The sequence below is a fragment of the Ursus arctos genome, unplaced genomic scaffold (assembly GCF_023065955.2).
Source record: "Ursus arctos isolate Adak ecotype North America unplaced genomic scaffold, UrsArc2.0 scaffold_7, whole genome shotgun sequence".
Taxonomy (NCBI): Eukaryota; Metazoa; Chordata; class Mammalia; order Carnivora; family Ursidae; genus Ursus; species Ursus arctos.
This window is the reverse complement of record NW_026623089.1, coordinates 36131033-36417411: the sequence shown is the minus strand read 5'-3', so window position 1 is coordinate 36417411 and position 286379 is coordinate 36131033. Positions and strand designations below refer to the sequence as shown.

The following is a 286379-nucleotide window of genomic DNA, read 5'->3' as shown; positions in this document are numbered from 1 at the left end:
GGGCCCTGGGATCATGACATGAGCTGAAGGCAGATGCTTAACTGACTGAGCTACCCAGGTACCCCAAAAGTAGAGTTTCTATGCCAAATCTGTCCAACATGGCTCTGTTCAAATCACTTGGAGGGATCCTTTTTAAAAGTTTTTTTTTAAGATTTATTTATTTGAGAGAGAGAGAGCATGTGCACACATGCATGCATGCTGGGAGGAGAGGCAGAGGGAGAGGGAGAATCCCAAGTAGACTCCTTGCTGAGCTCAGAGCTCGACTCGAGGCTCAATCTCATGACCCTGAGGTCATGACCTGAGCCAAAATCAACAGTTAGACCCTTAACTGACTGAGCCACCCAGGTCCCCTAAAGATTTTATTTTTAAGTAATATCTACACCCAATATGGGGCTTGACTCTACAACCCCGAGATCAAGAGTCACATGCTCTGCTGACTGAGCCAGCCAGGCTCCCCTAGAGGGATTTTTAAACATACAGATGCTTAAGGCCTCATCTGGAATACCAGTGCAGGGGGTCTGGGACTGGGCTGGGAAATGGACAGTTTTAAGAGTCTCGAAGTTTTACATTTAATTGACAGTGATGCTAAGTCAGCATTGCATTTTCTCTCCAAAATCAGGTAAAAACAATTACGATTTTCAGATAAACTAGGTAGAGCTGAAATGCTGAACCACCAAGTGAGAGAGGAGCCATAAAGGGGCAGAGGAAGGAGGGCTCAGAATAGGCTGCAGGAGGAGTGCACATCCTGCACCGCAAAATGTAAGCACCTTTCTTGCAAGATCAGGATGGGGTGCAGAGGCCTTCTCTGCATGGAGAGAAAGGAGTGGGTACAAATAAAGAATCGCACACCTAAGCTGTATAGACAGAAAAGAGTCATTTTGATGGAGGAAAGGGGGGCTTTCCCCAAGTCTGTTCACTGTTGGTGAGAATTGACAAACCCATGAAAGATGTGAAAGGTGTAGAGCAGTGGGTCATCTTTGAGGGCTGGAGTATCCACATGGTGGCCACTTGGGAAAACAGCTTGCTGCCGTCTAGCAGGGCTGACTTTAGGTGCGTCCTAAGTCCCAGCCATTCATTTCCAAAGGAGCATAACCCAGCGGGACTCTGGGGTCGGGGCTCTGGGGGGACTAGATAGCTTTGTTGTTCTAGATAGTCTAAATAGATAACATCATAAAGCCTGGGGGATGACACAAAGGTCCTTCTACAGACGATTAGAGAAATTGTGTACAGTCCTTAAAGTGGAATGCTGCCCGGCAGGGACAATGACTGACAAATGTCACCACTTCCTCCAACTTGGAGCAAGCTCTCAAATAAAATGTTGATTAGGAAAAGCAAATCACAGAAGAAGATAAACAGCATAAAACCACTTCTTTGAAAATCCAAGTATATGTGAAACAATTTAATATGTAGGGATTAAAACAAGACATTGACCATCTATGAAGAATAATAGGCGATTAGCAAGCACACATTTAGGGTCATGGTTGCCCTGCAGTGGGGGTACTAAAGGGCCTCAAAATGGTGATAACACCCAATTCTGCAACCTGACTGCCAGGTACATTGGTCTTTGTTCTGTTTTTTTCTTTATCTTAGATATATATTTTCTATTTCATATATTCTCTTAAGTGTCAGATATTTCATTTTTTAAGATGGAAAAAGATAATCACATATTAAAACCTTGACTAGCCCTGGGCCCTACTTCACATGAACCTTCTGCAAAGAGCTGGCTCAGAAAACACCTCCAAGGAGATGAGTTATCAAAAAGGAATCAGAAAAGGATCTATACAAAGACATTATGAGAAAAAGGGAAGGAGGAGGAAAACAAGAATGCTCAGATAAACATTCTACACGGTCAGCAAAAATGGAGACCAACACTTTGTACTGACGGAGACTGGATAGGGAGTTGGTTTCAAATACCTTGACAAAACAGAGTGTAGAACTGCAACCTGGCCCTGCCCCCTGGCTAGAGGTCAGGGAGGAACCAGAATGTTCCCCAGAACTAACGCTCTGACATGGGAGATTTTCTGAGGGATCTCCCCAGGCTCTCATCTGTCAATGTAGTTGAACCATTTAAGCCATTTCAAGTGGTGTCTACTTTTAACTCACTCAGCCCCTGTTTGGAGATCTTCCTGTGTGCTAGGTGCTATGCCTGCTCTGGAGGCTTCGGTGTCTGGAGGTGGAGGTGGCCATTACATGGTGCCATGGGAGGGGACATGCAGATCCCTCCAGCAGAGGGTCTCACCAGTCCAGGGGTCTGGGAAACTCGCCAGAGGAAATAGCATTCCAGGTGGAGCCTGAAGGATGACTGAGAGTCAGTCATGGTAGATGAAGGGTGGAGGGTGGGAATAATGTTCCAGATGGGAACAAATATGCAAAGGCCTAAAGGAGGCAGAGGGTATAGAATTCTAAAGGAGAGGCTTGAGCTGCAGGCCAAGCCCAAACAGGGATGCCTTGCAGGCCAAGTTAGAGATGATGCTATCTTACAGCTATTGGACAACACTGGCTGTTTGAAGCAAGGGAGTTATATGATCAGACTGGTTTACTTTAGAAAATTCACTCTTTCCCATTACATCAATTTTTGCCTCATTGAGACCTTTACCTCCTCTCCTACCTTTAATTTCCATCACCCTCCTCACTTCCTTCCCTACATAGCTTAGATTCCAAGGGTCATGATCATAAACAGTCCCTAAGATCAACTTTCCTTTCTCTTGCTCTACTCTCTCATTGCTGGACTCACCTGGCTGCACCCCACAATTCAGCCTGTAACACTTGGGTAAGAACAACGTTTTGGCTGGATTGTATTCTTTCTGGAGGCTCTAAGGGAAAATCTGTTTCCTTATCTTTTCCAGCTTCTTGGCTCTACCCACATTCCTTGACTTGTAGCTCTGCATCACTCCAGCCCCTGCTTCTGTCCTCAGATCTCCTCTGATTCTCCCGTCCCCGTCTTTCCCTTGTGATTACATGGGGGCCACCTAGATAATTCAGGATAATCTCCCCATCTTGAGATCCTTAATTATACCCACGAAGTCCCTTTTTTTTACGTAAGGTCCATTCCCAGTTTCCAGTGATTAGGATGTGGACGAACCATTAATCTGCCCACGTACTATCTTCTAGGAAAATATATCATATCTTCACTCCTCTTCACTCCTATCACATTTCTTTGGAAAAACAGACTCCATTAGACCAGAGCTGCTTGTCATCCTACCATCAAAATCACCCCCACCCTGCATCTGGACTCACACTCAGCTGGGCCTCCTGTCATCCGGAATGCTGTGTCCCTGCTCCTGTCTACAGTCAGGACATTCACCCTTGCTCTGGCTCTTCTCAGCAGACGGTTCTTCATGGTGTCTCATGTTTCTGCACATTTAGCTAGGCACTGACCTTTGTTCTGGATGATCTTCACTTAGCAAACAGCCTTGGAAGATAGAGATGCTATCTACCCCTGAAGCAAAGGGCAGGCATGTATTTTTTACCAGCATTCGTGAAACTTGGCAGGCTAGCTTGTTAGCTTGCAAATGGGGTAAAATCTCAGTCCCTTCAGTTCTCAGCAGAATCCATCTCCTCTAGCTTCTCAAGGTCTTCACACCTTACTTGCTTTGCTCTACCATCCATTGTTCCCTTGCTAATGGCTCATTCTTATCAGCGTATAGTCATGCTCCAGCAGATCTCTTCCCAAGAACAAAAAGAAACTGAAAACCACTTTCATTTGACACCTGCTTGCCTTCCCACTACAAATCCATTTCTATGTTCTCTTATCAGCAAAAATTCATAAAATTATTGCTCTAGCAGTGCTGCCCAACAGAACTTTCTGGGATGGTGGAAATGCTCTGTCTCTGCATTGTCTAATTTGGCAGCCACTAGCCTCATGTGGCTGTTGAGCAATTGAATGTGGCTAGTGTAACTGAGGAGTGGATTTTTAATTTAATTTAATTTCAATTAAATTTAAATAGCCACATGTGGTTAGTGGCCACCATGTTGGAGAGACAGATCTATAGTGACTCTTCATTTCACATGCTCTGTCCTTTTCCTATCTGATTTCTCAGCTGTAGTTGACCTGGTTGACCGATCCATTATTCTGAGGCATTTTGTCTCTGGCTTCCATGACTCAGTTCTTTTAATCTTGCTGTTCCACTCTCCAACTCAGTCTCCTTGGTTGGCCGCCTCTGCTTTACTTGTTAAGTGTCTGAATGCCACAAAGATCCATCCTGTGCCCTGCACTCCTCTGTCTACACTTCTCTCCAAGTGACCTCATCCAGTTACCTAGTGTTAGGTATTATCTACAGGCTGGTGAGTCCCAAGTGTGTGTCTCTAGCCCAGTCCTCTTCCCTGGGCAGTGAACACTCATATCCAATTGCCTACTTTACATATCCGTGTGGGTGTTCAACAAGCATCTCAAACTTAATACATCCAAAAGAGAACATTTGATTTCCCTACAACTTGTTCTTTCAGCTTTTCTATCCCAAGAAATGTACCTTCTCCTACCAATTGCTTACGACAAAAACGTGGGAGTCTTTGCCCAGCCTTACTGTCAATGCTGTGAGCTCTACCTCCAAAATATATTCATGTCCATGTCTTTAGTGTATACTGCTAATTCCTAACTTTAAGCCCCCTTCCTTCCTCCTGATTTATGGCAATAGCCTCACCACTGCTTTCTCTTGCCCCATTCTACATACAATGACTGCAGAACAGCCAGAAGGAGCTTCAGAAGTACAAAAAGCTTTGGGGCACCTGGGTGGCTCACTTGCTTAAGCATCTGACTCTTGATTTTGGCTCAGGGAATGATCTCAGGGTTGTGAGATCAAGCCCCTTGTTGGACTCCACGCACAGAGCAAAGTCTGCTTGTCCCTCTCCCTCTGCTCCACCCCCTGCCCACACATTGTCTCTCTCAAATAAATAAATAAATAAATAAATAAATAAATAACATTTTTTAAAAAGTACAAATAGTTTTGCAGGTGTTTTAAAAAAATTCTCTAGTGGCATTCTCTTGCATGTAATATATGAGATCAGTGAGCCTGTCAGCCCACCTGGAAACCTCCCACCTCTGGGTCTCATGTTATATGAGATTCTATACTATCCTTATTGTTTAAACCACTTTGATTTAGATTTACTCTTACTTGAAGCCAAAAACATCCTAACTGACCCAGTGCTCATTAGAGAATGGCAATTTAGTAATTAAAAGTTAGAAATGAATGAAATAACACAAACTAGAGAACTGATTATGAAACCATTATTGTGCAATGGAACAACATACAGGAGAGAAAATATGATGTCATAGGCATCTGTTTATTGACATTAAATTATGCTTCTTGTGTAATGTCAAGTTTAAAAAGCATATTTCAATGGCATTTATATATGAATACACATACACAGAGACACATACATATACACACCCATTATAGTGAATGATTTGTTTCAAGTGGACATAAACACACCCTATAAATGCATATGCACATTTTACAGTGGCTGTTACTGGGTAGTAGGATTATGAGTTTTTGTTCTTTATGATTTTTGATATTTTTTCAAAAAAAATTTTTTTTAAGATTTTATTTATTTATTTGACAGAGAGAGCCAGCGAGAGAGGGAACACAAGCAGGGGGAGTGGGAGTGGGAGAAGCAGGCTCCCAGTGGAGGAACCTGATGTAGGGCTCGATCCCAGCACCCTGGGATCATGCCCTGAGCCGAAGGCAGACGCTTAACGACTGAGCCACCCAGGTGCCCCAATATTTTTTCAAATTTTAACAAAATAATTTTGTAATAAAAGAGCAATGAAAGGTATTTGAGAGGAAAAATAGCATTTTTAGGGTGCAACTGGTTAAGCAGATTGCCTTATTTAATTCTCCCAGCTTTATGGAGATATAGTTGACATCCTCGTGGGTGTTTAGCTTCTTCCTTTACTTACTCACTTTGTCAAGGTGCTGTCGGGTCAACTTGAGGTGTCCTGTAGTAGAATTGCCTTTAGAAATGTTCTCAGAGCATGTGAGAAGAAAGGTGTCTGCAGGGGACCACCAGGCTGCAGGAAGCATGGAGGGGGTGGGTCCTGATTGCCCTTCCCAGGCAGCGAATAGACGGTGACTTCCCTAGTCCCTCCCTCCCACTCATGGCAGGAGGCCTGTGTGGCAGCTGCCCATACTCAGCCACCCTGCAGGGGCCCCTCATGGGCTCCCCAGACAGGTCCCATCTGCCACAGTGGTGCCAGATGTAGCCACAAGAGGGCGAGCAGAATTCAGCTGATGTTTTGAGTTGCTCTTTTGACAACGGAACCAACATAACCTGGCTTCTGTTTCATAATGCCAGTCTGTTTAGCTGAGTTCCTCTACTACTGTGGTATGGGCAAATCCCCATTTACTAGAGTTAGATGTTAAAAAAAAAAATTCCCTCTGTTCTTCAGAGACATAATAAGGGGTATTTCATCCTGATAGGACTTTCCAGTGTGTGTGTGGGGGGGGAGGCCCAGACCCTGAGCCTGCCTGATGCTCCGGCTGTGCGTGTGGGACTCCCAGGACACGGACACTGGGCCACTGCCGAGGGAAACCTGTGTGCACCTCAACAAACAGAGGGATCTGTGTTCATGCATTGGAGGATGCAACATCATTAAGGTGGCAATTCTCTCCAAAGTGTCTATAGATTCCATGTAATCTTTTTCAAAATCCCAGCAGGAATTTTCTGCAGAAATTGGCAAGCTTATCTCTGAGGGTAAAGACAGCCAAAAGAATTCTGAAAAGAACAGAATTGGAGGACTTACATTTCCTGACTTCAAAATACTGTAAAGCCTCAGTAAAAAAACAAACAAAAAATAGTGTGATACTGGCATGTGGACAGACCTATATATCAATGAACAGACTTGAGAGGCCAGAAATAAACCCTTACGTTTATGGTTAATTGGTTTTCAACAAAAATGTCAAGGCAATTCAATGGAGGGAAAGGATAGTCATCTTAACAAGTGGTGCTGGGACAAAGTAGGTTAGTGGTTGCCTGGGGATGGGGTAGGAGTGGGGAAGGACTGCATATGGGGTGATAGAAATGTTCTAAACATGGATTGTGGTGATGGTTGCTTAACTCTATAAATTAACTAAAAATCCTTGAATTCACACTTAAAATGGGTGAATTTTATAGGCGAGGGAGAGGAAGACGCCTCAGCTCAGAAGCAGGTGAAGTGAGATCTACCAGCACTGAGCAGAATGTGGAGGTGAGAGGGTCTGCACTTGCTTCACCACCCCCTTGCTGAGCCTTTCAAAGTCTCAGCCTCTTCATTTTTATAAACTGGAATAACGACATTTGTAGTTGGTGCCCGTGTGACGCCCCAGGCATAGGAAAGGCAGGTCCCTCCCCTGTGGGGTCTCACTCAGTCCTCAGGGCCAGGGAGGGAGCCCTGTCCAGCTCTGGAGTGCCCAGAGGCCGGAGAATCTGGGGGCAGTGCTGTCCTGTAGGAGTGCAGTGTGGCCCCCAAGGACACTTAACTTTTCTAATGGCTGCATTTAAAAAGTAAGCAGGTACTTCTCAGGTACAATTCATTTTAATGCTGTATTTATTTTTATTTAATTTTTTTAAAAGATTTTGTTTTTAAGTAATCTCTACACCCATGTGGAGCTCGAATTTACAACCCCAAGATCAAGAGTTGCATGATCTACCAACTGAGGCTGTCAGGCACCCCAATACTATATTTTATTAACCTCCTATACCCTAAATATTATCTGATATGTAATCAACATGGTAATTTTTAGCAAGATAGCTTATATCTTCTTTTTCTCATGAAGTCTTCTAAACGTGATGTGTATTTTACACTCAGCACACTGCGGTTTGAACCAGCCACATTGCAAACGTCCATCAGCTGCCTGTGGCTCCTGATCGCTGTAGCGGAGGGTGCAGGCCTGAGGCACTGGATGGACACAGGGCAAGATTCCACATTACATTGTAAAAAGCTCATGTGTGGCCATCTTTGGAAAATACTGTTGGGGGGGGTGCCTGGGTGGCTCAGTTGGTTAAGCCTCCGACCCTTGACCTCAGCTCAGGTCTTGATCTCAGGGCATGAGTTCAAGCACCACACTTGGCCTCCACGCTGGACATGAAGCCTACTTTAAACAAACAAACAAACAAACAAACAAACAAACCAACTAACCAACCAACCAACCAACAAAAAACCAAATGCATTAGTGGTGCCTGGCTGGCTCAGTCTCTTAAAGCATCTGACTCTTAATTTTGGCTCAGGTCTTGATCTCAGGGTCGTGAGCCTATGTTAAAACACACACACACACACACACACACACACACACACACACACACAAAACTGCTGCAAAAGTTCCTAAATTTGCAGCCTTTTGGGTCCCGAAGTTCTAAGTTCCCACTCTGGTTCCACCACCTCGAAGCTGTGTGGCCTTGGGCAAGTCTTCTAATCTCCTCAGGCTCAGTTTTGTGGTTTTAAAAATGTGGATGATAATGACATACCTTTTGTGAAACAAATATTTATTTATTTACCTTTTAAAAAGTATTTTTATTTATTTATTTTTGAGAGAGAGAGACCAAGTGGGGGGGGGGGCAGAGAGAGAAGCAGGTTCCCTGCTTGGGACTCAATCCCAGGACCCTGGGATCATGACCCGAGCTGAAAGCAGACACTTAACCTACTGAGGCACCCAGGGGCCCGTGAAACAAATATTTATTGAGCTCTACTATATGCTAGGCCTTGTTCTAGATGATTGGATGCAGTGGTAAAAAAAAAGCCCCTCCCTCATGGTGCTCACATTCCAGGCAGCTGCGTCCACCTCCTGAGCTGTTGAGAGAATTTCAACAAAACAACGCATGCACACAGGCACTCAGCTCAGCTTGGTCAGAGGGACTACTGGGGAATACAGGTAGTCATTGCCTTCATCATCAGCAGCATCATTGCTATCCTCTCTTTAGTGCTCTCCCTCCTATGACAGGCAAAATATGTTCCCACAGACTACAACATACAGGAAGCCCTAAGACAGGGAACTTGTGCTTCAAATTAAGAGTCTGAATCTTTTGGGACAACGAAGAGAAGAACTAGCTGGAAAAAAAAAGAGCGTTTCAAGCACATCATCACCAGCACTATAATCACTTAAAAACAGTTAAGTCAACCATGAAATTAACAAGGAGCAGAAATCTGTGTTCCTTCCATTCAGATCTCCATGGCTGGGCTTCACATTTACTGAGATAAATGTCTCCCATGATCATCCTGTGCCGCCAAGGAGAGTGTCCCTTCTTGGAGATAATATTCTCATTATTGCTAGACAAACAGCATGCAGGCTTCAGCAGCAGTCTCAGCCCCCAAAATATCTGACCATGGGACAGTCTCCTTCCTCTGGAGAAGACTGGGCTGGAGGCAAGGAGAGAGATCTTCTCCATTTGGCTCTGCCCTACATCCAGCCCACCCCACCCCACTCACCCCGACCAGTGCACCTGTGCTCTGCCTCCAGCCTCTGACCTCCCATCCCATCCCATCCCATCCCATCCCATCCCATCCCATCCCATCCCATCCCATCCCATCGTACCTCTACCAGAGTGGAGCCAGAGGGACCTGGGGAGTTCCACAGGAAATTCCAGCTGTAACCAAGTGGGCAGAGGGAATGTGATCCTCTGGGAGATGGCATACAGAGGCAGATGGCGTTCTAGAATCCAGTCAGACTGGTCAGGAAGGGGCACGGTTGTCTTTAGGAACGTGGGCAGGATGGCCCACAGGTAGGAATGGGGTGGCTGACAGGAAGGGAATAGGTTAACCACAGGATAGGAATGGGGTGGCCCACACGTGGATCAGCCTTGCTCCGTTGGGGGCAAACCCCTTAGCTCTGCAGAAGTCCATCTACATTTCCCTCTGAGCCTTTCTTTAGGATCAAAGGAGGACTTGCCTGTCCTGCCTAACAAGGAACCTGTTTCACCATCCCTAGTTCCTCCCTTCATGATCCTGGGCTCTCAGAAAGAGGGCTCAATGATCCAAGGCAAAAAAAGGCTTTTGCTCACAGGTATTCTCTGGATCCAGAGGACTGTGGGGCCACTTCCCCTGATAGGGTTCAGTTCAATGAACTTTAGGAACATTGTTTTTCACCACCCATTAAGTCCAGAATTCTCAGGCAGGACGAGGCCTGGAGTCCTTGGTCCAGGCACTACCACTAGGCTCCTTGGGCCCACTGGCAGAGTAATGAGACCTCATATTCTCACACGGTTTTCTTTCTGGAAATCAACCAGTTGCAGAGCTCCAGAGTTGGGAGGGCTATTAGAGACCCTAGAGTCCAATATGCACACTTTTACACCTCAACATTTCAGAAATCAGGACCTGCCTCTCCACTGACAGTATTAATTTTCTGTTGCCTAGGTGGCAGTCCTGAAGTTAATATTGCTTCCTGAACATGTCACTTCTCCTCGGTTGACTGGAGGACCTCAGCCCCTCAGTGTTTCCACTAACAAAACCATTGAAGGACCATTGGAGGAAGAAATGAGTCCTGGATGGTGCTTGAAACATTCTGCTGACACCTTCTGGTAAGTTTGAGAAAGTACTAGCATCAAACCTTGCAGAATGGGGATCAGTGGCATGGAAGAGTATCCAGAATGAGAGAGTGGGGTGTTGTGTTCAGAAATGCCACATTATCCATTCTGATGGCACAGAAGATGGTGTTGTGTGGAAAAACGTGGGCATTGATGCCTTGGACTCAGAAAGTGAACCTCAACACCTCTCTCTCTCTCTCTCACACACACACACACACATACACACACACACACACACTCTTTTTCTGCCCTGGGGATAAAGTACCTCCCATGACTGGGCAGAGACTTGAGTTCTCTCCTCTTCTTACTTCCGCTGGGGGCCGTCGTGACTGGGAAAGCAGCCCAGGATTTCATGTTAAGTATCACTAAGACCCAGCAGGTGCTTTCATATGTATGCCTGTTCATTGCCTCAAACCAAATCAAATCCTTCATATTTGCATTTGATTATCTTCTAATTACACCAATAATACACAAACATGTTCTGTTATTTAAAACAATGAAACCTACAGATGCCACAGAATTCCTCCTGCATGGCCACTTGCTCCCTGCCACCAAGCCCAAGGCCTTTCCCAAAGAGGACATTGTAACTGGTGTGTGTAGCCCTGCTGACAGGTGTGTGTGTGTGTGTGTGTGTGTGTGTGTGTGCTTAATTTGCTTTTGCATAATTTGGATTCCATCTGTAAGTTAACGTAAATGGTTAACATAAATGGTATCTTATGTATTCATGCTTTTGCAATATGCTTTCTCCACTTAATAACATAGTCTTGGGAGAACTTCTCATATTAATGCATATAGGACAACCTCACTTCTAAACTGCTGAGTAGTGGTAATTTATTTACACATTTCCATGTTGAGAGACATTTCGGTTATTTGATTTTACATATTTGTGTTGCTATTATAAACGATGCTCAGTAAACACTCTTGTATAGCCTGTTTATGCGTATGCGCAGGAAGCGGAGTTTTTTGGTCTCAGGGCTTGTACACTGCCATTTTAGAAGATATGGCCAAATTGCCTCCAAAATTGCTGTACCTATTTGCACCCCCATCAGTCTTAAGTAGCATCAGTACTGACAGTTTTTTCCAAGTTGATGAGTGAAAAATGTATCTTGATTCTTGAGGTTGCACATTTTTTGTCATGTCTCTTGGCTATTTCTAGTTCCTCTTCTTTGACCTACTTGTTCAGTCCTCACACCCCTTCATCGCTGAATTTTCCTTACTGATGTCACAGGGACTGTCTTGCCTATTTAATACTCTTGCCTGTGATGGATGTGGTGTGTGTTGTCTTCGTGCTATAACTTGTCTTTTACATTTGCATCTACTGTCTTTGATTGTAGAGAAAGTTTTTGTTTTAGATTCGATGTAGCCAAAATTTATTAATCATTTATATTACAGATTTTATAGTCTGTGTCTTAAGAATGACTTTCCTACTTATATATATATTCTATAATATTTTCTTCACTTATGAATGTATTTTAAAATATTTCCTTCAGGGGCACCTGGGTGGCTCTGTCAGTGGGGCATCTGACTTGATTTCGGCTCTGGTCATGGGCTTGGGATCATGGGCTTGAGTTTTGCCTCCGGCTTGTGTTGTGTGTAGACCTGCTTGGGATTCCCTCTCTGCACCTCCACCCCCACCCCCACCCTGTTTAAAAAAATAAATATATTTCCTTCAAATGGTTTTTATAATTTTGCTGGGATAAATCATCTGGGTTTGTTTGAGTATTGGGAGGAGGCTACCTACCACTATTATGTTATGAATGGATATTTAGTCGTTCCAGTAACATTTTTTGAATCTGTATTTTTATGCTCTTAGTTTATATGCTAAATTCCTAAACGCAAGAGCCAGTTTCAGGACACTATCCTCTTTCAAAGTGAATATCTATTCTATATATTTATTCTTACATATTGTTTCGATTACAATAGTTTATTATATATTTTTATATATCATGAAGAAGTTTTACCTCATTGTTTTCCTTTTTCATAACTGTCTTTACTATTCTTGAACATTTTCTCCTTCAAATATAAGAATCTGCTCATCAATTTCATTGGAAAAATCTCGTGTGCTTGTAATTAATGCCAAATTTAAATTCTACACTAACCTGGGGGAAAACTGACATTTGTATCATATTTAATCTTCCATCAAGAACACAGTGTATCTATTTATTCATGCAAATTTTAATTAAAATTCATTTATAGACACTACATTTTTATCATTTTCTCCATATAGGTTCTGCACATTTCTGTTTCATTTACTCCTAGCTGTACTGCAACAATGTTGCTATTATGAATGACATTTTTCCTTATATGTTATAATTCATCACTGCTGATAGATTGGAGGACTTGGCATAGACAAGCTGGTCTCTCGACCTAATGGAATTTGTCCTATTTATTCTTAAAGTTTGTTAGTTCAATTTTCTAGGTAAAAAATCACATTGTCTGAAAAAAGTGACACTGCATTTTAGGGTAAACCTTGTACTCTCTTGTCCATTTCCTCCCTTGCAGTTATTAGTTTATTGGGTTTTTTTCTACTTATTTTGGTAATTCATGTTTTCCCTTAGAGTTCTCCATGATATCTATGCTTTCAAACCTTTTATTGTACATACTGGCCTACTATGATTTATGTAATTTCTTGTATCTTCTTTCATCTTCCCAGTCTGGTCTGTTTCTGTTTTTTCTCATTTTCTCCTGGTCAGTCTGAGCAGGCTGCAGTGCCCAGGTTTCAAACGTGCATGGGACAGAGCCACCCAGCATCTGTCCAAACTCAGCATTGCTACATTCTGGGGGCCTGCTTTGGGTTTTATCCATTACTCATGTGTGTTTTTTCCCATTATATGTTTCATTTCTACTTCATTTCTTTCTTCCTTCTCAATCACTTTATTTAACTTTTCTTGGGTTTATTTTAATGTTAGCATTCCTGCTTTTGAACTAAGATAATGGTTCATTTATTTCTAATCTTTTTTTCTCTAGTAAATGCATTTAAGGCTTTACATTTTCTTTGGATACTGCTTTGAAAATATTTTGCAAGTTTAAAAAGTAGAGTATTTTGTCATCCATTTCTCAGTAGTTGGTAATTTCTGTAGTGATGTTCTTTAAAATCCAAGAGTTATTTGAAAGTGTTTTGTAATTTGGGGGATTACTCATTTGATGCCAGTGAATATGGGCTGCCCAAATTATACTTTTGAATTTAAGAAATACTTAGACATTTATATCTCAGGAAATTTTTGGGTTTTTTAAAGATTAATTCTATTGTTGGTAGAAATATTTTAATGAAATAATTCAAATGATCTGTGTATCTACCTATCATCCCCCCATTTTTTCATTTTCTCTGTTGATTTCTCAGCGAAGTGCATAAAAAATTCCCACTATGAGGGAGCTATTTTAATATTTCCTAATGTTTCCATCAGTTTTTAAAAATCGTTTTTCTCCCAGTTTTATTGAGATATAATTAACACACAACACTTATATAAGTTTAAGGTGTACAACATGACTTGACATACATATATATATTGCAAAATGATTACCACAATAAGTTTAGTTAGCATCCGTCACCTTCTATAGTTACAGAAAATTTTTTCCCCTCGTTATGAGAACTTTTAGGATTTATTCTTAGCAACTTTCATATATACCATACAGCACTGTTAACTATTGTCATCATGTTATACGTTATATCTCCCCGGTGCTTATTTATCTTATAAGTGGAAATATATGCCTTTTGACCACCTTCACCTAGTTCTCTACTCATACCCCACCGCTACCTCTAGCAACCATAAATCTGATCTCTTTTACAATAAGTTTGGTTTTTTAAGATTCTACATAATAAGAGAGCTCATACAGTGTTTGTCTTTCTCGTCTCAAATGGCAGGATTTCCTTCTTTTTGATGACTCCATTTTATCTATCTATACTTTTTAAGATTTTATTTTTAAGTAATCCCAAACCCAACGTGAGGCTTGAATTTACGACCCTGAGATCAAGGGTCACAAGCTCCACTGACTGGGCCAACCAGGTGCCCCATATAAATATATATATATCTCCATATCTCCTATTTTCTTTATTCATTCATCCATCGATGGACACCTAGTTTGTTTCCATGTCTTGGCGATTGTAAATAATGCTGCAATGAACATGGTGGGTGTGGATATAGCTTCAATATAGTGACTTCGTTTCCTTCAGATATATACCCAGAAGTGAAATTGCTAGATTATGTGATAGTTCTATTTTTTTTTTTTTTAAGATTTTATTTATTTATGTGACAGAGAGACAGCCAGCGAGAGAGGGAACACGGCAGGGGAGTGGGAGAGGAAGAAGCAGGCTCCCAGCGGAGGAGCCCGATGTGGGACTCGATCCCGGAACGCCGGGATCACGCCCTGAGCCGAAGGCAGACGCTTAACGACGGCGCTACCCAGGCGCCCCTGTGATAGTTCTATTTTTAATTTTGAGGAAATTCCATACTGTTTTTCATAGTGGTTGTACCACTTTATATTATCATGAACAGGGCATAAGAGTTCCCTTTTCACCACATACTTGACAACATTTATCTCCTCTTTTTTTGTAGATAATCATTCTAACAGATGTGAGGTTTTGATTTGCATTCTTGTGGTTTTGATTTTCATTTTCCTGATGGTGAGTGATGTTGAGCAACTTTTCATGTACCTGTAGGCCATTTGAACATCTTCTTTGGAAAAATGTCTATTCGGGTCATTTGTCCATTTTAAAATTGGAATTTTTTTTTTTTTGGCCATTGATTTTTACAAGTTTTTTTTTTTTAAGATTTTATTTATTTATTTGACAGAGAGAGAGACAGCCAGCAAGAGAGGGAACACAAGCAGGGGAAGTGGGAGAGGAAGAAGCAGGCTTCCAGTGGAGGGGGAGCCTGATGCGGGGCTTGATCCCAGGGACCTGGGATCACACCCTGAGCCGAAGGCAGACGCCCAATGACTGAGCCACCCAGGCACCCCTACAAGTTTTTTTTTTTATATATTTTGGATAAATTCCTTAGCAGATACATGATTCGTGAATACTTTTTCTTTTCAGTTGGTTGCCTTTTCATTTTGTTGATAGTTTCCTTTGCTGTGCAGAAGCTTTTTGGTTTGATGTAGCCCCACTTGTTTATTTTTTATTTTGTTACATGTGCTTTAGGTGTCATAACCCAAAAATCATTGCCAAGATCCATGTCAAGATTTTTCTCTATATTTTCTTCTAGGAGTTTTGTAGTTTTAGGTCTTACAACTAAGTCTTTAATCTGCTTTGAATTAATTTTTGTGAGTAGTGTAAGATAGGGATCTAGTTTCATTTTTTTTTTTTTTTTAGATTTTGTTTATTTATTTGTCAGAGAGAGAGAGCACAAGCAGGGGGAGTGGCAGGCAGAGGGAGAGGAAGAAGCAGGCTCCCTGCCGAGCAAGAAGCCCAATGTGGGGCTTGATCCCAGGACCCTGGAATCACGACCCGAGCCGAAGGCAGATGCCTAACTGACTGAGCCACCCAGGCATCCCTCTAGTTTCATTCTTTTACATGTGAGAAAAAAACTTGGTTGAGATATAATCACATGCCATAGAATTCACACATGTAAAGTGTACAATTCAATGGGTTGGGTATAGTAAATTGCTAATTTTAAAAAATGGTGGTAAAGACATATAACATAAAATTTGCCATTTTATTTAGTTTTTATTTTTAGAGAGAGAGGGAGAACATGTACATGTGCGGGAGGTGGGGGGGTCAGAGGGAGAGAGAGAGGGGTAGGGAGAGAAAGAATCTTTTTTTTTTCTTTTGAGAGAGAGAGAGAATCTCAAGTAGGCTCCACGCAGGGCCTGGAGCCTGACATGGGGCTCGATCTCACAATCCTGTGATGATGACCTGAACTGAAATAAAAAGTTGACACTTCACCAACTGAGCCACCCAGGTGCCCCTAAAATTTGCCATTTTAAAGTGTACCACTCAAGGGTGCCTGGGTGGCTCAGTTGGTTTAGTGTCTGCCTTCGGCTCAGGTCATGATCCCGGGGTCCTGGGTTTGAGCCCCATATTGGGCTCCCTTCTCAGCAGGGAGACTGCTTCTCCCTCTCCCTGCCCCTCCACCTGTGCTCTCTCTCATTATCTCTCTCTTAAATAAATAAATAAATATCTTTAAAAAAATAAAGTATACCATTCAGCAGCATTGATTACATTCACAATGTTATATACTCAACACTATTCCCAAAACTTTTTCATCATCCCAAAGAGAAGGTCTGTATCCATTAGACAAAAACTCTCCATCTCTCCCCAGCCCCTGGTAATTTTTAATCTATTTTTAGTCTTTGGATCTGCCTATTCTGGGTGCCTTATATAGGGAAATCATACAATATTTTTATTTTTTGTCTGGCTTATTTCACTTAGTATATCGTCTTCAAAATTCAACCATGCTGTAGTATGTATCAGGGCTTCACTCCTTTGTATGGCTGAATAGTATTCCATTGCATGTATATCACACACATTTTATTTATCCATTCATTTGTTGATGGCACTTAAGTTGTCTTCCCGTTTTGGCTACCCCGAATAATGATGCTGTGAACACTGGCATATAGTATGTATTTCAGTTCTTGTTTCTGTTCCATGGTTTCTATTTCTAGGTATCAATACCTAGGAGTTGAAATGCCGAGTCATACAATAAATCTATGTTTAGCTTTTTGAGGAACTGCCAAACCGTTTCCCATAGCAGTGGCACCATTTTAACATCCCCATCAGCAATCTATGAGGTTCCAAAGCCATGCTTTTGGTGTCTAATCCAAGAAATTATTGCCACATCCAATATCATGAAAATTTCATCTATGTTTTCTTCTAAGAGTGCTATAATTTTAGCTCTTATTTTTAGGTCTTTGATCCATTTTGAATTAATGTTTATATATGATGTTAGGTAAGTGTACAACTTCATTCTTTTGCGTGTGGGTATCCAGTTTTTCTAGCACCATTTGTTGAAAAGACTGTCCTTTCCCATTGAATGGTCTTGGCATCCTTGTCAAAAATCATTTGATCATATATTCAAGGATTTATTTCTGGGCTCTTCCTTCTATTCCCTTGGACAATATGTCTATCTTTATGCCAATACCACACTGTTTTGATTACTGCCGATTTGTAGTAAATTTTGAAATCAGAAACAGACCTCAAGCTTTGTTCTTCTTTTCTCAAAATGTTTTGTCTATTTGGGGTCCTTTGATAGTCCATATACATTTTAGGATGGATTTTAAAAATTTCTGTAAAAAACACCATTGGGATTTTGATAAGGATTGCACTGATTCTGTAGATCATTTTGAATAGTATTGTCATCTTAATAATAATAAGTCTTCCAGTCAATGAACATGGGATGTCTTCTCATTTATTTATGTCTTCTTTAATTTCTTTCAGCAACATTTTGTAGTTTTCAGTGTATGAATCTTTAAGTTTCTTAGTTAAAATTATTTCTAATTATTTTACTCTTTTCAATGCTATCGTAAATGGAATTTAAAAAATTCCTTTGGATTGCTCATTACAAGTATATAGAAATACAAATGATTTTTGTGTACTAATGTTATATCCTTTAACTTGGCGGAATCATTTATTTGCTCTAACAATTTTTTGTGTGACTCCCTTTGGGTTATCTACATGTAAAGTCTGGTGCTCACTTTGTCATCACATATACTACACATAAAGTCTGCAAATAGAAAAGTTTTACTTTTTCCTTTCCAATTTGGATGCTTATTATGCCCTTTTCATGATTAATTGCTCTAGCTAGAACTCTCAATACTTTGATGAGTAGAAGCTGTAAGAATGGACATCCTTGCTTCTTCCTGATCTTACAGGAAAAGCTTTTAGTCTTTCACCATGGAGTATGATGTTAGCTGTGGGTTTTTCATAGATGATCTTTATGATGTTGAGGAAGTTTCCTCCCATTCTTAATTTTCTGGGTGCTTTTATTAAGAAAGGGAGTGGAATTTTGTCAAATGTGCACTTGTGTGCACGTTATTTTCTTTTAATTGCATCCATGTCAATAGAATATTATTGGATCTTTTTTCACGGTACCCAATCTGATGTTTATAGTTTTAATAGGAGAATGTACCCCAGACTCATGTGTTGTGATTAAGGATGTGTTTGGTTTGATTCCTGCCAGTGTATTTTGTGCTTTCAGTTCCCATGCTATTTTGTTAGTTTTACACTTCCTTTTCCTTTCTTCTTGTTATATTAAGTTTACTCCATGTATTTTATTCTCTGAGGAGTATTTTAAGCCATAAGAGAATAGCATAACTCTTATTAAAGTTTAATCTCATGATATAATCCTTAAATTTTTAACATATTGCTAAACTTTTTTCTGTTGATGCCTAGCATTGATCTCTATTTCTATTCTCTTCCTAAACAAAACAAAATTCTCAACATATATATATTTTTTACCTCTGTTCCTTTCGTCATTTCTCATGAAATTATGAAGTAGTAGTCTTTTTCAGATTATTATTATATATTTAGTGTCATCTGCACTTTTTTCAAATTAACGTTATTGGTTTCTTTTCATCATAGCTTCTTGTATTGAAGACTGAAGACTTAAAAATATTATTCTTTAAATGAATATTTCTCTGTAAACAAAAATCTATATTTAAAATTATTTTCACTCAGGATATTGAGGGTGCTATTCCATATAAGTTGCATATTTGTGGAAACGAGAAGCTTTACACATATTTCTTTTCTGTTCCTTCAGATAAAATCTTTTATTTTAAATCTCTGGAAGTTTTAGGTATCTCTATTTTTGAAAGTCTGGAGTTTCACTGAGATATTACTAGGGGTGTGTGTGTGTGCAATTCAATGATTTTTAGTAAAATTGTTTATTTATTTATTTATTTATTTATTTATTTATTTATTTATTTTTAAAGAGCGAGCTGGAGGGGCAGAGGAAGAGAGATAATCTTAAGCAGGTTCCATGTCTAGCATAGAGACCAGTGCAGGGCTGGATCCCATGACTCTGAGATCATGACCTGAGCTGAAATCTAGAGTCGGGCACTTAACCCACCCAGGAGCCCCTGATTTTTAGTAAATTAAAAAAAATTTTTTTATTTATTTGAGTGGGGGTGAGAGAGGGGCAGAGAGAGAGGGAGAGGAGAGAGAGAGACTCTCAAGCAGACTCCCTGCTGAGTGCGGAGCTGGATTCTGGGCTCCATCCCAGGACCATGCAATCATGACCTGAGCCAAAGTCAGGAGTCAGTCACTTAACCAACCCGGGCTCCCCTGATTTTTAGTAAATTTAAAGAGTTGTACAAACATTGCCAGAATTGAGTTCTGAACATTTTCATCACCCCAAAAATACCCTTTATGCCCATCTTTAGTAAGTACTTATTTCTGTTTGAAGTCCTAGGAAATAACTAATTTACTTTCTGTCTGTAAATTTGTCTGTTTTGGACATTTCATAAAAAAGAAGTCATATGATGTGTGGTCTTTTGCTTCTGGTTTCTTTCATTTGCATAATATTTTTAAAGTTGGTGGGGCGCCTGGGTGGTGCAGTCGTTAAATGTCTGCCTTCGGCTCAGGGCGTGATCCCGGCATTCTGGGATGGAGCCCCGCATCAGGCTCCTCCACTGGGAGCCTGCTTCTTCCTCTCCCACTCCCCCTGCTTGTGTTCCCTCTCTCGCTGGCTGTCTCTCTCTCTATCAAATAAATAAATAAAAATCTTAAAAAAAATAAAAAATAAAGTTCATCTGTGTTGTACTTCATATGTTTTATTGCCAAATAGTGTTCCTTTGTATGGATACATCACACGTTGCTTATCAGTGGATGGACATTGGGGTTATTTACACTTTGTGATTATCATGAATAATGCAGCTATAAACATTTGTGTACACATCTTTGTGAGGAGACAGGCTTTCATTTGTCTTGGGTAGATACCTTGGTGTGGAATTTCTTGGGTTATATAGTAAATTTATGTTTACCTTTTGAAGAAACTGCCAAAATGTTTTTCCAAAGCATCATTTAAACTTCATCAGCTATGTGAGTGTTCTAGTTTCCCCAAATTCTCACCAACAGTTTGTATGGTCAGTCTTTTTGGTTGCAGCCACCGTAGTGGTTGGGAAATGATATCTCACTGTGTTTTTAATTTGCATATCCCTAAATAACTAAAGATGTTGGACATATTTTCATTTGCATATCAGGCCTTTGTATATATTCTTTGACGAAATATCTCTTCAAGTCTTTTGTCCATTTTAAAATTAGGTTTTTGGCTTTTAAAAATATTATTTACTGGGGCACCTGGGTGACTCAGTTGGTTAAGCATAATTCCTCAGGTCATGATTGGCTCAGGTCATGATCCAGTTTCCTCGGATCGAATCCTGCATTGGGCTCATTGCTCCGAGGGGAGCCTTCTTCTCCCTCTCCCTCTGCCTGCCACTCTCCCTGCTTGTGCTCACTCACTCTCTCTCTGTCAAATGAATAAATAAAATCTTTTTTAAAAATAAAAATATTGGGGCGCCTGGGTGACACAGCGGTTAAGCGTCTGCCTTCGGCTCAGGGCGTGATCCCGGCGTTATGGGATCGAGCCCCACATCAGGCTCCTCCACTATGAGCCTGCTTCTTCCTCTCCCACTCCCCCTGCTTGTGTTCCCTCTCTCGCTGGCTGTCTCTATCTCTGTCGAATAAATAAATAAAATCTGAAAAAAAATATTATTTACTTAGTTGTAAGATATCTTTATTTATTCCAAATACATTTTTTAAAAATCAGGTATAAGATTTAAAAATATTTTCTTCTAGACTGTGGCTTGCCTTTTAATTTTCTTAATCATGTCTTTTGAAGTATAGAAGTTTTAAATTTTGATGAAGTCTAACTTATCTATTTTATCTTTGGTTGCTTGTGCTTTAAGTCTCACATCTAAGAAACCATTTTTTAATCCAAAATCAGAATGATTTACACTTGTTTTCTTCTAAAAAGCTGTATAGTCTTAGCTCTCACATTTAAGTTTTAGATATATTGTCAATTTTTATATATGGTTTGAGGTAGGGGTCCAAATCCATTCTCTTGCATGTGAATATTTAGTTCCAGCACCATTTGTTGAAAAGACTATTCTTTTCTCTATTGAATTGTCTTGTCAACCTTTCCACAATCAATTGCTCATAAATATGAGGGTTTATTTTTGGACTTTCAATTCTATTCCATTGACCTATGTATCTATCTTTGTACTAACACCACACAATCTTAATTACTGTAGATTTGTAGTAAGTTTTGAAATTAGGAAATATGAGTCCTCCAACTTTATTCTACCCCCCTCAAGATTGTTTTAGTTATTTTGGGCTCCTTGAATTTGCATATGAATTTTAGGATCAGCTTGTCAATTTCTTCAAAGAATTCATCGGGGATTTTGATAGAGATTGCTTTAATCTGTAGATCAATTTGGGGAGTATTGCAATCTTAACAATATTCAGTCTTCCAATCAGAAACACAGAATGTATTTCCATTTATTTAAGTTTTCTTTAATTTCTTCCAATTATGTTTATAGTTTTCAGTGTACAAGTCTTACACTTCTTCAGTTAAATTTATTTATAAATATTTTATTATTTTTGATACTACTGTAAGTGGAATTTGTTATGGGTTGAATTGTGTCTCCCCAAAATCCGTATATTGAAGTCCTAACCTTCACTGTCCTAGAATGTGACCCGATTTGGAGTTAGTCTCTATGGAGTTAATCAATTTACAATGAGACTATTAGAGTGGGCCCTAGTTCAATATGACTGATGTCTTTCTAAGAAGTGGAAATTAGTATGCAGATATGCGCAGCGCGAACACCATGTGAAGATCAAAGTTATGCTGCTGCAAGCCAAGGGACTACCAAAAGCCAGGGGAGGCCTGGAGCAGATTCTTCCCTCACAGACCTCGGAAGAAATCAGTCCTGCCACCGCCTGTAATTTTGGACCTCTAGCTTCCAGAACTGTAAGACAAATTTCTGTTTAAGCCGTCCAGTTTGTGGAATGTTGTTATGGCAGCTCTAGCAAACTAATACAGACTTATTTTCAGATTGTTCTTATGCGGTCTATAAAAATACAACTGATTTTTGTATATTGATCTTACACCCTGCAACCTTGCTTAACTTGTTCATTAGCTCTAATAATTTGTGTGTGTGTGTCTGTGTGTGTTCTTTAGGATTTTCTACATTCTAGATTACGTTATCTGCAAACAGGGATAGTTTTACTTCTTCCTTTCCAATCTGGATACCTTCGAGATTTGTAATTGAATATTTTTCTGTCTTTTTATTCACTCACATCTCTCTGTGGATACTAATTATACTTATTCTAAAGTCTATTCTGTTTTCTCAATTAACTCTAGGTCCTTAAATGTTGGTTTCCGTTGGATGCATTGACTTCCTATTTTGTGTTTATTTTCCTTGGTTGTGTGTTAAATCATAGGGACACATGATTGTGTTCATTCTTGTCTTTGCCATTTCCTGTCTACCCACACAGGAACATTTCTGCAGCCCTGCCCAAGGAACATGTGTAAGCCTAGCAGTCAGTTGTGAGCCCAGTGTTGGAGGTTCCTAGAAAGGGGCTACTTATCGTCTTGGGACTCGCCCCAGGCTCTGTCAGGCCTCTGAGGCCCAAGTGCCTACACCTACTGTCTCTGTCCTGGAGCAAGTGGAGAAGGACAGATGGCCTAACCCTCCAATTACTGCCCCCAGAATCCTCAACCCTCACCCCTCAGTAGCCCAGGCCCCTCTGCTCTTGTGACTCTTTCCTCTCAGATCCTCCAACACAGCCCACCTTTAGTCTTCTCCTGATATCGTTTCCTAAAAAAAAATTTGTTATTGTATAAATTTATGGCCACAAGTGAATGGAAAACTAACTTCATTGGTTTCATCCTCTCATCTGTACCACAGACATACTATTTCTCTCTTAAAAGGTCAACATGGAAATGAACACAGAACACATTTTGGACAGCACCTGTGCACTGAGATGATTCAGTGTCCAAGACTGCCCTCATGACCTCACTGCAAGCAAGTTAGGAAAGTGCCTGTACCATGCTGGCCTGTCTGTGGCTCTGAGACCCTGACCAGTGGGTGGCCAGACTCTATGGGAACTTAGAGGAACAGAAAAGGCCAAGCACCTTCCCAACCTGGCTCCAACCCCTGAAGAATTCCAGAAATTCCAAGCTTTACTGCTTTTGCTGGCACTGCCCACTGTGATGGATGCCCAAGCCCATGGTAGTGGCCACGTGATTGATGCTCATGCTCATGGGTATGTCTGCTCACACATGCAGTGCTCACACATATGTCTCCTGGCCCTGCTTCGCATATGTGCGCCCACATAGACATGCATATGCACTACACGTGCCCAAGCATGGAGGTGCACACGTAGGTGCACCCACACACTGTTTTATTCTTCAGTTTTTCTCCTTCTCTCTTTTTTTTTTGCAGATTTTATTTATTTGCTAGAGAGAGCGAGAGAGCGAGCAAGCACAAGCATGGAGAACAGCAGGCAGAGGGAGAAGCAGGCTCCCTGCTGAGCAAGGAGCCCGATGTGGGGCTCAATCCCAGGACCCTGGGATCATGACCCAAGCCAAAGGCAGACGCTTAACTGACTGAGCCACCCAGGCGTCCCTCTCTTTCTCTTTCCATAGTTATCTCTGCTGTTTCTTTATCTTTTCCTGTTCCTTTCCCACTCTTTCTCAAGGAATCTTCTCTTCCTTCATCTGTCTGTCTCCCTCTCTGTTCTCTTAGCCTCGTTTTTGGTTTTCTGTGTTATTTTACCAGCCATTGGCTATGTTGCAGGATGAACAGCAGAAGTTGATTCAACACACTCACTCCACCATGCCAGCCCCTTGTGGAGGTAAGGATGCTGCTGCTCCACTGCCCCTGACTAAGGAGGGCTGGGTCATGGTAGGGGGTATACAGTAGTGTGAAAATCAGGACCAGAGACCCACTGCAGCGAGCTCACACAGCACAGTCACTGCTGTTCTGGGGTGAGGTCCAGGGTGCCTGCCCAGAACACCTACTCTCCCTTCCCTCATTCCCTGGGCAAGGGTTTATGGCCATCCCCTCTAGGGGAAGCTGTGGTCCCAATCCTGGGGTCATCAGAGGAAAGGCCTCTGGTCTAACCTGGAAGAATGATTGGGGGTCTAGCTATGAACAACTCAAAACCAGGTGGGAGGCCTCGCAATGAATGGGATGGGCCTGTAGCTGGGTGATCTGGATTCTGCCTAATCCTTGCCATGGGCTTAGAGTAAGTTTCCCAACTTCTCAGGGCTTACTCTCTTCCTTTGTAAAATGGCTGCCTATTTCTCCCATAGTATGTGAGTGTAACAAGACCTGAGTGGCCATCTTACCCAGCTAAGTGAACATGAATCCTTCCTCTCATTTCTCACTTCTGTGCCTGTTTTTTCTATGCATTCATTCACTCATTCATTTATTTAATGAGCATGTGCTGAGGGCACGGCACCATGCATCAAGGGTGCAGCAACATTATCTAGACCTGACCCTTTGAAAACACTCTTGTTTCCTCTTTCACATACTCCTTCTCCCCTCTTTTCTAGGAAGCCTTTAGCTTATGGACCCTCCCAACCCAGAGCTCGTCTGCTTTCTTGAAGCTGACATTTAAAAGCAGATAAATCAGAAGGATGGAGAAAACTTTCTAGTCAGTTATAATCCGTTTAGATTAAAAACAAATACTGTTAACAGTAGCAACCACATAGGAACTTTTTATCTACATTAGGGTTTTTGATCCAAATGAGAAAAGCCATTTAATTTGTGAGGAGAGGCAGAGTTGAATTTTGACAAACACATCAACCTCCAGAAAGACAAGAGTGTTCAATTGGTGGGAACATAACTCCCTCTGTGTGTGGCTCTCCCCTTTCTAAGGGAGAAAGGAGTGGGGAAGGGGAGATAGGAAGGGGGCATCCACACACCATAGGTGGCCTGACCTATGCTGGGTTAGGAGCCTGGGAGATGAGAGAAGCAGGCAATGTGGCCCACGGGGCTCTATGTCCTTCCTTTTCTTTTTTTTTTTTTTTTAAGATTTTATTTATTTATGTGACAGAGAGACAGCCAGCGAGAGAGGGAACACAGCCGGGGGAGTGGGAGAGGAAGAACACAGCCGGGGGAGTGGGAGAGGAAGAAGCAGGCTCATAGCGGAGGAGCCCGATGTGGGACTCGATCCCGGTACGCCGGGATCACGCCCTGAGCCGAAGGCAGACGCTTTAACGACTGTGCTACCCAGGCGCCCCTATGTCCTTCCTTTTCAAGGCCAACCATACCTTTCTTCCAAGGAAGCCCAATGTGCTGCATGGGAGACAGGACACTATACTTCTGAGAAATGCTATCAGCCTCTAGGCATTATTACTCTCAAATGAATGTTTCCATTATTCAAAACCAGTCTCCAGTCTTGGAGAGCTTGCTCTGCTGGTCTAGTTAAGCATGTTTTGGGAGGTGTGTGTGTATTGTCAACCTCTCTTCACTGCCATGTGCTGAGCACTTTCCTGGTGCCTTCATGTGTTACCTGCTACTTTATCTGAAAAGGGGGCCTCAGTTTACTCCACTTTACTGATATGGAAACTGCTGCTTGCAGGGTACAAGAGACTTGCCCAAGTTCAAATAGCCAGCAAGTGGCAGATCTGGGATAAGAATTAGCTATGGCCACGTCCAAGCCCTCTGGGGCCAAAGCCCTCTCCGCCTCTAGTGCAGGCATCCCTAGTGTCCTCTTTTTTTTTTTTTTTTTAAGATTTTATTTATTTATTTGACAGAGAGAGAAACAGCCAGCGAGAGAGGGAACACAAGCAGGGGGACTGGGAGAGGAAGAAGCAGGCTCCCAGCAGAGGAGCCTGATGTGGGGCTTGATCCCAGGACCCTGGGATCATGCTCTGAGCCGAAGGCAGGCGCTTAACGACTGAGCCACCCAGGCGCCCCCCTAGTGTCCTCCTTTGCCTCTCAGTTTGGGACAACAGACTTTCCCTTCAAACTCCCATGCTCTGTGGACTCCTAGCAATTCCTTATGGAGAGGCACCTTGGGCTTCCAAAGAAGAGAATTATGTGACCAGGAAGGCTCACAAACTGACTTTTAGCAGCATAAGAGTGAAGGAAAGGGAGTGATCGGAGGAGAGTGGTTGTTGGGAAGATCTCATCCACTCTACCCCCAGGATAGCAGATCCACTGTGATGCCATCATGTAGGGGCTGCTCCACCTTCACGGCCCCCGGCTGGAGACCTGATACTAGTGATTCAGTGTCCAGAAGGAATAGGCTTAATTCACAGGTTCTCAGTATGTAGCCAGGAAGGAGGTCATGTTTATTGAGCATGTATGCTGGGCCAAACACCTTTTAGTGGAATTCCTCCCTTAGGCAGTCCTGTGAGAGAGACATGATTGTCTCATTGAACAGGTGAATAACAGAGTCTGGGAGGTTGACAGTGCGTGATTATTTGTGCATTAATGTTGGCCTTCCTGCCAGATTCTTGGCTTCAGGAATAGAGACGTTATAAGCCCAGCACTAAGTAATGCCATTCGTTTTCTGACCTCCAAGTCTAAATAGCTTTGACTACCCAGAGAAGGAAGGCTATGGAACCCAGCTATGGTGTATCCCTTACTCCAGAACCATTGCCCCAGGAATTCTCTGCCCTTGGAGCCATGTAGCACAGAACAGGGACATTGGTGCAAGACAGATCTGGGTTATAGTCCTGGATTCATCACTCACTGGCTGTGACTTAGCATCTCTGAGCCGTAGTTTCTTGTCTGTAAAACAGGAGCAGCAGCAGCAGCAGTACCCATCCCACAGGATTGCTATGACAATCAGAAGAGAGGAGAGATTAGTGTATGTGGGATATAGGAAGTGGTCAGTAGAAGGCAATCCCTCAGGGGCAGAGAAGGAACAGTGTTGCACCACTCAGAAGTTCTGGGAACAGGGAGTTTCAATTTGAATGGACCTAATGCCCAACCCAGCAGCTATGTTGGAACCTGTAGGGTCATCCCAGTGAGACCCTCTCCCTCTTGCAGTGGCTCCTGCTACTCTCAGGATTCCTCCGTATAAAGCTGGACCCATAAAAGCACTTTCTTTCCCAATTCAAGGGCTAGTGGAAAGCAAAGCATCGCAGAGTCAGCAGTGTAAGCACTCAAACCAGAAAGAGAAAGCATGTTTGGCCAGGAAGCAGATCCATGCAATCCGTCTGTGTTGGTCAGGCAGAACTTGATATTTTGGGGAACACATCACATATTTCTCTCCAGGGAGGTTGCCCAGCATCCAGTGCTTTCATGGCATCCATTTATACCTAATATTTGGCCTCCCAGCCCCTAAGTGACTTGGTGCCTCATACTTTAGAAGTTGCAGCTAGATTACTCAAGAAGGGGCATGTCAGCTATCTTTGGCTTTTGCAGGGCACTTGGACACATCCCTACCCCGACTCCTCCCAGTATCCGTAAGGAGGTCCTTCTATCCTGACAGCCAGATAGCTAGGAATGCCCTTTGATGCTGGCCTGGGCTCTGTCCTTAGTACTCACCAACATTGCACCTCCTGGTGGCCAGCTGCCAAGGACCCCTCAGGCAGAGAGTGGGCTTTCCAGTCTTTGTATGAAGCTGGATTTGGCTGCAGAGTTGTGAGTTCCTGAGCCTTCATTGTACCTGAAGACTCAAATTCTTAGAATTTCCCAAGTGGTAGGAGTATCTTTGTTATTCATAGTGGGCCCTCAGACCACACCTGAGCTTAAGCTAACAAGGTGACTCAGGATAGGGGCTAGTCATACCAGAAAGACCAATCATGTGATTAGAGGGTTGGAACCTTGAGTCACATGACATCAGTCCAACTTCTGGGAAGGGGAGGAGGTTGGAGATTGAACCACATGGGCAATGAATAATTCAATCATGTCTATGTAATAAAACACTTGACACAGAAATAAAACTCTGAACACAGAAGCTCAGGTGAACTTCCCTGATTAACAGTACTCTGTGCAGATAGGGTGACACATTCTGACTCTGTTGGGAGAGGACATGGAAACTTCGTGTTTGGGACTCTCCCAGATCTTGCTGTATGTATGAGACTCTTTTTTTTTTTGGCTGGTTCTGATTTGAAACCGTTTTGTTATGCTAGGACTGTAATTATGAGTACAGTGCTTAGCTGAATTCTATGAGTTCTAGTGAATTATCAAACTTGAGAGGGTAATGGGAACCTCTAAGTTTGTAGCCAGTTGGTCAGAAGCTTAGGTGGCCTCGGGACCCCTAAGCTTGCAGCTTGTGTCTGAAGTTATTGTAGTCTTGTGGGGACTATGTCCTTAACCTGTGAAGTTTTGTCTAACTTGGGGTAGTTAGTAACACAGCCGCATTGCACAGATCCTTCTGTATTAGTCCTGCTTCAAGACTGCTACACTGGTTCCTCCTTCTGTTGGAACACCTCACCCCAGATAGCCACATGGCACCATCTTTTTTTTTTTTTTTAAGATTTTTATTTATTTATTTGAGAGAGAGACAGAGATAGCTAGAGAGAGCACATGAGTGCGGAGGAGAGGGAAAAGCAGGCTCCCCGCTGTTCAGGGAGCCTGACGTGGGGCCCGATCCCAGGACCCTGGGATCATGACCTGAGCCGAAGGCAGATGCTTAACGACTGAGCCATCCAGGTGCCCCACACATGGCAACATCTTCAATCGTTTCAATTCCTGGCTTAGATGTCAACTCAGTGGGAAATACCAGAGAATTGCAACCTCTAACCCTGGTACCTTTCATCTTTTCCCCTGCCTTTTGTTCTTATCACTTCTCATCTTTTAACATACAACATAAGTTCTTTTTAAAAATGTTTAGGGGCACCTGGGTGGCATAGCGGTTAAGCGTCTGCCTTCGGCTCAGGGCGTGATCCCGGCGTTGTGGGATCGAGCCCCACATCAGGCTCCTCTGCTGGGAGCCTGCTTCTTCCTCTCCCACTCCCCCTGCTTGTGTTCCCTCTCTTGCTGGCTGTCTCGATCTCTGTTGGATAAATAAATAAAATCTTTAAAAAAAAATGTTTATTGTAGTCATCTGCCCCTAGAATACCCATGTGGTAAGGGAATTTTACCTGTTTTTGTTTTTTTTTATTTTTTAAATTTTTATTTATTTATTTATTTATTTATTTATTTATTTATTTTTTAAAGATTTTATTTATTTATTCGACAGAGAGAGACAGCCAGCGAGAGAGGGAACACAAGCAGGGGGAGTGGGAGAGGAAGAAGCAGGCTCCCAGCGGAGGAGCCTGATGTGGGACTCGATCCCAGAACGCCGGGATCACGCCCTGAGCCGAAGGCAGCCGCCTAACGGCTGTGCTACCCAGGCGCCCCTTTTACCTGTTTTGATCACTGTTCTGACCTAATAGCTAAAATACTGCCTGGCACATAGTAGGTGCTCAAGAAATATTTGTTTAGTGAATGAATGAATGAATGAATGAATGAATAATAGCAAAAATACGTTAGCTCCCCAAACATCAATTAATAGTAGACCAAGTAAATATAACAATACCAAACAATAGTCAACATGAATAAACTACACTTATCAGTGTGGTGAATCTCACAAACATAATATTGATGATACAAGTAAGTGACTGTAAAAATAGAGTATGATTCTATTCACAAAAGTTCAAGAATAGCCTTACATATCTAAGGATAAAAGTTTAAACAGAGGCAGGGAAATAAATATCGGGATAATGATTACCTCTGGGAGTGAGGAGGTAGGGAAAGAGTATGAGGGCAAGCAATTGGGAAAGGACACAAAGGGGGCTTCCCATGTACTGGTAGTGCCCTATTTCTCAACCTAAGTCCTGGTTCCATTGGTATTCTCAATGTGATTATTCCTGAAACTGTACATACACATTTTGTCCATTCTTATGTATATATCATATATTTTCACAATTTAAGAAAAGGAAAGAGGGGCACCTGAGTGGTTCAGTTGGTTAAGCATCTGACTCTCGATTTCAGCTCAGGTCATGATCTCAGGGTCCTCGGATTGAGCCCCTCATTGGGCTCTGTGCTCAGTGGAGAGTCTGCTTGAAGATTCTCTCTCTCCCTCTTCCTCTGCCCCTCTCCTCACGCATGCTCTCTCTCTCTCTCCAATAAATAAATAAATCTTTTAAAAGAAAGGAAAAGGAAATAAAGAACTATAGGAGGATGACTGAGTAGTGTTGAGTTCTCAGTTCCATTGATGAATTTATTGTGAATTTAGAGTGATAGCAGGGCTGTGTGATTGCCTCTGGCAGCACTTAGATACCTGAGGGGACATCTGGAGAAGGCAGAGTTGGATTTATCCGTCACTGGAGTTTTGCCAGGTGGGAGATATGAAGGTAAAAGAAGGAAGAAAATCCAGGGTATTGCCAAGGGAACAACTGAAAAGCTGTTCTATGGAAACAAGGCAAAAAAATAAGGCAAGTGGTCAAGAGGGAGAAAGCTGAAATCCTGGGAAGAACTGGTTTGGATGGAGAATCAGAGATCTAGAGTCCAGTGAACTGGACTTCCTGGACTCCATGGAAGTAAAAAGCTGTAAGCCAGTGCAATCATTGTGATGAGAAGTCTTGAAGGGGGACACATTTGAGGCAAGACAATGTCTGGGTGCAACACGAACAGTGGGTGCCTGAATTGTCATGGATGTGTGTGTTTTAGTTCCCATATCCTGCAGAAATCCCTCTACCTCAAAGCCAGCCCAAATAAAACAACACTCAAAGTACTACCAGTGTCCAGCTATGCAGATGCACCTTGGGATGTGCTCCAAAGCATGGACAGCAAGACTGCTTGGGGCAAAAAGACTGCTGGCTTTTCTCTTTTTCTCTGACCCAAGTACTTTTGGCTTTATCTGCAGCACATGTTGAGTTGCAAACACTTCTTATCTTCATGAGCATGACTACCCTGGTCTAAGCAAGCATCATTCATCATTTGACTATTGGAACAGCCTTTAACTGTCCCCTCCAATTCCCCTGTGCACCCTACAGACTTCTTCATTTTGTGGCAGCAGTGGCAAGGCTATATTCATTGGCAGTAATAAGTCATCCTGATTCCCTCCATAACAATAGAACAAAAAGGAGGGGAAAACTGAAAACTATGGACATCTGAACAAAAAAGAGATGACAAGGTAGCCACAGGAAGCCTCTAATTATATTGGAGATTAAAATTACTTTTTAATTACAGACAGTAAAATTCACTCCTTTTGATGTACAGTTACTTTAGGTCTTGGCAAATGCATAGTCATGTGACCACCACCACAGATCAAGACACAGACACACTTTCATGGTCCCTAAAAATTTCCCTGTGCTGTAGTTGATCCTCCCCTATTCCTCCATCCCACCAACCCCTAGGGACCACCGATCTGTTCTCTATCTGTACAATTTTGTCTTTTCCAGAAGTCATATAAATGGAATTATACAGTTTGAATCCTTTTGAGTCTGGCTTCTTTCACTTAGCGTAATGCTCTTGAGAATCATTCATGTTGTTCTTGAGCAGTATTCCATTGTATGGGTGTGCTACAATTTGTTTATCCATTCACTTGTCGAAGGACTTTTGGGTTGTTTCCAGTTTGTCTCAAGAACTAACAGAATACAGATTACATTCAGTAGCAATATAGATTTGGACCTGATTAACCAACCTGACCTAACTGATTTATGCAGAATATTCATTCTTTTCAAGGGCATATGGGACATTTACCAAAATAGAACATATTCTGGGCCATAAATGTATGAGTAGATTTCAGGGAATTGAAAGCATTCAGAGTTCATCCTCTGCCTGTTGTAAACTAAATTGGAACTCAATAATAGGAAGATAACTAGAAAACCTCCTAGTATTTGGAAACTAACCAATGCCCTTCTAAATAATTCATGGGCCAAAAGAGAATCACAATGGAAACTAAGGGGCACCTGGGTGGCTCAGTTGGTTAAGCATCTGCCTTCAGCTCAGGTCATGATCTCAGGGTCCTGGGATTGAGCCCTGCATCGGGTTCCTCGCTCAGTGAGGAGTCTGCTTGTGCCCCTCCCTCTGCTTGTGGTCTCTCACCCTCTCTCTCAAATAAATTAAAAGATATGGAAATGAAAAAATATCTTGAGCTAAATGATAATAAAAAACTTAAAACTTGTGAGAGACGGTGCTTAGAATGTATAGCTTTAAATGCATATAGTAGAAAAGAAGGCTGAAAACCAATGAGCCTAGCTTCCAACTTAAGAAACTGAAAAACAAAACAAAACAAAACAGTAAATATCTCCCTCAAAGCAGAAATACAGACTCAATAAAACAAAAAGTAGACATCAATGAAATAGAAAGCACCATAGAGAAAACTCAACAAAGGCAAAAGTTTTCTTTAAAAATATGGTAAAATTTACAAAACTCTAGCAAGACTGATCAAGAAAAGAAAAACAAAGATTCCCAACATCAGAATGAAACGTGGGACAGCACTACATATTCTGCGGACGTCTGTGGGCTAATATGAGGATGTTATGAACAACTTGTCAGTAAATCTGAAAATTTAGCCAAATTAAAAATATTTCAAAAACACAATTCATCAAAAGTGACATCAGAAGAATTAGATAATCTGCAAGGCCCTAGATCTATTAAAGAAAATGAATCTGATTTAAAACCTTCCCATAGTGAACTCAAGATACAGATGGTTATTAATATTCTCATTGAAAACCAATTGAGCACAAATTTATGATGTATACCATCATTTATGTATATTATACTTTACAAGTTATAAATGTTCACTTAATAACAAATGCTCACTTGAACAAATATAGTGGTGGGTCGGGGTGCTGGTGAAACAAAATTGGCCACATATTAGTAATTGTTGATGTTGGGCCACTGGGCTTACTACCGTCTTAGCTCCCACTTTTGTAAGCATTTGAAATTTTCCAAAATGTTTTTGTCAAGAAAAGTCAGACCATAACATTTCTTTGCAAAACCCGCCACCAGCTTGGCATTGAGTCAAAGCTACAATGGGCCAATGGCCAACCAGGTTCTCCCTGATCTGGTCACCCGGGCACTTCCTGGAATCTCATTCTCACTCACAACTCTTCACTCATTTGCACACCACTCTGTCTCCTCATTGTCGCTTGTACACACCCAAAGCATATTCTCACATCAGGGCCTTTGCACTCAGGGCTATTCCCTATGCCTCAAATGTTCATTCTTTGGATTCAGCATGGCTTGCTTCAGTCAGGTCCTGGCTCAGATGTCACCCCTTTAGCAAAACCTTCCCTGACCTGCCACAATAAAATAATTCCACAAACTGGACTCCCTATGCCCTCTCTCTGCCATGCTCTTCTCCAGAGCATCCGCATCATCTGACGTATGAAATATTTTCTTGGGGCACCTGGGTGGTTCAGTCGTTAAGCGTTTGCCTTTGGCCCAGTGCGTGATCCCAGGGTCCTGGGATGGAGCCCCACATCAGGCTCCCTGCTGTGCTTCCTCTCCCACTCTCCCTGCTTGTGTTCCCTCTCTCGCTGGCTGTGTCTCTCTCTGTCAAATAAATATATAAGATCTTAAAAAAAAAAAAAATATTTTCTTGTGCTTTTTATTTACTGCCTGCTTCCCACAAGAATGCAAACTTCAGCCACACAGGGGGATTCACACCTGTATCCCAGTGCCCAGAATGGCACCCAGCATACAATAGACACTCAGTAAATATGTACTGAATGAATGAATAAGAAAGGTCCTCAGCCTCTCCAAGGCAGGGGTGGGGGATGTCTGTGGAGTACTTCCCCTTTTGAGCTTCCTGGCCCTAGGCCTGTTCCACATTCACTTGGGTCTGTGCCTATAAGGGTTACTCCTGACCCCTGACGTTGTGACCAGAGAACAAGGATGCCTGTTCAGAGAACAGAAAACTTCACTGGGAGCTAGAAGACCTGGATCCCGCATCCTCCTCATAGTGGTTTTGGAGAAATGGGTACTATGGAATCTCTCAGGGTGGTTTTTGAGCCTTGCTTTGCCTGCCCGATCCTACAGGGTCATTTCAATTGCCTACCATCAGTTTACTCATCTGTGCAATGGGAACAAAACCAACACCAACCTTATAGGATGGTTGTGATGGTTGAAGGGAATAATCAAAGGGACCAGGAGTTGCCTGCGGAAGCGGTTTCAGGAGCCAACATTTGGGCAGCTCTAGGGAGTCCCCAAAGGTTCTTTCACATGAGGTGCCTTCATCACCTTTGGGATGGTTTGTTGAATTAGCCCTTTTAAAATGAAGGCTGGCTCGCTTTCTCCCTGCACTCTCTCTATGCCTCCTACCTGCATCCCGTCCCGCGCCCTGCGCCCTGGCCACGCGCTTTACCTCTCCTTCCACCTTCTTCCCGCACTTTCCCTCTCCACACGCCCGCCCCGCGCACTCCCTCTCCCTGCGCCCGCCCCGCACCCTCGCCCCGCGCTCGCCCGCTCCCCGCGCTCTCGCGCCCGCCCGCTCCGTGCCCGTTCCGTGCCCGCTCCGTGCCCGCTTCGTGCTCGCTCCGCGCTCGCTCGCTCGCGTTCCCCGGCGCCGGCTGCGGAGGGAGCCGCTCTGCCCGCAGCTGGCGCAGCGCGGGGGCGGCCGCGGGTGGGCGGGTGCCGCGGGCCCCGGCGCCGAGCATGAGCCGCCGCCGGCGCGGGCCGCGCGCTGCTCGGGGCCCGACTGCGGCGCGAGGGCTGCGCGGGAGCTACGCCGGCCCGGACCGAGGTAGGCAGCGGGCGCAGATCCTGAGTCCCTCGGTCCCTCCCTCTCTCCCACGGGTCGTCCCCTCCGGTCGCGGGCGCGGGCGGGGCGTACGCGGGCCCCGGCTCCCGCCCGGCGTAACCGTCGCGGGGCCGGAGCACCGGCTCCCGGCACGGGTCGTGGGACGCGCGTGTAGGAGGGCGTGCGGGAGCCCAGCGCGGAGTTGCCGAGAACTCCGCCCCGGGCTGGACAGCGCCGGGACCCCAGGTCCCCAGCGCCTGCGGGGCACAGGGCGATCTCTCCCTGGGCGTGGCGTGAGTGCACTCGCCCGGCGGGCGTGGGCACGGGCTGGCAGGTCCGCTGCCCCGGGCCTGGTATAGGGGAGGGGGCTGGGAAATCTGAGGAGCTCGGGGCTGCGCAGTTGGAAGTTTCCATTTGCTTGTCTGCATTCTGGGCCCCGCGGTGGCATCTCACGCCCTTGCTGTGTGGCGAGGAAGTGGGGCGTGAGCTCAGCATTTGGAGGGAGACGACCGGGGCGAGATGCCCCTCTCTGCACCGTGGGCAAGGGTCATTTCAAGGACCGTGCTCTCTTTGCCCCAGGCCTTACAAGGTGCAGCTGGCGTGTGGGTGAGGGGGGAGGGGGCTCCTGCTGTCTGGGGAGGACACGCAGCAGGCCCTTGCCCCCTGCGTCTCTAGCTGCTTCTGAGCGCTAGAGCTGGTGGATATTTACAGGGAGGCTGCCTGCCTCTTGGGAGCCACCTGGGGGCTGAGATGTGGTGGTGGCCGGGCACCCTGGTTCCCTGCTTGGAGCTGTGAGCCCCATCTGGTTAACCCTCCCCCCTGCTGTCATTCCTCTCCCACCCTCTGGAGCAAGGGCAGGGCTCAGAGGGCCACCTGTCCTAGGAGCCCAGGACACAGAGAGTCAGGTTGGCATTCAGGGGAACCTCAAAGAGGCAGTGGTCTGCTCTGCCCTAAGAGGTCTTCCACCTGCCTCTGGACACAGTCATGCCCAGTGCAGCCTCGCTTGGGTCCAGGCCTTTCCCTCCTCAGTAGGAGGCCTGGAGTGCAAAGCAGCAGCTCCCGTTAGGAGCAGGGAGCTAGGGAGTCGGGAGGCCACAGGTCTCGGCTTCTGAACTGCGGGCAGGCTGCGGGCCTCTCAGGGACTCAGCTTCCCCATCTGTAAATGGTTTCAGTGACTTTTAGGGGTATTTCCCCCCTGACACCCAGGGACACTTTGCATTGGAACCTCAGGACCCCAGCCCAGAATAGGAGGAGGGCGTCCAGAGTGGGAGGAAGTAGAAGACATTGGCTCTGGACACGTGGATGGGTTCTGTGCCCTTCTAGCTTTTATTTGTTGTTAGGGACATGGGTCATAGTGACTAGCAGCCCTCTGGGTGGTCATGAGTGGGTAGGGGGTGGCAGTAGAACCCACAGGCCCTGTCCCTGAGAAGGGAATGAGCAGTAGAGACCCACATGCTAACACCCTCCCAGGGCAGCTGTGTACTCTTGCACATGGCTCCTGGGTTTGGGAGCACAAGCAGGTGGCCCCAGGTATACCATGGGGGCCTGAAAGCCAGCCAGCAAGTTTGTTTTTCTCTGGGAGGTATCCTTGAACTGCCAGCCTGATGGCTCCCTTCCACCTGGCAAATTGTGGAAATGGAACAGTTCACACAGAGCAGAGGGTTTTTTGGTGTAACTTAGCAACTGCAGGCAGAGGAGGAGGGTGGGGGAGAAAACCAGCGCTGCCGGGATTTGTGCTGGGCTGTCCTGAGTGAGACCGGGGGCTGGTGGGCCTGGCCGAGTAGGGAGGGCATCCCAGCGCGAGTGGCCGCCTTAGGCTGACCAGATGAGGAACAGACCCATTAGTCCATCCCCTGGATCCTTCAGAGGAGAGTAGTGGGGGGCGGGGATGCTCAGGTATGGTCTGAGAACCTCAGAGAACAACTGTCTCCCTGGCTGCAGAATGATGAGATGAATGGGCGGTATTGGAATAGCTCTGGCTGATTTTTGGTTTTTAACCACAGAACCCTGTTCTCAAGCCACATGTTTCACAAAAGCCAAATTTGTCAAATAGGCCAAGGGAGGTGCAGGGCTTGGGGACTACCATAGTCCTCAGAAGTGGGGGTGCTGGCATAGGCTGGTGTAGGATGCGCACCTCTGCATCACCCTACCCCAGAAGAGGGGCTTAGGGCCTCCCCAACAGGGCCTGCTGGAGGCAGGTCCCAGGGCCATGGTGGGAGACAGGGCTGGGGAGGCAGATCAGGGCCCATCCAGGTGACCACAGCTCTGTTGCTGCGGGTCCAGAGCACCCCGCCCCCGGCTGCCCCCTGCTGGGACTCCTCCTCCCTCCCTCTTTCCCTCCTGAGGCCATCTGCTTCTGTCCGGGTCTGCTCTGGCTGTTTTTCTCTCAGAGCTTCCAAATGTTGAGCAGAAATCTGCCTCCTGTAACTCCCACCCACTCCAGGCTGCCTCTCAGTTCCTTTGCCCTCGCTTGCCCACCTCCCCCCTGTGGATGAGTGTTTACTTAGCAACTTGTCTTTGAGGCAGAATCTGAGGAGGGAGCAGGGTAGGAGGGAGGGAGGCCTGTCATCACGGGGTGCTGAAGTGGCATCAGGTGGGGAAGCTGCCAGGCCCTCGGCCATGAGCGGAGGGCTTCTGACAGCCGCTGGTCACACATCAGGCAGGGTCCCCGGACCTGCAGGGGCCTGGGAAGGATGCTCTGCCCTTTCTGAGTATGTGCCCTCCTCAGCTCTATGTGGGCCCAGAGCCTGGGGCTGTGGGTCTGCGTGTTCATGTGACAGAGCGAACAAGGGATGCCTGGCTGGCACAGAGGCGCTATGATCCATTCAGAATGTCCCTAGACTGGGGACACCGGGCGGTCCCAATCCGACAACCTTGGAGCAGGGTTTGGGAAGGTCAGCTGATGTCGGCCTGACGGCAGCACAGCAGGAACCATGGAAGGGAAAGCCTGAAAGCCCTATTATCTCCTGGCCTGTTCAGAGCACAGGAGGCACAGGGCTCATCCTGGGCAATGGAGGACCTCGGGGATTCACCTCCTGGGTCGGGGTTCAGAGAGGCTTGTGGGAGGTGTCTGGCCAACAGGATGAAAGTGTTAGGATAGGTACGGATGCCTGCCAAGGGGTGGCAGTAGAACTGCTGCCTGCCACTGACCCTGCCGGAGGGGGAACTGTCTCATGGCCTCAGGTGTCTGAATGCTCTTGTCTGCAGAAGCATTTCCAAAGAACGTAGGTGCCATTGAGTATGGTGCAGGCAACCCCCAGTGATCCTGTCACGGAAGCTTCTACCCACCTCACTTACTTGCTAGGGAAGCTTCTCAGGATTCATGCGGTGGTGCCGGAATGTGGACATAGCCCAGGAGAAAAGAGCCTCTCACCCCACCTCCCTACCATGAGCACCTATGCTGGGTGTGGGGGACAGGCTGCGGGCCTGTGCTACCCCGGGTGGTGGGTGGCGGTGGGAGCTCAAAGCCTGCCATGTCCTTTCTGAGCGGCTGTGGGGTTCTCCGTCACGCAGGGTGAGTTCAGGGAGCTGTGGACAAGCACCAGCTCAAGGAGAGGCTTGGTACTGGGCCTCACTGAGTCTCCCTGACTCTTTAGACAACACCCCATTTTGCCCACGGCCCACACACTGTGAGCCACCTGAGGCAGGGAGCCAGCCCTGGGGGCAAGATGTCAGGCACTCAGGGGGCACTTCATTCCATTTGTCCAGTTTTTGTATCACTTCCTCACAGGGGAGGTGTTGCTGCCCTCTTTGACTGGTGATGTCATCAAAGGTGATATTACTTTCTTTAAAAAATTTTTAAAAAAGATTTTATTTATTCATTTAGAGAGAGAGAGCACATGAGCAGGGGAGAGGTAGAGGCAGAGGCAGAGGGAGAGGGAGAGAGAGAATCTCCAGCAGCCTCCACACTGAATGGAGAGCCCTACTCGGAGCTCCATCCCATGACCCTGAGATCACGACCTGAGCCGAAATCAAGAGTCTGCCGCTCAGCCGACTGAGCCACCCAGGCGCCCCTACTTTCATAAAGCTTCTTCCAGCATAATACAACCACAAACTGCTCTCTGCTGTCTCCCCCTCCAGCTATTTTCCCCCTTCTCTCCTCCCCTGCAAGTAGGCTGACTGAAGCCGTGTTCCTTGCTTGCTCACTCCGCATCCTCACTTCCCACTCGCTCCCAGCCCACTCCAATCTGGCTCGCCCTCTGCACTCCTGGGAGAGGGTCTTCAGGTGCCTGTGGACATCTCCGGCCCTCCTGGTGTTCCTGGCTCCTGCTCCCAGGCATTTGTCCGCTGGGCTCCGCAGGTCCACCCCTGTGCCTCCACGTCCTCTGGGCACCATGCACACCTCTCTGCAGGCTCCCCCTCCTCTCCTGGGGGCACTCACTGTTCCTGTTCTTCAGGACCTGGACCTGCACCCTCTCTTCCCCAGCCATGGCTCCTGCTCCCTTCTCCGTGCCTACCCCACTCTAACTCCTATCAGTGCGGCCTGTCCCCTGGGCTCTGTCAGCAGTCCAGCCCAGGCCTGATGGATGCCTCCCAGAGGACCCCGGGCAGCCTGTCCACTGTCACTGTGCCCCTGAACCTCACTGCTCTAGGACCCCCATCTGAGCAGTCGGGGTGGCCAGGGCCTCCCTCTTGCCTCTGCCAGGTCTACCCTCACGTGGGTTGAGTGGTCAGCCCGTCCCCCCAGACCTCTCTCGCACCCGTTTCCCCTGCCCACTGCTACCTCCCCAGGTCGGGCTGCCCCCTTTGCACCGGACACCTGCAGCAGCCTCCTTCCCCATACCACAGCCAGGTGACCTTTTAACCTTCTCTTTGTCAAAATGTTCGGAACCTTCTGTTCCCATGCAGGACTCCATATCCCCACCTAGTTGGCTCCTGGCCTTCTGGGGGGGGGGGGCCCTTCCGGCATGGGTGTGCTGTGCAGAGCACGCTGGGCCTCTGCAGCACATTGCCCCCGTGTAATTGTCTGTGATCTCTTGGAGTCAAGGGTACACTTGGCCTGTTGCCCCCTCAGCTCCAAGACGGTGCTGGTGGACTCCAGCCTTCCTGGAACATGCGCGAAAGCGTGAGCCCCTGTGTGTGACAGGGCAGAGACACACAGATCTGTGTGGGAGCATGGGCTGGGGGGGTGCCTGGTCTGGACCATGTTGCCACCCCCCTCAGGGAAAGGAGAGGGGAGCAGACCCAAAACTCTGGCACCAGCAAGGGGCAGTCTCTGGGGAGCTGGGCTAGTTCAGGAAGGAGTAGTGGGGGTAGGGCTGGGAGGCCAGGCCCCTGCCTGTTGTCACCACCACTTCCGTTTCTCCAAGTGTCACCCTCAGACTCTACCTTGAAGAGAGAGTTCTCCCTGGATCTGGTTGCCATGGCAACACTGTTAACAAAGAGTAGCTTTGGTGGAGGAGGCTGGCTCACCCAGAAGCTGAGGGGGCTGGGAGAGGGTGTGCCAGTTCTGATGGGTTTATTAACTGAGCCGGTTTCCCCACCCCCAAGGCTGCCTCAACAGCAGGGACACTTCCCCAGACCCTCTCTCCCTGTGGGGCTCTCTGGGCCTCTCGTACTCAGACCCTTCCCATGTGAACGTCATGAAGTCTCTGGATTCCATCTGGGTGTGGCCTGAATCCCAGCTCCCGCTGGGTCACTGGGGCAGACCCAGGGAGGCTTCTGACTTGGGACGTGGGGGATGTGCCCAGCCCCAGCCCAGGCACTTCCTGGGGTGAGGAACCCTATTTTGTTGCCATAGAAACCCAGGCTCGGAGACCCAAACTTCTCCTACCTAGGATATCCTGAAGATTGGGTCTGTGTCCAAACCTCTTCCAGCTATGAACTGTGAACATTTGGGTTCCCTTCCTCCTCTAAGGCTATGGTCTTGATCACATGCAACGAGGGGTGGGAGCCTAGAGCTTCGCAGCCCTGGCTGTGCTGACTGGAGAGGGTTGGTCCCGCTTGCTGGGACCCAGGTCTCTGCGTTCAGAGCTGAGGGAAGAGGGATGCAGGGGAGAGGCTGGCCCGTGAACCAGCTGAGGGGGGAGGGGCGGTGGTTAGTGTTGGATGGGATTGGAAGCGCACATAGAAGGAGCTCATGGAGTTCCTAGAGGGAGCCTCTGCAGCTTTCATGAGTTAATCACTCAGAGCAAGCAGGAGGTCGTCAATTATTCATTTCATTATTGTTGGTATTAGTATTGGGTGGCCCCTGCTGGGTGGATGAGGCCAGGAGCAGAACATCAGGGCTGCCCTCGGGAGAGCCTACCTCATTTCCACCCTGCCCATGGAAGGCCAGGGCCCTTCCTGCTGGACACCACCCCATGAAGGGGCCTCCCATACCCTGCAACCCCTCCCTCCTCTGGCCTGGGAGCCCAGCTGACCTCCATCAAGGTGAGCGTGTCTGTGAGTGATAGCTGGAGTGGGTGACCTGGGAGCATCTGGTCCCTGGGTCCCCCACTGCTGGGTCAGCAAGTGAGGTTTCTCAAAGATTAGGAGGGGGGACTGACAGTGAGTAGGGTTGGCCAGAGTCCAAGAAGTTGCTCTGGGAAAGGCCAGGGCCGCCAGATCACTTCCAAGAACGTGTGTGAGGGGCGGGGGCTGGGGGGGGGCGTATGGGGCGGGGCCTGGAGGGGAGCCACCCACAAGGCCCACGTCACCACCTGGACCATGCCCCCAGCGATGCTGTGGCTGTGGTGCTCACGGGTACTTGCCCAACCACGAGGTCAACTATCTGCAAACTGGCTGTAAAAACACCTCAAGGAATATAAAAAAACTGATTCAGACCATGTTTTCTACCTACAATGCGATAATGATAGAAATTAATAGCAAAGCATAACTAAAAATTTAATATTTGGAAAATTTAAAACACATGTATAAACATGCAGTGGATCAAAAAAGAAATAAATATAGAAATTAGATGATAATGGAATTAAATGATAAAAATATAAAGAAGGATACTTGTGGGACACAGCCATAGTGGCCTTGCAAATGTGTTGCTTGCCAATACCACCTGACCCTGTCTGGAGAGCCCTCGGTCCTTGAGAAATCCACACACAGGTGTCTCCTGCTTGGCCCCGCAGATGCGAAAAGAGGCTGGGAAACAGAGCCTAAGAGAGGGGTGGAGGCAGGGAGCTGGTGGCCACGTCTCCTGCGGACTGCAGGGTGCCTAAGGCAGGTGCGAAATCTTCCAGCTTCTCCTTGTGGTCAGGCCAGCCTGGGGCCAGGGGAGCTGCCCTGCCTGTGAGCCTGCAGAGACCAGGGCTTTTAAAGCATGCTGTCTGGCCGAGGTGGCCCCCAAGGTGCAGCTCCAGGTCACAGCTGGTCACAACCCTGGAGGGGGGGATGCCAGGCATGTCTACAGTTGGGCTGAGATTTTGAAGAGGTGTTGTTTTGTGAGGTGACTGCGGCGCTGTGAGGGGGTGTAAAGGAAGTCCTAGAGCCAGGAACGGCCCCGGGTTCCAAGTGGAGAGAGGAAAGAACAGCAGACAGTGTGGTGGGGGCCAGAGCCCTCGGACCACCTGTCTGTGCTCAGACCGTGGTACACGGAGCATGCGTGTGGGCTCTGTGTGCGTGTGCATGCGGTGCACACGTGTACGTGTGTATGTGTGTGTGTATGTGTACACGCGTTCACATGCAAGCACCGGGAAGGGATCCTTGACCAGCTCTCTGTCCCAGGGGCTCTGCTGTGTGTTTCACTAATAAGCAACTTAATTTAATGTCCTAAATATTTTTTTTATGCTGGCATCATTATACCCATTTTGTTGATGAGCTTCCTATCTGGAGAGACGGGCAGAGGCAGAATTTGAACCCAGGTCTTTCCTCTGTGCCAAGGAGCACTATCGAGAGTGGGTAATGTGCTGCCTTGGTTCCTCCCTTGACTTTTCTGTGCCCTTCCTGCTACCCCCCCTGGTGTCTGGGGCCTGAGCTGGCCCTTGCCCTCTTTCCTACCTTTGTGACCACCTGCTGCCCCCATGCTTCTCTGACCTCACACACCTTAGGTCTCAGCTTGGAGAGGGCTTCCTGCACGTGGCGTTGTCACCATCTGGGGCCATTAGGATGCTCTTCATCTGGGCTGTAGAGTGCCAGGGCCCTGTAACAGCAGTGACCAGCTTCTGAGTGTGTCCTGTGTGCCAGGCGCTCTCCTAAGAGCTTTGCCTGCACCCACTCATGTCACGCATGCCTTCAAAGGGCCTGGCTTAGCTCAGCTTCCCCGGATGTAGAGCCTGCGACAGGGATTTGGATGTAAGGCGTGTAGAGGGTATGCAATTGAGAGACACGTCTAAGGGGGTGAATAAGCAGGTAGGAAAGGGGAGGAGGCCAGGCACAGGTGCCATTTCAGGCAGTCTCTCCTCAGCCTAACCCTGTGGGGGAACTCCAGAGTGTAGACCGCACCGGCTCTGTCTCACGGTGAGGCAGGGAGTTGGACCCTGGCCCCCTGTACTGGCCAGCTGTTGGCTGTTGGTCCCTCCGGTTGTCTGGAGAAGGTCACAGATGTGAAGTGTGCTGCATGCCGGCAACCCTTGGGGGACAGGTGCCCCAGGCTGATAGGAGGGCCCAGTGATCTGGGTGGACCCCACAGCACCACCTGGGGGGCACTGTTACCACTCCCAGGCAAGAAGCTACCTGCTTTTCCCACAGTCCCTGCTAGTCCTTGGGGGGCTCGAGATGCAACCTTGGGTCCAGCGTGCTTTTGCCCATGGCATCCTGTGGCCTGGCTCACAGCACTGGCCACCTTGCCATGAGGTCTCATATTATACCATGAAGTATATCCTCATGTGTCTGAGTCTTCTGCCCTGTGCTGCTTACTGCTGGGCCCCAGGACCGAGTGCCGTGCTGGTGCATGAAGGGGGCTCTGTCAGTTTGTCCAGGGAAGGACTGACAACATGGTCGTCAGCCCCGGGCCTGATGGTAGGAGGCTGGGCAGGCCAGGCACGGGAGAACCTGAGACTGAGGGCTGTCCAGACCCCATCGGCCTGGGCTACTGAGGATAGTGTGGGGTGAGGACCCCTGGCCTGGGGATGGGGGCCTGCATTCCAGCCTCAGCCACTGTCTTCCTGCCTGCTCCCAGCTGTCCTGCCTGGGGCTAGTCGGCTCCCTGGGGTCCCCACTCAGGCACATCCTGCTGCAGGAGGGCCCATGAACCCTCCCAGGCTTCTTGCAGCCCAATTCAGGGGTGGGGGCTCTGGGGACTGACTGGAGAGAGGTGTGGAGAGGCTGAGCGAGCGGGCAGACAGGGAGGGCCAGTGTGGGCGTGGCTGGCACAGGACGGGCTACGTGCCTGACCCATGAGATGCCTGGTGCGGCTACCTTGTTAGCTTGGCAGCCCACCCCACACTGGCTGGGGCCCTCTGTGGCTCCCTGCCATCTAAACCACTTGGCCTGCCCTAACCACATATGGCGTCACACACAGCGTAGCAAGTGGCTTCGTGGGCAGCCCCCTGAGGAGCAGAGGGCAACAGGCACTGGGATGGCCACAAGGATGAGGCAGGGCAGGGGAAGGGAAAACTCTGACTGAGCCCTGACCTCACCCCTCTGCTGCCCTCCCAGGACGATGTCTTCACCCTGCCCTTGCCCTTCGCCTCAGGCCTCCTGACGGGGCAGGCGCATTTGGCAGTGCCAGACTCACGCATGAGTCTCCCACCGCAGAGTTAGACATTCCCATACCACCTCCTCGGGTGATGCTGAGTTGAATTAAACTGACTTTCACCTCAGTTAACCTATCTTTCTGTGATGGGTTGACTGGGGCAGGGTTTCCAGAACCCTGGGGCCCTGGGTAGCTCAGGGGCAGGCAGGCCTCCACGAGAATGCTTCCATGCATGTATGCCCACCTGTCCGCTGCACACCCAGCAGCTCTGAGCTTACCTGTAACACGTGCAACTTCTCCTGGGGGTGTAAATGATCTCCCACAGGGAACCCCTGAGCCTCTACTGCTCTGATGTTGGAGGCCCTCGTGTCCTGGCCCTAGCCTGCCACCCTCACCAGGCTATGGCCATGTGCTTTGGCCAGAAGTGCTGACTGTCCAGTTTGCCAGGCCCTGGACAATGGGAGGAGGCTAGGCTGTCAGTCCCAAGAGAGCACACCATTCCCCGGGCCCACAGGGATGGCCAGAGCAAGCCCCCCCCCGAGTTCCCCAAGGGAACCCAGTGAAGAGGAATCCCAGCTGCAAACAGGCATTTTATTGCAGGGATAAAAATAATAAACACAGCCTAATGTGACAGACAGCAGGGCCGGCGTTGGAGAATGATAATGTGTGTGTCTCAGGCTTTAGAATGGGGAGGGTGTCCTGGCCTTGGGAACCCGTCGCTGCCTAGTGCTCTGTGCACTCACAGCCAAGGCAAGGGAGGTGGTGGGGGGGTGCTTGGCAGAAGAACGTCGCTTCATAGGACACTGGTGCTGGATGGGTCTGCAGGCCAAATAGGACAGAGGTGGAGACTGAGGCTGGGAGGAGTGGTGGGGTCCAGGTGCCAGGAGGCAAGGGGGATATGGAGGGGCAATTAGACATAAGTGGGCCCACGGAGAGTGTGGAAATTGTCACGTGTGTAGCAGCAAGAATCCCAAGGGGCTAAGAACCCTGCCCAAGGCGGGATAGCCCAGGCCTGCCCCTCCTCACCACCTCACTGTGACCTCTGGGGCCGTGTGAAACCCATGCTCTGAGGTGCTGCCTGCCCTTCACACTACACCTGAGAGGGACTTGGGGAAAGCCAATGAAAAACCAGAAGAATGTGGGGAGATGTCCGATCATCGTCCCATCCACTGAGTGCGTGTGGAGAACTAGCGTGCCAGGCCCTGTCCAGGTTCTGAGCGTGCAGACAAAATCCAGAAATAGGTAGAAAATGAACAGAACAGGTAATTAGAAGGTGCTTGGGGGAAGAGGGAGGGCGTGTAGGGGCTTCCGTTTAGAATAGAGTCGTTAGGGCAGCCCCTGGAAGGTAGAGCTTGAACCCTTGGACATCTGGAGGCAGGGGGCTCCTTGCAGAGGGAACAGCTGGTCCCAGGCCCCAAGGTGGACATGTGTCGCCATGTCCAAGAAGCCAAGAAAGCCAGGGAGCACAGTCCGTGGCAGGCAGTGACTAGGGGCCACTGATGACATGTCACTCTGGACTTGTGGCTTTACTGGGGTCTCATGCCTCCTTTGCAGCTTAGCCATGGGCACAAGTGAAGGGTTCCAACAGAGGGGCAACTGACCTGTCACACCAGCTGTGTCCTCAGCCCTGTGCTTCCCCCAGGAGAGAGCCTAGTGGGGGAACCTGTTTGGAATATGTAGTTACATCGAATTTGAGGTGCCCTGGGAAGCTGAGAGAGACATGGCCTGTGTTGTGGCCATGTGGGTGGGGACTCTGGAAGGGTCACCCTGGGTCCCCGACCTGCAGTACCTCATCTTCTTTCTCCCCCCTCTGCCTTTCCTCTTGCCCCACTCTTCCTTCCCTGGGATTCCTGCCCGGCCTCCTCATAGGGCTGCCCTTCCTCCTCCTCAGTGTATACAGTTTGGAGTGTTGTATTTATTTCACTAGGTATTCAACAAGTAAAAATGGTCCATGTGGAGCATGTCTCCTCCCATCCCTGCCAGGTCCTAAAGGCAGAGACCTAATTGTTATCTGTTTCAGGTCTCCTCCAGACATTTCTGGTCCACACACGCACAGCGTATTAGTCCTTGTGAGGCACGTGGCAGCGGCTCGTCAGACCATGTGCCTCGTTTTCCTTCTCTTGTGTCACAGTGCCTCTGAGAGCCCCATCTCCGTGCGCGTGGAGTGGAGCTGCTGTTTTTATTTTGTTTATTTTTTAAAGATTTTATTTATTTATTTGAGAGAGAGAGAGAGAGAGAATGAGCCGGGCAGGGAGGTGGGCAGGTGCAGAGGGAGTCCCCACACGGGGCTTGATCTCAGGACTCCGGAGATCATGACCTGAGCAGAAGGCAGGTGCTTAACTGACTGAGCCACCCAGGCACCCCCAATTATTTATTTATTTATTCATTTAAAAATATTTATTTATTATTTGAGAGAGGGAGAGAGAGAGCACGCTTGTACCGACACACAAGCAGGGGGAAGGGCAGAAGGAGAAGGGGAGAGAATCTGAAGCATACTCCACACTGGGCATGGATCCCTAGTCGTGGCTCCATCTCACAACCCTGAGATCATGACCTGAGCCAAAATCAAGAGTCGGACGCTTAACCAGCTAAGCCACCAGGTGCCCCGCATTGCTGTTTCTAACATCTGCATGGTCTTCCACCAGCGGACGGTTCATCCAGGCCCTGAAAAGTAGCCATTCAGATGGTGTCCACTCTCCTTTTATAAGCAGTACTGCAGCAAACATCCTTGCCCGGATATCATTTTGCTCCAAGTGTGAGCATATTTGTAGGATAAATCCCTCAGAATAGAACAGCAGGGTGAAATGGAGGTGCATTTGTGATTTTGATAGATTTTGCTAAGCTGTCCTCCTCAGCCATAGTAATTTATACTTCTGCTGGTGATGGATGTAAACACCTGTTTCTCCATCCCCTTATCTTTGCCGATCTAATAGGTGAAAAATGGTATCTCGTTGTGAAGTTAGTTAGCATTTCTCTATGAATGAGAGTTGAGCATATTTTCGTATCATTTCATAAGATTTATCTGTATTCTCTCTGGTGAACTGGTGTCTGAATTATTAACAGTATTTCTGCTGGGCTGATGGTATTTTTGTTATTGATTCATAGAAGCTTTTTATGTATTAAGGAAACTAACTCTTGGAGCATGAGTTGCAAATCTTTTTCTCAATTTATTGTATTTTTGTTTTGTTATGATTTTTGCCATGCAGTATCTAAAAAATTTATGTAGTCAGTATCGTACATATTATGTTGGAACCTTGTGAAATTACTGTTTCTATAGGTCAAAAATGGTTGCCCATCAGTAATTTCATGACATTCAAAGTAACAGAAAAACTTCCGTACCATGAAACTATGAAGAAATGCCCTCATGTGTTCCTCTCATAGGCTTATGGTTTTGTGTTTCAGACGTGAGTATTTGATTTATCTGGTGGCACTCCAATTTTATTTTTTTCCAGATGGTCACCCATTTGCCCAACACCACTTATTAAACAATTACCTCTTCTTCACTGACTTGAAATATGACCTTTATTCATATACTAAGCTGCTGTGTGTGTTTGGGGTTATTTCAAGCCTTTCTTGTTTGCTTCACAGCTCTGACAGTATATTCATGTGCTGATACCATGTTTTAGGTTGGACTGTTATCATGAAATTTACAAACACACTGAAAGGTAAAGAGAATAGAATGATGAACCTCTGTAACCTCATTGCACAGATTCAGCAGTTAAGATTTTACCAGCTTGCTTCATTTACGCATTTTTCCTTCTCCTTCCCTCCCTCCCTCCTCGCCCTTCTTCCCTCTTTTTTTTTTTTCTTTTCTTTTTCTTCTTTTTCTCTTATTCTTTTTCCTTTGGGCTGAAGTATTTAAATCAAATCCCAGACCTCCATAATTTGTCCCTCTATACTCCAGCGTGGATTCCTCAAACGAGGCCATCTGCAAACAGAAGCACGCGGTCATTATCACACTTAACAGAATTAATAGCAATTCCTTGCTGTCATCCAACGCCCAGCACATCTTCAGTTTTCCTTAATTGTCTTAAAAATGCTCTTCTACAGTTGACTCGTAAAATTAGTAACTGAGCTGAATCCACGTGTGGCATGTGGCTTTTATTTGTCACAAGCCTCTGTAATCTGAAGCAGCCCTTCCTTCCGCGGTCACCTTTCTTTAAGCCACTGACTTGTTGCAGAACCGTGGTGAGTGTGTGTCTCTAGGATGTCCTATTTTTGATACTTGTCTGTTTGCTTCCTCGCAGTGTCATTTCATGAGTTCCCCCGCTCCTAGTAGTCTCTCCAAACTGGAGTTTAGCTCAAACAACTTCATTTTACGGGGTTCCTGTTACTTGGCGAGAATGCTTCGTGGTGCTGCCCCATGTGCTGCAGGAGTCTGCCGCGGCAGGCCTGGTGGCAGTGGGTGTGAGCGTGGGGGCCGTGGGCCCTCACCCCCCTGCATCCGTTCCACCCTTCTGACGGTCTCAACTCTTGACAACACTAAGTATCCCATCAAGGACTGCAACGCAGCACCTTCCTCATTGTTCCTTCCCCGTGTATTTGGAACGTTCTATAAGGAACGTTCTCTCATCACCCAGGGCTATCTGGTTACCCCAAAACGATTTTAGTAAAAAAGGCAGGGTAAGTGCCAAGTTCTCTCCTTTGCCAACACGCTGCTCCTTCTGATTTTGCGATCTGTGCTTGTCTCCATAACTCAGGAGGCTAAGCCCACCACACCCTTTTTCATCTTTTGCTTTTGCCATCTTCTTCAGGCACAACCCCGTATTTCTGCTAGTGTTGCTCTGTCTGCTAGGACTCAGTTTGCCTTATGAACCATGCTGGTGGCTCCTGAGGCTGGCACTGTGGCTGGCCGGTTCTTGCTTGTGATGTCACAACCCATGGGGGTGGTCAGCCCGACCTGGTCTTCTCATCCATCTTGATGTGTTGAGGGGCAACCTTCCGGCAGGGGAGGGTTTCCCCCCAGATTGCTAGATCTTAGTGTAGCACAGATGCCTGCACATTTGGGAGGCCGGTGAAGAGGATGTGTGGATGAAGAGTGCATCCTAGCTGTCTCGTCCTCTCCCTGTCCTCAGATGTGAGCCATCTCTGCATCGGCAAAGAGGCCGAGAAGGGGAGCTGAAGGCCCTGACAGGCCCAGATCCATTGCAGCCAAAGAGGTGCTTTTGTGGGGTTGAGAACATTTGGGAACGTCAGACAAGGGGCACCCCATGACATGGCAGGTCCCAGCCCAGGGAGATGCTGTACCCAGAGCACTAGGGAGGCAGGGCACAGCCAGGGCACAGAGAAGAGCTGAGTGATGAAGAAGGGCCTCAGGAGCTGGTCCATAGCAGCCCCTGGAGACACAGACCTGGGCCCGTGGGGGAGCAGGGCCGCCAGGGAGGGCCAGCCCTGCAAGTTCCTGGACTCCAGCCCCTAGCTCAGTGCCCTGAGGCATGTGTGCTGACTTTTGGGGATCTGAGCTCTGCCCCTGAGCTGCTGTGCCTGCCTTTGGGGTCTGATAAGGGCCCCAGCAGTGGGTTGATGCTGGGGTGGATCAGGGGCAAGAGGTAGAGGGTGTCTGACTTCCCTGGCCAGAAGAACCCACTAGGAATGGAATCTACGCCTAAATCCATGCCCTCTCTTGCCGAAGGCCCTTCCCAGCCTGGCATTGCTGACTGGCCTTGCCAGGCTGAGAATGGGGGCTCCAGCAGCGAGGGTGTAATTGTATGTGGATTAAGGGTTCAGAGTGTTTAGGTGGCCTCCTCTCCTCTCCCCTCCCTGCAGAGCTGGTGCTCCCATGTGGGGCTCCCTGCCTCAAGCGCCCAGCTGATGTGGGTCGAATGAAGGAACCCGCAGAAGCTGCCTTCCCAGCGATGCTGTGCAGGGGCCACAGAGGCGGCCACGCTGACAGCTGCCCAGCATGCTGCATTGACACTGTGGTGGGCGCTGGAAGTACGCCCCCCATAACAGGGCCTCTGCTCAGTTGAGGGCTGGAGAGTCTTCCCCCATAGAAGTGTTGAGGAATTCCGCAGGCTGTGAACAAGGGCCCAGAGGCAGGGGCAGAAACATTGAGAGGAAACAGGTTTCTGGAAGCTCCTAGAACCCCTCCTCACCTCCTGGTTTGTGGGGCAGTGCTGGACAAAGGTACAGCAAGCCTAGGGTGGCCTTCCTCTGTAGCTACCTGCTTCCTAGCCCTGCCTTGCCTGGCCTGGGTTCCGGCTGAGCCTGAGGCTGCCTCTGGCTGGGCCTGGTGGGGCACTAGGCTCAGAGTGCAGTGCCTTCTTGCTTCTGCTTTCCAGGCCCTCTCCCAGCTATAATTTTAGATCATTGGTTCTCAAAGTGGGATCCTAGGACCAGCAGCATCAACATCCCCTTGGACTGTTTTTTAGAAATGCAGGTTCTCAAGCCCTATGCCAGATCTCCTGAATCAGACACTCTAGGGGAGGGGCCTGCAATGTGTGTTTTGATAAGCCCTCCAGGGGATTCTGATGCCCACTAAAGCCTGAGAACCCCTTCCTGAGAACGAACAGCTCAGCCCAAGGGGTTCAGGCCAGAATAAGACCCTCCCTCTTGGTTCTGGAAACTTCCCAGGCCACAGCCTGTGGCTCTGAGCCCACTGAGCCCTACTGAGTGCCAAGCCTGCTCCCAGATGCTGACCCACTAGGGTCAGCCCAGAATGCTCTGTCCATTTGGGCCCCAGATGCCCACCATTCTGGGTATGTATCTGACTACCAAAGGCACTACAGTGCAGGGACCTTTGAGTTCAACACAAAACGGGAATTTGTTGTTCATCATATTTGCTTTGGTCTCTAGAGAGCTGCCCATGGCATTCAGTTGACTCAGCCTCGGTCACAGCAGAAAGCTCCCCCAGCCCAGGCCGACTGCACTTTTGGGATGGCTCAGGGGCTGTGGTCCGTGTCTTTATCAAAAGCCCTCTAGGGGAGGTTAGTGGCTGGCCCAGGGCCAGGACGTGGGGGAGCTCACTTCCCGGGGCAGCCCTGCCTGTCACCCCCACACACATTCAGCTCAGACAATCACTCGGGAGTCACTGGACCCAGTTACTCAGAGCACAGATGAATCAGACTTCCCGTAATTGGCATTCAGGAACTTGGGAGCTTGGAACGGTTTCCAGGACACTCGGGGTGCTGACGTCTCTTGTTGGCATCTCTCTCCCAGCCCGGGGCAAACAACATCCAGGTCAAAGAGCCGCTGCCATGAGAGAGAGATTGTACCTGTCGGAGCCCTCTTTAAATGGATCATTTGACAAAGGATCTCTGACTTGGGTAAGGGAGGGGGTGGGACAGGAGGGAAGGGCATCATATTTTGGGGGCCCTTTCATATGAGATCTTTCACTCTCACAGAGCCCTAAGATAGCAGTTTTCTCCAGTTCTACAAGAGCACAAAATAGGCTCAGAGAGTCTGAGAAACCCAACAAAAGTCACGCAGCAGGAAGGCTCAGAACTGGGACTCAGACCCCGTCTGACTGTTCCCACGGTCCCAGGCCCTCTCATCCTGCAAAACCCAAGGGGTGGCATCTAGGAGCAAGTGCGTGACCTGGGGCTTTCCTCCCCCTCCTTGCTCCCGCGGAAGTACAGGGGAAAATGTTTAGTCATTAAGTAAGTCAAATTTATGTCCTTACCATGGGATTTGCTGGAACTGTAATGTGTTTATATGGTTTCTGAAGCTTCTGGAGGGGAACAGAGTGGACACATCTATACAGCCCCTCGGGGGGCGGGGGAGAGAGAGGTGCTCCAGGACGGTAAATGGGGGCCCCTGGGCAGGGCAGCCACAGAAGGAGCTATGGGCCATGGCTCCAGGAGAGGTGTCGGAGAGGCTGGGACCCCATCCGCAGCATGGTCCTTCTGATCTGCTCGCTGGCCAGGCAGTCCAGACCCAGGGTGCTGGACATGTTCAGGGGAGGGGCAGGTTCCATGGTGTGGCCCTGGTGCCCACAGCCTGGCTGCCCTCCTTCCACTGGGCAGAGGGTCAAGGCTACGTGGACCTAGTGGATGGGGGGCTGTTTGTGAGGAGTGGACAGCACCCCATGAAGTCCAGGGAGATTACTGGGGAGACCATGCATCCAGAGACTGTCTCCCCACCGGGCCCAGGCTGCAGCACTTGCCTTTCCCTCACTTGGCCTAGAGCATAGTGCAAGGGGCTAGTGAGTGGAAGAAATGTCCCCAGGTTGGGCTGTCACCAAGAGAACTCAGAGGGTGGAGCTTACCTGCCCAGCCCCTGCCCTCCCACCGAGCCTCCAAGCTATCGCCCTCCCCAGGGTCCTGGGTAGATGTGGGGAGAGACTGAGCCTAGGGAGAGTGGGGGACAGGAGCCTCTGACCCTTCATAGTCTGGGGGAAGTCCCAGGTGGGGGAGGGCACAGCTGATGCTATGAAGCCCCAATTCCATTCACTCACCCCTGTAGCTGGACTCACTGTCCCTGGAGCCCCCAGCCTGCTGCCCACTCAGCCTTTTCCCTTCACCCCTCCCTCCTGTCACCCACAGTGCCCCTACCAGTGGTTTCCACTCTACCACGAATGTTTTCCCCCCTTCTCTACCTCCGCCCACCCTCAGCCTCACCCCTGTGGGCCTTTGTTTACCCACTGACCAATGCCAGGAAAATACATCCCCTCCCGATCTCCAGCTAGGTCATCACCCTTGCTCTGTATCTAAGCCCCCAGCTTCTCCGTGCCCTCTGGTCCACTCCCCAGGACAAATTCCTGGGAGCCCGTGCCCTCGGCCACTGCGGGTCCTGGGCCTGGAGCTGATGTCTTGGCATGACTCTGTCTCTGGGCTAAGGCCCGCCTGGCCCTCCCTGAGCCCCTGCCCAGGCCCTGCCCTGACTCTGGCTGGGGGACAGCTGGTTTCTACACTGCCTCCCTCACACCCTGCAGCTGTGCCCTATCCTGGCTCCCACCTCCCGCTGGTCACCACGCCCTGGACTGCACCCCTCCTGACTTCCACCTTCCTCCCCTGCAGCTCAGCTGCCTGTCCCAACCCTGCCCCTCCTGGGTGGGGGTGGGGGAACAGAACACCAAGCCAAAGCCCAGACCAGGTGACCTCTGGGGCCTTTGTGAGTCAGAGGAGGAAGGAGAGGGAGTGTCCACAGGGCCCCTGCAGCCCCTCCTCCCTCCCTCAGCCCTGCCTATAGCCCAGAGACCCCAGAGACATGCCTGCAGGCCTGCGCTCCCATTCTGGAGGTGCAGATGTGGGCGGTGGGTGCAGGGGGCTCAGGGACACTCCGTGGGTGCGGGCACCTGGGGGTGCAGACGGAGGGCATCATGCTGGTCATGCTCTGTTAGGCGCACTGTGGGCATCTCATCTGCATCAACTCCTCTAGCCCCCTCGACCCTGAGAAACAGGGCGGGTCCTGCCCCCATTATATAGGTGAGGAACCTGAGAGGTTAAGGGAGGTGCGGGCTGGCTCCAGGCTGTGCTACTGCCTGCAGAGAAGGGGGTGCTGCAGGGGAAGGCAGGCCTGGGCGTGGGGCCTCGAGTTGGAACTCACTTCAGGAGTCATGGGACCCCTTGGTGGGCCTTGGACCCTCAGTGCCCCGTTCAGAGATGCCTGTGGGGACGTTATTGCAGGTGGCAGAGGCCTGTCCTCATTCTTCCCGGGGCCTGTGAGGCTAGGGACTAGGGGAGGGAAGCGGCCTTCCTGTCAGATGCAGAGAGGGCCCAGGAAAGCTCCCTGAGGGGAGCCCGCAGGTTCTCTGAAGCCTGTGGCCAGGACTGCTGGGTTCCGTGTGGTTTCTGTCTGTTGCCTGGCTCGGCACATGGCAGCTCCGTGTGCGGCTCCTGCGGCTCAGAGGCCTGTGTCCACCACCTGCAGATCTGGCTCCTGAGTTGGCCCGCAGCCCCCAGGAGAGCGGGCCTGGGAAGCAGCACCTCAGGCGGTTTCTCTGGCTGCCTCTGCTGGGTGGGGTGAGGTGGCCCGACGTTCCTTTCCTTTTCCTGGTCCCACAATGCAGTGGGACCCACACTCCAGGCTGCCAGGCTTGGCCCAGAGCCAAGGCCCCTAGCCTGGCTGGGCCCAGGCCCAGCGGTGTGGCCCCTCCAGCCTCAGTTTTCCCATCGGTAAGGCAGACAGCCAGGTCGAGGCTGTCCATCTCTCTCAAGGGTGCACAGGGGCTCAGCACACCCTGCTCGCCAGACCCCAGGACTGTTTCCCTGAGAGCCCCATGCCGGCGGATGGGCCACCTTGCCTCACCATCCTTTCCCCTTGGCCTGCTCAGCTCTGTTGCCTCTTGCTGACAAGGGGTCTCATGGGCCTTTCATGGTTTGGGGGCCTCCTCAGGGTGTGGGTGGTGGGAGGTGTTAGTGAGGCCAGGTGGAGGACCTGCTCACGGATGCCCCGAAGTCAGAGATGCTTCCTGCCTGGGGGCTGCTGGGCTGTAGGTCTGGCCCCTGTTACACCTCTCCCCCCAGGCCCATGTGCCCTGACCCTAACTCCCCAGCATTGAGCACTTCCTCAGGCCTGGGAGCTCTTCCCTCTCCCTCATGTCCAAAGCAGGGAGGGGGGCCAGGAATCCAGGAGACCACCTTCCCACAAGATCCCCCGAGTGGAGAGCAGGCCGTGAAGGTACAGCTCTGCGTTGGAGCCAGCTTTGCCCCCTCCCCCTTGCACATGTTGCTGCTCCCTCTGGGTCTCAGATGCCTTCTCTGCAGAACGAGGTGACCTACAAGCCGTGTTCCAGGGCAAGGTGACGCTGCACATTGCTGGGGACCTGGGTGTTCTCTGGCCTGTCCTCTGTCCCAGCTTTCCCAGCTGGCATGGGGCCCCCAGGGCTCCCAGCTCCAGGCCCACATGGACTCCACCCGACTCAGTCTCCCGGTCCAGGTCCAGGAGTGGGTGAGCCCCACTGCGCCGGCTGCATGTGGGGGAGCGATGCACCACCGCCCGCCCAGCATGGGCAGTCAGCGGCCCAGCAGAAGGCTCCCTGCGGTCAGGCCCACTGTGGGCCTCCTGGGAGCCTCTTTCTGCAGTGCTTTCCCAGGCAGGGGACCAGCACACAGCCTCTACCGTAAATCTGATGTGAGGAAAGGGGGGGAGGGAGGGAAGGCCAGAAGGACCTCCCTAATTCACATGCATGAGGTAGCTTTTAGCGTTGCTTGGCAACCAGAGGAGAAAGGAGGGTGTCAGGAGCCCAGACCATACTGAGGCCCCAGCCCCACTCTGGGCTAACCTTCAGTGGACAGAGCTGGGAATCAGGCCCCAAGTGGCTCCAGGTCGTCCCTCCAGGGCTGTCTTCCCAGAGGAGCCAAGGGTGATGGGGCTCCCAGGAATGGCCACATGCCTACCACCTGATGGTCCCGAGCCAGAAACCAGGTGTCCCCCTCCCCCAGCACTGGGCTCCAGGATGCCCCTGATGTGGGAGTCTAGGCTTTGTTTCTACTTTGACCCTGATCAGTGTCTTGTGTCCTTGGACAGACTCTTTCACATCTCTGACCTCACTTTGCACTCCTGTAAAATGGGCCAGTAGCACTCACAGGAGTTACTGTGAGGAGTAAATGACAGAGATGGGGTGTTTAAATCCTAGGGCCTTTCTGTCCTAAAGGGCATGCCGAGCACCTGTAAGTGGGGCTGCAGGACACAGGAGGCTCCATGAGAGGCCATCCCTGCCCCAGGAGTTTGCAGTCTAAGAGAAGATGAGGATGACAGGACCCCCAGGCCTTTGGACAAATTGGACAAAAGTGCAGCTGTGAGACTGGATCGGGACTGGGGTCAGCTCTGCACACCTCAGCCTGCGTGACTCTCCAGGACATCCCTACAGGGGTCCAGACCCAGAGTGGCAACTGAGGCAAGGGGGTGGCAACACTGAGTGGGTGGCCAGCAGAGAAGTGAGGACAAGTCAGCCGAGGCAGGGTGTGGGGGATGGAGGGGGCAGCAGGTGTTGGCTCCTGGGAGGGGCCTGTGGCAGGACAGTGACTTTGGGACGGCCTGGGCTGAGCTGGGCGCGGCTCCACTCTGCTGGGCAGTGACCACGCAGTGGTGGAGGGGACTTCCCAGGAAGGTGCTGGAAACCCCAGAGCCTCCCGGTTTCCTCTCCAAATGCCTGGGAATTTGGTGGCCTCTGCCCAAGAGGAAAATCCCCAACTTTCCCTGCTGTGCTCGGTGGCCAGGGCTGCTGTGAGACAGAAGCCTGTGGGGAGTGTGGGCTCCCCTGTGGCCAGACCCCAACAGGGACATGTCGAGTGTCACTCAGGTCATTGCTCGCATGCCACAAGAGGCTGCCTCCTTTGGTCCCTCCTGTTAGCCATGACTTTGGGGACTCCAGGGAGAACCCCTGCCTGAAGGTTGCCCCGCCATGACCTTGAGCTCCAGCAGTGGTTTCAGACTTGCTTTGGTAACAGACACTGTGCTCAGTAAACACGGGCTTCTGGAGGGGCACCACCAGAGCGATGGCTAGCAGGGTGCCTGCTGGACCCCCAGGCCCGCCACTCCGCTGCTCCTGCACCGCGGGGATCCTCTGTGGTGGTGGTGCGGTGTGCACGTGAAGGTGTCAGTTCCAGGCCCTCCAAGCCTGGACTGGACTGGACGCATGACAGAGGGGGGATCTGGGAGCTGGGACCGCGGTGCCGCTGTGAGCCAGGAGCTGGAGAGGACGGGGGAGGAGGGGCCAGGCAGGAAGAGCCACAGACCGCAGTGGGCACCGACCTTGGCAGGTCCGGAGAGGCAGCTGCGGGAGCCGGGGGCTGGCAGGAGGTCTTCGGCCCCTGCCAGCTATCTTGGTGCCATTGTCCCAGTGAGGTGCTTGGGAGGCCCTGAGGGCACCCTCCTCTGTCCCCAGTGTGCTCTCCGCGTCCCCTCCAGCTGCTGGACATCCCACATCAGTGTTTTGTCAGCCACTTTCTTTCTCAGCCCCCTCGCGCTGGCATCACGGGAGGCGTTTCTGGAGGGATGCCATCCCCAGATGCCGGTGTGTGCCGATACGTGCCCCGGTCCGGCGTGCATGTCTCCCTCAGGCCTCACAGCAGCCTCGCAGCGTGGGGGAGAATGTGCCAGACCCGGGCCCCACTCCTGAGTGCAGCAGGGGCAGGCAGAGCCGTCGGCTGGGTGCGGTGGCCTCCAGAGCCCACGTCAGATGGCCTGGTGCCGTGGGGCACCCCTTTCCGGGGGCCACCTCAGCCACATTCTGGTGCTCTGAAGCAGAGACTCTGCCATGGCCCTGGGACCTGTGCAGAGTGGCTGCCCTAACAAAGGGCCACACACTTGTGGCTTTAAGAACTCACACTTGCCATCCTCCAGTTCCGTGGGGCAGAGGCCAGTTGCAGTGTCAATGGGTTAAGGTTGAGGTGCCCCCGCTGTTCTTCCTCCCTGGAGGCTCTGCTTACCCGGGTGTTTGTTCCGGGTGCTGAGGAACTGAGCTCCCTGTTTCCTGCTGGCTGGTGGCTGGGGGTCCCTCAGCCCCGAGGCCTTGCCCATGGCTCCCTGCGTCTCAGAGCCAGAAGTGGGGTGTTGGATCCGGTCTCTGACCCTGTCCCACTGTTACGCCTCTTTCTCTGACCACAGCTGGGAAGGCTCCCCCGTTTTATAGACTTGTGGGATTGGATTAGGCCCACCTGGATGATCTCCCCCACTTGAGAGCCTTACTTTAATCACATCAGCAAACTCCCTTTGGCTGTGTAGTCCTTTTGCCAAAAGTCCCTTTGGTCACATTCACAGTTACAGGGATCAGGATATGGGCATCTTTGGGGAACATACCCACTGTTGGGGCCTTACATGGACATCAGAGAAGCCTCTCTAAGAGGGGCCTTAGGTCATCACAGCCCAGGGCAGACCTGGTTGGGGCTCCCCTTCAGCCAGCCACCCGGGTTTGGGAGTATCAGGTCCCAGCGCCCTTCCCATGCCACATATGGGAGTGTGCGGGAACGACAGTCCCCCATAGTGGGCCTTTCCCTGTCTAGTGGGGACCCTAGAGAAGATGAGGTGGTCTCTCCCATGATCCGGCTCCTGGTGAGCTCTTGAGGTCCTGGGGGAGGGGTGCATGCTCTGTGAGGAGAGTTTGGGGCAGGCATTTGCCGCACTGGGGAAGCTCTGGCAGGGTTTTGAGGATGAGAGGTCAGTGTGCAGGGTGAGCGCCCTCTCGGAGCAGGGAGCGTGTGATGGGGGGGGGTGGAAAGCGTCCCCAGGGCCTCTGTTAGGGTGCTGGCAGCCAGAGAGCCCCAACCCACCACCCCTGCCACGGGCAGGAAGGGCAGAGTCCCTGCCTCCACTGGGCCAGCCAGCCCTTCCTGTGGGCGATTCTCCAGCCGGCGGGGAGGTGGGGTGGGATGGGATGGGGGGGGGGTGAGAGGGGGTGTTGGCAGGCCCGTGAGCACGTGGCCACAGAGGTGCTCGCCGGCCATCTACTCGATTCGGGCAGTTCTGGTGGCCCAGCCCAGCCCAGAACTGGCCTCCTGTAGTGCTACTAGAGGCCTCCTCTAGTAGCTATCAGGGCGGGAAAGGGGAGAACAGATCTAGAAAGAGCACGGTGCTTACCATGTGCTGCGAGGGGTCTGAGTCTGGTGAACCCCTGTCTCCCTCTCTCCTGTCGTTTGTTTGTCTGTGTGCACTTGCTGCCTCTCCGCTCCCCATCCTACCCCCCGGGGGAGGTTTTCTCTGGCCAGCATCCCTGCCTGGTGGCCTTCTAGCCACAGCCTACCTATGCTCCATCTTGCCCCTGCTAGAAAGGGCTGCTGGATGTGGAGCCCGGACCTGTGTCCAGGCCCACCCCACCCTACTGCCAAGGCTTCTGGGGTTGGATTTCTCTGCTTTTACCAGGCGTGGCTTGGGGAGGGTCAGCTCTGCTCTATCTGGGGTCTCCAGCTCCACCTGCTGACACCTTTTGATCCAGAGGTGCTCCCTGTTGGGGAGAATGTGTGTGAGGGTTGGGCAGCACCATGCACATGTGTGGGAGGGATGCCCTGGTTGGCCTACCTGGGGCTCCAGGCCTTGTCTGTTCTTGGGGGTCTGACCCAGGCAGGTCTCCATCCTGGGGTTCTCCCAGCATCGGTGGGGGGACAGGTGCCCCCTGTGTCTTCATTTAGAGCTCTGGCACTGCACCCCATGGCCGGGGTCAGATGGGAGCTTGGTGCCATTCCTGTGTGTCTTCAGGGGTGCTGCCGCCTCAAGAGGCAGGGGTCCCTTCCTGCCTGTTCCTACATTACCAGTGATCAGACATATTGTGGGGACTTTAGGGCAGAGCCCTTTCACTTGTCTTCCTGCGAACCCAGTGATTACAGAGCAAACCGGTGCTCAGGAGGGTCGGGGGCCGGTCCAGCCTCTCCAGCCACTGCAGCTAGCACACTTCCCAGTATGCTCAGGGGCTGCACAGGGAACAGGCCCTGTCTGGAGGGGAGACGGCAGGGCTGTGCGCTCTGGGCTGACATCTCAGTTTTCACGGCGGCTCATGCCCATCACACGCACCGAAGCCACCTGCTCCGCTGCAAACGAGGAACAGCAAATCAATCCATGTGGCTTTTCTTTTCTTTTCTTTTCAATACACGTGTGGGTGTGTTCCCACTCCAGCGTTTGTGCCTCCTGGGGAGCTCCTAGTAAAGCTCCAAATCGCAGAAAGGCGAGGGGGTGGCCTGGGCGGTGCCGATGCGGCTGCACCCCATGCTGGGGAGCCAACCTGCTGCCTGGCAGCACGAGCCCGTGAGGTGGCTGCTCCCGGCTGACCTGCGCCAAATGCTGGGCCTGGGGCAGGAAGGGAAACTGAGTCTCAGGAATGAGTTTACAGAACAAGTGAAGCCAGGTTCCAACCCCCACGGTAGCCTCTTTCCACGGCCCTTCCTGTTGGATGTCTGGGTTTCTGGCACCTCCCCAGCCCTCCCCTTGTGGGTCAGGGGGTGAATACTGCCTTCTGTGCCTTGTGGCCCTAGAGGGGCCCTCATTATGCTCTTTGCAATACAGTTTGCACTGTTCTGCGTGATGGCCGGGTCCTGGCGACTCTTATTTTGTGAACTGGGGCAGAGGGACCCAGCTAGTCTCTCCAGATGCTCAGCAGGCTGTGGGAGCGTCTGCCTGGCCCAGGACGATCCTGCCAGCAAGGACCCAGGAGTCGCAGTCCCTTGAGGACTCTCCTGCTCTAGCCTCTGGCCCTCTTTCCCCTGCCCTGTGGGAAGCTGTGCTTGGCCAGGTGGCAGGTGGGAAGACAGCTGAGTCATGATGCCCCTCGGGTGCCTTTAACATTTTGGGGGCTGGGTGAGGGGCAGACAGTGAAGGGACCGGCCTGGGGTATCTGGCCCATCTTCCCCTGCTGCATGTACACCCCACACCCGGTGGTTCTCAAGCCCGGCTGCGCATTAGAATCCCCCTCAAGCTGGCAGGAAGCATAAATTCCCAGTCCACATCCCCAGAGACTGGTTTAGCCAGTCTGGGGGCGGAGCCCAGGGATCCATTTTTAGCAGTCTTGTTGGGTGGGATGGGGGACACTTTCTGAGAGTGAATTATGCTAGACAACAGGCAGAAGCGGGACAGTCCTTGGTCCACTGGGACAATTGTCTCCTGGTGGTTGGTGACAGAGTGCACTGAACTGGGAGCCAATCTCTGCATCACCCAGGTGGAATCGGCAAAGCAGCTTGGCGCTGTGGTGGGCCCTCCAAGCCCAGGTCGCCCCATCGGTGGATGTGCGGTGCCGGGAGAGGCTGCCGGGCACGAGCTGTGCCCTTCCTGCCCGGTGTACATCACAGGCTGCATTTTCTAGAAGAGGAGACTGAGGTTCAGAGAGGTGAAAGGCTTGTGGCAGCTGCCTCAGTGGGGCATGCAGAGCTGGGGACCTCACCAGGCTGCCAGGCTCTGCTGCGCCCGCTGGGCCACCTCCCTTGGGGCCACCTCCCTCGGGGGCTGTACCTGAAGAGGGCAGTGAATAATCTTGCTTTAAAAATAAACTTGACCCGCACAAATTGAAACATCTGCAGGAGCATTGCCCTGATTAAGGAACTCTCAGACCCGGGAGCCGAATGCCTCAGTGGCAGCTCCCGACCCAGGCAAGGCCCCTCACTCTGGGGACGAGGTCTCCTGCCCCCTCCACACCTGGCCAGGGACCTCTGTCCAAGGTTCTAGGCCTCGGTGCTCACTGGGGGCGTTGAGCCCAGATTTCCGGGGATGGAGAGTGAGTTAACGTACTTGTAAAGAGGGTTTATTCGCAGCGGGAATCTGTAACAGTCCGAAAGAAGGCTGAGCCCACACTGGGGGCCAGCTAGCAGAGAATGCAGAATCCCACCCACCTCTGGAATCCATTCTCAGGCCCTGTGTCCTTCCTTCCCGCTGAGTAGAGGTGCTTGTTGTCTCCTGCTCCAAGGGCCCCTCCCCTCCACTGGCCAGAGGCAGGACTCAAGCCAGGGGCTTCCTGCAGGCCCAGCCTGTTGCTCCAAGGGCCCCTTCCAAATTGGAGGTGACATGGTGTGTGGTAGGTGGTTTCAGACTCCCTTTAGCAGTGAAAGAAACCCAGGATAATGCAGAATAGATCCTAGGAACTGAGCTCTATTTGAAAGGAGGCGGGGAAGGTGGCTGAGGGTCTGGTAGGGGAGACAGTCATAGGAGGGTCCCAGGAAGAGCGTGGCTGCGGAGGCTTCTGATCTGTGAGCCCTGGCAGGGAGGAGGTGTGTGTGTGTGTGGGGGGGTGCGGGGACAGCAGGCAGGAAGAGCATTCTGAGCAGAGGGAACAGCCTGTGCGAGTTCTGTGGGGAAGGGAGCAGAGCCACCCAGAAGCGGTGGGCATGGGGTCAAGGGGAGTCTGCACCTTGCCAGCCAAGTCACCAGGTTTTGTCTTCCTTGAAGCAGTGGGAAGCCATTGGAATGTTTTAAGAAGTTGGGGCAGGCAAAAGCCACACACATGATCCTATCTGTAGAGTGGTTAGCAGCTGGGGAGGGGCTAGAATAGGGGGTAGCAGTGAAACACTGGGACCACTGTGAGGATGTTCCCGAGGGGAGAGAGATGGCCACCTGGACTAGGCTGCCAGTGGGGATGGACGGACAGACGTTGGACATGGGAAATACAGGGCAGGCAAAACTGCTGGTACCAGGGAATGGATTGGATATGGGGCAGGGGAGAGGGAGTGGTCTTCGTAGCTCTTCTACAATTGCTTCTTTTAAGATTTCTTGCCTGAAGTATGTGTTTCCTCTGGGGTCAGTTCTTCCCTCGGCCCTTCGGCATTTTGCTTTCATCTCATCCTTCTCTTGTGCCTGTTTGTGCCTGTTGAACTTGGGAATGTCAGTTTTAAGGCAGGGGTCTGCGGGCTGGCTGAGCACTCCCTCTGCTGTCCTGGGGTCGGACTGTCCCGCAGAGTCTTGCCTCCTCTGTGGAATCCCCAGGCAGACACTGCAGGCTGGGGCCCGATGAGTCAGCACTTGGCTCTCAGGCCAGTTTGGGTGCCAGGGGCCGGCTGCCTGCAGCACCACCCCTCCCCTCAGTGCTGTGAGGGCTTCACTCGGGGCACCTGGCTCCACACTCACGCCTGCTTAGAAGGCAGCTCTCCTGGGGCGCCCGGCTGGCTCGGTCAGTGGAGCGTGCAACTCTTGATTTGGGGTCATAAGTTCGAGCCCCACATTGGATATAGAAATTACTTAAAAAAATTAAATTGAAGAAAAAGAAGCAGCTCTCTATGTGAGGGTCTGCTCCTGCCTTCCAGCCTGGTAATGACCTGTCCGTGTCCTGTGGTGGGAGAGCGGGGGGAGCCCTCCCTGAGGCAGACCTCTGCATGGTCTTTTGTCTGTATGCCCACTTGTCCCCTGAAAGGTGGGGTTTCCTGCTAAGGCTTTTCTGTGACTGCTTCGTCCGCCCACCCCCACCTGCCTTCCGTTTTCCGGAAGGGTGAGTCACTGTTGTCCACCAATGACCCACCCTCTTCCACAACTTTCCCTTTCTGTTCTTTCATCTCATGGAGGTTGGGAAGGGTGAAAAGCAAGTGCATGTGCTCCGTTCACCACCTTGAACTAGGAGTCAGAAGAATTTCTTCCTGTAAAAGTGCTCTTACAAATCCATAGTGTTGTTACCATTTCTCAGGCCTAAAGTTGGGATGGCATCTTTGATTTCTCTTTCTCTCAGAACCCACATCTGATCAACAAGCAAATCCCAGCCTTGATCATGTCCACAGTCTGCCACTTCCCGTCCCCCGCACCGCCACTTCCCGTCCCCCGCACCGCCACCTCCCCAGGGCAGGCTGCCCTCCTACTTACGGAGACTTTGCAAGCCCTTCTACCTGACCTCTTACCTTGACATTGCCTTGTCTCTGTGAATTAACCAGACTGGTTGAAATAGGTTGTGTCATTCTCCACTCAGAGCCTCCAGTGGGAAGTAAAGAGAGTGTATGGGTGGATGAAAGAGGCAGGGAACACCACAGGCATAGACTTCAGGGGTCTAAAGAGAAGCTGCTGGGGTGAACAATGTCCTCACAAATTCATATCCATCTGGAGTCTGTGATGTGACGTTATTTGGAAATAGGGTCTTTGCAGATGTAATCAAGTTAAAACAAGGCCATACTGGATTAGAGTGGGCCTTAAGCCAATGACTGGGTGTCCTTGTAAGGAGATGGGGATATAGAGACATGGAGGGAAGAAGGCCATGTGATGACGAAGGCAGAGATGGAAGAGATGCATTTATTAGCCAGAGAATGCCGAGCATTGCCACCAGAAGCTAGGAAGATGCGGAAGACTTCTTCCTTGGAACCTCAGAGGGAACTTCAGGCTGCTGACACCTTGATTTCAGATTTCTAGCTTCCCAAACTGTGAGAGGATAAATTTCTGTTGTTTTAAGCCACCCAGTTTGTGGTAATTTGTCTGGCAACTCTAGGAAACTAATCCAAGCTTTCTTTCCTGGCCCACAAAGGTCAAGGTTCAAGGCCCAGTAGGATCTGTTCTTACCTCTTACCACCCTCACTCCACCCTAGGAACACTGGCCTTGAACAGGCTATTGCTTGAACAGGCCATGGATGACCCTGCCACAGGGCCTTTGCACTTGATGTCCCCTTAGATCCAGATGAATTACTTCATTCAGGTCTTACTGAGAAGTCATCGGAAGGGCCTTCCCTGACTGCCTGATGGAAACAACAAAACCTCAAGCTCCCACCCCCACCCCCCCAATCTACTCCGGGTCCTCCTTGCTTGCTCTAGTTCTTTCCACAGCACTTACTGCCAGCTGGTCTGTATTCACGTGTTTACTATTTGTGTCTTCCCTTTACCGTGTGAGCCTCATGATGAGGGCCAGGACTTTGTCTACTGTATTTACAACTGTATCACCAGTGCCAAAACAGTATAAGGTATACGCTCGCTATATGATCACTGAATGAATAAGACAAAAATCCACAAGCCAGTTGAATAAAGGGGAAAACCCCCAAACAGGAATTCAAGACAAAAATGCCTCAGTCTCACTCATAATTAAAGAAATGCAAATTAAGTCTGCAATGAGATAATTCTCACCTATTATTAGATTGTAGTGAATGTGAGGGGAATTGGGTGCTGTCCCAGTGTCCCAGTGGAGTGAACTTGGGCCATCTCTTTCTTCCTTTTTTAAAAAGTTGAAATATATAATTCATATAAAATTCACCCCTTTAAAGTGAACAATTCAGTGGTTTTCAGTGTATTCACAGGGTGTAGAACCAGCCCCATTGTCTAGTTCCACTACCTTTTCTTTACCCCAAAAAGAAGCTCCCATCCCCATTAGCAGCTGCTTCCCGTCCCCTACCTGGCAGCCCTTGGCAGCCACTATCTGTTGTGTGACCTGGAATTTGCCTATTCTGGACATTTCACATAAATGGAATCCTACAACACGTGGCCTTTCGTGTCTGGTGTCTTTCATTTAACGTGATGCTCTCAAGGTTCGTCTATGCTGTAGCATGTACTTTATTCCTTTTTATTATAATATTCCATTGTGTGGATACACATTTTTTTAAAAAGATTCATTTATATATCTTAGAGAAAGAGTGAGCAGGAGGACAGGGCAGAGGGAGAGGGAGACAAGCAGACTCCCTGCTGAGTGGGGAGGTGGTCAAGACCCTGAGATCATGACCTGAGCGGAAATCAAGAGTCAGACGCTTACCCGACTGAGCCATCCAGGCTCCCCCACCACATTTTTTAAATCCATTCACCAGTTGATGGACAGTGGGTTATTTCCACGTTGTAGCTGATATTAATAACGCTGCTAAGAACATTTACATATAAGTTTTTATGTGGGCATAAGCTTTCAAATATCTTGGAGGTATACCTGGGACTGTAACTGCTGAAAACTATGCTGGAAATCTTAAGGAACTGCCAGACTGTTTTCCAAAGCGACTACACAATTTTATGCTGTCACCGGCACAGTGCTAGAGTCCCAGCTCCTCAGCAGCTTCCTTAATACTTATTATCCATCTTTTTTTATTATAGTCGTCCTAGTGAGTGTGAAATGGTGTCTCATTGTGGTTTTGATTTGCATTTCCCTAATAACTAATGAGGTTGAGCAACTTTTTATGTGATTATTTTTCATTTGTATATTTTCTTTAGAGAAGTGTTTGTTGAGATAGTTTGCCCATTTTTAATTGGGTTATTTTTCTATAATTACTGAGTTGTAAGAGCTCCTTATGTAATCTGGATACTAGACACTTCATAGGAAGTATGGTACATAAATATTTTCTCCCGTTCTGCAGGTTATCACTTTCATAGCTTTACAGTACCCTTTAAGCACAAAAATGTTTGTGATGAAGTCTGGTTTATGTCTTTGTTATTTGGTTGCTTATGCTTTCAGTGTCATATTTAAGAAACGGTTGCCTAATTCAAGGTCACGAAGTTTTCCCATCTGTATTTTCCTCTAAGAGTTCAATGGTTTTAGCTCTTACATTTAGGTCTTGGATCCATTTGGAGGATCCATGAGGGAGGGTCGGGGTTCAACTTCATTCTTCCGCAGAAGGCTATTCAGTTATCTCAGCACCCCAATGAATTGCCTTGCCACCCTTGTTGAAAATCAATCGAACATAGATACACGGGTTTATTTCTGGATTCTCAACCTGTTCCCTTGGTCTAGATGTCTGTCCTTATGCCAGTATCACACAGACTTGATTACTACAGCTTTCTACTAAGTTTTTAAATGAGAAGTGTGAGTCTTCCAACCTTTCTCTTCTTTTTAAAGATTGCTTTAGCTGTTCTAGGTCCCTTACGTTTCCATGTGAATTTTAAGAACAAGTTGTCAATTTCTACAATACCCCCCAAAAAACAACTCCCCCCCCCAGTGCAGCTAGGATTGTGATAGGGATCACATTGACTCTGAAGCATTTGGGGAGCATTGTCATCTTAACAGTATTGTCTTCCAATTCATGAACATGGGATGTCATTCCCTTTATTTAAGACTAAATTAATTTTTTCCAAATATGTTTTATAGTTTTCAGTGTACAAGCCTTACACTTCTTAAATTTGTTAAATTTGTTCCTGAGTATTTTATTCTTTTGATGCTATCATGAATGGAATTATTACCAGTATATAGAATTATAACTGATTTTTGTATATTGATCTTGCATCCTGCAATCTTGTAGAACTTATTAGTTCTAATAATATGTGTGTATGTGTGTGTAGTCCTTAGGATTTTCTACCTACAAGATCATGTCACTTGCAAGTAGAGATCATTTTACTTTTTCTTCCAATGTGTATGTCTTTTATATATATGTCCTTACCTAATTGCCCTCATTAGAACTTCTGGTACAGGGGCGCCTGGGTGGCTCAGTCGTTAAGCGTCTGACTTTGGCTCAGGGCATGATCCCGGCGTTCTGGGATCAAGCCCCACATCAGGCTCCTCCACTATGAGCCTGCTTCTTCCTCTCCCGCTCCCCCTGCTTGTGTTCCCTCTCTCGCTGGCTGTCTCTATCTCTGTCAAATAAATAAATAAAATCTTTAAAAAAAAAAAAAGAACTTCTGGTACAATGTTGAATAGAAATTGAGGTCTTCTTTTAAAATACAGACATCTGCAGCTGTAAATTTCCATCTAAGCATTGTTTTAGCTGTATTTTGTAAGTTTTGATATGTTGTATCTTCATTTACACTTAGGGCATTGAAATTTTTCCTTGTAAGTTTTTCTTTTCCTGTGGTTATTAGGAACATGTTGTATAATTTCTACATATTTGTGAATTTCCTAGGTGTTGTTGTGGTTGTTGTTGTTGTTGTTTTTATTGACTTCTGCTATTCCATTATAGTTACAGAACATACTTTGTATGGTTTTCTTTTTTTACTTTTTATTTTTATGGTTTACTTTTTTTTTTTAAAGATTTGTATTTATTTGAGAGCGAGAATGAGAGAGAGCACAGAGGGAGAGGGAGAAGAAGACTCACCCCTGAGCAGGGAGCCTGATACGGGGCTGGATCCCAAGACCCTGAGATCATGACCTGAGCTGAAGGCAGACACTTAACTGCCTGAGCCACACAACCTTCCTGATTTTATTTCTTTTACATTTATTAGAATTGTTTTATGGCCTAACATAGGTCTGCTTGGGAGAACGTTCCATGTGTATATGAGGAGAATATGTATTCTTCTGTCTCTTTGGTTTACAGTATTGTTCAAGTCTATTTCCTTACTGATCTACTATTTAGTTGTTTTATTCATTATTGAAAGTGGGGTATTGAAGTTGAATATTTTTTGGATTGTTGAATTTTTGTTTTTCTTGAATTTTTTTTGAATTGTCTATTTCCCCCCTCAGTTCTATCAGTTTTTGCCTCTTAAATTTTGGGGCTCTGTTTTTAGGTGCATATATTTATAATTGTTATACCTCTTTTGAATTGACCGTTTTATTATAAAATCTTTTTTGTCACTAGTAACATAAAAATTGTATAATTTTAAGGAGTACAACATAATGAACTGATATATGTGTATATGTTAAAGTGATCACACAATAAGTTAGTCAACATCTATCACTTAACATAATTACAAATTTTTCCCCTTGTGATAACTTTAAAGATTTATTCTCTTAGCAACTTTCACATATACATTGTTAACTATAGTCGTCATGTTGTACAGTACATCCTCGGAACTTATTTATCTTAGTAGGAACGTGAACCTTTGGACCACTTTCACCTAATTCCCCTACCCCCCACCTCCTGCCTTTGGCAACCCCAAATCTGATCTCTGTTTCTATGAGTTTGGTTGTTTTAAATTTCACATAAATGCGAGATTATACACCATTTTTCTTTCTTTGTATGACTTATTTCACTTAGCATAACGTCCTCAAATTCCACCCACGTTGTTGCAAATGTCAGGATTTCTTTCTTTGTTATGGCTGAATATTACTCTTTCTTTTTTTTTTTAAGATTTTATTTATTTATTAGACAGAGAGAGGGAGAAGGAAGGGAGTGGGAGTACGAACAGGGGGAGGGTTAGAGAGAGAAGCAGACTCCCCGCTGAGCAGAGAGCCTGATGTGGGGCTTGATTCCAGGACCCTGGGATCATGACCTGAGCCAAAGGCAGACGCTTAACTGACTGAGCCACCCAGGCGCCCCTATGGCTGAATAGTATTCTATTCACATTTTCTTTATTCGTTCAGTGATGGACATTTAAGTTGTTTCCATTTCTTGGCTGTTGTAAATAATGTTGCACTATATTCAAGGGTGTAGATGTCTCTTTGGCATAGTGTTGTTGTCTCCTTTGAATATCTACCCAGACGTGGAATTGCTGGATCCTATGGTAGCTCTATTTTTAATTGCTTGAGGAACATCCATACTGGTTTTCGTAGTGGCTGCACCAATTTACATTTCTACCAGCAGTGCACCAGGGTTCTCTTTTCTCCACCTCCTCACCAACATTTGTTTCCACTTGTCTTTTTGATGATAGCCATTCTAAGAGGTGTGAGGTGATCTCTCATTGTGAATTTGATTTGCATTTTCCTAATGATTAGTGATATTGAGCACCTTTTCACATACCTTTTGGCCATTTGAGTATCTTCTTTGGGAGAATGTCTATTCAATTCCTTTGCCCATTTCAAATGGGATTATTTGTGTTCTATCTAGCTAGCTAGCTAGCTGTTGAGTAGTATGAGTTTCTTATATATTTTGGATATTAACCCCTTATCAGATGTGTGCTTTGCAAATATTTTTACTCATTCTGTAAGTTGCCTTACTTAATTTCTTTGAATACACTTTAAAAGGCTGATTTAAACTTTTTTTTATGTGTTTTTTTTTTAAAGATTTTATTTATTTATTTGACAGAGAGACAGCCAGTGAAAGAGGGAACAGAAGCAGGGGGAATGGGAGAGGAAGAAGCAGGCTTCCAGCGGAAGAGCCTGACATGGGGCTCGATCCCAGAACACTGGGATCACGCCCTGAGCCGAAGGCAGGTGCTTAATGACTGCGCCACCCAGGTGCCCCTGATTTAAACTTTTTAATAAGTCAAATGTGTGGGGCGCCTGGCTGGCTTAGTTGGAAGAGCATGCGACCCTTGATCTTGGGGTCATGAGTTTGAGTCCCACATTGAAAGTAGAGATTACTTAAAAAAAAAAAAAAAAGTAAATGTCTGGACTTCCTCGGGGACAGTTGTTAGTGGTTGCTTTTTTGCTCATGGACCATATTTTCTGCACGTCTTGTAATTTTGTGTTGAAAACTGGATATTCTAAATAATTGATGTGGCCACTGTGGAAGTCCGATTCTCACTCTTCAGGGTTTGTTGTTACTGCTGTTTGTTGAAGTCGTTGTGCTTTCTTTGTATAGTGACTTTTCTGAATTCATTCTGCAGAGAGGCCACTATGGTTTCTTTTTGGTTATCTTCGTTGCATTTAATAATTAGAGATTTCCTTAAATGCCTGGAACCAGTAAGTCTCCTGGTATCTGCCCAGGGGCTCTGTGTGCATATTGGGGCACACCTTCAACTCTCAGCCAGGCAGCGGGCAGCTCTGCCTTAGCCGTCACTTCCTGCTTCCAAGTCAGTGGGCAGGAGCTGAGGGCCTTCCCAGGGCTTACCTAAGCATGTGCATACGCCTGGGCATGCATGCGGCCTTCTGGATTCCCAGGGATACACTGCAAATTCTTAAAGCCCCTATGGACCTCTCATTACTGAACTTTGTCTTTTAAGCTTTTTGGTTAGTATACTCTTTGCTCCAACTGTTATCCACTGCCTCAGGCAGCTGTGAAGGTAAATGCCAGTAATTGTTTCTGACAATCAACCCAGGGGAATAGGCTTTTCCTACTAGATGGGCTCTGAGTTAGGTCAAATGCAGACATCCTTGCAAATGGGAACTTCCAGAAAACCATCAGTTTCCCTGAAACCACCATTATTGAACCACAGGTCAAATAATGAGTTTTCTGAGAATGGGGCCTTGAAAGAGTTTCAGCCCTGTTCCACGCTCTGCAGTAGCTTCCAGGCTACTGATTTTCATGACAAGTATGGGGTCTTGTTTTTCAAGGCACGGGGGAGCTGATGAGTGGAGGAGGGAGCTACAGCAAGTTAAATGCCACAAAGCTTACAATTCTTAGTGAGACTCATTTGTTTTTTGTTTTTGTTTTTTGAGAATAAATGCTTCCTGATTTGCTCCAAGTCCCTAATTAATTTCCAAAGTTCTAAAAAGTCGATTCTGATCATTTTTCCTAGTTTTACTGGGGAGAAGATTTTATGGGGAGAGGATTTTCAGAGGTGCTTACTCTACCATTTCATTGACACCTGACCATCCTTTTGTGAGAGCACTTCTGTGATGTCTCTTTAAATTTATAATGCATGTAATCTCTGATCTGACACACCCAATTTTAGGAGTTTATCCTTCAGATATGATAACATTTGAATAAAGACCCCTGGCCAAGGATGCTAAGTGTAGGAATGTTTGTGGTGACCACACCTCACCCGAGTGCCTTTTGCTAGGGGATCTATCATGCATGCGACAGCCCAGCCACCTAGCAGAAGGTCCTGCAGCTATTATAGAACCTGAGGAGTTGCCCAGAAGAAAGAGCAAGTTGAAAATAGTGTGTGAAGTGGGAGCCCTTTAGTTGAGAAAAAGAACCCTGTATGCCCATGTAAATAATTTCACGAACACAGAATGATTCAGGAAGGTTCCACACAAGAATGTCAATAGTGGATGACTCTGGGGAGGGGCTGGAGCCTGGGGTGAGAGGGGACTTACTTTTTCTCGTATAATCTTTTGAACTGTTGGTGTTGGCTGGGAGAATAAAGAACATTTCTCTGCAGGCCATGCCCGCTATTCTCCCTCCTACAGGGGTCCTCAGGACAGGGTGGGTCCCCAGAGGGGAAAGAGCATGTGCTCTGGTCTCAGCTCTATGAGTTCACAGGGTATCCTCAGGATAGCCCTGTCCAGTCCTGGCCCTGGGCTGCCACTCAGGTAGTGAGGGCCAGGAATGGGGGTACTGGCCAGGGGACCACAGCTGTCTGGGGCAAGAGGAGAGGGCACAACAGCATCCTTCGAGAGCCAGTGATCCTGAGAAAGAGAAAGAGCCCTACCAGGAACGTTTGTGTCTGCTCAGGACTAGACATGTATGCAGCACACACGTTTGTGCACACAGAGGTCCCCTCATGTCCAGTCGGCAACGAGCCCCTTTCCACCAGCCTGGAGCATTGCTCTCCCTGGCTCAAGAGAAACTCTGGCTGTGCACTGACGCTCATCGGCAGGCAGCTTCAGCCCTCCGCAGGGAGGAGGGCACAATTCCCAGAGACCCACTGCCTGCTCACACAACTGTCAGTCCCACCAGCCTCACCTTTGATTCTTCTTCGGGTCCTCCAGTGCTCCTCCCCTGCTCAGACGCCTGAGGGGCTGGCAGGGCCTCCCTGTCCATCAGAGGCAGCCTCTCTCTGCTGAAAGGGAGAGGGCTAGGGGAGGGTGCACAGGACCTTCACAGTGGCCCTCTCCAGGGTTGGGGGACCTTTGAAGGACTATTTGTGACCATATCTGAAGGTGTGAGGGCAGGACAATGAACAAGATCAGAGAGAGACCCAAACTCTTCCTCAAACCTATAATAAAATATAAATAAACTGTCAAGAAATGCAAGTAACTGGGGCACCTGGGTGGCGCAGTCGTTAAGCGTCTGCCTTTGGTTCAGGGCGTGATCCCGGCGTTCTGGGATCAAGCCCCACATCAGGCTTCTCCACTGGGAACCTGCTTCTTCCTCTCCCACTCCCCCTGCTTGTGTTCCCTCTTTCGCTAGCTGTCTCTCTCTGTCAAATAAATAAATAAAATCTTAAAAAAAAAAAAAAGAAATGTAACGTAACTATCCAAAATATTTGAAGTCAGTGAAGTAAACAGAGAAGCTCAAGCATAGGAGACCATGTGTTCTTCTGTGTTCAGACCTTTTGTGAAGGTGGAGCTCAAGCGTACCTGTATCAGCTCGCGGCACCCCTGTGCCCGTTTGGCCCCCTCTCCCCCGCCAGCTCAGGGATGCATTGGTTCCCCATGGGTCTCACAGCAAGCCTGTGTCCTTAGGTCAGCATTGGGTGGGGGAGGGGGTGGCAAGGTTCACTGCCTGAATACAGATCCCTGGGCCACACAGCTGCCTGTCCCAAGGGCCTGTTGCTGGGCTGGCCCCTCTTCCCTTCATCTATACTGGGAGGAACTTTTTATGGATTCTGGCCTCTGTTTATTCTTCTGAAAAAGCATTTTTGAAATATTGAGATAACTAAAGTCCACACAAGCCATGCTTGCATTTCCAAAATCATACTGCCAGCATTTGGACCCTGACCAAGAAGAAAATGCCAAAAGCCAAGAGGCTTGACACTCTGGGTGCAGGAAGGGTCCAGGGGACACACAGATTCTGGCTTGGGGTCCAGAGGAAAGAGGCAGGGACCCTAGGTAATCTTGGGACATTGTTCTGGGAGTGGGGGATGACAAAGACATGGGAACACAGTGGTTCCCTTTGTTCCAAGAGGAAGAGGGGATATGTATTCCCAAGCTCCCTCCCGCCACCTGCGACTGTGGATTTTGAGATGTGGGGAAGAAGCGAGGGTTCCCAACCCTGATTCACACCCCACCCCAATGCCTTCTACCTCCTTTCGCCTCTTTTAAGAAACAAAGCCTTGATCGGAAACATCAGCGCTCTACTGCAGGTGATCCTCATGAGCCCTGGAGGGGGCAGGCTCTAGGTCTGGCCTCAGCCCTGGAGCAGAGGCAGAGTGGGGAGCGGCCAGCCCCCTGACAAGCAGCCCTTAGGCTGCACACAGATGGCTAGCCTGGGTCTAAAACACATCCCCCTGAAAAATAGCTACTGCCAGGTCAGCCCCAAATGGGTTAAAGTTGGAACCCCCGCTGTACTGGGGCTGCTCAGGGCCCCCGTGGGGGTGTCAGAACCCTTTAAGGCTTTCTGTAACAGAAGAGGTGAGAGCCTCCTAGGTAATGCATCCCCACCCCCACCCTCCACCCCAGCCCCAAACTCAGCCATTCTGCTGAGCTTCTGGGGAATTTCCAGGACAGCCCTAAGTGTCCAACTATCTCTTGCTACAGGCTCCCACATTGGTTTTGCTGTGCCTTGAATGCACTGAGCTCTTTCCAGCTTTGGGGTTTTTGCACCTGCTGTGCCCTCTGCCTGGCATGCCCCCTGGTACCTTTAAAGGATGCCTCCAGCCCAGCAGCGGGAACTCTGCTCCAGACGCATCTCCCAGGGAGGCCTCCTGTGACCCACAGGCTCGATGTTATTGCCTTTCTCATCAGCAGCTCTATTTTGTCCATTTATTTATTTGTTTGCCATGCCCTGCTCCCATGGCCCCGAGAGTAAACCCTGAGGGCAGTGACTAGGTCTCGGAGAACCTCGCACATAGTAAGCGTTCATTAACTTTCAGAAAATGAGGAAGTGAATAGTCTAGTTAGGAATGCAAATTCCCAGCCAGTGGTTGAAGAACCTGCCAATGAGGAGCTAGGGGAGGGGATGCAGATCCAGCGAGGTGCCTCCCCCTCCTAACCCTCACCTGAGGCAGGCATCACGAACCTAGCCCAGTGCATTCGATTCCATGGAGCCCAGACATGAGCTCTGATCCTCCCAGCGAGGCCGTCCAGGGAGCCGCTAGCTGAGAGATGGTGGGAGGAAGACTAGGCGATAAGGTGCATGTTATGAGAGGGCCGGCAGTCCATGGGTGAGGACCTTGAGGATGTGCCAAATCAGGAAGGCTCTCTGGAGGAAGCGACAGGCTGAGCACTAGGGGCAGAGGGGGAAGGAGGACAGGGTGGAGCGTGTAATACCACACGTCTTAGAGGTAAGAATCCAGTAGGCATTTCCCGAAGACAGTCAAAAGCCCCCTGTGTGGAGAGGAGGGCACTTGTTAGGCTGGCTCGGGGGCCCACTTGCCTGCTTCCAAACAGCTCCCACAGCATGTCACTGCCTGCCACCACGTGGAGCCTTCTTGGCCAGCTGGAGGGACAAGCTGGTGAGATGCATGGAGAGGAGTGACGAGCACCGCTGAGCACATACACCCAGGGCTAAGGCAGTGTGTCAAACTCTTCCAGGTTCTTTATGACAGAGGAGAGACTGCCCCTCCGAGGACCCACGTGTCTGGACCCCTGTGTCAGCAACCATGCAGCTGTGCTGCCTGATGCAGCCTTTCCTGACACCCAGCCAGCACGGTCCTGGCTTCTCCGACCTCCCAGGCTCCCTACCCCCATCTGCCCTGGGCACCCTCCACGCTTTGGTTACACGGCGGCTGGTGGGAGCAAGTCTCCTTCTCCAGGAGCCTTTCAGTGAGCTCCAGCCTCAAGTCTTGGTTTTAGAAAAAGAACATACATTGTGTTAAGCTGATGACAGAGCCATTCACGTTCTTTGGAGAAAATTTGGGAAATTGACAAGGATAAATGAAGAGAAAGGAGGGCATGAGAAGAGGCCAGTGTGGGGCCCAGGCCCTGATTAACCTTTCCGTGTGCATGTGCCGGTCGGTTTTCTGAGCACACGCACACATGCGTGCACACAAATGCACACACAGGTGCATGCACGCACGAATGCACACACAACATATGTGCACACTCATGTACAGAGCATACATGTGCAATTACATGCACACACGTGCTCACACAAAAAGTCACACGTGCACTCGTGCACACAAACACACACACGGATGTGTTGTGCTTTACCCATGCCTGCTGCCAAGAAGTGGCTCCTTGCGTGAGGTGCCTTGTGAAACCCAGGCCTGTCACCCACCTCTGGCCATCTCCTTCCCTGGCCTTCCCCCACACGTGCGCTAACACTCTGTATTGAACATTAATTTTGCAGATTTCATAGGGGAAAATTGATTACTCGGGGCTTTTTGTTGCCATGAAGCAATTTGCTCCTTGTTGTTGGGCTTTCCTGCTTCTTCCTTTGCATGAGCCTGAGTCCCTCCCCCTCTTTCAGGCTGGGAGGTGGAGGCAGTGCAGGAGGCACAAGGACCTTGACGCCTTGTCCTTGTCTCCGTGGGTGGCAGCCTGTTCTCAAGGCCCTGCAGGTGATGCGGTGGGGGTTGAGAGTTTTGTGGCGGAAGGGGCTCCCTCTATCTTCCCCTTGACACCTCCTGCCTTCACCACCCCCACATACACTTCATCGGGCTCGTTACGAGTGCCTGGTTTCTGTCATGACCTATTGCATCTGGGGAAGTGACCCGCCCCAGCCCCTGCCTGCCAGGGTGGCCCCCTCCTCCCGGACCTCTCCCACCCCCAGGCCCCTGAGTCTTGCCGGCTCCACTGCCCTGCCCTCCTGCCCTCCTCTCCCTGAGTGGCTTCTGACCGTCCCCTCAGTCCCATGGCCCTGCTCTCCAGGCCGGGTCCTGATGCCATCCTGTCTCTAGGAACGAGTCCCCACACACCCATGGAGGCGGGACCTCCGGGGACTGGGGCTGGCAAGTGCCTTTTCTGCAGGCTCCGGGAGGATTTGTTTGGGTTGAAGAGCCTCTGTCTGGAGTAAACCCCTAGCCCAACGTGCCTGCCTTTCTCCCACCCCTGTGCCTGTGACGGCTGCACCGTGCCACCAAGTCCGGGGTGGGGGTGGCTGGCGCGGACCCCCGGCCTGCAGAGCCAGCGGAGGGGGCCAGCACCCCACTCCAGGAGGAGCTCCAGGAGAGGGCTTGTCCTCGTGGCCTCCAGGTGGCAGAAGCAAATGGATAGATTCTTGGAAGCCTTGTGTGAAAAGACATCAGAATTCTCTGTGGCCCCTTAAGGCATTTCCCAAAAGTGCTTTTGTGCAGGGGGAGAGTGATTCTCCGATGACGGAGGACACATGCACATTTGCAGTGTCCTGCCTGGCAGGGGCCTCTGCGGGACAGCCCTGAGCCCGGAGGCAGGACTTGGGTGGGGCAGGCACACGGGCAGGGCCAGGGCTGCAGACCCACAGTGGGCCCTGGGGCGGGCAGGCAGACAGACCGGGTGGCCGGCCAGCACGGGGGGACTGCAGAAGGGTCTTCCTCAGCTGCTGCAGGGTCTCCTGGAATGTTTGGGAGGAAGCAGCTCTGTGGTGAAGTACCTTTGAGACATGCTGTATCCAGCACTCCCTTCAGAACACGACTGCCACAGAAGGGTGACGGGCCAAGGGGAAAGTGGGCTGAGAGCCAGCTCACCTTCTGCTTATGACTAGGTCCTCCTGGAGCAAGGGGGGCTTTTTTTCCCTAATTCTCAGGAAGGCAGGGCAAGGACTAGAATTTCCAGCCCTCCTTGGGTTGGAAGCCACTGAGAAGCCCTGGGTAGAGGGCCCCGTGTTCACCCATCATTGGTCCTGGAACGCTGCCCTCCTGTAGCCCATCAGGGGGCGCTGGCCAGAGGCCACAAGATTCTCGGAAGCCAGCCTGGCCCCATGTTCACACCATCCTGCTTTGCAGCCTTGAGCAGGTTCATGCTCTGCCCTGGGCCCCATCTCTTCATGTAAGAGTCCTATGGACGTTGTGTCCAAACTGTGTTGGTTTCTGGGGTGATGCAAACCCCGATAGCAGCTCCACTGAGGGCCCCCTGCTCGGTGCTTGTCATCACGGTGACCGACAGGGCTGTGTCAGTGTGGGATGAGTGTGAGATGAGGTCAGATGAAGTGGGTGGGAGTGACATCCTGTGACAGAAGCAGAGGACTGTGGTCTGGGCTGTCCTGCACTCTGCCTCCCATGTTGGAACCAGGCACATCTCTGGGCCTCTGCGCCCTCCCTGTCGGGAGGGGTAAGGGGAAATGCTAGACCAAGCGGCCCTCCCTCTGCCCTTGCGCCTCCTCCCCAGGTGGGTCCTGGCTTGCTGCTCGCCTCCCTCCCAGACAAGGCCAATTGCGTCGCCTACCTGTCCTACTGGGGTACTTGCTGAGCTCTCACTGCCCTCCTGTGGGCCCCCTTACAGCCCTCTCTGCTGAAAGGCTGCATGAGAAGCAGGGCCCACCCAAACCGTATTTGGCTCTCAGCACCATCTTGTGAGAAAGAACATCATGAGTGTCGTTTTCATTTAGGGTTGGGAGAGACTGAGGCTTGCAGAAGCTGTGAAGTGGTCAAGGACTGTCTGCTGATGACATCACAGTCCATGAGCAGCTCACCGCGAGTCCCCTGTACTTCCCACTTTCCCGCCACCCAGACACCAACCATTCTCCTGGACGCAGTGGCCAGTTGTCCCCCAAGGCCAGAGGACTGCCCAGCCCAAGGTCACGCACTTTGGAGGGCCCAGTCTCAGGGTCTCTGTCCTCCCAGCCCCGGGATCCTGCAGGATCCAGAAGTCTCACCACAGACCTGACCTCCCTGTGACCGCTCCAGGGTCAGCTTCCTGGCAGCATGGCTTCCAAACCCAGAGGCTGTATTCCCACGGCAAAGGGAATGTTCTCTGAAGACAACCACTGCTGATCATGAAACCAGGCCCCTCAATGTCAGGGCAGCCTTTCCGTGGGGCCAGCATCTGTGTCAGAGGAATGGAAACTTTTGGGGTGCAGCCAGCAGGTGGGGCCTTGCTGCCCCAGTCTGGTGGGAATCTGACAGCAGCGAGCAGCCAGCTTCCTCAGCAGCGTCCACCGCTGGCACTGGTCAGGGAGGCATGTCTGGGCTTCCTTCTGGGGTGCTTCTCTTCTCACCGTTCCTCAGTAGAGCGTTCTCTCTCTTTCTCTGTTCTCAGAAGGTAAATGCTGGCTGCTGGTGTCGCACAAAGACTGGAAAACAACCTCACTCCATAAGCTGGCCCGGCCACGGGGTGTCACCCAAAGGGAAGCCTCGCTTGTGAGGAAGTCATCTATTTCTTCATGAGCTGGGGTCTTGACTGTGGCCTCTCAGAGGTTTGTGGGCAGTGGAAAGGGCCAGAGTGCGGCCTCAAGCAGCCCCGGTGGTACTCACTTGCCCACCCCCACACTGGTTCCTGGGCCAGCTTACACACTGGCGGACACCAGGGCAGTGTCCTGTGGCAGGTCACTGCACGTCTGCCTGGGGCCCTAACCTGTGCAGCGGGCGATGGTCCATACCCTGCCCACCTCCACCAGCCAGGACGGGGGGGAGACTCCATGTGAAGGGCAACAGGACCCAGGGGAGCACTGGTGGGGGGTCAGGGCATTGCTAGGATCTGACCCCCACCCCTTCCTTGGGAGGGCAGGTGCTCACAGCCAGGCCTGTGTCTTTTCTTCCCTCCTTCCACACATGGCCTGGGTCCCACTGAGAGACCTCACTGGGACGGAGGAAGGACCCTCCTCTGACCTGTGTTTCCTCCCCTCCCCAGAAGCAGAGGCCAGGCTGGGCGCAGGAACTGCTCTCCCACACACCCCCAACTCTCTCTCCAAAGGGCATGTTTTCTCTAACCATCCAGCACCTGCTGGCACCCTTCGCAGGAGCAGGGTCCCCCTCCGGAGAACCAGGATCTCTGTGTCCTCCCAGCCTTCACCCTAGGTGCCCCCAGGCTCTTCCCCAGCGCCCAGGACCCTCTGGGTCTCTGGCCAGGACCTCTGGGAAATTGTGCCCTCTGGATGCAGCCCCAGGATGCCTGCAGAGTGGACAGAGAGGGTGAGCCAGAGCCAGGCCAGGTGGAAGGAGGTGCACCAGGGTCTCTAGCCTTTGGGGGCCTTTCAGTGGCAAGGGCTCTCCAGGGCCTTCCAGGGAACATCCTGTTTTCCCAAAGTGGGTGTTGAGGTATAGGTAAGGTAGCCTCTGGGGACCCCAGCACCATCCCCGAGGGTGATGCCCATTCCTAGCATTGGGTCCCCACGTAGCCCACCTCACCCTCCTGTGCTCCTGCCACCCATGGATCCCGGTGCACAGGGAGGGGCAGGGACAGTCCTGTGGAGGGCAGGAAGGGCTAGGCAGAGGGCAGGGGCGCCCTGAGGTGGGTAGCGGGACAGTCTGTGCAGTTAGGGTTAGCTACATGCTGGGTTACGCCCTGTGGTCAGTTACTCACCCTCGGGCAGGTGGGCAGCTCTCCCCAAATCTGTTATCACGTCAGGATGAAGGGGAGGGCCACAGTCCAAGGACAAGTGCAGGCTGTAGGGAGAGGCCTGGGGGGTTCCTGCCCGGGGGTGGTGGGTGGGGGCGGGTCATTTATTCGGTGGAGCCCTTACCTCTGTGGTAGGAGGAGGGAGGCATCAGGTTAGCTGTCCTCCCCAACTCTACCAGCCCCCACCTTTTCCTTCAGTGATGCCTAAAACCGTTAGTGATTTGTTTGCTTAGGATGTTATTTCCCAAAAGGGAGTGTCAATGGGACGGTTTTAGGGAGATGCAGAGGCCTGTGTGGCTTCCCCAGTGGACGTCAAATAGTGCCCGATTGGTCCAGGTCCCTTGGGGACAGCATCAGCAGCTGGGGAGAACTGGCACTCCCTGCCGTTCCCCGGGCTCGGGCACAGCGGCTATGGAGCTCATGGGCGTGCTTGGGTATGAGCTCCACAGGGGGACAGTGGCCGCTCTGAGAGAGCTGACCGGCCCACAGGCCACACTGTGTCACACGGGTTCCTAGTGATTGCTCTTCGCGAGGGCTTCTGAGTAGACTGTTACTGAGTGTAGACAGCCCAGGCCATCTCCCAGGGGAGTCTAAAGCCTCTGGACAGTGAGAGCCCTTGGAACTAGAAGTTTCTAGAAGTGCTTGGTTTGTTTTGCTTTGTGTTTTGCCAACCACCCTGATATTTGTGTGTAGTGAACCCCACTTTATACCCGGAAACGATAATGAGAGAGTTTCATGCCTTGCCCATGACGCTGAGGGGTTGGAGATGGAACTCTGCCTGCACAGCCGCTCTGGGCGACAAAGGGCCAGGGGGCGGGGAGTCAGTGCAGGAAGCAGAGCCCCACTGTCATCTACTCCTTCGCCCTCAGTGCCCCCTCCCGCGTGGTCCCACAGGTGCCATAGAAACTCTCACCCATGCCTCCGGGCAGCCGGGCCTCGCTCGACCCTGGAGCTCAGGCCCCTGAGGTCTTAGCCTCTGCCAGGTCTTTGTTGTCCTTGTCAACAGCCCCTGTGGGGCCACTTGGGTTCCTGATTTCTCTGTTCTGCGAGGTCAGTCAACCCAATTTAGACCACCTTCCATCTTCCAGCCAACACCTTGTAGCCTGTAACTTTTAAAAGAATGGGGCAGGTGTTTTCACCAGAGGGGCCTTTGGTCTTGGGCAGACGAGGAGAGGGGAGGCCAAGGCCCCAGTGTCCCTGAAATGCTCCTCCTCCGAGTCAGCTTCTCTCAGGTGTGGCCCACAGCAGACTCCGAAGGTCCCTGCACTCAGGTGGCTTCCGCCTGACCTGCATCATTATTTTTTTTCTTTCTCAACTTTTTAAACATAGACTGTCTTGAAGTGTGCTGTTTGTACGGAAGAGTGCATGAGTCCTAAGTGTGAGGCCCTGGTGACTTTTCATGGGATGAATACAGGGGTGAGGGGCACCAGGTCCAGTAGCCCCCTCGAAGCTGGATGCGCATGGGGTCCTGATTAGATGTCCTTTTACTCCTGGCGTTCTTAGCGGCATGTGGTTTGGGGACACTGGTCCTTGTGGGTGGTTGACTTTGTCCGGTGGTCTCACGGTCAGGAGCCATCGGGAATAGGGCTGCTGTAAACGCTCCTGGGTGTGCCTTTGGTGTGGGTCTGTAAGCATGTCTGGGAGGGGCTCCACCCGGGAGGAATTCCTGGGCCGGTACACGCCTCGCTTTCCCAGGCACCGCGTGGACGGGGACCGGCTTCGCGTGCGGCTCTACCAGTTCTCGCTGCCTCTGTGCGTGCCTCGGAGTTTCCACTGGGTCACAGCCTCACCGGCACTTGGCGTTTTCTGCCTCTTCATTTTAGCCATTCTGGTGGGTGTACAGCAGTGTCACACTGTGGTTTTAATTTCCCTTCCCCGATGATGAATCAAGTGAGTGTTATTTCCTTTTTCTTACATTTATCACCATTTTGGAGATCCTTTTTTGTGAAATGCCTCTTCAACGCTTTTGCCCATTTTATAAAATTGGGTCTTTTGACACTTCTGATTTGTTTGAGTTCTTTATATATTCTGGATGTGAGGCCCGTGCTGGATACCTCCATCTGCATGTGTATCTGCACGTATATGCACACACGCACATTTATTCAACAGCCGAGTGCCCCCACGCACAACGTCACAGTCACGGGGGCACAGCAGTGAGCAGAAGAGACAAAGGCCCTGCACTCACAGCCCTCAAATTCTCCTGAGAGGAGACTAAGGAGGAAGCGGAAGGAATGTGCGGACTGCAGAACCACCGAGAGGAGGAAAGTTCAGTGGAGGGGGGGCGGAGCGCTGCAGTGGAGGTTAAACACTGTAGATCGGTCATCTCATTGAGCAGGTGACACGTTGGTAAGGACCTCCGGGGGAGCAGAGCAGGCGGAGGGCGGGTGTGCAGGCCTGCAGGGGGCTGGCACAGAGTGAGTGAGGGCTGAGTGGAAGGTGGCAGGCCTCAGATGGGGGCAGGTCACCAGGTCACTGGGACTCTGGCTGTCATTTCATTGGGGGTTCTAGGCAGAGGAGGATGGGGTGTGATTCAGGATTGAACAAGGCTCTTGGCCTTGGGCCGCTGTGTTGAGCAGGCATGGGTGGAAGCAGGACACCGATTAGGAGCTTGTTGCGGTCGGTCTACCTTCCTGTCCCAGGGTCCCATCTGTCCCAGGTTTCTGCACTGGTGAGGACGTCCAGGGTCACCGTCATCCCAGACTCGGGCTTCTCTGCTCTTTGCCATCCTCGGAGCATCCTCTCATGGTCACGGGATGGACACACTGTTCTTGGCCTCATGTGCAGCTCACATCATCTGGGGCATCTCTTTCTGTGTGCCTTGTCTTTCCAGAAGCCCCCACACCACACCTGGCTCATTCTCCACTTTCTAAAGCCAAATCTGGCAAGGTAACAAGATTTTTCTGTCAGTCCCCACAAGCCCTCCCTACAAACTCTTACTCCCTGCACCCAGCCCCACCTGCAGCTTCCAGCAAGGGAATAGCCCAGCAGGGATCAGCCCCGGCATGCCCATCTCCCTGCCTCTTTGGGCACCAGGATGGGTATAGATGTAGTCCAGAGACACACATGAATGCTGCGGTCACAACTATTAGCAAAGGAGAGAATGCCATCTGTGTCTGCAAGGACATTCCCATTGTGGAGACAACAGGCAGAGGGGCCCTCCTTCCTCCTGGGGAAGCATCTACCTTATTGAGGTCCTTGGGCATGCTGGTGAAACCTGTGGGTGAGCGCCTAGGCGAAATGGCTCTGTGACTGTACAGGAAGGTACTGTGGGGCTGCGTATCGGCTCAGCCACCTCTTCTGGGCTGTACCGTCTGGGGCAGCAGAGGAGAAGTTTTGCACCGGGTGTAGGTGGCAGCAGGGATGTTCACTGCCCACATGGACTTCCTGAGACCATACCGGGGCCACCAGATGTCACGCAGGGTGGTGGGTCAGAGCTGAGGACCACAAGGTGCCTGTTAGGCTTCCCCTGGTGCTCTGGAGCCATCTGATGGGATAGGGTGGGCAGGCCCAGCACCCAAAAGCCAGGCTAGCCCCGGTGCCACAAGTCACCTGCAGAGGCCACCATGAAATTTGTATCCTTCAGCTGGCCTGAAATGAGATGCAGAAGCAGCGGGGGAAAGGACGGTTGGAAAGTGTGGAGGGCTGATGTGCAGTGGTCTGCGGCCGTGGCCGTTTCTGCCTGGTGCTCCTCCCTGCCCCCATTGCCCACCCGCAGGAGCCGCACAAGGCTACAGTTAACAGTGCAGGTCCCGGAGCAGTGAGAGCTGGGCTCCAGTCCTAGCAGAGACAGTGAGGGGGTGGTGGGCAGAGCTCCAAGAGAAAGACACCTGTTTCCAAACTCCTGCATCCTCTAGGGGGAGGCGGGCGAGTGGACCCTGCACAGCCCCTTATTACACAAGACGGAAATAACCATCCACGGGCCTCAGCCTGGTGGCCAACCTTGGGACAGGATGGTTAAGAGAGCAGGCAAACAAGAAGGGGTAGCTGGGAGGAGAGATGGCTGTCTCACCAGACTGCTGGGCAGAGGGTGGGCATCCTGGGACTGGTGTGGACACAGACAGAGTCACCTCTGCCCATCCGTGCCTCAGGGCTTGCTCACGAGCTCTTTTGGTCTTGTCTCAGCCTCTCTCTGGGCACCCCCCGCCCATGACATGCAAGCTGAGAATGTCCCTGCTCCTCTCTAGTGGTGACTCTCCCAGAGTCCCACCCCAGCTGGGCTCCCAACTCAGCCTCTGGGCTCTCCAGTTCCAGATCTCCCAGGGAGGGTGCTCTTGGCTCAGTCCATCTTTTCCATCCAAATTCTCAGCGCCTGGGGTGGGGTCCACCGCAGGCACACGATGGAGGGGGTGACCTGTCACCTGACAGGATTCCTTCGGAGTGCTGGGGCTTCTGGGGGGTGGAATGACGCCTCACTGTGCCATGCCTGCCAGGCCCGCCCCACTCCATGTCTCAGATTAGTCCTCCCACAAAAGCAGCTGCTGTATCCCCTGTGTTCACTCAAGGAAATGGAAGAACAGAGTTCCGGGTGACGCTTGAGACCAGAGTGAGCGCCCCGTCAAGGGAAGCATTCAAGCCAAACGCTGGCCAAGCACCTGCTCTGTAGTGGGTATCTATGATGAGGTGAGGTTGCAAAGGTGAAAGAGATGCTCAAAGGGAGGAGATGGGGTCACCGCGGGGCTCTCCGAGAGCGGGATCTCACCAACACATCTGCTCGCATCCCGCACTGAGTCCCGACCGACAAAGCACCCCCTCGCCCGGTGGCACATAGGCGCCCCCCAGCATCGACGGCTGGTGCGGCCGCCCGACTGACGCCACGGCCCCCGGCCCTGTACTCCCAGCGCCCCGAAACCCAGCGCCAGGCCCGTGCGCCCTGCCCTCGCCGCGCCCCTGGCGGTGCCCCAACTCGTACCTTCCCCAACTCATCCCTTCCCCACCGCTCTCCGAGCGGCGCCCCGCCCCTCGGGCCCCCTCCCCTGCCCCGCCCCGCCCCGCCGCGGCACGCCCCACTCGGGCCCCCCAACCCTCCCGACCCCGCCCCAAGCTCCGCCCCGTTTCTGGTTTGACCCAGCCGTCCCTCGGCCCTACCCAGACTCCCGCCTTCCCCCTGCCTAGCCCCACCCCTGGCCCCGCCCCGCCCCACGCAAGGCTGTGAGTGAGCCGGAGGGCAGCGGGCATGGGGAAGCCCGCGGGCGGGGTCAGGGGGCGGGAGCTTCCTCGGCGCTCGGGGAGTCCAGCGACCGCACGCGGGGCGCTCGCAGCGCCGGGGTATAGCGCGGGGAGCAGGCACCCAGGATGTTTCTGGAGCCCCAGGTAGGGCTGCGGCACGTGGCAGGTGCGGGGCGGCTGGTCGCGAGGCGGCGACGAGGGTGCCCACGCGGGGCAACCCCTCGGTTGCGCCTATGACCGCGGGCAGGGGGTTCTTGCGCCACCGAGAGCTTGGGAAGAGGTGCTGACCTCCGGCAGTTAATGAGACCACCCGGAACATCTCTGGCCCCGCTTAGCTCGGAAGGAGCCTGCCCTGGGGAACCACTCCCTCTGCGTGTCCCCACTGGGGCACCTGCTGCCAGGTGGGCGGCGCCAGGGCTTAGAATGGGTGGATGGCTCAGTCTGCCACTGCCCTTCCTGGCCTGGCTCGCTGATGCCAGTGATCATCTATGGCTGGGAGGCACCTGCAAACCTGGTAGGGGCCCCTGTGGGGTGAACAGGGCCAGGGAGGCAGGAGACAGCAGCCCCAGCAGCAGGGCCAGGAGGAGGGTGGCTGCCATGGGACTGGCAGTCAGGCTTGTTAGAGCCAGGACGACCCTGAATCCTTTCTGGAAATCGAACCACACAGAACCACCTGTTTGCCGGGAGGAGGTGGGGGAGAAGAGGAGGTCTGCGTGAATCGGCCGTGGGAGGTGTGTATGTGTGTGTGCCATGTGTGGGCGAGAGTGAGAGTATGTGAAAATGCAGGCGTGTTTATATATGGGATGTGTGTGTATGAGTGAGAGAGGGAGAGAGGGAGGGAGAGGTGTGTATGGGGGCAGGGTTGTGACTGTGTGGGCCCACAAATGCCTGTGTATTTAAGGACAGTGAACTCCAGGGTGGGGCTTCAAGGAGTGTGGGCTCCAAGGTGAGGGGCAGCTTCCTTTCTGCAGGAAAGGAGACTGAGAACACGTCCTGGACTTAACCCGAGCATGAGGCAGGGTGTTGCATTCCCGTGACTGTTCATTAGAACCTACCCTTTGAGACGGAATGGCAGCGTGATTCAAGGCTAGGGTGCTGCCCCTGCTCCCAGCCCCCTTAGCGTGGCGCTGATGGCACAGACCAGGGAGCTCAGCCCTAGTGTGGATGGGGGCCCAGAGGGGCACAGAGGAGGGCCTCAGCTGAGCTGGCCCACCCCGGCTGTGCCGAAGACGTGGGACTCATTTGTTTCTTCGTTCATCACTTATTCAGCACACATTTATCGAATACCTGTTGTGTGCAGATGTTGTGGCTTCAGGGGGACCGAACAGCACAGTTCCTGTCCTCACGGAGCTCACCTTCTAGCGAGTGAGACTGGGGGGGAAAGCACCAAAGATACAACGTGAGGGGCACCTGGCTGGCTCAGCTGGACGAGCGTGCGTGACTCCTCAGGGTCATGGGTTTGAGCCCCATGTTCAGTGTAGAGATTTCTTTAAAAAAATTAGAAAAAAATTACATATAATGCGGAATGTTGCATGGTGGTAAGTGATAAAGAGAACAGGTAAAGCAAGAAAGAGGAATAGGACATATGGAGGGTACATCGGTCAGAATAGTTTAGGTTGTTTGCAGAAACAGAGCAACTCCCCAAATCCAGTGGCTTTTAACAGCACAGTGCAATTTGGACCCTGCTCCAAGCTGTCTCCACTCAGGGCCCCAGGCTGACAGACTCCATGGCAGAGTGGAAGAGAGGCTCCTGCACTAGGATGTTCATGTCCCCCTGTCACTTGTACTTGCTACTCTTGAGCTGGGTGAGTCACATGGTCCCACTCAGTTATCACTAGGACCAGTAACGACAGTCCTGCCCAGCCTGGCAAGTGGGGCCCAGTGTACTGACCACCATTACGGGGGTGCTCTTTGTGCGTAGGGTGGGACAGTTAGGGGAGACCTCAGCGTGTGTGACGCATGCATGAGGAGCTGACAGAGGGGCGGAAGGGGGGTAAGTGTCAGTGGGGGGGGGGCACACCAGGAAAACGCCAGGCAGGGCTTTGAACAAGAAGCCACCTATGTGTCCAGAGGCCAGACTGGAGGCTGGATGTCAGGAGCAGAGGAGGCAAGGGAGAGAAGAGGTGGGGCCAGCACCATGGCCCAGGGGCTCAGACTGGGGAGGTGGTGGTGGAGGAGAGAAGAGCCGATGCGGACACGCTCCGAAGTAAAGCAAGAGGCCTTGCTGAGGGCTGAGACGTGGCGCTGGGGACAGAGAGAGGCAGGCCGATGCCAGGAAGGAGGACATGGCCCTCAGCAAAAGGTGGGACAGGATGCAGGTGGAACAGTTGGGGGTGGGCACGAGGCAGAAACGGCTTGGCATCCCCTGGGGAGATGTCACCTGGCCGGGGGTGGGCAGGCTGGAGCTTGGGGAGAGGTGTGGCGTGGAGTGCTAATTTGGAGCCCCAGCTTGCTCTATCCTGTGGGCCCCTTGCTGTCTCCTGGCCATACTGCCTACACCTTGCCTGCTGGCTCAGGACAGCCGGGCCCTGGGCCCAGCCTGCCCCAGGCCCCACACCACCATCGTGCTGGGCCTGCCTGCTGGGGCGGGGGCCCTTTGTGTGAGCTTCACCAGGGGCAGCAAGGTGGGCTGAGGGAGCTGCAGAGTCTTGTGTCGACTTGGCTGCTATGCGCATCGGGGACTGGCCAAGGTGCAGAGTGCCTACTAGGCACGGGACCACAGTGGTGCAGTCTTTACGGGCGAGGCAGTATGGAGGGCTGCTTGGGGGAGAGGGTAACATGTTGGCTTTGGAATGGGTAGGGTTTGACTCAGGAATGACGTGGCCTCCATTGGAGCTGGGGTACCTGTGGAAGCTGCCTGTACCCTCCATACCTCTGGGCTTCTGGGACCTCACCCACCAGGGGAGCTGCTGGCGGAGTGACATGAGGAAGGCTGGGTTCTGTCAGGACTGTTGTCTCCTTGCTTTTCCTTCTCCTAATCTACTGGAAAACCCCTGGTCATCCTTGGAAACCCATCTCAAAAAAATCACCTCTTCTAGGAAGTCCTCCTTGACTTCTTTCTACAGAGTTAGTCCCCCACCCTTGTGCTTCTTCAGGATTCAGCACAGACCCTGGTCCTGAGTTGCTCTGTGCACTGAGGTGTTATGTCTGTCTGTTCCCCTTCCAAGTGTGCAGAACAGCTCCGTAGGGCCTCATGGGTGCTTGTTGACTAAGTGAGGGAAGGAAGGAAGGAAAAACATGAGGACTGAAGTGGCCCATGGAGACTGCTTAGTTCTTCCTCCTTGTTTTACACATGGGGAAACCGAGGCCCACAGTAGCCTGGGTTACTTGAGTTCAACTAGGAGGTCAAGGGCAGAACTGACTCCCAGACCAGGCCTCCACTATGCCAGGTTCTGGGCTGACTGGGTCCCCGTGGGTTCCAGGACAAGGGGGATCCCAGAGGCGGCCAGGCTGAGGGGCCCTGGGGTGAGCGGTCAGGTGGGAGCATGTGCACGAAGGCTCCAGGATTTCGGGGTCTCAGGAGAAGGAGGGCAGCCAGGGACCTTTACTGGGGTTCCTCGCTTTCTCCCCTCAGGAGTCCTGCGGCTTGCAAGGGCTCTGGCCCCGTGGCCTCCTGTCACAGCTGGGGTTTCTCTGGCAAACCCAGCACCCTGCACCTCAGCCTCCAGTGGAATAATCCCACCCTCGCTGTCCTGCTCACACCCGCCTGCCTGACTGGGGCCAAGCCCACGGCATTTCCCAAATGTCAGCGTGGCTGCCGCAAAAGCCGCCCCCTGCCTGAGGTGGGGCTGGTGAGTGTGAGTCAGAGGACCCCGGGGACCAGCTTCTGGGTCTCCCTTAACCTTCCAGAGGTCACCGTGCCGGTAAGACAAGTGGAAACCAAGGCTCCAAGGTCAAAGGCTGCGGCAGCACCCGGAGCAGGAGGAGCTGACGTTCATTCTGGGGCTAACTGTTCCCAGAGCCTGGCCTTCCTGTGAGCACCAGGGCCGTGAGCAACATCCTTAGAAGAGGGCTGGCAGGTTCCCAGAGGAGGCTGGACACCGGCAGTGCCCGGCCCGGAGGGCGCAATGGTGCAGGGGCACGGGTGTGTGGCAGGAAAGCACGCTGTGCACCAGGTGGCTGACCCGGGGTGGCTGACCTGGGTGGACATTGTGTCCCTGGCCAAAGGCTGGGACACCTGCAGAGCTGGGAGGTCCCAGGGCACCGGCTCACACACACCTCTCCCTATTGCTGCCGCTGGAGCGAGCATCACAGCCTGTGCTCCGAGGGAGGGGGGTAGCTTTGGGGACAGGGACACCTGTACGCAGGGGAGGTAAATAGCTAAGCTACTCATTTTTAAAAAATGTATGTTAAATAATTGATAAGTGAAGTCTCTCTTACTAGTTTGAACAGATTTTCAGTTTGGCTTCCTAGAACACCTAAGAAATTAACCAGATTACCTGCACATAAGGAACATTCTAGCTCTACATTTCTAATGTGTCTTTTATTTTCTTATCTTATTGTGTTTTCTGAAAGGGGCAGAGCAACATTACATCATGGCAGCTGTCCTTGGCTGGATCTTCAGTTTAGTGAGAAGGCCTCTAATGTTTTACTGAGTCTGAAATTGGCTCTAAATTCCAGTAGACAGCCTTCATCACGAACAGGATGCAGTTCTCTTTCATTAGTTGCCAAGAGTGTACAGCACGGATGGATATTAAATTTCATTGAAAGCTTTTCTATATCTAGCAAGATCATCAAATTCCTTTCTTCCTTGGACCTATTAATGTGTTGACTTATTAGCTTTCCTGAGCTAAATCATCCTCATGTTTCTGGAATAAATCCCACTGGGTCAGACTCAATTGTGCTTTAAAATGCTTCTGGGTTCATTCTACTGATAAGTTGCTTAGGGTATTTTTCATCTGTATTCATAAGTAAGAATTTATCTGTGCTTTTTATTAGGGGACAGATTTGTCACATTTATAAATCATAGTTATGTCAGCTTTGTAAAATGGATAGGAAGGGTTTTCAATATGAATTGCGTAGTTGAAATAGTTTAAATAACATATAAAATTATCTTATTCTCCAAGGCTTGAAATAATTCATTTTAGAAGCTGTCTCAGCCAGGAGTTGGTTTAATTTTTCCCTACATTTTGGTTGGCTGTCAACTCACTTTAATTTGCACTATGGTTATTGGTCTTTCGGGGTTTTAAGCATTTTTCGTCTATTTTGGTTATTTATATTTTCTAAATAATATCCCAGTTCAAAATGCTCTCGGATCTTTTAGCACAGATTTATATAGTCGATTCTTTTAAAGTTTCTGCTCCATATCTGAAGCTAGAGTTCCTTTTTCATTCCTAGTAGCTGTATTTTTGCATTTCCTCCCTCCCACCCTCTTCCCCTCCCTCCTTTCTTTCCCTCCCCTCCATACTCCTGATTTCCTCCCTCCTTCCCTTTCTTCCACCCTTTTGTTGATTAGAACTGCCAGAGGTTTATCTATTTTGTGTTTTCAAAAGAAAATCAGCCCTTGAATTCAATCAGCAAGTTCTACTCTCTATTTCATTAAATACACTAATTTATCTTTCAGTAATTCCTTCTTGTAGTTTGCTTTGCTGCATGTCTGTTTTGTTTGGAAGCTCTTTTTAGCTTTTTGAGTCAAGTGCTGAGTTCATTTCCATTTTTTCTTGTTTACTTAAAATGTATTGAAGTCTATGAATGTTTCTCTGAGAACAGCTTTGGCCATATCAAATTTCACGAGGAGTTTTCTTATAAGGGTTATTTCTCTGATGTGTCTGTAACTGGAGTTTTGACTGCCTCTTTAACACAGACATGATTTAGGGAAGTTTTTTAATCAAGTGGGTAGGCTTTTTTGGTCATCGTTTATTAATATCCAGCTATTGTGTTAAGTGTGTCCACAATGTTCGGTCACCCGTACATTTCTGTTTGGGGACTCTTTTGGGGTTTCATTGGTGATAGGATGTGTGAACAATGCAGGTGAATACTCTGGATGGAAGAATATGGCTTTCTGTTTTGACAACACGGTTTCCATGTACTGTCTCCTCGTGCTCCCACACCCCTGGTTGAAGGGAACGCACTCTGCTGTTTTCATTCCTTTCTACCCCTCGTCTCTTCCACTTGTCAGAAATTATAGAAAGTTCTAGTTGTCGTTCTGCTCTGCCCTGTCAAACCGCGTGGCCTCAGGCTCTCCTTAGCCTCCTGGTCGGCACCTCATCTGGAAAGTGGACAGTAATGCCTTGGAGGGTGCTGTGGGCAGGTGCGGGATGGCCCAGCAGGCGGAAAGCGCTCTGTGAATGTCACTCATCGGCAGTGAGGTTGCTGGGCTGTTTCGGGGAGGTCCTGAATCCCTCCCAGTGTGGGATTTCTTGGGGGCACATGCATGGCTGGCCCTGGGACCCTGGCCTGACCACCCACCACCCCCACCCTGGCTGCAGTGCTGCGCTCACCAGACCCCTCTCTGCGCGCTCCAAGCAGGTGGCTCCATCTGGACCGGGTCGAGTCTGTCTCACGGGGTCATGGCTGGCTCCCACCTGCCTTCGTCTTACACTTGCTCTCCCTTCTGAGTCTGTGCTGATGGTTCTAGGTTTTATGTCCGATCACGGCGGTCACACTCACCAGGCTTCAAATCTCAGCCCCCCTTCGTCGGAGCTCTAAGATCTGGGCTGATGACAGAAGCCCTTTCAGCCTTTGTTCCTTCCTCTGGAAAATGGGATGACAGCACGTGTAGTGCCTTGTGTGGGGAAGTGCGTGGCCCCGGGGAGGGATGGAGGCAGCCGTGCCCTTGGTATTCCTGGGGGCTGGTCAGGTTCTGGGCCAGGGGACGTAGGGGGCACGTACAAGGGAGTGTACAGGGGAAGTGGCACAGGGAGTGGGAAACTTTTTGTTAGAGGGTCAAGACATGTGTCTTGATCCTTCCAAGAGGCTGTGGCCACCAGACAAGGCCATGGCTTTTTGGGCCCAGCAGGGAGCCAGGAGCCCCCTGCCCTCCACCCCAAGGCTGGCACACAGAACCCTCCGGCTCTCGCAGCACAGTGGATTCCCAGGGGCACCACTCGGGGCGTCTGCCAGGAGGATGACAATTCAAGTAAAGGAAATTGATTTTTATTTGTTTTTAAACACAAGGGAAAATCGTTGCTCAGCCTAATTAGATGTCATTTAAAAATAAAGGAACTGTGTGTCATTTTTCCATACCCCAGCAACCCCAGGCAGCCAGATACTAACTCCTGGAAAAGTCTGGGCCATGGCCGGTCCCCCACCCCACCCATCCATGCTGAGGGGCCCAGCCTCCCTGTCTCTCAAGGCCCCTCAACTCTGACGCAGTCCCTCACTGTTGCCCTCCTGGAACCTGGGCTCTTCCTACCTGATGGGCGGGGCCCTAGTGACAGGCAGACTCTGAGTAGCAGCCTTGTAGGGGGCCGTTCCACGTGGAAAGGGAACCCCAGAGGAGCGAGTTCAGTCGAGGTGGGCATCTGTGCCCTGCTCCCCCTTCGGGGCACCTTGAGAGGACTCCAGAAATGATAGGACTGGCTCCCACCTTGATCTCCGTGTGCGCAGTGTCCTGTCCCAGCCTGCGCCCCGCTCAGCTCAAGAGTCCAAGCCGCCCCCGTGCAGGAGTGCTGGGCTGACCCCTGTGGAATCCAGTGGAATGGGCCCAAAGGGGCAGGAGGCCAGAGGAGAAGGGGCGGGGGAAGGGGAGGCCCCAGGCACCCGCCCCCGGCCCTGAGGGCCCCAGTGGCCCTGGTGGGAGGCCAGCGTGCCAGCCAGCCGCCCTGCGGGAAAGGGCAGGGATTCTCTGAAATCCTACCTGCTCTGTCCCTGGGCCGCTCAAGGCTCAATAATGGGATGGTTATTGGTGGACAATGACGTTTTGTCCCCTGAGCAGCCACCAGAAGAAGCTGACTGGACAGAAAGGGAGAAAAGAAGGAGGGGGGAAAAAAGAGGAAAAAAGCCGGGCTCGGCAGAATTCGTATTTAGGAGTGTGAAGAGGAGATGGCAAGATTCCTTTACTCAATTCAAATAGTATTTGATTCTAGGAAGGAATTCAGAAGGAAAAAAAATGAATCCTGCGTCTGTAACAAAGCTTTAATTATCAGCATCACCCCCCAGGCCGGGCCTTTGTCGAGGCAGCGCCCTGCGAGGGGCTGCCTGGCTCTGGTTCCCATGGCAGCCGCCTCTGGCTGCAGTCGGGCCCTCCGCCCCCAGGACGGCCGGGCGAAGGTAAATATGGCCCTTCCTCATGGCTTCTGTGATGCGATTTCTTGAAGCTTGGTTTATGTAAAAAAATGTCACTCCTTGCCCTCCAGGAGCTCCCGCTGAGGCCGGCTGGGCGGACACCAAGGTGGGAGCTGCAGGGTGCTCCCGTGGCCCGACCCACCGGGTGGGACCAGCCACGTCCTCCCCAGGACTTCCCTGGGGGCAAGTCCATGGGGGTGCAGGAGGAGGAGGGCCAAGGACCTGTGCGCAGAGGTGTGTCACCCCCACCACTCCCCACCCCGGGCAGGGGCCGAGCAGCTACCGCGAGGCCAGAGCCAGCTCTGAGCCCCGCTTGCCGGGCACGGCGGTGCAGCCAGGTCGATGGATCTGTCTGCCTGGGAGCAGGAGGGAGCTTCTGTCCACTGTCCTCCTGTGGGCAGGAGGGGCCTGCTGCTGTCCTGGGCATGGAGAGGTGAGAGGGACCCCAGAGGTGGGGTCAGGGAGAGGCCAGCCCCAGCCCTCACAATCTGGGTCGCAGAAGGCAGCAGGTAACTTTGGTGACAAGTGCACCCAGGTCAGCATGTACCGAGCATGTCCCGAGCATGGTGGCCTCGCTGTGTGCTTACTGCCACCTGTGAACCGGGCGCTGGAGCTGCTGGTGTTTTGCAGAGGAGGGTGTGGCTCCAGCTGGGGGGTGGTCAGACCTCCCTGCCAGCCTGCTGGATGCCCAGCCCATGCTTGCAGCCAGACCCCAAATATTTGCGGCATGTGGCCCCAGCAGACAGGACTGGGCTCTCTGGTGCTTATGGGAGACACGTTTCAGCTCAAAGTTAGGAAGATCTGAGAGCTGGGGTTTGGGGAGGAGGGAGGTTCGGGAGGTTCCTGCCTTAGAAGTGTCTGAATTCAGGCTGGGGGCTGCTTGTGCCCTTCTGCTGTTGGGGGCGGGCCTCCATTCCCGGGGGGCTGAAGGAAGCTGTTCCCCACTGGCCCAGGATCCAGCCACCTGAGCCAGAGGCAGTCCTGGGGCCACTCTGGGGGCCGGGGCAATGTAGGGCGCAGGGTCTTGGCTCCTGGAAGCTCTCGTACCACCAGAATCTATGGAAATGACTGTGAGCTCAGCACGCCAGCACGCAGACTCTCTGAAGCAGGTGTTACCTGTGCCCTTTTGCAGATGAAGCCCTGAGGGCGTGGCCACTGGCAGGTCACTGGGCGGTCTGCCCGAAGAGCTGCCAGCGCCACCTGGCCCCACGTGGGGCTGGAGGCAGCCTGCGAGGGTTCGATGCCCAACGCGGGGGTGCAGACCTGCCTCTAAGGAACTGGAGTGGGAAGAGGAGGCGACGGAGGGAGGGACATGAGCTTGTCGTGAATAACAGGTGTATTAGAGAGGTGGGGAGAGGCCGGAGGACTGGAAAGGGGAGGGGGCTGCACTTGGGGTGGGTCCTCCTCCTCCCCCTGTCTCCCTTCAGACTACCGCACCCCTGCCTCTCCCCACTCCCTGTCTGTGGGCACTGTGCCCCTGGGGCCAGGCTTCCACCCCCCCACCTCCTCCATCCCCCCACCAGCTCAAGGGTCTGGCATGCAGCTGCCCCCAGCTAGTCTTGGCTCTCTGGATTGGGTTTTCTGCCAGTTAGTGGGTGGGGGTGGGGCTCTGGATCTCTCCCTCTCCCCGGGCACCCTGCAATGGGGATAGGACTGCGGAGGCCATGTGAAGTGACCTGTCTGTCCACTGCTGGACCTCTGGCTTTTGCTGCCATTGTCTGGTCTGTGAAATGAGTAGGGAAACAGCAGGATCACAGGATAGGGGAGATTAAGTGGGATGATGGGGGAAGGAAGGGAGCACTGCCTCTTCCTCCTGACCGGTCTAGCTTGGGGACTGAGGCCTTAGTCTGGCCATGGGCTTCGTGAGGTGGGCCCCTTGGCTCACCCACTGAACACGCAGCTTTCTACTCCTCCCGCATCCCCAGTGGGCAGGTTCTTGGTTATAATTTAGAGTCACAACGTTCCAGAGAATCGAGGCCACCTTCACCATCCTGATGGCCTTCTCTTGGCAGGGGCAGCCCCCTCCCACTGCTGGCCCCCCTCAGGTGGTGTGACTTGACAGGGTCCAAAGAGTAGGTGAAAATCTTCGCTGCTGCAAAGGATCCACTAAGGGTTTACCAAAACGGTCTGCATATGCGCGAGGAATCCTGTAAAAGTGTTGGGGGGGGCACACATATAACAAGCATTTCATTTACGAACTTGTTTTGTCTTGTTGCCTCCTGCTTAGAGTTCCCTGCTGTGTGAAGTGAGGGTCCCCTCAGCCAATTCCTCTCCCCAGTCTGCACGCCAAGGGGGTCAGCTTTGGATCCCAGGAGAGCCTCCTGGAAGAGGTGTTTCATCCTGGACAAACACCAGAAGAGTATCCCCGGAGCCCCATGTAGGCAGCAGAGGAAGGCAGGGAGGGTGCCCTGCCCGCGGTAGCCCGGCATAGAGCCGCATTTAGCATGGCTGAAAGATAATCAGGAAATACTTGTTTGGAAGTGAGCAAGCAAGACGTGCTCCAGGGGAGATTTCTAGGGAGCCAATGGGGATGGAAGACTCATAGGTCTTGGGGCCTGGCACCAGCCCTTCCCTCTGCTCACCGTGCTCTTCCTTTTCTAGAAGTCTCCTTTAGGAAGGCCAGTCTCTCCACCTGGTTAGGTTACCATCTGCTCTGTCCCCACACTTCTGATGCTCTTCTCCTCTTCCTCTTCCAGAGCACCGATCCCCTTCAAACCCCTAGTGGCACACCCATAGATATGAATCATCGTGCGTGGCAGCCACAGTCTGCTCCAGTGGGCGTCCCGGGGGCACAGAGAGCCTTGGTTCCTTCATTGGTGGATTCCCAGTGTCTGGGCAGGTCTTTGGTAACATTTGTGGATAGATGGATGGATGGGCAAGGAGTAGGGTTCTGTGGGACACCCCACTTCTACTGCACCCCAGTGCAAATGATTTTAGGGAAGCAGACAGCCCTAGAAGGGTGAGGGGAGCCATTGTGCTCCTGCCCAACCTTGGCTGCCCCAGCGTCCCCAGCAGGTCTGGGCTCTGTGTGTTGCTGGTCCTGGTCCAAGTAGCCAGCATGATTTTCTCCCCGGTTGCAGCCTCTGAGTGTGAATGAGGCTCGTGCCTGCTCCCACCAAGGCTGGATTTTTCTGGAACCAGGATGCAACCCAAGACAGCTTTCTGAATGCGCTCATTCTGGAATCTCTGCTAAAGGCTGCCCTCCTGGTTAAGCGGTCCGCCAGGCTGGGGTGACAGGGCTGGTACCCAGCTCCCTCCAGGAGCACTTTCTCTCTCTCTCTCCCTCCCTCCTCCCCTCCTCTGTCTCTCGGTCTCTCTTTCTCCTCCAGCCAAAAGAGGGGAGACTGGCAAGATGTGTAATTTTCAGTTGCTAATTGTGATGCCCTGCAGCTAGCTGAGCTAAAAATAGTCTTCGTTTTTGTTGAGTAGGTTAAAAAATAGCAGCCCACGTGCTGCCTCCAAAAGCAGCCCTGGCGAAGCCTGGCAGAGGCATGGCCGGCAGGCCCTCTCCCACCTCCTGGAGCGTCCCTGGGGACGCATGCGGGATGGGCCCTGAAGGCCACGTTTGTCCCCGTTTTCCAGGAAGCTAGGATTCTTAACTTCGCATCCGTAGATGAACTTCTGGGAGCCCATCAATCCGTGGAATTATGTGCAGAATGCCGTGGGAGTGTGCGTTTATCCGCATGTCCAGGGCGGGGGCCTCAGCCTTCGTCCGATGCTCAGAAGGTCATGCCCCAGCCAGGGACGTTGATGAGCAGAAACGACAGTCCTGAGAAGGAGCAGGGAAGTGGGGCAGACGTATTTGCCGCCGCCTACCCGAGCAAGGGCCGCGAACTGCATGTCCTCGTCTGAAACATGGGTGTCTCTGTGCCGCCCCCCAGGTTAGGGGCATGGCATCAAGTGCGACGTGTGATGCCCAGCCTCTGGCTGGGCTCCAACTCCTGATGACAAACATTTGAAGGTTAGTCAAAAGAAAGCTTATCCCTGCTTCTGTGTTTCTCAGAAATTTCCAGAATTGCAGACTCCACGATCTGGAAGGGGTCCGAAAATTCTGACTGCCCTGGGAACCTACCCCTGTTCTCCCCTTCAGCGTCGAACGGAGGCCTGACACTGCCCGGCTGTGGCAGGGACTGTCCGCTCCGTGGGCTCTTGTCCCCCCTGTTGACTGGCGCAGAGTTGGCCTTGCCTGAGGTTGGCCAGTTATCTTTTGTGTTCCTCCGTTAGTCCCTCTGGGGCTGAAGGAAGTGCTTGCTTCCTGCAGATGCCCTGGGTCGGGGTGGAGCCCTGCCTCTCGTTTCCCAGGACATGTCTTGGGGGGCAGAGCTGGTGGGAGCCCAGCAGTGGTGCAGGCCACGGCCCCTCCCGTGATGAGGCTCCTGCCCCACCTGGCTGCTCTGAGTAAGGCCCTGGGGGGTGAAGCAGTGAACTGGAGGCTCCCTCCAGGGCTGGGAGGCCGGAGACAAGGGCCGGTTCGTGGGAGAGGAGGCCGTGGGCACGAAGAAGTCTCCATGAAGGTGGACGGGGCTGTCCGGACAGCTGTGAACACAGACGGCTCGGCACACAGCGCAGTAATTGGATGGTTTCTCTAGAGTCAGTGTACTTTATAATCCGTCCCCGAGTATGTTCAAGTAAACTGTGACATCAGCTCGTCCGCTGTGGGAGTGTTTTCCAAGACTGTGGGGCGGTGTCAGGCTCCCCTGGGCCTTGCTGGGCAGCTCAGTACGGGGAGCAGGAAAAGCCGTCGGGAAGGAGGGTGACCCTTACCCAGGCCTGGGCAGACAAGGTCGTATGGGACACGCAGTGATGGGCCCGTTTGGGTGCTCACAGCAGGCTCTGGCTCTCGTACTGAGGCCCTGGCCTGGAAGGATCTGGGTCTCCATCAGAGCTGCAGCTCCCAGGCTCTGGGGGAGATGGCAGTGGGGTGCAGGGTCATAGTGAAGGCCTCTGGAGTCTGTGAGTAGAAGGACGGTGCCCCAGGTTCCAGAAGGTACACACAGGCACGGGGCATGGCTGTCCCTCCCAGGACTCGTCTGGCTTTTGCACGTATGGCCAGACGCAGATGCCCTCCTCTGTGTTTTGCTACCCCAGATGGGGGGGGGGGGCACGGACCCCACGGGGCTCCAGTGTGCTAGGGCCACATCGGGAAACACGGTGGCAGAGTGGCACTCACATCTCGAGCTGAGGTCTCTCAAAGAGGCTGCAAAAGGGAATTTGATTCATAATCTTCCACAGAAAAAAGTCCTGAAAACCCTCTTTCCCCTCTCCACCAGGTCTCTCGGGGCCCTGGGGCTGCCTGTGTTCTCGCCACTCAGTCTCTCCCAGTCTCCAAGACCGTCTGCCCCCACCCACTGTGCTGCCCTCTCCTCCTGGGCCCTCCGGCCAGGCAGTGTGTCCACGCTCGGGATGCTTGTGTCCGCGTGTGTGTTCCTTAGAAACTGCGCGTGTGAGAAAGCGTGTGCAAGAGGCGGGGCAGCCGCAGATACTCAGAAGCGAAGTACGTTGGCTGAGTGCCCTAAAAGGGGCCTTCGATCTGAGTCGCATGGATGCAGACTTCCAGAGCGGGCCCCCGGGCGTCCAGGACCATCTGCAGGCAGGCCGTCGGCTGGGCTGAGCAGAACGCAGAGAACAGGGTTTACCTTCTGTACTGGCGTGTGAGCCCTTGCTCTGGGCCGGAAGCCCTTCTTCCCCCTGCACCCCCCACTCCTGCTGGGACGTTCAGGGGCCAGTGCCCTGCCCCATAAGCTTGGCCATCAGCATGTGCCTGTTGCAGGCATGGCGAGGGGGACAGAAACAAGACAAATGGATGCTCTTCTCCGAGCCCAGCTTCCCCAGAGATTGGAGCCTGAGCCAAAGCTTATATGCCAGCACTTACTGGGGGTGTGGTCCCAGGGAATCAGGGGGGAGGGAAGAGGAGCGAATGGAAACTAGGGATGTCTTCCCATAGGAGTCCGTCTCATTGGATGTCTTTGGAGAGGCTCTCCAAAAACTGTTATATTTCCAACAGTCCATCTGGGGTGAGGAAGGGGAATTTACCTCTGCCTCCCATGTCCCATTGATCCAAATTCACCCCTGGGGTGTAACCTGGTCCTCTGACTTCTGGGTTGTGCATGGGGCATCAACAGAGGCACAGAATGTGGCCTCAGTGAGAACTCACAGCTGAGGGCAGGAGGCATGTAGCCTGCTGAGGATGTGAGGCTCTAGGCCAGAGGCTGGAGGTCAGAAGCATGGCAGCCAGTGCTGACCACTCAAGTGTCACTGAGGCCAGGCACAGAGGTGGTGGCCCACAGTGGCATCTAGAACCACTCCCAGGGGGGCTGGCTTCCATGTTCTCATCTAGCCTTCACCACCCTGCCAGGGGAGTGGGGCAAGAAATTATATACCCAATTACCAGCAGAGGAAACCGAGGCTTCCCCATTATCCTTGAGACAGCGTGTGTCTGCTGACTCCATTCTGGACTCTCCCACTGAAGTCCCAGACCTGAACCCCCATGAAAGGATGGTCATGTGGGTGGATGGTCATGGTTTGGGGTGCAGACAAGGAGCATTCAAGGAATGGAGTTGCAGGAGGCTGGGGTTTTCCCAAGGTCATGTGCTTTATTGGACCATGGAGTGGGAGCAGGAGTGAGCCCTGAAGCAGGGGTAGCTGCAGGACCCCACGGTAGCCACTTCCTGTTCTGGGGAGCAGCAGCAGGTATGCCAGATGGAGCGGAGTGGTGGGGGAACCCCGGGAAGGGGCAGAAAGATGAAGAGGTCAACGGTGCAGCTTGTTGCTTGGCCCACCTGGCCTGCCTCAGCTTCGGCCAGCCTCCTGGACACTGCTGGTGGCAGGTTGCAAAGGGTCCCTCAGACTCGGCCTCTGCCAGGCCAGTCCTCCCGGCCTGCCCCCATCCCATGCCAGCCACCACGGTGCCACTGGCAGGACAGGAGCAGTGGGAGTGGCCTCTCACCTGGCACCCCAGCACCCTTTGGGACTTGGGGCCCAGGGGCAGGCAGGACTCCTCCGTAGATGCCCCCAGAGAGTCGAGTAAAACCTCACTAAAATCAGGCGCGAGCCAGGCAAGTGCTGGCTCATGGCTGCTGCCTCCACCCTCGGAGCCAGGTCCCTCCCGCCTGCACCAGGTACCTGGGCCCCGGGCCGGCCGGACGCCCACCTGGCCCCGTGGGGAAGGTGGGGGGCTCGTGAGGCCCAGCTTGCAGGAGATGGTGAATCACTTTCACCTGGCTCGCAGGGAGCCGAGTGCGTCTGTGATTAGAAGGTGCTTGCCTTCCTGCCTGAACGGAGGAGGAGCACAAGGAGGCAGAGGGGATGGGGCGTGAGTCCGTCTCCCACTTCCCGCCACGGGCTGCTGCTTTGTCTGGGGGGGGGGGGGGGCCCAGCTAACATGGAGCGGGGGTGCGGGTTCCAGCCTCAGGCGCCAGGGAAGTCGGTACGGAAGGCTGGCCCAGCCCGGCTCCGTCCTCCCCCGTCCTGGGCCTGGCCTCAGGAGGCTTCCAGAGCTCTCCTCCCGGTGTCCACAGCCTCCGGTCATGTCTGGGTGTAGCCAAGGGCAGCAGAGGTGAGTGAGAGGCTCTCTGTACCCCCTGCTCCCGTTTTCACCTGGAAAACCCTGAAAACCGCCATGGCAGACAGCACTCCAGGCCAGTTATGTCAGGGTTGTGGGGCGGCGGGGTGGGCAGAGTGTTTTCTTAAGCCCCCCGGTGCTTGTGGTGTCCGGCCGCAGCCCTGACCCAGGCGAGGCAGGCTCTCCTCACTTGCAGGCATCTCCAAGGCCGAGTATGTCCCACAGAAACGCGGTCTTGACTCAGCTCACGGGGCTGGAGCTCGTCCTGCATTTTCGCGAGGCGCCAGGTGGAGGTGCTGCTGGGTGGGCCCCGCATGGGGCAGCGCGGCTTTCGGAGAGGATCTAAAAGTCCCGAGAACCAGGGGGGGGGCTCCGGACGAGTTCCCTGCTGATGCTGCTGCCTGGTGCTGCTGCCGTAGCTCTAGCACCGCCCTGGCTTGAGAGCGTCCGTGCGGGGTCGGGCTCTCAAGGCCTCTGCAGGCCAGCGTGTCTAGAATAATCCAGCGCTTTTGGGTCCTGGGCAACCCACACGGCCTGTGCGGGGTGCTGAGCGGGCATGTCTGTGGGCGTCGGCTCCTCCGGGATGGGGAGGTGAGAGCGTGTCTCTCGTGCAGCACTTTACACAAGTGCCCACTTCATCCTCCCAGCAAATGTCAGACAGCCCGCCCTGTGCCCATTGCACAGATGAGGAAATAAAGGCTCCTCGAGGTTGAGGATCCTGACAGAGCCTCAAGTGGCCGGGCCAAGCTCAGGCTCAGGTGTCCCTGCCTGCCTTTGCGGCCGTCCTGGCCCTGCTGCGATCTAGCTGCGTGACCTGGGCCAGTTACTTAGTCTCTCTGTGCCTTGTCCTCATCTGTAGCGCTTGGAGAATAAGGGGATTTGTGGGGATTCTTGTGAGGATTACTGAGATGACTCGCATTGGTGTCACTGATGGCTCGTGTGATGTACTCCGTCTGAGCTTTGTTTTGTATTATGAGTTTGCTTGCTGCGTCTCCCCCCCACCCCCCGGCGAAGGGGGCCAGTTGGGGACAATGACACACATCACGTGGCCAATGATGGCAGTTCCTGCTCTTGCTGGGATGGGAGGGGAGGACGCCAAGTACAAGAACAGAGGGGCCCACGGGGCCAGGTGGGGCGGCCAACAGAAATGCCAGCAGGCAGAGGGCTCCGCAGGGGTTGTCCCCATCCCCACTTAATGGCTGCAGAAATTGAGGCTGGTTAGACTTGGCCAGGGGCAAGGAGCTGGCTGTTGCAGAGTGGGATTCAAACCCGAGGGTGCTCTTAATCTTTGCCACTTGGTGCTGCACCTGGAGACCCCTCAGTGCTCGTGGCTGGGGGTGGGGCTCTGTTAGGAACTGAGAGGCCCCCAGGACCTGTGAGCTCAGTGCACAGAGGAGGGGAAAGAGGAGGACAGGTGGACAGGCAGCATTTCTGGGTGGGTCCCCGGGCAGGGTAGATGCAGGGGTGGTCCCATACAGCCCCCGTGGGCCCTCCCTGTTCTCTGAGTGGGTTCCAGACCCTTGCCTCGAAGCCTGCCTTCTCAGGGGACCCTCAGTGGTGGCTGTGCCTCCATCCACAGGCCCAACCCAGGGCTTCAGTCTCTCTAACGTGCCTTTATAAAAAGTGCGGATTTCAAAACTCAGCCTCTTTGCACTAAAAAACAAAGTCATTTAAAAAATGATAAAATGGATGTGTCATTTAGAAAAGTTACCATATAGCTACAAATGTGTAGAATGGAAAGTGAGTCTCCTTCTCCAGCTCCCTTGGAGTAAACTCTGTAATTGGTGTGGTGGTGAACGGCCACGAGTTTCTCTGCATTTATGTAAATTTATATTGATGTCATTGAAAAAATGGGCAATATGGGATCTTGCATGGTCGGGGAGTCCAGTTATGAGGTCCTCAGCCCAGCTGCTCCAGGAAAGGCTACCACCCCAAGCAGAAGGGATGGGCCTCTCCTGGCAGCTCCTTCCTGTGGCCTTCTGGGCTGTGATGGGCGGGGCGTGGTGGGGTGCCCTCAGACCCCGCTGGGGGTGAGGAGCCTTGGGGGAGGAACAGGGTGATGACTCCTGGGCTGGCTATGGGCAGGTGGCTGCCCAAGACACATGGACTTGAGCAGCCTCAGAAGCCCCCACAGACAGCTTGCAAAGGCACAGATCAGGGACTGTGCCCGGGTTTCTGAGTCAGGTCATTCTTGTGCTTGGAGTCCCACTGTCTCCTGTCTCACTCAGAGGAAGAGCACATGGCCCCCTATCCCCCAGGTGTGTATAGTCTTGTTTGTTATTCCTCAGACTGTTCTCCCTGCTTCTTCCCTCTAACACACACTGGCCTCGGGACCTTGGCACCTGCTGTCCCTTATGCCTAAAATGTTCCTTTCTTATTCCAGGATGCTGCATGACTAACACCATCAGTCTATTCCAGTGGTACCTTACCTGAGGCTGCCTTGACCACTCCTACATTGCTTCATGTTCTCCTCCTCCATAGTTTCTCTTCTTCCACTGGGATGTAACCCCAGGAGGCAGGGTTTTGTGTGTCTAGGCTCCAGGAATGAGACCTGGTATGCACAGTGCAGGTGTTGAAGAAACATTAATCAGATACCCAGTGGCTGCAGGGGCTGCCAAGGAGCCTGCCTGCCCACCTGCGCTGACCTCTAATGCCCATCCTTGGGTGGGGTGTCCCTCCTGGCCCTGCTGGGGCTCGCACTGTGCATCTACACACACTCAGGATGCAGGCTGGCCTGGGAGGAGGAGGGCCTGGCGGCTGGGCCTGTGATGCCTTTTTCTTCTTCCCAGGAAACTATGCCCCAGACGTCCGTCGTCTTCTCCAGCATACTCGGGCCCAGCTGTAGTGGACAGGTGCAGCCCGGCATGGGGGAGCGAGGAAGCGGGGCTGGCGGCTCAGGGGACCTCGTCTTCCAAGAGGGACGCCTCATCTCTGGGTCCCTGGAGGCCTTGATGGAGCACCTGGTCCCCACAGTGGACTATTACCCGGATGTGAGTGCCTAGGGCCTGGAGACGGGTGGGACTGCTGGAGGCCACCTAGGTTCCAAGGGAGGTTGCTTCTGGGATGGGGAGGGAGGCCCAGACAGAGCTGGGGAGGGGCAGGTCATCAGGGAGCCTCAGCCCTACTTCCTGCTCTGCCCCCTGTGCCCAGCCTAGGGGAGAGGAAGGTGCAGTGACTTCCCTGCTGACCCCAGGCAGCTGCGAGAGGGCCTTGATGGCACGAGGAACCCCGGGCAGCTGCGAGAGGGCCTTGATGGCACGAGGAACAGGGACCTGCGCTCTGGACAGGGTCCTCAGGAAGAGGAGTCTAAAGGGCAAGGCTGGTGCCTTGGGGTCCTGCTGAGGGTCTGCCCAGCGTGTGTCCTGTCCCTGAGCTGGGAAGTTTGTTTTGTGCATGAACTGCCATAGTCTAGAAAAAAGGGAGACAGCCCCGCCATGCCTGGCCAGCATGCAGACCCCCAGGCACATGCCTGCGTGGGCAGGACTGGCCTTCGGCAGCAATTCGAATGCACCCTCTTCATTTCAAGATGCCGTTGGTACATTCTTAGAACAGAGAAAAAGAGTTCCCTTGTCACGTGTGGCTTCCCTTTTGCCTTCGATAGGGGACATCTCTTCGCAGCAGTGGTGTTGGGCCTGCCTGCTCCCTTTGGAAAGTCAAGCTGCAAAGGCCCCCTCCCTCCTGAGAGCAGAGCTGTGCTCGCTGGCCTCGGCGAGCCAGACACTGTTGCCTGGGAGGGTTGGAGAGGAACTGCCCCCCTCCCCTCTCCAGCTTGTATCTAATGGAGCCAACTCAGTTTCTGGGTGCCCCCCCGGCCCCTGATCAGGCCTCCTCCCTCCCTCCTGGGGCTCCGTCTACTCCATCCTACTTGAAAACCCTCCCAGAGCTGGGCCGGGACTGTATTGGTGGTGCGGACCTGGCAGCTGAGGGCCAGGTGGCAGAGGCGGAGAGAGAGGCCTGAGGCAGCCTAGGGCAGGGCATCAGCCTCCCAGGGGCTGGCCCCTCCAACCCCAGCACCGCTCTGGGGCCTTGTGGGGGGAGCTACTCCTCTTTTCTGTCTGTCCCAGAGGAGCCTCCCCCAAACACTACACCCTGGGATCACAACCTGCTTCCCAGGAGAGCGTAAAGGGGTGGTAGAGCAGAAGGGTCGGGCTGGCAGAGGCCAGCTGGGCATCAGCTCATCTGCCAAGTTCCTGGGTTCCCCCAGCCTTCCTCCACTGCCCCTGCCCCATGTATGCGGGCAGCTGGGGGATGCGTGCACACCACTACATCTCTGTGCTCCTTGGAAATGCAGGGCTCCTCCCTGTGTGCTCTTCTTGCCTTGGCTGAGAACTCCAAGGTGTGATGCCTGGGTGACTATCATCACACGTCTGAGCCACCTGCTTAGAAGGGGCCACCGACCAGCTGGGATCTCTGAGCACCCATGCTGCACAGCCTGGGGACAGGACATGGGAAGTGTGTGTGTGTGCACGCGCACGCCTGTGTGTGTTGGGGGGGGGGTTGAGGAACCCCTGCTGTTCCCAGGAGGGTTTCCTCCAGTGGCCTCAGAAGGCTGCATGCGGGCTGTGAGGCCGTGAGGCCCTGAGGCCTGTTCCACAAGGCCTGTGTTCTCAGCAAACATGGCCCAGCTTGCTCTGGACTGGAGTGAAGAAGACCTGCCCCTTTGGGCCCAGAGTGTAGACAAAGGGTCCTAGGTCCCCCAGCCTGCAGCAGCCATGTAGGGGAAGAATCCCCAGGAGAACCCCAAGCAGTGTCCCCCACTTTCAAGTCCAACCTGTAGGCCAGCGTGGAGAGCTCACAGGTGCTGACCCATGTCAGACGAAATGCTTCAGAGAACCCTTGGCTCTGGGCCCTGCTCCCTTTCAGCTTAGATCATGAGGACCCCTCAGAACCTGTACCACACGGCCCAATGACAAGGGCACAAGGATGTGGGACAGAGGGGCCCTGGTGTGCCAGGTGGAGATAAGGCCCATAGCTGGTTAGTGACCACGTGCAGAAGTCCCCTATGGCTGGGTGCTGGCTCCAAGAATGCCCCACCCTGCCCCCGACTGGCCTCCACTGGCAAGGCCAGTGGCGATTGGGAGAAGCACACTTGGAGCCTGGCCTTGGGAGCACTGTGGACTGGGTGATAGGCTCCACTGGTTGGGAGAATCCCACCAACATCCAAGGTCGGGTGTTCTCTCCCATCATGGGGTAGGGCAGAGCGTAGAGTAAGACTGCTGGGAGCTGAGCTTGTCAGGGGAAGCGTCTGGGAGCTGCCGGGAAGGGGGATTCGACCTGTGCCTTGCAAGGAGGGGGCGGGACTTGGGTAGCAGTGAGAGAAAAGGAAGGGCGTTCCAGGTGCAGCAAAGCATGCAGGAGGAGGCACAGTTCCTAGATGGTGCTGGGAGGCCTGGGGGGTGGCTAGACAGGCTCTGACCACACCTGGAGGGGCCGCACCAGGCCTGATCTATTCTTGATCCTCTCACCTTGTCTCTTTTCGTCAGAGGACATACATCTTTACATTTCTCTTGAGCTCCCGGGTCTTCATCCCCCCTCATGACCTGCTGGCCCGTGTTGGGCAGATCTGCTTGGAGCAGAGGCAGCAGCTGGAGACGGGGTCTGAGAAGGTAAAGGTGCTGATGGAGGCTCCCTGTCTCTGCGCCCCCGGCTCCCCCTTTGCTCACACTTGGGGGAGAAGCCTGCTCTGAGTAAGCCGGCGGGACGGGTCCGGCTGACCCAAGCCCAGGGCCCTCCCTGACTGGGCAAGGTTGGCTTGTCTCTGGCCCCCTTGGCACCCCTGGGGCATGGGGTGCACACAGAGCCAAGCACTCTTCATGGGACGCTGAAAGTAACTGTTTTTGGTGGGCACTCACACCTCTTTCCAGGAAAGGGCCACAGCAGACAGCACTGTTAGCCATCCTGGTCAGCTCCAGGACCCCCAGCTGGCAGAAAAGCCACCACTCTGCGGGTAGGGGTCAGGTGGCAGCACTGTCAGGCTGACTGCTGCTCAGAGTGGTCTTAAGTGACTTCAGTAGGGCTCTTTGCCCCTGTTGTCTCTTCTGATTGAGCCAGGCTTTGGGTGGCCAGGGTGACTGGGGGCATGTGCTTAGGATGAGGCTTTTAGAAGCCCAGTCTGGTGCAGAAGATGGGGTGGTGGGTACACGGTCCGAAAACTGGCAGGGCCGAGTCTGGGCTGTGGCAGAGCATGTCCTGCCCCTGTTTGCTGATGACTTTGTCCTCTACCTTCCCTCCACCAGGCCAGGCCTCCTGTCTTTGCAGCACAGGCCTCTGAACTGAGTCTCCTTGTCAGAGGAGGCCGTCCCAGGGTGCAAGGAGACAGGCTTTGACTGCAGAGGATTAGGAAAGGCTCCTGAAGAGACAGGTGGAAATAAGGCAAAGTGGGATGGGTGGGGAGAAGAAATTATAGGCGGAAGTTCAGCGTGGGGACAGTAGAAGCCTGAGTGGAGCCTGGGGTGAGCCCACAGGCCTGTGTTCATGGTGGGTGACATGTACCACAGGGCCTCTAAGTTCAAGGCTCTAGCTCCTGCTGAATGTGGGGTGCTGTGGTCATCCGGTGGAAGTGTCAAGGCCTTCTGGATGCTGCATGCACTGGACTCTGGCCAAAAGGAGTGGCTGCAGGGAGTGAGGTGGCCAGCTGGGAGAGGCTGTGTCAGGCATGAGAAGCCATCGCTAGGGAACCAGCTGGGTCCATGGCCAGGATCAGGCAGGCTAGAGGCAGCTCAGCAGGGGTGGGGCAGATGCTGGGGATGTGGGGATGAGTGGCTAGAGGCCCAGCAGGAACAGTCCAGGTCGGGCAAATACAGGTAGGCAGGGAGCGGGTCAGTGCTGAGGAGGAGCCATGGTGGGCACAGGAGGGGTGTGGGCACATGGAGTCATTTCAGTGGGACAGCGTGGGGCTGGGCACTGAGGACCAGCTGGAACACTGTGGCCAAGCATTCGGCACAGCCTCCTTGGCCTTACGTGCGTGTGGATCCAGGGCAACAGCAGGGGTGCCTGCCCATCTTTAATGACATGAAGTTGGGAGAGGGATGCCTCTGAGTGTTTGCACCCCTTCCCAGCATCTGCCAACCCGCTTTTAACTGAGAGGGGGCAGGCAAGAGTCTCTCATTTTTAATAATTTTGCTTGGTTTTCATTGTTGTTGTTTTAAATGGGTAACTTCTAATTAACAACAAGGGAAACTAGTTTTCTATGTCACAGTAGTAAGAGGATGAATTTTTTGAAGATGAATTTAAGTGAAAGAGCTGAACTAAGGGCAGTATGAAACAAAGCAAGTACAACAAAACCGCAGGTGGACAGGGTGGGGGATGCCCGTACCTAGCACCCTCACCCCAATGCGGGGAGGAGGGGAGGGCAGGTCTTGCAGGCGGTAATGGGTGTGGGGGTGTTGAAGACCTGGGGGAGATGGGGAGGCTTGTGCCACTTGTCATCTCGTCACCTGCTCTGGAGGGTGACTTTACTCTCTGCCGTGCTGCCCCAGGCCAAGCTGAAGTCCTTCTCAGCCAAGATTGTACAGCTGTTAAAGGAGTGGACGGAGGCCTTCCCCTACGACTTCCAGGATGAGAAGGCCATGGCCGAACTGAAGGCCATCACCCACCGGGTCACACAGTGTGATGAGGTGAGGTCTTCCTTGGACCCCGGCAGAGCTCCCTGGGTAAATGTTCAGGGGAGGGGGTCTACTCTCACAGGAGGGTAGGTCTTCAGGGATAGTGCTGTCAGCCTTCCAAGAAGACTGCGGGGTGGCTCCATTTGTGCCCAAGAAGACTGCTCAGCTGTCCAGCAATGCGCCAGGCTTACCCTCGGCACCCTCTGCATGTGGGAGACCCTGTGGCCTGAGTGGTGGGCTGGAATGAGCCCAGGCCCCACCCTTTCCTGGGTTTGGGGTGAGTGGAGTGGGATAGTAAGAGGTTGCAAGAGCCTGTCTGCGTTTCTGGCCCCCAGCTCACTGCTGGTCTTTTGTGGAGACAGGAAACCTGGAAGGTGCTCTGTGCACTCAGCCCCTTCTGTCTGGCTGGACGGCTCAGAAGGCCCAGGGAAAGCTCTGGGCAAGGCCAGGGCTGTTCCCACCCAGACAGTGAAGGTTCCTGGTCCTGGAGGAAGCCCTTCCAGATGCTCTCTTTCCAATTGTGCCCTCCCCCTCCACCCCCCTGCTGTGGGAAGGCCAAAAGTAGTAGCTCAGCTGGACACCCGCGGGGAAAGCCATGGTTTTTAGACCCAGAGGCCTACCCCCCAGGATAGCCAGCTGAGCCCCCCTCAGCAGTACTCAGAGGAGCTCACACTGTATTCATTGTCTTCAAAGGCCCAAATGCTCATGGCAGGTTTGAGTAGGGATGTGGGTTCAAAGTTAGGCATATCCTTAGAGACGAGATGGGTTCCTCGGGAGAGGTGGTGGTCTTGCCAACCCACACCAGCACCTTCACTGTCCCCTATCCCCATAGGAGAACGGCACAGTGAAGAAGGCCATTGCCCAAATGACACAGAGCCTGCTGCTGTCTCTGGCTGCCCGAAGCCAGCTTCAGGAGCTGCGGGAGAAGCTCCGCTCACCAGCCATGGATAAAGGGTCTGTCCTCAAGGCTAAGCCGCCAGCCACTCAGAAGGACATCCTGGGTGTGTGCTGCGACCCCCTGGTGCTGGCCCAGCAGCTGACTCATATTGAGCTGGTCAGTGCTGCAGTGTGCCTTGTCTGGGGTGGGGGTGTATTCATCAATGCTAACTCAAGGCTGCTGGACGCCCCCTGCATTTTTCAACACAGTGCTGCAGGGCCTCCCCAGCTGGTCTTCTTGGCGTGTCAGGTGAAGCTCACTTGCCAGCTCCAACCACTGCTTCTGGGTCCCTAGGATCACAGCAGCCCTGTGTACATGGGAGGGGCTGGGGTGATGGGGACTGACCCAGGAGGTGAAGGGCTTGGAGGGGGAGAGCCAGTTTTCCCCACCCTATCACCTCATCTTGCCTACGTCGTGGGCTGGGAAGGTACCCTGCAGCTAGCAGCCACTGCCCCAAGGCTTCTGCCTCACTCCCATGAAGCCCTGTTTCCTCCCCTCACAGGGGAGGGTCTTTCAGACCCCTGGGGGGTACATTTGGTGGGAGGCAGGCAGGGCCTGCCCACTGGCTGGGTACTCTGATCAAGGAGGGGCTGTGGTACACACCTGTAAGGTCTTGACTGCTACTCTGAACGTGGCCTACACCTTGAGTGGGGGGCCTGCCCAAGAATGGTAGGCTTGTCACCCTCCTGTGCTCTTTGCCCATCCTAGGAGAGGGTCAGCAGCATTCACCCTGAGGACCTGATGCAGATCGTCAGCCACATGGACTCTCGGGACAAGCACAGGGTGAGGGGCTACTGTGTGCTCTGGGGTGGCCTTAGGGTGGGCCTGGTACTATATACACCCCATGCAGGGTGGGGGCCTCACAACCAAATGGATATGGGTCTGGCCTGGTGCCTGCTCCAAGGGGTCAGCAAACAGCAATACAGGGTCATACATACTGGAAGGGGGCCAGTGTTCCCAGGAGCCTGGAGAGGGGGTGTCCTGGGAGACCTGGATCTGTCTAGCTGCTCACACCCCACCATTGCTTTCAGTCTCTTTTGGCCATGACTCCTACTAATTTCTGGGGGTAGGACTGGGGCAGCACCTGCTGGCAGGGTCCTCAGGCTCCCTGTGACCTGTTGTGTTCCACCAGTGCCGAGGGGACCTGACCAAGACCTACAGCCTGGAGGCCTATGACAACTGGTTCAACTGCCTTAGCATGCTAGTGGCCACCGAGGTGTGCCGGGTAAGTGCTGCATGGCCCATGTGGGGGGGCAGGGGGGCGGCACTGTCACTTCTCCGAACCAACAGGGCTGCCTGAGGCTGACTTCTGTACCCCTCAGATGACGAAATTTTGAAAGTGGAGACAGAAGCCTCCATTGCCAGGGCCACTAAAATCCCTGTTACCCACCTCCCGCCCCCAGCCCCCTGGCCAATCTCACAGTGATTATGAGACACCCATCCATGGGGGTACCAGCACGGTCTGTGAGTTTATCTGGGGCTCCCTAGTACTCTCAGACTGCTCTCCTGCCTCTGCAGCCCACAAACATCTCCCCAGCCCTGGGTCGGACAGCTCTGAGGACCCAGAGTAGCTCCTATCCAGGCTGCCCTTAAGGGACGGGTGGTGGAGGGGATGCTCGTGTGGTGGGCTCACCCTGAGGCTATCTGGCTGCTCTCAAGGTGGTGAAGAAGAAGCACCGGACCCGCATGCTAGAGTTCTTTATTGATGTGGCCCGGGAGTGCTTCAACATCGGGAATTTCAACTCCATGATGGCCATCATCTGTGAGTGTCCAGGCCCCAGGGGCTTCCTGTCCAGCTTCTGCATGGCCTGCCTACCCCTGCCCTGACCTTACCTGCTGTTCCCTGCAGCTGGCATGAACCTCAGTCCTGTGGCGAGGCTGAAGAAAACATGGTCCAAAGTCAAGACGGCCAAGTTTGACGTCTTGGAGGTAAGCACTCAGCCTCATCCTACATTGGCCCAAGGAGGGGTAGATCTGCCCCTTTGCTCAGAACCCACTACCCACAGTGCCATCTGGGGTAGGGCACGTTGAGCTGGCCTGGCTGCTCTAGGAGGTGAGTAGCTGAAGCCCTCCTTGGCCCTTGGGACTTTAGTCAGAACTGGCATTGCCTAAAGCAAGTTCTGGGGAGTGCTTAGGAAACAGTTATGACAAAAGTTGGCCCATGAACCTTGTGCTGGGTGATGCTAAGCCGACTGGCCTTTTCCTGGCTTGAATTCCTGTGTTCCTGGATCACCTGGGTGGCCCAGGAGTGGACAGGCAGATTCACTTGCAGCCTTCCCTGATGTATTTGATCACAGAATCCATTTTCTGCCAATGTCTTGTGGAGCTTGTCAGGTTTGGTAGGTGTTGGTCCAAGTAGAGGGGAAAAGGAAGGTTTTGTGAAAGGAAAAAGGTGAGACCCAGGCTCAGCAGGGAGGGGAAGAGGTGTGTGTGTGAGCTGTGAGACTTCTCTATAACTCCTGATGATGTTTCGACCCAAACCCTGTACTGAGCCAGGTGCTCACTTCTAGAAAGGAGGCCTTTTCTGATGACAGTTCAGGGCTGCCCCGTGGGGAAGGGCCTTCCCCATCACTGTTTCCCACTCTGCAAAAGGGCATTCTGAGCAAGTCACAGGTGCAGGGAGAACACTGCCCACCAGGTCCTCCTGTCTGCCCACAGCATCACATGGACCCATCCAGCAACTTCTGCAACTACCGTACTGCCCTGCAGGGGGCCACGCAGAGGTCCCAGATGGCCAACAGCAGCCGAGAGAAGATTGTTATCCCTGTATTCAACCTTTTCGTTAAGGACATTTATTTCTTGCACAAAATCCATACCAACCACCTGCCCAATGGGCATGTTAACTTCAAGGTGAGCTCAGCCCCCTTGTGGTCTGAGGGGAGGGGGGCCAGACTGTCCCAACACAAGGCAGAACAGACCCCTCAGCCTTATCCTAGGGCAGGCAGAGGTCCTGTCGCAGAATGGCCTGTAGGACTAAAAGCTTCAGGGTGGGTTATGTGTGCTGTTTGTGAAGTATAATGGTGGCCCCAATCCTTCTGGGTGGATGATCTGGTTATAGGGCTTGGAGCCACAGGGAATTTGCATTTACCCAGGACCCTGGTCCCAACACTGACCCCAACAGGGAGACAGAGAAGGGGCTACTCCTGGGGGTTTGGGAGTGAGGAAAGCATTAGCTAAGAAGGGACTTGAGCAGAGAGAAGGAGGCAGATTTCCAGATAGAAGCTAAGGGCAGCTGGCCAAGGGTGAAAAGTAGGACAACGGTGATTGGGGAGGTATGGGGGAAGTGGGGTTGTCCAGTGTTTACCTCACATAGGTAAGGGGTAGGAAGGAGTTAGGGACCCTTACACAGGCCCTGAAGAGTGAGAGTATGGCATGTTCTGGTTGGTGGTGCTCTGCTGGGTGTGGCTGACATACCTGCCTCAACCTGGAGTCCCAGATGGGGCCTTCTTGGGTCTTGTATAGGGGAGGCACAGATCCTGCTGCAGCCAGATGGCCTAGGCAGAGGGCAGACAGAGTAGTCTTAGGGACACTTATTGGCTCTGATATTGCGTCAAATGCTGCTATGGCCACAAAGTCAGCTGAGTAGGGTCACTGTCCCATCTTGCTGGGATGCAGAATGAAACCAGAACCTATATCCCTTGCCCTAACCAAGGATTTCAAGCTTAAGGTGACAAATGAACATCCAGTTCATCTTCTGTGTCTTCAGAAATTTTGGGAGATCTCCAGACAGATCCATGAGTTCATGACATGGACTCAGGTAGAGTGTCCCTTCGAGAAGGACAAGAAGATTCAGAATTACCTGCTCACGGCACCCATCTACAGCGAGGAAGGTGAGGCCCAGTTCTCCACGGCAGCACACTCACCTCCCCATACCATACATGTCACCCTGACTTCCCCACATCTAGGGCCTCTGCCCTGGAAGGCAGGCCTGATCACTATCCCCATGCTACACAGGGGAAGCTCAGCCCACAGGGCTGAGTACATGAGGGTGGGCTGTCAGTAGATAACAGGAGGAGGACAAGGAGAGATGGGGCTCTGGAAGCCACCAGAGAGAGCCAGAACAGGGGTGGGTTCATGCTGCAGAACCATGAAATTTCTCAGTCCCTAAGCAGGAAGCTGGGAGCTCTAGACCTCATGGGGCCTGGAACCCCAGGCAACAGAGACCTGTGGAAAAGCCCAGACCAGAGGTCACTGTCTTTGCCCGGGCCCAGCTGCTCCCTTAGAAAGGAAGGGATAGCTGGTGTGGTAGGCAGACTGACTGCACATGGACATGGGTTCTGAGGGGCTTTTCATCTCTCAGCTCTCTTCATCGCCTCCTTTGAAAGTGAAGGTCCTGAAAACCACATGGAAAAAGATAGCTGGAAGACTCTCAGGTAAGAAAATTCCAGGGACAGGCCTAGAGCCCCTGAGACCAGTCCCATGCCTGGATCTACAGGAAGGGAGAGGACTGGGGAGCATGACGGATCTGCCCTTCTGAGAGGCAGCCAGGGTAACTCCACACAGGCTGCCAGTAGGTGGGAGGCTGAGGACTTGGGTCTGAGTGTCCTTGACGCTTCCCCGGATGGCCGGTTCTTAGAATCCAGGCCCTCCCCAGTACTGTGGCCTGCCAACCACCTGACCATTTCCTTGTGCCCTGCCTACCTCTAGGACCACTCTCCTTAACAGAGCCTGAAGGCACGGATGCAGCCTGCAGACGCTGGATGAAGCACACACATGCACTGAGTTTTAATCTTGATTGATAAGGGTTGAGATGAGGAGGCCTCACTGGTTGGGGTCCATTTTGTATATAACTTTTATGAAAAAAAAAAGTAATTATTTCATGCATCAACCTTTGGCACTTACAAAGTTTTTTTTTCTGTCGTTTATTTTAAATAACAGGGCAGGGCCCTGCTTTGGGGAGGGGTGGGGAAAGAGTATCATGGGAGATGGCATCCATGATAACATCTTATTCTAATGAAATGTAGATTTTTATTTTCTACTTTTATTAACATCTTATGAAAAAATATTAAAAAAAAAAAAACCCAACCAAAACCAATGTGAGCCCTGCCTGCTTGGACGCCCTTCCAGCCAGTGTCTCTGATGTCGGGGTTAGTGCCTTAGAGAGGACTGGAGGGCCGGTCTCCCGCTCCGTTCTTTTAGCCCTCAGGCAGCCAGTGCCGCCGGGGAAACGCCAGGAAAGCTCTGCCCTGGGCCACAAGGCACCTGCCCTCAAAGCCTAGGCCAGAGAGGTTCCAGCAAGAAGGGCTTGGCTGGCCAAGGGGCCTCATTTGCATACTTCTAGAAGCAAACCTTGAGTACAGGCTTTCCAAAGTTTACATTTTTCATTTTCCTTTATCAGGGATTTAGGGGGTTGGGGAGGGGCAGGGGGATACCTGGCAGCATATTTTCTGTTGGAATATGTCTGACAAATTGTTCAACTACATTTTAGGAAAAGAGAATCTAAAATAGGGGGGAGGGTGTGGTGGGATTGTCTGTTTTCCAGGCTGTAACAGGTACACTGAGCTGTAATGAAGAGAATACAAAGTATACCTGAGGATGGGGACATTTAAAGCAGTTCTTCAAGCTCCAGTACAAAGTGAAAAGAAGCAACTCACAAACTGGTATTCTAGTGGGCTGGTTCCCTCCATTCCTCTAGGTCGGGGGCTCCCCTAAGGGAATCTGAAACAGAAAATTAGCCAGACCAGACTGCTGGAGCACACTCCCATAAAACTGCCCGGCATTTGGAGGTATTTTTCACACCCAAATTGAGGAGTACACTCCATTTTGTGTCTTTCTGGCTGTGGGACGGCAAGTCCTGGTCCCTCAAAAGCCAGAGGTGGGCTATCTGCTCTGACTCTCTCCCCCTCACAGTGGGACTTTCATTCTGCATAAGCCGAGCTGGAGCTACGCACCCTTGTTGCTCTCCGCATGCCTGGCTTCCTCCCACGGGCGCCTGCAGCTGAGATGCCTGAGTGAGGACGGGGCAGTTAGCTGCTAATTCCCAAAGCTCCTAGGAGAGCCTGGAGATGTGGAGGTGAGGCCTCAGGAAGGGGGGTGCTCCGCGATCCACTGCTGATGGCGCCCTCAGCCCTGCGTGCAGCAAGAATATTTACACTGTATTGTCACAGTGTTTTCGCACTTTTCAGACATTCTAGATAGTACATACTGTATCTTGATAGTACATATTGCTTTGTTTATGTATTTGAGACAAAGAAAGGCTAAAAACTTGAGACTCTATATTTGGAATACAATGTTAGAACACTTTCCGTCTTGTGTTAAGGAGCTTTCATGTCAATGTGCACTCCACTGGGTCATCAGTTCTAGTACCCACCTGATACAGTGTCTATGTTTGCTACTTTATTTTCCCAATTTGATACACACCCTATGATGTTTTGGTATTTTGAGATGAACTCTGAGTACAAAGTTGTACCATAATGCAGGATGGCAGTTGTTGGTGTGACTGGACCTACTTGCATCAATAAAAGAACATGTTGCTCCCCTTGCCTGCCTGCTCTCTGCGCGTAGCTGGCGAGGCCCGATGGCTTGGCTGCTGGCAGGAGGTGTGGGGATGTCTAGGTCCTCCACAGCCTTTCAAATGAGCAAGGAACTCTCATCTACACAACACGTTCTGACAAAGGGCTTTTCAAATAAATAATGCACGACACGACAAAGCGTACAAGAGACACGCTCTAGTCTGCTTTCCTCAAACTTAGATCCAGAACTATCACAAGCTCATTGTATCACATGGCCCTGTAAGTTGGGCAAATCTAACCTCAATAAGATTGTAAAGGCTCCTTTACTGCAAGACCGATCAGAACCGTCAGTGTCCTGGGCACTGTGGGTCTCTCCTGGGGCAGGGGAAGTTGGGGGACACCTCCTGACATCTCTCTGCAGAACAGGTTGCAGAATGCAGTTCTAGACGGTGCTCTTTCTGTTGTGATAAGTCACATTCAAGAGCACTAAAGAGAGGGATTTGTTGAAAGGCACACATGAGTTTGTGGAATTGAAGGAAAAGAACTGAGACACTAGAATGGAAGGCAAACTCTTACCTGTTCCTTTCCAGCCTGTCCCACTGCCACTCTGTCAACAACGCCCAGGCTGCATGAGATCTCCTCTACAGCTCAACGAACCTCACCCGGCTCCCTTAGAGCTAACTCAGCACATTTTTAAATACGTTCGGTGTCTGTTCTGCCCATTGGACCAGCACTGCCCGACAGAAAACCGTTGTGCTGGAGTGCTCTGTATCTGCACTGCTGCTGGTTACATATAGGTACTGAGCACTGAAATGTGAAATGTGAAAATGCAACTGAGCAATGGAATTTCTAATTTTATTTAGGTGTAAATAGCTAGTGGCCACAGTATTGGACAGAAGGCCAGGCCGGTGGAGCTTTGTCACCTGCTGCCCTTCCAGTGGCTTGTGGAGTGGACGGCACATAATAGCTGCTTAGGTGTTTGTGGAGCAAATGAGACACCTATGAGGATGCCTAAGTGAATTTTGGGTAAATGACAACATTTTTTAGGTCTTTATAATTCAGTGGAATTCTTAATTTTCTGGTAAAGTTATTTTTGAAAGTTTCTACCTACCTCAGCTGAAGAAGGGGCAGCCCATCATCTGGTGTGTACCTTGGCCATGGAGCTTGAGCTGGGAGTGGGTGGTGAGCTCAGCTGGCTAGCTCTGGTGCTCTCCTTCACCCACGGAGTAGTCCCTCCAAGGCAGTGCTTCTCAAGTTGTGCCCCTTTGACAGCAGTGTCAGCAGTGCCGAAAACTTGCTCGAACTTTCTTACAGCCCCACTGCAGGCTCACTAAAGGGGAAACGTGGGGGTGGGGAGTCTAGCACATTTGGGATGCTCTCCTGCTGAGCCTCACAGCCCGCCACTCCAGGTACAGCCCTTTTCCCGGGGGCACTGTGCTTCATAGGCGCACTGAACCTCCTTACAGTTTCCCTGGTGAGCGGTGCTCCGTGCTCCTGTGGGCCCTACCCGTTCTCTCACATCACACCATTGGCATCTGTCTCACCCATCACTCTTGGCTTTCCATGTAGGAGCCACTTGTATAGCTGTGTGGCCAGCGACTAGCATGGTGTGCAGCTCCTAATGCTATCATATGATGACTGAATGCTACCTTTCACTTCGCACAGACATTTCAGGAACAAAAATCTGTCACAATATCAGCTGTGACAGGAAATAAGCTAAAGCTCTCTCCTAAGGTGATAGAGACTTCCGTGACAAAACAAAGGTTATTTGTGAAATACATACCCACTACACCTGTACATAAAGTATATGTCATTTCCCCAGGGAGGCAAGACAGGATAAGCGTAAGAGCAAGGAATCAGAAGTTAAATTATTTGGATTTGAGTCCTAGTTTCCTATTCCTAGCTGGGTATCCTGGGAAAAGTTGTTTACCCTTTAAAGCCTCCATTTTCTTATGATTAAAATGAAATTACAATACTCTCTGTCACACGGGGTTGTTATAAAGATACATGGCAGAACGTGCAGTACCTGGTTCATCAGAAGCAGTCAGTGGTAGCTGAGTACTAGGAGGGGCACCTCTGATGAAACTGAACCCCACTTCTCTGGCAGAAAGCAGAATCTCCTGGGAAAAGTGAAACAAAGAATTATAACTGATATTCTCAAAGGAACAACTGAAGTCCTGGTAAATACAAATATATTCTAACATTACTAAAGAGTCACTTACGTGTTTAATCAGTATATAAACATATATGGGAAAAAGTTCCCACAAATTTGGGATTCAAAACTACTTTCTAGATGAAAAAACTTACTACCCACATATAGGCTAGTAACCTTAGATCATACCAAAACAATTTCTATTTTTATTCCCAGAAAGGAAGTCATGATACTGTGAGGAAGGTAAAGGGCTGCCATCCCCCCTCCCCAAATATCTATTGCAACATACCTTAAACTCTTAGGTATGGATCTTCAGCAACAATGTTGAGGAAACAGTCTTGTCAAGAATAAAAGAAAACTGGGCACCTAGTTGGCTCAGTTGGTGGAGCATGTGACTCTTGGTCTTGGGATTGTGGTTTTGAGCCCCACAGTGGGTATAGAGATTAAAAATAAAATCTTAAAAAGAATATATATATAAGAAAGTTATGGACCTATTTCTGGCAGCACTAGACTAAGTATGTGCTTGCCTGCTGAAATCAACTGCTAAAGTTACGCAAATATCAAAATTTAAATATCCAAGCAAAAACCCAGAGAGGTAAAGGAAACTATGAAGGCAGCTTTTGCCCGGAGGAGGGCAAGGATTATGAATTTCCATTTTCAAGTCCACATGGGGATGGAGAAGAAAGTGCAGGGCCTGTTCAAGAAGAGGGGTCAAATAGGAGACCCCAGCCCATAAAGCTGACATCCCCCAAAACCACTCCTATCACCAAAACAGTGAACTTGAAATAAAATGCTTCTCCCCCAGTCCCACGAAAGGGGTTAAAAGAAACTGCCTGTTTTGAACCTTGGTACTGAATGGAGGTTGGGAAAACTCACCACTGATAAAATGTAACCACAGGTCAGTGGACCACAAGTCAGTGGATTTTGTTAAGTTTTGCAGCAAACATCACACTGGTCAAAAAAATGTTAAGCTGAAAATCTAGTTTAACATGGCTCTGAACTATGGACGGGTACTATCACTAAGTTAGCCAGTAGAAGCAAACATTCTGAGATTCTAGTTTAAAAAGTCTCTCCTTAGCTGTGTTTGTTTAATCCGCCTGTTGGATTTTTAAAATTCATTTTCATTTCTTGAAGAACCAAATAGAGGTTCTTCCCCAAATCCGTTTGGTCATAATTCTGAAGAAATTACCAGAATTTAACACAGAGAGAAAAGACTGGAAAATATGAAATGGGTTAAGAAACATAAAGGGCATGGTGGACACAATAGGTCTAACATGTTATTAGAGCTTTTGAAAGAAAGAGAGAATGATAGAGACAATCAAAATATAGTAGCTGAAAATCTTTCAGAATTGATAAAAGACAAGAATAACCCAAGGAGCCCAAAGAATCTCAAGCAGGATAAAAAAAAAAAAAAAAAAAAACCAAAACCCCAGCACACAAACATATCATAGTGACACAGAACAGAAATAAAGAGGAGAGCCTGAAGGCAACGAGGAAAAAAGGCTGATTAAATCTTTCAAAGGAGTACCAACTATTAAGCTGATAGCTTACTTCACAAAGGAAATAACTGAAGCCAGAAGACAGCAGAATAACCTCAAAGTGCTAAAAAAAAAAAAAAAAAAAAATTTCCCAACCTAGAATTCTATACCCTTCAAAAAATATTTTTAAAATGAGATTAAGATACTTACAAACCAAATGGAGTTTGCTATCAGCAGACCTTCACTAAAAGAAATTCTAAAGGTTGAATCATACACTATATACAAAAATTATTTCCAGATGCATCATAGATCTAAGTTAGAAAGGCTCAACAAAGATGAGAAAAGTAAGTTATAGGCAATCTTAATAAAGCATGTAAAAGAAAATATGAAAATTTCTTCTTTACTTTGGACAAAGTTTTCTTTGTCAAAGTTACTTTAGACAAAGGTTTCTTAAATTGCCACACCAAATCACTAGCCATAAAAGAAAATGATAAAATGGACATTATTAAAACTAAGAGCTTTTGTTTATTAACAGATACCATTAAGAGAATGAATAGTCTCCTGCCTAGGAGAAGATATTTGCAATACATAAATCTGACAAAAGACTCATATCCAGAATACTGAAGTAACTCCTACCAGCCAATTTAAAAAAAAGGCAATTAAGGGGTGCCTGGGTGGCTCAGTCAGTTAAGTGTCTGCCTTCAGCTCAGGTCATGATCCCAGGGTTCTGGGATGGAGCCCTCCATCGGGCTCTCTGCTCAGCAGGGAGCCTGCTTCTCCCTCTCCCTCTGCTTGTGCTCTCTCTGTCAAATAAATAAATACAGTCTTAAAAAAAGGGCAATTAAAAAAAGGTAAAAAATTTTACTAGGCATTTCACAAAAGATACTCAAATGGCCAATAAGCATATGAAAAGATAATTAATATCATTTCCCTAGTGATAAACTAAGCTAATAAAACCAAAATGAGAGAACTGTACACACTCAACAGAGATTCAAGAGTCTAAATTGAAAACACTGAAAATACTGTGTTGGGACAATGTGACACAACTGGATCCCTCACATGTGGCTGGTAGGAATCAGTTATTTGAAGGACTGAAAAAATTGTCCAGCCTCTGACAAGGTTAATCGAGAAAAAACAAAAGGCACAAATAAACAATACCAGGAATGAACGAAAGGCTGTCACTATAGATCCTATACATATTACAGAGATAATAAGGGGATATTGTAACAACTTTGCATATTTCATCTAAATTTTCAAATTTATCATTATAAATTCCTAGAAGATTGCACCTTACCTAATAATTACTCAGTCAAAACTGACCTTTTAAAGAAAAGATTTATTTCTTTCAGAAAGAGAGAGCGAAAGCAAGCAAGCATAAGCAGGAGGGGCGGAGGGAGAGGGAGGGAGAATCTCAAGCAGACTCCATGCTGAGCACACAGGCTAATGCTGGGCTCAATCTTAAGACCCTGAGATCATGACCTGAGTGAAACCAAGAGTCAGACGCTTACCAACTGTACTACCCAGGCACCCAAAAACTTACTTTAAAAGAAATAGAAAATCTGAATAGTTCTATAATCATTAAATATTTGAACCAGTGATCAGAAATCTTCCCATATTGAAAACTTCATGGTCAGGTGGCTTTCAGGTAGTTCTGCCAAATATTCAAGGAAGAAGTAATTCCACTTCTTTAGAAACTTCTTCAGAAATAGAGTAAGAAAGAACACCTGTAACTTACTTTACAGGCTAGCATAATCTTAATAAAAAAGCCCAACAAACATGAGAAGGGGCATTCTTACTCATGAACACTGATGAAAAACACCTGAAATATATACACATATACACACCCACCCCCCCCACAGAAATATATACACAGATATGCAAATGAAGTGTGTGTGCGTGCACGCGTGCATCTAGCAGTGTATGATAAGGATAATACATCAGGAAAGATTGGAATTTACCCTACGAATGCAAGGGTACTTCAGAAAACTGATTAACTCAATTTAACATATCAAAAATGGAAAAAAAATATCATCTCAATAGATACAGTAAAAGTATTTGATAAATGCTCTTAAAGCATGATAAAAACTCACCTAGAAATATCAAATAATTGTTAACTTGATAAAGGGTATTTGTAAAAACACCTCCAGCAAATACCACACCTCCATGATGAAACATGGAGAGTATTCCCCTTGAAATCAGAAACATGGGCAGGAAGTCCACTATTATCAATTCCAGTTAACACTGCACAATAAATCCCAATAAGCACAGTAAGACAAGAAAAATAAAGATATAAAAATGGGAAAGAAACAAAATTTTCACTACTCATAGATATATGATTGCATAACAGAAAAAATACAAAAGAAACTAGAAATACATTACTAGAATTAAAAGCATTTTGGCAAGGCTGCTGAACACGAAAGCAACTGGACTTCTAAATACCAGCAACAGACAATACAAAAAAAAATGAAAGATAGTTATAATGGTATATAAAATGCAAAGTATCTAGGAAAAATGTATAAAATAATACATGTAAGGCCACTCTGTGAAAAAGAGTAAAATTTAATCGAAAGACAATAAAGACCTCAATAAACATGTCATGTTCAAGGACTGGAAGACTGTATCATAAAGATGTAAATTTTCCCCAAAGTGATCTTATAGATTTGATGAGATTCCAATCAAATTCATGAAAACTTTGTGAAATTTAACTAGCTTATTCAAAAATTTATGTCAAAGTACCAGGGCTACAAAGAACCATGACAATCTTTAAGAATAAGGCAAGTGGACTAGCTCTCAGAGATACTGACTTGTATAAAGTTATAGTAATTTAGACCATGATATAATGGTATGGTGATGGACAGACAGAAAGCCTAATTGAACAGATGACAACCCAGAACCAGGCCTGTGCATTTGGAAATTTGATGGATGAGAGTGGTTCTGCAGGTAAAATATGGACTATACTGTAAGGCGACGCTGGTAAAAAGTATAATGCAATCCTCACCTCACATCATACATAAAAATCTCTTCCAGTTAGGTTAAAGACCTAACTAGGAAAAGCCCAAGCTATATATGAAGTATTCAGAAGACAATACAGAACCATAGCTTTAAGTTATCTTTTCTTAATATGAGGTCATAAATCAATAATAAAAAGTTGAATACATAAAGGAAAAAAATTAGTCACAATAGAGTTAATTTTTATAATGAAAAAGTACAACCAAGAATGGGAAATGACAAGCCACGTCCTAGGAAATGATACTTAACCAACAAGAATTGGTATCCAGAATATGTGAAGAATTCCTAAGAACTGATAATAATGGGCAAGAGGACTGAAAAGCAAACTAACTATAATTCATACCTAAGGCCTATTACATTAGCAAGAATTAATAAACCTAACAAAATTAAGTGTTGCCAAGGATGCAAAATGAACTCTCTCACAGTAAAAGAGATGGTCCACTTTAGAAAGGAAACTGAATGTACAAACAACCGATGACTCAGCATCATTACTCCTAGAGAAATTTTTGTACACTTTTAAGAGACATGTAAAGCAGTATTCATGAATATCCTGCTTCTGATAGCAAAAGCAGACAACAAAAAACTACGAACCCAAATATCTATAAAAAATAGAATTACTGAATATTAGTTATATTCATACATTGGAATACTAGTTAGTAATAAAAATTAATTTTGAGACTAACATGAATGAACCGCAAAAATACAAAACTGAATGAAAGTTAGAGAATATATATATATATATATATATATATATATATATATATATATGCATATAAATTCAGAAATGGGCAAAACTAAAGAGTCTTTTGGGTAGAGGTACATACACAGTTGAGAAAACTAAAAACAACAAATGAAAACTTATTACAGAAATCCGAATGGTTACTGTTATGGAGTGAGGGTGTGTGATCGAGAAGGGGCATGCCAAGGCCTTTCAATGATAGCGTTATCTTATCTTAATCTGGGTAGCTGGTGCACTTAATCGGTGTAGCTGTTTGCTTTATTATTCTTTAAAGTACACAATTATATGTTATATACTTTTTTGTATTTATGGTATTTTGCAACAGAAAGAAATCCATTTATCACATTTTCATTTAACTTTTGGTAATAAAATACTTTATTGGTACCGTTTAATGTCAAAAACACAGTATGTACTGTTTCCATTGCTTAGCTTCCATCTTTAAATTAAAAGCTCATTAAGGGGAAGTCATTTGATTCTGCCAAAAAAACAAGCTGCAACTTACCTTTGCAAATAATTAGGTTCTCTCACTTTAAATACCTAAACTCACTGGTCTTCATAATAAATAACTGTATATAAAAGGAGATATTGGCCTGAATAATTCTGCAGAGAACATTTTACACATGTTAAAAAAGCCTAAATGCTACCCAACTTAAAACTTGTAAGAATAATTCATTAAGAGTTACTGTAAAATGCATTCATGTAGCACCAAGAAATTTGGGATTTATATTTCAGATGATATGATTTACTGAGTAAAAAGAGTAATGATTTTTCTTCTGTGAATTTTCAGGGGTTTATATACAAATAGCATAGAATATAGGTCCCTTTTAAAGGCCAAAGGTTCAACCATATTTCCAATTTCTGGATCTAGCAACGGACCCTATGGTAAAAGATCCATGTGTGATAAATAACATAGTACAGTCCTATCTGAATATAACTTCTTATTCATCTTGTCTCATTAATATAATTTATACCTCAATTAAAATATTATTCTATCTGCAAACAATATATTTCTCTAAAATACTTTGTAATTCAGATTTCTATTCAGACCACCTTTTCCTCCACCTCTTTTCTCAAATTGGTGTAATTTTATGGTATACCTCATTAAATTGTTTTTTCTCCTTTCAGTGAAACTCTGTCAACTCGAAGTATCACAATGTTATAAACAGAGATGTGGCATATATTAACATATTAGAAAAAAAAGGATAATAAATACATATGGATCCATGCTAAATAAGACAATGCAAAGCAAAAAACACGCAACGCCATGCTATGTTCATCTATTCCGAATCACTACAGGAAGGCCCTGACATGACAGCACCCTGGCTCATGTAAACTGATGTCCCCAGATATCACTACTGCCCTGTACTCCAACATAATTAAATGTTCTATTAAAGACATTTCTATGTTTGTTTGTTTAAAACAACCTACAGCAACTTTGACTACTAATCCTGATAACGATAACAACACATTATAGTTTTAATCAAGTCATAGATTCTAAGCTAAGTATTTTCTACTATCATCCATTTATTTAAAAACATTCAGGGAGCTAAGCAACATTCAGTTTAAGGGGTTTTTATTTCTGATTTTTTGATTGTGAATTTCAGATGTGTCATTTAGTCATCCTCTGCTTCAGTGAAAAAGAATTCTTCAAGCAACTGACTAAAGATCTCAATTTAAAAGCAGGTTGACTCAGTAGTCAGCAGGTGAAGAACCCTTGTCTACACACTGCATCCATAACACTCTTTCATCTCGGCAGGAACTGGATGCTCCTGACCTACCATGAGCACAACACATGCCATCCCTCAACCCAGATGCAACCAGGGCGCATTAGAACATGGGTGTAGGGTAGAAACTCAAAACTACTCTGAGGGCAAACACCAGATTTCGATTTGTCAGAGATTCCATAGTATGGTATTTCCACAAAACAGGCTTTGCACTGAAACACTTGATTTTTCTTCTCATATCAAGTTAAACTGCTAAAGTAAAGTAATGTCAGAAAGAACACAAAAGATAAGCATGTCTTCTCTGAAAGAGGCACTGCATCTGGAATTGGAATTAAGGCTAAATAAATAGTGCTGGTTTGTGGTTCAGACTAATGTGCCAATGATTACGTTAACCAACAGCTTCGCTATTTGTCCTGTATGCTTGTTTGTGAAGATGCGTCTCTATCTCCTCCCTGAAGACCAGCATTCCCAGGTGCGAATGAGAGGCCTCATTCATGGCTTTGGACTGGATGCACATACGGTACTGCTCAGGAGTCAATTCATCAGCACAGCGTTTCTCATGCCAAAGGTGGAAAAGACCAGGAACCGGAGTCCGAATCACAATCAGGTCACCATGTAAATATTTTCGATAAAGATGAACATCTTCTCCACCCCAACCTTTTACTTCCATGTCAAATCCACCTGCAGGATGAAAATTGACAGTATAGGTAAATGCCTGACAGCCAGAGCACAGTCAACCCTGATAAGAATTAAGATGCTCTGCTCAAATGAGATGGCACCGGACAGCCTAAAGACACCTGATATAGAGGAGTGACATCCTGGTCTGGAAGTCCAGTTAGGAGCTGACATCTAGGAGCTCAAGCCTGTTGTTGGGAGTATCAAAATGAGATTAAATATTTGAGAATGCTTTGTAAATGTCTAAGTTATACAGAAAAATCTAGAGAAAGTCAAAGGAAAAGGAAATATAAATCACCCATAATTTCACTACTATTAATATTGTAATTAATATAGTTATCCTTGGAGGTACAAGTTTTTCTGGGTCCCAGACAACTTTCCAGAGGACAAAACAGAAGAAATGGCTAGGCTGAACAACTATATTTGAGAATGTGCACACACGTGATTTAAAGCCACAGGAATGGATGAAATTACTGAAGGAGTTTAGAAAGAAAATTGGGCCCAGATCTAAATGCAAAGCAATACCAGTATCTACAGGTTAAACATGCAGAGAAAGATAAATCAGCAAGAGATTGAAAAATGGCCCCAGAGAATGGAGAAAATTCCAGAGAATGAGCTAATCAGAGTAGTCAAGTGAAAAAAGTGTCTTCAGGAAGAAATGGTCAAGCATGTGCTGCTCAATAAAGAACTTGAAAAAAACAAACAAACCACAAAAAAACAAGTAGACCTGGCAACATAAATGTCACTTGTAACCTTACCTACTAGAACAATTCTGATGGAGTGATGGGGCAAACAGCTAACTGGACTGGGTGAACACATGAAATGGGAGATAGAGTTGAGACTATTTTCAAATTGACTTAGGCTGAACAACAAACTTTCTAAAGAAGCATAGAGAACACAAACCATTGGGAATTTGTTGAAAAATTACCAAGATTTTAAAAAACTGAGAACAAATTAATTCTTCAATTAAGAACTAGGTTTCCAAATTATGTCTTCTGTCAAATAATTATATGCCACTTAGTTTCATACTCACAGGATGACAATAATCCTGAGATCTCTGAAAAGTATTACCTTAAATAGTCACAAGCTTTACTAAACACTATGTCTAAAACATACTGGTTTTTCTTCTTTGTAGATATAAGCTCTTCAAATATTAGAGATGGTGTAGATACTTAAAATAAATGGGGGACTTCCAGTTTCTGGTCCAGCATATACAGAGCTTTGAAGTCATAACATCCTAACAACAAGTAAAACTGAAGAAACTGAAAAATAAATCTTCTCAGATCCCTCAGAGAAATAAGGTCACAGAGCAAACTGCCACCTCCAAATTGAAGAGACAGGCAGGTAAAACAGAATTACAACTATTAGAACAGAAACCCACCAGTAGAAATCTCCAGGGAAACCATACTGGGGTAGGGAAAAAAAATCTGAACTATAGATGATGAATGGCTACAGGCTCAGGGGACCAAGTCTGAGAGTTGAAAACTCTGGTGGGGGGGTAGTCATAGGAGGGTCCCTACATTTGTGTGAGTTTTACCTTTAGGAGCTCTAGCAGGTTCTCACTGTGAATAGTGGAGCAAAATCCTCTAGTGCTTTCAGCAGGGGCAGTGGGAACGTAATCATTCTGAAACACGACAGAGCACTTCATTCCTCTTAACAAGGCTTGCCTTCAGGAGAAACTATTTTACTAGAGTCAAACTTACCTGGGAGAAGGACATACCCAACTCCAACCCGCTCTAGCCATTCTTTCCCACCTAAGGTTGGGGGCAATGTCTGAGAAACACTTGTGAAGTTAAGGGTCTTGATACATAATCTCATTAAAGGACTGACACCTAATCACAGGACTATAGAATGCTTCCTCTTTCCCCACACCTCATCACCTATTCTTAAAGGCCTGTGAGCTGCGGTTTCCTTTGCCCAATACATCATACTCAGCTATAAAGAAAAAAATGAGGCATGCTAAAAGACAAAAAACAGATTGAAGACACAGAGCAAGCATCAGAACCAGAGTTAGATATGGCAGGGGTATTGAAATTATCAGCTTGGGAATTTAAAACAACTATAATTGATCTGCTAAGGGCTCTAACAGAAAAAGTAGACAATAAGCAAGAACAGATGGGTAATGTAAGCAGGGAGTGACAGATTCTAAGAAAGAATAAAAACGAAATGCTAAAGATAAACAACGTAACGAAGAAAAAATGCCTTTGTATTGGCTGAGGAAAGAATCTCTGAGCTTGAGGACATGTCAATAGAAACTTCCAAAACTGAAAAGGCAGAAACAAAGAGGACTTGGGCGGGGGTGGGGTGGGGTGGGGAGAAGTCAGATCAGAACAGAATTTCTAAGAACCGTATACAAAAGGTATAACATATGTGTAATGGGAATATCAGAAGGAGAGGAAAGAGAGAAAGGAACAGAAGCTCCAAAGTGAAAAGAGGCCAAATTCCAAACAAGTGCTGCTGAGAGGCCAGGGGCTCCCTTTCTCATCTAGCCCATAGTCATAAGGTAGAGGATACACCCCAGAAGGGACTGGGACCCCTGACCCTCCACCCCATGTCCTACTCATAACACAGGGGTGTCACTCTGAGAGAAGTGTGCCACCGTTTCCACCCCCAGCTCCAGAGGTGGCTCAGTGACTTTTCCCAGGGGAGGAGGCAGTGCATAAGAACAAACTGCTTCAAAGCTCTTCCCGAAGGAACTGACTTTATTTGAAATAGTGTACAGAAGTTCAAGCCTAAGGGGGCTCTTGAAAATAATGGAGATTTTGGTGGTAAGCAATTAAGAGACGGCTGATAGCTCCATTAGAGCAGTAAGCTAAAATGTAGGCCGGAGAGAAACAGGGAAAGAGATAAGAAGAACCCTCCTGAGGTCTGAATAAAACTCAAAGATGTGCCTCAAGAACTACCTTGCAAAAGGGTTCAATATAATTGGGTCAGACTATGAAGCAATTTATGCCCCAGAGCATTGTCAAAAACAAGAGAGCAATGAGTGGAGCCTAACAGGTGGGAGTGTTACCAACAGAGGCACAGAGACAGTAAAAGACAACCCCACCAGAGGCGCCTGGGTGGCTCAGTCAGTTTAGCACCTGACTTCAGCTCAGGTTGTGATCCTGGGGTCCTGGGATCAATCCCGGAGTTGGACCCCACACTCAGCAGGGAGTCTGCTTCTCCCTTTCTCTCTGTCCCTCCTTCTGCTCTCTTTCTCTCAAATAAATTTTTTTTTTTAATTTTAAAGAGAGCCCTACTAAATCCATGTTATCCCAGAGTGACTGTGCACATGCCCTAAGAAATGACATGAGAGGCTTCATATTGCTGGGGAATGGGGAGATAAAATTTACTAAAAGAGTAAAGCCAAGTCAAAACAAACAAGCAAAAAACAGAACAAAAAAACAAGTCCTGGAGTCAGGGGGGAATCAATATCCAGACTTGCCACAATACATCACCTGAAATGTCTAGTTTTCAAGAAAGAAATTATGAGGCATGTAAAGAAATAGAAAAGTGCGACCAGAAAAAGTAGGCAACAGAAACTGTTTGTGAGAGGGCCCAGATGTCGGTTTTTACAAAAATTTCAAAATCATTATAAATATGTTCAAAGAATTAAATCACGCTTAAAGACGTAACAGAGGCAAGATGACAATGTCTCATCAAATAGAGAATATTAATGAAGAGACAGAAACTATATATAAAAAGAACCAAATGGAAATTCTGGAGTTAAAAAGGATAACACAAATGAAAACTTCATTAGAGTAGTTCAATAGTAGATCTGAACTAACAAAGAATCAGCAAACTTGAAGACAGATCAATTGAGATTATGCAATCCAAAGAACAGAGAGAAAAAAATAATGAAAAATGGAAGAGTCTCAGAGAAATGTGGGACACCATTAGCTATACCAACACATACCAAATAGGAGTATGAGGAGAAAATAATGAGAAAGGAGCAGTGAGAAATAACACAGGTTAGAAAGCAGTGATGTATCCTTGCTGTTTTATTAAGCCAGAAATCAGGGGAAAGGACATTAGTTTCACTTAATAGTCCTTTTATTCCTATTTGCTGTTTCCATGATTCAAATGTTACAGTGATAAAAAGACAAAGTGCAGGAATTTCCAAAATAAATAGCTGATTATAAAAAATGAATATAAGATGGACCTAAAAAGTACACATAACATATTCTACTATAAAATATAAAAAATATATACAAATATATACATATGTATATATAGATATGTGTGTATGTATATGTGTGTGTATACACACATACACACAAGCTATTATAAATATATAAAATATATTCTTATATGCTGTGGAAATGTAGCCACCGACTGATCAGGAGACACAGAATCAGGTTTCAGCCTGCTTTCTTAAACTGTACTCTGACAATGTATTTTTTGCTGGGTAAGGCTGAAGCTAGAGTGGGGCAGGAGGCTTAGACCGGATTCTTCAGGGTCATTTTGGCTTCGAGGAGTGGATGAATAAGCCAGTGACTCCAAGTCCCCCACTCTAACTTCAACCACAGCTAGAAAGATCAGCTGTCTTTTCATTTGTTTTAAATACTAGGATTTTCATAACAGTTCAATAGACAATTAAAGGGGGTTTCATCTCTAAATAAATAAATGCAAAAGCCCTTGGACAAGATAACCTAACATTACTTCCAGATGTAATAATCCATGAGCACAAAACCAAAGTTATGTAGAGATCTTTCGTAACAGTATTCAAAACAACTGCAAATACTGGTAACAAGCCAAACAGATGTTTTTAAAAACTCGTGTTTTGATTTTAAAGAAACAAGTAAATATTCTATTTTACTTTTATTTTTTTATGATCTCATTTTTGCTACGTAGGCACATTAATTATAAACTTACTTTGCCTTTCACATCTCCAGATGCCTATTTTTAGCTAATCTCATTCATAATTTAATAGGAAAACATTTGATTCTGAGACCTTTGAGAAAAATGCCATAAGGTACTACAGTTGTATGTACAGCCCTCTCCTTAAATGTAAGGTATACTTACCAATGGTCAGGAAATCTGATCGATACTGACAAGTCATTCCAAACCCAAAATCTCGCCAAAAGCCAGAATCCTTTTTGTGAACCTTCAGTTAAAAAAAATAAATTCAATTTAATCCCTTAAGAACTAGAAGAAGTTTCAACCAACAATGAAAAAAATTAAAATACTTTCCAAATAATAATTTTCCTGGTCATTTATGTGACTGACAACGGATCACATGCATTCACATGATTAAATCCTTACAAAACCAACAAAAATACAGTACTGTCAGCAAAGGGTTCTTGTCACATTCAATTTAACTGAATTTAAGCCCTGTACAAGGTACAAGCAGAAGTTACTAATAATCAAACAGTACGGTGCCTGAGCTCAAGGAGCTTATATTCATTCTGGGAGAATAAGAGTTGCACAAACACATACTATAAAACACTATAATTACTTCTACATAGACCTTATTTGGTGCCTACCCAGCATTCATTCCCTTGCCCCTTACCTGACTGTGTACAGTTCTGCTCTGCTAATTACCTGCCCCATGTAGCTCATGAGCTTCAGGGAAGCTCCTTCCACCTGCAGCTTTAGACTGGATCATGACTACTCTATACCAGTGGCACAGTGTCACTCGCTTATTGCAGGAATTGATTCACTAACGGGACTTAGACAAAATTCAGGCCAGCAGGGTAAAAGGGGAGGGTTATTGGGAACTCTGGAAAACAAAGTTGCTTCATTCCTCTGAGAGAGCTACTAGAAAAGACACTAGCTTTTTTTGGATGGTGTAGGGCAGGAGTCAGCAAACTACAGCCTCCAGGCTAAATCTGGCCTGCCGCCTGTTTTTGAAAATAATTTTATTAGAATACAGCCACACTCATTTGTTTATAAACTGTCTATGTGTACTTCATGGTACAGTGGCATAGCTGAGTAGTTGCAATAGGGATTTAACTATGTGGCCCGCAAAGCCAAAATATTTTCGGTGTGGCTCTTTACAGAATAAGTTTGCCAACTCCTGATGTAGGGTGTAGATGTGAAGCTTGGAACTGCTACAGTCCTTTTCCACCATAAGGGAAACAGGCTTTAAAATGAAACTGTCACCACTGAAGTCCAAACAGAAAGAAAAAGAAAATGAGGGCTTCGATGATATACAGCCCCAGAAACAAGTAAAAGTTGAGGACTGATAAACCTTATTTTATTCATGTACTGAGCAAGTGGTTTAATCCAACAGACATAGTACTGAGAGCTGGGACAAAGAAGTGAATAGAGATGACAAAGTCTCTGCCATCACAGAGCCTCTGTTTTGATGGAAAAATCGCAAATAAATAAATACATATCTCTGGTGATAATATATGCCAGGAAGAAAAATGTAGTAGGACAAGGGGAGAGCATGAGAGAAAGCCTATTTTGGATATAATGGCCACACGGGGTTTCTCTGAGGAGATAATGTTTGAGCAGGGACCCTAATGAAATACTGAAGCGAGCTGTGAAATATCTAAAGGGGATATCTAAAGGGCAAAGAGGGTAGCATGTGTGATGGCTATGAGGCAGGAAGGGAATGAGCAGGGCAAGAGCAGAGAAAACAAGGGCAAGAGCAGAGGAATGAAGTCCTGTGGAAAAGAAAGGGCTATTAACATTTTAAAAAGATAATTGGTATTACAGTATTTTTGTATGCATATGGAAATGATCTAGAAGAAGCATAACGTTAGGATACGAGAGCATGAAGGATGGCTGAAGGGGAGTGCTTGTTTAGGCACAAGGGATGACAGACTGGCCTTACGAAGGGACCTGTGCAGTTCCTCCACTGGGAATGGAGAGAGGCTGATGGGTCTCATGAGAGAATAAGGAAGTGCAATGTCTGAAACTTATGTGGAGAGTGACCAGTGGTGAGGGGTGCTGCGAGGCATGAGAAGGACGACAGTGTGGCTGGCGTGCAGGATGCACAGCGGGTAGACTATGGTCAAGCACAGATGTCAGGGCAGCTGTGGAACCCTGAGGCCTGTGATCATGTTTTTAAAGCAGTGGCCCTATAGTGGGGCTGTGTGTTTCTTACCCTCCCCATTCCACTGCTCAGAGACCTGGGTAACAGTTGCCTTAACCAGGCTGGGGTTCTAAGAGAAAACACTAGATGGGGTGAGGGAAGAAGGTGAGTATAGCAATGAGGCTGTGGATAATGACTGACTATAGAGCTGGAGTTGGGTAAGGAGAGACATGAGGAGGATGACAGAAAAGAGAGAGTTACCTCATCCAAAGTACAAGGTTCTAAGACAGCCTCCCCTAAGAAATGGAAGTTGGAACTGGGATCTGAGAGATAAGCAGGAGTTAGTCAAGTGAAAGATGTGCTGGGGGAAGTTCTAGACAAAAGAACAGGTTGTACAAAGACCTAGAGATTGGAAAGAGCACTGTGGGTGAAGGATGGTGGGACCACATTAGAGACAGAAGTACAGGTGCCCACAAATGCAGGCCAGAGCTTAGCAAACTTCTGTAAAAGAATAGGTAGTAAATATTTTAGGCTCTGCAGAACATACAGTCTGTCACAACTATTTAATTTAGCCACTATAGTGTGAAAGCTGTCATAGACAATAAGTAATCAAATGAGCATGCTGTGTTCCAACAAATTATTTATGGCTACTAAAATTTGTATTTCATATAATTTTATTTTGAAAATGTTTTTCAACCATCCTTCATTCATGGGCCATAGAATGCTAGGCAGTAGGCTGTTTTGGCCAGAAGGTCATAGACTGATGACCCCTGGTCTAAGGGACCCAGGGGGCCACATCAGAGAGAACGGGATACTTGGTCACATATTTTGGGCTTATTCTAATAGCAATGGAAATTCTCTGAAGAGTCAGGGCAGAAGGAGTAACGTGATTATATGACATTTTTGAAAGATCACTCTGGCTAGAGTAGAGAGAAGAGATAGAGGAGGGGACAAGAGATATAAGCTGAGAGGCTGGTTAAGAGGCAACAGTTATAATCTGCGAATGGGAAGCTGCTGGTTTAGACTATCATGATATGTTCACAAAGAAAGAATTGCATGGGGGTTAAAAAAAAAGATTGAGGACAAAGAGTTAGTAGAAGTCAGAAGTGACTGAATGGGCAGGGGTTGGGGGTGAGAGGGAAGGATCAACCAAGGGTGACAGCAGGCTGCTGGTCCTAAATAATGGGTATGTTGTAGTGCCATCCCCCAAGAGTGGGAGCACTGAGGAAAGGGCCGGCCCAGAGCTGAACGATACAAAGCTGGGTTCTAAGCATAACGAATGTGAGTGATCTGTAAGGCAGCCACATGGAAATTACTGCAGGCAGCAGGAATGAAGGGAATATGCAGGTCTGTAGAGGAGGCAAATCTTGAGAGGAGTGGGAAGAGTCTGAAAAAGCTGCTGTATGTAGGGGCGCCCGGGTAGCGCAGTCACTGGGCGTCTGCCTTCGGCTTCAGGGCGTGATCCCGGTGTTATGGGATCGAGCCCCACATCAGGCTCCTCCGCTGGAAGCCTGCTTCTTTCTCTCCCACTCCCCCTGCTTGTGTTCCCTCTCTCGCTGGCTGTCTGTCAAATAAATAAATAAAATCTTAAAAAAAAAAAGCTGCTGTATGTAATGGGAGAATTGGCTGGAAAATAGAAGAACAAGGCAGCACTGAGGACTCAGCTTAAGTTGGAGGTAGTAAGTGAGGTATGCATTTTCCTTTTTTTTTTTTTTTTTTTTGTGGGAGAAGGCTTCTTTCCCTTCTAGAATGTAAAGCTCCTGGAGGGCAGGACTTTTTGTTGATTTTGATCACTGCTATATCCGGAACACCTAGAACAATGCAAAGCACACGGTAGGCTTTCAATAGACATTTGTCAAATGAAATAAATAAATTTATAGAGCCATAATTTCTGTGGCAAAACCAGGTTCCAATATTCTTATCTCCTGAGTCAAAACATAATCCTGGTGCAAAGTATTAAAACAAAACACTCCCCTCCCAGTGCAAATAAAACAAAACACTCACTCTGACATTTCTATCCCAAGACAATTCTGACTTTACAAATATTAAGACTTCCTTTATAACTTAGTTTCTTTTTTAAAAAAAATCTCCAAATATTATCACACTTGGGGAAAGGAGTCATTGGTTTTGTTTGATTTTTAAACCAACACATTTCCACTGTTTGTAATCCCTGATTGTTAATATTTTATTCCATTTTTATCTGTCCCTCTTCTAAGCACGTGGGGGATGCAGCTATCCACACATACCCTACATCTCCAGCCCCCAGCCCCTCACAGGCTGCCAGGTTCACAAATCCATGTGGCAACTTGACACCTTCCCGTGGAGGTCTAATAAACAACATAAACATCTACCATGCTCAGGTTGAATCCCTGATCTCTCCTTCTACCATTCCTTTCATTGCTCACATCTAATCCACCAGCAAGTTCTGTCAGCCAAATCATACCCCAAACTTTCTCCACAATTACCATCCTTACCAAAGCCACGGTCACCTTCCTGGTGCACTGCAAAAGCCTAACTGGCTATCTGCAGCTGGAGCCACATGCCATCCATTCTCCACAGAATCAAAACCCTCCCAAGGCTTTCTATCACACTTAGCCTAAACTTAAACTCCTTATAGCTCTACATGACTGGCCCAGCTTTGTGCCCTGTTGCCCACTGTGTTCTAGCCACCTTAGGAAACCCATTTAGCTGTTCCTTCTGCTTGGAACTGCCTTTCCCCAGCCACTAGGAAGCAGGGTCTTTCCTGTTATTTGGATGGCCTCTCCAACAGCCTCATCCCAGAAAGGCCTTTCTGACTAAACACACCACAGAAACACCTAATCACTTTTCACAACTCAGCCTATTTTAATGATCTGCATGGTATTTATTAATTGACGTTATCTTCTGTTTCTTCCTATCAGAATAAAGATTCTTGTTGAGTAATAACCATGTCGATACGGTTCTAAGTGCTGGGGATTCCAGCAGTGAATAGTGGCTGGCATAGAATGAACCCTATTGGATGAATTAAGGTAACATAGGCAGTTTGTGCAGTGGATAAGAGTGGAGACACACAGCCCTGGCTCCTGGCCCCACCCTTGCCAGCTGTGCATTTGGACAGGCACTAAACTACCATATGGCTGTGTCCTCATCTGTAAAATAGGGGTAATAATATCACATACCTCAGAGGTGTAAGGAGGATTAAATAAGTTAACATGTATGAAAAACAGAATAGTACCTTATACAAAGAAAAGGGTAGATAAAAAAATTAGCTATTATTAGCATTAAAATAGCATCGAAAATACACGTATATAATTTCCCATTTTTTAAACCTTATATTTACCTCCACATTTACACTGCTGTATATATCTACATTTCATGAACATTTTCCTCTTGCTACATATTCACCATCATATGTACTATAATTCATTATTTTATTATTAGAGTTTTGCTTGCTTCCAATGTTGTCAATATTATTGTATCTATTGCTGCTCTACGGGTCTGTTTCCTCAGGAGAGACTCCTGGGAGTGGAGATTACTGGATCAGAGGGGTGAACCTGTTTGAAAACTCCTGACCCAGGAAGCCTGCCTGCATTACTACACCACCAGCCTGGATAGGAGAACTCCCACCCCACCAGTCTCGCTTGCATGGCTGTTTTAAGAACTGATTTTACAGCAGCAAAGAAAGTATTGCACTGCTGTTTTAATTTATTCTTAGTAAGGTTGGTTATTTAAATATGTTTACTGTGAATTATTACCAACTATCTTTTAGCCTTTTTTTCCCTATCGGTGTATTTCCTGTCTACTTTCAATATCAAGGAGATAATATTACACATTAAGGAGAGCAAGCTTTTGTCTTGTTTTAAGTGGGGAGATTGAAGTTTAGAAAGGGTAACTTGCAAAGGTTACAAAGTAGTGAAACTACAACTTGAAGTGGAAGTATTTAAAATTATTTTTGTGTATGTGTAACATCTACAATGAACCCACATTCAAATCATTCTTCTCCCACATTCTTCCAAACCAGACAAGAATATTAGCATGCTTTTATATTCCTCTTCACCCTCCCATGTTGACTCCATTCAGCACTTTGTTTACCAAGTAATTTTTTTTATAAATAAACCTTTTATTTTGGAGTAATTTTACAGAAAAGTTGCAAAGTAGTAGAGAGATCCCATACTTCTCACCTAGTTTTAACTTCCCCTAAATGTTATTATCTTACATTGTTGTAGTACCTTTATAAAAACTAAGAAACCAACACTAGTACATTACTATTAACTAAATTTTATTTATTTATTATTTATTTTTAAATATTTTATTTATTTATTTGAGAGAGAGAGTGACCATGTGGGAGAGGCAGAGGGAGAAGCAGACTCTTTGCTGAGCAAGGATCCTGATGTGGGACTTGATCCCAGGACTCTGGGATCATGACCTAGCCGAAGGCAGACGCTTAACTGACTGAGCCACCCACGCGCCCCACTCTTAACTAAATTTTAGACTTCATTTGGATTCTACCAGTTTTTCCTTTAATGCCTTTTTTTTTGTTCCAGGATCCAGTCCAAGACACCACACTGCATTTACCTGTTGTGTCTCCTTGGTCTCCTGAGAAACCGTCATAATTTCTCAGTCTTCCTTGTTTTTGATGATCTGACACTTTTAAGTTTATTATTACTTTTTAAGTAATACCTACACCCACCATGAGGCTCAAACTCACGACCCTGAGATCAAGAGTTGCATGCTTTTCCAACTAAGCCAGCTAGGCACCCTTGATCTTGACACTTTTGAGTATTGGTGGGGTATTTTGTGGAATACCCCTCAATACCCCTCAATCTGGGTTTGTTGGAAGTGTTTCTCATGATTAGGGTTTTGGAAGGAAGGCCACAGAAGTGAAATGCCCTTCTTGCTATATTAAATCAGGGGTGCATAAAAACGCTGGTAATGTTAACCTTCATTATTTGGCTTAAGGTGGTGTCTGCCAGGTCTCTGCACTGAGAAGTTAGTTCTCTTTCCATACTCAATTCTTTAGAAGTGAGTCACCTAGTTCCACCTACTGGAAAAGAAAGTATCTAGATAAGTTATTCGGAATTCTGTAGCAAAGATTTAGCTCTTCTCCCTTATCTACTGTTATTCTAATCAGTTTGTCTATCCATTGATTTATTATTATTATTTATTCACTCACTAATTTATTTATAACAGTATGGACTCATGGATATTTATTTTATGCTTGGGGTTGCAATCCAGTACTATGTTATTTATTTTGTTGCTCAAATTGTTCCAACTTTGCCATTGGGAGTTCTTTCAGGCTCCTGTGTCCCTTTGACACACCCTCATCCTTTTGTTTTTTTGAGTACTGCCTTACTTTCTGGAGCTTCAGGCTCCTTGATTTCCTGTCCCTGCACTAAGATCTGGGAGCTGCGTATGCTTGTTACTCTTGGGGTATTACTGCTTCTAGGTCCTCTCAGGGGACAGAGCTAGGTAATACACATTTGTGTGCACCGTTTGAATTTTAAATCCCCAATTGCTATTCATTTCTTTTTTACTATGTGTTTCATCAACAACTCTTTAAACAAAAGTTTCCTGGGGTTTTGGTGGTGGTGACAACTGTTTTATTCTCAGGTCTTCTTTCAAATGGGCTCATTTCACATTCTGCTGAAGAGATCTATAAGAAGTAAACTCTGAGTCCTTGAATATTCAACAATATCTATTTTGTCCTCAAATAAGTCAAATATAAATTACAGAATTAAAGTTATTTCTCTCACAACATTCAAGATATTGTTTTATTGTCTTCTAACCAATATCATCAAAAAAAAAAAAAAAAAAAAGACAAATGCCAATCTGATTCTTACTCCTTTGTAGATAAGTTCTCAAATGCCAGACTTGTCTTTCCTTAGCTCTTTGAAGTTTTCTTCTATTTCCTCCACTGTCTGTTCTTTCTTTTCTCTCCCTTCTGGAACTCCTATTAACAATTTTGGGGGCTTCTTGAGTGATTCCTCATGTCTCAATTTTTCCCTCACATTATCTCTTGGTCTTTGTGTGTCCAGGTGGCTTGTCTTCTAGTTTACAAGTTTGTTTCAACTGTGACTGTTCCACTATTCAGCCCATTTAGTGAGTTTTAGATTTTCACAATTTCCATGTTGACCTTTTTTAGCAACAAATCTGGTCTTATGAATTTAATGTTTTCTCTCCCTAAAGACATATTTATCTTAAGGTTGTTTTCATTCTGTATTCATATTCTGATGTGTTATCTTTTCTGTTTATTGAAATTTGGTGCCTCTCTTTCATAGTGTTGGTTGGGCTACTCTCAGTTAATTGCTACTGATTTTTGTTTCAAAAATCATTCTTCGGGGCGCCTGGGAGGCTCAGTCAGTTAAGCATCCAACTCTTGACCTCAGCTCAGGTCTTGATCTCAGGGTCTTGAGTTCAAGCCCTGTGTTTGGCTCCATGCTGGGTGTGGAGCATACTTAAAAAAAATCATTGTTCAAAAACCCTTGGCTGTTAGCTATGATTACAGGGGCCTACCTCCAGTAATAGTGGAAGAGGGGCCGAATGTGGTCTTGGGCACAATGTGCCAACAGCAGCTCCTTTTCAGAGCCTGGGGCTCCCTATCCATCCTACAACTCAATATTCCCAAAACCCTACACTGCCTCTCTTGCTCCAGGGAGCACATACACTGCCACAGTCTGCAGTCCAATCCCTGTGATGCCTGTTGCTTAGCATACACCCAGAGAATATGTACTCCACCACTCTGTCTTCTATGAGCTCAGAGGATACAGAGCAGCCCCATCTTGTGGTTTTTTTTTTTTTTTTTAAGATTTTATTTATTTATTTGACAGAGAGAGAGAGACAGCCAGAGAGAGGAAACACAAGCAGGGGGAGTGGGAGAGGAAGAAGCAGGCTCCCAGCGGAGGAGCCTAATGTGGGGCTCGATCCCATAATGCCAGGATCACGCCCTGAGCCGAAGGCAGACGCCCAATGACTGAGCCACCCAGGCGCCCCCATCTTGTGTTCTCCTGAACATGTTCTATATTCTTCTTTCCTCTATCAATCCTATGCCAACTATTGCCATCTTTTATAAATTTCTCAAAATTTTCTACCAATGGCACTTCTCTCATTTTCCAATGCTAATATACTTCTTTCTTTTAAGTAATCCACTTTTACAAAGGATTTAGAGTGTCAGATAAGGCAAATATGGGTGCCTAGTTTGTCATTTTGATCCCATTTGTTTCTATATTCCTAATACTGGCCTACAGATTAGGTAGAGGGGTGTGTGTATACAGACACTTTGCCAGGTGTTGGTCTGAAGATAATGTTGGCTTCATAAAATTTATTAAGTAGATCATATGGTACTAATTTAACTTGTTCTTCGAAAGTTTGGAAAAACTCACCAGTAAAACATTATACCTATGCACCTGCAGGGTAATTTTTTTGATAACTGTTCTAATTTTTTAAGTGGCTCTTAGTCTTTTCAGAGCTTCCATCTCTTTTATTTATAAGATGCTAACACAAACTTTGCTTGTGTTAATAGTTTATAAATTCTCAAATCTTTAATTTAGAATTTTAAAAATTTACATCATAAAATTGATTTCTCCCAGTTGTTGTATTTTCCTTTTTACCTCAAATATGCCCACTTTGGTTAAAAAAAATTTTTTTGCACATAAAGAATAGGCTCCTATATATTAGTCAAACTATTATTTTTGGTTCATTAATTTCTGCCTTATCTTTCTTTCCTCAGAGTTATTCATTTTTTTTAACATCTTAAATTGACTTCTTAGTTCATTTGTTTCCATTTTTATTGAATATTAACAATAAAAGATTAGACTAAGTGCAGTATAGTATTCTGGACTGGAACCCAGAACAGGAAAAGGACATTAGCAGAAAAGCTGGTGAAATCCTACTCTACAGTGAAGTTAGCAGTAACTTACCAATGTTATTTTCTAATTTTGACAAATTGTTACATAAGATATTAATCTGAGGGAAAACTGGGTGAAGTACAGGAATGCTCTATAGCATCTTTCCAACTTTTCTGTAAATCTAAATTATTCCAACATAATATTTTTATTTAAAATAAATGACCTTATATAACTAGTAATAACTGTAGTTCTGTTATGTGGCATTTCCACTCCATGACTTTTTAAGTAATTTCCCACAGAATATCATTCCTTCTTAGTTTATTTTGTAGTTTTAATTTCTAGTTAATAAGATTTTTAAAATTAAAATTTATTTTTAGTATTATTGAAAATGCACTGGCAGAAGTGACTGTAAAATCTTCATATTCTACAACATTAAGTTTTCTCTGTGGCCTAACGTTTTCTTTCCCCCTCTAGAATGATACTTAATTCTAAAACAGTAAGTGCGAAAGCATCTTATGGGGGGAGGGGTAAAGGATACTATGAAAATGTGTTTATAATAACCATAGTTTTTTGGGGCTCCTGGGTGGCTCAGTCGGTTAAATGTCTGCCTTTGGCTCAGGCCATGACCCTAGGTCTTGGGATTGAGCCTCGAATCGGGCTCCCTGCTCAGTGGGGAGCCTACTTCTCCGTCTCCCTCTGCTGCTCCCCCTGCTTGTACTCTCTCTGTCAAATAAATAAATAAATAAATAAATAAATAAATAAAATCTTAGAAAAAATAACTACAGTTTTTTATGGAAACTTTCTTTTCTACTTGTGAAACAAACATAAAGGAACCTAGCAAGGATCTTTGTGGCCTTTCATAACTGACAGTGAGTCTTACCAGCTGCTGCTCCACAGGTGGTGGCACATCCTGATTGGCATAAACAATGGCAGGGTTGTAAAGACTGAACACCACAGGGTAAAACACCTTCTTACCTATAAATTAAAATATATGGTTACATTGTACAACGAAGTCATAAAACAAAAGACTGATCACTACTGCGTTATCAATATTTAATATTGATATCTCTTTGGTCATATGTGATGACTTTATCAATATTGTATTTTGTCAATTTTCAGGCTAGTAAACAACATGCTGATTTGATGAACATAACGATGATTTTATAACATATCAGTAGGCCAAGCTACAAAATTATAACCTAAAATAGACTAAAAAAACAGACTAAAGGCTGTTTTACACATTTATTCCCTTTGATTTTGGAGAGATACACAAAGGTGTTTGCCCAGTTATTCAATAGGTGAGCAATTTATTACTCATCATTTCATCTAATTAGCAGAGTTAGATGTAGGTTAACCTCTGACAATCACCAAGAACTTAGAAATGTCTGTTAAATCCACCCTCCAAAATGAATCATAGAAACAGTAAATCCAAAGAATACTATACAATGAACAGATTTATATAGAATAATTAAAATATAAAATTGTAGATAGATTTGGTAAGATTTGGAAGAGTTGGGAAGAGTTAAAAATACCTGACCTAACAGCCTCTGCAGAAAATCTTGTCATTAGCATTCAAACTGATAGCAGTGAAGGGTGTAGACTCAGGAATCCACCTCCCCTCCACAGAGAACCCCCTGCTAAGACTGGCCTCAGTCAGACGTGATAATATGAAGTGCTCAGTAACTGTCAAGTACCTGTGGCAACGTGGCAGCCTTTTTACAAGAACTCTACTAGGTGCTCATCTCACCTTCGTTAAAACTCACTTAGGGATGGAAGCTCAATTCTCAGAGGCAAATCTATTTCTAGACATTAAAATATTTCTTTTACACTGAGCAAATGTTTGTTTCCTTCAACTTCCACATTGTGAACTTCATGCTGTCTGGTGTAACAAAGGTAAACCTAACCCTCATGTATTCACTAGGCGCTCAAAGAGTTCCTGACAATTATCCCTAATGAAAATAATTAATAGGGTAATAATTTGCATGATTTGAATAGTTCTACACAAAAACTTTTACTGGGAGATTTTTTTTTGGCACAGAAAAGTTCTTTTTCACATTTAAAATATGATTTATAAAAATGTCATTTGCTCATACATTTTCAAAAAATAACTACAACATAAAGCAAAGTAGAGTAAATGATCGCCAAATACATATAGTATGGACACCAAGCACCATCTGTTTCTAGGCTTCTTTGTGTGTGTGCCCCTGTGTTGGCACCACTGGCCTGAGGTAGAGTGCTTCTCTCACACATCTCCAGATTGTCTGCTTGGCTCTTTTTCTGATAAGTGCTGCTTCCTCCTTGTCAATTTTAAGACATATTCTTTGCTTTTGTTTATTTGGATTCAAATTTTGGCAATGGAATTTGGCCACAACAGAACAGGGGTATGAACTTCAGAGGGGCAAATTTTCACTTTTCTACTTAACATTCCAGTAAAGTATGCCTAATATAACTTTAAGAAAACATAATTAACTTGATTCAAAATATGGGACATGCTGACACTGTCTAAATTTTTACACTCAGTTCATCTACCAACATTTTACGCACCTGGCTCAGCATTTAACCGGCAGCTGTTAAGGAATTCGGCTGAGAAATATATATCAACATCACAGAAAAACATCAAGACCTCTCCCTTGTCCCAAGCTCGGGCACCCACATTTAGTCCTCGTCCACGATTAAATTCTTCATTCAATGAGACCAAAGTGTAATTGTGAAAATTAGACTCACTAGGAGGAAAAGCATATACAACAAAGGATAAGTCCCACTTAAAGTTTAACAACTTTCTTCTTTCAACAAGACTTACAAAATATGTTTTACACTTCAAGTATTTTTTTATTTTGGTTCTACGGTCATACAGGGAAAGGAAATGATCAGCTTCACCTGTATGATCATCAGGGACAGATATCCACTAAATGCCCATATCCAAGGCAGCATGCTGGTGATGTGAGCTTAAAAAGTGTTGAGAGGTCACTGCCCTTCAGGATCTTAAAAACTTATTGGGGAGATAAGAAATATACACATGGAAAAATGGCATAACGTTTGGTAATAAACAATGCATTCCATATGAATGGAACATTCAAAGAGTGCTCTTCTGTTTTCAGATCTTTGCTCACATGTCCCCTTATCAGAGGGATCCCCCTCATACCATTTGTGAAGTTGCCCTGACCTCCCTCTCTTTAATCTTTATCCCCCTGCCCAGCTTTGCTTTCCTCAGCACCACCAGACATGTTTGTTCGAGTGTCTCCCTCTCACTGGAACATAAACTCCATGAGAGCAGAGATTTTTGTTTTGTTCATTACTGTGGATACAGTGTACCTCCTCAAAGAGTAGGAGTTCAACAAATATTTGCTGAATGAATGAATGAACAGCAGTTCTGAGAAAAAAAGATTGCTTTTGTCTGAGAGTAGTTAGAGACTAGAGATGTTAGAAGCAGAATTTAAGTTATGCCTTGACTAAATTCCTGAGTTCAGCAGTGAGTTTAAAGGTTATTCCAATTAATTATTCTCAAAGGCAAAGAGGTAAGAGAGTAGAAAGCATTTTAGAGAACAGGGATTAAACAAACTGGATTAGAACAAAGGGATCCTAAAATAGGAACAATGAGAGAAGACCAGAAAAGGGTCAGACTGAGGAGTGCCTTCTGTGAGAAGTTAAAGAAGTTGGTCAGTGTCTTTGAGGCAAGGAGGAATTTTTCTGCCAGGGCAGTGGTTCTCACAGTGAAGTCCCCATACCCACAGCATCAGCCTCCCATGGGAAAGCATTAGAAATGCAAATTCTTGGGCCCTACCCCAGGCCCCTGAATCAGATACTAGGGGTGATGCGGAGCATCTGTCTCTCTCGGGACAAGTCACTCCAGGTGAGTCTGATGTTAAAGTTGGACAACAGCTATGCTAGGGTATGGCCAGATCAAAAAGGGACATTTTAGGAAGATTACTCTTTATAACAGTATAGAATGGGGAATGGAGAGATGGAAGCAAAGTCTCAAATAGTTTATACAGTGGACTCCACATGCTCTGAATGCCCACACTACCCTTCTCATGGGATATAAATCTCTCCCTTCTTTTGGGAAAATTGCTGATTACCACCTCACACTCCCAGCACCCAGTGGAGGAACTAATCATAGAACACCCCAACCACAGTAATTTCCTAGGGACGGGGACCAGACTCAAGCTGGGCCAATCACAATACCCCCACCCCACCTGGCCATAGTGACCGGCTCAAGAGTGGGCAAAACTCCTTCCCTGGGCTTTTCTCAACTGGATCTGGGAGAAAGCTCTTTCCTCTCTGATGGCAAAGCTGAGAAGATGTGAGCCCAAAGCCGCCAACAGCCATATACCTCACATGTGGAAGAAGCCAATCTGCAATAGGAGAATGAAGTCAACATGCAGAGAAAAACAGACAAGAAGACAATAAGAGAATTTTCATGGTATTCAAGTCTCTGGTTCCAGTCCCTAAGATATCAAAGCTGTTTTGGTTTTCTTCCCCAAATCTGGCTGTAATAATCCCTTTAGTTTGGGAGCTATCCAAGATTCTTCCGTAACACTCCCAGTTTCCTTAAGCAAGTTCAAGATGGGTTTCCATCATGTGCCACTGAGGAGTCTTGATTAATGCAGGGACAGTTTCAGTAATACCAATATAAGTGCCTGGCACTTAGTGGGTGACCGGAAAATGGTTAAGAGGGAAAAGAAGGAAAGAAATAAAGGGAGGGGGAACCTGGGTTAGGATGGTGGCAGCAGCAAGGAAAGGACAGGGAAGAGGTCCTGAACAGTAAGCAAGAACTGACCAGAGGTAAAGAATGAAAGATGCTAGCCTTCAGACATTAAGCCCAGGTAATCATGAAAATGGTCTTAGTCTGAACTGAAAGAGGGCCACCAGGAGAAGCAGCTAGTGTGTAGGGGGAAGAAAAGACAATATTTGTTTTTTTATATGTGTGCTGTGAGAGTCCCTTAGGGATAGGGACTGTAACACCCTCTTCTGTGCCCATCTATTCCAACCACCCCAGTCAGACTCCCGAGCAGTGTACCTGGAACATAGTCGGTGGGACTCAAGGAATGTTAGTTGAACGATTCGAGAAGAATGGCCGGCCAAATCTGGACTCTTAGGGAATGGCCACAACTAGCAGAAAGGTAAAGAAGCAAGTAAAGGATACAGAGTTGGCTTGGTGGAAAAGACAATCAACCTAATATCTTACATTGTAACATATTTACATTTACAAAATATATACATTTTACAAACATCAGAGGAACGTGTCCAGAAGGAAGTACTGGTTAGGCATCAAATGTAAAAAAGCGATCAAAGAGGATGACAGAGAAAAGGTTGAATTTGGCAGTTAGGTCATAACTTTGGGCCCATGACTTAGAGATGAAAAGGCTGAAAAGCTATAGAATTAATAATGGAGTATTAAGGAATTACTAATTCATTCATTCAAACCTGAGTACCTACTATGTGCCAGGTACTATATGAGTTGCCTGATTAGAGAACTTTTGTTCTTTGAGGTTTAGCTATGAAAGGACAGAAACCTACCAGTAGCTACTGGGTACTACAGAGTCAGGTGGTGGTGGCTTAAGGACAGGAGAGACCTAAGCATCATTTGCAGGGCAAGAAGAAGGAACTTGGGAAAATGGAAGGAAAGAGAGGTGACAGTGAGAGAAAAGCTCCGGAGATGATATCAAAGTGAAGGGATTAGATTTAGAAAAAGGGAAAGAGTCCAAAAGAAGGGAATGAAGAAGTAATAAATGGAGGCAAATAAACAGAAGGTGGGTGGGCCACAGAGTGGGAGGACCCAGATCATGCCAGGCTGTCTGCCAAAAGGACAGGGAAGACGAATCATTTAGAGTTGCATGAGTGAACTGAGGGATGAAATGAGGAACTTATTAGCACCACCACTCATGCACTCAGCCGACTTTTAAATAGCAACTATTAAAAATTAGCTCATTTAAATATCTGAAATTCTCATTTTTCTAATGTTATATAATCAAGGATTTCAATTTGGACATGGCTCACCAACCTTGTGACAGATTCTAGGATAGACTTGACTTTAGATAGTCCTTCTTTACCAAAATACACCACTGTGAGATGAATTCTCTTGTCCTGATGAATACAAACATCCCTAACAGAATTGAAAAATAAAGTTCATTCAAAAAAAATATAAGGAACTACTCATTCAGAAAGCAATCACATGAAGCTTTAACAAAACGAATGAGGCATTACTCATTTAGAATGACACTGCATGAAACTTTAAGTAAATATAAAAATGGCAATATTGCTGAATTATTAAAGGTATCAGAGCAAACACATAACGACATAAGCACATGAATATAGCCCTTGGAGGTCCATGGAAGTTGCCATATTTCAAAATATTTTTGGAACTTTTGCTTTGGTATTGCCTTCAGAAGCAAATTACAAGCTACTAAAGGAAAGAAGTCTAATCAGTTCAAAACCAAATTAGTAAATATTCAAGTTGTTGGTCAAGAGTTATTTTGCCTTCAGACTGGCTAATTCCAGAAATTATACCTACCATCAAGGAATAAATATTTGCCATGGCTGAGATTACTTACTATAAAGAATAATGTAGCATCTGAAAGCAATTCCAAGAAAAGCAGTAAAAAATGCTTTAGGAAATCAGATCTCAAGTGAGCTATTTCAAACAGGCAAAACTCATTTGGAAGCATGATTTCTAGATATTCTGCTACAGAACAGCATTAACTTTTAAATCCAATGATTTCAATATAAGAATAAAGACTGGGATTATAAAGCATTAAAACTAGCATATTAAAATATTAAAAAGATGGCAACTGTTAAATTAAAACAAAAAGGCAAAACTTTCCTCAAATAGCTACCCTAATACATACTTGTTAATTTTTTAACACTTCAGCATTTTAAAATATCCAAATTTATTGACAAAAAAAAGGAAAAAATTCTTTTAAAAATTGTTAAAGTCTCTGCTTCTCAAGACAGAATAACTCATTTTTAGTTAAATGTTTATGTTTCTAAAATTTATTTCAATTTTAAAATTCCATTGTTCTCAAGGGAATTTTCTGGAGAAATAGCAGTGTCCTATATGTGTATTGGGAAAGCAATTATAGTGTACAGGTTTGTCAAAAGTCATGAAACCTGTATCCTTAAAATATGTGGGTTTTATTTTATGTAAATTATGCCTCAATAAAGTTGCTTTTAAAAATTCAACTCGTCCTAAAATGAACTCACACACAATTATAAAGGTCATCAACTGTAGTGTCTAATAGTTGTCACTCTCAATTTACTTCAAAGTTCAAACTGTCAATAACAATATATTATGCACGCTTTAAAAAAAAAGACACTATCAAAAACTAAGATTCCCCAAAGCCTATAAAATTACTCTGTAATTCTATGTAATCACATTCAGTGAAGATAAATTAAATAAATCTGCATAAAATGTGATTTTTTAGGAGTGTTTAGCCAAATCATTAAGCCCTGAGAGTTACCTGAAGTTCTGCATAAACTGTGCGAATGCTTCAGTTCTTTCAGCAAGTGGCACAATGATATTAATAATTGATCTAGTAATGTCAATCATCTCGCTCTTCACTTTCATGAGAGGTCCAAAAGGGCGGAAGAGGGTCACATGTCTATATTCCATAAGGTCTGCTTTCTTAAAAAAGAGTTCATACTGTGTGCCCTTATCTCTCTCGGTGCGATAATAACCTAAAGGAAAGAGTTAGGGACAAAGATGTCTCCATGTCAAAGTTTATAAATTCGATGTGAATATTGATTTTACTCAAAGACCAAAAGTACAAAACCAGACATGTAGTGTTTTTAATCATTTTGTGAAAATAATTATCCCCACTGTACAGCTGTAAACAATTATTTCTTTAAAAGGAGAGGTTAAAAAAATGTTCACTGCTCTATTATTAGTCAATCCATAAATATGCTCCAAATCACAATTATTCCTTTTTACATATGACTTTTTTCATAGTAGAGCCTACTGACACAGTAATCATATGATGAAAATAAATTACTTCAACCAATACTGAATTCTAGACCTGAGAGTCAAAACTTCTATTGCTTGGTTCAGTTCAACTAAAATAAATGGAGGGCCTTTGTGTCACTCACTGGTGGTATAAAGAGGGCTATATAGTCCTGGTTTTGAGGAACAGTCAGTCTAGTGAGGGAGGCAGAAAAATAAGGAAATAAAAACAATATACTGATATATATTTCACTCTACAAACACACACACACACACACACACACACACACACACACACACACATATTCTCTCTCCCTCTCTGAGAGTGAAGTCAGACAAAGAAAAATTAGTACAGATTTAAACATGGTGATCTGAGATACCTGCAGGAGAAAAGTTTGGAAGTCTACTGGGCAATCTGATTTTTAAGTGTGACATTCAGGAGAGAGGGAAGCCCTACAGATGTGTGAGTCAGTCAATATCCGGGAATAAAACAATGAACAAGATAGACCAATCCACTCTCTCCTGATGCTTACAGCCTAAAAGGAACTCCAAATTAGGAAATGGGAAACATCATACACTATGACAAGTGCTGTGGGAGGGGACACAGGGTAGCGGTTACAAGAGAACACAGGAAGCACTGTTATCTTAAGACTTGCAGGTTGGAGATGACTTCTAAGTGAAGTGACACCTAAGCTAAAGTCTGGAAAAGGAATAGGAGTTACTGAATAATGAGTAATTATTTTTTATTTTTGCTGGGGTGGAGGGTAGCAGAGTGGAAGAAAAGTAGGGGACAAAATATGTTCCATGCAGAGAAAAATCCTGTCAGTGAAAGAATCCAAAAAGAGTTATAAGATAAGCAGAAGCTGTAGAATATATAACTGACATGGCTTCCTTTTTTTTTTAAGGCAGATGTGAAGACATTTTATATTTAGTGAGTTATTTTCTCAGCAGCTTTCAATTCTGCCATAAGCTACAAATATGGTGAAAAGACAAAAAGCTGAGCTTGCAGAAAAATTAGAAGAATTTTTGAGAGAAACAACCCATCCAAAATTGCAGTAAGTGACAACAGAGAAAAGAAGTGGCTACAACGAAGACAGCTACAGTACCATGGAAAAGCACAATGCCCTCCCTGATGGCCTCCAAAGGTCTCAAGGTACTACTATATTGTAGTATAGCAAGTACCATTCATGATGATTCAAGGCCAAAGAAACTACATGTGGTATACTGTTCATAATTCAAGCAAAGAGAACTTTCAAGAGAGATTTATATCCAAAATGGTTTTAAGTTTATAATTAAATATCTAGCAGGAAGTATTAAGATGGAGATGGGTGGGGATCTGTATTTCTATTTCTATCAATCAGGAAATATCTTAAGTTTACAGAAGTGTTCCTCAACTTTTGAGTCATACTCCATCTTGATATGTATACATCCCATGCCCTTTCTGCAGTCTGTATTAGGAAAATAGGTTATTTCTTTACTTTTCCAAATACCAAATATGCTTTTCAAAACTATATATGCCCCCTTGATGTTCTGACATGTGCTTCTCCTCCCTCTAAAATATAGAATAACCATCAATCTACTAAATTAGGGTTTTTTCTTTCCTTTATCAAATGGTTTTCAAATCATGAACCTTAGTCCATACATTTTGAAAAATACAAAAAAGGAACATCAAGACCAGCTAAGAGAGGAATGCAAAAGCATACATGTACAAATACATACATAGCCCTAAGAGCCCTTCAACTTGAGCCCTATACAGTATTTTTCTATATAAACTTAGATTTATTCTATTTCCCTGGTCCTCTATGTTATTACGGTCGCATTATAACTTTTTTTAAAAAGCCACTTCAAATTCTTGGTGGAATGCAGTGGGTAAAAACTCAAATATTTCAACACTGTAAATAATGACTGACTTATATTACCAGCATAGAATAATAGCATTGTCAATTAATGTAACTATGGACCAACATATTTTTCACATTACCTTCGATGAAGTCATTTTCATTAAATATCATTTTCTCTCCAAGGGGACCTTCCTCATCTTCCTGCTCATCATCTTCATCAGGATTATTAATGACCTCCAAGCCAGCTTCAATAACTTCTACCAATTCATCTCGCTTGTCTTTTCTAACTGGCTTTTCTTCAGGATGGCGAGTGAGACCCATTTCCAACTGGAATACTTTCATTAAGGTAAAACTTTCAAAGGGAATGACTCCATACTCACTAGGTAATTTAGCTCCTATGCTAACTTCAGCTTTGTCAATTTGGGAGTGAAGAAATTCTAAAAGATCACTAGGTGTTTGTTCTTTGTTGCCTTGATAGCCTATGCCATTAGCCCCTACATTTTTTCTCTCTTGCAATGATCTCATCTTCTCACTCATTTCTTGCAATTCTTGTTTTAGTTGGGCAATTTGACGTTTTAGACTGGTAGCCCTGGTTTGATAATGTTCTTCTTGCTCCTGTAGGAGGGCTTGATAATACTCTTTACCATAATTTTCCCCAATAACACCAGGAAGAGGTGCATTTCCATCAGTCTGGGGGGCACACTCCAGAAGGTACAAAAATAATACCAAACTGCAGAGTAAAGCAAGACCCAACAGTAGCCAGTGGGTCCGGGTCTGAAGAATCAATCCTCTTCTAGGCATTCTTATTAATGTGGACTTGCCTAACAAGATAAGTTCTTTGGTTGTTCATACCTTTAGCAAAAGGTTATCAAAAATTAAAAACAAAATCAGAATTTCCATTAAAGATGGACCAAGATGAACTCTGCTACAGATTAAAAAATTTCTTCTTTCAGCAGTGAAGACTACTTGCAGAAATGAGAAATAGTACATACTTCCTGTATTGTTATCATGATATCCAGAATAAAGAAATCTGATCTACAGAATCAGATAAAATTCCATTAAATGGGTGGTGATTTTTCTGAAAGAAACAGATAGAATCAATCAGAATCTTGTTTCCTTAGCATATCAAATTGTTGGCAGTTTTGGTAAACTTACCGATGTGACTACTATACGTAGAACACCATGAGAGGTGCTAATACAATGTAGAATACTCTATATTGTAAATGCTGGGAGAAAGTATTAAGAAAAATATCTTACAAAACACTAAAATGACACATGCAATACTTTTAACCAGAATGTCTACACAACCATAACCTCCTGAGTGAATCAAAGAAACATTAAAATTATGTTTAACATACTTTGTGTTACATAGATACTACTATTTCTAATTATTTGATAATTATAATACTATAACTCTTTATTAACATATTTACATTAATATGTCATTTCCCACCTAGAGCATATCACCATTTGGGAACTGAGTTTCCATAAATTGTTTTTGTTATATTGATAATGGCTTACTAGGGAGAGATATTTTCTTCCAGTTTATTCAATTCAAGCATTCTACTTCATTAATTTCTATGGCTGAACCCAACCAATATAAGAGCCTTAAAATTAAGTGTGTGTGTGAGGGGAGGGACAATTCCAAAAGGTCACAGATATCTGGAAAACACATTAAGAAACATTTTTACATCCAAAGTCCTCCCATAGATTATTTGAGCATTAGATCACATAATTCTTTCCACTGTATTACACAGCAACAGATTTCCTACAAGTCTGGAAAGGTTTAGAGTCTATTTAAAGAAAAAAACGTGACCATTTTATTGTTTATCTATCAGGAAAAAAATTCAAAAACCATTTAAAAATGTAAAATCACACACTACTGTTCATACCATAACCAGCTGTGTGAGCTCTTCCGTATTTCTTTTTAAACTAAGGATGCTTAATTCTATAAATAGAGAACATTAAATTTAGAAGACAGGAGGCAAAGGAGGCCTCTGCTGCAGAGAGAATTTTCATTCTAACAAAGTATTTGTCAGGAAGGATATGTGATACTCCAGCAGTCTTTCACTGGGGAACATCAGTCCTAGTCACCTTCTTCATGATTAGGAAAGCCTGAATGCCTTTTTCTTTTTCTCTTTTTTCTTGTGGCACATATCTGAATAAAAATGTAGGATAGACTCAAGCTCCTTATAGCTAGTAGATCAAAAATAATGGACTTAACTACCCTTAGCCATTTATTACTTTGATTAACCAAATGATAACCAAGTATCATGAAAATTTTAATTCACTATAAGGAAGTTTTAATGTGATGGCATCTGTTTTACTGATTGTAAAGGTTGTTTAAAGTAATGTAGAAAAAACAGGAAAAAATTTTATAAAGAGCAGTATCTAATTAAAAAATAAGGATGCAAAGTTAATATTAATCCTAGGACTTTACCATGTCTCAAACCCATAATTCTTAGCATAAGAAATGACTTGAATGTCATTACTTGAGAGATAAAACTTAGAGGTATCTCTTTTAACTATTTATAAGTTATTAACTAGCCTGCTTATTAGGGAAAAGAAAGACTAAAACTGAAAATGTAGAGTCATAATCTTATATTAGTTATTAATAAAGTTATACATATTTAACTAGGTTCCAGGTAGTTCTGGTGTAAGCATCTTTGCCACAAGCATTTTCACTGCATAGCTAATAGGCCATAAGGCAATTCTGCTGTAAAAGATTAAAAAATAACTGGCTGACAGTTTGGTTTGACAGTTTCTTGGTTTCATCAACTGGATGACAGTTTGGTTTCACTTCTCCATTGACGTGGTACTCCCATTTTTATATTATATAAAGCTTAGCCCTCATAATGATCTATACAGTGGCAGAGTTTTGGACCCACATTTCCAATAGAACTTTGGAATGTCTATCAATGGACACCTGACAATATGCCAAGAACAAACAACAGTGGAAAAGGCTTTCACAATACAACAGAAAGCTCAGTTACAAATATGTATCCTAGATTTGAAATGAAGGAAAAATGAAGGACAAAATTTTCGTGAAAAAAGAAATTGCAATGCTGACCAAGGGCATGGATCAATAAGCAAAAAAATAAAATAAAAGTGTAACACTATGAACAAAAGACTGAAGACAAGTGCTTAGGTACAATCCACAAAATAAAATCAGTTATGTAATATTGCCATGGATCTAAACACATTTTAATATAAATATTTTGTATTTTACAAGTCTTTATATTTTGTTCTTCATTTTTCATGTTTCATTATGTCCTTTTTAATAAATGTCCTTTTTTTTTTCTCACGATTTTGCTTTCTGGCCAATTACCTATGCAGCAAAAATGCTTATGGCAAAGATGCTAATGGCAAAAACACTGGATATGATTTAACTATACTATACTCAAACTATTTTGAAATGAAACTTGACAACAGAACTAACAGTATGTAATCTAAGTACCTCTACCTTTTATTAATATGTTACTTCATAGTTTTATTCTTTATATAGACAAAACATTTTAAACTGTGAGATATGACCCATTTAATGGGTCACTACTAAATAAAGGTTTACTTTTCAATGAAATACAACAGGAAATATCAGTGTATACCACATAATAGTAAGTTTTGTATTGCAATTATATATATGTATATGTATGAGATCTCTACATAAAATGTATTGGTAAGAGGGCTGCAGTCCAAAAATCCTGAAGAATACTGGTTTATAAAGTATTTTTATACATTTCCTATGTCATCCTTTTAAAATGGTGTGGATATTATCTTCATTTTGGATAGGAACAATAAGCTCAAAAATGAAAGGTTTAAGTAAGGTTTTATAACTATTAAGTGGTATTATTAAAACCAAGTTCTTCATTTTCCATTCCCTTAAGCAAAATACAGGTTTTAAGATACCTTACATGCTTATCTTACAGTTGAATCTTTTACAATTGAGTATTACCCACTGAAACGAAAGAAAAGTTGCTGTAATTACTTTAGAGTATAAATGTTATTTGCATGACTCTGTGGTTGTTAAAAATAAAAGATATCAATTAAAGTCTTATTTGCCTAGTTCCTGAAGGGAACTCTTCAGCCAAATCCTAGAGGACTAGATTGTTACATAACAGCTCTAAATACATTAAGTATGTTGGAGAAAACATCCATTTTTCAGCTCTTATACCTTGATTGCCATCATTCTATGTAATGTGTTTATATCATAAACAAAGTTCATTCATAACCCAGAGTTAATCCCAAGCAACTTTCTATGCACAAAGAGCAAATAGTTAAGTGCTGTGAGGAGAGAATGAGATAATTGTGGAGATGGGAAAATGAGCTGTTAAAGATATGCAATACAAAATCAACAATCTCAGAGTTGAAAGAAACCTTAGAAGCCATCAATTTTCTTACTCTGTAAGCCAGACTAAAGAGACTTCCTCTTATAGCCTAGATAGAACAACAGGGACCAGATTTACTCCTGTACCTGAAACAATAAAAAAAACCAACCAATAAAATCCAGAATCCACCCTCCCAATATAAAACAATGGTTTTCAAGATACTGATCATTAGGTAATAAAGGACAGTGATCCTTGGGAGAAACAAAAAAAACAAACGATTTTCCAGCTTACTGCCTTAGTTTCCAGGCCATACCACAGGGAGTCTCCTCCTAAGCAAAGCCTAGCTGACTTGCTGAGTTGATGAGATGGAGCTGACAGTCTGAGGAGACCAAGGCTGCTAGGTTGAAAGGATACAGTACCAGAAGAGAGAGTGCAGAGAGAGAGAACTCCAGAGATCTGAAGAGCACACCCTTTAGGTATTGAGCAGGGCACAGACCAGTGCAGGCATATAAAGAAACTAACTGAAGCTAAAAAAAAAAAAAAAAAATTAAAGGACACAGAACTTAGCATTCATACACGGCCAGGAATAATGTGCATGTTCCTACCAGACAGACTGGAAAACCTCAAATTCATGGGACATTGGGTAGAGTACTCATAAAGGTCTTGCCTCAGTAATGGGAAAAAATTAACTCTAGACTAAACATGGCTCTGGTCTTGCCTAACAAATCTTAAAAGCAAGACCTGAAAGGATCAAATTGTTTTCAAGTAACTGCACAACAAGCCTCAAAATATTTATAGGAATATAAAAATACCTAGCACCCAGCAAAATAAAATTCACAATGTCTAACATCCAAACAAAAATGATGGGGCATACAAAGAAAAATAAAAATACAACCCATAATGAGAATAATCAATGACTGAAACTGATCTAGAACTGACACAGATGCTAGAATTCAATAAAAAAGATTAAAATGGTTACAAGTGTATTTAAAAAGATATTCATGTCCAAAAAACCAAGCAGAGACACAGATGACATAAAAAACTTTAAAGAACTGAAAGAAAAAATATGTCAACCTAGAATTCTATATGCAGAAAAAGTATCTCTCAAGAACAAAGGCAAAATAATTCTTGGGCCACTGGGTGGCTCGGTCAGTTAACTGTCAGACTCTTGATTTTGGCTCAGGTCATGATCTCGGGGTCATGGGATGGAGCCCCGTGTTGGGTTCTGGGCTCGGCGGGGAGTCTGCTTGGGATTTTCTCTCTCTCCCTCTCCCTCTGACTGCCTTCCCCCACCACCCACACATGCACGCATGAGTTCTCTCTCAAATAAATAAATCTTCAAAAGAAAATAATTCATAGACATTAAGAAGCTAAAAGAATTCACCACCATCAGACCTGCACTACAAATTCTTTAGGTGGAAGTAAAATGATACCAGATGGAAATAGGAATCTACACAAAGCAATGAAGAAACCAGAAATGTTAACAATATGGATAATGATAAGTTTTCAAATTATTTAAATCCCTTTAAAATATAGACAAAAACAACTGAAAGTGACTCAAGAAGAAATAGTAAATATGAACAGACCTATGCTGAGACTAAATTAATAATCGAAACTACCCACAAAGAAAAATCCAGGCCCAGATGTCTTCACTAGTGGATTCTACCAAGCATTTATATGAATTAATACCAATTCTTCACAAACTCTTTCAAAAAATAGAACACACTTCCCAACTCATTCTATGAGGCCAGTATTACTTTGATACCAAAACCAGAAAAAGACACTGAAACTACAGACCAATATTCCTAAATGATATAGACACAAAAATCCTCAACAAAATATTAGTACACTGAATCCACCAACACATAAAAAGTATACAACATGACCAAGTAAGATTTATCTGAGAAATGCAAGATTGGTTTACCATCTAAAAAATCAATTAATTTGGGAATGCCTGGGTAGTTCAGTTGGTTAAGCATCTGACTTCAGCTCAGGTTGAAATCCAAAGTCCTGGGACAGAGCCCCAGCTTGGGCTCCCTGCTCAGTCCCTCTCCCTGTCCCCTCTCCCTCTGCCCCCCCCCCAATAAATAAATAAATCAGACAGTGTGGTACTAGCATAGGAATAGACATATATATCAATAGAATTTAGGGCCCAGAAATAAGCCTTCACGTTAAGTCAACTGATTTCCACAGGTGGAAAGGTAATCCAATGGCGAATGAATAGTCTTTTCAGTGAATGGTGCTAGGACAACCAGATATTCACATACAAAAGAATGAAACTGGACTCCTACTTCACCCTATATTAAAAAATTAACTCAAAGTGGGTCAAAGATCTAAATGTAAAAGTTAGAAATATAAAGCTCTTAGAAAACATAAGCGTAAATCTCTGTGGTTTTCAATTAGGCAATGATTTGTTAGATATGACACTAAAGGACCAAAGACAAAACAAATAAACTGGACTTCATTAAAATTAAAACCTTCTGTCCTGCAAAGGATATCCTCAATAAAGTGAAAAGACAACTACAGAATGGGGGAAAATATTTGTAAATCATATATCTGATAGGGATCTGTGTCTAGAATATATAAAGAACTCTTACAACTCAATATTAAAAGGATAAATAACCCAATGGGCAAAAGATCTGATTAGATATTTCTCTAAAAAGATTAAAAATGGCCTACAAGCACATGCAAAGATGGCTCAACATCGTTAGCCAACAGGGAAACACAAATCAAAACTACAGTGAGATATTACTTCACATTCACTAGGATATAATTCAAAATGAATCAGAGATCTAAATAAAAAACCTAAAACTATAAAAGTAGAAGTAAACAAAGGAGAAAATCTTTGTGACCTTAAGTTAGGCAAAGTCTTCTTTGATCTAACAGTAATAGCATTACTGATGAACTGGATTTAATCAAAATTTGTTAACTTGTGGTCCTTGAAATACACTGTTAAGAGAATGAATAGACAAGTTACAGACCTGGAGAAAATAGGTGCAAAGCATATATCTGATAAAGGACTTATATTCAGAATATATACTTAAAACTTTCAAAATGCACTAATAACAAACATAACTCACTTAAAACTTGGCACAATGTTTGAGCAAACACTTCAAATACGCACATGAAAAAAATGTTCAACACTGTTAAACCACAATGAGATACCATTACATAGAATGGCTAATTTTAGAATGGTTAAAATTAAAAAGCGGTGTGTTGGGATGACAATGTGGAAGAACTAGAACTTTCATATACTGCTTGTGGGTATGTAAAATGGTTTTAGTTTCCTAACAAGTTAAACATAAGTTATGATTAAATCATTCATACCTGGATATTTATCTGAGAAAAATGAAAGCATATGTCCGTACAAAGACTTGTACGCTAAATGCTCATAGCAGCTTTAGGTGTAACAGCCAAAAACTAGAAACAACTCAAATGTTTATCAACAAGTGAATGCATAAATAAACTGTGGTATAGCCATACTGATACATGCATCAAGGGTGAATCTCAGTAATTATTCTCAGTGACAGAAGTTCAACAACAGAAGAGTATGTATTGTATGATTACGTTTATATAAAATTCTACAAAATGTAAGGTAATTTGTAGTGACAGAAAGCAGATGAGTCAGTGGTTGCCTGGGACCAGGTGGGGGTTGGGGAAGTGGTAACAGGAAGCAATTCTAAAAGAGCACAAGTAAACTTTCGGGAGTGATAGATATGGTCTATCATTTTGACTGTGGTGATGATTTCACAGGTATATACATATGTTCAAATTATCAAATCATACAAATATGTATAGCTTATTGTATGTCACGTATACCTCAATGAAGCTATTTAAAAAATAAAACCATATCAGATTTAGCTTTAGTAGTAGCACCAAAGAAGCATTTTTAAGAAAACTCCATTTTGTTCATTAAGATAAGCATGAAGATTTGTTGACTCCAAGTTTGGATTTAAAAAACAAAAATAAGAAGGGCACCTGGCTGGCTAAGTCAGTGGAGCATAAAACTCTTGGTCTTGGGGTTGTGAGTTTGAGCCCTATATTGGGTGTAGAGATTACTTAAAAAAAAAAAAATTAAGCAACACCCACTCTAAAAAAAGTAGAACTCATATTACTCTGAAGGTCTCATTGTATCTTCTCTGTTTGCCTTGTGATTTTGAGACAACAGAAGAGTGCCCAACACAGTTCATTCTAAAAACAAAAAACCTCAATTCATTCTATGACATTATTCCCTACATAACACTATGAGCTTCGAGCAGTTTCTACTCAATCTTTTGATTCTATAATTTTATAGTACTACTCATACATATTTCATACATCATTTCCATGATACTTACATGGCAGTGTGACAAAATAACTTCTGCAGTAAGAGTAACCTACTGCCTTTTGCAAAATACAAACAATCCATTTGAATCCATTTACTTTAAAAGTTCTATTCTGTATAATCTACCTAAATCTCTGTACAATTTCTTACTAAAGTTTTCAAACACTAAATTTATAATTTTTAGTTCATTTTTTACACAAAAAAAGTCACAAAATTATCTGGAAAACATAAGCACCATCAGAAAAACAAAGCTAAAACATTATGAATTATCAATATTTATAAGGGAAGGAATTAGAACCTTTTATTTCTAGTTACAATGATACATGGATTTTTTTAAACATGTCATTGAATAAATGGCTTGTAAGTATTTAGAAATAAAAGTACTGATCACCAGAAGGTAGTACATTTCAAAAAATATTGGGAGTACGTAGTGTGTGTTAGGCACTGCAATTGCCTGAATGTTTCTCTCCCCAATCCCCATTCATATGTTGAAATCCTAACCCCCAGCGTGGTAATATTAGGGGACAAGGCTTTTAGGAGGTTAACTAGGTCATGAGGATGCAGCCCTCCTCAATGAGATTAGTGTTCTTAAGAGATCCCAGAGAGCAACACAGCCCTCTTTCTGCCATGTGAAGATACAATAAGTTGACAGTCTATAACCCCGAAGAGGGCCCTCACCAGAACTCAAATATACCGGTGCCCTGAGCTCAGACTAAGAGAAATAAATTTCTATCATTCATAAGCCAGTATATGGTACTTTGTTATAGCTGTCCAAATTAACTATGATAGACACTGTGTTGGGTGCTAACAACAGGTAATACCAGATAGATCATTTTGAGAAGTGTTTCTGGGTTTAACTACATTCAAGGCACCCAGATTTCAGCAAAACAAATGACAGTAATATTCACGCTATCATTACAGGTAAAACAGAAAAACATGTCAAAAGCAGCCTGTGGCACAGGAAAAACAACGAAAAAAATCGTGTAACAGCTGTGTAATCTTGGGCATAATACTTAACCTATCAGGCCTTCACCTATAAAATGAGGTAATTTGTGTGGATGGCCAAGATTCCTTCCAAGATGTTTCAATTCCTTTGATTAAAGATAAACTAAAAATAGACACATACACACACACCCCTTATTTTTTGGAGGACAAATTTAATGCACATGCTTTTTAATCCAGCAATTCACAATTCAATTTTTAAGATTTTAAGACTCTATACTATGGAAATACTAATACTAGTATATAGTCACATGCATAAGACGTTTATTACTGCTATATGTAATGGCAATAGAAGTAGAAAGATTAAGTAAACTGTAGACATTTATACAATATTTAAAAAGAATGAGGTAGACCCAGATGTGTTGACATGGATAATACCTATAAAATGGTATTAACAGATTATGAACATTTCTCTTAGTTTGTCTTGTCCATATAATAGGATTGGGAGCCAGACAGGCTAAATTCATATATCTGCTCTACTGCTAATTCTTCGTTATAGATAAGTTTTTTAATCTCTATAAACTTCAGTTTTCTCTTCTGTTAAGCAGGAATAATTATGAACCAACCTTTCAGTGTTATTGTAAAATTAGTCAAGTAAAATATGAGAAGCATTAAGTGCTCAATAAGTGTTAGGTGTTATTTCCCTTACGTAAAGTTTTGTTTTGTTGTTGTTGTCAATGGAGTCAAATGGTCTCTTCCTGCATGACTTCTCCATTTTAGCTTCCCTACTGGAAATAATCCTAAAATAAAACTTATTTTCTCAAATAGGCAATTCTTTAATTTATTTAATAATCCATGCTCTTGTCACTAATATGAAATCCCACTTCAATCATAAGCAAAATTCCTGTACATATGGAGGTCTATTTCTGGCTCTAAACTAGGGGTTAACAAACATTTCAGGTAAAGGGCCATGTAGTAAATATCACAACCAGTCAACCCTGCCTTGGAGCACAAAAGCAGCCACAGAAAATGTATAAATGAATGAGCATAGCTGTATTCCAATGGATACTGAAATCTGAACTACCTATAACTAATGTCACCAAGTATTATTCTTCTTTTGTTTTGAAGCACTTAAAAATATAAAAACCACTCTTAGGTCACAGGTCATACTAAAATAGGTGACCGGCCACACCTGGCAACTTGTGCTCTGAATCTTTACATTTTCGTACAGTCTTAAATTTTTTTTACATTTCTAAAATTCTATGAAATAAATTAAACATGATATAAGGGTATACAGTGAAACCTCTCTCTTCTCTCCCATAGGCCCAGTTCTCTTCATCAGTTTTTGTGTATCCTGCCAAACCTACTGCCACTATTAAACATCCCAGCATAACATGTGGAAACATGTTATTTCACCTATAGGATAAATCTCTGAAAATGGAACTGCTAAGTCAAAATTCCTTAAGTATTCATTCCAGCATGTAACTGGTCAGTATCTATAGCTTTTTGCTTGCTCAGGATAAGCCTTCCAACATGTCTTTACCTATTTCCCACCTTGCCAACCAACTTTTAAAATCATGTTAAGTATTTGTTCCAGATTATAGACCTTAAACTATAACTACTCTAGTCTGTGGATCCTTCCTTAGCATTGCATTACATGTCTTAGCTATGGTTATTAATGCCTTGGAGTTAAGAAATAAGTTATACTATTTTCTTTGGTTACTGTTTCTTGAATTCCACATCTATTTTTCTTGGATTAATTTTTCACTTGATACAGTACATCCTCCAGTATTCCTTGTGGGTGTGGGTGCAAATGACTTTATTTTGCCCCTACCTTTTTTTAAAATTTATTTATTTTAGAGAGAATGAGAGAGTGAACGAGCGCAGGGAGGGGGACAGGGAGAGAGAAACTCCAGCAGACTCCTCACTGAGCTTAGAGCCCAACACGGGGCTTGATCTCACAACCCCAAGATCATAAACTGAGCTGAAACCAAGAGTCAGATGCTTAACTGACTGTGCCACCTAGGGGTCCCTATTATGCCCTCACTTTGAATGACAGGTTGGTTACAGACAAGTTTCTTAGTTCAAAATATGTCTCATAAGCACTTTTTAAAATATTGTTCCACCGTAACAGTCCATGTTCCAGATTAGAAGTCTAAGTGCACATCTGATTTTCACTCCTTTATAGGTAACCATATGTTTCTCTTTGGAAGCTTATGGGATTGTACATTAATTTATCCATAAAGTTCACAAATTTCATTGGAATGTATCTACATGTGTCTATCAATACTCTTTTAAGACTGTTGGTATGAATCGACTGTCTAGTCAGATACTTCTACTCAGAGAAATTTCCTTGTTTCCTTCCTTTCTTCTTTTGACATTCTACCATAAGGTAAGAATGGGAAATCTGGCATTTACGGTGAGTTGCGAGGGGAGGAGAATGGGGAATAGAAGCTGTTAGCCTAGCCAGAAACCCTTAATCCGTGCCACATCTTTCTATAAGCTTGCTGAAAATCAAGTATACTTACTGATCATCCCCACTACACAGATGAATGGAGACCAGAGAGGGAAGGGCTGATATACATTTGCCAGTACTTTGTTTCCTGATACATCTTTCTGTTTGGCTCTGGATGCCCAAGATTCGGCCTGGATACTCCTACCCTCATGATCTCTCTGATTGTTTCTCCTCTTCTAATTTCTACTCCTTCCTGGAACTGCTATTAGATGTTCACTGACTCTTCTGGATCTATTTTCTATGTCACAGCTATTTTTTCCTACTTTCTACTTTTCAATATTCAAGATGTATGTTCAACAGGTATGATGCCCTCCCAAATCTGAGCATCCTAATATTAATTTTTCTTCTATTCCTTACATCAACTCCATTGCTACAGGTCTAGTTCTATGTATCTATCTCTCACATGCTACTTATTTCTGTTGTCTGACCCCATTAAAAATATATCAGCATCTCAGTATACATGGAAATCACTGTACTCCTGCAGTAAATTCACATTTGTAACTAACCCTATAATTCAAGTTTACATTTACACCTAGTACTTGTGTAGTATGACAACAACAAGATAAGGTCTTTGACTTGCAATCCCATGATTCTTCAAACCATTTTTTAGTCCTATTCTTTTGGTGTTTCGTTTCCCCTAACAACCACCAACTTGAGTAACACAGTTTTTACCTAAGTGTTATGCAATAAGCTTCAGGGACAGACTGTCACCAGCTCTAACAGACTTATCTAACAGTTAAACAAGTAATGACAGTCTGGTAGAAGATTGTCATAGGTGTGCAACCCAAGAAATAAATAGTAATACAGTAATGAATCACTTAAGTCTTGAACTCAAAACAGTTATGCTTTTTACCAATCTTTAATGTTATAGAAGTTAAAATAATAAATTCTACTGAAAAAGAAAGACTCCATGTTGGTTAAAACAATTTTCTGCCTACCTTATCGTTACTTCATAGCTGACAGAAATGCACACAGGTGTTCACCATGAACATTTATAAGAATGTGCATAGCATTCTTCAAAATATGTAATAACAGAAATTGAAAACACAAATATCCATCAACAGAAGAATAGTCATACCAATGGAATATTAAACAGCAATAAAAAAGAGAATGAACTACTGATACATGAAACATCACGGGTGACTCTCACAAGCAATGTGCTAAGCATTCTGCATGAATCCATTAACATCAAGTCCAAAACAGACAAAACTAAGAGATGATGACAGAAATCAACACTGACTGGGTGGCAGGAGTAAAACTTGGAAGAAGTAGAGGGAAACTCCTGGGATGATGGAAATGTTCCATAAGTATAATTTGGTCTAGCTTGTGGTTACACAAGTTAGTAAATATATAAAAATCCACTCAGCTGTACAACTAAGATTTATGTACCTGACGACTTCATATGTATTTTATACCTCAATAAAAAAGAAAAAAATGTAATTTCCAAACTGTCAATGTTCAATAAATACTGGAATAGTTAACCATATTTAGCTCTAAATATTGGAAACCGAACATCCTTTTTACATTCTTTTAGTCATAAGGCAATTTTAAACAAATGGTTTCAGAATAATAATACAAAATAAAGGTTAACATTCTGAGTCATAAAATACTTGGTTCTCCACCTCCAAGTATGGAAGTACTGTTTTAATACAACATTTAAAGATAACATTAATTCCACCAAAAATGAAGACCCAGTTCCTGAGAACCTTCAAAGAGGTTAAATATCCGGACACTGCATATAAATCTCAAGAACAGGATGAAGGATAAAAGCTTAAGATTTATAATTAAATTTTCATTCTGCCAATAATGTCATCACAAATAAAAGCATCACTATTGCGTTTCCAAATTATTCCTCCGCAAGCTGCTCACGAACAGCGCAATTTTCCAGATGAAGACTGAAAATGCAAGAGGCTCCCTGTCCGTAGTCTCCTCGGCCCCGCTAATTCCTACACAAATGTGCATCTTTAAAGGCGCCAGGCGTCTGGCAGATACAACGGGGGGCTGCTGTCAACGCCGTGAAGAGGTAACAGCTGACTACAAAGTTTACGCACTGAGAGAAGCAGAGAGGGTGGTGAGTTAGAGCCCCCCCCCCAAAAAAAGTGATAAAAATAAAACACACCCAAACCAACGGTCCTCAGACAGCATCATTCTCAAAAGAGAACTCAAACCGTTCCGAAAAATTGTGACTTTTCCTAACACCGCAGCGGCCTCCCGAGGTCTTGTCCAGGCGGCGACCCCATCGGGACAGGGCCCCCCGGCGGGCCAGTCTGTGAAATGACCCGACCGGGACAGGGACCCACAGCTCTCCGCCCGCGCCCCGGCGCCCGCACTGCCCGGGCCCGAGCCCGAGCCGCGAGAGCCGCGGGCAGGCGAGGCCGGGTGGGGCCGAGTACTCACCGCGCTCACGAGTCCGCGCAATGCCACCGCCGCGGCTCCGCCGCCTCCTCCCCGGCCGCTGGCATATCCCGGCGGCGCCCGCGCACAGGGGTTACCACAGCCTCGAAGACCACCACACGCCGACGCGCCGACAACCGCCACTTCCGGCGCGCGTGAGGAAATGAGGCTGCCGCGGCGGCGCGCGCCCGCCCCGCCCCGCCCACACCCAACCCCGACAGCCCCGCCCTAGCTCCGCCCACTTTCCCCGCCCGCTCCCGGTGCCAGGCTTAGGTAGCTCAGTAACTGGCATACAGTATTGATTAATCGATTATCTGTTGAAAATGCGTGTGTGTGTGTGTGTGTCCAAAAATGATTTGTGGAGACCTGGAGAGTGTCCCAGGGAGAAAACCGTTCCCGCAGGAACAAGGGTCTGCAGGGACAGGAGTACCAGCTCCAGCCGACCGCTGACTTTGCGAGAGGGAGGGACTCAGCCGAGGATGGCAGCTCAGTTCCGCCCGGGACCCCTGTCCTGGGAGCCCGAAGGAGCGAAGAGTGCCTTCGTGGGCACTGGGCGAAGGACTGAGAGGTCGCCAGAGGTGTCTCAGCATCCTCGAGTGTGCTGGGCTGAGCGTGAAGCCTCCAGCGAGGAAGTCCCTTTAGCCATTCCATTACTTTGGACCTGGGTGTCCTTATATGTGAAACGAGGGATTTGAAGTAGACATTGTGGAAGATGGCTTGAGATTTGACATTGCATGATTTTAGTGAGTGGAGAAAAAGAAAGCCCAATCTAACATCCCCTCCACTCAACTGCTTATTTCAGGGCATCCCCCGAGGCACTTTGTCCCGCCCTGGGGAGTGATGGCATGGCGGGGGGGATGTCGGGCAGCCCCAGCCCCTGCTTGTGTCTGGGCAGGACACGAAGGTGGTAAGAGTGGCTTTGGGGTCTGCCTCCCATCAGGCTCTGCTTTCCTTAGCAGCTATCTTGGCAGGTTACCACATTTAGCCTCCCTTAGCCTCTTTCCTCAGCTGTGTTGTAGGGACAGTAACAATAGCATATGCTTCCTAAAGTTGTTGTGAGGGTTGAAAGCAATTTTGTGTTTGAAGAATTTGGCACTCTGCCTGGCAGGTGGCAGGCAGTTGGAGCTCACTGCATTAGTCAGAGCAGAAGACTGGGGTGACTATGGGGTGCATCCTGTAGAAGTGGCATTCTTACAAGGGAGGACTTGGTCCTAATCACAGCTGTCTTCATTGGATGGTGGTTATTGGGATGTCTTTAACACAGATGTTCTCAGATATGTCTTGTGGGAAACCCCACCGGTAAGAGAGTGGATAGCCTACTTCTAAGCCAGGCTTGATGGATGTCCAGCCTCTTCCTAATATCAAGGTGTCATTCCTCTCTCATGTCATTTCTGAGCAACTGTAAATGTTTATAGTTTTAACACTCCTTCCCTCAACCTGGCGCAAGGGTAAATAATCCATCTAGTCATAGATTCCACGGGTCTGTGACCTTGTGAAGATATAGACCATGTCTTTTTCATCTACCACTACTTTACATTTAGGAAGTGTTCAATAAAAGTGAATTGAATTGGTTAAAATAAGAACACACAAGGATCTCTCCCTTATCCAGAATCTCCTTTATCCAGAATCTCATGCCCCTCGAGTAAATGGCATGAATGATTTAGTTTACTGCCTGACATAATTAAGCTTTCTGTCTGGATGCCTGGTTAGGCTCTAGTATGGCGATCAGCCTTGTGTGAGTCTACTTGGTGTAAATTAGTTATTTAGTGTTTAAGCCTGCCATCGGTGTTTTGTCCTGTAAGCCTGCGGACCCAAATTGGGAGTGTAAATGTAAATGTAAATTCTCATGGGAGAATTAGAGAGTGGGTACAAAGCACAGAATTGGTGGCTTTAAGAGGATAAGACAGAAGTTCTTTAAATACTTAAGGCATTACTGCAAGTAAATATAAATGGCAGGCCACTGAACCGTCAGGGGATTATGTTCCCAGGCTGGCAGCTTTGAAGCCCTCAATCCAAGTCTAAGTCCACTACGTATTGTTAGTTAAGACGTTGTAATCAGCCTGTACCTGACATTCCTGCTGATGGCCCTTAGGAAGTCTACAGAAAAAGAGCTATCTGGACCTTGTCCTCAAGTCTTATACCAATAATGGCAAATGCTTAGGCTGTTCTCTCTTTCTGTTGTCCCTAGACACTTTAAGTTGGATGAGACTATCTGCTCCCCTAGGGCAGGGACAGGGCCTCTCCTTTTCTCTTAGGTACCCATAAGCCAGGCACAGGGCCTGACCTATTGTAGGTGCTCACTGCATACTTGCAGATCCGTGAATGAATGAATACTGGTAAATTCTACAGCTCTAACTTTCCTCTAGTGGGGGCCAAAGTAACAGCAAGATAAATCTATTTCCACTCACAAGATGCAAAACAGCCTCACCTCCCACTGTGCTGCGGTAGAACCACTCCCCTCCACGTTAAACATTCTATTCCCTGTCTACCTCAACTAGCCTTGTAAGCGTTGGGTTTTCTTTTTTATTTATAGCATTTTTTAAATTTTTCTTTTATCCTACACTTTCCTTACTGATCATGCTGTCTAGCCATGTCTGGCACAAGCCAAGCGTGCACTCAGCAGCTGGTGCTTCTCCCAGTGCTCCCTCTAATCCTCTTGACATCCCTGTGGAGTAGGTTATGGTCCTCAGTTTACAGTGGAGAAAACAGAAACTCAGAGAGGAAACTGCAGAGGCTCTCCCAAGACGGAACTGACATGGAGTTGAAGCAGCGGGGTTTAGGGTTAGTGGTCACCTCTTGTAAACTGCTATTTGAATCCCTCATTAGCATTGTTGTTTTTAAAATAATTGAGGTTCTGCCATCAATGGATTTCAATTGTTAGCTTTTTATTATTTTTTGAATCACTAACTCAAATACTAAATGTATGTAATTTAAATTTGGAGATACAATAATGCATAATTCAAGTTCTGTGGCAGATAATGGGTGATATACATAAAATAAGTAGTTCCATTGAGAAAAATACTAAAGTACTATTGTGGTATATTAATATCAGAGGAATATAGTTTTTTCCCCAACAATCTCTACTCTGAGGCTTCTTTTTTTTTTTTTTTAAACTAGAAACCTTTCCCACTCCCCTAGCCTGCTTTTGAGCTCCTGCCAAATGAAGGGATGGGGGCTGACTTCCTTTCTATAGCAAGCTCTGAATAGCCTTTGCCTATTCTCATTTGGGTCATCTTTGTTTCCATAGTTTTCCCAGTGGGGCCACCAAGATATGGTCTTCACGTGGCTTATTACCTCAGACCACAGCCTTCAGTCAGGTGTGGTGTTCACAGAGGCCCCGTGTGCCTTGCTGTTCTTGGCTTACAAGTCTATAAGCATATAGTAAATTGGCATTGGGTCTGACGTCTGCTTGCTTTGCACTGAGTTCCTTGGCTATTTATTCTCAGTTTCAGAATCTGGTTTTGTTATTGATTCCTGTTTGTTTGGCATCTCTGATGGAGTCAGTCCATTCCTTTCATCCCCTTTTACTGTCTTTGATGTTACTGTTTTGTGTGCTTTCTTAAAGTGTTGTTTAACATACGGAGAATCATAGGGCAGAACACTGGCATAGGCCCTAGACCCCTGTCGCTCAAGCTGGTTCACAGACCTGAGTTTGGGGTTCTTTCTCGACCAGCATCCATCTTCACATGGTATTCTCCCCTGTGTCTTCCTTGTGTCCAAATTTCCCTCTTCTTATAAGAAGAGTGCTACTCTTTCTGCATTAAACCACTTTTGCTCAGTCTTTTCCTGGGAGTAAACATATGGCAGATGGTAAGCATTTCAAATAACCCACAGATTTTCTCTGTTTCCTAGACCATAACTGTAAGCATTGGGCCCTTGATTGCCAAACATTCCTTCCTGCTCTGTGACATCGTCCCTGCAAGTGTAATAGGGAGAAACTTATTCTGCAATATTAAATGCACACCAGAGTACTTAGGACTGTGTGAGATTCCATAGGATCCCTTCATACAGAAGCAAGTTGATTCTGTTCTGGATATACCTTTTGTCTTCTGCATCACATTTGATACATATCCCAGATAATTTTCTTGGCACCGTACCTGACACTTTATGGGCTAAAAATTCTACTGTAGTGGAAAAAAATGATTGGAGCGAACCTCATAATGTTTAGAGAGAACCTACCAAACCATTAACCAAATTTCCCCAATATCCCTTGAAGTCAGAAGCATAGGAAGGGATCAAACCTATAGTTGAAAGCCCTATATACAAAGGTCTTCTCATACCCTGCCCTTATAATATGCCCATTCTGACAGTAAAGAATGGCCTCAGGGCCATTAACAAAATTGTTATTCCTCACTTTCTAATCCAGATACCATCCTGTGAGCCACTTGCTACAGCCACTGGCTGTAGTGAATCTCTGCTCAGCTTTTTACAGTCTAGAACAGGACAGGTAATAACTTTTTGTACCTATTAATAGCAAATCTCTGTAACATAAAACCTGTATTTGTAACCATTTTTAAGTATACAGTTCAGTGGTATGAAGTACATTCACACTGCTATATAGCTATCTCCACCATCCAGCTCCAGAACTTTCCCATCATCCCACACTGAAACTCTTTCCCTATCAACACTAACTTCCCACTTTTCCTTCTCCCAGCCCCTGGCAACCGCTATTCTACTTTCTGTCTCTATGAATTTGACTTCTCTGTGTACATCATGTGAATGGAATCACAGAATATTTGTCTTTTGAATATGTGTTTGAATGATGACAGCACCTTTCTTGCCTTCATCCGGGCAGGACAACTGTCCTTCAGGACAGTCATGCCCCAAAGGTTCACTGAAGTGCCCTGCTCTTTTCCCCAGGTTGTTAATTGGGATTTAAATGATCTACTTGCCCTTGTGATTGTTATGACACCCGACGTAGATGATCTCCTACTCTGCTCAGAGAAAAAGGATTCCATTTACTTAGCCTTAGAAGAAGAGGGTCATAGGGGCGCCTGGGTGGCACAGCGGTTAAGCGTCTGCCTTCGGCTCAGGGCATGATCCCGGCGTTATGGGATCGAGCCCCACATCAGGCTCCTCCACTATGAGCCTGCTTCTTCCTCTCCCACTCCCCCTGCTTGTGTTCCCTCTCTCGCTGGCTGTCTCTCTCTCTGTTGAATAAATAAATAAAATCTTTAAAAAAAAAAAAAGAAGAAGAGGGTCATAAAATTTTAAAAGATAAGTTACCATTTGCCAGAATGCAGTCTATTATTTAGGGCATGATCCATCTAGAAGGGGGAAAACATTTTCTTCCGATAGACTAAAAACTACTCAAATCTGTGATAGATCCCTCACAAAATGACATTTGAGGGTATATAAAGGCTCACCTAGATTTTGCAGACAATGGGTGCTAAATGTTTCTGTGATTTTGATACCTTTTTATGAACTAAGTTCTTAGTAAGAGATTCTCTCCTCAGAGAGCCCTAATAGGAATAGGCTTTCTGGAACCTGCAGGTGGCTCCTCCATGGCTTCCCTCCCTAGACATCTGAAACAAGAGAAAGCCTTTTTGCCTATTTGTGCAAGAGCAATCTGGACAAGGCCTTGGAGTTTCGCGGGAATTATCCAAAACCCATCACTTACTGTCACTTTCCCTTGACATGCCGCAAAGACTTATCCCCCTAGAGTTAGGGCAAGTGCTCTGCTGCAAAATGTGTTCATTCTTCTGCTGAGCTAGTTCCAGGCTCCTGGCTTGACCTCATGATTTTTCCTGAAGTACAGACAATACTATTGACTGGAAACACATAACTTCTCAGCCAGCTGATTAACCTCTTAGGAAATTCTATTACTCTCTCCCTCCCAGGTACTACTTACCGCTGCAGCATCCTGAAACCCGGCAGTCTCCTTCCTCTGACAGAAGTAGGGGAACTTAGTGATGATTTTACCTCAGATAATTTGGGAACTCTCTGTACCTTACTCACATGTATTATAGTCTCATATCGAGAACCCTGACCTAATCCAGTTTGCTGACGGATCATTTTCAAAGCTAGAAGTTATCAAGCAGCATATACTATCATTAATTGAAGGTCTCCTTTAGAATATAGTCCTCTCCTGAGGTAAAATCAGCCCAAATGGCAGAATGTATTGCAATTACTAGAGCTTGTTAACTAGCCAAAGACTAGACAGTAAACATATACATAGGTAGGAAGTAGGCCTTTGGAGTACTACGTGACTGGACAGCAAGTTAAGCAACTTTTAGATGCGCTCTACTTACTACAAAGGTGGCTACTGGGAAGTTCGAGAACCACGCAGAAGGAGACAATGCTGAAGCTAAAGCAAGCACTCTGCAGATCATCACGCCAAACAGTGAATTTTCTCCCTGAATCTACTTGTAGAGCACAAATTGATTACTACCTTCAATCAACCCTGGGGAAGCTGTAGAGACAGCGGCATCGTTCTAAACCTCACGTGGGTGAGTCATGGCGTGTGCCATTCCTCATACCGTACTTGGATCAGTGACGCAGGGAAGGTGAGGCAGGCTATACAGTGAGTGCCTTCACAGCAAAAGCTACGTGCTCTGTAAGGTTGACCCTCATGACCTATGTGGGATTTATTCCTGGCCTGGGTTAGGGTTCTGGGTTCACAGCATCTGATAGGGGTTATTAATTGTTCTTGTTCTTATTTTTGTCATCGTGGTCATGGTCCTGGTTCACTGCATTCTATCCAGGGTCTGAAATGCTTGTGCACAGCTACTTCCTCATCGGATGATTCCCATGTTGACACAACAGAAAGGTCGAGAAGACCTCATGATACAGTTGGCCATGGAGATGACAGGACAATCGATCTCAAAGTGGCGAAGATCTGGATTTCTAGACTTCTCTAAATTCGCCAGCTTCTCACAAGCAAGAAAATGATCCGACAGGAGGACTGAGAGACTGAACATGCAAACAGACAATGATCAGGCCGCATGGAAACTGAGAAACTCTGACCCACATCTCTGCAGGAACCAGCCCAGAACAGTCAGGGCTTGGCCAATGACTGCCAGTTTCCCCACTTTTGCGATTTCCAAATCAGGACCTACCAGAGAAAGCCAAATATGTTCCCCAAGCGAATCTCATAAGATGCCCGGCTTCTAGGTAGCCTACCTCCCGCTTCCACATGCCAACAACCTCCAGTCACCACATGCCTGAAGCCTCCCTCCCTCACCTCCTTTTTTTACTGTAAAGCTTTTCCTTCCTCTGCCTGCCTTTGAGATTCTGTCAAAAGAAATTGATGGTGGTTGACTCCCTTACTATAGCAAGTTCAGAATAAATAACCTCTGCTCGTTCTCATTTGGATGGTCTTTACTTATTTCTACAAAACTCAAGATTATAGGTAATCGGACTTCTCTTGAAAAATACGATTTTCTACCACAATACTTCTTTGACTTCTTTCAATGACTATCTTATGAGAGACCAGAACCCTTGCATCCTCTGTGTCACTCCTTTTCTTAAAATTCACTTCTGATAATCTCTTCTTTTCACACACTTAGGAAGTCCCCCAAACCCTTGGCATGCATCTGGCCTGCCAGGCCCTGTGGCCACAGAACCTCCAGGAAAAATTTCAAGCTCTTTAAAACTCTCAAGAGTCACCAAACATGCAGCACGTCATAGGCCCTTGGTGAGAGAAGCGTCTGAAGACAGGGGCTGTGACGCAGGCTCCCTGAAGTCCTCTGGGTAAAGTCCCTTGCCTCAGGTAGCAAGAGGCAGCCTCGCATTCTTTCTTCTCAGGTGCTAGACCCTTTCTGACCCACAGGAATGACTTTCCTCAACAGGGGAAATGACGTGCAGAAAAGGACTGGCACCAAGGTGAGAAACAAGAGCAGCCAAAAAGAGAAACAAGAGCAGTAAGGCTTACTCTGGCACTGTTTACAAAACTGACCAAGATAAATAGAAACAGGGACACTTAAAATGACCATCACATTTTTATTCATGAACTTGACCCTTTTCATGGTAAATATTGTCTGTGTATGAAATATCAAAATGATTTCCTTCTCAAAAAATTAATTTTGTTTTTGTTTTTTGTTTTTGTTTTTTTTAGTTTTGTAATGTACTTACCTTGCCTGCTCACGCTAACTTTGAACTTGATTGCTCAGTGTCCTCTGAAAGGATGCAGGGTGGACTGCAGAACTCCTGAAGTCACAGTGGTTGGGGTGGTCTCGGGTTGTGACTCCTTCCATGCTGCCTGGCCCAGTTCCTTGTGACACCGATGTTCCTGTAGTCACCACGTTCCTGTAGCTGGCCTCCCTGTTATGGCTCTGGGCCCGGGCTCCCGTTGAGAGATGTTGGTTGGCCAGGTCCTGTGATTTAGCACATCCCAGAAACATCTGCAAAAATATCTCATCACTTGACACAGCCATCAAAACCTGAGTTGCAAAGATTAACGGTGATTTCTTCTGATAGTGTGTTGCCTCCTAATCCTAACCCTGGGCATGAAGCGTATTCTCCCTGCTGTAACACTGCCACCCATTCGGCCTTGGCGGCAGACATGGAGAGGTGCCCCAAATTGAAAAATGTTCTACATAGAGGTTCTAATTTTTCGTGAGTCAGCTAAGTATCCTTCCTGTGAATCCCTACAGTTCTAAGGAGGCCAGCAGGCTGCTGCCTATGGAGAAGAGACAAGAACAGAGCAGGCGGCCTCAGGAAGAGGGGTGTCTTCTGTTCCTATGAGGGCAAGAGCAACGGATAAGCTCTGTGCATATCTTCATGCTGAAGGGATGAGGAAGGCCCCTCCCCCCACCCCACTGCTGCACATGGCCTTCAGACCAATGCTATGTCTTTCAGGGGCCACAGAGATAAGGATTTCTCAGGCACCTTCTAGAACCATCCTAAATGCCACCTGCTAAATATCCTACATGTGAATTTGCTCAAAGGAGGAGAGGAAACCATTCACTGGGGGAAAAATACTTTATTTATATTCGGGAAGCTTTATGCTTTTCCTTTGAATTTTCTTTTATATATAAAGTATTTGTCCAAGCCCCATTCTCAGACATTATCTTCAACTAAATTTCCACCCTTAAAATAAGCTGGCTTCATGGTGGGAAAGCATCCTTTGTGGAAGTTGGTGTAGAAACGTACTTTTTAAGACAAATAAACCAAACACACACACAAACACTCCTGATAGAAGTTCAATGCTCTTGAAAACGGGCTCTTAGTATTTTAGTATTAGCTTTTCTCAGCATGGATTTCTAAGCATTCAGAGGAAAAGGAAAGGCTGTAACAAATAGCTCACTCTAGAAATTACATTTACTTCCATTTTCTGTGATCCAGATTGAAGGAGGACACCAAGAGCAGATATGGGTGCCGAGGGCCAGGAGCTGGAGCTCCGAGGGCCAGAAGCAGCTCACGTGTGTGTGTGCATGTGTGTACATGTGCACATGGGAAATGACACGGGCCCTCGGCACCTACTGCACAACACAACCACAAATCAGACTTATGCTGGTAACAACTTAGGTTTATTAACTGGTCCACCTGCTCCCTGCCAGGCATTTGAGGAGGAGTTCAGAGAATGCCTGCCTAACCCAACAGGACATACACAGAAGCACTTAGTCTTTTAAGCTTCATGGTGGTTCAAGGCAAGATGTTTCCTCTGACTGTAACGAACGTTCAATTATGACTATGCATTCTACATCCTCTGTCATACACCTGTCCAACTCTGGCTTCAAGAAATAAACCACATTTGCTAGAGAACCACAAATACCTGAACTCCACACGGCTGCTGCTCTATTTCAGGGAAGGAAACATAAAAGAAGAAATTCCGTGAATGATGGAATTAGAGGAGTTTTAACAGTTACCATATATGTACCCATTCACATACATATTGTGCAAGACAAGTCAAAGGTATCACCAAGCGCTTCCTGGTGCTTTGAGCATTGTTACTTCCCCAGTGGTGACCACAACAGATTTCCTTGTGATATTTCAATCCTTACACTGAAACTTCAAAATCAGAAACCTGATGTTTCCAATGAGGAAGTTAAAAAGAGAAAAGAAGTTTACACATTTTATGATACATGATTTTATTTACATAACTGAAATTATTTCCTTAGTCACCTTGATTACAAAAGCAAATTAACATGGTATGGTTTAATCTTTCATAAATAGATTTTACAAATTTTAATAGCTGACAGGTTGCTACTTAATACTCAGTAATACTTAATACTTAGTAACTTCGGTGTATATGCATAAGAAAATTGTCTGATAGGACTAGTAAGTCTGAGTGCTTTTAAAACTCAGGAATAGACAGTTTGATAACTGGTCAAGGGTTAATTCCCCATCACCCGGTCAGTTAGACCTGGAGTTCTCACCCTGCCAAGCACAAACCTACGGTGGCAACTCACACTGATCGAGTAGGTGTTTTTAACAATTTGAGAGAGTTCATTCTTTTTTTTCTGCATTTAATATGAGTATCACTAAGCACATCTGAAAACCAAAAGTTGACCACAACTAGATATTTGTAAAAGAACCTACCACAGTGTGTCTGAAAAATGGCCGCAACTAAAGCCACGTTACATCTCCAGTACGTGTTTTTCCAGCTCTCTCTCTGGGTTTGTGTGCACACGCACACACACACACCCCACGAGGCTCTGATACATACTCATCCAAGCTACAAAAATGCCCTAATTTTACTGCTTTTGTGAAATGCCTATAAGATACAGTATTTGGATGAGACACTGTCAGTCCTTTTAAGTCTGAAGATCAGAAGGTGTGTTGGTAACCGACCCTCTCCGGCGAAGTTACAGACAGAAGAGCTGCCGAGGACTTCCCGAAAGCCGCCCCCACAAGATGGGAGGAGTGCTGAGTGTCCGTGACCACAAACAAGCAGTGAAGAATGACAAGAAGTTTATGAGTCATGGTCAGAATCTAATAAACAAAAATGTCCTGCTCTAGCAGCACTACGTTGTTACAAACACAGGAAAGAGTGGATACACGTAACCTTTTCACACAAGCTCTATGAGAGCCAAAACATTGTCTTTTCCACATCAGAATTGTAATCGGAGGCGTAGCAGTCCTTGGTCATTGTCAGCGTTACTTCTAACATAACTAGCCGAACTGTCCCTTGTGACCCGAGCACCAACCCCACCCACTCCTCATGTGTGAGATGAGCCACTGCTCTCTGGCTCCGGACGCGTGGTGCGCTGAAGGCTGGCTGCACTGGGGTTCACAGCAGCCACGTCTCTGCTGTCGGCAATCCTTGGACCGGAGGCCACTCCACTCAAATGCCCCTTTTCTTCACACTGTTCTTGTCAGGGGGCAGTGATCACTCAGTGATGGGGACCAAAGTGTCTTGTGAGCCCTCCGCCCTTACACCACCCCTCTACATGGCAAATATGGCATCCGATCTCTTTATTGTGCTAAATTGAAGAATCATTTAAATCATGATAAAAGTCAAATGTCTTCCTAAGAAAAGGTGCCATGATTCTAAAAAACCGTTCTCAGGATCTCAAATGCTGAGCGGAGGCCTGCCCTGAGGTCCCCTCATCCCCTCTAGCCCTGGCAGGGCTTTGACCCCACTCTAAGGCCTTGCTGGGCTCTTGTTCTGAGCAAGGACATGTCGTTTGGGTCAGGTTTTTTTTTTTTTTTCTCCTGTTGCCCTTCTGGTGTGTGTGCTTCATGTTTAAATCTTGTTGCCCTGTTTGGCGGCAACCAGAAAAATCAAACAGCTCAGGTAGTGAGTGAGGGACCCACGCGTGTGAGCACAGAGTGTGTGGTGGTCACCGGTGAACACGGACCAACACAGGGTGCTGCCGAGGGCCGAAGAGGAAGGACTAACTAAAGGCTGGACTCGCAACTCTGGTCCAGTGGCTACGTCTGCCAGGAGGGAAAATCACCAGCCAGCGTCAAGTGTACAAAGGAGGGGCCGGCGGACTTTCCGTTCTCGGCATGTTTCTTCCCCTTGGGAGTCCGTTACCTTTCACAAGGAAATGTTAACTATCAAACGCGTCCGTTAATTGTGCCGCTGAGGGTGAAACCATCCAGTTAGCATATACCCTATCATTTGCATATCGTGGACACACAGTGTTAGTGCCATCAGCTCTCGTGAGTGGTACAGGACTCTCTTCAGGCCAGTTCGGGTCTGACATGCCTAAAAATGAAAACAGATCATTTGTTCTGCACTGAAGAACCAAAACTTCATGTGCAGACAGTAAGGCCTTGGCAAAACTCCCTTTGAGGTTCAAACCAAACTTTCTGGTTTCTGTGCCAATTATATGAATGCTTTCGTGCTCCAGGTTTCCAAAACACTGTTATATTTTTTGGGGGAAGATCATGTGCTCTCTTGGTAACTGGAACTTAACAGAAACTACCAATTTTATCTTTTATGAGTTTCGAACTCCGAAATCTGATATAAATATTTGTTGACCTGTTTAAGTCTTTTTTCTAAGACAGCATAAAGCATTGCTGAATTAAAGGGCTTACTGCAGCGGGAAGCTTCTATAAAAAGCTCTCTAAGGTAAGAAGCCTACTCATCTTCCATCCAAGCCTACCACGGAGGAGAGAATCTTCCAAATCAAGGGTGCACGCGGGTGAGCCCCACAGCGTCGACGGGACAAATGGCGTGTCGTGCTAGACCCAAAGCCAGCAAGGAATCAGTGACTCAGGAGGCATGCAAAAGGAACAGTCTCAGCTGAAAAATGCTTGAAACTCCAAGAGTTAAAAACAATCAATGATCAAGTTAGGAAACAGAAAAATTTTCAAGTATTTAATCAAAGACAAAAGAAGGAGTTTTGGCAAGAACCGTATTTACTGTCCATTGCAAGACCACAGCACCACAGACTATGTTCTTTCAAAAGCATTTGCTCCAGCTTTCAGCACTGACTTCATAAGTGACAACTGTCATGACAGCATGTAATGCAAAGGATGTGAAAACAGCAGTCAGCATGTGTCCTCCCTGAGGGTGGGCATGTGGGCGGGGCTCAGGCCAGGCTGGCCAATGCTCCCTCATACCGAAAGGCCTCGGAGAGCCCCCTGCCCGCCCAGATGGGGTCTGGGAGTGACCACAGGCTGTGCACTCCGTGCAGGCAGGGTGGTGCTTGCTCCTCCTGTCTAAATTAAATACCTCCCCAGATTAGGTAAATTTATCCCAGTAGTTAAATTAGAAGTACTATGACTTGATACATACCCACACCAGAAATGACTTATTTATCATTTTCTCAATATCCCCTGAGAGTTCTGCCCAGCTCTCTTTCTTCTCCATAATCGTAAGTTGCCGGGCAGGGTGGTAATTATACTTATTTTCACATCCTTTTAAAAAAACATAGTTTCAAAAATGCCTGAATGTAAACGGATGCAAAGTCAGACATTTACAAACAAAAAGGTTCAGAGAGAACTTTGGTTTCATTCAGACCAGAAACACTCTTAAAAAGCATTACAGAGAGTAAGGATAGTGCAGAGAGGAACGATGTTGCTAGAATCTAGTAAATGCATGTGAAATTCTACCATAGAGTTTGTTTTCAATCCACGTGGAGGGAAGGGCTCGAGGGAGGGGAGCATTATTACAGTCCACCAGGGGCGTCTCCTCCTCTGAGAGGCCATCGTCGTAAAGCAGGGAGTCAGATGGGGTGGACGCGGCCAAGTCCAAGTAGTCCTGGAAGAGAGAGATGGCCGGTCACCCCCGGGGTGGGTCATAACTGGACTTGTGCCCTGCCCCTCCCCGCCCGAAGGCAGAAGTCCTGGCTGAGTCCCACCCCGTGCTGGCTTACTAGCCTCTCTGGGAGACCTGAGCCCCTCCCCGGACAGCCCCTCTCCCAGCCTCTGCTTCACTGGCCCTGCTCCATAGCCCTCATTGCTCCCCCTAGAAATTCACCTTCTTGGGGCAGAAATGTGCTCCCTCATTGCCCAGTGCTAGCTCTGCAGCATGAGGGGAGTACCGCATCCAGCACTGGGGAACCGGCCTGTTTACCAAACCCGAGGCTCTGGGAGAGCTCACTGCAGCCCCATTACTCATGTGGGAGTGCCAACAAGCATCTCCGATTGCTAGACACTCTTCAGCTTTCCTCTGAGGACCCCTACTGTCTAGAACAGCACGTCAGGACTCAGAAATCTGAAGTCATCGATGTGGGTTTTGCATAGGATGCTGCTATGGGCTTTAGCTCCTAAGCCTGATGCTTTCCCAGCGCCTGCCACTGCTGCAGCCCTGGTTAAATGTGTAAAGAACAGTTCTAGCATTTTCCTGGCTGACTTTCAGCTCTGTTCTAGGAAGGCTGGCTCTCTTGGCATCACCTATTACTTTTATTTAAGGTAACCTTGTGATCACAGGATTTGGAGGCTTGGCCCAAGTGGTACACTGATGTTAGGTTTTACTATAAGCAGCCTACACTAACTATGCACCTTTGTTTTTGTGGATGAAGAAATGCCAACTTTTAGTAAATGTGTCAATGGAAAGATGAAACCCTGAAAGCAAGATCTGTGCGTGTCTTGTTTACTTGTATCCCCAGCACCTGCGACAGAATACGGTACGTAGTAGGAGCTCAGTAAATATTAGTTGAACCTTGTTGGCTTTCTCATTTACCTACGAGTTGTAGGCTGGAGGTGCATGGGCTGAATCTAGCCTCCCAGATATGCTTTATTTCGACCAGACTGAGCTTTTGGAAATTTAAATGAGTTATTAACACTAAAGGCTGGAAAACTTAACATAAATATCCTCTGAAATTCAGAAGACCTGACAGTCTGGCACTCATATTCCTGTAGATTGTGTGGCTACAGTGAGGGGTTCTTCAGAGGCGCTGGCGCGCTCCTGGTCGCCACAGTCCCCACCACTCCCGAGCCACCTGTCAACCCTCATCCGGGCCCCTCGCAGCATCTGAATTTAGGATACCCACTTCAACTCTACTTTCTCATGTTCCATTACTAAAAATTATTTTGACCTTGGAAGATTTGCCTCCCACACCTGTCCGTGGAGAGTTCTAAGTATTAAGGGAAGAATCTCGGTTTCTTTATGATTTGAGAAGGGTCTGGCTCAAGGAGAAGGGTTCAGTCACTAGCTGCCCTCTGGGGACAGCACGACCATCTCGCTTTGCCCAGCCTTGCTCTGCCCCTGCACTGGGAACTCCATAGAACTGGGGTGAGGCGGGAATCCCTCCACTGCCACATTCAGCCTGCAGATGCCTGACACCAGGAATTGGCTCCAGGTACTCACTCTGTTCTTAACCATCATCTTCTCCAGGTCTTTGCTGATGTCAGCAAACACCGGCCTCTTGTCTGGTTCCTGCTTCCAACATTGCAGCATTAGACCATACCTGGTGGGAAGCACAGATGGGCAGTTAGGACCCAGCAAGGGCTGCCCAATCATAGCCGCTGCACCCAGCACAGTGCCCTGGGCCCAGAGGGCTTTGCTCTTAAACCCCAAAGCCATCTCTGCATCACTGACATCCTTCTCTGAGCCGGGCCAGGATCTGGGGGTGCCTGGTGCTGTGGTACACCATCTTGTGAGTCTCCTTTCCCTTGAGAGAGATTTGTCTTCACTTTCCTTTCATAGATACAGATAAACAGCTGACAGGATGTCATACCCACTATGGTGGCTGAGGGAGCAACACCAGTCTTTCAAACTCTTAGGAAGTGTGAACTGGTTGCAGAAACAAACAAACAAAACTTCTGCCAGTCACACCTCTGTCTGGTGCCTTTCTCACTTCCTCATTTCCCTGGGTCGCTGGCATAGTTGCAGGGCCCCCGGGGCTGCCAGGTGGCTGAGCGCCAGGCCAGCTGGCTGCCAGCCCAGGCCACCCAGGGAGATGGCACCTACTCACCCCTGCACTCCCGCATTTAGCTCTGAGCCAGGCACGTGGCAGGCACAAAACCGATTTTGTGGAATGAATGGACCAGCATGTTTCTGCCAGTGACGGCCCCTTTCTCATGTGTTTTCAGCCCGTCTTCTGAGAATCATCTGCTGGAACCGCCATATGTGAAGACTCTGGTGCTCTTGGGCAGGGGTGCCGGGTCTTCTTGCCTGCCCCCTGCCGACCTCTGTGCCTCCACGTGAGCTCTCCCCAACATGTACCCCTAAGGTCATTCTGAATTACCTGCCCCTCCCCAAGGGTCTTGTGGGGACAGGCCTTGGGCCTAATCTGCTCCCTGGGCCTGATACATCCTTTGATCCTTCCCACTACTTCTCGTTGGCCCTATTTCCCCTCATCCATGTAAGTGTCCCCCACCCCCAACCCAGGAAGTGCACTCAGCCCCCAGCAGAGTCAGGGTCCCCAGCATCTGCTGTTATGCCCAATGGTGGTTCTCTGACCTCTGCCTTGGCATGCTCTGCCCTGTTACGACCTACTACCCGGTTCACCCTGGTGCCCAGGGCTGCTTGGGAGCAGCGAGGGAGTGAGTATATTGTCTGCGTCTGAGGGAGGCTAGGCCAAAGCAAAGCCTGCTCACATCTCCTCGCTGCAGTTGTCAGGCCTCTCCATCCGGTAGCCTGTCTTCAGAAGGTTGAAGAGCCGCTCTGGAGGAATCCCCGGGTAGGGGTTGCCCCCCAGAGTCACAATCTCCCACAGCAGGACACCGAAGGACCACCTAAGGGGAGCGAGACAACCAGTGAGCGGCTGTACTGGGCCAGTGGTGTCCTCACCTCAGCAGACCAGCAGCAGTTGACCCCGTCAGCCCCCAGTGTAAAGAGGCAGCCAAGGCCTGACTGCATGGTTGGGTGTGGAATGGAGGTGGGGATAGGCCGTCTGCCTGCCCTGCTCTCACCCCTGCGGTGCGGAAGCCCCACCAAGCCACTGCCCAAGCTCAGACCCCACATCCACAAGAAGTGCTTGGCTGGCCCCGTGGAGATGTGCAAAAGCATCAAAGACAGCGCACGGCAGCCAAGCAAGTGCAGCAACACGCGACGGGGGGACCGTGGGCACAGGGCACAGGGCTGCCTGCCCAATTCCTTCACCTTTCCTGCGGGCTTAGAACTTTGCATAAAATCTTAGAAGAAAAAAGGCACTACCACAGAAAAGTATTTAACTGTGAGGAAAAACTTACTGTGAAGGGGGAACAAAATCGTATCACAAAACAGCATTATTGCATGAGCCCACTTACAGCAAGAATGCATATACCTACACCCCACGGAAAACACTAGAAGGCCTGTGTATGCCAGAACCTGCAGGAGTTACTTAGGGGCAGTGGGATCCAAGTGGCTTCCAGGGTCTTCATTACCCTCTTCTCGGCATTTCCAACTGTCTACAGTCAACTTCACGTAATCTGAACACGCTGTTTAAAATTGTTCAGGAACTGCCTTTCCTCAGCCCACGTTATTCAAGATATGCATGTCTGTTGATGGCAGAACACTGAGAAACCAGTCTGTTATGTTTTTGAAAACTATCAAGTCTTGTGATTAGACCTGAAAGGCTAAGTTTTGGTTCCCATCTTTGAGCAGTTGGGACACACCAGCCTAGCAACGCACTCAAGGCCACCCTACCTGTGGTGGGGACCATTCCACTTCCAGGGGAACTTGCCTGAGCCCAGCCCACACTCAGGTCCACAGAGGGGAACTGTTTGGCTGGGCCTGTGTGGCACTAAGATGCCCAGAGAGGAGAGGGAGGGGCTGGGAATGGGAGCAGCGAGCGGAACTTGCAGTTACCTGCTCACTGCTCTCATGCCTTCCACTGCGACTCTCAGAACCACCGTGTGGGCCCCTGCCGTTTGCTGAACGAATACACGAAGCCCCTTCAGCTTGGGGGGGGGGGAGGTCATTGCAGATGGCTGGTATGAGCCAACAGGCACTTGTTCCCCAGCCAAGCTGCCCCGAGGGGCATCATGGTGCACTATGCACGTAACTTTGACCCCAGGAAGGCCACACCCACACTTACACATCACTCTGGGTGGTGTAGATATGATCGAAAAGAGACTCAATTGCCATCCATTTGACTGGAATCCGACCCTAAAAAGGGAATGAAGGAAAGGCATTAACATCGCTCTGACACCCTGGGAACCGGCGGGGCGGGGTGGGGGGGGAGGAGGGCGGGAGGCGGAGGAACGCGAGGCCATGTCCCAAGCATTTCCAGCTCTGGAGGGATGCTGAGTAATGACATCCAGAGTGCTCCCCGATACAGAATTGGCAGCACGGCCTCAGAGGGGCTGCAGCTCTAATCCGGGTTTCCTAGGCATGGCTGAGACGCTGGAGGGAGTCAGCCGGCCTGCCCACAGCTAGACAGGGCGTCGTTGTCATGCACCACATCCCTGCTGAGACTGAGAAGAAACCAAGGAATCACGACCATGTCCAAGTCAGGTTTCCCTACAGCCAGGTCCAGAGGGCTCTGGGGTGCCCTGGGTGGTGATGCCCAATGTGTGGGCCAAGAATGCCACCCAGCAAGATCTCCCCATTTCTGAGGGTAAATGAGTTTGGGAAACCAACTTCCAGTGTTTCCATCTTGGGGACTTCTGATGCAAACCAACACACTAAAGGCTGTCCCAAGAAGCCCTGAGGGAAGAACTCTGTTTTCATGTGTTGGAGCTGCTTTTTTCCCTATCATTTTATCCCAGACCCCTGTTAGCATCCTCTGAAAAAGTGCTCCCACTGTGGAGGGGCCGGGGTCAGACCTAACAAAGGCTTTCCAATACAACTTGAGAAACGGCTCTTCAGTAGGTAAGTCTTAGGACACAAATCAACCAAAAATGTGTGCATTGGATTTTAATGCAACATGTCCTGTAATTTCTTTTTCTTTAAAGCATTCTTTAGGATTTACATCCTTAATGAAGTGTGATTTTCTGGGGCACGTGTTCATGACAATACTGCCTGCCGCCTGTGCTCTCTAGGGTGCCTTGTGCTTGGACGCCTGTACCTCTCTGCCCCCCCATTCTTGGGGGACTGGTGCATCAGTAGAAAGACTCTGTCCACACCCCTGCATGGGGCAGGAAGGAGCCCCTCTCCACTTCCCCTTTGGCAGTTCTGAGATATGCTGTCACAACGGAAACCCTAGAAGAAACAAAACCTCATCCTCACAGCCTATGGCGACATGGGGCTTCTCCTGACCCCTGACAGCAGATCTGAGGTCTACACAAGTCGCCTTTTGTATGTTGTTTTGAGCAGTGTCTGTCCTGAAGGCCAGGCAGCCGTGATTCTTGGACGGCCCTGTGAGTGGCCCTGTCTGGTCTGTCACAAGGAGGCTGCACGACAGCGACTGACAGGGCAGGGGAACTAGGAGTGTTAGGACGAGTGCCACAGGGAACTGGACAACACAGCGAAGCAAATTCCCCAGAAGCGCCCCAGACCACCTATTTCAGAGGTTTGGAGAAAGCGGCTGAGAACCCTACGCCGTGTCTCTGGACTCCGTCTCCAGGGCCTCCCTGGGAGCCTTCCAAACTCACCCAGCCAGGAGTTCCCAGGCCCCCGGCCCAGAGGAACCCCCACCTGTAAAGCAGCTCATTCCTTTCTGCCCCAGAATGACTGCCACACTCAGGTGTATTGACTTCAGTCTCCTTTGAGTGAAGAGCTAAAGTTTCACAGAGAGGAAACGGGGGACCTTCCATCCTGCAGAAGCGAGAGGAACAACTGCGGAGACAACTGTCACTTCCGCAGCACTAGGTGACCTTCAAAATTGGTGGTGATTAAAAGCAAGAGAAGCTACAGGGCCCCGGCTCCCCAGTGGGCTCTCTGAAAGGTCGGGCCTGGCTCTCAGCAAGGGAAGGAACAGACCCAGGATGAGTGCTGAGCTGGGTCTCTGGGGACCCAGGAATCAGGGAAGGATTTGAAGATGAGGGCTAGAAGTTCATACTCTAAGACTCTGTTCTCTGCTCCCCGGATGTTCTAAGGGCTTTGCCCCCATTCACTGTGGGAACCTTGCCCCCTGCCCTCCACTCTGCCCGGGAGCCCTGGGCCATCCACCGGGGACCTGGTACCTTGCTCCTCTTCACATAGGAATCCTCTTCATAAACATCTCGGGATAGGCCAAAATCTGAAATCTTCATCTTCCGCCCCTCGGCTACCAGGACATTTCTGGCAGCCAAGTCCCGATGGACAAGCTGTGAGGAAGACAACAGCAGGGACCCCTGAAACCTAGGTCCCCATGGCAGGCAGTGGGGGCCCGGGCCGGCGCGGCACACACCTTCATCTCCGCCAGGTACCGCATCCCCCGAGAGATCTGCCAGGCGAAGGAGATGAGGTCACCCATGGTCAGGGCCCGCTCCTCGGGGTTGTCCAGGTAGCTGGAGCTGCGGCTGCCTCCACTGCCCACGTAGCCCGGCCCGGCCTTGCGGCTCTCTCGGAGGAATCCCCGCAGGGAGCCGTACTTGGCGTACTCCACAATGAGGAAGAGTGGCCCTGGCGGGTGAGTGGGGGCTGTGAGCTGGCTGCCTGCAGGGCTCTGGGCCGTCAGAAATCAGGCCAGCTCTGGGAGCATGGGAGGAGGCTGCAGGGTCCCCAGGCAAGCTCTGCACCCCACCAGAAGTGGGCTGTATCCTTCTGGCTGGTGGCCTGGGTGCCATGCAGCACGAGTTACATGTTTCAGTCCCAGCTCACTCTTGCATGGCTTGCTCTCCTTGCGCTGCCCGTGAAGCAGGCTCCCTGGGCAGTGGAGCACAACCTTCTGGGGTGCCCAAGGCAGGCAGCCACTGTGCTCAGTGCTCCCCTGGGAGGCTTGCCCCTGCTGCTAGGATGTCATGTCTTTCCATACCCTTAGCCCTGCTGCAGCACAGGCTGGGGACAGCGGATGCAGGCAGAGGATCCAAAGCCTCACGTGGCACCTGCTCCCTGCTCCCTGTTCTCGGCAGCTCTGAGGCTGCCGTCCCATCCCAGGCCCAGCCTTGAGTCCTGCTGGTGCCAACCAGCGTCCTGCTGCCTGCACCCTGCCCTCTCGTACCGGCAACATGCACATCCGTGCACACGTGTACACACATGGCCAGAGGCCCTTGTGTGGCACAGACCAGGCCAACCTCCTGTGTCCTTATGTGGGAAATGGTGACAATGCCTTTACCACGCAGGGCTGAGGTTGGTCACTTGGAGGCCATGGCACGCCTAGTACCCAGTAGGTGCCCAGGACACACCATCTGTTTCTAGAGCTCCCTGCCCTAGAGCTCCATCTGGAATGGGGTACTGACAAACCAACTGTCACCAGAGATCTCTGAGCACCCACGGCAGGCCCAGAGAGCACACTCGGAGCAGAGGCCTCATGCCCACGCTCTTGCGGCAGCCCTTCCTGGTCCTCTCACCCACACGGGAGGATGCAGGCCCCAGGTGGGGGCCAGAGCCACAGAGGACAAGGAAGGGAAGGAGTAAGAATGCGGCAGCCCAGAGCCCCCAGCCTGCACCGGGCAGCTGCCTGTCCCTTGGCTGGCCTTACCATCCTGGCTGCAGGCCCCGTACAGCTTGATGACATGTGGGTGGTTGACCTGCTTCAGGAGGTTGAACTCTGACAGCAGGTCCCGCAGCTCGCTTGGGGAGGCGTTCTCTGAAATGCACATAAACACGGTGAGTTGCAAACCAGTCCCTTCTAGAAGCCACTTCTGTGAACACTTTGGGTCACTGGACCCACATCATAGGTCTGCACAGACCCTGGTTATCTCCTTCCCAGATAGCCTACCCAGGTTTAGACAAGGCCCCCAAGGACCCTGCTGCTCGGGCTTCTCTTAGCTCGTAGGATGGTTAACAGCAGCCTCATCTGCCTCCAGGGAGTAATAACCCTGAGCAGCAAACTTCCCCATCAGCAGGGTCTCTCCAGGCAAACCCTCCCGGGACCAGGCTGTGTGTGTAAGTGGCAGTATTTCCTTGCAGCTGCCATCTTTCAAGGAGAGTGGTGCAGAGACTGTACTCATAAATCCTTCTGGGAGGGAAAGAGGACTGTCCCATGTCCTAAAACACTTGCTGACCAAGCACTCAACAGGAGGGTGAGGCCCTGGAGAAAGCTGGAGATGATGGGACTTCACAGAGGTGGCCTCCTGCCATGCTGGGCACATGCATCCTGAGGGTGGGCAGAGCTGTGCTTGTGCTCCCACCAGGCGCTGAAGCCTGGGGGGAGGGATGTGGAGTCAGAAGCTGTGGCTACACAGGCCTCCCGGGACAGTTGCCCCACAGCCCACTGCCGAGCTGTACCACATCGCCCCCACTGGCCACACACTTGTCTGGAAGAGAGAGGACAGCTTGGAGAGAGGGTGTTGGGACCCACACATGGTGGCCCCGGGGGCTGGTCTCTATGTGCCCCCTTAGTGCCTGGGGCCTCATGAAGGCATGGGGAGACCCCAGTCTGTGGACCTAGATAAGCATTCAGAAGTACCCTGCACAGTGTAGCCCCGAGTGTTGTGCTAGAATTCTCATGTGCGCACGCCAGCTTGTACCCACTGCATGGCCGCTGGGCCCTTGGTCCATGTGAACCAAAGTCTGGTCATGGCAGAGGGCCGTCCACCCAGTATCTGCTCAGAAACACCAGTGAGTGTCTCTGTGTGTGGATGAGTATGTGCCCACTTTGAGCCAGACTTATGGCATGAGTGGGTCACAGAGGAGGGGCAGATCCACTGGGGGCCACCGGGGATTGGGCCAGGAAGGGTTCCAGGGGCCAGTTCTTCCAGGTGGCTTCTTCACCAGGAAGGACCCCAGGGGCACTTGGCTGAGAGGAACGAATGGGGCAGACTGGGGTGGGAGAGCTGTCAGTTCAAGACCAAAAGGCTTTTAATTTTTTAAAAACTCAGATCTCTACCCAACACTGGGGCAGAAGCAGCACGAAGCTAGAACCTTCCAAGTGAGGAAAGTCCTCTTGTTCTGTTTCTCTAGGGGCCACCTTGGCCCATGTCATCCATGGTGGGGGTCTTCAGAATGCAGCCACTCAAGAATAGCCATGGGGGGCTCTTTAGAAGGTCCCGGGCTGGCTGTCAGCACCCTGGTTTTCAGGGTGGTTCCGTCCAGCCCTCGGGGCTCCTACAGAGCCACCTGTGCACACTGCCCAGACAGGTACCTTTCAGCATCTTCACGGCCACGGTTGTGTACCCTGCTTTGCCTTTAAGCCGGAAGGCGGTTGCCTTAACCACTTTTCCAAATTCACCTTCTCCCAGAGTTTTTCCAAGAACCAAGTTCTTCCGAGGGAATTCCCACTTTGGATCCTCCTATGTGGGGTTGAAGGAAGGGGAGGAAGAGGAGAAGCGAGAAAGTTGGTGAGGGTAAGAGGAAAATAAGAAGACAAGGCCCATAAATGAGCCCCCAGTGGACAAGCTCCAGTGTGCAAACACTGCCACCTGACCTAGTGGGCAATGGTCATCCCCCTGCACCGAGGGCAGGACCCCACAGTTGGGTAGGATCCCACACATTATGGGAAGACAGCTGTTGCCACCGAATGGCCTGGACTCTGGATGCCTGGACCCTTGCTTGTCCCCCGTCTACGGAACATGCCCTTGGCCATCCCAGGCCCATGTCCTCGTCTCTCAAACAAGGAGTTCGGGACTTACTTAGCACCCCAGGGGTGCTCACATGGGAGTGTGGCCTCTTCCCTGGGAGTCCAAGCCTCCATCAGCTGCCTCCACTTTGGATACCAAGCCCACAAGCTGTGGACGTCCTACAGACCAGGCCCCGATCTGTCTTCTCCAGAGATCCCCAGGATCCCTAAGCGGACTCCACTGGCACCAGTGGCCCAAGCTACCCCCCAGCTCAGGACGCCCAGCTATGAATGGAAGTGTCCAGGGTAACTTCCTTGTGTGCTGCCCCAGAAAAGGTACCACAACAGTAGTTGGGAACCTCCATCCTGACGTGTGGAAGAAGCTACTCCTGTCATGAGACTGGCCATCTCCCTGAACATGCAGCCACCTGCCACCATGTCCCCCTCTACCCACCCTGCCTTCCCACTGAAATCCCACTCAAGACGACTCTGGGACAGCTTCCCAGACCCCAGATCTGAACTCTGACTGGGGATGCCGAAGCCTGTCCTGAGGATGCTGGAACCTCCCCTCCTGTGCCAGCACTGGGCGTCCATTGCCCCAACTCTCCCTGCAGCTGGATGTGGGTGTGGCCTGGGGGTGCTGCTATGCTGCGCCCTGCCAGACTCGCCTGACCCACACAGATGACACCACTGCGCCCACTGTCCTGCTGAGCACAGCCATGCTTTCCAACACCCAGTGTAGGTGTGTGTGCTCTCCTCGTGGGCAGAGGTGGCCTCCTCTCAGCACAGTGTCTCGGGCTCCTGCTGGCCAGCTCCTGGGCATCCTGGTGTTGGCCCAGGTTCCCCAAGAACCCACAGGCAGGGGCAGGGTTGACAACATCATCATCGTTACCCTGGTGTTCTTACAGGCACTGAATAAGCATTCACTGCACATGGAAACTGCGCTAAACCTGTGTGGATAGCACTGATTTGATCTTCTTAGAAGACATTAAAAATTCTCCGCACTTTATATAAGAGAAAACTAAGGTCAAGCAGTTGAGCAACATGTCCTCAGAGCTGGTCAGTGTAGCCCTTGGACCTCGGGCTGGGCTCTGGCGTCTCTGTGCCGTGTGCCCAAGCTGAGGTGGGCTGAGGGCGGCATGTGTCCACCTGCACGAGCACCTGCCATCACTGCCCTTCCTGTGACCTCTCCATCAACTGCCTGCATTTATAAAGGAATCAAATGGCTTATCCAAGAGGTCTGCTGCAGAGGCTGAGACGCTTCCCAGGACAGGGGTCACAGACCCCATCCGCTGAGCGACTGGCACTAGGAAAGCTAGGGTAGAGGCCATGGTGTCCACCACATGTGGGAATGGCTCCCATGGCCCCGACCCACACTAAGGGATGAGCACCCTTGGGTGGCTCCTCCTATAATCCGTGGCCACCTCCAGCCCCAGTAGGGTACTGCCAAAGTCCCGGTGAGTCTGGAGCTTTCTGCCTGGAGGCCCCTGTCAAGGGGCAATGCTCCCTGCCAGGCCTTGGGGGTACAGCTTCTGTTCACATGCACCTCTCCTCAGTCCCTCTTAGAACCTGGCTTCCAGCTCCTTAGCAGTTGCCAGCAGGGACCCAGGAGAAGCATGGCAGGTTGAGGGGAGGCCCAGCTGGGATGGAGGCTGTAAGGAGCACACGGTAACTGCAGGCCCAGGCCCTCCCACGGAGAGGAGGGATTGGGAGCCTGCTGCCTCTGGCTGGCACTCTCTATCAGCCAGCTGGTTGCAGAGTCCTGGGGCCATCCTCCGCCACAGCTGGCCCAGAGGCCCCATGGTATCCCTTTTTCCGCTCCACAAATGAACTCCCCTCCCCACGGCTGCCACCCTGGCCCAGCCCCTGCCTGCTGCCATCTTTTGACTGGATGAGGAGAGCGCCTCATCATAGGGCCCCCACTTTTGCACCCATCCCATAGACTGGGGCCCCAACAGAGCAGCCTGCAGAAATGAAGGCCAAATATGGGCCTCCTCCGCTGAACCCCCAAACCCCAGGGCCCCACCTTCTGAGAATAAAATTCACAGTCTTCCTCAGGGCCTCCCCCCAGTCCTTGGGGCATCTGCAGGACAGTTCTTTATCAGATATGGCGTGGCCCACCCTCCCAAATCTCAGTCCACCTAAATTAGCACCTAGCACTCTCCACTCTGCTAAACTGCCCCATGACCTCTGCAACCCTCCCTCCCGCCTGCCCTTCCTGGAAGGCAGCTCCGTGAAGACTTGGGGATTGCTCATGGGATGTTCCTGGTGGGCGAGGATGCATTAGCTGCTTGTGGGCTACTGGACACTCGGCACCAGGGAGCCCCACTCCCTACACTTCCCCGCTTCCCCAGGCCGGACGTCAGTGCCCCCTGCAGGGCCTCCAGGAGGGCTGCCTCCCAGGCCGAGGCCCTCCCTGGAGCCTCACCGGGATCTTGAAGGCATCCACAGAGACCTGGTTCTCCATGGAGTCCAGGGAGGGCCGGCGGGCACCCGACGAGGAGTAACTGACTGGGAAGGCCTGGGCCGGCCGGCGGAAGGTCATCTCGGCGGAGGCGATGGGCGGCTTGTGGGCGTTCTTGTGGTAGCGGTGGATGCAGAAGGTGGAGAGCAGCATGGAGATGATGAAGGAGAAGAGCACGGCCGCCGCGATCACTGTGCGGCAGAGCTCGTCACACAGTGGGTCTGCAGGCAGGGGTGGCCGTGAGGGACAGTGTGCCGGGAGGGGGCCCCGGTGCCCACCGCTGGAGGGCTGCCCTGGCAGACTAAGCAGCCGGCAAGCGCTGCAGGAGTCTGGATGTGAGAGTAACGCACACACTCACACGGCAGCGACCGTGTGGCAGGGGCTGTACCGTACGTTTTCCCTATGGAGACTTGTCACCCTCCTACAGAAGGGCCAAGAGGCCCAGGGAGTTTAAGCAGCCTGACCAAGGTCACACAGCAGAGGCAGCGTGTGCACTGCACCAGCCATGGAACACTGCACCGAAGTCAGCTGGCCCCAGAGCGCTGGTGGGGAGGTGGAGTCCCTCCTCTGTGTGCCCATCATCTTTCGTATTTTCTTTGTAAAACTGAGAGAGGGAAGGAAAGTGGCTTTGCACCTAGCGCCATGCAGCAACAACTCAAATATGAGAAAAACGTCCCTGGGCTCAGGCAGGAAAGCTCCCTGGGTGCTCAGGCCTCTGCCGCCCACGGCACCTGCTGGTCCAGAAGGAACACTTGCGGGCTCTGGCTGGGAGGGTGGGGTTCTGGTCAGATGGTGCCATGGGCCCAGAGAAGGCCCTGCACAAGGACCATCTGAGTAGATGCTGAGTTACTTGGTGGAAGAACTTTCCAGCCCAATCTTTCTCATAGAACTTTGGGCTGGAACTCACCCTGACCTAGACCTGTCTGCACAGATTGGGAAACTGAGGTCCAGAGGGAAGGAAGAGGGTCTCCTGGGTTTTACCGGCCTTCCTACAATTTCCTCCCTGGCTCGCTGGGGCTCAGGGAGGTGTGGGGAGTCCTGCCCTGCATGTGATCCCAGCAGTGCCCCCCACCCACTCACCCAGGCTGTCTTCAGGCTCACAGAAGCACTTCTTCTCTTCAGGGAAACAGTTGCAGATACCGAAGCCAGCTTTTATTCCCCAGCGGTCCCCTGGCTCGTGCCCACCAATGATGCTGCCGCCCCCTGGTGACAGATGCAGCCCACTAAGCCTCCTGGTGTGACCAGACAAACCAGGACCACCCAGGTAAAAGCACGAGAAGTCCCTCCCCACACAATGTCAGGGAGGGCAGTGAGCTCTGAAATCTGGGTCACCTGGGTAGGAATCAACACAGTCTGCCCCCAATCCCGTTCCCTGGCCCCCACAGGTAGGAGGAGGAACCCACAGGATGTCCAGGGCCCTTGCTGAGGTCCACACGTGGTTACTTCACAGGGCGGAGAAGGGGCAGCAGGGAGCCAGGAGAATCAGGGGTTGGGAGCTGTACTGTGTGAGTTGGCCAGGGAGACACTGGAGAGTGTGGGTCAGGATACCAGTCTCCAGAGTTCTGATGGGGCAGAGCCCTTTGTTCAAATGAAATGTTAGAAGAAGTCTCAGCACAGAAAACTCAGGAATGAGGCTGGTCTGGCTGAAGTGCAGGGGGTAGTCCAAGCCTCTCCTGCTGCTACCCTTACCCACACCAGGCCCTTGAACTTGCAGGCCCAGTGGTTGCTTACTGAGGCAGTCCTGGGGGCAGATGTTGACATTTCTGCTCTCCACAGCATCACAGTGGCCATCGGGGCAGGTCTTGATGCTGGGGGAGCAGGTGGAGAAGTTCCTCGTGATCCCTATAACACACAGCGGGCTGGTCACCACCACATGGGAGTACCTGCCCTGGTCAGACTGCCAGAGCCAGAAGGGCGGCACCCCAGGGCCTTCCCGGCCAACCCTGCCCCCTCCCGAGGAGCAAACTGAGGCCCAAGCAGAGAATCTATGAGTGGGATCCTTATGGTGGAGGGCACAGCTCGGACTTGGCTGCTGTCTACGCCCCAGCCCTACTGTCTGGGGCCACACGCCCTGGCCTGGAACCTCCCAGGTAGAGTCTCTCTGTCCCCTGCACATTCCAACTTTGGCCCAGACCTTCCCAAACCCAAAGGGACTTGTGGTCCCACAATGATGAAGAGCCTCAATGTCCTTGTGCTGCCCCTACTCTGCACCCATGCTCACCCTCTCCTGACATCAGGAACTACAAATGGGGACAAGGCTCCGGACAACAGATGCGGAGAGAGGAGGGCCATCACAGTGGCCGGCAGGGCCCACACGGACCCCGTTTCCACTCAGCCACCATTACCCCTCTTGACCACCTGGACAGAGGCCCTTAACTCTGCGTGGGGCCTACCTTTGCCATCTCCCTGTCTCCACTCGCACCTGCCCGTCAGAGAGCCCAGGCCGCCGCACTCCTCACACTCAGGCCGCCTCTTGCTGACTGCACAGGACAGAGGGCAGCCTGGCTCCTCAGCCACATCTGCGGGGGGCAGAAAGCTGGTCACAGGGGGTGGCCTGGACTCAGTGTCCAGCCAGCCTCTGGGGGCAGAGGGAAGTACTGGCTGGGCTCCTTTCATGGGTGAGCCCAGAGGGGTGGGGGTGCCTTAGCACCAGGTCACAGAGCAGTGATGGGGCCCACGGAGGAGAGGGCTGTCACCACAGTCACGGCAAGGGGAGGCAGCTACCGGGCTGGGGTAAGTATGGAGGGAGGATGTGAGGAGGCTAGTGGCTAGACTCAGCCAAAAACACACACGCCTAGTTAAACCTGAATTTCAGATAAAAGGTGACTACTTGCCTTGTGTAACTGTGTCCCTAACACTTTATGGACATACCTGGAAGTTTGTCTTCTAAGAGACTCTGCAAAGGGACATACTAACACCAAAAAATGCTTGTTGCTTACCTGAAGTTTAAATTTAACCAGGGTCTCGTATTTTCTCTGGCAGCCCTAAAGCAAGTACATGTACAGAATGCATCGGCAATGGGGATGGGGAGTGGTGGCTGTTTACTATGCGGTGACTCTGGCCTACGTTGCTTTATACTTTCTCCTTGTCACCCTCCCAGCCTGGCTGTGCAGGGGACACTGTGATTCTCATCCGATAGGGAAGGAGACTCAGGCTCAGGGACGCTGCCATTAGGTGAAGGGGAGCAGGCCCGGGCCCCTCCCATGTGGGGGAAGCCCAGGGCTCTACCACACCCTGCCTGTCCCGACCCTCCATGGGGGCCCTGGCACTCACACGTCCCCTCCACGGTGACGACCAGCGGGGCCTGGGTCTGCCTGCGGGTTGGCCGGTCGGCAGCCACCACCGTGTACTGGAGTTGAGAACAATCGAGCCGCTGCAGGGCTTCCGTGTCATTCACGAACAGGGTCCCCGTGGTGTCCTCGGCTGAGGTGACCACCCCCAGGACACTGCAGTTGGTGCTGGAGAGCTGCAGCTTGTACTGCACGTGGATGCCGCTGAACTCCTGGCAGTTGTCCACACAGACTTTCCCAATCTAGGCATGGGGCACAGGCAATGCCTCAGCCAGCTGCTGCACCGGCTTGTGATGGTGGCTGGAGGGGCTTCTGGGCGGCCCGAGTCCTGGATCAGTCCCCTACTGGGTCCAGGGATGACAGCCCCACTCCCTTCAAGTCCCCATCCACCTGCCTGCCCCTGCCCTGCCCATCACACCACCGCCACCCCTGCTCCTGGGAGCCAGAGGCGAAAGAACACAGGGCACTAAGGTTTGGTTTAGTGACTGCCTCGAGAGGTGCCTGCGTTCCCAGCTCATTCTTCACTCACTCACTTGTTTAGGCACGAAGGCTGATTTGGTCCCTCCTTCTCACCTCCCTCACTTCTTCTGGCCAGGCCAGTTTTGTTTTGGGGACCACCAATTGCCATCCTCATTGCATGTGGCTGGGGCGCTCCACCCCCTGCCCAGGCCACCTGCCTTGGCAGTCAGAACACCGCGCCGGGGCCACATGATTCACGCAGCGTTGCTGCCTGTCCTACCTGAGCCCCAGGGGGCCTTCCTGGGACTCTGGCTAGAAGCCCTGGAAAAGACAGGATCTTCTCCTGGGGATGCTAGGCTGGCAGTGCCACTGCTGGGCTCCAGAGCTGGGCAGCTGGAACTCTCCTTTTTATCCTTTGGCTACTTGAGTTAGAATGAGAATTTCAGTGGCTTAAAACCAAAAGCTCCAACTAGTCAAGTTGGGGGGCAGAGGGCAGGGGTGGGGCAGGTGAGGCCCTGCCTGCACCCACTGGGCAGGTCCTTGCTCAGCTTGTTCAGGCCCAGGGCAGAGCCAGGCTCCTCCATACCCAGGCCTGACACCACAACCAACCCCCCTCCCGGGTGCCCCAGGGCCTCCCGTATAAAGTGTGCTCACTTCCACTCTCCCATAGGGGCCTTGAAACTGCCCAAGGTCACTATCCTCAATTTACAATCATAAAGACTGGGGAGTGGGGGTGAAAGATCACAGCGAGTTTGAGGCTGGATTGGGACTCAAGTCCCTGTATTATTTTGAGTGTGTTGGGGTACAGATGACACGTCCTGCAGGGCCTGCTCCCATTCAGTACGCCCTCAGACACCGTTCAGGCCCCTCTGCCTTGTCGCCTCCCACCATCCTTGACCTCGGCCTCCATGAAAGGCCTTTTGCGGCAGGTCAGGGAGCTTGGATATGTCCAAAGGAGGGGTCCTTTGTGTGTGGGACCTGGGTGGCTGTCAGGAGTGGAGGGGGCATAGGAACCAACCATAGAAACTGGGACAAGTGGAGATGCCCCTAAGCATGACCTTCTGAAGAGGATGGATCTGAAGCTGCTCTGTTAGGAAAGAGCAGTGTGTGAGGCCATTTGCATGCTGCAATTGCAAGTAAAATTACAAAAGTCTTTAAGAGAAACTTTCTAGAAAAAACTACCAAAATGCTAAGTACTGGTTGATATGGCGAGAAGAAATCAGTCCTCTCTGTCCCTCATCTTATACTACTTTAACTAATTGTTATTTTCCAATGACAAATGCACGCAAGATAAGCTCTAGTAAACGCACTTGCAGAGGCTAAGGGGAAGCGTTCCCCACCTTTCCCCGCAGAGGGCGCCACTGTTAACTGCTGACTGCACTTACACACTTCTAAATTTCATCAATGAAAATTTGCTTTTGAACATAAGCAGCCACATGAGGCCAGTATTTTTACAAACCCATTTTTACAAACCCACCAGGAACATCTTTCTAAGTCACCATATGTAGCTTTAGCTGGCATTGCTCTTACATTAGGATGAAACACGCTTTAAAGATACCAAGAAGGGAGAGGGCAAAAAAGAGGCCCATGGTGCCCACCAACCCTGCCCATGACTCTGCCAACTTCGCCATGGCCCCAGCTTCCCTGGCCCTGTGCCTGAGGCTCTCCTGGGCCACTCTGTGTACATGTTAGGCCAGAAGGAATGTCTCTCATCCTCAGCCCTGCTTGCAACCTGTTAAACAGAGTACCCCACCCTGGGGGTCCTCTGGCCCTCTGTGCCCCTCCCCAGGCAGGCATCGGGCTGTGCGCTCACCTGGGCAAAGCGGCGGGCCCGCTTGCTCACAGTGAAGGAGTAGGCGCTGGGTAAGTGCAGGCTGACAGGCAGCACGGTCACGTTGAAGTGGAGGAGGAGGACACCCTCCCCGGGGCCCTGGAAGTCCGAGTCATTGACCAGCACGGCCAGCTGCAGGGAGCGGCTCTCCGAGATGGGGAGGCTCCGGTTGAGAACCAGCCCTGCGGGTGGGGGCACAGTGATGACGGCCTCATTGCTGAGGCCTGGGACTGCTGCCCCATGCCGCTGCACGCCTCCTCCCAGCCACGCACCAGGCGCATACACACACGTGTGCAAACACAGATTTTCACACTTGTGCTGTGTGGATCACAAACTTGGCAGGTGGTGCTAAGTTAGAACCACTGTTTAAATGTCCATTGTGCTCAGCTGGACGCCGAGAGAAGCCTTCTCAGGTGGGAGGTCACTTGTATGTATGGTGGTATGTGTGTATGTGTGTGGTGGGGTGCGTGTGTGTGTGTGTGTGTGTGGTGGGGTGAGTGTGTGTGTGGTGGGATGTGTGTATGTGTGTGGTGGAGTGTGTGTGTGTATACGTGTGTGGTGGTATGGGTATATGTGTACGGTGGGGTGTGTGTGTGTGTGTGTGTGTGGTGGGGTATGTGTGCGGTGGGGTGTGTGTATGTGTGTGGTGGGGTGTGTGTGTGTGTACGTGTGTGGTGATATGGGTATATGTGTATGGTGGGGGGTGTGTGTGTGTGTGTGTGGTGGGGTGAGTGTGTGTGTGGTGGGATGTGTGTATGTGTGTGGTGGAGTGTGTGTGTGTGTACGTGTGTGGTGGTATGGGTATATGTGTACGGTGGGGGTGTGTGTGTGTGTGGGGGGTATGTGTGCAGTGGGGGGTGTGTGTGTGTACGTGTGTGGTGGTATGGGTATATGTATACGGTGTGTGTGTGTGTGTGTGTGGTGGGGTGTGTGTGTGTGTACGTGTGTGGTGGTATGGGTATATGTGTATGGTGGGGTGTGTGTGGGTGTGCAAGTGCGTGTGGTGGGTGTGTGTGTGGTGGGGTATGTGTGTGTGAGTTGTGTATAGGGTATACATGTGTGTATTGGTATGCATATAAAAAGTGTGTGTGTGTGTGTGTGTGTGTGTGTGTGTAGCATGTATGTGTGGGGTGCGCACATACACGAGATAAAGATCTACCACCACCGAGGCCTGGGAAGACCATACTGGCCTCCATTCCCCCAGAGACCTCTTCCCAGCAGCCGCAGCCTTCAGTGGAGCCCCGGACTTCATAGGCCCCCAGCGCACGGAGCCTGCACACTTCCACGCCTGCTGCATGCCGCGGCTATGGTTCTAGTTGTGCAGAGACAGAAGGATAGGGGTGGGGAGGTTTTGGTACACATGGTGTATAGAGTGAGTGGGCCTGGGCAGGGATGACATTTTCCCTTATACAGGGCAGAAGACCTTCAAAGGCTCAGTGGGGGTGGGGAGGATCAGCCCAGGACAGGATCGGTCTGGGTAGAAAGGGGTAACAGTACCAGCGATTCTGGGATCCCTCAGAAGCAGATCGCAAATCAAGGATTCAAGTGCAAGTTGGGTATTTGGCAGGTGACCCCAGAAAACATGGGCGGGAAGGTGGGGGAGACAAGGCAGCTGATGAAGATGCCCCACCCTGCAGGTGAGCACAGTAGGTCCCTGGAGCTTAGTCCTGCAGGACATTCCGGGAGCCAGACAGGACAATCGTTGCGGGATCCTCTGGCTCCAACACACAGAGCTGCTGTTATATACTAACCCCTGTTAGTAGACAGCTGTGGGAACAAGGGAGAAATAATCCCCAGGTACTCAGCACCTTGGGGGTTGCAAAGCAGAGGCCAGAGGAAGGCCTCAGGCAATGATGTATATGCTTGTAGTGGGCAGTGAGCCCTGGCATGGTCCGTACGGAGAAGTGTGGTAGGGCCCTACCAAGGTCTGCCAGGAGGCAATGCAGGGAGAGAAGAAAGCCTGTAAAAACCCACCAAGGTGGCCAAGGTGAGCCCAGTAGAGACAAGGAAGGGCTGGGTGGAGTGGAAGGATTTGCAGCCTGGGGCTCGGAGCGCCAGGACACGTGTCTGTGTGTGTAGGGTGCTGCAAGAAGAGTGGGCTGCCGGTTCCCCAGGGGGCCCAGCCAGGCCATGCCTGGCCCCTCTTACTGTAGTCGTGCACAGTTGCCCGCACAAAGCTGCCATTGGCCTGGACCAAGGTCTCGTTGGGTGAGTGCTCGACACGGAATGTCTGGAGGGCCCAGGCCTCCCCAGGGAGTAGTGTGCTTGTGTATCTCCTCAGGAGCTCCCCAGATGCTGGCACCACATCTGCGTCGAAGACACGTATTGTGGCCACCACAGTGCCCTGCGGAAAACAGGGGGTGCCAGTCAGAGCTGGTGAGAGGGACCCCTTGGAGACTCTGCAGCCTGACTTCAGGAGGGCACATGCCCCACAGGTGGACCAAGTGTGTGCAGTCAGAGGCAGCTCTAAGGACAGCCTGACCTGCATTAGAGTTCCCATGGGGTCCCTTGCCCATCTGGCCCAGTCATCCTCCCTGGGCCACTGTGCCTCACCTGTGCAACAGGTATGACAGGCATCTACAGACTTCCTGTAAGAATGGATTAAAGCAGATTCCCAGGTGCTCTGCTGACAGGCTTCACCAGGTCCCAGAGAACAGCAAGCTGGGCCCCAAAGGGTGGAGTTAGCTCACTGTCACATAGCAATAGATGGCAGAGCCAGATCCAAGCCCAGGTGTACACCAGAATGTTCTCTTCTGAACACCTCCTATATACGAGCCTGGAGGGGATCACAAAGTTCTGAGCAGTCACAGGGCATCTTTGCTTTCGCTGCTAACCAGACTCCTTGTTGTCACCCAAAGCAGCCCTTTCAAGCTTATGTGATCTTTACTAATGAGATGTGCTTTCCTCTCCTCAGCCCATCCACCAAACCAGCACCTGGGGTGCCCAGAGACCCGGGTAAAACCACACATCTCCCATTGCGCCCTTGGCCGGCCGGCTGCAGGACAGCTCCAGGCCCAGCAGGTGGCAGTCACGCTCCACCTGCGCGGACCAGAGCAGGGCGGGACGAGGTGGGCGGGACCATGCTGGGAGATACCAGCCAGACCCACTGGCTGGTCTTTCTGTACGGCTGGGCTACCCTCCATGAGTCTCTCTGACCCTCCAGTGAGCGCTGACGGCCGTGGAAGGGAGAGCCCTTCTGGCAGCCGTCCTCTCCTCCCTCCCCGGGACAGCACCACCGTACCCATGCGCCGCGGCACAGGTGCGCCCCTGTACCCGATGCGCGCCCTTGGCCTTGCCAGCCTGGTCAGACACAGACACTCGTCAGGGGCCAGCTGGGCAGACCTCCCCTCTCCTCCTCAGCTACCCTCAAGAAAGGCAGAAAGCCCCGACAGCTGGACGGACAACTGACAAATAGCTGGAGGGATGTTCAGCCACATGGCTGGATGGCTAGACGGACAGGTGAATAGACCAAGGAATAAATGGTGGACGGAGTGGCAGACACCCAACAGATGGACGACAGACAAGAGACAAGCGCAGGGACGGCAGACAGGCACCTCCTTCCTCTTGAACTCCACCACAGCGCTGGCGGTGTCGAAGCCCCCGAGGAAGGTGGGCGCCGAGTCGTCCTCATCGTACACGGTCACAGGGAAGGGCACCATCACCACCTCCTCCTTGCGCGCGCCGACGCGCACCGTGCACGCGGCCACCAGCTCATACTTCTCCCGCAGCTCGCGGTCCAAGGCCCAGCGTGTGCTCACCTCCAGGCTGTCCGGGGCGCAACGGAAGGGCAGATTCTCACCTACACACCAAGCAGACCAGGAACCCCAACATGACTCCCGGGCCAGGGAGCAGGGTGAGCTGTCTTTTTCAGGGGCCCGCCAGGAGTGGCTGCAGCGGAGGGTGGCCTCTGTGCGTCAGAGTTGCGGAGCATGCTGGCCCTGCCTAAGCTCCTCCTCCTCGGCTCCAGATTGGAGAGGGAGGGCGCACAGCTCCAAGCCCTGGTTTGCAGTGATGACTATGCACTAATGAGCTTTCCTGGGCCTGCCAGTTTCACTCGTGCTGATGGGGAAGCTCGGGGGACCAGAAGGCCTGGATCAGGTTCTCACCCTGATGACTGCTCACATCCCTTCCCCAACCTTGCCTCCCCTGGTGGGGATGGGGTTGGGGGTGAAACACCAGCTCAACCAGGCTGCAGGCCCAGAGATCCAGCTCCCAATGTTGGCTGGCTTTTGAAAAAAAATAGGCAATTTAAAAATTGTGGAAATAATATGTGCTTATTTTAGAGAATGTGAAAAATAAAGCCATTATTCCACCATTTGAAAACAAACATGGTGGACATTTAGTGTGTGATTTGAGGTTAACACGCAAATATTTCCAGCTGCCTTCTTTGCACCCCTGCTTTACACCTCCTGGCTGTGTGATCCCAGACTGGTTGCTCCACCTCTCTGTGCCTCTGCTTCCTCACCAGAAGACAGGCTGGATGAAGGTTAACATGCCTGCTCCTCTTCCCACAACCTGGTGAGGGGAGGACCAGTCACAATAGCACACTCTTCAACCCACGCCTGTCCTGAAAGTCATCCTCCAGGAATAATTCAGAGAAGGGGGAAATGCTGAGGGCTTGAAGGTCAACAATGACCACCCCCACAGCAAACCACAGAGGGTTACGTCAGCTCCACCGGGCGGGGAAGCAAATGTCCCTCAGTCCCTCACGTCAGAGCCATGTATTACACGTGGATTACATGTGGGAAATGCTTATCATATACTGTTTCTCTCTGTTGTTTATGGTAACAAAAACATGCTTAATGAAATTTACGTAATCTTCATGAGGAAGGGCAGCCTGCTAAGCCTGATGTTTGGCTGACAATCTTGCACAAAGACATCTATCCCTACTGCAGGGCAAAGGTAGGGATGCTGGGGGAGTGGATGGCTCCTTTTCTTACTTTATTGACATTTTCTTTAACGTCATTACCATGTGTGTGCGATAAACCTGGTGAGAATCCAGGTTCCACTGGCAGTCTACCTTCTGTGTCCCAGTTCCTTGCTTTTGAGTCATCAGTCTGCTCGGGTGCCTTCTCTTACCTCCACTGGAATTCACCCCCTGGTCTCCCCTTGGCCGGCCTCCCCTGGGCCATCTTGTGGCCAGGTCGGCTGCCCTTGCAGCTGCTCGGGCAGAATCCTGGAACCACGCTGGCTGCCCTCCTTCCCTCAACACCTACAGCCAACTCATCAAGAAATCCTGCTAGATCTTCCTTCAAAACATGCCCGGAAGCTGCCTGCTCCTTGCTGCCCTGTGGCTTCCACCCTTCCTCCAGTTTCCATCCTGCTGCTCAGGGATTTCTCAGGTAGCCTTCTGTTTCCCTGCTTCTACCCTATGCTGCCCTGTACCGAATCATTCCTAGCACAGCAGCCAGGATAATCAAGTTAAGGCTTGTCAAGTCAAGGCTTGTCAATGCCATCCCCTACAAGCCTTCCATGACTCCCCAGTCCCTCAAGTGGAAACCCTCAGGAACTTCTCTGTCTTCATGGGCTTCCGCTCTCCCCATCCCAGCTACCCAGGGGTCCTGCCGCAGCCATCTCAAAGGGGCTAGCCCAGCTTGCCTGGTGCCCTCCCACCTTTGCTCCAGTGCTCCCCTCCTCAGCCATGAGATAGAAGACTGCAGTCTCCATCACTCCACATCCTTGGAGCTTTACCTCCCAACTAGCACGTTCCAGAGGCCACCCCAGGGGAATAGAGGCTCCCGGCAGGCAGGATTTTGCCATGGTTAGTTCACGGTCACATCCTTAGCCCCTAGAACAGTACTTGGTTCATGACAAGCACACAAGAAATATTTCTAGAATATTAAACGAATGAATGAATGGTGTGGTGGTGAAGAATAAACCAGATGGCTTATGTCAAGGGCTGGTGGGCTGTGCCTGGCACACAGCAGACACTGAGGGGGGCCCTATGAAGCCAGCACTCACCTTCTAGGAGCCTGTAGGACACACTGATGTTGGGGCAGAGAAACTGCACAGGCAGCAGCCGGAATTGGTGGAAGGTGCCAGGAGGCCTGTTCTCTCTGATGCGGAAGGAGACACCTGTCTCAGGAAAGCAGAGCTCCCGGGGTTTGAGAGAACTGCAAGCTGGGAAGGAGGTGTTGATAAAGGAGAAGTACACACGGGCACAGCCTGGCCACTGGCACTCGCCCTCACGCAGGGACGCAGACGACAGGAAGACCTGGAGGTAGATGGTGAGCACAGGGAAGCCGCCATCTGCAGAGAGAGAAGTCAGGCCTAGTGGGGCACCAGTCACACCTGCCAGTGGTAGGGAATGGAATGGGGAAGGAGCAGGAGCTCCATGGCTGGTGTAAAGCTCAGTCCTCTCCATTGTCCACAGGGCTCCACTGGGCTCTGGACCCTGGCTGGCCACCTTCTGCTTGCCCCGAACTGCCCTAGACCCCCAGTCTGTCTCTGCCTCAGGGTCCCATGGTTCTGTTCCCTCTGCCTGGGAACAGGCACCTGCCAGTGCCTCAGAGGCTCGCCTCTCTTGTCATTCAGGTCTCAGCTCAAATACCACTCCCTCAGGTGCTCTGAGCACTGGGATCTATTGCCCCCTCCCCATTTCTCCCCACCAGCATCTAGCACATCACTGCCCCCCATCAGAGGGGTGCCCTGAGTCCCAGGTCTAACAGCAGGTGGAGAGCTGCCCAGGCTGGCCCCATGCAGGGGCCCCCACTCTCCCCAGGGGCTGTCCTCGCAGAGCACCTCCACAGAGACACACCCGTGGACCGACTTCCCCAGCATCTGAAGGGGGAATTTCCAGCAAACTCCATCATGGAGGCTCTTTCTCCAACAAGGTCTGGATCTCTGCAAGAGTGATGGAGACTCTTCCTAGGCCCTCTCTCTCACCCTGGGGTACTGACTCCTCCCCCACATTTGCTCTTCTCATATTCATCAGAGTTCTCTTTGCTTCTTCCTAGCCTGTCCTTTGGTGCTTCGATCCCCGGATGTAGTTAATCATTTTCTAAACGAACCTGCCCTGTTCAGGTTACTGTGTGGTGTCTCTCCTGACTGGACTTAACAGGTGCAATCATGAGCAGAACAGGCCTCCTAGGAAATGGGTGGGGACCCTCAGCAAATTCCACCCTGGCCTCTACCCCTGGACACAGGGGATTGGGACGGAGACGGCAGCAACTAAGTACAAGCAGAACCAAGACCCATCTGGCTGCCACCTCCAGAACTGGGGGTGCCCTGGTGGCGGGCTCTGTCATGTGACCTTGGCTTTACTTGGCAGACAGGGCACAGTCATTCTGCCCCTGCTGGGCAGTGCCGCCCACTCTGCATTCACAGGCATGCCACGGGCCTCTTGCCCGCATGAGGTAGCTCAGGGCTGGTGTGAGGATGCAGTGAGGCCATGTCTTTGGAGGAGATGCTTGGAGGTGCGCGAGCTATTGGGTATGCGATCTTTTGGGTATGCAATCACCATTTTGTGCCACAAGGCAGAAAGCTGCTCCTCTCCCCAGTATCAGGGTCACATGTGGCCTTCTCTCTGCTCTGATCCCTGCTCTGAGGAGGCTGGCCAGGTCTTCCTTCCACACCACTTTCCTCCCTGGCACCAGGCCTGATGGGAAGAGAAGCTTTCCGTGGAACTGTTACTTCTCCAGAAAGTTCCAGATCATTTGCTAAATCAAAACTTTTCGATGTTTCCAGCCCCCCTTAGCCCCTCTCTTGTAACCCCAAATCTTGTTCACCCAAATGGAAAAAGCATGTAAGTGCAGCATGGAGAGAGCCCCCGATCCTTTCCAAGGGCTCTCCAAAAGCCCAACAGACTCAGAAGGCCCAAGGGTCCTCAGCAGCCCCCAAATTCATCCTGGTGCCCTGGCCAGGCTGGATACAGAGGCGGGCCAGCCTCGCCTCACTCTTCACTCTCACACAGCAGGGATCGCAAGGAACTGCCCTCTTGAGCACAGTGCGGGTGTGATGCGGGCTGTGTGTGTGGGGGGGAGACAGGGTGGGGCACGGTGGCTCCCTTACTGCGGATGCTGAGCTTCTCCCAGGCGCTGTGATCCAGGCTCCGGTTAAGGTAGAGAAGGCCTGTGTCCTCCTCGATGCGGATCCAGTCGTTCTCATGCAGCCTTGCGCGGTAGGCGATGCCGTAGAGATGCTGGCCCAGGCGGAAGCTGGGCACCTCCTCGGGGACGTCCCGCAGAGCATGGACGTAGAGCAGGGGCATGCCAGCCGGCTGGTCCACGTACAGTTTCTCCCAGTAAGCATCCCTGGAGAAGTAGAGTCCCAGTGGAGCTGCAGAAAGCAGGGAAGCGTGTGAGGGAGGAATGATGATGTCCTGAGCAGGGCTCCCAGGAAGACCAGCACTCTCCAGCAGCTTTATTTCACACTTTGGCGAAAGTGTGATAAAAGCTTTGATTTCACACTTCTTTGTGGACCCCAAAATTTACTAACTTAAAATTCCAATCTAGCATAAGTAATAGTTTATAAGCAAAATTACATGCAAGTTCCTTGTTCTGAAATTATAAGAGTTCTCACCCTCCATAAGTCACAGGATTAAAGACTTTCATACAGAAATAAGGAAATAATAAAATTCTGATCTTAGTAGGACTTTCTCACCTGTGGTCCTAATAACATCAACACACACCTATCTGTGTAGCTAAACACAAGCTGCAAATGGACTGCCTTAAAGCAGAAAAAGAAAAGAGAGGAGGAGGCAGCACAGAACAACTGCAAAATCGCTCTCCACTACCCAAGTGTGATAAGCACGGGAACCACACAGAGCCATTTCACTCAGGTTTCTCAGAAAATCACCTGGAACCAAAGTTCTCAAGTGTACACGATGATGCCAGACAAGCAGGGAAGACAAGAGTCACCAAAAATAAACCAGGGCACTTTATTTATTTATTTATTCATAAGATTTATGTATGTATGTATTTATTTATTTATTTGAGAGAGAGCGTGTGAGTGCATGCATGTTGTGGGAGGGACAGGGGAGAGAATCTTCAGGCAGATTCACTGCTGAGTGAGGAGCCTGTACCCAGGCTTGATCTCAGAACCCACGAGATCATGACCTGAGCTAAAACCAAGAGTCGGCTGCTTACGCAACTGTGCCACCCCGGCGCCCCTGAACCAGGGTGCTTTGTAAGAGAAACAAATCTTTAAAGTTAAACAGAATCCTACCATTTGACCCAGAAATCGTACTGAATCTATCCAAGAGAGGAATACACATGGCCATCAGATGACTTGTTCACAAATGGCATGGTTATTCATTCACACAGCCAAGAGCTGGAAACAGCCAGATGCCCTTCAGCGGGTGAGTGGATAAGCAAAGGGTGGTTTTCACACCACGGAACCCTATGAAGCAATAAAAGGGATGAACGACTGATACAACAACCTGGAAGGATCTCACAGACATCATGCCAAGTGGAAGAAGCCAGGCAAAAAGGAATACACATGGCATGATTCCAGACTAATTTTAGGTGACAGAAAGCAGACTGGCTACCTGTTAGGGGTGGAGGAGGCAAAAGACTAGGAAGGGCAGGAAGGAACATTCTAGGGGATGTAAAGTTTCCATATCCTGATAGCAGTGTGGGTCACGTGTGCACATACATTTGCTGCCAATGTACAGCTAAGAGTCGTGCATTTCAGCTTCTGTAAATTTTCCCTAAATACCCAATCACCAAGGGACTGTGGATAGAGCTGTGGCTGCCACAAGGAAGAGGATGTGGACTGTGGCCTCGCTGGGTAAGCCCACTACTCGGCTGACTTTGTGTAAGTTCAACATTTTTCATAATAAAAAGTTTTAAAAGATAGTAAGAATTTTCAAGAAGGTGGATAAATAGGCAAATGATGCTTGAAAACCACTAACACCCTGCAAATACTCTATAATGCACAGAAAGGACCCAACACACAACACAAACATTAAAACTACTCGGGTATTCGCTCATATGAAGCCAATTTCTCTTTTCAATCAGCTTGTTTCCACTTAGACCCCACTCTTCTCACAGCTGTCAGGGTGAGCAGCCAGGCCAGTCTGCACCAGCAGAGGGTAGCCCTGGCACCGCCTGGGTCCTCCAGGCCATGTTTGGGTATGGGAAACAATCAAGTGCCAACTGGAGTCGGGTGAAGACCACAGAGAAGCCCTTTTCAGATCCCGAAGTGGTAAAACAGTAAGCAAACAGGAAGGCTTCCTGCACTGTGGAATGTTTTCCAGGATGACTTCAAAAGGCAGCTAGACTGCGAGTGCCAACTTGGGGGGAAGCGTGTACTTGGCCTGGTCTGCTCCCTGCCAGACAGGTCTGGGCGGGGAAGGAGCAAGGAGGGGAGGGAGGGAGAGGGAAAGAAGGAAGAGGGGAAGAGAGCGAGTGAGAGAAGGGACGGAGAGAGGGAGAGAAGGGAGAGAGATGCTCTGGTAGAGCCAAAGGCTTGGCCCTGCACACCCCACACTCAACACAGAGTTGGAGGGAAGCGGGGCTGGGGGTGGGGGAATGACAACACTTATAATGTGGCCTTTCAGACCTTTGGAAAGCCCCTTCCGAGGAGAGGTGTCCCTGGAGTGGGACCTAGAATTACTCAATCCCTGTGGGTGCAGTTCAGGGAGGGGCAGGCCAGGACCTCCAAGGAGCCTGCCTTGTGCTCTGGGCTGAAGTTTCTTGGGGGAAGGATCCACTGCAAAGTGTCACACTGGCTGCCATTCGAGGGGGAGGCAGCTAATGGAGAGCCATGAAGTCACACTGGGGAATTCTGGGAAGGGGGTGCTGAGACCATGTCTCCCCCACCCTGGGGTCTCACTGGTAGACACATGGGCAGGAGCTGCCTGAATGCCACCCTTCTCTTCCCACACGCTCCCCCTGGCCCAGGAGGACACAGGTTCTCAGATGCACTCAGGGCTGACCTCCTTGGGATTTAGCAGCTGATGCTACCAGGGACAGGAGGGCAGCTCAGAGGGCTGTGTTGGCCGCAGAGGGCCACAAAGCTGGCCTCTTGCTGCTCCTGTTGAAGGGCAGCTGATGGCACCAGGGCTGAGCTGAGTGATGGCCCATGGCTGACAGGTCCTCTGAGGGTCCCTGCACTGCTGCGATCCATTCCAGATGCTTGCATGTCCCAGGCGGGGCACTCACACCCCCCGCTGTGGAGCCCCAAAGAGGACCCCACCAAGTCATCAAGTCATGACTCAGACAAAGACAGGAATGCTCCCTGTGGGTGAGGAGACACCCACAGGGAGGGGACAGTGGTAGGGGAGTCCCGGATGAGGCTTGGCAGCCACCTCCCACCAGGAGTGTGCCAGAGCCTGCTCCGTGCAGCCTGGCAGGGTAACTCCTGGCTTGCTCTCCTCGGCGGGGCCATCCAGTCTCCCCCACAGAAATCTGATATTATAGGGGTTCCCAACCCATGCTAGCACCCCAGCATGGCCAAGTCCTGGAAGGCAGGTTCAGAAGGGGGATCAGAGCCAGGCTCAGCACTGCTGCTCCACCAAGGGCCTGAATCCCGAGCAGCAGCCAAGCTTCCTTGTCCTCCAGCATTCCGTGACGGTTCCACAAGTCAGAGCATCCAGCAAGAGCCCTAGGGGAGGGACTGGGGGGGGCTGCTAGGGAAGGTGATGCTCACTGCCCCATGGACAGGAGGAATGACTCTTCCCCCCCACCATATCCTGCCCCACAACCTTCTGAGGGGGCTGGCCCCCTGCAGCCTGTTGCCGCCTTTCAAAGGTGGTGTGTGGGGTGAGCACAGCCCAGCTGTGTGGTTCTGGGAGGCAGCACAGCACAAGGCCAAGCCCCCACGCATATGCACCGACCTTCCATCCTCTGCACAGCCCCAGACAGAGGCACTGTCAGGACCACCGCTTTGCAAACACAGACACTGAGGCAGAAAGAAAGTCATTTGTTTGCTCAAGGGTGCACATACAGACAGCAAGAGAACTGGAATTTGTAAAGCAGTCTTTCCACAGAGGCACATCCTTCACCAGCCCACTCATCTCCCGGGGCCCCTAGAGCTGCCATGCTCTTGACCCCTAGTCGACCAGGCCTGGGTCCCCACCGAGGTAGCCCCTGTCTGCTGGGACAGGGCTTTGTTCCCCCACGAAGCCCTGAGCAGTGACTGAGGCTCCCTGAAAGTCAAGAACATCAGCTCAAGGGGGAAGGCAGTCCCAATGACTCACCATTTCTCTGGACAGCTTGGCATTTCCGGACACAAAAAGGAGGAGAGACTAACTCCCAGGGGCCTCACAGGGTGGTGGCCAGGGGGAGCCTGGGCTTGTGACACCAACACCAGCTAAGGAGGGGGCTCTGCCGAGTACTGCCAACGTCCTCAGCACCCCTCCAGAAGGGCACGCGCCAACCACTAATGATCTGAGATGCTGCCGCGGGGTCTCAACTCTCAGAGCTGCAGGGAACGCTGCTGGGTGCACAAGACTGGACACGGAGCAGGGCAGCCCGTGTCTTCCAGAGCCCATGTCACCAGGCCACCAGCTTTCCTTGGCGTGCCTGACCCCTCCATGGAGAGGTGAGGTCTGCGCTCCTACCCCCAGAGGACCCGCGAGGGGACGCTGCATGTCAAGAGAGCTTATATCCTGAGACACCACTGCTTCTGCTGGTGCTCTGTCTCAGGACACATTTCTGGCCCCGGTCAGCAGAGCAGAACTGAGTAGAACTTGGCTGTTCTTGGAGCCACTGTGGGGAGGGCCATTTGGGGTGGCTCTGGTGACACCTCGAGGCTGCAGTAAAACAGACAGGTCTGGTCAGGGGGAACTACTCCACCTACAGCACCCCACTTGCTGGGTAGGTAGCAGCAGCTCCAGAATTGGGCTCCCCTCTGAGGAGCCTCCTTGACTGCACACACTTTCAGTGGTACAGGGGCTGGGAGGTAGGACGGCCTGAGCTCCCAGAGCTCCCCATCCCCAAGCTGGTGCAGTTCCCACTGCACAGACCACATGTTCAGGAGAGAATGGGTCCTGCCTGCTCTCATCACACAGAGCCCAGCCCTACGGGATCCGTGTGGGGCCCAGTTGATTGCTGCCAAAAGGGATTTGTGGGTTGGGCAATGATTGTGAGCAGAAACAGACTTAAATGCACTTAAATACCTCCCAGGTGGTCCCTGTAGCCAGGCATGGCTCCCTTAATGCTCCTCAATGTCACAGACACTTCTAGATGGAAAAACACATGGTCCAAGGCAGGGAACTGAGGAGGTGGGTGCAGGGCCGGCTTCAGGTGGGTCTAGCCTGGGCAGCCCCAAAGGGCCCCACACTTGGTTTAATGCTCTGATGTCACTGTTTTGACATACTTCACAATTCTAGAACTAGAGGTCCATATCTTCATTCTACACTGGGCCCCACAAATAATGCAGCCAATCCTGGTAGGTGGACGAGGAGAGTCTGGGATGGGCCACTGGTGTCCACTTCCACGGGGCAGTGAGGCCTCTGCAGTCTGCTGGCCTCCACTGTGTCTCAGTTTCTCCAGCTGCGAATCAGAGGACGGCACGCCGGGGAGAGCAGCAGCCAGAGCAGGTTGCAGACAGGCCTCGCCTTTGCACAGGTACATATTATACAAAGCTCGTACTTCAGATTCACAGCTGCTGTGTGTAGATCCCTTTACTACCCCATTTCACAGTTCAGAACACTGAGGCTGGGAGGTGCGAAGCCTTACGAAGGTCAAGTGGCTAGTGGTTCTGAGTCTCGTGGTTTGGTACAGTGGCTAACATAGTGGCAGTGGGAGTCAGGATAAGGGCAGATGCTGAGCCCACCAGGAGGATCGCTGCTGGCACCTTTGTGCCAGGAAGGACTGCGTGGCCTGTGGGCTCAGACCCACATCTGCTGAGAGCTGCCACTGGCACTTTGGGCAGGTAACAGAGCAGGACTTGCAAAGCCTTCCCAATCCATACTGCTCACGTCTGAATGCCACCAGGCACCAGAATCCTCTCCCACACCTAGTCTGCAGTTTCTGCCTAGATAGGGTTGGCCTGTGTCACCCCCTGGGGGCAGCCCACGGTTCTGGTTGCTCAGGCTGTCCCTGTTGCATGGCATGGTCTGAGGGGCGAGGAGCTGGTCTTTCTTCACGGGACAGTGGCACCCCTGCCCAAGGCTCAAGTCACTGCTCACTTTCAGAGAGATCCCATCTGCTCCCACCCTGCTTGACCCCAACAGGGAAAAGGTGTGGAACTAACGTTTGACAGGGGTGAAGTGCTGTCCTGCTCTGAGCAGGGCCTCCTCTGATATCTCGCTTACAAGAAAATCCACACAGCGTTGGCCAGGCGGGTGCTGCTGGCTACATTCAGTGCACTCGGTCACCCAGCCATGGTTTTGCCTTTACCTCGTACCATTTTGAAGCCTGCGAAGGTAGTCCCCAATGCTCCACATTTGGTTGGCATATTTAATTTATTTGGATTTGGGTGCAGATGGAACCAGGCCCACACCCCCTCCTCCCTCTCTTCCATTCAACCCTTCACAAGGGCACATGTGCTCACACACACTCACATGTGTGCTCTCACGCACACTCTGTCCCGCGTGCACACATCCTCATGCCAGCACTGGACTCTGAGCTCCCTCCTTTGCAGGGAGCAGGATACTGAGCCTCATTGGGGGAGGACGCTGCAGATGGTCAAGGGCTATACTCCTGCTTCTGGCTGCTTTCCCTTGCTTTTTTGGGCTCCTGCCGCCTCGGGGCTGCTGGCTGCTGGTGTGGGGACATTCCGCGTGCTCCACCCCATCCACCTGCCCAAAGTGCACAGTCCCCTGGTGGCTGCACAGCCCACACCTGAGCCTGGTGATCACCCTCCCGCAGACCCATCCACAGCCTTGGCTCCCCTGTGCCCTGGAGGGTTGTCTCCAGCTGGCCCTGAGGCTGTGACCCAGCCCCAGCCCAAGCAACCCAGCCAGCTTCTCCATGAGCAGTGGGCTGCTACCCTGCTCGGCCAGCAGGCTCTGATCCCAGCCTCGGGGGAGGGGGTGTCCTTGCCTGGGTGCCCTCAGCCTGAGGTGGCCCACGGAACTCCCCTGTGCCCACCGTTGTTCTCTCAACACAGCTTAGTAAGTTATGTTACCCTCTCCTGTTTCAAGTGCTTTGTGAGTGCTGTATCCTTGGTGAGCCCGCGTTGGTGCACGCATCTCTCATACACACACTGTCTCACACGCTCAGGGTTGCATCCGCACACACACGTCCTCTGGCTCGCTCAGTGGACAGCAGCATACTGCAGCCCGGTCCTGACTGTGGGCTCACCTGCGCCAGCTCTCCGCGGTCCTGGCCAGCCTCGGCCATTGGGGCCACACACAGCTCGCCTGAGGTGCCTCTGCCTTCCCCGCCCCCCTCTGTGGGGGCTGTGCTGCCCTCTGACCACGCCAGTCCAGATCTGGGCAGGCACTTCCTGGCCGGGTGCCCCTGGCCTGTGACCCCACCTCAGGGCCTGTCTTCCCCACTGCTATGAGCACCGGTGAGTCACACTCACCGTGGCACACAGTCGCCCTGCCAGGGAAAGGCAGAGAGCCCCCAACAACTAAAAATGTCCTGCACTGCAACATGGAAGCTGGAATTCAGGGCTTCTAAGAAAGAAGAAAAAAAAAGTGCAACGGTATGATCTAAGACCGGGATGGGATTAGTGGCAGTGCCTGCACGTGTGGGCGGGGCAGGCCCTTCCTGCAGAATCCACTCGCCGGACAGCCCTGGCTCCTGCCCTTGATGAGCGCCAGATCGCGCAGATGACAGTTTTATTATAACCCAGCAGAATCTCCTTAACAGACGATTTCCTAATGCCATCATCTTTGCTGGGAATGCGAAACAGACCCCACGGACTTCTCCCCAGGGGCGGCCCCTCCCCCTGCAGGCCAGCTGTCCCTGTGGGGGGGGTCCCTCCAGCCCCAACACCAGCGCCGGGCACTATCCCCCCGCCCTGCTCAGGATATGGCCTGTCCACACCACGCCCCCTTCTCTCTAGCACATTCACGGTTTCTCTTTATTCTCATGGCGTATTTGATACACGAAAATGCATCAGGCAGAGTGTTTTACCCTGAAAGTAAATCCCACAACAAACACCGATGAAGCCACAGCCAACCTTACCGGACACTTAGCACTGCTGCTGCCCCTCCTGGGTCCCCACCCTCCACTTCACCCCACTCACTTCAAACATGAACCTGGGGCTTGGGTCTCTCTTGCTTTTTCTTAAATTGGTTTTTAAAAAAGCCTCCTACCTCATTCCTGGAAGGTACTTTTGTTGTGTAGAGAATTCTGTGGGAAAGTTATTTTCTCTCGGTCCTTCAAAGGACTTTTTTTTCTTTTTTCTTATGTTACTGCTTCAGAGAACTCTATACTCGTTCTACTTGTCACTCCTTGATATTCTCTCTTCTCTCTTGCTGCTTCTAGGACCTCCTGTCTGGTGTCCTCTCCAGTTGCACTACAGTAAGCCAGCTTGCCAGCCTCCTGTGCTGGCTCCCTCCCTCTTGCCAACCCTCTGGATGGTGGAAGCTCCTTGTTCTCATTCCCTGTTCCCTCCAAGCAAACGGCAGCCAGTCCCACGGCATTCATGATGCGTGTTCAAGAGCCTCTGTGATGATGACTGCCACGTTCGCCAGCCCTGACCTCACCCTCAGTGGCAGGTGCGAATCTCCACGGTCTTGCTGCAGCCCCTCCCATGTCTCAGTCCACGTAGAGGAGGGCCCAGGCCAACCACCCCCGCCTGCTCCTCCCATCTGCCCGCACCAGTCAGGGTACCATCCACCTCCCCCCCCAGGCCACACACCTCAGACTCACCCCTTCCGTCTTCCACCCCTTCCACCAGCCCACAGACTGACCTCTGCCATCCCCAGTCCAAGCCGCCATGCTCCCACACCTCCCTCACCTAGATGACACCACACTGCTCAAGTGGCCTTTCTGAGCCCACTCTTAACCCCACGGGCCACCTGTGCAGAACAACCAGGGTCAGTCGGATCATGTCACCCTCTGCCTGAAACCCTGTATTAACTGCCCATTGCTTGCAGAATAAAACACAGCTCCTCACCAGGGGTGAGGCCCCAACTGTCCTCGCCCCAGCTCACCTCCTCCCCACTGTCTCGGGTACCCACCTTCCAGGCATATCAGCAACTCACTACTATGAACTGAAAGACAGACTAATGAGCGGCCCAACGAAGGCAACAATAAAGGAGCAAACCAATAAACACATGGTTTCACAAAGGGGGGGCACCCTGGGGACTTTTGGGAAATGGTCCAAATTTGGGATGAGAGGGGGTGGAGCTAAGATACTCTGGCTTCGTCTGATGGGCACTGGTGGAAAGTCAGCAGCAGGATGAGCCAGAAGAGCCACACAGATGACCCCCCCTATGCCCAGAGGACTCGTGAGGGACCTGCGGGGCCCTCTAGTGCACTAGCCATCTTGGTGAGGCCAGTCGTGGGTGCTGAGCAAATAGCCCCCAGGCTGAGAACAAAGCCTCAGATCCCTGCTCAGGAAATGACTTACTGGTGACTGAGGAGCACTGCCAACTGGAGATGGTGGCCAGAATGTGTGTGCTCACTTACACACATGCACACGTGTGTGCACAGGGGGTCACCCTGCAATCACTATGCTTTGTCTCAGTGGGAGGCTCTGCCTTTACAAGGGATTATAATATATCTGCTTTTAGGAAAAGAGTACAGATTCAGATTTGCAAATCAAATTTATAAATAACAGATTGGGGGGCATAAAAGGGAATCCCAATTTTTAAAATTAATTGTGGTAAAAATACATAAAATTTACCATCTTAATTATTTTAATTAATGTCCCAATGAGGACATCAGTCACTGTGATCACAGCAGTGCAGCCTCATTTCTAGTCCTCCACTCCTTCTTCCCCAAATGCTGCCAGCCACCTGCAGTGGGAAGCCTGTGCCACTGTGGCCACAAGGCTGAGTGGCCTTTCTGGTGTGGGCTGGGCACATGGCAAGGGCAAGCTGGATAGGCCCGCACACAGGGAGGAGCAAATGGGCATCCTGGCACACACTAGGTGCCTCAGCTTCCCATAATGAACTCTGGGGCTCTCCATGTCTCCGAAGGTTGTGTCTAGCACAGAGCCCAGGGCTCCTGCCTACTGTCTGGCCAGGAACTTCACACAGAGCTCAGCTCTCAGGGCCCACCACCAGCCCTCCAGCCTCAGTCCTCACTGTCCTGTTCACGATGGGGAAGGGCAGGGGACCCAATGTAGAGTGAAGTGTCTCCCCAGATACCTGTCCTCTTGGGCCTTGGATGGGAAACGTGGCCAGCAGCTTGGGAGAGCAGCTGGATGGAGAAAGAGAGACCTGACGGCCAGCCCCTGCCTCAGAGATACCACTGCACACACAGGCACACCCCTCTACCTACGTGAAAAGCTCTTCATTGCACACCTCCCCTGAGCTTTTGCTGTAGGCCAGGGACATCACTCCCCCCATTCAATGATGGAAACAGAAGCCAAGGTTCACCTCTCACACTCATGGTAGAAGTGCAGTCAGCGCCCAGGTCTCCTGACACTGCCCACATCATCCGGGTAGCCCTCTGCCAAGAGTGGGGACGGGGTCTGGGCAGGGTTGAAGTTTGGGGGATTGAGGTCAATGACGGAGGTCTACAGCCCAGGCAGCACGGGAGTCAGTAGCCCAGACTCATCCTTTGCACACAGGCCCCAGCCTTCTGCTCTGAGGGGCCCGGGCCCCAGGCTGCACCCCGTATGCACCCCAACCACCGCCCACACGTCCACACCCAACCAGGCCAGCTGCAGTGGCCTCACTGAGATGATGGATGCTCCTGCCCAAATGTGATTTCCCAGCTGCTGCTGAGTTAATCACCAGCCTCACGGGCAGTTCCTTCCGGCTTCTATGCAAAGGAAACTGCCAATTAGGTTACAATTAATTTCTTACCCAGGGCAAGGCCTGGCTGGAAAAAGACTGGCCACCCAAGTGGCTTGCCGATGACTGCGTGCGGGTCACCAGGCCCTCGTGGCTCCAGGATTCTCATGCCCCAAGGCCCCAGCTGACTTCGGGTGTGCTGGCCCTGGCCTGGGGTGACCAGCCAGAACATAACCGGCTTTGACCCTGGTGCCTCCGCCTGGGGAACTGTCCCTCACACACCCAGCAGGGCACTGTGACTCAGACTTAAACAAATCCGTCACCCCACCTACCTTGAGCTCCCTGAACAGAGATGGTCCTGCCCATTTTTGTGCCCTCCCTCCAACCCTAACCCTAACCCTAACTCTTTTTCGTGCAACATTAACAGCCCAGACATCTATGGTGCATTTCCTGTGAGAGGCTCTGTTCTAAAGTACTTCACCTGCACTGTTCCACTTAACACAACTGCCAGAAATAGGGGTGATTATGATGCCTGTCTTGCAGAGGGGGAAACTGAGGCAGAGAGAGGCTAAGCACCTTGCCCAAGGACACTCAATGAGCCAGGACTTAAGCTGAGGGTCCATCTGGGGTGGTGTGCGTGGCCACCAAGCTCTTCTGCTCAGTGCCGGCCATGCACACACGTGCAGAGAAGCCAGGGCCCTGGGACCTAGGATTCTGGGTCACCCACCCACCTGTTTGCAGACCAGGCCTGAAAATGCCATCAGAGATAACCATCCATACCTCCCTTAGCCTCTTCTAAAAGGCAGGTGCCTCTAGAAGTCTCCTGGTATAAATCTGTTAACATTTCAATGAAATGGGGTGAAGCCTAGGTAAGTGTGACCGGGTGGGAGTTGGCTCAGGCAGTATCTATCTGACAGGGACAGACACAGTAATGGTTGCTCGCAGGTGCCTACTGATGTTAGGGGCCTGACATGTCTATCTCTGCTGATCCAGAAGTGAGCCTCGAGGGATCCTTCCCTCCATCCCATTGGGTCCTACTATCACCAAATACTCAAAAAGGTGGAACTAGCAAAGTCCAACTTCTGCACAAGGATGGTGACCCATGACTTGTATCTCCTGGGGGGAAGGGTCAGGGCAGCCCCTGGGAAGGTAGCACCTACAAGGGGTGACTGGGACAAAGGCATCTCCACGAGCCAGCAGCAGCCTGTCAATCAGAGCAGGGCCTAATGGGCTTGCTCTAGCTCGATGGGGGGCCGGGAGGCTGTCCTGTGGTCTGGATGTGCTTTCTTGTCAAGTCTGAGAAGAACAGAAGGGGCCCTTTCAAAGGAAGGCCCTTTGCTCAGGGGCTCCAGGAACAGGCCTGCCCTCCTGCCCCTAGCACACACTCCTTCCTATGTGGGGCAGGTCTGGGATATCAGAGGGCCCCTGCCGGTTGACCCCTTCACTTCCTCCCTGCAGCTTCGGACCTGCTGCCCCCTCCTCTCCCTATTCCCCACTATAAGCAAGGGCAGGCGCAGTCAGAGTGAACAGCAGACAGGACCCCCCAGCAGGGCCACCACGATCCCTGGAGCAGAAGATGGGTTCTCTCTGGGGAAGTGGGAGGCCTCAAAGAAGGCCTAAGGGTCTGCTCTGCTGGGAGGGTGGAAGGAAGAGAGCTGGGGAAGCCTCTGAGGGAGGCAGGTTCCACCACAGCATGGACCTGCGGCCAGACAAGTTGGCAAGTCCTGAGGGCCCACTGCACACCGAGGGCTTTCCCCATCTATACAGTTTCCCCATCGACCCGGTTTCCGCATCTACAAAATGACGAGGTTGCATCCGATGCTAAGGCTCCTTTCAATTCTGATTCTCCGACGAGTCTGTGGGATATCTGTGCAGAAGCAGTCGCAGAATGAACTTCCTGACCAGGGACAAGCGGCAGGATGGTGGGCATGATGGAAACTGGGGTGGGCTTTGACCTAGGTGGTCTCTGCGGTGGGGGGGGAGGGTGTGGGTCATGGGATGGAACAGGATTACAATCACAGGTGTCTTCCTAGACCACCAATGATAAGGCAAAAAGACATGAGCCTAGATCCAAAGGAGAGCTTTTAGTGCAACACGATGAAACAGACAAGGGCAGAGCTGGGTCCAAGCCTGCACTCTTTCACTGCCTCTCTGTGTGGCTAACTTGGCATGCAGACTCTCCTGGTCTGTTCCCAGACATGAACCAGGACAGGAACTCCTCCTTGGAAGCATGGCTAGGACAGGCCAGGTACAGAGCACCTGCTGACGGAAGCCAGCTCTCTGTTCTCCTCCCTCCATTCTCCCTCCCCTACTCTGGAATCAGATCTGCCTGGGGCCCATGAAGCCTTCCCGCTCCTCCTCAGTCAAGCCTGCCCACCCCCACGCTGCTGCCCAGCACTCCTGCAGCTTCTGTGTAGAAGGGTGAGCAATGCCTCAGTACACTCTGCTGTCCTAGGAAAATGGCTTCAAGGGACTGGCAGCATGACATCACATAGCTACAATTACGATAATCAACTTACACCGGATCTGCCTGGTTATTTTTAGAGTCAGGACTGAGGTTTAGCAAGACAGGGCAGCCCTGGGTTCCCCTGCTGCTGAGTCCTGCCTTGTCAGGTGGGCTGTGTGGGTTGCTGATTCCTGGCACCCCTCCTTTCCCTGGTTCTTCCCAAGGTGATCCCTGGGCATGGGCACCTCACATACAAGTTGTGAAGCCATTGCTTCTGGGGCATTCAAGCTTAACATGGCTTCAGGGTCCAGGTCTTCAGAGAAGGTCCTCAGGGTCCCAGTGGGGTTATGGTAACTCAGCCTCCCCCACTGAACATCAGATGAACCCACGTCCTCCTCAGAAGGGATCTGGGGCTCAGACACAGAAATGTCATTGACACAATGAAATGCTAACGACACAAAACGGCTTCTCAGCAATATTTGGTGGAGGTTTGATAAAGCAAGGTAAACACAACAACAAAAAGACACCCCACCCAATTAAAACATGGGCCAAGGACCTGAATAGATATTTCCTCGAAGAAGATGCAAATGGCCAATGAGCACGTGAATGATGTTCAACGTCACTAATCATTAGGAAATTGTACCCAGTACTCTGGCTATAATTAAAACAAAACAAAACAAAAATCCAGAAAATAACTAGTGTTGTCAAGGATGTGGCAAAATCAGAACTCTCACATACTGCTGGTGGGAACGTAAAATGGTTCAGCTGCTGTGGAAAACAATTTGGTAACTCCTCAAAAAGTAAAATAGAATTACCAGATGACCCAGCAATTCCACTCCTAGGTACATCCCTAAGAGAACTGAAACCAGGGACTCAGACATTTGTCCATGAATGTTCACAGCAGCTTTATTCACAATAGCTAAAAAGTGGGAAACAATCTAAATGTCCATCAGCAGGTGAATGGGTAAATAAATGTGATATTTACATCCAACGGAACATTACCCTTACGAGGAAATCAAATACAGATACATGCCACGATGTGCACACGCTTTGAAAACATGATGCTAAGAGAAAGATGCCAGATACAAAGGTCCATTTACATGAAATATCCGAAGTGGACAAACCCAGAGGGACAGGACGCAGAGCGGTGGTTACCATGGGCTGGGGGTGGGGGCTCTAGGGGGCAATGCCTAGTGGCTGCAGTTTCCTTTTGTGGTGATGAAAATGTTTTGGAACTACATAGCAGGAATACCTATGCAACACTGTGAATGTACTAAACGCCACTGAATCGTTCACTTACAACGGCTGATTTCATGTTATGTGAATTTTAACCTCACGAAGAAAAGCGAACTGTAATTATCTGCCACCCTTCCCTCCCCAGTCCCTGGGCCCAGTGCAGGCCCTGGCTGTGCTAACCAGACGTGGAAGAGGTGGTGCTCAGGGGTGTGAGTCTGGTGTACGCAGGTGCCCCGTGTGTGCCCTCCCACCCGCCATGCTCTCCTTTGTACTCTGGGCCTCTCTTGAGGAGGGAAGGCCCATGTGATGGGATTCCAGCCCACAGAACATGGGCAGAGTGCCGGGGGCCCCTCCGGCCCTGGTTCTGTGCCCCTCCCTGAGCGCGTGGCTGGGCATGGAGTGCTAGCGGGATGCACTGTCAGCAGTTGAGTCACTGAGACCGTGGGAGTTTCTGTTACCAAGTACAGTCTCACCTGCCCTCAAAGATACAAGTGGGTGGGAAGCAGGGAAGCAAAGACTATTTGAATGGGTTCTCACTCAAGACCCTTCAAGGCTCTGGGGCGTCATGTCTGTGGTCCTTCTGGATGAGTCTCCTGTGAAGACCACCCTCTGCATTGCCGACCTGACAAGGATCATCCCTCCGGTGGCAAAGCGCATCCCCACGCTGCTAAGTGCACGTTAACCCTGCTTCCACTGGCGAGGAGATGGAGGGCGGCTCCTCCAGGGCTAAGTGGCTGCTGGAACAGTGCCCTGCTCCCTGGCTCCACCCTTTCTCCTCCCCAGAAAGGAGAGAAAGCAGCAGATGCCCCGCAGCCAATGTCGGAAGGGCAGGATGGGGGAGCAGGCAAGGAGAAAACCTGCACCCACCCAGGACCAGCCCAGCTCTGTCTTTCTGTGTCTTTGCTTGTTTCACCAGCAAGAGAAATTTAAGGAACAAACTCACGAGACTCTTTCCGATGCCTGCCGTCATGCTGTACACCTCCAAGTCAACCCCCCCCCCCACACCCCACCCTCAGGTCCTGGCACATAGAGGGCACATTTCCCCAGCATTTTCTAGGCCATTAATTACATTTTAGGAAACCACATTTTTGTTTTTTCCCTTTTGAAAAGAGAATCACTGGAATTCGCTGGCGCTCGCATAGACACCCAGGGGCACTGGAACCAGCTTTGAAGGCTAGTACCCTGCTTGGGGCTTTCTGATTTATTGTAGCAGCACAGCCCTGTCGCCCATCAGAGGGCAGGTTAGGCTGGTGCTTGGGGCTGGGCTCAGAGCTTTTGACTCCCTTATGTCCCCCCGCTGGGCCATGCTGCTTTCTAGGAGCTTCTTGGAGCCCTGGGCCCTGCAGAACCCAAACGTCAGCACCTCATGTCGCATAGGGGCGAAGGCCCAAGATGGCAATGAGAGGCAGCTGCCAGCGCCTGAACTTGGGAGGGGGGCTGGGGCCCCAGGACCTGGGCCTACAGGGGCACAGGCATCTCCCCTGAGCTGGGCCTGGAACTGGGCCCAGCCTTGGCCCCACTGGGCTTTGAGACTATCATGGACAACTTGAACCAGCCAGCCCACAGGTGCACAGGTGACCTTTCTGTGGGGGTGCCAAGGCTGCTGTACTTTGTGGAGCCACTCACAAGGCAAAAGCAAACAGAGGTGTTTGCTTGGGGCTGGCCACCTGCTCTCCCTGGGGGCCCAGGTGGTGCATGCACTGCCTCTCTCAAGGTCCTGTTGGCATCACCTACCCCACAACCTCATTTTCTAGGGGCATCAGCTCCAGTGGGGGAGGAGCTAAGGGAACAATGGCCCATTGCTGCCTCCTCTTGTCCCACTGCCTTTGTGCCCACAGTCTCAGAGGGAACAGGGCAGGGACCCACTGGCTTCACGACTCCAGCCTCAGGGACAAAGGGAGGTCCCAGAGGCTCCTACAACCACACAGCTGTGAAGCCGGAGCTTGACGGAAGCCCACGCCTCGACTGGTCCCAGAGCTTAGGAAAGGTGGACAGTAGGAAGACTAGACAAGGAGAGAGGGCAGGAAGACCCAGGCTACAGGGCTCCCAAATGTCCTGGAGTGTTGGCCCAAAGATGGCCTCACCTGCTAAGGTTTTCTGAGGTGAGGTGGAGCCCTGCCTCCAAAGTCACAGCCTTCCTTAAACCCCCAAACACCAGGCCTGGATTGCCACTCTAGGGTGGTGAAGGGAAAGCCAGGTGGGCTCTGGGAGGCCTGGGCATTCCCAGCCCTTCAAGCCTCCCAGAAGCACCCTCCCCAGACCAGCAGAGGGCCACCCTGGATGTGGCCTCTCTGAGTTGTACTGAAGCCCCAGCTCCGAGGGGCTGAAGCACCCCTACCCCATACAGCATGGAAGAGGGCCCTCAGAGACCTACAGGAGGATGAGGACAGGGAGCGAGGGAATAGGAGGGAGATGGGCAGGGGGACTAGGTGACCCCCTGCTGTCATCATCACATTGCAGCCCACAGCCAGGAGGGTCACTTGGCTGCCCAAGGCCCTCTCCTACACTGCCCCTTAGCCTGCCTCCAGCTGAGCACCTCCTCTGAAATCACACACAAGTATTTGAGAGAAGTGATGGCTTAGTGCTTCTTTTACTGCCTGTCCCTCCCTGCACAGTGACAGTTCTGAAGTCAAAGGGCCCTATGTTGTCTCCAAAGGGCATCCCCTGCCCTGGAGAAGCTCCCTAGGCAGCAGATGGTCCCTTGGAGAGTATCTGTGGATCACTATTACTGTTATTGTTACTATTAAATCACTTACTCAGAGAAACAATTGCAGAAATGGGGAGGAGGAGGAGGAAGACACAGAGAGGAGGAGAAGGACATGGGGAACAGGAAAACACAGGCGGTGGGGGGACTAAGGGAGGACGAGAAGGACACAGGAGGGAGGAGGACACTGGGAGGAGGAGGACATGAAGAGAAGGACATGGGGGGGAGGACGGGGGAGGAGGAGGACGTAGGGAGGAGGACGACAACGACACTGGGAAGGAGAAGAGGACATGGGAAGGAGGGCATGGGGAGGAGGAGGACACTGGGAGGAGGAAGACATGGGCAAGAGGGGGAGAATGGGAGGAAGAGAAAGACATGGAGAGAAGGAATAGGACATGGGGAAGAGGAAGACATGGGGAGGAGGAGGACAAAGGAAGGGGAGGACATGGAGAGGACGACAGTGGGTAGAGGAGAAGGACACAAGGAGGAGGAGGTTACCAGGAGGAAGAGGACAGAGGGAGAAGGAGGACATAGGAAGGGGAGGACACAGGGAGAAGGAAGAGGACATGGGGACCTGAGCTGAGTGTGCCAAGGTCAGGAGCCCCTGCACTACCCTCACACCAGGAAGTGTTTTCCCCTACACCCACAGGAAGAGGGAGGGGATTCCACGGTAGAAATGTAGCCATTCCACAGGATGGAAGGAAGCACTGCTTGGGAGGGTAGGGCAGTGCCTTTCCAACTCTGCCGTTTTTCCTGGTTGGTGCCTGGTTGGGCGCTTTCTTCTCCCAGTCTGCCCCGGAGCCCTGGGGAGGCGGGCCCTGTCCTAGATAAGGAGACCCAGTTGCACCCATGCCCTCTGAAGCCCCGACCCCCACCCTACCCCAGCACAGTAGCTTCTGCCAGGTGCTGGGTCCCCAGGCAGAGGCTGCACCCTCAAATAGACCTCCTCCTGCCACACAAGAGTACACACACCCCTCTCCTGGAGCTGGCTATGCCAGGGCCATGCCTGGGGGCTGTATCTAAACCTGTAAGACTCCCACCCATCAGCTAAAGCAATGGTCTGACCTAAGAAATCAGCCATGACCCGGAAGAGTTCCTGTTTCAAGCACAGTGCCACACTTCACTCCCAGAGCTGGGCCAGGCTGGAGCCCTGATCATGTGAGTCACTGGTGGGTGAGAAAGCTCAGGGCTATCTTCCCCTCCCAGGATCCCTCCGCAGCCGCATCCCCGGTCCCCACGACCACTGGCCCAGAGAAGGCACTTGATGGAAGCCAGGGCGGGGGGTGAGGAGTCACAAGTCTTCTCCACAGGCTGTAGTCCTCAGGCTACGTGGGGCACAGTTTCCTCATCTGTGAAATGGGAAACCAAGGCCATGTCCCTCAGGGTTTTGGGAGATTACAGGAAGCTAGCAGACAGGCAGTGCTCAACAGAGGACCAGCAGGCTGTGAGCTCCCTGGGGTGGCTGCTGCTGACATCAGCCTTATCCAGTTAAGACCAGAGGACAGAGGAGTCCTCTCTCAGGTCACAGAGAGGGGTAAGGTCTCAGGGGAGGTCGCAGCTTCCGGGCCCTCCATTCCCCTTGGCACCCTGGGCTCCATTTTAACAGCTACCATAATTTTTAATTAGTTTTCTCTTCCCCTGGCTAAAAGGCCATTAGCTCCCCATTAGGTGAATGCATCCCATTTTCTTCACACCACCAAGGAAACAGTGATTTACTTAGCTATCCCTAAAGCAATTCTGCAGAATAAAGGCAATTTAACAACGGGCTCAATGAACCTGCCCATTTGTTTTCTGTTTGTAGGCCCTACCCTTAGGAGCCCACCAGCTAGCCCATCCCCTGTGACCTTGATTAGGCTAGGCTCTGTTGGGGCCGAGGGCAGGTGGTGTGGGACGCAAGCAGCCCCCAGAGGTCAGAGGGGCTTAGTAGGGACGCAGACTAGGGTGGAGGAGAAAGAGGGCAAGACCCAGGTGAGCTGGTGAAGCAGGACTTGTCTTCCCCCAGTCCCTGGCCAAAGAGAGAGAGGGGCCAAAAGAAAGTAAGAAGTAGGTGGGGCAGCCTTCCCAGCAGGGGCTGCTCTGACATCTGCTGGTCCACGCCTAAGTGGCCTGCCCAGGCCACACTGCAGAGGGCTGGGCCTGGCATCCCTTCTTTGGTGCCAGGGAGTGAAAGTCCCGGAGGTCCACAGGGAGAGAGGGCAGGTCCTTCCTTGAAGCCACAGGTGCTGAGTACAATGGGACCCAAGAAGCCAGGCCAGGAAGACAAGAGATGTGAGGCCTGCTGAGGAAGTGCAGGAGTCAGAGAAATGGTGCTGGGTGAGGGGTCAGCCTGGGAGAGCCCCAGAGCTGGGACTCAAACTGTTCATCCATGCCACAAGGGTGGCTGTATCTGTGTTGAGCAACAATATGCCAGAAACTCTTCTAAGAAAAAGTCCTAGATGGAAATTCCCCAGCTCTGGTTCTAGGATCCCTGGGGCTGATGGGCGTGTCCTTGAGTGTATGAGGCGGTGAAGGGCAGGTGTCCCTATGTATATATGTGGGCACCCAATATGTGTGAGTGGCAGGGAAAGGGGCTGGGTTCCCTGGGGGAGGGTGGAGTATGAGCGGGGTCCAGCCTCACTCACTGTGGGAATGTGTGTGTGTCCACAGGTGTCATGATCACGTATTCTTGAGCAAGGGCAGCAGTGTATCTTGTGAGGACCAGCTATGAGTATGAGTGAGTGTGTGTGCGTGTGTGTGTGTCTGTGTGTGTGTGTGTGAGAGAGAGAGACAGAGAGAGGGAGAGATCGTGTGTGTGTGTATAAGAGAAAGAGAGAGAGCGAGACACTATGTGTGTGTGTGTGAGATGGAGAGAGACCCTGTGTGTGGGTGTGTGTGAGAGAGAGAGAGACCCTGTGTGTGTGAGAGAGGGAGAGAGACCCTGAGTGTGTGTGTGTGTGTGAGAGAGAGAGACCTTGTGTGTGTGTGTGAGAGAGACTTTGTGTGTGTGTGAGAGAGAGAGAGACAGTGAGAGACCCTGTGTGTGTGTGTGTGTATGAGAGAGAGAGAGAGAGAGAGAGAGAGTGAGACCCTGTGTGTGTGTGTGTGAGATGTAGAGAGACCCTGTGTGTGTGCGTGAGAGAGAGAGAGGGAGACCCTGTGTGTGTGCGTGAGTGAGAGGGAGACCCTGTCTATATGAGAGAGACCCTGTGTGTGTGTGTGTGTGTGTGTGTGTGTGTGTGTGTGTGTGGGAGAGAGAGAGAGAGACAGTGAGAGACCCTATGTGTGTGTGTGTGTGTGTGTATGAGAGAGAGAGAGAGAGAGAGTGAGACCCTGTGTGTGTGTGTGAGATGTAGAGAGACCCTGTGTGTGGATGTGAGAGAGAGAGAGACCCTGTGTGTGTGTGAGAGAGAGAGAGGGAGACCCTGTGTGTGTGCGTGAGTGAGAGGGAGACCCTGTGTATATGAGAGAGACCCTGTGTGTGTGTGTGTGTGTGTGTGTGAGAGAGAGAGAGACGCAGTGTGTGTGAGAGAGACTGTGTGTGTGTGTGTGAGAGAGACAGAGTGAGAGACCCTGTGTGTGTGTGAGAGAGAGACCCTGTGTGTGTGAGAGAGATCCTGTGTATGTGTGTGTGTGTGAGAGAGAGGAAGAGAGACCCTGTGTGTGTGTGTGAGAGAGAGAGAGAGAGAGAGAGACCTTGTGTGTGTGTGAGAGGGAGAGAGACTCTGTGTGTGTGTGTGTGAGAGAGGGAGACCCCGTGTGTGTGTGAGAGAGAGACAATGAGAGACCCTGTGTGTGTGTGTGTGTGTGTGTGTGTGTGTATGAGAGAGAGAGAGTGAGACCCTGTGTGTGTGAGATGGAGAGAGACCCTGTGTGTGGGTGTGAGAGAGAGAGAGACCCTGTGTGTGAGAGAGAGAGGGAAGGAGACAATGTGTGTGTGTGTGAGAGAGAAAGGGAGACCCTGTGTATGTGAGAGAGACCCTGTGTGTGTGTGAGAGAGAGAGAGAGAGAGACGCTGTGTGTGTGAGAGACCATGTGTGTATGTGTGTGTGTGTGAGAGAGAGTGAGAGACCCTGTGTGTGTGAGAGAGACCGTGTGTGTGTGTGAGAGAGAGAGAGAGAGGAAGAGAGACCCTGTGTGTGTGTGTGTGTGTGTGTGTGTGTGTGTGTCTGTGTGTGTGCTGGCGCACACATGCATGCCCACACATGGATACCATGATGTGGGAGAGGAGTCTGTGTCGGTACCTTTTTCTGAAGGTGTATGAGGTCACACACTATGACACTGTGCACACACGGAGGGGGAACAAGCTGCAGGCGTCTGTTTATGTCCCATGGTCTTGCTCTGGGCATCCCTGTCCCCACCTTCCTGGCCAGCTCTGAAGCAGGGGGGTTCCTTCCTCTGCACTCTGGTCTAGGCCCCTGCCTCTTCGTCTGGGTCGCCTCCCTACTTCCGTCCTGTCAGTCCCCCAGCACAGAAGAGAGCTTCCTGCCTTGGGGAATCGTCTAGCCAAACGGGGAAAGTCTCGTTCTCTAGAGACCCTATGCGTCCCCTGGGCAGGAGGCCCGGCCGCTGGAGTGCTGCATCCACAAGAGGGCGCGCAGATGCCGAGCTGCTCTCAGCCTGGGTGGGTCCTGGAGCAGCAGTAGGGCTCACGAGGGGCGGTCTGGTTCAGTTCAATGAGAGCCAGGCTCAGCAGCTTCACCGTTGCTGCGTCAAGCGCAGGGTGCCCAGCTGCCTCTTCAAGGGTCCCAGTTGTGTCCTCCTGGGTACTGCAGGGCCATTTCTCCACTCTCAGCACATGCCAGTTGTGGTTTCTTGGTCATCCCAAGGGAGGGGTGGGCAAGGTGGGATGCTTGCTTTCCCTGATTGGAGAGCCTGTCTTTGGCCATCAAATTCTGTGGGCCAGGGGTGTGAAAAAAGCCACCTGCATTCATGCCAAGTGCCACAGGCTGACCCTTGCAGCCTGGGCCCCAAAGTCTAGCCCTTAAAGCCTGGTGGGCACCCCAGCTCAGCTAATGGCAGTGGAAGAGCATGGAGAAATCCTCTGCAGGCTGCAGAGGCTGGCACAGACTGCCCAGCCAGCACTAGCTTCCGGCTCACACCTGACTACACACCCACAACTACAAAGTTACAACTCAGAGTTACAAGAGATCCTCAAAACGTTGTTTGTGTTTACATCTGCCCTGACTGCAGCCTCCTAGGGGTCTTCCCCATGCAGCCCAGTGACCCCAGAGTTCCAATACCAGAAACAGACTCCCTCCCCCTCATTCCTTATCAGGGCAACGGGAGGGCTTCTCCCCTGTCCTCCCCATGATGGGCTGGGAACCCATTCTGGCTTCAGTATCTGCCGAGAAAACCCAGGATCCAGTCACACAAACGAAGCCTTGGGGCAGGTCTGTGAACCCAGAGTTTGCAAGACCAGGGGCTAGAGGCAGGGGACCACCGCTTCTCCTGTTCCCAAAGGCCACAGGGAGAGAAAGCCCTTTGTAAGCAGTCGGGGAGGACACTCTTCCCTGTCCAAGAGAAACTTGGTGCATTCGTAAGCACTGAAAGAGGAGATCAAGTCAGGGCTGGTTTGAGGGAAACTAAAATGCATGGCCAACGGGGTCAAAGATTCTATGGCCTTAGGCTTCATTCTGTCTTGAGTTTGGGGTGGGGACGGTGAACAGCATTTGTTAGGCCACATCCAATCCTCCCAGCACCGATGCTGGCCTGGCCGAGGGCTACAGACAGCCCTGCCCCACTCTAAGATGGTCAAAAGCGGTTGGTAAAGGTTGGCCAAGAGCGGTCTCCTGATGGCAAAGGCCGCACCCTCGGGTAGCCCTGCCTGGCCGCAGCGTGCGACTCTAAAGCTGCCTGTTGGAACTCTGGCCATGGCGGGCCCTCAGCCGGCTACGCTGGGCCAGTCTGAGCCCTCGAGGACAGCCTCCCAGAAACCACGGGCTTTTCGGTTTTTTAAAGACTAGGGCGGCAAAAACGCACAAGGGAAAAACAACCTTTTATAAAAGAGCAGATCCCCTCCGCACCCTTGGGCGGGCCAGGGCATCCGCGCTGGAGGAGGAACGCACCGACGTGGAACGAGGAAAGGAAACCAGGACGGAACAATCTGCAGAGACAGAACTGCCCGCGCAAGTCGCGGGCTTTCTGGGACTACCCCACCCGGCCTTCCCACCTGCGCCCAAACGCCGACAAGATCCGTCTGGTTCGCTCCAAGACGCGGCTGCCGCGCGAGGAGCGACGAGGCTGGGACGCGCCTCTGCGGCTCAGGCCCTGGGCACCGACCCTGGCCGCCCGGCCCGCAACGCGTTCCGGCGGGAGACCCGCCCAGCCCCGGCCTCGAGGCGGCGGGTCTAACGCCCCACCTCGCTCCCGGCTCAGCCCGGGCGGCAGGCAATTGCGCAGCCCGCTGCCCGCCGCCTAGAGAAAGGCGTTTCCGAGCGCGTCCGCTCCGCCGCTCGGCGCCGGGCGCCAACTTCGCCCCGGCCGCTGCGGGCACGGGCCCCCGGCAGGACTCACCTTCGCCGAGCAGCGGCAGCAGCAGCAGCAACCGCAGCCCCGCGGCGCCGGCCGTCGCCGTCGCCTTCGCCATGGCCCGTGCGCGCCGGGGCCGCGGCAAGAGGGCTGCAGGCTGGGGCCCGGGGTCTCGGCGGCGGGGTGCGGCGCTCAGCCTGGCCGCCCCATGCCCGCCCGGGACGCGGCGGACGCGGGGGACACTGGGGGCGCAGAGCGTCGGGGCGCGGACTCCGGCTGCTCTCAGCCGCTGCGCGCCTGGCTCTGGTCGCGGGACTGAGGCGGGGCGGGCGCGGGCTGCGCCGGAGGAGCGGGCAGGGGCGGGGCGGGGCGGTGAGGGGGGCGGGGCGGGGGCGGGCCGGGCGGGGCCAGGGTGCGGGCGGGGTGCGGGGGTAAGGGCGGAGCTCGGGGTACCGGCCCCGGGGGCGCCTAGTGCGGATCCCGCCCCGCGGGGAGAGGAGAGGGGTGCTGGACGCGAGATGCCGGCCTGGCTGGGTGGGATAGGAGCGAGGTGCGGGACGCGGGGTGCGGGCCTGTCTCCCGCAGCCCCAGTTCGCGCACCTCCGCACGCCCAGCCACTCTTCCTCAGCCCGTGCGTCCGCTCGCGCTCCCTGCGCTTCTCCCTTTCCGGCAGCCCGGTGAGGGCAAGGAAACGACGCGGGGCTGCCGGGTCTGGGCGGACTGGCTAGGGGTGCGCCCCAGCGGACCAGGAGACTAGGCGGGCGCCCCGCCTCCAGGCTCGGCGCGGAGCGCATCCTCCGCCATTTCTCAGAGGGGGGAGACGCGGTGGGAGCGCGGCCTCTCCAGGGGCCCGAGGCGGGAGGAGGGGAAGAGCCTGGGCGACGGAAGGGGAGCCTGAGCGCTTTCTGCGCACTCCTGGAGCGAGCCTGGCGCGTGGCTTACAAGGTCCGCGGCCGCGCGGAGAGACAGGGTAACGTCTCCTGGGGCTAGTTTGTGAGCCCCCTCTCTTTAGGACTGGTCCAACCAATGGGAGCAGAAAACTGGCACAGGCCTTCAAGGAGGCCTGGCACTGGGAGCCTAATGGGGTGCTCGAAGGCTGAGTGTTCTCCTTTCCCTAAAGGAAAACTCTTAGGACGTGGACTGACTGGGTAGGAGAGTAACTAGCTGGAACCCCAAATAATGTAATTTTTGCCCAAATAAATGATGCCCATAAAAACATCCAATCCTATGAAGGGGGACACTAAGACTCTGGGCCCCTAACATGGCGGGGTCCTGGGGTGAGGTTGGAGTTGGATTCTAGGTCTCTGTGGGAAAAGTCCACTGTTCTCCTTCCACCCCTAGCTCTCTTTTGAGGTCTGGCTCCCACTTAAGTGAAGAGGAGTAGAAGTCCATGGAGCCTTGGGGTGGGAGGGTGCGGGGCTCCAGTCCTGGGGCGCCCCTACTTCAGTGTCTCTTCTTCCTGCTGTGCAGAGCCCCGCCCTCTTCAGGGCTGAATAAGAGATGAGCACATCCCTCTGCAGATATGAAGTCAAAGTGAAGTCACCCTCGCAGGCAGGAGGAGCTGCCAAGACAGGAGCTGGCTGGGGGTTCTGCCAGCAGAGATGTCCAGAGCAGGCCTGCTGGCGGGAGGCCAGGGCACAGCACTGCCAGCTCAGGAGAGCCACCCTGCGGCCACCAGACCTTGTGTTGCTTGCCATACACCATGAGGGCCCTGGGTCTTTGGATTTATGGGGCTGGAGTTTGTCATGGGAGGGCTCCCTTGGGTGCAGACAAGCCGTACTTTCTGGTGCTAATAAGGACCATCAAGGCTGTATACTCAGGCCTCTGCCCAGGGAAGGGACTTGAATAGGAAGGAAGGGGCTGGGGGGGATTTCTTCATTACAAATCTCCCGTGGCAGGAGAATGCAGAAGGAAGAGGGGTGGCCTGGCCCGTTCTTCCACCCAGCCTCATCCCCGCACCTCTCAGGGACCACCCTGGCCAGGCCGTGGCTGACACTGGACAGGCTGGACGTCTGGGTGAGCATGCTCTGTGTGAGCATCTCAAGGGCTGAGGCTTGGACGCCATCAGGCCCTTCCACCCTCTCTCCAGCACCACCTTTGAGGGTTTTGAGTGCATACCTGACACCATGTTGGGGGCATTGCCCTCTTAGAAAAAGGTCTGGGAGGCTTCACATGTATACTTCTGTACACATGCGCATATGCCCACATATATACATATGTGTATATGACTGTGTTCACATATATGGACATTCTTACCCTCTCCCACTGCATGCCCGGGGACCTGACCAGAGCGGCGTCCAGTAGAGGGCGGAGGTGAAGGCTTGGCCTGCGGGCCTGAGAACTGCAGGGAGGGGAGTGACTCAGTCCTGTGGGGGCCTGGGCAATGGCTCACACTCCCTAACATCAGAGCAGCAGGAAGGAGCTTCCTCACTCAGCAGAGAGGAAATAGATGTGGCCTCCCTGAGGTCCTGCGAGGGGAGGTCAGAGGCCAAGCTGGGGTAGAATTCGAAGATGCCAGGTTGTGATCCCCAGGAAGTCCTTCTCACTTCTCTGTCCCAGGGCAGCCCTGGGATATTTGCATGGAAGGGTCTGCAGGATGTTCCTGCTCCCTGTCTTGGCTTCTCCAAGTCATCTTTCTTTCAGCCTCAGTTTCCCCAACTGTAAGCATCCCCCTCTCAGAAGGAAGAGTGAGGATAAAAAGAAGAGTGCATGTGAGGGTGCAACTCAGTGCCAGGCACACAGTAAGTGCTTAATAAATCATGGCATCATCTTGCCCATGTTTAGGAGTTGGCTGTTAGCATTCTTGCCCCAACAGACCACAGTGTTGAAGGGCATGGGCTCCCACAGGCACTGAGAGGCTCTCTGGGATCTGGGGAAGGGGTGCATTACAGTGTTGTTGGTGCTCCTTGCTGCTGCCCACAGACCCCTTGGAGTATCATCACCAGGGCACCTTTTATCAATACATAGATCCCTGGTCCCCACCTCCATGAAAAAATCCACATTAAAAAAAAGTGCCCCAAGAGATTCAGACACAAGATTCTGCTTTGAAGTGAGTCAGACCTGAGTTTGTATTTTGCCACTTATAGTCATGTAACACTGCACAAATCACTTTACCTCTCTGAGCCTCAGTTTTGTCATGTGTAAAATGGGGGCAGAAATAGTGCCCCCCCCCCCCCCGTGGCTGTGAGGAGTGAACAGTGTTTGCAAGGCCCTGCCCCCAGCACAAGATAAGGTGCTCCGTGGGCAGGCAGCTCATATGTTAACCAGCTGCATTCTTTGCTTCTGAGCAGGTGAGACCTACCTGGAGCCCCTTGGGTCTGGCCTCAAAACACAGCACAGGGAAGGGAAGGGAGGGTGGGGGTCAAGCCCAGCACAGAGACAGATCCCAGCCAGCACAGCCTTGCTCAAGTGGGGAGGAGCTGCTACTGAGGGTAGGAGGATGGCAGGATGCTCTGTGACCATGACCCATGTGACTGTGGGGACTCAGGGAGGTCCAGGGGAGCTGAGAATGCCAGGCGTTACCAGTGGAGGCTGAGTGCAGGGACAGGAAACCTTGGCCCTGGGGGGGCCTTGTGGGGAAGGGGAAACAGAGACAGGAGCACAGCCCAGTCCTTGGGGCACTGGAAGACCAGGCAGCAGTTCCTGGAACTCCTGACAGAGGCCTCGCAGGCCGTGCCTGGGGGCCAGATGTGGTCAGAGTGAGCATGGGAGGGGGCTCAGTCCCTCCTGCCAGCACGTGTTACAGTGGCTGGAAGCATAGTCCGGGCCTGACTGTGCATGCTCTTAGCTAACTGCTCAGTGCCTCAGTTTCCCTTCTGTAAATGGGGGTAATAATAATACCTATCACTACACTCTGCAGCCCCGGTGGGGTGTCAAGATGGAGGCAGGTCTACTATCATTCCGTAGTTTGCCCTTTTCTAGGCACAGCTGCAAAAAGAGCCAATGCCCACCAGCTGGCTCTGAGGGGCCCCAGAGCAGGGCTCCCCACTCACCCACCCTGATGTCAAACATGCTATCTCCACAACACACTCACAACACACCACAATTGAGCTCATAGGATACGGTACAGGGACACTCTTCACCTTACTCTGTGCAGGCCCCACCCGCCTGCCTTGCCACCCACAGCTGGCATTTGCAGACAGAGCCTCAGTCTGGCTGGTGAGAGGACCCTCCCTTGGGCTTGACAAGGAGCAGGCGCCTGAGGCCTGAGCCCAGGGCTCTGGGGCAGCAACAACTGGGTCCTGCATATCTGTATGCACATCCAGATACAGACCCCCGGGTACAGATACGGACCCCAGGTAGCTCACCTCCACCCAGAGGGCCTGACCTCAACTCAACCTACCTTGGGCGCCCTCAACAGCCTTATTTTTCTTCTCTGAATTTCCTCCCCCTACTCCCTTACCTTCTCTGTTCTTTCCTCCTCCTTCTCCACCACCCTCCCCCCCCGTCCTCTCAGAGGAACCTCTTCTCCGTTCCTTTCAACAAGCACGGGAACCAGGTTAGCTCATCGGTGGGGCCTCAGGTTCTTCTGAAAATAAGAATATCTTCACTGCCTTGCAGCGCTGAAGCTAAACCCACACGAAGCATTGACAGGATCAGCACTGTTCCTGGTTCAGCAGAAAATGGACATTTTTCTTGTTGTTCTTCTAGGACTCCTCTGAAGTCCGGGGAGCCATCCAGGTGGTAGGCCAGGTGGGGCTCTGGCGTGGTGTGAAGGTTGCAGGTGGGCTCTGAGTTGTGTCCTTGTCTGTATGACCTCGGCATGTTCCCAGCAGCATGTTGCCAGTGTCTCTGGACCGAGGTGGGAGAGCAGAGTTCCTTCCCCCCAGGTGTCCAAGGACAAGTGAATCCCCACACAGTCAGTACGAGCTGTCATGGTTACCATTGGTTCCCATCAGCTCTAGAAGCTGGGGCTGAGAGGCCAAAGAGGTCAGTGGACATGGTAAAGGTAGCCCAGAAAGCAGGTGTTTCCTAAACCCGAGCTGTCTGCTTCTTTGTGCCCTGGCTCCCCACTTGCATAAGGAACAATTCACATCCACATGGGGATGGCAGCCAAACGTGAGCCTGGCCCACGTGAGCCTGGCCCCTGTCATTCACCCACCCCGCAGGACAGGCCGCCTTCTCAGTGGAAGGAGAGAGAGCTCTGGAACCCCAGAGTCCTCTTGCCGCAGGCGCACTTATCTGGTGATGTAATTACATGTTCGGGAGTGCTGGGTTGATTAATGCCTGCACCCCACCTCAACCAAGTCCCCAGCTCCAGGGCACCACAGGCTGGAGGCGGCTGGAGCCTGATGGGGCCTGGGCCTGACAATGCCCGCCTCTTGCATCACGTGGACGCCAAGAAGGGCCATCCTGGCTCACAGGCAAGCCGTAGAGATGCTAGGGAGCTTGAACTGGCAAGTCCAGCAAATGTGGCCTGAATGCTTTTTAGAAAAAACATCTCCCAAGGCAGTTTCATAATCTGCCTTGTAATGCAGATTTAGACAAGTTTTTACGAATGCACTTTTTAAAATAGGTCTTAATGGATCCTTTGCAGTAGTTACAGTCCATTGTGTAAATGCAAACAGAAGGCTTTTTGAAAACATGTATTATTGATCAGAAAGGCAGCAGCAATTAGAAGCCAGTGTGTCATATTATTCAATACACACTTCCTATACAGGCCTGCTTGTACTCACTCATAACTTTCTGACAAATTATCCTGTCACTAGGAAGCCTTTTCTTTTCCCTTTTGCTTCTGAAAGCGAAGGAGGACCTCCCCATCAGTTATTAGCTGGAGGCGAATGAAAAATTAAGCTTATCTTTACCATGGCAAAACTTATTTACGACTCCTCCTTTGGTTTCAAGACTAAAATAGCAAAGCCTTCAGATAAGATGGATGATGCTTCTATGATCCAGAAGGGGAAAAAAATGGAAAACAAAACAGAACAGAACTGATGACAAGGTAGCAGTGTGCTACAGGAGGGCAGAATCACGGAGCCGGGGAGGTCGGAGCCGAGCGCCCAGCAGGGAAGCCTGCTCTGTGGGAAGGGTGCTGAAGCACAGGGAGAAGCAGCCCAGCCAGCCATCAAGGGTCTGCAGGGAGAGGTGCTGCCTGAGCCCCTGACATCGCCAGGGTAGTTGTTTTCCCTCCCCAGTCACAGAACCTAAAACGATCAATGGAGCGTACGTTGAGATTTGCAAAGACTCCTTTGTGAATCTACACCCAATCTGCACATTTCTCCTTTACCCTCCTTCTTGAAGAGTTCGTTTATTTAACAAACATTTCCTGGGCACTTACTATAGACTAGATGCTGTTTTCAGCACTGGAGACCGTGCAGTGAACAAAACAAAGACCCTTCCCTTCCTGGTGCTTGTTGCTGACAATCACCAGCACAGCAGGCACATAGGCAGTGAATCCTAGAGTGACCCGGGACTGGGAGGGATATGGGTCAGGATATCTGTCAGGGCTGGCTGCTCCAGGGAGCCAACTTGAGGCAAGCTGTGGGGGACAGCACTGTGCTCCCGGAGATGGTGCTGGAGGTGGGAAGGGGCCTTGCAGCGAGCCCACCCTGTCCCAGCAGAAATGGGACGCCTCACCCTTTGCCTTCTGGAAGCTGCAGCTCTCGTCTCTGAGAAGGTCACACCTGCACTATCTGCAGAGCACGTACTCTGGCCTGGGCAGTCTTTTGGAGCCGAAAAACACCCGCCGTGCAGTTGGAATGCTGACAAATAGGAAGCCCATTGACTTAATGCCCTGTAATGGCTTCTACCGTTCCGGGGCATCACAGGCATCCCTGCCCAGGGTGGCACGGGTTGCCACTCCAGGCATGGTGTGCAGCTTCGAGGTCCATCTCAGGCCCGAGGGTGGGTGCTGAGGAAGTATGCTGTGAGCTGGATGGGCTGGAGAGTGGGGGGCTGGCAGCCTACCTGCGGCGTGGGCAGAGCTTGGGGAATGTAGCCTGGGCAGCTCCCCGCAGCCCCTGGTTTGCAGACAGGCCCAGGAGTACGGCACCACCTTGGCCCCCAGCCTGAAGTGCTCCTTCGTACCTGGCTGTTTCAGAAGCCCCAGGCTGGTCTCAGGTAGATCACTGCTTCCACTCCAGCACCTCTCGAGGCTGCTTCCTGCACCTAGGCCTGCCCAGAGCTTACCCTTGCTGCAGACCCCTCACACAGGCCAGATGGGGTCACCTCTTTGCTTGCTGAGAAGTTGGCCAGCCCCGCCTTCTTCCCCTGGAACAGTGTTGTCTGATGGAACATTCTGTGATGGTGGGAACATTCTTTTCTGTGTTTTCCAAGTGTGGCTATTGGGCACTTGAAATTTAGCTAGTGGGACTGAGGGACTGAATTTCTAATTTTACGGAATCTACAATAATGTGAAATTAAATAGTCACATGTGGCCAGTATACTTACTGGGCAGTGAAGCTTTAAGAAACAGCTCCCCAGCCCCTGCCTAGACCTCCTGGCACAAACCGCCAGTGAGGGCAGAGAAACCAGAGCCGGCTGAGTTGCTCAGCCCCAGGCCATGTGGGTGCCCAGTGTGGTCCCAGTGAGCTCTCTGAGCCAGCAGCTTTCCCTCTGTTTTCTGACTTCGTGGTGGTTTGAAGAGGCCACAGCCCCAAGGAGAGGGGCAGCATTGCTGGTGCACACCCTGGGCACCCCTTGCTCTGGGGAACTTCCATTCCCTTTCAGGCCCAGCCCCAGGCCTGACCACACCTCCCGAAACCCTGGGCCTCTGCAAGCAGAGTGAGCACAGCTCCACGGTTGCAATGCCCAGCTCTCAGGGGCCTCTTCCGAGAGGGGCTGATGAGCTCGTGCATATTAAGATGCAGTGATGAAGGGCCGTCAGGGGACTCTGTGCAGCAGCCTGAGACCCGAGGGCCTGCTTGCTGCCGCTGGGAGCTCAGCACCTGGCCCCTCTCCCTGGCCCTCATCCCTCTGCTAGTGAGATCCCCCCACCCCCACTATGGTCTCAGACTCCCTGCGTGTTCCCTGGCCACCGGCCTCCACTGGCTGTTCCTTCTGCCCGGAATACTCTTCCTGCCTCCTCCTGGCCCCTTCTGTTGTTCAACTCCTCTCCGTCACTTAGAAGTCTTGGCTCCAATGTACCCTTCTTCCCAACCCACATAGATACTCCGAAGGGGACCCAGTGTGCCTCCTGGTCTAACTGTGCTGGACTTATCTCTGGACCCTTGGCTGGGGAGCCAGTGAGGATTCGGAGTGCTGGTTAAATGTCCTGCTGTGAGAAACAATCCTCCAGGTGGTGGGGACAGCCTGGGCAAAGGCAAGGAGGTAGGCAGGCAGGTGGGGGAGCGTGAGGCTGTGGGCTGAGACCGCATCAGTCCTGCTGACCCCCAGTGTGCACCCCCATGCCCCTTGTGCTCCTTCTTCCTCTGGGCTGCTTTCCTTGGTGTGAATAGAAGCCATCTGTAAAAATCAGCCGAAGGAGCTACATGACCATGGGCTTGAGCTGCAAAACAACTTGCAGGGAGAGAACAAGGCGCCCCAAATAAATCATTTGGGGCCTGACATTTGGAGCGTTTGAGTTTGAGACCAAACACAGATGCCCTTTAGATAAATACATTTTTGAGAAGTGTTCCGTAGAAGAAGTTTATGACTTTAATAGGTTTTTAGTGTCAGACAAGCATCAGGAAGTGTTTTGTTGAGAGACTTTCTCTTAAAAAGCTCAGAAACCTTCTTTTCCCCCTGGCCCTTTAAGCATAAGGATACAAGGATCCTCAGCCAGGGGAGCATTCTCCTTTTCCAGGTTCCCTGGGGATTTGCCCTGAGCTGGGATTGCTCAACTGAGGAATGTTCAAGAAGGTTCTGAAGACCTCAGTACTCCAGGCCAGCAAGGGTGGGGGATGGGAGGGGTCTCTTGGGAAACAGATTTAGAAGCTTAGAAGTGTCCTCCTCATTCAGAGCAGCTCCCCTCCCCAGTCCCCCCACCCCACCCTGGAGGAGCCTGGATGGCTGGTCCTCAGGAAGGAGAACAGCTCCAAGTGGAGCATGTGGGTCCTTCTGAGGCCTCCAGAGGTTGGCAATTTTCTGTGGATTGGAAAACTTACGAAGTTCCCCATGCTAATGCCCAGGAGTACGAAGGAGCTGAGCTCACCTTGGGCCCCACGCCAGAGAGGAGACATGAGAAGAAGGTCAGATGCAGTCATGTCTGGAAGCTTCTCCCTTCTGGCTCAGAGGCAGGCCCCCACCTGCCAGCCCCAGGACCTCCAGGACCCCTGGGTCCTGCAGCTTCCCTTTTGCCCAGCTCTGGCCTGGACACCAAGTGGCCACAAGTGGGGCTGGTTCCACTACCCCTGTGTGTGCTGCCCTGCTCTCAGCCCCAGCCCTGCCCCCCAGGACAGGGGCTGCATTGTGAGGGGGTGGATGCCCTCTCGGAGTTGTAACCCATCCTTGAATGAGGCCAGCACCAAAGAACTACATCCCAGATCACCTGTGCTGTGGCTTCAGGCTATGGAGGGGGGGAGCAGGGGGTGTCCCTAGCCAAGCTGGACTGACCTCAGGCCTGTCTTCCCATAAGGGTGGGTGGGCTGGGGGCACACGGAGCAGGAGGGGCCTACTGGGCTCATGGCAGGGCAGGCTCTGAGGACACAGGCAGGCTGCGTCCTAGCACAGCTGTGTGATGAGCACTGGGGCTGATGGAGAACAAGAGAGAAGGGACAGTTGTGTCTGTGCTGTCCTCCCGGGAGCAGCAGAAATGTTCTAATCAATCAATACACCAGGACTCCACACTGATTGCCCAGGTGACTTTGGTGGACAAGTGGAACCACGTTCTCAACTGTTTCAGCTGCTGCAAAATGGAGAAACCTGGCCTCAATTTCTTCCATTTCTGCAGATACTCTGCCCTCCCACCCTGCCCCTCCAGCTTCCCCCTCCCAGCCCTGCCCTCAGGGGCCTCAGACCCTCACCCCGCCTCAGACCCCACTTGTGAGAATCTCGCCATCCTCCTTGGGGGGAGTTTGTGTGTGAACGGGGTCACGTGTGGTCAGTGGTCCCTGTCGCTTTATCCTGGCTGTCTTGGCAGTGAATGGACAGGGAGGTGGGAGTTGAGAGGCTGGGACCTGGGGGCCTCCCCCATCCCCAAGGGTCACCCTCCCCCACTAGGGCCCTCTACTCACCTCCTCAGCCCCTGGGACTTGGCAAGACCCTCATCAGGAGTCCATCTCATAAGTAGATGAGAACAGTTTAGACGGAGTACCTGCAATCTTCTAAAGCTTCGCTCCTGTCTCATAATTTATTTTCTTGCAGGATCCAGGCACTTGGATGTAGCCGATTTCTTAGCACCATTTCCAACCTTTTTTGTCTTTCCACGGTTGTGTCTTGGAAGCAGCTGCCCACACACTGAAAGCAGCCCATAAACTACATATCATCTTTGAGGGCTCTTGCGACCTTGTCTGCACAGGGCAGAAGGCAATGACCTCTGTTTTATTTCCCAGGCTGACACCCAGGCTGGGATCAGGGGCGTTGACCCATTACCTATCTACATCTGTAACTTATCAGCATTCTCCAAATCCTAAAGGTTGAGGGTTTGATCATGCCTGTCTGACCTCTGGAGGAAAGGTCGGGTGAGATGCCCTGGGAGGCAGATCTCTGGGGCCTGAATCATCTCTCCTAGAGCAAGAGGCAAGCCCTGCAGGGTCCTGAGTAAGAATGGCTCACAGCTATTGAGAACCTACCCGTAGGCAGTCCTGACCGGGAAGCTCTAACTCACACGGGGTCACTGCACCTGCCCCGGCGGGAGCAGCATCCCTCACTCCACATTGCTCCTGGTTCCCGAGCTCTAGTGGAGGGCTGGTCAAACACAATGCAGCCTGTCCCCCAGGCTCTGACTCTGGATATGGGCCAGGGTGAGAGACTGTATTCAGAACCAGTTCCCAGGGGCCACCAATGCTGCTGGCTCTAGCCCTGCAATGGGGCGCCCCCTGCTGTAGAGCGAGTGGGATGGCAGAGAGGAGGATGAGAGTCTCAGGGTGGGAGGCACCCACCCACAGTCCCCTCTGGCCAGGGCAGTATGTCCTTGATGGGCCTCTCCACCTTCCCGGCATCACCTCCCCGTTTCTAGCCTCTATCTACCTCGGACTTATGCCCATGGTCCTGGCTTTGCTGGGGACCCATCCAGAACACGCCTGAGGTGCTCCTGCATTTGCAGACAGCTCTGTCTCCTCCTAACACCCATTTCTTCAGCTGAGCCCCTTATGTTAGGTTCAGACCCCTTGGAGTCCCCTTGGGAAGGGCAGCGTCCAGCACCTTCACTGTGCAGGCAATCAGGGTGGTCATTTCCATGATTGGGCCAGATTCAACATGTGATCTGAGATCTGACCCGTGTACAGTATTAGGCTTCAGGGAATCTTTAGCAAATGCGTTTTCCTCATCTGTAGAGCAAGATGGCTATTGCCATCATCCTGATGACCTTGCGCTCAGCCCAAGGAGAACTGGTCTTTGCCAAGCCGTGGTCATTTGGTAAAGGCTGACTCGGGACTGCTGTATGGCCCATGGGGGCCCGGGGAAGCCAAGGGCTGAGAGGAAGACAAGGGACGCTGTGCTCCTACTTGGGGGCACCTAGGCCCCTCCAGGACAGCACACGTAGGGGCAGCAGCGGCAATGACTCTGGCTGACCTGTGCCTTGTTATTTCCAAAGACTAAGGCTTTGGAGCAAAGGAATTTTCATTCTTTAATGAAAACCTTGCAGCAAACGGGGGAGCGGCCCACTGAATGACTGATACTCAACAAGATATGCACTGCTCAGAAATGTCGCCTAGTCAATGAAGAAGAGATAACAGTCAGTGGAATAAAAATTAATCTGGCCACTATAGGAATTAATATAAAAACATCAGATGCAGGACTTATAAGGGATGCCACCTCCAACTAACCCTCTCTGGGTTAAATACCCTGGGGATGATGATTTACGTTCTGTGCTGTAGGACTCTGTGGCATAATCGATAGGGATGAGAAATGGGGCCATTCAACTGTGCCTGCTTCCGAGCTGGGGAAGGGAGCCCAGGGGAGCACATGGCTGCTTTGGAGGCTGCAGGGAGCAGGGGGCCCATCTAAGCCCACTCACCCTCCTGTCTTCCCCTTCCTCTGCCTCTCCGTTGAGCTCCAGGCCAGTGGCTGACAGGCTTCAGGAGGCCTGGGTTATGATACCCTCTCACTGGGCCTCACCCCACCCCTCTCCCTCCCAGCTACAGTAGGTGTCCTGGGGAGGAGAGGGCAGGGCAGGCTAGGCCAGGCACTGCCTGAGACCAGAGCACTGGGACCCCCACCCCCAGCCAGGGGGGCCTGGACTCTGGTGAACTCCTGATGGTAACCAATCACACACACCCTTCCTTGCTCTGTGAGAATTACTGCACCAAACTCTTGGTTTAAGTGACACTGGCCTAAGCAACCATTCATTCCCACTACCCCTTACCTGGAGTCCACCCTTTCCTTCCAGGAGACGTTAAGTCCAAGCCCTTTGTCCAGTCCCTGGGGTACTTCTCTAGCTGGGGCTCACTGCAGCTGCTGGTCTGGCTGCCTGCTGTGCCAGGTGAGCGGTGAGGTACCTTCGCTCCTTCACGGTGAGGGCCATACTCGCTCACTTCTGCCCCCGCGCACATGTGGCACCTGGGCAGCCAGGTGAGCAAGCTGTGTCAGGGCCAGCCAGGTTCCAGTCTCTGGTGAAGGTGTCTGCGCTCCAGCTGGCTCCCTGCTCTCCACCCTTCTCGGACCTTCTCCTCAGGGGCGGAGGAGCACATTGTCATCTGTCTCTTGATACCAAGGCCCTGGAGGAGACCAGCTCAAGGAGGACAGGAGGTTTATCCTACCTGCCCTCTATACTCCACCAAGTCTGGACTTGCAGCAGGGGCCAGGGGTCAGGGATACCAGCTCCCCCTCATGCCAGCCTCTCCCCACGTCCTGCCCCACCCTCTGCTCCTACACTGAAGCATAGTCATGGCCCTTCAAGTATACCCTCTCTATCTGCTGGGCTCTGACCCTGCATTCCCCAAGGAAATTTCCTGAAGGGCTAGTTGTAAGGAATCTCATGGGGGGAAGTCCTGGTTTCCTGTTCCTTTCTTTTCTTCTTTTTTAAAGATTTGTTTATTTATTTGAGAGAGAGAGTAGGGAGAGGGGCAGAGGGAGAGGATCTTCAAGCAGACTCCCCACTGAATGTGGAGCCTGACTTGAGGTTTGAACTCACAACCCATGAGATCATGACCTGAGCCAAAACCAAGAGTCAGACACTGAACCAACTGAGCCACCCAGGAGCCCCTGATTTCCTGTTCTTCATGACATGAGACTCTGGCCCTTCCCGGGGAGGCCTATCAATGCCTCCTTTGTGTGCACCACACTGAGCAGCCTGGGAGAGACCCCAAGTGTCCCCCATGCTGCTCCCCATGCTCACACTGGACTGACCCAGGGCAGGCCCTCATGCCTGTAGCCTAAAGCTAGGTTCAAGTGACCCTGAAAAATCTCAGGGAGAGAAAGGCCCCGAGGGACCACCCAATCTAAGCCTCGTGGTACAGATGTAGAAACCAAGGCCCTGGAGAGACTGGCCCAGGCCACAGAAGAAGGCAGGCCTCCCAGCCTCCAGGGGAGTGCCTCCTGCCCTCTGCCTGTGGGACATGGCTGCAGGGTTGCCCATGAGGCTGGTTCTGCACTACCATAGTGTCATACTGAGTCATGCTAAGGAGGTAAACATAAACCCAAATTTTATTCTTGGCATTGGGACATGGGTTGAAATGTGTTTGTCCAAATCCATGTGTTGGACTCCTAACCCCCCAGCACCTCAGAATGAGACCTTATTTGGAGATAAGATCCTTACAGAGGTAATCAAGTTAAAATGAGGTCATCAGGGTAGGCCCTAAACAAACATGACTGGTGTCCTTATAAAAAGAGGGAAATTTAGACACCAAGACACTCCCAGAGGGATGATGTGAGGAGACACAGCTAAGGAGAGAGGCCTCGAATGGCTTCTTCCCTCCTCGCCCTCAGAAGGAGTCAGTCCTGGCTTCAGACTTCCAGCCTCTGGAATGGTGAGAGAGCACATTCACGTTCCAGCCCCGCAGTCTGGGGCGCTTTGCTGTGACAGCCCAGGAAACTGTTCCCAATGATGAAGTTCGTGCTCATGAGCTTAGAGCACTCTCACTTTTATTTGTTTTATATTTTGGTAGGGAGGTTGGTGTTTCAGATATATTTTGTGCTTTTAATTTTTTTAGTTCGTTGTTTTGATGGTTTCAAAATCAGAGTGCATTTAGTAACACCCTGCGGTTTAGAGGGAGATGCTGACGGGGAAGGCAGCCTGGTGCATTCTAGGGGCGGTGACCCCTGCGGGGGGTTGGTTCCACGTTGCTGGAGAATGGGCGTCAGAGAGTTGCTGGGTGTGCTGGCTGCTGAGACACAGAGAGGATGAGGGAGCCACAGCCCACATCTCCCGCTGTCTTGGTGACATTTTCTGCCCCCCCGCAATGTCCCTGATGGCAGTGACAGTGATCAGGAGCCCTGTGGTGACCCAACTAGGGCACCGCCATTGAGCCAAAGAGATGGAGGGAATGGGCTACCGAGTGCTTGCTTGTCCTTTCCCATAATAGCAGGTCAGTGTTATTTTAACACCAAGAACTTCATGGGCATTACAGGTGTAGGCGTCACTGTACAACATGTATTTTAAATAAAATCACAGACCTTTGTTTGGCGAAGCTTATTGCAGAGAATGCCAGTGTGTTGTTTAAAGCCCCCCTGACCCACTCGACTTAGTGACAGTTTTTGTTCCTATAGCAGCCCCATTCCTGCCACTTTCAGCAGAGGCTTAAAATAAGCCATTGCTCTTCAGGCCAGAGCTCAGGTTGCTGCAGATTCCCAGAAGGGAGTCCAAGACCTCACAACCTTCGGGAAAATGACCAAATATCTAATTCAGAAGGTTAACGCCTAGCACTTCGCTACCATGAAATCATTCCCATGGAATAGAAAACCCCGGTCAGAGCTTCCGGGCATGAGGCACTCCCCTGCTCCCCGTACGCGGTGGATCCGGTTGAATGTGGCGCTCAACCCTTCCCACAGACCCAGACTGGCTGGAGTTCCTCCAGGACGAGGAGCCCTGCTCTCCCCCACAGCCTTCTTCCACCAGCCATCTGCGGAGCTGGTGCTACATCCCCAGGACAGAAGTCCCTGGAAGTCGGAGGGAGCCCCTAAGGCCCCGCGCTCATTATCCGTTGCTGAACAACAAACCCTTCCCACACTGAGTGTCTTAAAACAACACCATCCTTTCTTTTGCTTATGCATCTGTCATCTGGGCAGCACTCGGCCAGGGTAGCTTGTCTCTGCTCCACTCAGCTGAGCTCGCGGTGGCTTGCAGGCAGGGCTGGAAGCAGCTGAGATCTCCCTCATGGGACTCTGGCTGGTGCTAGTCATCAGCCCAGAACTTCAATGTTTGCTGGAGCTGTTGGCCAGAACCCAGATGCTTGGCCCCATAGGGTCTGGGCTTCCATATGACGTGGCGGTCAAAGTCATAGGGTCACCTAGCCTCAGAAGTCACCCTGCATCCCTCTGCCATGTTCTTTTCATCACAAAGGTCACGACAGCCTGCCCAGTTTCAAGGGGAGTAGAAATAGAATCCTCTTAGTGGGGGTGGCAAGATTCTGGAAGAGCATGTAGGGAAGAAATATTGCTATGACTATTTTTGGAAAATGTGGCCTTGCCACACCATGGGCCAGAGGTCACTCCAGGGACTCTGGATCAAGGAGGGCAGGTCCCAAATATGATTTACCACCAGGAGTTGGAGACGCAGTCCAAAAATGCCTCCCCACTGCCACCAAAGCAAGGCTGAGCCAATACTCCTTGGGGCATGCCTGTGTTCCCCTCTGGCCCCATGGGTCCATCAGCACAAAGAGACCAGCCTGGAGCCTCTCTCAAGGCTCCTTGGCTCCGACGGTCTGTGATGCCAGGATTCTCCAGTCTGAAATGAGTCATCGGTGGAATCTCCTTCAGCAAATGACCCACTCAAAAGGAGGATTTGTCATGCCTGGGGCATTTTATAAATCTTGTTGCTCTGCCTGGCAAGCTGTGATTCCATTAGTAACAGCACAGCCAGCATGAGGTGATGTTGCCAGGGCAGACACTTTGATCAAGGGCAAGCGGAGAGGGACGTGGGACCTCTGCTCTGGCTGCCTCCTCTCCAGTAGGGGCCACCGGAGCCCCCCTGCCCTGGGGGCCGGTGTCAGGAGACCCTGGGAGGTCAGCTCCTCCCGGCAGGGGTATTTGATCGGGGTGGGGTCTGCACACTCATCAAGTTTGCACTTCTCTACCTGTGACACTTGTGCAAGGGACAAAGCAAGTGACTCGTGCCCTGAGCCTGGCTCCTCTGGGACCCACCGTGAGGGAAGAAGCGATGAGGGTACAAGGACAGCAGCTTGCACCCGAGGACCCAGGCCCACATCCTGCTCCTCTACTGCCTGTTGGAGGACAATGTTCACAGGCCCACTTGAGGCCTCCTTCCTTACTGTCACATGGGCGACACCCACCTTGGAGCAATGTGTGTCAAAGGACTCAGGCCCAGGAGTGCTGGGTGCCAGGGGCACAGGGGAGCCCTTTCCTCCTCTCTCACACTTCCCCTGAGGCCTCATACAGTGCTGGGCCCACACAAGGTCCTAGGTCAGCAACCTCTGGCCTCCTGGTCATTCTCAGAACAAGGACTGACTTGTGGCCACGACTTAGGGCTGCCAGGACTTGAGGATGACTTGGTACCTCAGGGTGTCTGAGATGGGGTGAAGTGGGCAGGGCTGCTGTTCCCTGCATCTGATTGGGGTTCTCTCTGAATGTCCATATTCTGGATTGGGGCCATTGGGTTTGAGACCTGGAAGGAGTGTCAGCAATCTCCAGGGTCTAGAAAACAAGGAGAAGGACCCCAGTACACATTTTCTGAACCCCGCCATGTGTGGAGCTTCTCACGAGGTGGGAGTCCTGGGCTGCTTGGGGCCTCTCTCACCCCTGATCCAGCCCCACCTTCTCCTCCAGGTCAGCCCTGTCACTAATCCCTGTGTCCCCTCATGGAGAACCTGCCCATTTATTGAGGCCTTCCTCAGCTGCCTCTCAGGAGCTCCCGGCTTCTGTAACTCAGTTGCAAACCTCATGTCCTTGGCTGCGTAACCGGTTCAAAGGGGTACCCCCCCCATCCCCGGGATGGTGGTGTGGCAAACCTACAGAGCAGGGCCCGGGCCAAGGCCCTGGGAGCGGGCATGACAAGGACACTCCATGTACATCCCCCCTCCCCCAGCAATCATATACTGTCCTGCTCACCTGGCTAAATCTGAACTCTGGAGTTGAAGCCCCACGCCCTCAGCCACAGCTCCTGAGCCTGCCCTGTCTGTCTCTCCAGTCAGTCCTTTGGCCGCACCTCCCCAACAAACACTCCCCTCAAGCCTACTGGAACATTCTCTTCAGAATACAAACATGCTGGAACGCTCCTCATACGGAAATCCAAACTCTAAGACCCCATGCCTCTCTCTTATTTCTCTGCTCCCTTGACAGAAAATTGCCTTGACAATGTTATGTTCTTTAACTGCAACCTCTCCTGGCTCCTATACTCCTTGTGGTTGCCACCGCTCCCCTAACTCTGTCCCGATCTAAGTCTCCACCCCACTGGGCCTGCAGTGACCCTCTGCACCCATTCAACCCCTGTCAGTGCTGGACGAGCCCATCCATCCTCCTCCCAGACCCTCCCCCCTCCTGCCACTCCTGGCTCTCCTCCTCCATTCTGTGTGCCTTCCTCATCTCCATTTCTAAACATGAAAGTGTCCCCAAAGTATCCCCATCCTGGGCCCTCTGCTCACTCCACACCTCCCCTCAGCATCCTCATCCAGGCTGGCAACATTGCTGTCCGGCTGTTCCCCCGGCCCTTCCTCCTGTGAAGTACACTTACGGAGCTGCCTGCCTTCCATGGCCTCTCCCACATGGGCACCCAGCAGGCAACTCAAGTTTAATGCATCCAAAAGAAACTTGATTTCTACCCTTCCCACTCCCCCGAATCTTGCTTCTCCCCCAGCATTCCCATATTCACCCAGTTTCTCAGGACAAAAACCAGTCACCCATGATTCCTTTCTTCCTTTTCTTCCCCAAATCTGATCAAACGGCATAGGTCTGCTGGTTCAACATTTTCAGAGTCTCACCCACTCATCTTGGTCATGGCCACCTTGATCCAAGCTGCTGTCCTCTCTAGGTCATTATGTTGGCCACCTCTGGGGCTCTTGCCCTTGTCCTCACCCCCTCCTAATCTGTCCTCCCCCCAGTCCCAGAGCGATGCTGGAAAATAACAAGACCCCATCATACGGAGGAGGCCCACAGAGGAGGGGCTGATATCCCAGCAACATGCACCAGTTTGCCCAACCCAAGGCTGCAGCCTGAGGGGTGAGTGGTCAGGAGCCAGCTCTGATGGGTGGTTGCCCCCTCACCCCAGCTCATGCCACTTCCCTGGCCACACTCTCCTCCTCCTACTCACTGCACTTGGGCCCCTCTGGTCTGCTGTGCTCTTCCCTGAACAGAGCAAGGCTGTTCGTGCACAGGGCCTTTGCACTGGCTGTTGGCTCTATCTGGGAGGCACTGGTCCCACATGCCCCGGCCCTTCCCTTGGTTGCCCAGGTGTCAGCTCAGAGGTTGCTCCTCAGCTCTCCCGGCCATGCTATATAAAGCAGTGCTCCCACACTGTCCCTCGCCTGCTCTGCTTTCCTTAGAGCCCTGTTATATTTCATTACTGTATTTGTTTGCATGCTTATTTGCACACGTGTGGTTTTACGCTATAAAGTAAGCTTCTGAGGGCAAGGAGTTTGCTCCTCTGTGCCCCTAGTGCCTAGAACAACTCTTGGAACATAGTAGGTGCTCAACGAATATTGGTTGGTTAAGTGATGAATTAGATGGTGATGCACCCACATCGGGACCTCTGGCTCACCGCAGTTTTCCTGACAGCTGTGGCTGGTCCACAGTTTACTGAACTGCCCCCCTACTGGAGGACATGTAGTGTTTTTATTCTTCTGTTACTATAAACAGAGTTTCATTGCACATCTTTGTACACCTGTCTTTGCATTCATGTGTGAATATAGTGAAAAATCAGTATTCCAGGCTCTGAACTTGCTGGGTCAACGAGTGTGTGCACTAAAGCTTTGGAAGATAGTGCCAAACTGTCCCCTAGGTATGTTTCTAACAAATTATGACTTTAAAAAATATTTGAAAAACGCATATTTTAAAAGAATAAAATTGGCACCACTCCATTACAGAGCCCTTGAGATAATGAGATCAAGCTCTGGTCCTGAGTCTCATTTCACAGGGGCAAGGCCCAGGCTCAGAAGAGGGTGTGGGACTGTGATCTCCTGGCCGCTATGGCCGAGGTAATCAGGATGGCCCCAGCCTGTCCTACTCGCACAGAATCAATCTTCAGTGCCTGTCACCAGATCGCTTTGTAACCCTGGGAAAGTACTGGCACTGGGGGTGGATGTCTGTTACTCGTGCTGCATCATAAAGAGCTTCCTGAAGTTCACCAGCACCTACCCAGCAAGCATTTACTTAGCACCTGCTCTGTGCTATGATGTGGTAGGGATAGAGCCCGCAACAACACAAAAAAGCCCTGCCCGCAGACAGCATGCATTCTACCTGGGGAGACAGGCCACGAACAGAATCCACGAGCAAACTGCATGGTGTGTTAGATGAGAACAAATGCGATACGAGAAAAACAGCAGGAACAGTGTAGTAGCCAGTTGCAGAAGTGGCTTCAGGTAGTCACACCCCCAGGTGTTCACATACTTGTGCTATCCCCTCCCTTTGAGTGTGGGCTGGACCCAGGACTTGCTTCAAATGAATAGAAAAGGCAGAAGTAATGGAAATCACGTTCAAGATGAGGTTGCAAATGATGGGGAGTCTGTTTTACTGGCACTCCCTCTCTGTCCCTCGCTCACTTTGATGTTTGAGCAGTGCTATGGTGGGCCCCGGGCTAAGGGACGCATGGGAGCCCACAAGGAGCCAATTCCTGCCCACAGCCTCAGGAGGGAGCCTGAAGATCCAGCCCTGAGGTGACCACAGCCCAGCCAATCCCTTGACTGGAGCCTATAAGAGATCCTGAACCAGAGGGACAGCTAAGCCACGCCCAGATTCCTGACCCCTAGAAACTATGAGATAACAAATGGACAAATGTTTTCTTAAACTCCTAAATGTTTGGGCTCACTTGTTACTCAGCAATAGCTAACTAACACAGAGAGGATTCGAGAGTGTCAGGGTAGGGGGAGTAGGGAAGGAGTTAATTTGAGATAATACTCAAAGAAGAGAGAGCCATGGTGCCCCAGGAGCAGAGCTAGATTTGGGGACATGTGTTTATGGGAGCTCAGGAGACAAGGTTTGTAGGAACAGAGCAAGAGGGGCAAGAGGCGGGGAGCAGAGAGGAGCTGGGGATGTCATTCTAGCATTTGGGTTTCTGCTCTGAGCTGAAAGGGAGACTTTCAGACTGAAAAGCTGCACATTTTAACAGGATCCAGGTGGGTGATAGGAGTGTTTGGGGAGGTGGGTGGTAGCAGGGAGATGACCAGAAGTATCATGTTCTAGATTTCCTTTATAGGCGACAGGATGGCAGGGGGATATAAAGAAAGAGAGCTGTTTTGCCTCAGAAGAAAGGTGGAGGCAGGCAGGTCTGGGGAGGCCTGCAGGTTGGGGTTTGAGCCCTAAACACCTGTCCGAGCTTCAGGAGGAGAGTTGAGGAGATGGTTGGGAAGGGCAGCATGTAGAGACTTTTCGAGCCATGAGACAGGAGACAAGAGGGAGTGGAGGCGAGGACCGGGCGCAGCACAGCCAGGGTAGGAAGACTGGAATGCAGGTGAGGACAGTGTGGAGGAGCAGGGGCTGAGGTGCTCAGTCACCCTGACATCTGTAAGGTGAGGCCAAGCACTGACTTGGGTTTAGCAACTCGAGGGTCACTGGCAGTGAGGGCATCACGAAGTCTTTGCAGAGGGCTTGAGAGAGTGTTCAAGGGGTAAACTAGGTATAGGAATACAATTGGGACCAGTTTTACTGCCAAGAGGAGCAAAGAAATAGGGCAGCAGCTGAAGGACAAAGTGAGTTCAGTGGAGGGGTGTCTTAAAGATGGGGAAATAGCAGTATATAAACCCAACAGGGAAGGTTTGGCTAGAGAGGGAAACACCAGGACACAGGAGGGAGGGAGACTGGCTGGAAGTTGTCCCCAGAGAGGGAGCTGGAAATGTCCCTAGGAGCTGGTTGGGAAATCAGAGCGTCGGGTCCTCAGGAAGTTCCGGATGATGCAGGTGCCCCTGCGGCACGCATGGGTCCCCCGACATCCCACCATCCTGGCTGGCGGACAAGTTACCCTGGGGGTGACCGACAGAGTTGGAGCTGAGCTGGGAGACTGCCCTTGGAATTTCCTGACCTGGACGAGGTTCAGCCTTTAATCTCATGTTGCATCTACAGCCTTGTTTTATGTGGTTTTTGAGAAGCTGAAAGAAATAAAGGTTGATAAGCTTTACAGAGGGAGAGTAGAGGCCAACCTAGACACCCCTGACTGCCCTTGGAGGAGCTGGGGGCAGGACACGGACTCTGGGGAGCACAGTGGCTGGTTACTGCTGAGGAACCAGTGGGCAGCTGGACATCCCAGCTGTGAGATCAGGCTCAGGACCAGGCTCTGGCCATGGTTTCAGGCAAGGGACTGCCTTCCCAAGCCTCAGTTTCTTCATCTGGAAAAATGGAGTGAGTGAGAGCACAACCTCATAGGCTATGTGAAGGGTGTGCGAGGGAGGCCTACGTGGGGCAGTGACTAGGGATGAAGAGGGATGAGTCTTCCACTAGGAAAGGGACCAAGATGGTACCGACAGGACATGAGGTGCCCTGAACAGTCAAAGTACTGTTCTTTTGGGGTGGGGGGAACTAAAATCATTCTGAAAGAAAATATAAACCTGCTACTGAATTGAGGGAAAAAAAATCCCTGTTTGAAACAGCATCTGGTTCCCTTCCTCTTCATCTGGGCCCCAGAGGATTTGCTGCCTCTCGATGGCCAAGAACGCAGGTAGTAAGAGCAGAAACGGAGGGCTGGATGTCAGGGTAAATCGAATTTTCCTTTTTTCTGGCCTCTTGGGAGAGATATTATTTCCTCCATTGGTGCAAATGTGCTCGAAGTGCACTTCCCACAAACTCAGAAATTACAAGCTGCCTTTCCTCAAGGCCTGGGACCATGGCTGTGGCTCTCCTGCCAAAGGTGGCCCGTAGCTGGCCACAGAGCCAGCGCCCGGCACTGGTGGAGAGCCCAGGCGTCGTGGGCGGGGGGGGGGAGCAGGGGAACTGCCCGGCGTGTGCAGAGGAGAGCAACCCCAGGAAGCTTCTGGTCCACTCCCTTCACTTTCCTGCTGAGGAACAGGGCCCCAGAGAAGACATTAAGTTCGCCAGGGCATGCAGGAAGCCCTGGGCACCCAGCCCGCTGCTCCTCCTCCACCATCCATCTCAGACCAGGCTTGTTTCTGGGAAGCAGTGAGAGGAGTGTTCAGCCAGGAGTTGGTATTCAGCCAGGAGTTTTGGCTTCAGCCAGTGGTTGGTATTTGTTCAAAGAGATGAAAAAGGTGAAGCTGTTATCAGAAGAGAGTATCTGGGGTCTGAGTTCACTGTGGGGTCTCAGGAACTAGATACCATCAGCCTGGCCGGCTCGGCGGATGTGAAGGGAGGTTGTGGTTGTCACACATGGGAGCCGCCTAATTCCAGGCCGGCCTGCCCCTACTCCTGGGAGCCCGGAAGATGGAAAACAGGTGACAGTCCAGAAGGAAATGAGCAGAGGCGCCCTTGCTGCCAAGGGCTGGGGACAGCAGCCTCACTGCTTCTGGCCCCCTCCGCCGGCCTCGAGCTGGCAGCAGTGGCAGTTTCTGGCAGAGGGTTGGCTGAGCCGAGAAGTTGGATCTGGGGACTTTGGATGTCCTGGATCCGGGTCCACACGAGTCTCAGCTTTGCCGAGTTCCCAGAGAAGGGAGCTCCCAGCTGGCCCGCACGGCTAGATGTTCCCCTCCTGTTTCACAACAGGTGGGCCTCTCTTTAGAAGGACCCCAAGAGCAGGAGAGGGACAGAAACACCACAAAGGTCCCACCACAGAGGAAACACTTGCTGAATGCCACCACCTGCTCCTGATTCACTAAAACACGGTCACATGGATTTTTCTTTAATAGAAAAAGGAAAAGTGGCAGGTTCTGCAGAGGTCATTCCCGACCTCCCCTCCCTTGTGATCTGCACTATTGAGGCTGAAAAGCTAACTATATTCCCAGCCTGTCTTGAACTAAGTGTAGTCAAATGACATAGTTCTGGTAAATGAGACATAATTGGCCGTCAGCTGGGGGATTCTGGGAAGGCTTGTTTTCTTGATAAAAGAGCCACATGTGGTTGGTGCTTCCAGTTTTCTCTCCATTTCTCTTCTTCCTACCTTGAAGGTGGATGTGATGCCAGGAGTTGGGGCAGCCATATTGCAACACTGAGGCAGAATGCATGAAAGAGAGGCCGAGCACTTGCTGAGACAGGCCCAGACATGGCTGAGGTGCTGAACACAGGCCAGCATCCCTCTTCTTACAGCCTTCTTGTAAACTGAGGCAAAACAAAACCTTATTTGTTTCAGCTGCTGTGTTTGGAATTCTTGCAGCAGAAAGCATTCCTAGCTAATGCACAGCATGATGGCAAACTATCAGTGAGCATCACACACAACACTGAAACCCTAGCTGAATTTCCATTACATTTTGAGACAAGGGTGTGCCCACTGTAATGGCTAGGAATGATAATAATACAAATAACTTTTTTTCAAGTGTTCACTACATGCCAGCTACTCTCCTAAGCACTTGGCATATTTACTCATTTGATCTTCCTGCAACCCCGTGGGGGATATTTTATAGGTATCAAAACTAAGACCTCCAGGGGTTGAGAGAACTTATCCAAGTTATCAAGCAGGAACCCAGGGTGTGAATTCAGAAAGCGTAGCTCCAGTGCTCGTAATCACACGTGGTAGTGCTATCTAGCTATAAGATCCGGAGGCAGGGAGGAACAGCACAACCCAAGTCTGAGGCCTCTCGTCCTAAACCTCCTGGCCAACACAGTCCCTCCCACCATGCACCACTCCGGGAAAGCCAGTTACCTTCTGTAGGAGGGTGGGGAGCCAGCACAGAGCTGGGGAGCGGACACCTGGAAAGTTCAAGAGCCTGGGAGAGCCTATGGGGCCACTCCACAGAGAGCCAAGATTTGGGCCAAGTCCCCTCCTCTGCTCCAGGGCACATGTGAGCAAACACTGCCAAACTTTTTCTTCTTTTCTTCCTCTGTTTCCAAAGCTGTTTGACCCCACTTCTGATGAACATCTTTTTCTTTATTTTAAAGCTACTTTACTGTTCAACAATACTGGCGAGTCTTCTAGGCTGGGAGCTGGCTGTCTCTTCTTCCCCTATTATCTCTTAATGCTTTTTTAAAAAATTACAAAAGAGGGGCGCCTGGGTGGCTCAGTCGTTAAGCGTCTGCCTTTGGCTCAGGGCATGATCCCAGGGTTCTGAGATCGAGCCCCACATTGGGCTCCATGCTCTTCTGTGAGCCTGCTTCTTCCTCTCCCACTCCCCCTGCTTGTGTTCCCTCCTTCACTGGCTGTCTCTCTCTCTGTCAAATAAATAAATAAAATCTTTTAAAAAATTACAAAAGAAATACAAGGCTGCTATAAGATCTTCAAATAGTTCAGAAATGTACAAAATAAAAACTGTAATTTTCTACTTGCATATTTTCACCACTACACCCCTCTCTCTAAAACTCAGAGGGATAACATTGCCTAGGAGATTAGAGTGTGTCCTTTCTGAGTTTTCCCTACACAAAGGCAATCACTATGTAAGATGCACACATCTTATTTTAAATAGAAAAAATTCGGATTACATGCGGCAGTCTATAAGTTGCTTCTTATCCAATAGTAATTCATGGACTTAAATCTGGCTCATTGTTTCCAACATATGGTGGGTATTCTTTAGGAAGGAGGTATTGTGATTTCTTTCGCTAACCTGTGTCGCTGGACACTGTGGTTGTTTCCAGTGTTGCTTTTATGTACTTGCATGCTAGTCTGGGTTGAAAAGATCCCTCTACGCAGCTTGTCTGTGTCTAATGCACACCATCTGCATTTGACAGGTGTGGCCGACTGTCGTTCCTAAACTCCTGCGCCAGTTACTCTTTCTCTGACTGAGGACAAGAGTGCTCTTTCCCCGTGCCTTCATTAATCCTGAATACTTTTAATCTTTGCAAGTTTTACAAACACCCCAGTAGCAACATTCAGTTTCTTGGTTTCTAAATACTGTCTCCACTAAAAGGAACCAGGAATCACGGTTCCTTGGAGAAATGACTGATTCAAGGGTTGGGGCAGGGAACGAAAAAAATGAGCTTAGAATAGTTGCATGTGACAGAAAGTAAGGAAGTATTCAAAGAATGATGGGGACGTGTCAAAGGAACTCAAGCTAACTTGAAGGGGCTCCCATTGACCCAATGGGAACATTTTGAGCATCAAAATAAATTATAGCAATGAATTATAGCAACTGAAATGAAAACTCCATGAGCCTATAATGATATTAAATAAATAAAAAAAGAAAAGCTTATACTTGTAGTAGAATTTCAGCTAATAAATGTAGACAGAATTTAGAAAAAGCATCATTTGGCAACAGTTGTGATAATAATTGATCAGACAAGAATCATCAGCAGATGCTAAATTTGTGGGTGAAAGTTTGAACAGGAATCACAGACTCAAAATATCTTCCCACAAAAATACTTCTTCATTGTAAAAGGAAAAAGAGCAACTTTTCAATTGGTAAACCTAGTGAATATCAGCTTAACCAAGTAATCTAAGTTAACATCACCAGTGATGGAACCAACTCCCATGTCCATCACTTCCATGGCTTCCTGCTGAAAACGCACAAACTGACTCTAATCCTGAGGAAACATCACAAACCCCAAATTGAGGCACATTGTACACCATCAAGAGACAGTTCCCTTCACCAATGTCAATGGTATGCAAGCAAAGAAGGTGGGGGCTGTTCCAGATTACAGGGGCCTATTGGTGTAACATGTGATCCTGGACTGGAAAAAAATGTTATTAAGGACAATATCAGGACAGCTGACAAAATTAAAGAATGACTTCAGATAATATATGAAAGTATGACTAACAGATAAAAACTGTATCCATGTGAACCTTTCTGCATTTGATAAATGTATCGTGGTCAAGTAGGAAAATGTCCTTGTTTGTAGAAGACAAAGGCTTAAATATTTAAAAGTAAGGAGGCATGGAGGTATGCAACTTATTGTCAAATCATTCAGAAAAGAAACTACATATAAATACATATGTATACATATATATACATGTATATATGCATATGAGACACATACACACAGAGGTAGAGAAAAGAAGACAAATGTAGCAAAATATGAACAGTCCAGTGGATACGGGTCAGTGGTTTAAGGGAGTTTTTTTGCACTGAGTTGAGCATTGCCTTCAAATAAAGGTTTAAGGAAAAAATTATTTTTGCTGATGTGTTAGGCGCAAAATCATATTTCACAGGGATTTTCATCTGTGTTCACCTTATCATAAGAAATGCTAAGCATATTTTCACATGGTAGCCATTTCTAGTTATTTTGTGAATCACCTGTTCATAAGCCTTGCTCATTTCTCTATTAGATTGTTTTGTTTCACTAAATGAAATGTTTTCTGAATTTGTATTACCGGTTTTTCTATTTTGTACATGGTGAATATTTCTCCTATTTTGTTATTTATCTTTTGATGTTCATAGTGTCTTTAGCTGTGTGGAGGTTTTACATTTTTATTAATCAAATCTATCACCTTTCCCTCCCCTCTGCAAGAGTAGAAAATATGTGTCATCTTTAATAATTGGAGAGTATTGCTAGAGCTCACGTCTGCGTCTAATTTCATTGTTTTTTAATTTTTTTAATTTTTAAAAAAAGATTTTATTTATTTATTTGCTAGAGAGAGAGAGCATGCGTGCACAAGCAGGGGGAGCAACAGGCAGAGGGAGAGGGAGAAGAAGACTCCCCGCTGAGCAGGGAGCCCGATGACACTGGGCTCTATCCTGGGACCCTAAGATCATGACATTAGCTGAAGGCAGACACTTAACCAACTAAGCCACCCAGGCACCTCTCATTGTTTTTTAAAATTAAAAAATTTTTTTGGAGATCAGTGTAGATTCACATGCAGTTGTAAGAAATAATACATATGCTCTGTACCCAGTTTCCCCCTCAGCACAACTTTGCAAAACTCTAGTACAGTACCACAGCCAGGATATTGACATTGATATGGCCAAGATATAGCACATTTCCATCCCCACAAGGATCCCTCATGATGTCCTTTATAATCACACCCACTTTCCTCTCACCCATCCCTCCTTAACCCCTGGCAACCACTAATATGCTCTCTGTTTCTACAATTTTGTCACTTTAAGAATGTTATGGAAATAAAATCATACAGTACGTAACCTTTTGGGATTGGTTTGGATCACTCAGCATAATTCTTCAGAGATTCATTCAGGTTGTTTTCTGTATCAATAGCTTGTTCTTTTTTATTACTGAGTGGTATTCCATGGTATCGCTGTCCAGAAGTTTGCTTAAACCATTTACCCGTTGGAGGACATTTGGGTTCTTTCCAGATTTTGGCTGCTACAAATAAAGCTGTTATAGATTTTTGTGTACAGGTTTTTGTGTTAACATAAGTCTTCATTTTTCTGGGATAAATACCGAGGAGTGCAATTGTTTTGTTGTGTGGTAGGTGCCTGTTTAGTTTTCTGTTTTTGTTAAGATTATCTTAAGAACTGTAGAACTTTTTCAGAGTGGCGGTACCATTTTACATCTCCACCAACAATGTATGAATAATCCAATTTCTCCACACCTTCACCAGCATTTGGTGTTGTCACTATTTCTTATTTTAGCCATTCTGATGATGCTATGTCATTGTGGTTTTAATTTGCACTTCCCTAACAGCTTGTGGTGTTCAATACTGTTTCTGATGCTTATTTACTGCCTATATATCATCTTCAGTAAAATGTCTGTTCATGCCTTTTGCCCATTTTCTAATTGAAATTTTTTTCACTTGTTGAGTTTTGGGAGTTTTTTAAGTAGGAACATGTCCTACAAGATGGCGTAAAATGATACATTCTAGATACCAATTCTTTTTTTTTTTTTTTAAAGATTTTATTTATTTATTTGACAGAGACAGAGACAGTCAGCGAGAGAGGGAACACAAGCAGGGGGAGTGGGAGAGGAAGAAGCAGGCTCACAGCGGAGGAGCCTGATGTGGGGCTCGATCCCATAACACCGGGATCACGCCCTGAGCCCAAGGCAGACGCTCAACCGCTGTGCTACCCAGGCGCCCCTAGATACCAATTCTTAGTTGGATATGTGGTTTCCAAATACTTTTCCCCACTCCATACCTTACTTTTTATCCTCAAAGCAGGGTCTTTTGCAAAGCAAAAGTTTTAAATTTTGATGAAATTCAAGTTACTAATTTTTCTTTTTAAGGATCATGTTTCTGATGTCAAGTCTATGAACTTTTGCCTTGCCCTAGATCTCAAAGTTTTTTTCTTTCTTTTTTTTTTTTGGTTTTAAGTTTCACATTTATCTCTGTGATCCATTTTGAATTCACTTTTGTATAAGATATGAAACTTAGGTCAAGGTTCAGTTCTATGACTAAGGATGTCCAATTATTCCTGTACCATTTGTTGAAAAGGCTCTTTCCTTTGTAAAAAATCAGTTGGGCATATTTTTGTGGGTCTATTTCTGTGTTCTCTGTTCTGTTCCCTAAATCTATGTGTCTCTCCCTTTGCCAGGACCACACAGTCTTAATTATTGTAGCAACGTAAAAATCTTCACATTGGGTAGACTGATTTCTTCAACTTTGTTCTTCTGTTTCCAGATTGTTTTAACTACTCTAGGTCTTTTGTCTTTCTATATAAATTTTATAATAATCTTATATCTTATATATATCTACAAAAAATCATGCTGAGATTTTTATAGGAATTGTGTTAGGCATATATAGACCAATTTGGAGGAAATCAACGTCTTAAGTATGTTGAGTCTCCTCTTCTATGTCTCTCATTTATTTAGATCTTCTTTGATCTTTTAAGCAGTATTGTAGAGTTTTCAGCATAACAAGTTTTGTTAGATTTACATCTAAATAATTCATTTTCTTTGAATTACTGTAAATGGCATATTTTTAATTTCGGTATCCACGTATTTGTTGCTAGTATATAGAAATAACATTCTTGTAAGTGTATCTTATATTCTGCAAACTTGCTGGTCTCACTTAATAGTTTTAAGAGATTTTTTTGTTGATTTTTTAGGCTTTTCTACCTAGACAGTCATGTTATCTGCAAATAAGGGCAACAGTTTTATTTTTTCCCTTTTAATCTTTATGTCTTCTATTTCCTTCTCTCATCCCCCTTCCCCGCCCTTACTGCACTGACCATAACTCCCAGCACTGCGCTGAGTAAGAGTGGTGAGCATGAACATTCTTGCTTTGTCCTGATCTTAGGGGGAAAGCATTCAATCTTTTACCATTAAGTATAATGTTAACTATAGATTTTTTTATATGGTCTGTATTAAATGGAGAAAGTTCTCTCTGTTACTATTTTTCTGAAACTTTCTTTTTTAGGAGTGAGTGTTGAATTTTATCAAGGGTAATTTCTTCACCAACTGATGTGATCATGTGATTTTTCTTCTTTAACCTGTTAATATGGTGGATTACATTGCTTGATTTTCAGATGTTGAACTGACCTTACATTCCTGGAATAAACTGACTTGGTCATAGTATAAAATTATTTTATTATCTTTTTGGTTTTTTAAAATATATCATTAAATATATATATAATATATATATATATATAAAATATCTATAAATATATATAAATATATATATATTTAAATTAAGTAAACTCTATACCCAACGTGGGGCTCAAACTCAGAACCCTGAGATCAGAGTAGCATGTTCTACTAACTGAGCCAGCCAGGCACCCCTAAAATTCATTTTTTTTTAATATTTCTGAATTCTCTTTGCTATTATTTGTTAAGGATTTTTACACCTATATGTATGAAGGATACTGGTTATAGTTTTCTCTTTTTTTGTATTCTTTGTTTAGTTTTGGCCTCACAGTAATACTAGCTTCATAAAATGAATTGAGAATGGTTCCCTCCTCTTGTATTTTCTGGAAAAGATTGTTTAGATTTGGTGTTAACTCTTTAAACATTTGGTAGAATTCTCCAATGAAATCATAACGGCCTGGAAATTTCTTCTGGGGAGTTTTTGAAGTTACAAATTTAATTTCCATATTAGGTATAGACCTATTCAAATTATCCATTTTATTTGGATGAGTTATAGTAGTTGTGTTTTTCAAGGAGTTGGTCCATTTTGTCTAAGTTTTCAAATTTATGTGTGTAGAGTTGTTCACAATATTTCCTTATTATCTTTTTGATGCCTGCAGGGTGTGTAGTGATATCCCCTGTTTCATTCCTAATTAGTGATTTGTGACTTCTCTCTTTATTTCTTTTCAGTCTTGCTGCAAGTTTCTCAATTTTATTGACCTTTTTGGAGGACCAAGTCTTTGTTTCATTGATTTCCTCTATTGTTTTTCTGTTTTCAATTTCACTGACTTTTGTTCTTACCTTTATTGTTTCCTTCATTCTGCTTGTTCTGCAGTTATTTTGCTATTCTTTTTCTAGGTTTTTGTGAAGTGTTATGGGCTAATTATATTCCCCCCCCACCAAGTTCCTATGTTGAAGTCCTAAATCTAAGTACCTCAGAATGTGACCGTATGTGGAAACAGGGCCTTCAAAGAACTAATTAATGTAAAATGAGGTCATACGGATGGCACTTTAATTCAATACGACTGGTGGTCATGTAAGAAGAGAAGGTTAGGACACAGACACACACAGAGAAGGCAGCCATCTGCAAGCTAAGGAAAGAGGCCCCAGAAACCATTCGGTCTGTAGTATTTGTTATGGCAGCCCTAGTAAACTAATACAAGGGGGGAGTTTAGATCATCTATTTGAGCTTTTTTTCTATTATATGCCTTTGGTGCAATTTCTCTCTCATCACTGCTGTAGCTGTGTCCCACAAATTTTGATAGGTGGTATTTTTATTTTCCTTCACTTCAGTGTATTTTCCCTTGAGACTTCCTCCTTGACCTATGGATTAGTTAGAACTGAGTTGTTTAGCTTCCTAATGTTTCAAGATTTTCTGTTGTCTGTTATTGATTTCTAGTTTCATTCCATTGTGGTCATAGAAAATACTGTAGGATTTCAATTCTTTTAAATTTGTTGAGATTTGTTTTACATTCTAGGATATGATGTATTTGGTATATGTTCCATAGGAACTTAAAAAAAGTGTGTTTTCTGCTGTTGTTAGTTGGAGTGTTCTATAATTGCCAATATGATCTTGTTGGTTGATGGCGTTGTTGAGTTCTATATCCTTGCTAATATTCTGTTTCTATATCCTTGCTAGTATTCTGTCTAGTAGTTCTATGAGTTATTGACAGAGGACTGTTGAAGTCTCCAACTATAATTGGGGCTTTGTCTATTTCTCCTTTCAGTTCTATTAGATTTTGCTTCACATACTTTGTAGCTCTGTTGTTTGGTGTGTATACATTTAGTGTTGCTATGCCTTCCTGATGGATTGACTTTATTATTACATAATGTCTCTCTTTGTCTTTGGTAATTTTCATTGCTCTGAAGAGTACTTTAGTTCATAGTAATATAGCCATTACTACTTCCTTTTGATTAATGCTTGTGTGGTATGTCTTTTCCTTTCTTTGTTTTCATACTGCCTCTATCATTTTATTTGAAGTGAGTTTCTTGCAAATGACATATAGTTGGATCATATTTTAAAATCAACTCTGCCAATCTCTGTTGTTTGGTTGGTATATCCCTACTGTTTGCATTTAATGTAATTATTGACATGTTAGGGCTTAAATCTTCCATTTTATTTTTTGTTTTCTGCTTTAAATTTTTTGTTTTATTTTTCCTTTCTTGGATTATTTGAACATTTTTTAGAATTCATTTTGATGTGTGTCTAGTGTTTTTGAGTATATCTCTTTGTAGAGCTTTTTTAGTGGTTGCTCTAGGTATTACATTACATATACATAACTTATCATACTCTACTGGTATCACTGTTTTGCCAGTTCGAATGAAGTACAGAAATCTTACCTTTGTTTACTTCCTTTACCCTCTCTCATGTATAACATAATTGCCTGAAATATTTCCTCCTCATACATTTAGAACTACATCCGAATGCTATTTTTTGCTTCAATGATCAAACATCATTTAGAAAACTCAAGATGAGAAGGAAAGTCTGTTGTATTTGCCCATATTTTTGTTTGCCACATTCTTTCTTCTTTCCTGATGTTCCAAGCTTCCTTCTTTTATTGCTTATTTTCTGTTTAGAAAAATTCCTTTAGTCATTCTTGTAAGGTTGTTCATCTGAGATTGAGAACAAGAATAAGAATGATATTTTCATTGGGTGATTCTGGGTTGGCAGTTCTTTTCTTTCAGCTTCTGAAGAATCCTGTCCTCACTTCCTGCTCACTTCTATGGTTCTGATGAAAAATGCACTTCATTTGAAGGGGCCATTTCTCTCTGTTTTCAAGATTTTTTTTTCTTTGTATGTCTCAAAAATTTAATTATCATGTGTCTTGACATGGATTTCTCTGTTTTTATTCTGTTTGGGGTTACTCACCTTCTTAAATCTGTGTGTTTATCTTTTTTGCCAAATTTGGTAAGTTTTCAGACCCTATTTTATTTTTGAGTACTTTTTCGGCCTACCCTCTTTCTCCTTTCCTTCTGGGACTTAATGACATGAATGTTAGATCTTTTGTTATAGTCTCTCAGGTCCCTGAGGCTCTGTTCTATTTTCTCTCTGTTGTTCAGGTTGGGTAACTTCTATTTTACCTTCCAGTTCACTGATTCTTTCCTCTGTCCTCTTCATTTTATCAAGGCTATCCACTTATTTCACTTATTGTATTTTTCTGTTCTAAAATTTCATTTTGGTCTTTATTTTATCTTCTACTTCTTTGTTAAGACTTTCTGTTTTTTCCACTTGTTTCAAGCATATTCGTAATTGCTTGTTGAGTCATTTTTATGATGGCTACTTTAAAATCTTTGCCAGATCACTCTAACATCTCTGTCATCTAGCTGTCAGCATCTGTTGAATGTCTGTTTTCATTTAGTTCGAGATTTCCCTGGTTCTTGGAATGACTAGTAATTCTCTGTAGAAACCTGGACATTTTCATATTATGTTGTGAGATGCTGGATCTTATTCAAACCTTCTGTTTTAGCTGGGTCTCTCTCCCACTACTCTAGCAAGGAAAGTGGAGGGTAGCTCCTCCTTACAACCAGGTAGAATTAGAAGCTCAGATTATTTACTGAGCCTCTGTTGACACCTGAAGCAGGGATCCTTGTTAGAGCTGGGGTTGGAGGGTGGGGTGGGGGTGGAAGTTCTGGCTTCTGTGTGGTCCTCACTGACATAGCTAATGGGGATGTAAGATCCCAGCATCACCCTTGGCCTTCTTTGATACTGGTAGAAGTCTAGGACTTTGCTGATGTGGGTGTGGTTGAGGGCACAGTTTTTTTCTGTGATGTTTGGTCGGAGGAGAGCAGTGATTGTCTTAAGTTTTCTCTCTTCCTAGGCTGCTCCTTTCCTGTCCTTGGGCTAGACTAAGTCAGTTTTGTTGGAGCTTTTTTGGTCTGTGCTCTTTGGGCTTTCTGGGTTTCTGACTCTTCAGCTCTAAGTCTGGGATATATGGAAATCCAGGGAAACCACCACTATCGTTCCTTGGGTCCTGAGGTGCCTAGCCAGTCTGTCTTCCTCACTCCACTGTTTCAAGTCTTCTTATATTTGTTTTATATTTAATGTCCAGGGTTTTGATTTGTGCTCACTGAGAGGAATAATGACACACTTTCAGATTTTTGTCTGCTCATTTAGTACAGGCATATATACTCATAAAACACATGTGGCACTGTTTTGAGGCAGTTTAAATATAAATGACATTGTTTTGTAACTGTATCTGCCATTACATAATTCAAGAGTTACTTAGAAACCTTTTAAAAATATTTTGAAGTTGGTAGACTTTGGAGCTTAATTCCCTCATTATTAAATTTCAACTTTTATTTCATTGCTACAAACAGTAGTCTTAGGAATATTGATTTTTGGAATTCAATGGAAATTTTTTGAGGATTAATATGTGGTACCTGTGGTTGAAGCAAATATGAATTCTCTGTTTTTGGTAAAAGTTTATCATATTTGTGGTTAAGTTTATAGTAATTCAAAATTTTTATATTTTTTTCTCTTTGGTGTCTCTTATGTGCTGACTCCTGAAAAATATGTCCCAAAATTTCCCTCTGTGATTGTGAATTTCACAATTTCTGTCTTTCAGTTAAGGAAGGTGATTGTGAAACTAAATTATTATATACACAAACATTTATGACTACTACACTTTCCTGGTAGATTATAATTTTCATGGATATGAATTATCACTCTTAGTCCCTTTTAATATTTTTTACCTTCATTTTTATTTTGTCTGAAATTCACATGTGAATGCCTATATTTTCGTAGCATTTGTCTAGTGTACTTTTTTCTATTTCTATGTTTTAAATCTTTTGTGTAATATATTTTGTGCCTGTGTCTTGTAAACAATGTATAGATGGAATATATTCTGCCCAGTCTGAGTCCATTTTTCAATAGAATTTGACCCACTTGCATTTATTGTGAAGTTTGATATGATTTGACTTACTCCTGCCATCTTATTTTAGGTTTTCTTTTTATTACACTTTCTTATTTCCTTTCCCCCATTGCCCCGCCCCCCCTTTTTTTTTACAGTTTTTGTTCAAACTCACCAGGACCTAAAATCCACTGGGCTTACCAATTTTTCACTGTCCCTTCACTATTCATTTCCATCTTATGCCCTTGCTCATGTCAAAGACCCATCCTGGTGACACCTACCTCTGTCTGCCTGTATCTGTGCCCACAATCTTAACAGGCTGGAGAAAAGTCCATGACCATGCAGCTGATTTCACTTCAGATTCACAGTTATCAGCTTCAAGGGGCTCACAGAGTTGTCTGGCAGTCACACACTAGTCTCTCATTCATTCCCTCCCCCATTCTCCCAGATAGCTGTTTTATACCTTCTCTTCTCTACTTGAAGTGCCATGCTCTCAGCAGACATTGTATACCTTGCTTTATGTATACTTATATTTCACAGAGAAAACAGAAACAATAAGTAATGTCCACTAGCTCCACTCACATCTACCCACCTACTGGTGTCTGCTTCTAATATCCACCACATTTGCTTCAATGGATAAACTGTCTTTGCTCCTAGTGAGACTCCTGTTCCCTAGACCTCAACATCTCATGTCTACTTAGGATGTTTCTCCAATTAATCTCTCCTGCATCATCAATTTTTCCTTTTCCACTAGATATTTCCTATGAAATCATACAAACAGAAAATAATTTCTCTCAACCTAAAAAACAAACCCCATCTTGACCTCTCTTAGACTTCTAGCTACTATCTCACTTTTGTTTTTCCCTGTAGAGTGAGATTACTCAAAATAGTCACATTTGCTTTCATCCCCCACTGTCCCATTAAAACTGCTCCAGCCAAGAGTACCAATGATCTCCATTTGTCCAGTTGGTCAAATCACACAGCTTGTATTAATTATCTATTTCCATGTAATAAATTACCCCCAAATTAAGCAGCTTAAAATAACAAACATTTACATGTTATAATTTCTGTGGGGCAGGTGTGGCTTAGTTGGAAAGTTCTGGCTCAAGGTCTCTCATGAAAATGGGGTTGAGCTGTTTGCTGAGGTTGCAGTCTCATCTGAAGGCTCAACTGGACGAGGATCCATTTCTAAGCTGACTCACAGGCAGGTGTCCTTGCTGGCTGCTGGCCAGAGATTTCAGCTCCTTACCACTCAGACTTCTCCATAAGTGCCCTGAGTGTTCTGATGTCATGAGGGCCAGCTTCTCCCAGACAAGTGATGAGAAGTGAGAATAGTCAAGACAGAAGCCACAGTCTTTTTATAATCTAACATTGGAAGTGACATATTTTAACTTCTGCTGTGTTCTATTTTCTAGAAGTGAGTCACTATGTCTAGCCTACACTCAAGGGGCAGGGATTGCACTGGACCCAGGGATCACTGGGGGTCATCTCAGAGCTGCGTAAAACATTCTCCTTATCCAATCTGTCAAAAAACCCTGCCACCTCTGTTTTCTCTTTTACCAAATGTCCTCTACTACCTCCTCATTCACTCCATTTCAGCCACACTGGCCTTCTTGCTGCACTAGTCAAGCCCCACCACAGAGGTTTTGCACTTTCAGTCTGGGATTCTCTTCCCTTTGATCCACATAATTTGCTGCCTCACCTCCTTTGGTCTATACTCACATGCAGGCCTTTCCTAACCACTCTGTTTAAAACTGCAACCTGGGGCACCTGGGTGGCTCAGTTGGTTAAGCATCCAACTCTTGATTTTGGCTCAGGTCATGATCTCAGGGTCGTGGGATCCACACTCAGTGGGGAGTCTGCTTGAGACCTCTTCCTCTCCCTCTGCCTCTTCCCCCAGTTGTGTGTGCGCTTTCTCTCTTTCTTTAAAATAAATAAGATCTAAAATAAAAGAAAATGAAAATATAACTGCAAACTACATCTGGCACTTCCTCATCCCCTTTCCTGCTTTATTTCCACAGCATTTATCACTGGCTACTATGCTGTGGATTGACTTGTTTATTTTGATTATTTTCATTTTTCTCACAAGGATGTAAGCTCCATGAGGGCAGGAAGTTTTATCTGTTTGTTCTTTGTTGTAACTTCAGTACCTAGAACAGTGCCCAGGACATAGTAAGATCTCAAAAACTATTCAAAGAAACAATTGAATTAAGTTATCTTCATTTTAATGTTTACTGAAAGCTACCAATTCTATTTTTATTTTTCCAGTACTCTTAAATTTGTATACAAATATTTAAATTTATATTTTTCTATCAAGTCTAAATGTAATCAGCACTAAATTTCCTCTATCAAGAAACAAAGATTATGGTATGCTTCTACTCTCCTCTTTTCCCTCTTGCAACCTCCCGTATGGCAATGATCTGGATTTAAATTTCATTCATTCATTCATTTATCTTCCTTTCATGTACCCTGAATTAACTGAACATCTACTAAATTTCACATTTTTTTAGCAATTAAAAACAACTTAAACCTTGTTCTATATCATGCCAGGAGTATGTGTGACATGGGTATACCCACTTATCAAAATCATATAGCTAATATTTATATATCTCAATTGAGAAACTGAATATGCAAATAGACAATGGCCAGACTATATATAAAAATAGAACTCTGACCTACAACCTACAGCAATCTGCCCAGGAAACCAACTCCTCATCTGCAATAATCAGCCCAGAAAGCCAACCTGCTATGAGTCAGACTCGCAGGAAGCCAGATGCTATCTCTAGTAACAATCTAGGAAACTAAACAGTAACGTCAGGAACAGTTGATCCAAAATGGCAAGGCTTTGATTAATAATGCATAGCTTCCCTAATTTTGGTTCCCACTTACAACTTAGGAGAAACCAGAGGAAGCCAAATGTGCTCCCCTTAACCAATCACATAGGACGCCCTGCTTACTGTTAGCCCACCTACAGCTTCCCTGGGCCAACAGCCTCCAAGCAGAGTATACATGAAGCCTTCTCTCTTTTCCACTATGAAGTTTTCCCACTCCTCTGCTTGCCTTTAGGTCACTGCTAACACACAAGTGACCATGGCTGACCCCCTCACTATAGCGAGTTCAGAGTAAGTAACTTGCTTTTCTCATCTGTGTGGTCTTTGTTTATTCCTATAAAATGTATGCACATTTTACCTATAAAAATAGTAATTGAATAGAGTGAGCAGTTGATGGAGTTATAGATGATGTAGGAATGACAAAAAGTTGATAACTGTTGAAACTAGGTGATGGTACATGGGAGTTCGTTGTACTATATTGTTTACTTTGTATGTTTGAATTTTTTCCATAATAAATGCCTACAAATTATTTAAATGTCACCACTGCTGTTTCCCTTATTCTACATCCTTCCTTTGGCCACATTTTTCATTTTGCTGAAACTCATTCACTTGTCTAATCAAAAGGGATATATTGAGTGTCTCTTGTGTGTAGATCCGCTCTAGGCACTAGGCAAAGTAAACAAAACAGAGCAGAGCAGTTCTCACTCTGGGGAGCTTGTGTTCTGGTGAGTGAGGCTGGTAATTAAACTGATAAATATAAATGATATCAGGAGATGATAAGAGCTGCTCTCATATCCCTATTAGTGCAGAATCAGGAGGATGGAGATAGTGGCCCCGGGGCTTCTCTATCAATAGGGGCTCAGGGATGGTTCTGGGTAGGGTGACTTCAAGCAGCGATCCAAAAGGAGTGAGGAGCATGTCACCGAGGAGTAAGGACATTCTGGGCCAGGCCCTGAGACCACACGCAGACAGCAAAGATCTCAGGTGTCCCCAGTACAGCCCTCGGCCTGCCTGTCTTCATTCACAGCTGTGGGAGACAGTTCTGTGTGCTCAGACTCAACCCCCACTATAGTGTCCTCAAGCCATGCCTTGGGGCTCTGCCTTTTCTGCCTTGGGGGTCTTCCTAAGGCAGACCCGGAGCATGGGCAGGCAAAGCTGCAGCAGCCTTTATGCGGTAGGCCAGGAGTATGGACGAAGCCCCAGCTGTGTATCCTTCAAGGGAATGGTTCTGAGAGCTTCTCGGGGGGTCCCAGCTGCCCCCAGCCTTCATTGATGATATCCTCCTCAATTGACTTTTCTCCTCTCTCTTAGTTCTGCCTCCTGGCATCACCTTCCAGATCAACTACCTGCCCCAAGTCCTTGTCCCGGGCCCTGCCTTGAGGGTCTGAAGCAGCATGCATGGTGGGCTCCAGGAGCCCCAGGGAGGTCACTGTGCCTGGACCACAGGGAGCAGGAAGGTTTGGGAGGCACAGCTGGCAAGGAGGCAGTGGCCAGGTTCTGTGGGCATTGAAGGCCATGGCGAAGGTGATGGGTTTACTTTAGAGGGAGGAGGGTGAGGAGCACAGAGGCTAGTGAGTCAGGAGTTAAAGAGCAGCCTCTGCTTTCTCAGGATCACTGAGTTAACAGTTGTCATCGGTCAGGGGCCAAGAAGGCAGGATACTAGTTAGGAGCAATTACAGTGGTCTAGTTGAAGACCAGCATGGCTGGGAACCCTGGGTGGTTTTCGAGGGTTTGCTGAGGGAGGGTGGGGGACAATGGCAGAGTCACAGTCGTTTAGCTCCGCGGGCTTTTGATTGAGCACCTGGAAGGACGAAGTTGCCACCTACTGCAATGGGTAGGAGATCTGGGGGGACTGGTGTGAGTGTTGGTGATGTGTCAGGAGCCGGTTCAACTTACCCTTGAGGTGCCTTCGAGAGAGTCAGAGTGATCTTCGTGGGTGGCAACGGCACACAGATGCTGAAACCACAGCTTGGATGACACCACTAAGGAAAGAGTATGAGAGAGGAGGGGATCAAGAACTGAGGATCCTGGGACATGCCGAAGTCCGCCCATCAGGATGAGGGTGGAGCCAGTCAGGGGACCAGAGGCTGGGACTGGGTGGCAGGTGAGGTGAGACTCCAGGGCCTTCTGCATGGCCTGGGATCCCCCTGTGGCCACCTGCTGCAGCTTTGCTGGCCCCGGCTGGGGAGGGAAGCCCTTCCAGGAGGAAGTGACTCACTACATTGAGGGTAGCCAGCCACGGGGAGGTCAAATGGACCTGGATGTGAATGTGTCCCCTGGGCATACAGAGATCCAGAGAGGAATGGCTGGCACTCTCCTTGGCCTTTGCCTCCCTGAAAAGTCCCCACTTTTCCTTCCCATGTCATTAGCACTTGAGGACAAATGACCTCTTTATGTTTTTTTCCTTAAGCAGATGTTACTTTTGTATAAGAAAAAAAAAACAGGGAATTTTATTTTATTTAAAAGTAGAGTTAGGTTCCAGAGACATTCTGGGTCGCACAGGCACGGTGGTAGACTTGAGAGTCTCTGGGCCCTGCATGGGTCTAGGGGCATCACTCAGCTGAGGGCAGGTCACCTGGGCACCGGTTAGGTGGGACAAGACCTCTGGATGGTCATTCTTGCCTCTGACCATGAAGACATCACAGTGGCCTCTCCGCACAGGGCTGGCGTGAGGCGGGGGCGCCATCACCCATCATCCTGTACATCCTCCATGACCGTCCTAAGGGGGTAGGTGCCTAGATCATCATCTCAAGGCCCCAGGGTCAGCTCAGGAGTGAGTGTTCACGAGTGAGGTGGATTTATCAGTACTCACGTGTCACCTAGTCTCTGAGTCACCACATGTTCCCCACTGTTCTGGTTGCTGGGTATAAAGCGGTTAACGCAGGTGAGGTGATAGTGGGGGCAGGGCAAGTGGGGCGGCAGTGACTTTGGATGTGATGAGGGTGGGCCCCCGGCCAGGAGCCGAGCTAGAGCAGCACCCTCCGCACCTGAAGTGCATCCCCACAGCTGAGACCTGAGAGCGGTCAGGCTCTGGAGACCCCTTGCAGAAGCGTCGAGGTCCAGGTGAAGGACGTGAGGCCTGGAGAGGGAAGGGGCATCCGTGGCCATGGTGGGTGCCCTTCTGCAAGGCCCAGCCCTGCTCTCTGCTCCCTGTCCCTCCTTCACCACATGCCCACCCTCCCTCACTCTAACCATCCATACTAAGCTCCTCGCCTTATGGACGCCTGTCACTGCCCAGGGAAGACAAGGACAGGTCACAGGCAATGGCTCCTCAGCAGGACAGGGCCCTCTGGAGCCATTTAAAAATACAGTTTTAAAGGTGTGGTAAAGCAAAAAACACAGACAAAGGCCCACTGATGCGGTAGCCCCGAGCAGCTTTCCTTGGGCCCCGGGAGTAGGTGGTTTCTATGGTGACAGTTCTCTGGGGCCTTGGACCCCTGGGAGAGCACAACTGGCCCTGAGGTTCTTCTCACAGCGCCTCCATCAGCTGCCCTCTCAGGCCACGGCCCGAGGTTGAGAGACTTCTCTTATTGCTTTGTTGTTTTGTTAGCTGTGCCTGTCTTTCCCAAATTGTGCAGGAAGAATGAGTCACTTTTATAATTTAAAGGCCACTGCTTCTATTAAAATGCAAAGGCAAGTTTGTAGTTCACTTGAATCAACACTGGAAGCAGTTGTGGCTAAGCCTGGCTTGGGCAAAGTGCGTTTCTGGGGCCACCCCCAAGTCCGAGGGTCCCTCCGGCTGGCACTTAGCCCACTGCTGGAGCCTCTGGGTGTTTGGCTGCGCAGATGGGGAGCAGGGTTCTCAACTAATTCATCACAAGGCCCCTCGGTTTGGGCCTGTAATCTTGGCCTCCAGGTCTCCCTTTGATCTTGCCCCCTCCCATTTTTCTTCTTCCAAAATGACCAAAAGACATACAACCTCCCATTTAGTGAAAAAAAAAAATCATCTAAGTAGCCTTTTAATAAAAACAGAGGCTCCCGCTTAATCAAAAAAATCAATTAGTCAGTGGAGAATTTTATTAGTCAATCATGTAAGTAATTAAAAATATTGATTGATGGGGGCGCCTGTGGCTGAGAGTTGCTGCTTTGCCCCAGCGATGGGGGGCCATGGCTGGCATGGGTGTGATCTAGAGCAGTGGCTTTTAAATCATTCCCCAGCGTGCCTCTTCCAAGGTCACATGGGGACGCATTAGACAAGGGACACGGTCGATCCTGCAGCCTCAGTTTCGTCCCGTGAAAAATCACAGTCCTGACTGCACAGGGTTCTCCTGCGGATTACATGAGACAGGAGGAACCGTGAGGGGCACAGCCTCTGGCTCACGACAGGTGGGGCTGTACTTCCGAGGGTCCAGGAGCTCTAGGCTACAAGCTGAGCCTTGTTCTGGGGCCTTGGGCTAGGAGGGACAGAAAGGTCACTGGGGCCTTGCCTCCTGAGACAGGCCTCACGGGTCAGGGGCTCCCAGGTTCCTCTGGTGAGAGACAGAGTGTGTGACATTAACATCAGCCTCCTGTGCTCAGGCCCAGCCCCAGAATGCTGATGCTCTGTTATTTCTTGCTACACACCCAATCACTCCACAGACAGGTGGCTTAAATGACAATGTTGATTCAGTTCACAAAACAGCAAATTGGCCAGAGTGTGGTGGGGACAGTTCATCTCTGCCCTACTGGCCACCCCCCCACACCTCACCCTGAGTTCCATGGGCGAGGAAACAGACCTCCTCTTGTGGGGGGAGTGGCAGGTTCTGAGAGAGTATGAGGGACTAGAATTATTTTTGTGGCCATTTTTGGAAAATACCATCTGCTACATCGGACCCCTCCCCAGAGGCCCAAGGGCCTGCCTCGGCACCCACTTCTGAGGGATCCTGAGGAGGGGGACAAACCCTCGCAGATGGAGTGCTCCGCCCTGCACCTGGCACCCATTCTCCTCCTCACAGCACGTGGGGTGGAAACCGTTCCCCAGCTTCGCAGAGGAGGAAATGGGGAACCTGGGTGGCTCCCTGGCTTACTGCTCGAGGTCTCCCTTCTGGCACCTGAGGGGCAGAGCTGAGATTCAGGACTAGAGAGCCTTGCCCCTCTCTCTGCGTGGCCACCCTGGAGGCCCTGCCTCGGCTGGGGAGCTTGCCACTGGCTTTGTCCTGGCTCCTGTTCCACCTACACGGCCTTGGTAGCCTCGCCTGTGGTGGGCTGGACCACCCTCATCAGGGAGGGCGAGGCGTGGGGTGCCTGCAATGAGGCCCCAAGGCCATGTGGATCACTTTCACCACTTCCCTTAAAGGGGTCCACTAGCCCCCTGAGGCTCACTCTCAGCGCCTCGCTCTCCTGAGCCAGTGCTGACTCGGTGGTTCTCCTTGCAAGTGGCTCTTACCTGGCCACAATCCATGGAGGCCATTGAACCCACACAGGGCCCAGCACCCTGAAAACCTTTCTAGACTGTGACACCAGTCTGCATACCCACCCTGCTCGTGGCTGCAGCTGGACCTGTGTTTCAAGGAATGTGGGCACTCATAGCCTGCTGTTTGCAGCCAGATCTCAGGGACACCTCAAACCCCGAATGCGTTTGGCAGCCTGATTGCTGTTGGGGGCTGAGCCAGCAGCGGCTTCTGCCGCTCCCAGCTGGGCCCAGGCCTGAGTTTGTCAGGCGCTGGCTTTAAGCTCCCTCTTCCTTCTGGGTCTCCTCCTCTTCCTATTCAGTGTCCCAGTGAGGATTAAAAGACTCCCCTTACCTTGGCAAGTCCCTCAGGATTAGACCCCAGTGGTGCCTCCCCTAACGCAGAGCTTTGCATAACAGATAAGAAGGAAGATGGCGCTCTAGGAAGTAGACTCCTGCCTAGGAGGGGAGTGGAGGGAGGGAGGGACACCAGGCCTGAGAGGTGTCTGTTGTCTGTGCAACCCCCCCAACTCCTTTGCCCCCAGGACCTCAGTCAGCCCTGCTTGAGGGGCTTCAAGAGGGAGCCCCCATCTGATGGGAGCCTGGCTCTTAGAGGCCAGTCACCCCACACCAGGCCCAGGGTCCGCCTGCCCCTTCCTCCCCAGGGACCTTGCAAGCCCTGCCCCTCTGGGCTCAATTGTCACGATGTAAATGCTCACCCGACAGGAAGGATTCCACATTTCCTACTGGCACACTGTCTTCCAAAGCCACCTTGAAAAGCAGGCCCTGGAGGCGCCTGTATGCAGGCTGCTCGTCCTCCATAAAACTTGACTATTTGTTTAGACTAGCTGACATTTCCATGGGCTTTTATTAAAGAAAGTATCCTGGGGAGGAGGCAGGATGTTTGCACAGAGCTTATGCCCTCTGCCTCTGGCCCCCAGTGCCCCAGAGCGGCTGGGCCTGCACAGCAGGAGCGGGCAAGGCTCCAGGGGCGCCAGCCTCTCCCCTCTCCTTCTTTCCTGAGAGGGAGCGGGGCAGGCAGCCCCCCACCCCCACCCCACGGCAGGCACGGGGATCCTCCAGCATCTGCTTGGTCCTGCGCCGGGCTCAGAGAGGCAGGATGGAGGGAGGGCCAGAGGAGACCACTGCCTTTGTCGTGGGTGGGACCACAGTTCATGGAACAGACGCCCGCTGACCCATGCAGGTCTCCCGCCCGGCTCCATCGGCTGCACTCTGTTAGTCTGTCTGGGCTTTAGTCACCTGTGTCCTTTCCTCTCCTTTGTGTCTTTGTGTCTGCATCAGCCAGGGTGAGGTGGCTCCTAGTGGGCGCCATTATTAACAACCATAATTACTGTTTAGGACCTACCTCAAAGACTACATTCTTCCTGAGGCACCCGCAGCCAGGCCCCCCTGAGGCCTGCAGAATATTCTTTCTCTCGGTCCTCACCCGGGCATTTCTGAGGAGGTGCCTGTGCTCTGACGCTTGCCTGCTCCCAGCCCTGGACCATGGTGTCGCAGTCCCACTGACGGGTGTGGGTCTGGACTCTGCCATTTACTGGCCGCGTGACGTCACGAGCCCTCGGCACAGCTGTGGCGTAATGAGCGCCCGTGGGGGCGGCCCTAGAGAGCTGACTGTAGGGGGCTGACCCTCCCCAGGGCCCCACTGCAGGCGTCCTGGTCTTCCCCGCTGTGCCCCGGGTGCGGTCCACGTTCAAGGTCCTGGACAAACAGAGGGCGCATCTGCACAGCCCACGAGCGTGTTCCGACCTTCTCGGTCCCGGAGAAGAGGGAAGGAGGGCCCGCTCAGCACCGCCACCCTGTGATGCTGAGCACGGGAGAGCCGAAGGCTGTGGCTGATTTGGCCTTAATTAAATCACCCTGCGGGCCCCGATTCACGAGATAAATGGCTTTTATCCACGGACCCTTTTCGGGCAGTATCCTTGCAAATCTGTGTAAACATCCCCACAGCCTCCACTCCAGCTCCTGCCCGCAAATCACAGGAAGCACTTCCATGTTAATTGGGGCAAGGCTCCAGTGGAGACCAACTGCTGACACAATCAGTCAGCGTCATCCTCAATCACCTCAAAAGGGCTACGTGTTTGTGGATCAGGAGAGCACAGCCACCTTCTTCCTGGGACTGAGCTGGGCCTTGGGCCGCCCAGTGGGCCACTGCCAGGGTGGCTGAGCAGGTGGGGAGGCGTGTGGATGCTGTGGGACCCCGGCCCAGATTTCACCAGCCAGACATGGGTCTGATCCCTCCTGTCAGGAATAGCCTCTGTGGGCACTCCAAGTTTTCGTCATTGAGAGTGGTTGCTCCCAGCTGCTGAGAGCCTGCCTGGGGGCCAGGCCCGACACGTGCAGCATCCTCACAGGAAAGGTGGGGAAGGAAGAGGACAGTGAGAGGAAGGGGACACAGGAGGAGAGAGAGGAAGGGGCCCAGGCATCTGCCTGGATGAGTGGGCGGAGCATTTCTTAGCTGACCAGGAGAATGAGGATCTCATAGGCCCACTGTCGACCCTGCCTGTCCCTTCTTGGGCTCTCTTTCCATACAGATGCAGAAGAACCATTGAAGTCTCTGGGACAGGAAAAGAGGTCAGTGAAGTGGGGGCAATAGAAGTCTCTCCAGATATTAGAGTCCCCATCTGGAATCTGTTCAGACAGTGCCACGTAGCACAGGGAGTTCAAAGTCTCTTGCCTGTGGCTCTCAGGCCCTTAGGTAAGGTCTGGGACCTGGCTATAGGAGGATGGCCAAACACTAGAAGGGAGAATGTGGAAGGCATGTACCATGAGGAGGCTTCCAACACAACATGGTAGGTCCTGGGCCTGTGAGGAGAGAGGCGTGGATGGTTCTGGGTACACCCAGGAGTAGAATTAGGACCCAGAGCAGAGGGGGAAAGACACATCTAAGTGGGGGTCAGAAGACTTTGCATATCCTGGGCTTCCAGAGGTCCTGTGGGTGAGAGACTGAGGCTCCATTTGGCTTCTGACCAGGGAATGGGACCCATGAGGTCCTGGCAAGGATCCTAGAATCTAGGAGATAAGGCCTGATTGGATAGAGCTTTCATTTCTGGGCCCTGATTTCCCCTTCAGGGTGCACCAGAGGTGGGGCTGAGGTGTCCCCTGGGACAGCACCAGGGCCCTCACAGACACGCAGAGCAGCAAGTCACTGCATCACTAGGTGTGGGGTAGGCTGGAGGGAGAAGGGAGGGAGGGTCAGGCGCCTGAGAGCTGCCTGCCCTGGCGCTGCCAGCTCCCACCATGTGGTCTCCATCCTGAAGGGGCCTCCATGCCCCAGGCCCAGGGGAAGAGAGGAGGGGGCCAGAAGGAGTTGCCCATTTCTGCCTCTGCCCCAGCTCTAGGGGAGCCCAGAGTGAGGGGTTGCCGGGCCTCGCCCCCCTATGCACACAGACAGATGACAGTAGGTGACCTGGGGCCCTCAATTCCTCAGTGGCTGAGGCTGGTCAGACGAGAGGCTATGGGCTGCTCAGAACACTAGGAGTAGATGTTGATGATATCATACCTGGGGCAGCTGCACAACTGGGGGAAGAAGGCAGAGCCCCCTCTCTAGCTTTTGAGAATTCCTCAGGTGGCATGACCTCCAGGTCAGACCTGCACTGGGCTCAAGAATGCTCCTGTAGGGATTCCTGTTGGGAGCCCAGCTTGCTGTAAGTCTCCCAGACATGGCAGCCAGCGGCAGGGAGCCAGGCCGCTCTGCCCCTCCTGGGGTTCTGTGGGGATGACCAAGCCTGCATTATCCCTGCCTGCCTTGACCAGGGAAGTTGCCCTTGGGCCTCATGGTGGAGATGCTGAGAGGTGAACTTGTCAGGGGGGCTCATCCAGGGATGAGAGGTCACTTGGTTGAGTAGGCCTCTCCCACACCCACCGATACACTCTTCTAGGGCCGCCTCCTCACTAGTCTCCCAGATCTCTGACCTAGAGGAGGAGAGAGGAGAAGCCCCTGAAGTCGGTGACAAAGCCAGGGACTGCCGCGGGGGAGGGAGAGACTTCAGGTCAGGTATTAGGTGAGGGAGGCTCCAGGAGTGGGAGTCAACTCTGGCAGGTAAATGAGGAGACCTGGGCCGGCCTCTGTTGTCCTAGGATTGCCCTTGCCCTACCTCAAATTCACTGTGTTCTGGGCTACTCACTTCCCCTCCCTCCCTGGACACTGCAACAGTTAGGCGAATTCCTAACCAACACAGCTGGCCTACTCCAGCACTTCCAAACTGTGTTCCGTGGAGCCTAGTGGTTCCTCAGGAGGTGCTTTGGGGTTATAGAGGGATGGGTTGTAGCAGATGGGAGGTTGGGGGCCAATTCTGGCCTCTCACCTCACTGCAGGAGATTGAAAACCACAGGATCCTTTTCCACTGAACTGTGATTCTCTGATTCTCATTCTATCCCGAACCTCTCCTTTCCTTCTAGTTCGTAATTCCCTGCCCTAAGCCCTTTCCTCCTTGCTCTCGCCTGGACTGCACTCCCCACTTCTGCCTCAGAGCTCCTCCTCCCTGGCCAGCCCTGCAGCTACCCCCCCCATCTCCCTGCCGACAGGGGGCAGCCCACAGCCCACCCCTTTACATCCCTCCCTTCTCTCCACCCTCATCACCACCCTCATCCTGGTCACCACCATCGCAATGCTGGACGAGAGCAGAAGCCTCTCACTGGTCTCCCTGCTCCCCTGGGGGGCCCCACGGCACCCTCCCTCATTCACACACACACACACTAGCCAGAGTGAGCTTTCCAAAATGATAGTCAGATCCTGCCACTCCTTCATGCAATAGTGGCTTCCTGTTGCTAGTAGAATCCCAGTTCTGCCCGATGGCCCCCAGGGCCCTTTGTGGCCTCCAGGCCCCCCTGCTCCTTCCTTGGGACCATACTGCCGGCCCATCCTTCCAGCCCTTTGCCGCCTGGGGCCCCTGCGCTTTTCTTTCTGCCAGGTCCCCTTTCTTCTCCCTCGACTTCTCTTCTGCTTGGCTCAGTGTCTCTCCAGAGGGGCACTTCCTGAGCCCTCCCATCATCCACGGCCTACCTGTCCCCTTTGCCTGACCTGCTTGTCACAGTCAGCTAGCATCTTCCCTATTGACTTGGTCGCCGCTGCCTCTCTAAGAGACGTAGAGACTCACCCGTCCGGCACATGCACTCAGTGGTCCTTGCTTGGCAGACCGTGTCCTCCCCCCAGCAGGGCAGAGATCAGATTTCCTGTTGTCATGGACACTGGTCCCTGTGCCTCCGTGCTGGGCACTGTGTGATGCCTTGACACACATGGGCTCAGTTCACTAAGGGTCAGAGTGACCCCATGGAGCAGACAGGAAACACTGCCTTAAAGAGTGAAGCCTCGTGCCACAGGCTGGCGGGCACTCGGGAGTGGAGAAGCCTGAAGGCCTGAGTTCCAACTGTTTGCAGACCCCTGGCCGGGGCTCTGCCCTGGGCTAGCCGCACGTGGGCCGCCGCCTGGCTGCCCTCCAGCTGTGGCGGACATCTGCTGCAGCTGGGCCTGGCCAGTGGCTCTGCCACATGTGTTCTGTCTCGACCCATCGGCTGGGGATATCTCCGATGATGTGAGACTCACACTGCGATTTCCTGTGATGTAATTAGCTCCCTGAGCCTGGGGAATGCCGGCTGTGGGAGGGCGCAGGGCGGGGCTCCCCCGCAGGTGTGCATGTGCCTGTGCGTGTCTGCACAGGCAGCTCCGCTGGGACAGGGGTCTGGTGCAGAGATGCGGCGCAGTTGGCTCTGCTGCTTAAAGAGACAGTATCGTGGACAGCCCAAGCACCAGGGAAGCCAGAGGCCCCACGTCCCGGCACGACTCTAATGAGTGGCTCAGCCTCTCTAGAGTCTTAGTACACTCACCTGTAAAACGAGCCAATTCTACCTCGTTCGCAGGCTCACTGTGAGGATTTAAGTTCTTGACAAGGGCTGAGGGCCTCATCCACCCAGAGAAAGTGCTGGAAAGTGTTCCTACTGAGTAGCGAGTAGCTTGTGCTGAGTGGACTTGGTGGGAGGGGTTAAAGGGGGGACCTCAGAATCCAGCCAGTGGAGGGACCTCAGGCAAGCTGGTCACCTGGGAGGCGGTCTTCTCTTTCCCACCTACCTTGGGAGGCAGCCGTGAAGGTCCCATGATAAGTCGTGGGCCTGAGCAGCCCACCCTGGTGCCGCGAGTTAGAGAAACAGGCACGCTCATGGCTAAAACCTGAGCTCTGTTCTGGCCTCAGCTGCTGGCTGTGAGTGTATCTGAGGGATCTGCCTTTTTCCTGGAGCCCCCTGAGATTTTCCAGCCTGGAAAGATGGAGTGCACCAGCCCTCAGGAATCCTGCAGGTTCTCTGGGATCTAGAGAGAAGCAGGAAGCTTGGAAACCTTCCCACCACTGCAGGGAGAGTGTGCACCGACCCCTGCCTCCAGGCCGGGTGGGGATGGGGGTGGGGGTTCCAGGGCTGCCCGGGAGATGGCAGGTATCATACACCAACCCCTTGGTGCCCTCTGCGCAAGCCCCGGTTCACCGGCTGCCGCCTCCTCTCTCCAGGTGCTTCCGCTTCCCCTCAGCAGGCGCTTGGCAAGTGGGAAGGATTACAAACAAGAGCAGTGGCCAGAAAGGCTCTCTAGCCACCTGGAGTGGGGGCCCTTAGGTCAGGGTAGCCCCTTGCACCTCCCGGGCCTCAGATGTCGCACAGGATCATCGTCTGCCCTGCCCGCTTGGGGGGTCAACCGAGGTCCAAGCGGCAGTGTGATGTGAAAAGATCGAAGTCATAAAAATAATAAAAAAAACAAGCCAGTTCGCGTTATTGTTTTGCCCTCCATGTGCTTGTTCTCATCGGCAGTCTCTGGGCTGAGCGGAATGCCTTCCGTGTCATGAGATGTCGGCACAGTTTATTCCCTAAGTGCGGCTGACCAGAAAGCCAGCCCGGGGCTCCACAGTCCTCACCTGGCAGGTGGCCCCCCACCCCTGCCCGTGGGACTGTGGACAAGCCTCGCCCTCTTTTCTTTGGTTTCCCCTCCTATGAAATGAGGTGCTGGCATGGGACTGCTTGGGAGTTCTCTCTCTTCACAATTGGGCTGAGATTTTTCCTGCATTCCCCGCGGTCTTTCCCAGCTGGCTTTCCCTGAGCCACGGCATGGATTGTTCTAGCTCTCCAGGTACTCATGTCCTCTCAGGGGATAGGAGCTGGAGAATACTGTAACCCGAACCCCGTGTTTCCCCGTGACCTGGCCACATCCCCCGGAGCCTGTACCAACCTGAGTGTTACCTGGATATGCCTTCTCCTTGGTGGGATTCCTTGAGGGCAGGCCTGGACCGCAGACAGGGCACCAGCCTTTGAAACCCACCTCACCCAACACCGCTGCACGCTGGATGGACACCCAGTGCTCCCCACCACAACTCTGAGCCCCAGAGCTCCTGCACACAGAGGCTGAGCCAACACAGGCAGGACATGGACCCTGGAGAGGCCACCCCAGCTCCCTTCAGAGGTGGAGTCAATGCCCCATCTTGCCACACAAAGCTCCCACCCGCATGGCCAGCCCACCACCCAGGCCCCTCTATAATCCTGGGTCATCCCATTCTTTCAACACTGCATTTGTCCAGGCTTTGTGCCTTGTCTTTGCTGTGCCCTCTCCTTGTCCCTTCTGTGCCCCCAGATGTCCCTCTTCTGTGAGACCTGTGCTGCCTGTAGGGAGGGGGCCAGCTCCCTGCCTCTCTGTGTCTCCAAGCTGTTCTCCAGGGAGGGGCTGCAGGTCATCTTCTGCATCCCCAGGCCCATGTTGGCAGGTTGAATGAATGAATGCCCAGTACCCAGGTGTCTGTTCCTCTCCAAAACCCTGCTGGGCTGGGCTGGTGGGCCATAGACCTGGTGACGAGGTCAGAATCACAGACTCCCTCGGGTGGGCTCAGCTCCTGCTCTCTGCCTGAGGGCTCACACGGACAGATGAGCTCAGGAGCCCATGGGCAGGACACGTGTGGCACTCTCTGCTCTTGGACAGTCCCAGGGCCCTGAGCTCCCAGTCCAACTTGCTCTGGAGCTTGGCTGACTACAGGTTGCTGTTGATGGGAGGTGATGGATCCATCATTCTGTGCCCAGTGTTAGATGGGCCAGGACTATCTCCTCTGAGAGACTGGGGTGAGGTGGTGAGTGGCCTGTAATGGGGAAGGTGGAGCTTGGAGACAGGGGAGGGATGGGTGTGAAGAAGTTGTCCACACCAGTCCAGGCCACTCTCCAGTGTGTCCCATGGAAAACAAAGGGAGTGTGACACCACTCCTATTAATGCCCCATAAAGCCAATTGTCCTGGAGATGTCCTTGGGCAGCACTGGACAGAGGGTGTAGGGGAGTCTAAGCCCTGCTTGAAGAGAGCAGGAGTGACCAGTGTAGCCCGTTGTGGCTCTCCTGGTGCCACACTGCAGCCTCAGGGACCACCAAGAGACCCTCACTTGAACCTCATTCCCCTTGCTGCTTTCTGGTACCCCAACACAGCTTCCAAGATTAGTAATACCCTCATATTGGCAAACGGTTATTACAGAACCAGTCCATCATGAATCCTTTAACCTGATGGACAGCAACACACGGAGAGCTCCAGGCCACTGACCACTCTCCTCTCTGAAGTCAGGGGCAAAAACCTCAAGAGAATCATCAGCAAATAGAATCCACTGTATGTTAGGAGAATACTACCCATAGGTTAGGGGCTATGTAGTCGCTTTGGTGTTCAAAAACAATTGAAGAAGAAAAGCAACCAACAGGGGGAGGATGTTTACTATACACACATCGCAATGAGGGTCAGCAACATAAAAATCAATGGGAAAGGAGGGCCCTTGTTATGACGAGCGCTGGGTGTTGGGTGGAAGGGATCAACCACTGATTTCTCCTCCTGAAACCAATATTGCCCTGTACGTCACCTAACTAGAATTTAAGTAAAAAACGGAAAAGAAAAAAAGATAAGAAAAAAATACAACCTATAGGAAAAGTGGGCAAAATAAAAATGAACAATTTCCTGAAGAGGGAACATGAACGGCCAATGAAAACGTGGAATCAGACGTTCAACCTCACTAATTGTCAAGAAAATACAAATTAGTAAAAATGAAATATCATTTTTTATCCATCAGTTTGGAAAAAAATTGTGTCTGAGAATCCCAAGCGTGGCTAGAATGATGAACAGTGGGAAATTTCACGCCCACGGGCAGGGGTGTAAATTAATCCAACCACTTGGAGGAGCGGAAAGCAAAAACGTGCACATTTGAGACAGTGCATTTCGGAAGATGCTGAGATGCCGCCCTGGGTACGTCCCCTTGGGTACCACTGGAGGCTGAATAAAGATGTTCATTATGATATCATTTGTTATGGCACCAAGTTGGGAATAACTTAAGTCATCAGGGAAGTGGCTAAACAAATGGTGAGATATTTGTGAGATAGAATCTTTATGGAGACGTTCAAGTGGATGAATTAGATCTATATGTATCAACGTAGGTAAGCTCAAAAATAGATTACAGTTTCCACACGTGTGCACTTTGTGTGGGGGTTCTGGCATGTTCGTGAGTGTGTGCGCGTGCATGTGTGAGTTTCAAGGTCTCAAGCATATGAAAACATGGACTGCAAAGAGGCCCCCGAGGCTGTGCCAGCATTTGTCGGGCAGAGAGGGCAAGTCCCTTGAGTCAGGAGGGAAGGTCATCGGCAATGTCCTATTGCTTTTACACGCATTGAAAACTTCTGAAGTAAACATGACCAGGTGTCAATATTTATAAATTCTGACATTGGTGTCTGTTATATTCTGTATTTTTCCATAATTTTAAAACTTGAAGCAGGAAAACAAAAAACCCGCAAAGGAAAACCAAGAGACTTAATTGGGGGAAAACCTCCAAACTCTTCAAAAAAGGCATGTGGAGCTGGAGAAGGTGGCAGCTAAGCCCCTGGTGGGGCCCAGTCTCAGGTTCATACTTGCCAACCTGCTCAGCCCCGGACTGGCCCTGAGCCCACAAAGGCTCCCCACCACCCGTGGAGGACAGTGCCCACGGGGACCTTGGATCAGGCTGTGCCGGCCCTCGCTTCGGGTCTGCCTCTGGCCTCTGGGCAGCCCCTCTGGTCTCCAGCTCGCCCTCATCCAGGAAGCAGCTTGGGGATCTGGTGACTCCAGCCCTAGCCAGAGGTCAGCCCTGTCCACTCCCACCCACACCTGACTCTAGATCCCAGGCTGGCTCAGAGCGGCACACGCCCCTCCACATGCGCCTCCCGTTCTGGCTGGATGAGGAGTTAGGTTGACACTGGAGTTATAAAAATAACAGCGCACACTTATCATGTGCTTAGAATTCACCAGGCAGGCCCTGGCTGCTTTCTGTCATCATCCGCTTTACCCCGCACAACCACCCTCCATGGGAGCAAACACTAGGAGACCAGGATGCGTCACAAGGGAGGTCCATGTTCCTTTCAGCCCAGTCAAGATGCAGGAGCAAAGAAAGAACCCAGAAGAGACAGGTAGCAGGGAAAAGGCTGGGAGTACTATTATTTTGGCCGTTTTTGATTTTGTCCCTGACGCACAGAAGATTAGATAAGCTCATATCTGAGTGGTTATAAGAATGGTGAGAGCTGTCAGTCGGGTCCCCAGTGGGCCCCCCCTCCCAGCTTGGGAGGCTCCCTTCTTCCTTCTTTGTGCTTTGGGAAGAGGGGGCTACGGGAAGGAAAGAGTTGTCCTAGGGTCAGGAGAGGCAGGGTCCCGGCCAGGGCTGTTAGGAGCACCCCTGGATGAATAATTCGAGCACCGTGAGTGTTCTGGGACATCACCTGCTGGTCCCCTTGCCTGCTAGCTCCAGTCTCTGTCTCTCTCTCTCTTTTTGTGTTGAAAACATGTTTTCATATGTTTGTCTTTTTTTATTTGAGAGAGAGAGAAAGAGAGAGTGCATGAGTGGTGGGGGGTGGAGGGGAGGGACAGAGGGAGAGGGAGAAGCAGACTCCCTGCTGAGTGGGGAGCCCGATTCGAGGCTCGATCCCAGGACTCTGGTATCATGCCCTGAGCCAAAGGCAGATGCTTAACCAACAGAGCCACCCAGGCGTCCCTCTAGTTTCTCATCATAGCCCATGGCACGGGCACCCAGAGGCCCCACCTCACCCTGGCCCCCAGTTGGCTTGCTCAGGTCTCAGGGGCCGGGGCTGGGGGTGTGCTGCCACGACAGCAGGCAGAAGCTTCGCTCTTGGCTTCTAACGAGCACTCCATATCAACAGAAGTAAGCTCCAGGGACCCAGCACCCGCTGTGCTCTCCACAGCCCTTGACACTCTCTGGATTCAAAGAATTCTGTGGTTGGGTCTGATTTTTCCTGCTAGAGCCTGTCTATGCTTGCATGTCAGAGTGCAGTGGTGACCGAGCTGGGGTTGTCTTTCTGGGGCCTGCATCCCCCACCCCAAGAAGCTGGCCATGCTGTCTGCTCACAGTGGACCCCAGGGAGGGAGGCTCCAAGTCACCGAGCCTGCTGGGGAGAGCCTGAAAGGACAGTAATACAATCACCACTCTCTGCACAGACTATGTGCAGAGAGCTTTTGCCACAGTATCATGTTCAAGCCTTGTGACCCCAGCACGCGGCTGGACGAGGAGCCCCTGTCATGGCTGAGGCCCTTCTGGGGCTGCCTCCATCCATCTGTCCAGCATTGGGTCCCACCGTGCCCCCTCAAACACCTGTGCTCATTCCCTCCTTCACACCTGTGCTTGTACCGGTCACCCTTCCCAGTACGCCTGTCCCTGAGCCGGAGGGTCCTGCTCAAAGGCCGCCTTCCCCAGGATGCCTGCTTGTCTGATGGCGCTCGCAAGAAGCAAGCTCTCTGATCTCAGACAGCATCTCATCTGCATGACCGGCGTCTCAAAACCAAGTCGTGAGACGAAAATCTGATAAATACGAATTAGTATGCTCGAGTTCAAACAATAGATTAGAAATAGTCATAATCAGCTCTGGGAAAACAAGATTGCACTGAAAAGAAAAGGTATACAGACAGGAAAAGCAGGGCAGCTGAACACCAGCTTGTCTTCTATCAGTAGATGCTGACTGTTTGCCAAATCAGGGTGCAGAGCCACAGTCTCGTCTTGTACAGGCTTGGGAGTAAACCAGAGCCCATCTGGGTTATGATCGAGAAAGGCCTGGGCAGAACCAAGCAAGGTGGCCCCAGAGTCCCTAAGTGTCAGGGACGCACCTGACCCTGGGTGAGGCCTATCCCACAGGGAAGGTGGTGCAGAGGGCTGCCCCAGGGTTCAGAGTGATGGGGTCTGGGCTTGGTCTCAGTGTGTAAAAGACCAAGGCCTGGCCTCACCAGTTGACCCAACAGGTCACCTCAAGCACATCACTGTGAGTGGACGGGTGCCCCTCACTGTCTCTGCAGGGGCTGGGTACAACCCATAGGTCTTGATACATGAATTGGGCAGTGTCCCTGTGTTGGGCCATGCCCCTAATAGGCACCTCTCTGTCCTTTCCACTCCCAAGGAGGAGCGGTGTCCAGAGGAAGCGTCCTCTGGGTGCCGAGAGTAGGGGGCTTGGGCTCCATGCTGCTGTTTGCCAGGCTGGACTCTGCCCCTTGGGGCTACTGAGCACATGCGTCTGGCGCTCTGGCCCTCGTGCAGCCCCTACACGAGCAGGTGAACACAGCCCGCAGGAGGGAGGTGCGGTGCTCACAGGACCTGGTGCAGGAGTTGAGTCCTGGCCTCAGGAGGCACAAAGGGAAAGCGGTGTAGATACACAGAGCGCCCGATCTGGGTCCTGTGCTCTCAGGAGGGAGCAAAGGCATAATGATGATGCTGATAGCCAAGTTTCACCGAGCACCGAATACATGCCCAGGATGATAGGAATGACTTTCTGAGCGTGGTCCTATTTCATCTTCCCATGCTAGATAATATTATTCTTTCCATTTTCTAGATGGGGACAGTTGCGGCTTCCTGAGGCCGGGGAACCCACCCAAGATCACACGGAGCTGAGGACCACAGAATCACTCGGTTCAATTGCCTTCCCCAGGGGTGGAACTCCTGCTAGGAGCCCGCAGCTTCACAGGCCTCCTGCTGAGTCAGGCTACCTGCCCAAGACTCAGGCCTTCAGTTCTGGAAATGCCTCCAGGGGCAGGGTTGACCAGGACCAGCTAGCTGGCCCTGAACAAGGCTGGCCTGGATGAGAATACCCAGGGCAGGGATGACTGAGCCCTGACCCAGAGGGAGGCCACTCAGAGAAACCCCTCACAGACTCAATAGGCCTTGTGATTTCAAGGAATCATGGAAGGCAGGGGTACCCCTCCTTTTCCAGAAAAATCTGCAGACAAACCACAGCATATCTCCCATAAGGACTATAATTCAGGCACAAGAGGGGAATTAGCTGCCGAATGAGGTAACGTGCGAGAAGGTGGCAGACACAGAGCCTGGTGTGCAGACCTCAAGACCCCACCCTGGGCCAGTGTGTGCGTGTGTGTGTGTGCATGTGTGTGTGTATATGCATACACACGTGTGGGAAGCGTGGGGATGAGAACAGAGAAAGGGGCCTGTCAGGATGGCAGGGCTGTGCTACTCTTCTTTCTCTGAAAAGGCCCTTAATGAAGAGACATGATAAGTAAATGAAATGTATGATCTGGAACTGGATCCTATATTAAGAAAAACAAGCCATGCTATAAAGGACAATGTTGGGACAATGGGTAGAATTTGAATATGGACTGAATATTAGAAAACAGGGTTGCATTGTCATGAAATTTCCTGGCTTCTATAACTGTGTGGTGTTCCTGCAGGACGATGTCCTTATCTTGCTAACAATTGTTGAATTTAAGGGTATATGGGAATTCATTGTACTCTTCTTGCAACTTCTCTGTAGAAGTAGAATTGTAGAATTTCAAAATAAAAAGTTGAAAAAGGATTTCCCTTTATAGTCAATACAATGCTACTTGTGTAATTATGAGAAGAAGGGAGGGGAAAGAAATCGTGGTCCGAGTGTTGATGGCCGAAGGCCTGAGGACTCCCCTGGGGAGGCAGGAAGGGCTGCCTGCCAGGGCCATGCACCCAGCTGGCCTTCTCAGGCTGCGAAGGTTTGTTCAGAGAGGCGTGAGGCCTCAGAGGCTCTGAAGTGTGAAATGGAAGGTGGAGGTCAATTGAAAATCAATTGTGCAGGACAAGCAGGTCAGCACCAAGACGGGGAAGCCTTCTTCTGGGGACAGGCTGCTCCTCCCCACGGCAGCAGCCCCAGGGCAGTGGGGGAGGGCTGGGAGAGAGTCTTGCGGGTTGAGGGCCCGCCCGGCCCTTCTCATTCCCAGGCTCCCGTGGGCCTGGGTCCCGAGCAGCTGGTACATGCCCAGGGTCCGCCCCTGCACCCAGGCTGCTGCGGGCAAGTCTCCCCTGTTTAGCCTCGGCTTGTGCACCAGCAAGATGGGTCACCCCTGCAGACGGCGTTCACCTTGCAGAGGCTGCAGTTAGAAGTTATCCAGGTGGGAACAAGGCTGGAAGGCCCTGGGGACAAAAGCTGTCCTGTCTCTGCATCTCTGGGCCCTGCAGGCACCTGCCCATCTTAGGTGCTCAGCTAAGCCAGCGGTTCATACGGTTCATACGTTCATTTAGCAAATAGTTACTCAGGGGCTGTGCTGGGCTCAGGACTGGGACCAGTGGCCAACTGGGCCAACAAACATAGCCTTGCCCCTGGGAGCTCGTGTTCTAGTGGGAGAGCCAGACCCATAAACAGCAGCCTGGGTGGCAGGAGGAGCCCCAGAGAGAAGAGGCTCTGTGACACTGGGCGGGTCCCTGCCCCATGAGGTCCCCGCAGTGTGGAATCAGGATCAGTCAGCCAAGGCAGAAAGCAAGCGGGGAGCAGGCACGGCCTCGTGGGCTGGTGACCACACAGCGGCACAGGGTCCTGGGCTCAGAGGGCCTGGGCTTGATTCAGCGCTTGGCTGCAGTAATCCTGAAATCATATTAACTTTATCATTGAACTTGTGTTCTCCAGGTGCCGTCCTGGGAAAAGGGGGCGCGGTGTGATCGGGGGAGATAGGCAAATACGTGCGCAGCCCTGTTCTCATATGTCTTCAGGGAATCTCAGGAGCACAGGGCGCTGGGGGACTGTGTGGGGCCAGGACTCGGCAAGGACAAGGAGAGCTTGTCATGTGGATGACGGAGTAAGGGAGGGGGGACAGCCCCAGCGGCCCCACTTTCTGTTAGAACCAGAGTTGCTGGGCAGTCATGATGCAGGAGAGGAAAAGAGAGTGACCTTCCTTCCTTTCTCCCTCGCCAGTGAGCAGAGGTGGAGAGCGTTGGTAGGATGTGCCCTGGGGTCAAGAGGTGAAATTGGAAGAGTTGAGTTAGTTGTGTGAAGTATTTACACTGTTAAAGGCACATGCAAGTTATGAACATGAGATAAATGCTCTTATATTTGCATTTAAAACTGGCATTGAACAATAGAAAGATGAAGGGTAAAATTCATACTAACAAACATTTTAATTTCTCTGTACTCAGAATGACATTAAATATCAAATTAAATATCAAATTTAAATGGAGGACAAAAAAGGAAGACAAAGGAGGAAGCTTCACAATTCCGTACCTTTAACTGCGTGTTTCCCCTGCCTCGTTCTGGACTAGGGCCGGTGGGGCCACGGCAGGCAGGCAGGAACGGCAAGTGGGAGGATGTGGGGGAGAAGGGAGGGGTTGGGGAGGAGGCTGTGAGGAGGGCCCATGTGGTCTGGGGAGACGGTGGCCCTCTGCCAGGTTGTGGTCACGGTAGGGAGGTGGGTAGGGTGACAGTGGACCACTCAAGTGTGCTATGCCGTCTTAGGGAGAGTCTGGGATGGGGGTTCAGGGCAGAAAGGGAGCAGCCCCTTGGCTGATGTCAACCAGATAATTTCATGCTTTGGGCCTCCATGTAACGTTTCACTTGAACAAGGCTCTGAGGCCAAGAAGTGTTTGGAGACCCATGGAGTAGGCAGTCCCCGGGCTGAGTTCAGGGCTGACCCGTGCCT

At 49.6% G+C, this 286379-nt stretch overlaps 3 protein-coding genes across 7 annotated transcripts; 1 reads left to right on the top strand and 2 right to left on the bottom strand.

Annotated features, from left to right (window-relative positions):
• The first annotated feature begins 85070 nt into the window (after positions 1–85070).
• RASGEF1A (RasGEF domain family member 1A) lies at positions 85071–115826 on the top strand. Its single transcript, XM_026481605.4, has 13 exons — positions 85071–85164; positions 103597–103797; positions 106291–106413; positions 108286–108423; positions 109244–109465; positions 110057–110131; positions 110481–110573; positions 111008–111110; positions 111198–111277; positions 112007–112198; positions 113055–113178; positions 113649–113721; positions 113996–115826. Exons 1-13 carry the CDS (start codon positions 85147–85149, stop codon positions 114018–114020), a joined length of 1467 nt encoding a protein of 488 aa, XP_026337390.3. The 5' UTR covers positions 85071–85146; the 3' UTR covers positions 114021–115826.
• A 7703-nt stretch (positions 115827–123529) lies between these two features.
• CSGALNACT2 (chondroitin sulfate N-acetylgalactosaminyltransferase 2) lies at positions 123530–164854 on the bottom strand. 5 transcript variants are annotated; one of them, XM_026481597.4, is made up of 8 exons: positions 164648–164854; positions 150285–151222; positions 147825–148041; positions 146369–146470; positions 142912–143090; positions 141248–141342; positions 130585–130666; positions 123530–125583 (listed from the first exon to the last, which is right to left on the bottom strand). In XM_026481597.4, the coding sequence occupies exons 2-8, from the start codon at positions 150943–150945 to the stop codon at positions 125291–125293; spliced, it is 1629 nt and encodes a 542-aa protein (XP_026337382.1). In that variant the 5' UTR covers positions 150946–151222; positions 164648–164854; the 3' UTR covers positions 123530–125290. The 5 variants fall into 5 exon arrangements, with proteins under 5 accessions (XP_026337382.1, XP_048074922.1, XP_026337384.1 ...); XM_048218965.2 differs by having other exon boundaries at positions 150285–152302; positions 164648–164811; XM_026481599.4 differs by lacking the exon at positions 141248–141342.
• Positions 164855–174746: 9892 nt separating this feature from the next.
• On the bottom strand, positions 174747–227860 carry RET (ret proto-oncogene). The gene is made up of 20 exons (XM_057308775.1): positions 227609–227860; positions 203987–204253; positions 201938–202225; positions 199531–199775; positions 198125–198320; positions 195959–196158; positions 193670–193928; positions 192790–192915; positions 192128–192238; positions 191477–191599; positions 190361–190617; positions 187519–187666; positions 185914–186021; positions 184681–184895; positions 184475–184597; positions 182446–182516; positions 181025–181162; positions 179793–179892; positions 178094–178241; positions 174747–176741 (listed from the first exon to the last, which is right to left on the bottom strand). The coding sequence occupies exons 1-20, from the start codon at positions 227679–227681 to the stop codon at positions 176584–176586; spliced, it is 3354 nt and encodes a 1117-aa protein (XP_057164758.1). The 5' UTR covers positions 227682–227860; the 3' UTR covers positions 174747–176583.
• Between the last annotated feature and the right edge of the window lie 58519 nt (positions 227861–286379).

Bases quoted from the DNA above. Each gene is read 5' to 3' on its own strand.
- RET (XM_057308775.1), bottom strand. From the start codon at position 227,681: ATGGCGAAGGCGACGGCGACGGCCGGCGCCGCGGGGCTGCGGTTGCTG. The intron at 202,226-203,986 runs GTAAGGGAGCCA...CTCTCTCTGCAG, and splicing joins GGAGAAGCTCAGCATCCGCA to ATGGCGGCTTCCCTGTGCTC. The intron at 196,159-198,124 runs GTAAGAGGGGCC...CCCCACCCGCAG, and splicing joins GGCAACTGTGCACGACTACA to GGCTGGTTCTCAACCGGAGC.
- RASGEF1A (XM_026481605.4), top strand. The intron at 103,798-106,290 runs GTGAGTGCCTAG...TCTTTTCGTCAG, and splicing joins CAGTGGACTATTACCCGGAT to AGGACATACATCTTTACATT. The intron at 111,278-112,006 runs GTAAGCACTCAG...GTCTGCCCACAG, and splicing joins CCAAGTTTGACGTCTTGGAG to CATCACATGGACCCATCCAG.
- CSGALNACT2 (XM_026481597.4), bottom strand. From the start codon at position 150,945: ATGCCTAGAAGAGGATTGATTCTTCAGACCCGGACCCACTGGCTACTG. The intron at 148,042-150,284 runs GTAATGTGAAAA...TCTTTCCTTTAG, and splicing joins TGAAAATGACTTCATCGAAG to GTTATTATCGCACCGAGAGA. The intron at 125,584-130,584 runs GTAAGTATACCT...TTCATCCTGCAG, and splicing joins ATCAGATTTCCTGACCATTG to GTGGATTTGACATGGAAGTA.